The sequence below is a fragment of the Agelaius tricolor genome, unplaced genomic scaffold (genome assembly GCF_023055355.1).
Source record: "Agelaius tricolor isolate 1412-34295 unplaced genomic scaffold, bAgeTri1.0.p SCAF_6, whole genome shotgun sequence".
Classification (NCBI taxonomy): domain Eukaryota; kingdom Metazoa; phylum Chordata; class Aves; order Passeriformes; family Icteridae; genus Agelaius; species Agelaius tricolor.
Window position 1 is genome coordinate 21,703,843 of NW_027269266.1, and position 288,358 is coordinate 21,992,200.

At 39.5% G+C, this 288,358-nt stretch overlaps 1 protein-coding gene across 3 annotated transcripts; it reads right to left on the bottom strand.

The window, feature by feature from the left end:
• Positions 1-10,921: 10,921 nt before the first annotated feature.
• CALCR (calcitonin receptor) lies at positions 10,922-172,895 on the bottom strand. Of its 3 annotated transcripts, none has more exons than XM_071429008.1 (13): positions 172,773-172,895; positions 81,218-81,305; positions 70,909-71,062; positions 67,577-67,687; positions 59,762-59,874; positions 55,573-55,664; positions 50,449-50,575; positions 36,068-36,221; positions 31,106-31,166; positions 30,937-31,003; positions 28,328-28,546; positions 19,759-19,800; positions 10,922-14,099 (listed from the first exon to the last, which is right to left on the bottom strand). In XM_071429008.1, exons 1-13 carry the CDS (start codon positions 172,814-172,816, stop codon positions 13,878-13,880), a joined length of 1,494 nt encoding a protein of 497 aa, XP_071285109.1. In that variant the 5' UTR covers positions 172,817-172,895; the 3' UTR covers positions 10,922-13,877. The 3 variants fall into 3 exon arrangements, with proteins under 3 accessions (XP_071285109.1, XP_071285110.1, XP_071285111.1); XM_071429009.1 differs by lacking the exon at positions 172,773-172,895 and adding an exon at positions 171,816-171,956; XM_071429010.1 differs by lacking the exon at positions 172,773-172,895 and adding an exon at positions 171,816-171,938 and having other exon boundaries at positions 81,218-81,302.
• Positions 172,896-288,358: the final 115,463 nt, after the last annotated feature.

Sequence of the window (288,358 nt, forward strand, 5' to 3'; positions counted from 1 at the left end):
TGTTCCTCTTTGCTACATGGGTTTTCAGTGCTGAGAGCCTATGAGACTCCCTTTCTCTTTGTAGCCTGTATAGTTAGGGTATGAAATATCTTCAAAAGCTGAGCTTGAGGATTTGAGTATTAAACACCAAGCAAAATGCTTTAACAGAAGCAGAGGCTTCAATCTACTATGCATTTTTTCTCTATGGTCATAATTTGTGGTCTCACCTTCTTTCACAGGTGGAATCAGCTCTTCTCTTGCTGCCATTCCCCCTGCATCTATGGGTGTGAAGTGTGCTTTCCTCTTCCTGACCATAACTGAGGAAAGATGTTCACCAGTTCATTGTTCAGTACAGAGGGAATTAAACACAGGAAATGGATTATTTTGCATTTTCCCTGGAAGCAAAGCCAATGCCAGTGTCTTCTTTTTCCCTCTCCTTCCCCACATTGCATTTTACCATCTCTTCACTGCATTGTCCTCTACCACATCTATCAAATGGCTGAGACAGATAAAGGAATAAAAATGTTGGGGTGTGAAATTTATCTATTTATTTATTTATAGTTAGAGAAAATAGTAAAATTTCTATGATTCAAACTGGATGTGTAGAAATGGCTATCTAACATGTAGAGAGAGGAGAGGAAGCACATCAGGTACTTTTATAATTGCCTTTAAACTGTATATTAACAAATCATGTTACTTCTAGATAAGAAATCTTGCCTAAGAGGAGGGTGGACTAGTTTAGCACAAACCTGAGTTAAATATCCAATATACTTGGAGCTCTAAGACAAAAATAAAATGTTGTTTAATTCATTAAAGACTATACTCCCCTGGCTGAGGCACAGTGAAAAAAAAAGATGACAGAGAAATTAATTAGGAAGTGAGAGATCTTAGAAAATAATAAAAATGCTTTTTAAAGAAGATGTGGAATATGTTAATGAAGTGTTAACCTCTGCCGGCACTTTTGTAAGACAAATCATGTCAGATGGAAAAACACCAAGCTGCATGCTGGGTGGGAGTCTGCCAGTGAGGCTCTCCTCCTTCCACTGCAGGGGCTATGGGCTCCTTGATCCCAAGGTGCAGAATAAGTAAGAACAGCTCCCTAAAAACCAACAAAAACAAACACAAACAAACAATCAATCAATCAATCAAACACACCTCTCATAAAATAGCCACTGTCAAAAAAAGCTTCATTACATTGAAATACCATTTTGGTCAACACAAACCCCTTTGTTCATTCTGAGGATAGTTGGCTGCATAGCAGCCTAGTTGCCTCCTGGTTTCTTTGCCTGCTTCCAGCACAGCAGGTTCCTGGCATCCATTATCATTGGGAGAGAGGCACACACGTTTACAAGTAAATACACATATATTTGTAACAAAACACATCTTTTTTTTTGGCCTTGCATTACTCCTGTGCTTTGCAGACTGAATTCCTCCAAGTAGGAAGTACCCCATGCCAGGATATCAGCCCTTTTCTCACCTGTGTAATTTCAGCATGTGCTGTGAAAGCAGTGTCTGTGGACAGGCTCCTGAGCTCTTCATAGAGCAGACTCTCCTCCTGACTTTGCCTTGCTGTACACAGATAACAGCACTTCTAGCCATTGCCTAGGATCTTTTGGCAATGAAAACCCTTAAATAAGTAATAATCTTAATAAAGATGATGATTGTCTCAATCACAGCTTAGACAGAACCTGAAAGATGGCTATGAGCAGTGAAGGACTCTGTGAGCCTCATGTTTGGGAGCAGTACAGAAAATTTCATAATTTTCTGTTCCTACTGGCCATCAGTAGAAAGACCAAAATCAAAGCAGTTAAGTTGAGAGTAAACCCAAATAACTGCTAAAAAATTTGGATGCACAGAAGTGTTTTCTGGATTCTTTAGAGACATTTCTAACTCAAACCAAAGAAAAACAGAACAACACAAGCTTTGTCAACATTGTTTTCATTTTCTCAAAACAGCAATAATACTAGTGGGATTTGAAAGATTTCTAGCCTGGATTTTTTTTTTTTTTTTTTTTTTCCATAGGAAACAAGCTCCATTTGGAGCCCATGTGTTCTCATAGGGAGATGAATTCAAATGTGCTAACTCCTATATGTTCAGTTACAGTTGGATTGTCAGAAAAATTATAACCTTCCAAATCCCTCTGTATATGGCTCAGTGGGGTTTTCTCAGCTCTAGGGAGGTTACTTATGACTTCTGCTTTGGCTCTGATGCTCTTTTTATGAAACCCTTCCAAGCCTAAGAAAGGAAGTAACTTCATAACATAGAGCATGCTGCCCCACAGCACACATTTTAGAGCAAGAAAAGCTAGAAAAGTTTTTGTAATAGAGTTTTCTTCTTGTTTTGTGGTGTTGTAATTAAAGGGGCAAATACCATCTCTAGAGAAACTTGTAGCTTGCAGGGATTTAATATATATCCCCAGCTTTTTTTTCCTTTCTTTCCTTTTCTTTTTTTCTTTTGGCCTGGTCACTCTAATCTTTGTTGTTTGGGGCTTGGAGTGAAACTTTTTGCCTTTCACATTTTGCCCTAGAGCTGAGTAAGACCAGAACTATCACCAGCAAAGCAATAACAACAATCAAAACCCAATCCTTCCCTTAGGGCAGTGAGAACCTGAAACCAGAACCGAGCCAACATGAGGACACATTTTCTCCATTTCCAACACCTTCTTTCAATGTCAGAAGAAAAATCAATCTAATAGGGCATGCTCTCAGCAAGAAATCTGAGGAGTGAGGTGACCCCCTACCCATGCACAAGGCCTCCAGAAATCCTGGCACTTTCAAACCACATTTTGACAGAGTCAGTTGTAGCAGAGAATTAGAACAAGAATGAAAGTTTTCTGAAAGATAAAGATGAAGAACTGAAAAATTCTTCTGTAAGAAAAATGTCCAAAGTGTGATTCTGGTATGAATTTTGCATTTTGAATTCTGTGCAAAAATGCAACTAGAATATGTATATTCTACCACCATAGTCCATCATAGCTCCACTTTAATCCCAGTTTTTCTTACTATGAACTGCAGCATTATATTTTGCTTATTGTAGTTTCCATCTTGGAAATTTAGGTTTAATATTTCAGCTGCTTCTAATTTGACCACACCAAAACTTGGCTTTAATCAGGTATGTTTCCTGAGGAATCCAATGAGCTATGTTTTTTGAAGTCTAACAAAAATAGCAAAACTCTGTTGATTTCAGATATATTTTCCAAGGTGCTACATCCAGCAAAACTTGGTTTTGAGAAAATAGAAAACTGCAGGAAAATTGCTCTTAGTCCATGTCTATTCTGGATCTCTCACAACACAAAAATGGTGGAGATGGACTCCAAACCTAAAGACAGCTGATGGATATTAACCAAAACTTTTACTGCTGGAGTTCTTGCCAGCGAAGGACAAAACCACACTTTCCATCAGAGGTAGAATGTCCCATTCATTTCATGCTAAATCAGCTGGAGAATGGCAAAAGGATGGAGGCTTTCCAGAATGAAACAGTGGGAATTTTTCAAGGCTTTAATGAAAAGGAATAGTTTAGGCTTTTAGGGGAAATAAGTTGGCTATTTGGGGGCAGTGGGCAATGGCTGCAATCACAATAGAGGTGGGGATCTATTATAAATGCATCTTGTTATGGCAGACTATTTGGGGGCTTAAATTTAGACTTGCTGAACTATTCACTGCCTTATTCTCACATCATTAGGATCAGAGTCTTGGTATGGAGATTATTACTCTGACAGAACATTGATAACCTTTTCAAGCTGTGCCACATGGCATTGTGAAACTGTGTGATGCTTAGCAGAACAACCAAGAGTCCATACATTTGACCTACCAGAGGCAGAGGGAAAATTTTCTAAGATTGAGATCATCCTTAAATGAATTTTAGAAATCCATGGTACTAAAACACCTTGGAATAGCTAGACTTTCCCTGTTGCTGAAACATGTTAAAAACTTCATGTCCATTCTAAATGTCAGTGTCATACAGTCTGAATACAAACCATTCCTTACCTATGTCCTTGAAATTCATATCAGCAAAGAAGTTAGTTAGGGATTTTTTTGTCATTACAAAATCCATTCACACTCAAGAGCCACACAGAGAAGAATCTCAGAAAAATATCTGAAAACAGCAGAGAAATGTACAAAGTTCTGTGTGAATCAGAGTGGTTTTCGATTTGCAAATGGAAAAATAATTTTTGGCTGTTGCTTTTAAATTGCATTGACACACATCATTATTCTGCATTTCAGCTCAGAACTGCAAGCAACATTATGGGAAAGTACCTGTGGGGAGATGAAATCTGTTTTGATGGGCAATGAGTGCTTTGGTACCAGGAGAAGGAAGCGCCCCTCCAGAAGTAAAGTAAATGTCTGAAGATTTGGAGGAGAGTTCCCACACTGAAAATGGAATATTGTTCAGGAACAATTACTTTTTATCATGATATTATCAAAGACAACAGTTTGGTACTTGTCTATCAGACCTCACTTTTTTTGTCTAATGTCCTTAAAACGCCTCCCAAGATAGACACTCTGGTCTCCCTTGGGCCACTGTCCCCCAGATGAGAAAGACTTCCTATTTCTAAGGCAGATAATGTGTAACTGCTAATGAAAGTCCTTTAATCTTATAATTTGTCCAGGGAATATGAAAATAAAAAGGTTTCCCCCTATTTCCTTGCAGATGTTGTTTAGGTACAGAAGGTTCCATTAAACAGGTACATAATTGATTCCAAGAAAGCATCTATCTATAAAATACATTTGCCAGGCCAGTGAATCTGATGGGTAGCAACGGTCCAGACTCTCCTGAGCAGCTTTTTAATGCACTGAGCAAAATAACAAATGCATCTCTATTAGGGAAGTGCCACTGAAAGTTTTTGTGCCTTGGCTGAATGAAAATATTCTTAGGACATATTTGAACACCACAGTGTCCCATGCAGGTAGAATTGCCTAATTTTATTTGGCTATACTGCTAATTGGTGATGCTTCTTCCAAAGTGAAACATTGCTTCAGAAGGAGCTGTCTCTTGGGATTGACAAAAACCTCAGAATAATTAAATTCTACTGAAGAGCAGATATTATTGGTATTAGTGAACCAGTCTATGTTTGTCTTTCTGAGGCCTGCTGGCATTCACACACAGGTCAGGAATGTCTTGCCTATGTCCATTTTGCCCATGTAAAAACAAAGGTGGGTTCATCAGGTCATTGGGACACAAAGGAGATTTTAAAATTCTCAGTAAATTTGTCACTGGTGGTAGGCACAGGAGAAACTGCCTTATTAAAAACAAAGAGGCAATTTTACAGCAGAAATGGAGAAAATGAACATCAAAAGGTTGATAGCAAAGCTTGCAGATAATACTGTTACATAATGTACAATACTGTGTTATATGCATTTGCTACAGTCTTTTAATTTTTCCTTTTTTAACTTTTATGTGGATATTGACCTTATTCATGGAGGAGGGTTCAGTTCTCTCAACTACATGGACATTTAAAAATTATGTGCAGTATATCCAGGCTACATATGTACAACATGTCAGCTATGCTTCAGCCCAGTAGCCGCCTTTCAGCAAATGCTGGAGCACTGCATCAGGTATAGGAGCTGAATCACCTCCCTGCCCAGCAACAGCTGAAATCACTTAAACCCCAGTCAGATCACTGGAACTACAGGTATAGAGTCTATGCAGGTATTCTGCATTGTATGTGAATGTATAAATATATGTATGGTGTGTGGTCTCTACATCAGGACATGCTAGAGGACTCTCTTAAGTCTGGCCTCTTTCAGAAGATATTGTTGAACATATTTCCTTCTAACTCTTTAAAATGTTTTAAATATTTCAAAAAATTCACTAACCAGAGGGAAGAAACTAGAAATTAGTGCTCATGCCTGAGCACTACTGCAAAGGAGGAGATTTTGATACAAAATTCCTGTCAGAAAACAGAAAGCTAGGTCAGTCAGGAATATGCTGTTTGCAGGGATGGAGGGACAGCTTTTCCCCACTGACCTTTATGGGAACATTGGTTAGGACTTAGAGACAGTTTAGATGCATCTATAATAAAATGGTCTGACAGGTTGGGAATTTTCACCAATGAAAACATGCTTGGAGAAAAAGTCTCAATTTAGAGTACAGGCCCCTAAATCTGTCAGTGGAAGTTTCAGTGGATTCAGTGAGTCTGGCACTTGGTTTGCAATCATTTTCTTAGGGCCACACAGCAAGTCTGTGGCAGGGACATGACCCAAACATAAGTCTGCTGAGTCCATGCAGTCCAGTGCCTTAACCACAGGTTTTTGATTGATTTTGTAGGTATTTCTTTAACGCTATTATTCTACTGGCTCATAGCTGTCAGAGATTTTCAGAAAGCTTTTGAGGGGGGAGTGAGGGTTATCAAACTGTTTAAGAACTAGTGGTTTGGTATTCATTTGTATCACAATATCTTAACAATAGGACATTCCAATGATTTTAAAATGAGTCTGACTTTAATTGCAAAAAGAAGCCTCTCACAAAGCCAAAATTTCCCAAAGGTTCAGTTCTACACCAAAGAAATTGCATCTAAACCACTTCTGTGTAACATGTAAAAAATAAAGGGCAATTGACTGGCATTGACCTTGACATGGATCCCACCAGGCACTGCCTTACCCAAGGGCTGGAGCAGACCAAGATTTCCAGAGTCTCTGAAAACCCTTTCCAGAGCTACATCCTCCTGTACTTACTGGTGAAAGGAAATGTCAGGGCAAGGCTTAACTTCTGCACTGTTCCCTCCAGCCTTGCTCTCTGATCAACCTCCACAGCTCTTTGGGGGAATGGAGTGAAAAGATGAGAGCAGCCCCACATATTTGCAGCCCCACATATTTGCAGCCCCTGTGGCTGTTACAGATATTACCAAGCACCTCTTCCCCTGAACCATCAGTAGCCTTTAATACTGGGAAAACAGGATCTGTGAGGGATGAAATCCTTATTACAGCAGATTTGATTGCAGTAAGGTTGAGATTTTACTCATGTTTTTGCTGTAATTCACCACATGCAGAAAACCTTCTTACAAAGATACTAAAGTGCAGCTTATGAACAGCACACTAGGCTGTACACTATGTAGCAAATACTAAAGCAGATAGTGAATATCTTGGCTTGTATATATAGAGAAGGATATTAAAAAAATATACAATTATAATTGTCTTTTCATTAATATCAATCATGAACAATGAATTTTTGGCTTATGAATGTGCCTCAGATTTGTCAACATGGGAAGTCTTGCTGCATTTTCAAACATTTTCAATTTTGTGAACCATACATTTCAAGCATCACCTAATAAAAATTAACTGCATAAAACTTTCCTACCATGAACATATGGTAATATTCTATGAAGACACAGATTATTAAAAAAAATAAAAAGGGAAAACTTCTTATGTGCCCATGGAATTGTTCAAATTCTCTCCAGACTTTACTGTATGTGTTTTGATTACTGAAGGAATATTGCTAATTTGTGATGACTATATATGCTGAGCATCAAATATATTTATTTTATTTCTTTGTCCTGATTGCATTCACTGCTTTTGCCAAAGTGCATTGTTGGTAACACACCATTCTGCGCTGAAGAGTGTTAGTACTTGTGTAATGTAAAACAAATGTCTGAAAAACAGGGCTCTTTGCTCATGACATCCTGATATATAAAAAAAGTTGATACCAAGTTACTTCTACATGGGCTATAGCTGAAAATGAGAAACATGATCTATTTTTTGGTTTTTTTTTTTTTGCATTTACCAAAACTTGACAAGTTGTGACAAACTATACATCATGTATGTGGCAGTACCTGTGTAGGTGATGGCACATCTGGAGCAACCTCTTGTCCTTCCACATCCTTTCTAATTCTGGCTTCCCAAGGAATGGCTCACAGGGAAGAAATTTTACAACAGATGATTAAAATGAAAAATCTCTGAAGTCTCTTTTTTCAAAATTGAAGGCTACTTTGCGTTGGATATGCTCTCACGATAATTCTTATGAAGACTCTACAGCGCTGCCAGTTCAAAGCTGCAGCCTTCCCAGAGGGAAAGCTCCCTTCTGCTGCTGGAGAGTCAATCATGAGCGTGGTGGCTGGGCCCTTGGGAGTTAAATGTTTGCTATATGCCAAAAGGTAATAGAAGAAAAATGTCTGTAGGGTAATATAATAAGAAGAAACTTTTCTTAAGCTATCTCCTCTTCATGTGTCATGGGCCTGAACTTGTTAAGCTTGCCTACACAGTCAGCAGCAGGCAGAATATGGGCTCTGACCATTTGTAGAGTGAGACTCATTAAAGGCAGCTATTTTATATAAATTCCTTCCATGTGTAAGCCTATACTGGCAATGCTGTCTCTGCACCTAAGAGACCTAAGACATTGGCCCTCTTTGCTCAAAACTAAAGAAATAACTAGGAAATAAGAGAGGAGAGTAGGATGCAAGGGGTTTTCACTTCTCAGGTTTTTCTATGTGGTCAGCATGGACTGGGAGGGCCTTTTGCATTCTTTTAATTTTGATTTTCTGTAAGTTGTTACATGCCAAGCCTTTCATATAAGCAACTATACTTATAAATTTAACAAGTAAATATATATGTTAGTGGCCAAGTAATCAGTGAAGTTTGTCAAATACATGTAACATGTATAAACATGGTGCTAATAGAGAACAAACATTTTACTGGACAAACCAAGGTAAATATAAAAAATAGTATCTTGTAACCTTAAGGTGCCTATATGTAGCATAATACAGATGAACCAGAATTTTTGATGTCAAATATGCAGGTGACATTGTATTACACCAAGCATTTTCAGTATTAGCTTGATATTTAGATAACCTCTAAAATCAGAGAGGGAGAAGTCTTGCCTCTAGCCACATTGCTGAAGACAGTGAGAATTACTGCTGTGTTACCAAGGGTAAAGTGAAATTAGAAGGTTTTCCATACCAAGGAGTTGCCTGGTCAAAGATGAGTCCTCTTCACAACAGTGGATCTTATGCTAAGGAGATAACCCAGCATTACCATGCAGCTGGAAAAGAGATTGCTCCTGCTCATCTCCCAGTCCGCTCCTTTCATCAGCTCAGCGCTGGTTTATGAAGCTGAGAAATGCAGTGCAGCCAGTGTCTCTGGTCCTGCTCATTCCCATCATGAGCACATCTGGGATGGGAGGGGATAATGGATGACCCTGGTTGTCTGTGTTCCATATGGAGTCCCCAGAAAGCATAATGGCACTTACTGGAGGCTACAAGGCTTCTCTGACCTGCAGCCTCTCCCACTCATGACTTAGATTTGGTTCATTTTGGGATGATGGGTCACTTTCTACCTGAACACATATCTTATGTGTTGACTGTACATATATTGTACAGTCAGTTGACATATTGTACATACAGTTGACTGTACATATATTCATATGTATGCATGCTATCTAGGCTTTCCAGATGGTTGTGGTTTTTTTGGTGCCTTTTGTATAAGTTTCAACTTCACAAGATCTATTTAGATTTTTTCTATTTTTTTAAAGAAGTGTTTAAATAACAGGATTGTATTCTGTCAAAAGTAAAAAAGATGTTATTCTGTTTCTGAAGATACTTGGTTTGTGTGCCCAGACTTTTACCTTAACTTAGTTTTAAATCTGCACCTACCATTTCCATAATTTCAGTGGGTAGTTTTTAAAAAACAGTGTGGGTCAAGCACCTGAATTCTATAACCTGGTTTGGATCAAAATACATATTTTTCAATCTGATTTTGGTGAGTACATCTTGGCAAGTCAGCATAAGTTGCAAACTCTAAAAGAAAAAGGTTTCTCCTGAAAATGCGTAGAAAGCACAGGATGGGAAATAAACACATCTTATGATAGTGATACAGAGGGGGAGAGAAATGCAAAGCACATGAGGGAAGGAGCTGTATCTCTTTGACCATATTATGCAAACCAACATCACAGCACTTGGGTGTGGGAGAGTTGCATGTAGTCACACATGGGCACACATTGTGCATTACACAAAGTAACCTTTGTGGTCACTTCTCAAAGCTGCTTTTGCTTGCAGTGAGAGAAAAAGGACCAGAGTCTTAAAATCAGTGCTGATGTCCTTTAAAAATTGGTTGAAGATAATTGTTGCTCTTAAAGATAGGCTTGTGAGGTCCTGAAATTGGATTATGAAGAAAATCTTAAATTGCATATAGGGAGAGTTAAACCTTTCCTGCTCCAGCAGAGCACAGTGCCCATCTTTGCTGCTATGAAATAATGGAAAATAAATTTTGACAGGAATTCAGAAGATCATCAAAATGGTTTTTATGCCAAGACTGGGCCTAAATCATCCCCAGTGCTGACTGTGCTGATCTGGGTTTCCTGAGACTCAAAGTACCACAACCTGGTTTGTCATTTCACCCCAATTCTCCCTTTTCCTGCAGCAGTAGGACATGCTCAGCAATTGGAACCTTCTCAGCACTTGATTGCACAGGTAAAAACAGCTTTTCTTTAATAGGATGAGGGCAACATACTGATCTGTATTTGTGATGCTGAGATTTACTTTATTTTCTCAGTTATGCTCTGAATGCTCAGTAAAGGGGTTCCTAAATACAGATCTGGGATCCATCTGGAAATACATAAAAAGTTGTGTAGAGAGCAGAGAGGGCATTTCACACTGCAGATTCTCATTAGCTTGGGATCAATTACCGTTTCAGCGCAAATGACTTTTAGGTTACAAATCCTCAATTTTTGAGCAGTATTTAACTTCACAAAGACACACCAAATTTTGAAAATTCCCAGCAGTGGAAATGTAGGTACCTTCACATTTTCAGTGTTTCAGATATCCATCTTTGTAAGTCTGCTCATATCTTGTTTATTGAGGCTGGCAAAGAATGGGAGAAGAGAACAGAAAGTCACCACTTTTGTGGGATTGTTCTTATCCTAAAGCAGAGTTATTTTGCTATGTGAGCACTCTGTAGCGTTTTAATTAAGGTAGCATTATTGCTAACAATTTTAATACACAGAAAATTGCCTGTTGTACTTTTGTTGCTCTTTTATTTCAGATAAAATATATTTATTAAGTAAATAAAATAAAAATCAAGTCTTACTTTCAACATCCCATGCCACAACAAATATTTTAATTTGTGCTGTGTTTCTGTATCTCATAAAGCATTACAACCAGCATCCATCTAAATCTATCTTCCTGATAGATTTGGTTGCTCAGAGCAACCACACAAAACCTTCTGCAAGAGCAAATGCTCACTAAACTGGGTTTTCATGTGTTGGGTGTGGTGTTTGAGAGGAAGCAGGTACTGCAGAGGTGATAAATGTGAGGTTGCTTTCCTCTTAAAATACACCTTGAATCCGCCGATTCAAGTGTCAGTTCCTTCCATACTTTTTGATACACTGATACATTAATTATATGTTTCTGCTGTTCTTGTGAAATCTATTTGAGTCAAATCAGCCTATTGTCATAATTGGAATTATTGAGGTTGTATCAGCATTCTCAATATTACTGTCACTAGTGTATGGTGCTATTTATAAAGCAGAGAATAAAATGTACCTTATGTGTGCAATTATGGCATTTCAAACCATGTTGAGATGAAGAAAAATAGCATTTCCCATTGGAAAATATTTTGATTAGAAATTACTCAGTAAGTACCTTTAAAACTCAGCCTTTCCTACAAAACCCAAGTGTGATGACAGCCCTAAAGTCAGTGTGTATGTTTTACCAATTTTTTTGTGAAATCATCATCCCTTGACTGAAACCAAAACTTCCATAAAGACTGACACGAGCACACCGAAGCTGCAAACAATATCCTAAACCTCAGATTCTGAATGTGACTTTTCAGAGCACTCTACTAAACAGAGCAAGAAAATATCATTATAGAAGAAAGAAAACAATCAGTATAATGATAAAGCATTTCCATTTTGTACATCTACATGAACATAGCTGACTGTGGAACAACTTGCACTTACATGTTGTAAACTTTACATTATTAAAACTGACATGTTCATTATTAAACTCTCTATATTATGCACATTTCTTTTACAATCAGCTCATTTGTGTCTTTAGAAAGCAGGAATGCCTTCTTGCAGCCCTCCTGGGAAGTGCAGTGCACCCCAAAGCTATTCAGACTAATACAGATTCATAGCAGAGCCACTTTATTGTCTTTAACAACTGGCTCCTCTATTTCGTATTGTTCACTGGTGAAAGTAGAAACAGCAATATGAGAAATACTGTTGTTTGAAAAAATAACTGTCTTTGTATTCCTTGAAGTCTGAAAAATAGGTATGTGGCTTGAACAAACACACACGATGGTGTTTTCTTGTGAGCGTTCCACTGGACTGACCATGTGATGATCTGCGCCGCCAGCAGACAGCTCCTTCTTGTTCCCCAGCTCCTCCTTTGTTCTACAGTGGCAGAGCCAGCAGCTCCTCCTCATTCTGGGGACAATGTGCCATGGTGCACAGCTGGGGGGTGTGCTGGTGGTGAAAACAGAGCAGCCTCCCTCCCTGCAAGGCATTGCCTCATGTATGGACAGGCTGAATCTGGTCCCTTTTCACAGTGCTGGCTTTACAGCTCTGCCTCATGAACTCACTTCTGGAGGGGACTTTTCCAGTGAGGTGGTGACTCATGTGGCTAGACATGTACATTTTTTCTCCATTTAAAATCTACAAATTGAGGGTAAAGCTTTGAGTCTGGTTGTGTCAGGGAAGGAAAATCAGCCTGGCTGGATACAACATTTAAAAATGGTTTCAAATCACTGTGGAGGAAATGGCCTCATGTTTTTGAAGTCTACACTGAACTCTATTGCGTAACTCATTCCTGAACACTGAAGAGAGCTGTTCATTGCTCATCCAAGTTAACAGGGATTTGTGTGCTAATTTCAATAGAAGTAGAAATAGATCATAAAGTTTTTTGGCAAGACTATGTCATGATTAGGAACTCAGGAGAGCAACCAGATCTAAAAGTGGATGCTTCCCGTGCTAAGGTATTGATTCCTGATTTCTTTCATGGGAACATTTTCAGCCATGATCACAAATTTATTACAGAGACAAGTATTCATCTAGCACTCAACTCAGAATGCCTATTAAATAAAACATAGTTCCCAAACTAATTTCACAGTTTATTCAGAGTGAGAGAATTGTGTCTTAATGATATGTTTCTGGCTAGAGTAATAGGGTGACAATTTTTCCTATAAATAAATATTCTTGAACTACCAGTATTGTTAAACAAAATCTATTCTGAGATGCCTTCAGGACTTGTGTCATTAAGCCTGAAGAATTGATTTGTATCTCTGAGGGTGTTTGAGATCTTGGTATGCAATGACTATTTCACCTTAATTTACTTTATGCCCCTGCTAAAGGGATGATAATATTTTGGGGTATCCTTTGGGGATGTTATTATTTTGTGGCATTCTTTGGAAAGCATCAAGATTTCAATACTTTGGAATGTCTTTCTGTTGTTCATATGGTTGGTTTTTCCTGCAATGTGCAAAATCTTTTAAGCAGCCATCAAGCTCATTTAAAGGGAAAAATGAATGACTCCAAGTCAGTTACACTTAGTGAAAGTTGATGGTTTAAAATCTAGTGTTAATGAAAATTACCAAAAGCAAAAAGTGCTGAAAGTTTCCAATTGCCACATACTGGTTCTTTCTTTCCTATTTGCTATTGGCTACCTGGGGCTGTTACAAATGTCAGATGGTCACTTCATACAGGTATCAGGAGATGTGGAGATTACAGAGCCTGGTGGGCAGGTCCATGTTCACTCCCTTCTGCAATGCACAGGAAGAAATGCTATTCCAGGTGTGCATCACACTCCCTCAACATCATTGCTGTCAGAGGTTGATGTGGTTTGAATAGGATGTGTCCTTCTGCCTGGGCCTGCACTCTGACACAGCATCTTGGATTTCCACACTCCCACCCTTCTCCCCAGTTTTCTCACAAGCAGAACATGAAACAATGTGTTTGCAGTGGCTGGTGCTGAGCTAGGCAGACGTGTCTCCAGATTTTAATGCAACAAGTTCAGAGTCCTCTGCATATCTCCCATTTAAGTGTTCATTGTTGGCATCGTGGTGGTACAGGTACACAGGGACCTCAGTGATGGACGTGGCCGTGTAGGAGGTAGATCGCGTGGAACAGTGCTCCCGGCGCCTCTGGCCCCACTGCGTTTTGTACTGTGCCCACTGCCTCTTCAGAGCTCCTTGGACCTGCCAGGGAAACACGCTGTTAGAGTGAGGCAACAAATACAGTAATATTGTACTGTACAATAATATTTTATATATATATATATATATATATATATATATACAATGTGTACATATATAATATGTATATACGATATATACAATATATATTTATATACAATATTACACAATAAGATATAATATTGTACAATAATATAATATTGTTGTAATACAAACACCTGTGACAGGAAGGAAAAGGAAAAGGAAAAGGAAAAGGAAAAGGAAAAGGAAAAGGAAAAGGGAAAGGGAAAGGGAAAGGGAAAGGAAAGGAAAGGAAAGGATAGGAAAGGAAAAAGGAAAGGTTGATGCTGCAGGTGGATTATTGCTCCTGAAAAGACTAATGCATTTTGATACCTGAAGAAGCTCAGCCTTGAGTAATGAGAATTTCCATGAATGGCAAAGTGTAAGTACACTTCATGAGCTTGCCAGGAATAATTTTGTAGAAAGAGTTGGAGGACCAGGACAGCTAAACAGAGATTTTATTCTGGTAATTTAAGAACAGGTTTTGTGCTCACAAATTATAGGCTGGTCTTAGCCCTCTGCATAGCATGGAAGATTTCAACCGTTGAACAATCATCTGCTAAGAATAAGATATTTTATTCAACATTTACATTAAGAGTGGTGTTATACATGGTATTAGGAAATGATTTAAACTATTGAGTCTTGCCAGGGAATAAGAAGGTCTTCTCCAGCTGCATGTCCATGCATGGCAGCTCTTGATAATTTTGTGACATGAGCAGAAAGTGGGCAAATCCTGGCTCTTTTTGTTTAGATCAGTGATTCTGAACAACACAAAGTGAGAATAGCAGCAGTTTGGCACAATAATCTGATGTAAATGACCCTCTCCTCAAGAGGAAGGCAGGTGCAAGTAAGGCACTGTGACAACAGGAGTCTAAAAGTTTCTGTGGTCCTACTGAGGTGGGCACTGTTTGTCATTTGGAGAGTGTATTGCTATTCACCTTCTCTGAACACATAAAGGAAAAAACCAAATGGCTCTGTGGAGGTTAATTAGATATTGAGCGCAGGAAAGGGATATGGTCACAATGTAACTTTAATTACTTGGGCTCTGAGCAAGGTTTACTATGCCAATGTTGAAAATTAAAGTGAAATAGCTGCATGTGGGGATGTTTTATCACACTATCACCTGAGTTTATTAGTGAGAAAGAATTACTGGGTCAAAGAGTAATGCAGTGGCAGCACTTGATACAGAAATATTACATTAGTTAAATTTTGTAAAGATTTTAGTCACTTTAAAATTGCCTTTTGATGTTACAGTATGAATATTTTAGCTTTGTTACCCCAAAAGCTATGGGGAGGGACTGGAAGAAGAAATCTTCAGAAGTACTAGGACAGTGACTTTCCCCATGTCTCACTGGGGCATCTAGGGCATGCACAAGGAGGATAATGCAGAAACCTTGTGTGTGCACAGTGGCTCTGCCTGCCTGCAGCCACCTCTCCCCCACTGCACCATGGTCACCAGCCACTGTGCACTTCTGGCCTTCACCTCTGCCCCAGGCTGACCATGTCTGCGTTTCACAGCACTTCATCCATTTGGATTAATATCAGCATCTTCAGTGAAGGCAGCAACAGCCTACTCTTGGAGATTTTCTGTTCCTTTCCTAGCCCTCTCCTTCCCCTGCCCCCTGCACAGACCCCAAGACTTTGATTGCTCTTGCATGGGGAGAGGAGCTGCTGTGCAGGTGAGAAGCTCCTGATAAGCTCCCTAGATGCTCTCAGCTGAACTGGAGTCTGCCATAGGTCTGGAGATGATAGTGTGGTTGACTGGAGAGGGAAGAACAATGTCCCTGAGTCTTACAGGGCCTGTCAAGAGGAGTTTATAATTTTCTTCTTCAGAGGGAGTGATGATCAGACACTGTATGTCTGAGGGGTAGACAACAGCCACATCCCTTCCAGTTCAGCCCATGATCAGAAGTGCAATTATAAAAGTCTAAAAGGCTCCACAGAGCAGTAAGAGCACAAGGTCAAAGCATTTCTTTTTTTTGTTCTCTGCTGAGCTGCTTGTTTGTACAAAAGGATCTGGCCACAAATGGATAATGGATTGTACAAGTTGCTGCATTCAAGTAGAACTTGCTAATCTAGTTTTCTGCCACGATTCCAAGAATCTCAGATGATCATAACTCAGTGCCAACTAAAACCATTCAGGCATGGATTTTAAATATGTAAGCAGCATTACTGAAAATCACATGCACAACCATGATGTATTAATGACTGAGGAGGCACCTGGGGACCACGAGGCACACAGTGATGCCTGCCATGCTTTCCACTGTGATGGCAGGTAAAAGAAAGCAACCACTGAAGCAGTGAAGAGCCCAAGTTTATTTACTCAGGTCTCCAAGACTTTAAAGGTTTTTCAGTTCTCTATTAGCCATTCACACCTCATTGGCACGTAAGATACGTGGCTGTTTTTTGCCCAAATAGACTTTCCATTCTGTTGTCCAGCCTTGCAGTCTAGAAGCAATCCCAAGCTTGAAAATGTGGTCTGGTGAGCAGACTGTTGCAGAGACTTTGTATTATCTGTACAAAACTGTTGCTGTTGGACAGAGAAACTGCAGTTCTACTGGACACCAAGATTTTATATCAAAATGTACAAGAAGATTTTTCATTTTGAGAGTAAAAAAACAAACATTGTTTATGTGTTCTTCCAGATGAATGCAGACATTAGTACAGCTTTTTTGTTATTATTTTTAGATTTCTTTCTATAGATGGGCTCATGGTACTAAAGTGAGGTTAGGGAGGCAGTAGTGATGAATGCGCTATAAAACACACTAAAGTGGTTCTGAGTTTAGCATTGTTTGTCCTGGCTAAGCTTCATGTATTTCAGTCTTGAAGTTAAATGTTCCAGTAGGAAAAAAGTAAATCCCAGATTAGCCCAGCTTCTGCAGTACTAAAATTAATCTCCCTGCCCCACACTAAATTTTCTCATGAGAAATAATTTTAGCCTCTATGGCAGCAGATGTATGCAGCAGCTTGGAAAGAATCTTATATCATGACTGAAGACCAGACTGTGTCTTTGGTCTGTGTACTTCTGTATACCAGGATTGAGGGAAATTAGGTCAGTTTTCTTGGTCAAACTCAGATTAGTGCTCCCTTTGGAAGGCCCTAATATCAGCTTGGCATTAGTCTGTTGCTGTTTATCTATAGGTTTTGTGCCTTATATATCTATAGATTGTGTAACTGCAGAAATAAATGGGAAGAAAGGATCACAAACCTTTCATCCTCTCCTGGCCCAGCCCAGCCCAGCCCAGCCCAGCTAGTCTAGTGCATGAACTTTGCTGGGTGTTCATGGGTAACGTGCTGCTGCAAGTAGCACCAAACTGTCTTGAGTCTGTATTAGAGAGGTGTCATCTTTGACACTGCTCACCTTAATGGGAAATTCTAAAAAAAGCTTCCCTAAATAAAATTTCCTGGAAGAAAATAATGAGAAGTTTTTCCAGCACTCCTGCCATTGACAATCTGCAAATCTGAAGCAGATGCAATGATTTTGAAAATGGCTGTAATGGTGAAAAGTACCTAAGCACCAATAAAATCACTCTCAGCAAGTCTGAGAAACCTGTGTCCTCACAGTCATTTGTTTTTACTGCCTGACTTTGATCCATGTTTCTAATCAGTGCTCTACCAAGGATCAATCATGCATATTGGTAAGCAGATGCTTCAGATGTACTCCTTAGTGTATACTTTGAGAATTGTATTACTGGGATTGTAAAAGTGGGCATGCTCTTCTGACTTTGTAGCTTTGCCAAAAGTACTTTGGAATTAGAGCTAGTTGATGAAATTAAGAAACTAATGTACTTTAGGATACTTTATGTTTTCAGTGCATTTTATTGTGACCTTTCCTCATTTTTAACATTGCTACAACCTTTAATCTAGACAAATCTGGGTGTTCTCGTTAGAGATGGGGAATCAACCTCTTGCAGTAAAGCTATAAAACATAAAGGGAATTTGTTTTGCAAAATCTAATCTGAAAAAAAATGCAGGGGATACTGGGAGGAGTGGAGAAGGCAATGTTCAGGAACAGGATTTTGGGGTAACACATTGTTTGGAGGAGACACTGGAGTACTGCTTGTACACAGTGATGCAGTCTCTCTTATAGGCAGAGGATGCTTCAAAAACTGCCTGACTGGTCTCTACTTTCTTCTAGGTCCTCCATACTAGGAAGTATCAGAAGTTTGCCTTTGTTTCCAGGGCATGGATATTCAGCTGTGTCAGAGTGATGACAGTAAAGCAGAAGGAGAAAGGTGATTGTAGCCTGCAGATACTGGGGACAGAAATGTGTTAGGAAAAGAGTTGTGCATGTCTTCAACTTTGTTTAGTTGGATGCATGAAACTGTGAACCTCTGTAGTGTGATCTTTACAGCTCTCACTTTGTGTGAGGTTCTGCTGTGATTAGCTGCTCACATTTTGCCATTCTCTGTCTTGCCTCCTGAGGAGCCATGCTACAGAACTGCAGCTGAGGCCTCTCATCCTTTTTATTCTTCAGTTTCTCTGTACATTTACACAGGGAGCCAACCAAAGGCAAATGTACAGAGATGTTGACAAATGGTGGCAGAATTTAATACTCTCTGCTACCCTGAATGTTATCAAATCAGCCAGTAACACCTTATCAATAAGATAGCCTGCTTCCAGTCTCTATCAAAACATCAGTGTGGTCAAGTCATTACATGAAATTTGCTGGTTTCTAATAATATACAGGGATAAACAGGAGCACAAATGTCTCCCTTTACTTACTGAGTGTTAGTGTCACAAGGTTTGTTCTGTATCTAATTCATCTGCTCTGGATTGAAAGTGAACTTTTTAATGGACTTCCTAGCTTTGCTAAGGTATATGGTATTTTATTTCGCTACAGTTGAATGCTCTTGATGTGTTGAAAAAGTTTTTTTCTGCCAACCATCTTTGGAAAATTTCTTACTGCAGAAATTTAAATGGTTCTTGACATATTTTAACCTGCTATTTTTTTTGTAAAAAAATAGTAGTAAAGTGGATCTAAAACCCACTGTATGTGTATTTTCATATATATGATCCAGCTGTAAGAGATTGGGAGAGATCTTTGCCTCAAGGGTTTTTATTTCTCAATTGTTACACAAGAAACAATGACTGTAAAAAGGCCAGTGCTAATCCTCAAAGGACCTCAAGCAGTTGCACTCCTCCACCTCTGACCGTGCTACCAGGGATGGATTTGCCATGGCTCTGGCCTGAGCTCCCCACTGCATTCTTCAGACAGATCTCTGAATGCCTTCTCTGCTTCTTATTGAGTATTTTAGTTCTTCCTGCTGTTCTGGGGCAGGAAGGGGTGTAAAGCATTTTTCTCCTTTGCATAGACCTCCATCTCAAACTTGCAGATAGTAGGGCAAGAGTGTCATGCCTGTACCTCACTAGGTGCCATCTGCTTTGTAATGGTAACAGAGCTGATTAATCTGCTCAGGGATATTCCAGTCACACTCTGCACAGAGCTGTCAGAAATGCACACCACTGGTGTGTGTAGAGAGTAAAAGTAACTAGGTGTGGCTTCAAAGTTTGCAGTGTGACGTGCTTCACATCTGCATTAATGAACAGCAGGATGACTATTTTACAGGTTCTGCTCATTTTCTGCATTTCATGTACTTACCTCACCATTGAAGAAGCAGAATATGGTAGCCACAAGTAAGCCCTAAGAGAAGGAAAAGGAAAGAGTTTAGGGATCAGAATATATAAACTTGATCATGTTTTGGAAATTTGGACCTGATGGATACAAGATAAAAACACTAATCCACTTCCTCTTCATCACAGACCACAGACATTCCCCATCTTTCACAGGTGTGCTATTAAATGGATTTGTTGTCTTTTCATAATGTTTTACTGTCCCTCCCCTAGTATTACTATATTTTATAGATTGTCTGTTATGGCTATGAAGTTATTTATATATAAGAGATGTAGAGAAGGAAAATAAAAGGTAGGTATGTATTTTGCTTACAGAGGAGAACCACACTGCCACTGATTTTGCTGAAGAGATGGTACAGGAATTTTGTCCTATGTGTTGTCACTCACTCATCAGAGTGTAGCTCTCCAGTCAAAAGTGTCAGACACAGAGAATCCAGCTGTCCCAGGAAGGCTTTAAATTGAACTGTATGTCAGGATAAGTGAACTGGTATGTTGGTATGGATGGAGAGGATATGAGAAGAGGTGTAAGTGGCCAGAAAAAGGAAAAAAACCTACCACAGCACATGAGTTAGAGGGTAGGGAGACAGAAAAAAAGAGACACTGCACATCATAGCTTGGTTGTAAATGGCTTTAAATTAATTTCATCATCACCAGAGTTGTTCAGATAGCATTTCACTACTGCTATAAGATTAAACAGGGCCAAGGCAGGAATATGAGATGGCAAAGTGTGAAATTAATAAGAGATAAAATTCTTGCACAGAGAGCCTGCCATTCAGGATTATGTAGTTACACTGGTCCATGTCCTAGCTGCACTCACTCTTATTAAAAGCATTACATAGGATCACTGGGAGCCAAATGCTTTAATTTTAAATTACTTAAAGCAGTTATTATCAACTAGATGTATGACAGTTTGTGAAATTGAGGGAAAAACTGCAATGCAGCTTATGTTCCCAAGGGCTGCTTTGAAGAGCTTTACAGCTGTATCTTTTCTATAAAACCTTCATTTAAATGATTACCAGTTGAATTGTAGATAATGCTTTGCAAAATGCCTTGGACTCTCAGATGCATATTTTGCACCACAAACAGAGTAAGGAATCACTTTTTAACAAAATGCTTATATAGAGATACACAGGCTGGTTTGGACAAGTGCTGACCACTTCAATACTGACAATTATTTTTCTTGAATAGATTTATTCTGATGCAGAATTTTTAATTTTACATAAATTCAAATATCAACATGAAACAGCACTTTGGATGAGGATGAAGGGTAAACATAGTGAGAAATAAAAGGGTTTTTTTTTTATATTTTGGCAAAGCAGTGAGTATTTTCAAAAAACTCAAATCCCACCATGCAGTAAGAAATACACAATAGTTTGTCCACAAGTTTTGGGATGAGAAGCTCCAGAAATTCAAACAAAACTTTACAGTTCTAAAGCAGGACTTTGCCAGACCAAACACTCCAAAATCAAAATTTTTGCAAGGGTAGAAAGTGTGCTGGTTGATCACAGCCTGTACTGATGTTGTTTGAGCTGTGCACAGCTGGGCACAACCTCTGCTCTTGAACTGCACTGGGCACCCTTGCAGCAGGGGTCTGCTATTCTACTAAATGTGGTTTCACTAGCAGCAGTCAGCCACAATGGCAAACCAGGTGGATCTGGATCTCCTCTGGGAGCAGGGATGCTCAGGGATGGTCTGCACGAGGTGTGGGAAATCAGAAGACAACATGGGGAGAGAAAGAAGCAGGGGGAGAGAAAGAAGCCTGGAAATTTTTTCAAGTTTGCTTTTCAGCAAGAGTTTAGGGGGAATGTGGGAACCTCACTTCGTCTTAAGACAGAAACTGAATCTGAACTACTGAAATGAAGCCATTTTCCATTTCAATTCCTGCATGGAATTGGAATTCTTTTGTTACATCCTGCAATTGCTCCACTTTTCTGCTATTCAAGAGTGCAGTTCCCTTAACTAATGTTTTGTCTTGTCAACTTCAGACAGAAAAGATAAAGGTGGAGTGATGCCTCACATCCCTTTCAGGTTTTCTTCTAGTTTGTAGTGAGCTGAAAGCACACCTGTCCTCTTGTTATTTTGAGACCATGCATGTTGTACATGTTCTTGCTGAAGAAATTATTTTCTGTAGTCTTTTCCATCTTTCCCATTGCTCTTCTTCCATGTGCTATGGTCCTCTGGACTCTGCCATCTATCTTTCTATTATTTCTATTTCTCTTTCTGTTTCTATTATTTCTATTTCTATTTCTCTTTCTGTTTCTATTTCTAGTTCTAGTTTTATTTCTAGTTTTTGTTCTATTTCTTCTTTTTATACATGAAGTTTTGCCCATAGTTCAGAGGGCTATTGTTATCTTCAGCTGTAAAGCCACAGAGATATCAGTGGTAGACACCAGCTTTGTCTCTCTGGAGCCAGGAGGGCTTGGGATGATCTACAGTGGATCTATTAAAACATGTTACAGACTACATAATTATACAGTGGATCTATTAAAACATGTGACAGACTACATGTAGGTTAATTATTTAATTTAAGGCCCATGGGTTATTTCTCATATCTCTTTGACACATATCTTCCAAATTCTAACTGCTACTGGTTTTTGCTCAGGCTACAACTCTTGCTGAGGATGAAATGTCTAAGTCAATTTTATCTCTCTGCCACTGTGTGGAGTTGTTAAACTAACCTGTGATATATTGTGTGCTCCCAGCTAGATAATGTTGACTGTGGTGTTGAAAATTGAAATGAAGAATATATTTATTTTAGGATGAGGGCTTTCAATGATTTCCTCTGAAATTCTTTATTTCTGAAACTATGTGAAGAACAAATGAATGTGGCTTTCAATTGAATCATGCCATAGGGATTGTCCAGAGACAGCAGCTCTCAGACCTTCACATACCTTTTTATTAATACCGTTTTGAGTTTTTCCCAGTGTTTAAGTGACTATACTGGTCTAAGTGAATCCGTTGCTTGACTGGTATTTAATTTTATCTCATTCTCCTAGAAGACATAAGTGTCTTGAAAAGAAGTTTGAGTAATTTACTCACGTTAGAAATGAACAAATAAAAAATACCTTTGCAGATACTACAAATTTACATAGGTTTCTCATACTTCTTTCTACTTTTTTATTCGAGCTTATGTCTCCATTAAACCAAGAAAGCATATACAGATGCACTTATTCCTGCTGTTTCTGACCATGTCCAGAGCCCTAACCTAATCAACCATACACTGTGTAGCTGATAAGATTTTAGTGGGGTCATATATTCATTACTGATATTAGAAGATAATGTACAGGTGGTCATAGTATGAAAATCAGTTTTTGATTCTCTACGTGGACTTTGCTCCATGTCCATTTACTTCTCACTTCTGGAGCTGAATGGACAGCAAAAAAAAAAGAAAAAAAAGAAAAAAAAAGAAAAGCATGGCTGAGGTTGTTCGTAGAAGTGCATCCCATTCCCACCTCTCTCATTTTGGCAGAGATAAAAAGCTTTGAGAAAAACAGCAGTGCTTTTCTCACCACCTTCATTCACAGCACACCCATACAGCATCTCTGAGGTAAATGACTGCGCTATGAATTGTTAATTTATGTTACATGAAAAAAAATAAGCAAAGCAAAGAACGTGTCTGTGCAGTTTCTGCTGGCACTGAGGTGGGGAGGTTGTCATGAGAGGGCTGAAGACAGCAGCAAAATGTTGGAGACATCCCATCAACCAAAGCTCGTGCTTTGCTTCTCCTGCTCCCTATGGAGATTTCATTACTGACATTTTTTGCATGAAAGTTTCATATAAAATTGCCACTTTATTATATTCAGCTTACAAAATATATTTTCCCTAACCTTAACTGGTTTAGAATATTAAAAAGGTTTTAAACTACTAATAATTCAAGGAGAAAAAAAAGAACAGAAGATAAAGAAAAAATGTTTATGTTGTCAAAAGCAGTCCTGTAACTTTAAGTTTGAACAGAAGGAGAAAATATTTCTGCCTGGTTTGGCATTAGAGAGGATGTTTATTTCCTTTTAAACTGAGAAACAGATGGAATGAATACTTTCTAAAATACATTGAAATTTCTCACTATTTTTAACAGACTACTTTTAAATGGGTTAATTTTATTCTGTATAAGGTTGCACAGAGAGCTGAATTTAAATCTTGGAGGCAGTGTGGATATATATGCAGTCCAAACCCAGGCCCTAAAGATTCAAAATATCCTTGTACTAGACCAGACACCTCTGAGCTGCATCCTCCTGCCTGACAGGGTGGGTGCTGCAGTCATGAGGGGGCTGCTTGGAAGCTGCTGAGTGGCACACAAAGGATCTCACTTGTGGAGAAAAAGACAGTGATTATTTTCTGTTCAGCAGAAAAAAACCCTTCTCATTTGCCAATAAAACCCAAGGCTGTTATGGTGAATAGCATTTTAATTTCTCATTAGAGGTAGACTTACACTTTTAGAGCCTCAGTCACCGAGGGATAGAGAAGAGCAGCTTTAGCTGCTTGTGTACTGCTGTTGATTCAGGGGTTGTTCCTCCATCCCTCCCTCACAGACCTCCACAGTGTCAGTGCCATTTTATGTCACCTGACAGCCTCTAGAAACCTGGCTTGCAGGTGCTAGAGATAGAATGGGGCAGCCGGTGTAGGGAGCTTGAAAGCTGAGGCTTATTCATCCCTGGGCTGGTTTGAGAGCTCTGGGGGAACTGTGTCTATATATGGCATTAACTGATGCATCATGCAGTTGATTTTCTACTCTTCCTTTTTTCTTGTGAGGCCTCTGCTGTGGACCAATGTTAGAAGTCAGAAGCTGGGGTAGTGGTCCTTGGTAGCAGAACCTCTGACAGAAGCACAGCACCCCAATCTCTTTACAGCCTGGAATGTCTCAAAAGGTTTCCAGTAGTTCCAAGGGTGAAGGAAGCATCAGCTCCAGCCCCAGCAACAGCAGAGGTGCAGGACACCCTGGCAGGTCATCAGGCACAAGCCACATCTCTCTTGCTCTGTCTTGGAATGGAGACCTGAATGCAGTTTCATGCTGGACCGAGGGCTTTGGCTGTGCCACTCCTTCACAGGAGTCATTCCCTTTGCCCAGGTGTACCTTTTTGTCTTCACTGGGCAGCATGATGGAGTTTTCAGGCATTTGAGAGATGTTTTTTCATGCCAGAGGTGTGCAAGGAGCTGGTATATCTGGTACCCTAATGCTTTACAGCCCGAGAGAGTTTGCATCTTTCATGTGATTTCAGCATCATCGACCAAGTTTTGAAAATCAGGTCCTTTAAGGTAGATCTGCAACTCACTGGCTCTTGTGGAGTGCAAATGTTTGCTTTGTGGTGCCTAATTTAGGAGCTCTGTGAAATAAGATAGCTGTGTGTGTTCATCAATGCATTCACAGCATCCCAATCCATGCATGTCATTCCAGTTAAGATGTGTTGGTTTTGTGTAGGGTAGAGTCAGTTTTCTTCACAGTAGCTGGTCTGGGGCTCTGCTGTGGGTGTGTGCTGGATAGATAGAGTGTTGATAATGCAGGGAAGCTTTAGCTATGGCTCAGCAGGGCCTCCAAAAGTCAAGGCCTTTGCTGCTTTTCATCTCACACCACCTTGGGTGGGCTAGGAGGGCACAGGGAGCTGGGAGGGGATGCAGTCAGGACGGCTGAACCCAGCTGATCCAAGGAAAATCCCAGATCATATGGCATCATGATCAGCATGTAAAGTGGGAGGAGAAGAAAAAGGGGGATATTAGGAATGCTGGCATTTTTTTGTCCCAGGTGATTTTAGATGTGGTGGAGCCCTACTTCCCTGAGGATGCCTGAACAACTGCCTGGCCATGAGAAGGTGAGAATGAATTCTGTATTTTGCTTTGCTTGCATGTGTGGCTTTTGTTTTATCTACTAAATGGTCATTATCTCACCTGATGAGTTTTCCCTGTTTTCTCTTTTACCCTTCCAGTTCTCTCCTCCATGCCAATGCAGGGAGTCAGTGAGTGGCTCCGTGGGGCTGAGCTGCCAGCTGGGGTTAAACCACAACGTAAGGGTTAAAATATCTTTCTCTTGCCTGGTGTACTTTTCATTTCAGTATTCTGGAGACTAAAGAGCTGATATTGGTGATGGTGAGAAGATATATGACCCTCTGCATTTAAAGGATTAATTGGATGTTGGCTAGGTGGTCAGGAAAAATGTATGCATTCCCGTTTGCAGCACAAAAGCCAGCCTTCCATTCTTTTTATAATTTAGGGATCTGTTCTTCAGATCTGTTAAGAAGAACTGGTCTATTGTGTGAAAGACACATGCAGTAGACATTTAGTGTTTGTGAATTGTTCATACAACCATATTTGAAAACCCACATCTGCTTAAATGGTGAGCATCGATGACACCATCACAAAAAGGGTGGGACAGATCAAAACCAGACTTCTGCTATTATTCAGAAGTGACTTCAGCAGAGGAAACTTAGCTTGTTGACAAAAAAAAAAATAGAAAAATAAAATAAAATAAAATAAAATAAAATAAAATAAAACACTGGCATGTTGTTTTTCAGCTGGGAAAACTGTTCTCTGAAAGAAATAGTATTACATGGGGGTTTTTTTGTGAACAAGTTTTTTCTTATCTTCAATCCTCTGAGTTTTACAATAGACTGCAGTTCTTGCTTGCACCATTTCTGTGTACATGAATTATATAACTAACACATCAATCCTTCATGTTCACTTAAAGAAGTAATGTACTGCGAAAACTTGCCTCTTTCTCTGTTCTAGAAAAGGCATAAAATTTTCTCATTTAAGCAGTTCAAAAATGAAGAATGTAATAACATTTTGCACCAAAAAAGATGGGTAATTTTTCCCAGGATGACTGACATGCCATGAGCTGCAAAACCCCAGAGACTCTTGCTGGTGTCTGCACAGGCTGGCTGTGCTGTGGGTCATGGGAGCACAACAGCTGGAGGGGAGACACAGCCATTACACAACTCACACAATCTCTGCTAGTTACAGAATCAGCCCTAGAAGAAAATGAGCACCAGAGGAGTGATTATACGGCTGGGGATCGATCTTAAATATGCATACAAGAAATGTTAGGGAAAGGATTAAGAATGTTTATTTTAGGTTACCGGTTAAAAATCCACTCTAAGTGGAAAAGGGAAGATTGTAGTTGGCTGCAGCCAGCAAGACGACTGCACAGCCCTTCCAAAATGCCAAATTCTAGCAGGGAGCACACCAAGATTATACTGCAGAGGTGTCAAGGGTTCTTCTGTGTGAGCAGAAAGAACCCATCAGGGATGAAACTTTCCTGCCTTGGATCCCTCCCTCACCCAACCCCCTTCATCAATGCAGCCTCCATTTTAACCTCAGTTTGGTGATTTTCTGTTGCATAATGATCACAATTAGAATTTTTAATTAAGACAATTATAATTGCTTTTGCAATTCTCCAACAACTGCGTGGAATTTAAAAGATATTTTAAGAGTAAAGTGATTATTGTAACACTCTGTCTTATCCTAACTTGCTAGAACTGCAATCAAATAACTTGTCACCAAAAAACTAATTTGGAGATATTCCTCTATAGCTCTTGTAAGTGAAAAAGTAACAATACAGGCAACAATAGAAGTAACAAAGCTGTCATTCCTTTTAAGCAGAACTGTAATATAAGATGTCATACACTTCAAAAGTAGACCTATAACTTCAGTTATTCTACCCATGCAGCAGCAGGAGCACCCACAGTTTTGAAGGGATAAGGATGATAAGCAGGATATATAATCTGACAGGGTTCATAGATTTTGGTTGCCTTATTTATAATTTCATTTAAGGAAAAAGCACTACTATTTTTTAAGCTATTTCCTTATTAAAGCATTAAATACTTTAATACTCCACTTACTTGTTCCATATGAATAGAAGCAAGAAGTTAGTCACCATATTCACTCATGTTGACCACTACTCACAAATGCATTGAAAAACTGCCTTTCCTAGTCAGTATAGGTCTGGATATATTCCAGTCAGTCAACCAGATAACTCAGCATTTAAATGCATTTTGGTTTGGATTGTTTTGCTAAAAAAACCCAACCAAAACTAGACTTACTGAACGATGTATTTTCAGAGCATTTTTGAAATCAAAATGTCAATCTGATAATTTAAACTGCCTAATAATGGAATTATAACTCTTAAATGAAGTTTAGTTATCTCTGGTTTTTCTTTCGTGTGTTGGCATTCCCTCTGAACAACAGTTTGCTAGGACTGCTTATTTTAATATTAAGGTCACAGCACTAATTTTAGTCAATTTGAGCCCTTCAACAGAAGTTATGCTGGAACATAAAAGCTGTCTGTGAACTCATTTTCTCTCCACAGTTTAGAAATAGTGTGAACTGATAATTTTTACTTATTACATTGTTTCCTCTATCTTGTCTCTGTTTACACAGTGGTGCTGCTTGTGTAAATGCAGATAATACAATACTGTGAAATGGTTGGAAAAGAACTAAAAACCCAGTTATTTCAGCTTCAGAGTAAAACTCGAAGATACTGGCGACAGTATCTTCGAGTAAATTAGCTTAACATCAAACAATTCAGCTACACTGAAGCTGCTACATACCTGGTAATGCATCAGTATGTGCATGATGTAATCATATATTTCTCCAGCAAGTCGGTTTTCTGGTCTCCAGGGAATAATAACAAACTGAATTCCCAGTAAGGGCACCAGGATTAAAGTAGCTCTGACAGCTTTCATATACATGTTGGACTCAGCACGGTGGGTATCTCTCAGCTTTGTCACCAAAACTCGGACAATGTTCAGCAAAAAGAAAAAATTGACCTGCAAAAACAAAGCTATTGGAGGTGAAAGCACTCAAATTAAACAGACATTCAAAATAAAAATACCAAACACATAAATGGCAATACACTGCAGCTTTCTAGCTTTATTGCATCTTATAATGGGCAGTTCCCTGGCAGTCAGGTCTTGGAAAATATCTTGAATATTTTCAGAAAAGATCTGTTAAGCAGCTCCACATGTTTTGAAGCCTGCATGGATACTTCAGGCAGGCAGGGGTCAGTTCTAGGATGCACTGGATGTTTTGACACTGATGTGGGCAAATTCAGGGTTTCCAGGGAACACTAAATATTATTTTTATATTGGAAGTTTAAATGGGGTGGACAAATTTTCCCCTAGAAATAACCACATCTCTGTTGTGAGTCTGACAGTTGCCAAGCTATCTTGCCAGTTGGGATAAACTCCAGCATGTCCCTGGACACATGGGACCTATGGGAGCACACAATTTCCCTAAGGAATATGCTCCATGAACTAATGCTTCAGGCTTGTCTGTGAGCAGGGGTGTAAGGCTGTTTTTGTGGAAAACCTCGGGCATTTCTTGCCTCCGCCAGACTGCAGGGACCCCGTGGTACTCTACCCACAGGGAACAGGCAACTATTGCTGTCTCAGGGCAGAAAATTTTGTCCCTGATCCTTATGACCAGTGATACCAAGTAGTTCAGCATCTTCTCTCCTCAGTTATTTATGGAAATCTGATTTCATCATAGAGTAACCTGCCCTTGATCCTGGCTTCACAGAGAGCTCCTTGTGGGATGTGCTGAGAGCCTGTAGGAAGAGGGAGGGCAGAGCCAGGCTGGTAATGAGTTCAGTGATTACCCTGTGGACATCCCTGGATCACAGAACCCTTGGTCTCCAGTGTACCCACATCACTTTTTTCCCTTCTGCTACAGTAAAATCAGGCACTGGCTCTTTGGAACTTTAATAGACTTTCTTTTTCCTGCTAATTTTTTGAAATAAGGATGTAAGTGTATAACTTCCATAGATATTTCAAGAGTTCAAATCACATATATATATTTATACCAGAAATTTCAGTTGAATTTTTTCAGAACAGTGAATCAGCAAGCTCTGGTAAAACATTTCATCACTTCTAAACTACACCTAGAGACCTTTCAACTGTTTTACATTTGTGCTCTACTAGAAAAGAGGAATAATAAATTACTTCTGAGGTCCCAGTCAACATTAAATCTAAACCTTATTCTCCATCCTATTCTGACTTCACTCACTCTGCTTAACCTTCACTTTTAGATTTTCGGAAAGTAACTGTAAAAAGTCAAAGAAAGACTTTACAAAGTTAAAACCCCTCAGCTCTTCTGAATCAGTCTGCCACTATGGGATTTTTTGTAGCAAATCAAGCAGGACATACTGTAGACATTGACGTCTTCATAAGAAAAATAAGACTGGAAATGACATAAGCACAATATAGAAATAATAATATCTTATTTTGAAAATAGCTAAAGATTGCTCTTTTTCCATAATAGTTGCTTATATTTTCTTTGTGGCAAGATATAAAGGCTGGGATCACAATGACAAAAAATAAATGTCAAATGGATTATCTCAGATGGTAATTGGCATTACAGTAGCAGATACCGTCAAGATTGAAGCAATAAACCCACAATAAATGTGATTCTATGGGACCAACAGACTGCCTATAAGGCAGGGAAGGATGGGCTATTTCATATAGCTGATGTTAAAGACTGCTTCTCCAGAAAGGGTAGAAAGACTTTTTTTTCCCAGCTATTATATGGAAAGTTGTTTATTCAAAGTTTTCCAAGTACTCACTGTACTATTGTTTGATCTCTGAGGCAATTATTGCAGGTACATCCGTGCAGGTGTTTGCAAGTAAGAGCAGATAAAAAGATGAAAGTGCATCTTGGGTGACACAATGACATGAGCTTGGGGCTTGGGTTGGGCAAAACCTGTTCTGCACCTGTCAGGAAGGTCAGGGTTACCATGCCTGACTGCAGGACTGGCATACCAGATGCTGTATGTATGCACATTGCCAAGCTGCAATGGAATGGAATCTTGGAATCTTGTCCTCCTACTCAAACAGCACAGTTTGAGTTCTTTCCCTGGATTCTTTTAGCTCCCTACCTTTGGAACATACCAGCTCAGTGGCCAGAAGAACCCATGCTGAGCAACCAGCTCACCCCAGCCAAGGCACAGTTAAATGATTGATGTCACATAAATGCAGTGTATTCCTCTTAAGTCCCACAGGAAAAAAGTGTTGTGAGCCTGTCCTTTATAAAACTGAGTAGAGAAAACCTCTAGTTACTTCTGGGTTTTGACCAAAATACTTATAGTACAGAAGGTTCTATTTTGTTTGGGTTAGTATCATTTTAAAATATTTATACTGTTGATAGCAAACAATATTCTTACCAATAAAGCTGCCATTACAGGTCCATGAACAATATAAAGCAAGTGTGTGTCAACACTCATCCAGCAGCTGGAGGAGAAATACAGCATTAAGATTTGTTATTAACTTGAATAAAATTTGCTGCATAGTTAAATAATGCTAAATTCCTTCAAAAACACATGCTCTACTCACTTGTCATTGAAGTATCTGGCTCTTGCAACTGCATGAATGGATGCTGGCACTAAAGGGAACCCTGAAATGATTAAGGTTATAGATCAGTCTTGGTATTTGTTTAGCTTGAATAGTGTCAAACACTAATAAGTCTGTTGTTCACAAAACACATGGATGTGAAATCACATCCTTCAGGAAAGAACTTGCTCCATCATACCCAGATCCTGTCAACACCTCAATGATGAGATACAAAAGGGATTAACATTCAAGGCAGGCCAAAAAGAAGAAGCAAAAACCACAGACCATGCTCTCCTGGGGTGTCTCAAAGCTGCTGCCAGGCACCCCTGTACTACTGTGGCTTTTGCAGGGAAGGGTGTGAGCAGGGAGTGTGGGAAGGATGTAGGGATCATTCTGTTCTCAGAGGAGACTTCTCTCAGGAAACCAGGGACACTTGTTAAAGTCATGTAAGTAACTGTTGAGCAAGAGAGAGGCACATTGACTTACATGCCAGATTATGGAGCAATAAACAGAGTGAAGAGTTTCTCTTTTGGAGTCAATGGCATGAGAAAGTGTTTGGAGCCAGGAGGTTTTTGGGGGATGGGAATTTATATATGTTCTGTAGATTCTCAGCATCTGTACAGCCAAACCCACTCCATGCAGCTCTATCTCAACAGGGAGAAGAGCTGTGAATACCATAAATCCACATATCCAGACTTATTTGTGACACCTCAGAGGAGTCTTTGACAGGGAGCTGATGGGAGAAGATTTGCACTGGGCTCGGCAACATGCTATGCTTAACAAAATAGAAAGCTCAGGTTCTTATTTCCAGCTTGACACTGAGAGTGACAGTCTGGTCCAATCCTTTTCATTTCCCTTCAGCTTGTTTAAATGTCATATCCCTTTCCAATAGTCTAGAAACCTGGAACTGGGGAGCCTGCACCACGGTGCTGAGCCCAGTCTGTGCAGCCTTGCACATACAGACAGCTGGACACGATCTGCTGCCTTGTCTGTCCTGTGCAGAGAGCTTGGCACACACCTTTGGTGCTACTGCTGCCTGTTCTCTATGAACCACTGACCTTTCTACTGAGCTTTGGATATTCTACAATTACAAATTAAAATGTGTGAAAATATCCTATTGACACTATGATTAATCATGGAGGGATTAAAAGACCATAGCTCCTGTTTTTTTCACATGTTAGTGGTTTCATAAAAATATTTAGAAGAGATGGAGGATCCTTAACCATATTGTGGGGAGTGAAAACAAGGTCCAAAGGTACATAAATAAGACACTCTTATGTTTCCAGGCATCTTTAAGCAATAGCTTAAAGATTACTGCCATAAAAAAAAAGAGTTCTTATTGCAATTTACCTTGGGAAGACAAGGCAGCTGTGGGAGAACAAACTGGATTGCCTTCTTTATATGTTTTTAGAAAGTGATTCCTAGGCCTCTGGCTGCAGAATTACCTTTTTGGGTGATGATGCACAGCAAAACAACAAAAAGCTCAGAATAAAAAGAAAGGAGCTTATGACCTCAGGGTGAGCTCATGGGATTGACAGCTTGAGAAAATAGTTTTGATTGGGAAATGGAGCAAGCCTGGGCCAGTTTTGTTAGAAGATTGAAATGCAATTTTTAAGGGGCCTTTCTAATAGCAAAACTTCTTCAGCTGAAAACTGTGGCCTGGAGTATTGCAAGTAGAACATGCCATATGATGTAAAATAGCGTTTTTTCTTCTGCTAAATGCATTAGCCTGGGATATTTGGCTCAACAAACTCAAAAGCAAATCTCAAGAATGCTGTGGAAAGCCTTCATTAGCTAATTACAGGCTAAGAAGCTCATGACCCTCTGAAGGTCAGATTTCCAGCTGCAGGCTGGATGGGCTATTCTAGGGCTAAGTGTTGCTCTTGTAAAGGGCCAAAAAGCAGAGTAGCAGAGAAGTGGAGCATCAAAGACTGTGGGGTCATGGTTACATGTATGAGTCCCACCTGCAGTAGGTGAGAAGTGAATAATGAAGAGAAGGTCCCCAGCCATCCCAGGGACAGGTAGGACACATCCCTTTAGGTCATGCCAGGTCCTTTACAGCACAAACTGGCAATTAGGTCAGTATTCCCAGCACCATTTGGAAGGCATTAAAGGTTTCATCACTGTCCAAATAAATGATTCCCTTTCCACTTTGATGTGGGTGAAGCTGCCTGAAGCAGCCAGAGTGAACTGTACTGTTGCACACAGCTGATACTGTTTCCTTGTCCTGCCTATTGGTGATTTCCTGACCCAGAGAAACAATAACAAATGAGAAATGACATCTGCAACAGTGGTTCCCAGAGAAGGGGTCAGCTGATGGCATCAGCCTTGAAATACATCTGCCCATGCCAGATTCCATTCAATCACCTCAAACCTTTTGTAGATGTTTTTTATATTTGCTCAGATTTTTTATTTTTCTTATCAAGCTATTTTAAAAATGTCATTAGTGGTTTTCCAAATAAAGTAGGCCAGATCTTCTTGAATAGAGATTAGCAAGAGCAATGAATAATGAGTAACTTTGTTTTGGACATTTGCCTTGATCTCTTGAATTGCAATTCAGAGCACAGCCTGCTCTGGTTCCTCTGTATTGCCCTTTGGAGAAATGTGTCTCTGTCCATTGATTAACATAGATGGATGTTTAAAGGTAGACTGTGTTGCTACTCCTTCTGGAATCAGTGGAATTACAATGATTCATGCAAACTTGAGGGGTTACCAGACTGTTGTAATAAGACCATTTTGCTATTAATAATATTTCTATTTAAGTTAGGAGGTGCTAATCATGACTTCTTTTTTTTTTTTTTTTTTTGGAAGCATTCATCTAGTCTCATAAAAACGGCTGCAGACACCATTGTCAAGAGTTATGTACATTTTTTATAACTGTTTCCTTCTCAAGATATCAGCACCCTGTTACCACTGCCACTACCCTTTTTATTTTTGGGCAGCTCTGCAGACACTGATGTGTGTCTTATCAGGTAACTTCACTGAATTCCCCACTGTGCTGCTGGTGCCATTCTCAGCGCTACTACAGCTGGCTCATTACCTTTCATTGCAGGCTGGATGTCACAGGTACATTAAATTGCACTGCCTAAATTGAAAGGCACCAGAAAAAAATTATGTCTATGGCCATATTGCTCTTCCACAATTGGATGTGGAGTGACACTATTTTGGGAAGCCTTGTTCTGTGAGATATGAAAAAGCTTTGTCTGGAAGCAAATGTTTAAAATGACTCGTCACATTGGGTTGCTGTTTCACATCCCTATGAGACTTTTTATATTGAAATATTCTGAGCTATGAGATTTTTGTGATAGCACAGCTGCTTGCTCCAAGAGGACTCAGCTACTTGGATTGGCATGGTTCAGAAACTCTAAGTTGATTTAGGGCTCCTCAGGATGGTTGTCTTCATTTAAGAGATGATAATGTTTCACATACTTATAATTCCAAAACCATTACAAGTGCCTCTCTTAGAAAAGATGCCATTCTCACAAGAAAAAAGAATGCATGCTGGTGTTCTCATTAAAAAAAACCCAACAAACAAACAAAAACCATCAAAGACAAATTATTATTTTCCTGGAGTCTGCTATCTGACACTACAAAGTATATGAACTAGAAAATCATGTTAATTTTCCTGTTATCTAATGTAGGTATCCAGCGAGCACTGAGCCTTATATTGAAAGGGGACAGTAAATGATCAGATTTTAAAATGAAAATCCAGACAGGGGATAACTTTGCTGTTACTGCCCATTTAGGATCAAATATTGGATACCTAACTTGTATCTGAAGATAGTGTAAAATTTCTTCAGAACATATAGAACTGGGTAATTTTCCTCTGATCTAGTTACCTAGTTATCTAATTATCCACTTATCTAATCTAAAAATTTCTCATTTTTATTGATTTAAGCAATAGGGCTATTTTTCTATTTTCCTCCTGTAAATGAAATAATCTTGAAAAAGTACAACTTCACCAAAGAGGATGGCAAATATAGAATAAATTGTGTGTGTGTGCAGTGGGACAATGGGTAAAGGTCCATTATTTGCTGCTTTGCTGCACCAGTGGTTTCAAGATAGGGGAGCTGCCTTACCAGAAATTGGAATGAAGCCAGGGATTCATGGTTGCCAAACTGGAAAAAAGCTCTTGATATTGATTTTCTGTCAAGACTGATGCAGAATTGATTTAAAATAGTGATTTAAATGTAATAGATTAATTGTAATATACTGATTACATTTATATGGTCTTTTATTGGACCACATAGTCCAAAGGAAAAATATCTGCTGCTACCCATTAAAAAGGCAAGGGGTCCCTTAGGGAAACAGAAAACAGAAGAGAATGCATATTTGGAGATGAAGAACCAGACCTAGTCATGGTTCCTTGGGCAATATGCATATGACCACATGCTGTTGGACAAAAGCAGTCCTGACAGCAAAGCCATTACCTACTTAGTAGGTAAAATCAAATTTCTTCCTTTAAAACAGCATATGACAAAATGTATCTGATACTGGATTCACTTCCTGAGAAATTCTGCTTCCTCTTTGTATGCTGTGTTTGCTTCACTTTGTGAGACACAGATACTGATCTTTCCTCTTGATTCCAGGAAAAATATACTTTATAGGTACTGTCACACATTCATGTTTTTGTATATATGTGACAAAAATAAACATCTATTTTTTTCAGAAAAGATATATTCTTGAATAGAAATATACTTCTTCCAATAGCTTTCCGTAACAGAGCATAAGCACACTTCTTTCTGCAAATCCCAACATGCAGCAAATAAAAAATACTTTTCTTGTGCTGTTTTTTGTAAGTTTTTAAGTCCATGTAACTATATGCACTCAAATTAAAGGTCCAAGAACTCAGTCTTAAGCTACGACCTAACGATATTAACTAGATCATAAGTGATACATAAGTGCTAGAAGAATTCAAAAATCTGAGGGTACTGACCATCCTGCTACAGAAGGTAGCATACATACCCCAGCCCAAGAGGTAATACCAGTGCAAACGCTGTTCTTCAGCAAACACTGCCACCACGATCAGCGTGTGGAGATAAATGCCTTCACAGAGCATCCAGAAGTAGTTGCAGCCCAGCATGTACTGATGAAAGAATTGCAGCACTTTGCAGCTTACCTGTTAGATAAATGAGAGAAAGTCACACACTTGATCAGCATTTTGCATTTAAGTAGGCAAAGACAAATGTTACTGCTAGGCTATAAGAAAGCAGAGGGTAACAAAAATTCCCAGCTCTTTCTGGTTTTTGTGGGATTTTTTTCAGTACCTATCAGTAAGAAGGATTTCAAATTTTAATAAATGAGATGAACTAATGGAATTAAATTAAATTAAATGAATTAAATTAAATTAAATTAGCCTGGAGAAAAGGAGGCTTGGGGTGACCTTATAACTCTCTATAACTCCCTGAAAGGTGGTTGGGGTCAGGTGGGGTTGGCCTCTTTCTCCAGGCAGCAACTGACAGAATGAGAGGCCACAGTCTCAAGCTGTGTCAAGGGAAATATAGGTTGTATATTAGGAAAAAGTTTTTTACAGAAAGAGTGATAAAGTACTGGAAGTGTCTGCTCGGGGAGGTACTGGAGTCACAACCCCTGGATGTGTATAAAAGAAGACTGTATGTGGCACTCAGTGCCATGGTTTAGTTGAGGTGTTAGGGCGTGGGTTGGACTCAATGATCTTCAAACCTAGTGATTCTGTGATTCTGTAAATTAAATTAAAATAAATTAAAGTCCTCACAAAATAAAAGAGAATTATGATAACAGCACTTCAAAAATGCCAAAAATTAAATATTTCCTTAAAAACTCAGTAATCTGACCACTTGCTCTACAGGTCAAAGGAGGGCTGTGAAAAGGACTAACATTGAGCTCCAATTTCGATGACTTGCTTTTGATCAAGCTTTTCTAAATTTTTTCAGGGCTGTCTTCTAAGCCAAAGTCATTTACGCTTTAAGCAGCCCCCAGCTCTGAATGAATTGTTTTGGAAAGTGCAAGCTTTTGTGGCAGCAGAGGTTCTTTTTGTAGGGTAGCAGGGATACTCTCATTGCCACTTTGTGAGGCAACAGCTTTGCTCTATTTTGATGAAATAACAAATTGACATGTGGAGCTAAATGGAGCTGGTGAAGTGGTTCCCATGCATGGTTCAGATAAGTCTGCAGAGACCTTGAGGAGGGATTGTGGCTACACATTTCTGGGAATCAGTGGGCAGATGGTGGAGGGAACCATGTTGTGTCCGCTACAGAAGTGCCAGCTGGTGAGGGACAATGCTGCTCCTCTTCTGAATGGGTCTCATGTCCATTTGCTTTCTTAGGGACAGCAGTGAGGTCCTCCACCTGGACTTCCTGGTCACCACAACCCAGGAGGGCCAGGAGGAGTGGCAGGCATTGCTGTGCTGACAGAAGCTCCCCACTTCTTCTGGGGAGCACCACATGCTGTCTGGAAATCGGAGGTCATAGCAGTGATAGCAAAGTAACAGTCACCATCTGTGGCCACAGGAGAATAACTATTTCCCTTAACTTCTGCAGATGTTTTCCAAGCTGACTACCTGGGCTGCACAAGATGTCTTTAGGATTCACTTGTCTCTTTCAAGAGACACTTTTGCAGTTCAGCAGATAGGGGACTGCATGTTTTCCATTTGTCTGGACTGCCCCTCTGGATCAGAAAATCTTCTCAGTCTCCAGTCCACCGCCTTCTGTTCCCAATTCCTAATTGCCCAAATATGTGCATTTCATTCTGTTTCAATATTTGCAGTGCAGGTTGGTGTTTATGAAAATATAGGTTTATTGATAGGTTAGGATATAGGGTTCTGACAAGATTAGTGTGAACTGTTTTTTATTTTCTAGCAATTCATGTTTTCTTCTCACCATGCAGGACAGAACAGACCATTACATCTTTTTTCCACACAGTGGCTGAACAGTTCTTAAAAGTGTGTCCAAAAAGGGTTGTATACTGCGCCCAACCCAACTGAGCCAACCACCACTACCACCACCACCAAAACAAATGGTAAGTCAAGATGTATTTGCTCCTTATTTTCTGTGGGCAAAAGTGTTCATTAAGGCTCTTATATCATCCCTGGACTGTTTTTCAGAGATCTGGGTCAATATGTTTATTGCCTTGTTTCCTAGCCCACACTTAATGCAGCCTCCTAGCTGGTGGCTTTCCTTTATCCCTTCTCCCCTTATTGACCACCCATCCCTACAAGGGCTGCCTTGCCTGACGGGCACTTCCCTCAGTCTGCACACAGATTCAGGTGCCCTCGCTGGCACCTGGGCCTCTAAGATGCAAGCAAACTTCCTGAGCCATCAGAGCAGTTTTCTGTGTCTGAGGTTTGGGCTGGGCCAGCACTGTGTCCTCTTATGGAGGTCTCCAAGGAGGACCTGGAGGTCAGAGGGGCCACCTGAGAGCTCAAGGCATCATTTTCCTCATGGCTCTAGTGGGAGTGACTCAGGGTGCCTGCGTAATTTACATGGGCTGGTCCTGCTTTTCCCAGGGCCAAATTATCCCAGCATTCCATCCAGACACCTGGGCTCTAGGAACAACTAGAGGAGATGGTGAGTTCTGCAATAAAATCCGTGGTACTTCTCAAGTGTGTCATTTTGACTTAATTCTTTCCCTGTTTCATACTGCCCAACTGAAAGGAAGGTGGCTATGGAGGATCCTTGCTCCTCTTTGCCCCTTCTCTGTATGCACTGCTCACCAGCCCTCTGAGCAGAGACTGACTGAACACACCTTCCACTAGAACCAAGCCAGTCTTTGCTGGAACTTGTATCTGTAGCTCAAACAAGTGCAAGCATAGAAAAACATTTGCTGACAGCTATAGAGCTAAGTTCCATTTGCTTCATTTCCCAACATTTCTTTCTTTTGTGTACCCTCCAGCTGAACTATGACTTGTGGCTTCAAAACTGAAATATTTTACTTATCCTTTAGAACAATGGACATGCAGACAACGAATGACTTGAGGAACTTAATAACTTCTGATGTAAAAAGTTAGAGAAGTAAGAAAACCCTTGGCAAAGAATAAAGGATTATTATGACTAATACTTTCACACACATCACATTAATTTGAGAATTTATCTGAACAAGTTATTATAAGGAGTTTAAACACAACAGTGCATTGAGATAAGATGTTATATTCATATTATTCAAAGGGAAACAAGAATCGGTCTGCTTTGGATGAGGGAACTAATGCAGTTTTAGCTATGGCTAAGTGATGCAATGGAAATACTTTCCTACAATAAAGAAACTGTTTTTCTTTGGTCAGAGCAAGTAAAAGAGATTTTTCAGTAGAAGAGAACTTTTTACTGATAAGAATTGGATTGGTAAAAACAAAACACAACAAATGCAACCAACACCTTGGAGTATATTAATCTTAATTGAGAAAATATCAAAAATAGTAAGTTTTATATAGCATTTATTTTTACAGAAACAAGTAAAATAAAACTGCAAGATGATATCTTGCATTGCACAGGTGGAAGATTTGCTTCTGTAACTGATTGTTTTCTTTACTATAATTTATAAACCTTTACTATAATCAATAAAAACTGATATCTATAATTTATAAAGACTAGTATTTTTACTATAAGGGTGGTGAGACACTCACACAGGGTGCCCAGAGGGGTTGTAGACTCTCTGTTTGTGCAAGTGTTCAAGACCACGCTGACTGGGGCTCTAAGAAACCTGGTCTAAGGGAAGGTGTCTCTGCCGACGGCTGGGCTATTGGAATTGTATGATCTTTAAGGTCCCTTCCAACCAAACCATTCCAAGATCTAGGATTTTATGACTGTTAACTTTGAGATAAAAATATGTGCAAGAAGTTTGTTTTCTGCTGAAGACAAAAGTTATGTTGGAAGTTCTTTGAGACAGAGGCTCTGTCCTTGCTATGTCTTGTACAATATGCAGCACCGTGAAATCCAGGAAAGGATTATTTCAGCACCTTCACACTCTCAAGGGGAGTTAAAAGTCATGAGCTTTTCAGTCTGCAACCTGGTGTGCAGGTGACTGAAGCTAGTGGGTTTTAGTTCATGAGCAGCACAGGCTGGGAGGAAATAGCAGGTCCTTTATAGTGCAGCCCCATAGCTGTTGCTCAGGTTGGTCTCCTGAACAAAGGAATAACAAATATCCCACTTTTTGACTGCCTGGAAACAGACAGCACTGTCCTGCACTGTTCTGTTGATGGCTATAGCAAGGGTAAGTGTGGGAAAATTATCAGGAAAAAATTACCAGCCCTCAAAGTCAGCCTCAAAAAAGCAGAACTTTTTGTGCTTCTGGAAGATCGGTCAAGAATGAACCTCTTTTGGCAGAATGCAGCATGGAAAGAAACCCAGTCTGTGAGCAAGGAGGCTGCCTCTGACCATGTGTTTTCACTGCATTGATGGGCACAGAAACTGAGAAAAGTTCTCTACAGATCTGCAGGACAGCATCCAAGAAAAAAAGAGTCCATTACTGCTGATTTTCCTTCCTCATAAAAGCAACCTCCAATGACTGCAATTATCATGGCCTAATTACTCAGGGGCAAAAGGGGTCAATAGGAATACAGTCAGTCATATTCCTCTCCCTTGCAAATCTTGCAGAGAGTTATGGAAATCTTGTAAACACCACAGCTGCAATATGCAACAAAAGCACTTCAAAAGGATTCTGGAATATTTCCCAGAGGAGAAATAAAACAATTTACTCTCCTTTTACAAGAAAGAGATAGAAACGGTGTCTATGATGTTTTGCAGGGCATACTGGCATGTTATTAACACTTTTAATGTTCCAGTCCTGCCAAAGGAGTCCCAAAGGTCCATCTGCCTATGAAGGACCCTGTAATTGCACAATAATGTAATTGGCATAGTGCTCTCCTCAGCTAATCCAGCAGCCTCTCATCACATGTGCTTGTCATTTCTCTGTTAAGGCTCTCCTTGGTTATTAGTTAATAGCTTATGGACAGAAAACTGCACCATTAACTGTACCACTTACCCTCATTGGGGCGAGTCTGGTAAAAACTCTTGAACTGCATAAACCCCAAAACTCCACTTTCATGGATAATAACAAAATTTAATATGAAATAAACCTGCTAATTGTTTGAGGAAGGTTGTCCTAGTAATTCAGTCAGAGCAAAAGGCTTGACTCTGTTTTGGCACAGTAAAGTCACACAGATTCCCATGTGTGCCCATTCCTGCAGTGCTCTCCTGGGTAAAGGAGCTCAGGGTGGCAGGCTGGGAGATCTCTGTTTTACATCAGTACTTATCAACTCCAGAGAGCCTGCCCTATGGAAAGCAAGTATGGGAAAGCCCCTCAGCTTGCATAATGAAATGTTTCTTCTCCAAAGCTCACTATCCATTGAAATGCCTCCCACCGACATTTCAAATAAATTGCTGAGAGGAGGTTATCAATTTGCTGCCAGGGTTATCAATTTTAAACCAAGCCAGCTATATGAGCCATCACTACAACTGTACACTTCTTTGTTTAAAGGGAAATAATATTTGACCTTACTATCCTCGTTCCTCTTCACCTCTGGGAAACCTCCCCAGTGCATGGCAGCAAAGGACCCTCCTCAGAGAGATTACAGCTTGCCATGGAGGCCAGATATGATTTATTCAAATTCAGTTTGAAGGCAATACAATATATTCTCAAACATTCTAAACGTAGTATTTTAAAGGAGTAGCTTCAAGCTTGATTACTGCTCTGCCTTAAAAAATGGTGGTTTTTTCCCTCACTATTAGAACACTATTCTATGAAAACATTCTTAAATTCCAAGTATCCATATCTTACACAAATAAGCAATAAAAGTTTTTTCCAAAGCAAGACTGTGCTAAGTATTGTAGCTGTAAATCACTGGCTATCAGAACATCACACCATTATACAATGTATCTGCAATGAGTCATCCATTAAACTGTGTTCCAGTCAGAAACCTGGCGTACTGGGGTTTGGAAGAAGATTAACGTTTTAATATACTTTTAAACAATTTACAGAATGAAATGTACACAGTTCTCAGAGAGCTCCCTGGTTTTTTGTTACAAGACAGCAAAATATGAAATTAAACAACAGGGGATATTCTTAACAGCGTATGTGTCCATGTCCATGCTATAGCAAAGCAGCCAGCCCAGATTTACACATTCTGGAGAGGAATTAATGAGGCTACATCTGCACATACCTGAGTCCTGGCTGCTGTAGCAATAGTTTGGATCTCTGCAGGGCCAGAGGGGTTCTCAGAGCACACCAGGCCCTGTCTCAGTGTGCAGTGGCCACTGGCTCCTCACCTGCAGGATGGCAAGTGTGACACAGTGTGTGAGGCAAAGCAAAACAGCCTCACCATTCCCAGGGGGTTTTATCAGCTTGTTTTCTGAGTGGTGTTGCCAGAGTGAGGCAATTTTTCAGGGAGCCATTGTAGAGATGAGCCTGGCTGATGGAGGGGACCAGATAGGCCAGCAAAGAGGGAGAGAAAACAAAGGCAGGGCTGCGTAAAAAAATAGCACAAGACAGTGCAACCTGCTGTTCATTTGGAGAGGATCTGCTGCCACCTTCTCCCAGTGGAGGGAGGCAATCCCTGACAAAAAGGGTTAAGAGCTCCTGCTATTCCAGGCACCTGTCCTCTACCATGACACCTGAGCAAGAGCTGCCAGGCACAGGAGGACAGGACAAGGCAGAGGTTACTCAAATCTGCATCCAGGCATGGCTGAGCTCTGCGCATTGAGTCCTGAGCCAGGGTAGTTTAAGTTTGCATGGAGTATATCTAACAGTCAAGTACACCTACCTTATGTTTGAGGTGTGAGATCTAGACCTACAAAAGCATTTCCTGGGGACTAGGTACACTTTGATGAAATGGATATATCCACTCATGATTCAGTTAAATGCTCCAGGAGTTTTCTAATGATACAACTGGGATTTATGATACTAAATATAGACAACAAATTTGTCTCTCCTGTAATCAAAAGATAATGATAGAGATGATGGAATTGCAGTAAAAATTACCTCATTCTAAAGGATATATCTAAAATAAGCTAGATAGTACCCTGAATGTAATTTTGTCTACCTTTAGCTTGGGGTGACTAGGTCAGCTGCACATATCTGCAAAACAGGTGTCCAAATGTAAGATGTGTCTGACCCTAAATATTTATGAGTGTTTTAATTCTCTAGATGTACTCAGATGCTGCTCCAGGGTCTTTCCTGGGGTGACCTGCTGCTGGGTAGAGCTGCCAACCCTGCAAAGGATGTTGGGCCAAGGGGATGCCAGAAAAGTCAGTCAATTTGGTATATGAAAGCACAAGCCACTCAGCAGTGAGATGGTGAGCAAAGGAGTTCAATTATCCAAACAACTGACCTATTATTGGCCAATAGCTCATTCTGCCAACTAAATTTAAAGGTCATGTGCATGACTAACCCAAGCCTCTTGATGTTTAACTCTTACTGAAAATCATTACTGTCATGACTGAAAGTCATTACTGTTTCTTCTTCCATACCCTTATTCCACATGTTTGACTGTCTCTGTAAAGGCACTTTGATGTTCTTTCTTTTTTTTTTTTTCTCTTCTGATTCAGGCTACTTCTCTTTGGTCTTAGATACTTTCAAGAAGCACAGGGTTGCAGGGGCATGGCTGAAAATGGGCAATTCTGCTGGTCTGCACAGCAGTCATTGAAGGGCATGTCTGACTTCATGGTATAGATGAGCAGGATGATGGTGTCCCTGGAGAGGAATGAGCACTGTGCATTTAATTCACCTGACCTGTTCTAGCCACCTGCTTTAGAGTGAGGTAAATTGTCTCAGATTGAGACACAGCTCTACAGGAAGCACTGCCATTTAATCAGACAAATCCCAGTGAGGAAAGTAGCTGTGGCAGCATGGTATCAGGGAGAGTATTGTGTTTTGGAAACATTATGGTACTGTCCCTCTGAGGGGAATTCTTTTTTGAAGAATCCAAAGTTTTGAGGGATTTTGAAAAATATTTTTAGGCAATTCATACTCAAATTTCTCACATTTCAGTCTGACCCTTTTAAAAGCATACTGCAAGGAAAACTTGGAGAGACACCTTGAATGTTTCTAGATATGATTGCTTTATATTCACAGAGAAATATCAACACCTGAGCTGCTTAAATGTTCTATGAATGTGGAAGGCCTTGTGTAAAACAGAAGTTCATTAGGATATGCCATGTCCATGCAGTATAGCACAGAATCCATCAAAAGGCAACTGTTAGCATCTGCACTTGTTGATCTGACATTTAAGGAGTGGCTACTTGACATTTTCTATGCCTAGGGACTAATGGCATATTATTATCTATTTAACTTTCAGTCTCAGATGCATTGGAGACAGTGCAATTGACAGAAACCCTTGGTTGCCCAGGTACTATCTCAAATTTTCACATCATCTTCACTTTGTCATGTCTCCTATCTTTTAGGAAGACCAAAAGAAAAAATGAAAAAAGCTTCAGAAAGACATCTAAGCCAAACACAATTCCATACTGTGGAAGATGAATAGCCTTTTGGAGACTGCTACAGCTCAGATCTGAGGGTAAAGTAAGCACACCTTCCTTGAGCAGCAGTTCTGGAGACACATCGTGAATTTCAGCAAATCTGGAATGGATTCACTCATTTTGCATAAAGCAAAAGTGTGTGCTTTCCACAGTGGCTAAACAAAAAAAAACGACAGCAAGAACTGGGATGCTGAGATTCTGCTGATTTTGGGAGCAGCTATGCTAGGAGTGCTCACTTCTCACTGCCACAATGGCAGAGCTTCAGGGTCCAGAGATGCTGCAGATGTGTAATGACCAGGCAGAATGATAGGTTAAATCTGACTTTTCACAGATATTTGCATCTCAACTTTGGACTTGTACTGGGTATTTGAGTGCAGGTCTACCTCACCTGAGCAGAAAAGATGCGGAAGAAAACCTGGGAATGAGCTCTGGGATTTAATGCCTTCAGCTTCTGGGCATTTTGCATTACAAGGTTCTTTCTGGAAACACATTTCTGGAGGAAATGGTACTCAGGTTCCTAAATAAGAGGCCATACACAGGATCTGATAGAGTCTGAGTTATTTTGACATGAAAATCTTTGGATTGGGCTACATGAAAGCTATCATTTCTCCTTTTCTTTGTTGATGAGGGCACAGATAGATAGAGTAGGAATTTCCTTTCCCTGTGATTTCTGTGGTCACCCCTCTGCAGACACATGAACATTGGAACTGTGCTTGCTTGCATCTCGTGGACTCAGCCACCACATCTGTGAACCTCAGCAATGTGATGTGGTGCTTTGTTCAATTCAGAAATTCTTCTTAGTGGGGATAACTTCTCTCTAACTTGCAACATTAGTGCCAAATCTTCCTGTTCTTACTCTCATTCTATTGATTTCACAAATGCCCAGGCTCTGTGTCACCTCTTGGTGGCTAAAATGGATGCTGAGGATAAGTAATCTAATGGAAGCAGGATGGAAGAATAGATGTACTAAGATAAAAGACTTTAGAGAGGCTTTGACAGTGACAGAAAAGCTGTGGAAATAGTCACATGAAAAAAAGAATCAAATTATTTAACAAGAATGGCACCTCCTGAAGCCCTACCCCAAATACAATACATGAAACTACTCAGAAGATTGAAGTGCCCCTTTCCCTTGTGGATCTCCACCTTTGCTGTTTCCAGGGAGGTCTGCTCCATGAGGGGGACTGCTGGAACAACTAAGGAAAATAAGTCACATGGAGCAGCACTGGTATAATTTATGAGCATCACATTTGATAAAAAAATGTTTTAAATCCCCCATTCTCTGCCAGGCTAGTTCAGCAGGAAATAAAAGCAAGAAGAGATGAGAAGATAACATTTGTCTGGTAAAAAATACCCAAATTGACATTTTTCCCAAAATTCTGCAAATCTTCTTTGCTTTCTTATCTTACATTGCCTCTCTATTCCTTTGGGAGCAGGTGAATACCAATTTTGGAACCCTATAAATCACAGTAACTATTCTTTTATACTTGTCATCTGTCCACACAGCTCAGTGTTTTGTTTCTTCAGTTTTGCTGTAATTGTGGTAGGAAGGAAAACCTAGCACAATTGGGAAGTTGTGGTTTTCACTTTAATTTGTTAATGGAGAGATTATTTATAGTGTTCTAGAGTCCACAAGAAAGCTAGAAATTTTAGTATTGCTACTACTATGGCCTTGCTTTAAAATTTTAATGTTAGTGGGCACTAGCCTTTGTGCTCTCTTGGTCTAACTAATAATGCTGAAAGCAGTAAGATGCTTAGAAGATCTTAGTGCTTAGAAGGCCTGCTTGCTCCAGGGGATGGGTTTTGGGCAGTATAGATAACCAAGTGCCCCTTGTCATCCCAGCTCATGCCCACAGTGTCAGCAAGCTTAGTGAAATGCTTGCAAAGGGAAGGGGACTATGTGCTCCTGCCAGAGACACTGAGTGCATGTTGCACCATCAGCTAGGGTGGTAAACTAGCTCAAGACCTTTAAAATGTATCTACATCTACACATGGAGGGAAAAACAGCCCCCATCCTCTCACCCCTCATGTTCAAGGGCTGAGTTAGTTACAGATGCTGCCAGAAGGAAATGAAATCATGCTGTGTGTAATTAAACAGAATTGAATGCTTTGGGTTCTTGCATACCAGGTCTGCTACTGAACCCACATGAGAGGGTGTACAGATTGTTTATACATTAAGGCCTAAAGAAGCTGTGTGGCAATGAGATGGGACTTGACAGTGGGATTGGAGTGTGCCTGAATGGATGCTGTGTCCTTACTCTCTGCCATGGCATGGCAAAACATGAGACTCCACACAGGGCTGCTAGGAACTACTAGTGGAGCACTGGCCCTTGCCATGGCCTCTATACAGCTGCAATTGAAATACAAACTTTCCCAGCATACAATGGCAGAAGCAAGGGTGAAACCACCACATAAAAGGGGAAGAGGTTACAGAAGAACCTGCAGAAAGAAGAGAACAGGTATTTCTACTAGAGTGTGAAATAGAAAAAAATACAGTAAGATCTCTGAAATCCTTTGTGGAAGAAGTTCTAATTACTGAGACAAAGTACTAATTTGTGACCAAACTTAGCCCCACCTAAAAGCATATTAATATGATGCCCATATTTATATGGAGCTGATGAATTGCTCAGTTTCTCATTGGCAGAGCTGCCCCTTCAGGCATTAGCTGTCGATTCCTTTTACTTCCATCAGTATGAGTATTAAAATGACTACTCTTGTGGAATACAGAAAATGAAAATTACAGATCTAATGTGTAAGACTGTATTGAGAGATTTGGCAGCAACACTTTTATTTCTATTTAAAAGGTTTTATTGGAGAATATAATGTGCTGTCCACAGATCACCCTTCTGCTGTGGGTCAGTCTCATTTAGGAAGTTGATAGATGATATCTCTTCCTATGAATGCGGTTCCACTAATAGCATAATTAATGCAGTTCCTAGCTCAGATAAAACAGTCAAAATTTTCAGTATATGTAAATAAGTGTTCATACACGTGTCCTATTTATTTTTGTTTAAATGTCTTTGAACCTTGTCCATTGCTTCTTCATTTCTTTCATGGCCACCTGGACTCAGATCCTTTTTTTTCATGGTTTCAGATCCAGATTAATCCAACAGAAAGAGAAACAGAGAGAGAAAAAATTATATAACCAGAAAACATGAAGTAAATAATCAAGTTAAGATTATCATAAAAGTGGCTTGACTTACCATTTTACATGAGCAGAATAATCATCAAAGGATTTAACTCTTAGCAGCAATGTGAGGAGGATGTGGTACAGACTGTCCTCAAGTAAATGATGCTTTGGATTGTCTCATGTCATTTCTCCCTGGGTCACAGGGAGAATGGGCCTGTCTTGGAGTTAGGAAAGAATTTCATCTCTTGCTCCTCCTGACTTTTCTCCTTGTTATTTAAGAGATTGTCCTTTCTTCTTTCAAAATTATATGGATTTGTTGATATCCTCATAAATTATGAATCACTGAAAGTATTTTCCCATGGCATTTCACGTTTAAAAACTATTGTGAAACTTTAGGTAGGAAAAAAAAGCAGGAACTATTGGGGTGGAAACACATTTATTATTTTGCAGAATAAATACCAGCAACTTCATCTCAGTATATGGCTGTTATCTGAGTGATATCCACGACTGCTTGAAATTCAATCTACACATTTCAGTATTTCTGTATATACAAAGGGTGAGAGCCATACATTCAGGAACCTGTGAAGCTCCAAAGATGTGCATGTAGAAAGTGGATAAGTGCAGCAAACTAGAGGAAGTCAGAAGCAGTAATCTTCAAATGGACTTATTAAAGCAAAGGGTGCAGTAGGAGTAGAAAAAACCCAAGCTCTAGAACTTTCATTTGCTCTGATAATAAGCATCAGCATAAAAATATTATGGGAATTTTTGGTAAATTTTTTTAGCATTTTAAACATAAATTCTCTAAGTTTTTATATACTCTGTATAGAGATTTTCTGTAATTTCATCATATGTTAAAAACATGCTCCTGTCTGTTAGTTTTCTTTTCCCAATCACAAACCTAAAATTTTATTATGTTACTAAGGTAACAGAATACATTTTCTAGTAAGGCTGGGAGACTTTGAACGTATTAGCAGGTCACCTCACCTCCTTTTTCTTCTTTTTTTTGTTTTTTGGGAGGAAAATCTAGAATTTGAGGCAAGATCAAGCAGTGACTGTACCCTCATCCTGTGCTTGATGGTGGGACAAAAATGAGAGACCCCAGATCTTCTGGTCCCAAGTTTTGTACCTTGTCTGTAGACAGCCTTTCACTCCCGGGTCAAAGACATGCAAATTTGGTTTGGAAGAAGAAACTGCAAAGCAATGGCTTTGTTCATCAAAACATCTACTCAGTCAATAACTGCAGCCAGTTCTGTTAACAGGACTGTTTGGGTCACTGTTTGGGTCATTTCCATGACTATATTGAGCATTTAGGCTCCTCTTCATATTCTGAGCAGGGACCTGAGAGCTGAGTGAGGTACACGAGCTTCTGCACCGCTTTGGGGCTCTGTGGCCTCCAAAGACAACCACTGGTGTCACTTTTATGCTGTTTGTGCCATAGTGATGGAGGCTGGGGACATCATCATGTGATGCTCAGTGGGCTGGAACCTGTTCTGTGGCTACGTGGCTCTATGGGAGCTTCTGAGAACTTTTTCATTGACTTCACTGGTGTTGAGATTTCACTTCCAGTAAAGATCAGGCCAAAAAACACTAGACAGTGCCTTTGTTAGTCAAATAGTTTTGTTAAACAATTGTTTTTTAATGAAATCTTAAAACACGAGACTCCTTCCCATGCCCTCAACAGTTTAAACAGTTCCAGAGAATTTATCTGTGCTGTCAGAAAGTATCATTCTTAACCCTGAGGTAATGATTTTACTTCAATTTAGGTGCCTGATATCATCTGCCAGCTTTTTATCTTCAAAAATCAAGTGTATTTTCATTGCACCTCTTGCACAGGCTATCTACGCATGTTGCTATGCAATGAGGAGAAACAAAATGTGTGATTTTTAAATTATTCTTCTGCTCTTCTATTTTTTAATCTCCAGATGGTTTCTGATGATGGTGATGTTCTGAAACTGGTGATGTTTTCTTTAGGCTATATATTTTCTGTTTAGTTAACTTACTTAATCAGCACACATTTGAGAGACACACATGTGATAAGATAATATCAGGTGCTAATACTTAATTCCTTTCATGAAATTAGAGGCAGATAAATGGTTGAATTATAATTGACTGATCTTATTAGACTACAAGCTGATTAGTGTTAAAATGAAACTTACCACATTTTCATTATTTTCACATTGGCTGGGGCTGCTGTAAGGACTGAGCTCAATGTAATGGCTGGGTTAGGGAGCAAGATCAGAGCTGGATGACTGAGATCTGCTATATATTTATCAGCTGAGGGGCTGGCACAATTTGTATCACTACCTAAGAGCAGTGAGGGTAGGTAACTAATGCTTTGATTTACTGCCTCCCAAGTTAAAAAATGCAGCAAATAGACCTTTCTGTGTGTTGTATTGGAATAAGCCATCTCTCTTTCCATCCTGTCCCTCCCCAGTGTGTGCTTTGGGAAGAAGGACAGGCAGTCACCAAAGGCATCTATCACCTCAGGGGCTTTGATGGGAATCATCAGGTAGTTATTGCTGGGAGCATTGGAGGTCTGGCACATACTTGTATGGATGGGCTGGCTGGAGCAAGTCTGGGGCTTATACAAGGTTCAGAGATTTTTATTGCTTGGTGAAGGATCTGAGAAATTTTGAGTGAAATTCTCAGAATCTGCACCCTCTGTGTGTGTTTTCCCAGATGGCTATCATTAACTGAGGAATGGGAATTCTAGGTTTTGGCAGGGCCATAGTGATTTTACTTGGTGTTAGGATGGAGAGGAGTCATGCAGTACTTACAGGGTCCCTTTTTACAAGGCCTGGGTTAGGGACGACAGCAATGAGGTGGGCAATTGTAAACATGGAGTTCAGCACATAGGAAAAGAACAAATTCTTATGCAGTGTTATCCTTTGACAGCTGAGGCTCCTGAAAAATATGTAACACATGTCATAAATTAGTATTTTTCCTCTGATGTCACTTTAACAAGCTCTTTCTGGCAACAGTCTCTCAAGAATGTCCTTTGGCAAGGCATAATTGGAAAATACATGCCTTGCATTGCGGCCATGACCTCTGAAAAATTTTTGGGTTTGTTTTTACACCTGTTTAGCACCACATGCTTTTTAGACCATATTCTAAAGACCAATCCAGCTACATTCTTAGCTCTTGATGCCTTTCCTTAATTCATGGTAATTGAGATATTAAGTGGTAAAGCAGAACCCTGAGAATTTTTGGATGCGCATGATGCAAGGAATGAATATCAGGAATACTGCTTTATAAGTAACTGTTCCCTGGAGACTCAATTTCTCAAATACTCAGATAAAAATTATTTTCTACTTCAGGAATTAGTAGTGAGACAGGATGGGAATTTGGGCAGGAATCTCCTTAAATTACAGGGGGATTTGGGTTGGTATTCTGCATATTTCTAACTCCAGCTGAGATCCCAAACCAGAGGAGGTTGTTTTCCTGCTCAGAAGGAGAAGAAATCTCTTTAAATCACTGGTTTTGGGGCAGGTAGGATTGATGCTATTGTGGGTAGCACAGTTCACAAGAGAAGTTTTCAGAATTCTCATGAAACCAAATCATGACTGCAGATTCAGACCTGAACAATCTCCCATTTCTAATTCATATGCAAATCCTCATGTCACCTCCTCCTCCATCCCTGAGGCAGAGGAAAGGCCCCTGCAGCTCTCCATGCCCCAGAGTATAGAGCCAGGCTGACAGAGGGTGATGGCAGAAAGGCAGTCATGGAGCTGTTAGATAATGCTGTGCTGTCCAGTGATCAATGAGAGCAAGGTGGCAAAACTGCTGGGTAAATAACAGCTAAGAAATACTGCTGCCCTGCTGGGGTAAGCTCAGCACTAGGAGTCTTTTGCAGTCTGGAATGGAGCACAGGCTGTGGCTTTCTTTTCCTCTGCATGTGAAGACCAATGCAGAGTGCACTCTCTTCAAAAAGAGAGAGCTAATCTAGCCAGTTGAACTCTTTTCTACTTATTTTCCTTGCTTGCTTGATTTTTTCCCCTTCTTTAGCCCCTTGGTCACCTGCCATTTGTTCTTTGTTTTCTTTACACCTACTTTCCAAGTCATTGCATGCAGTTCTACCTTTAGCTTGAGCTCATCTTTCTGGTTATGGTTATCAGCATCCAGCAATGCTTATCACTTCTTTAGACCTCCTTATTTATCAAGTCATCATCTTTGGTTCAGGATGTCTATGAGACGCAGATTCTGGTGGTTAGGAATGAGAGTATGTCTATACACTTGGCCCTGATTTTATAGCCCTCCTTTAGCATCAGCTATTGGCAAACACTGAGCACCAGATACAGGGCTGGATTCATGAACTTTCAGTTTGATTCACTGTAGGACACAATATTGGAAAAAACAGACCATTCTTTGGAGCTATTTTTGCTACACTATGTTCTTGTGCTTACTCCACCTGTATCTGTCCCCATCACAAATCTCACAAATCTAGTCTTGATATTCCTTTTCTGCTTCTAAGCTCGGGTTATATTTATTCAGTCCTGAGTCTTCCTTTCTCCCCCTACTCCATCACAATACTTTGACTATGCCACTTAACCCCACTTTTTTGGGGACACTATAACATGCTTATCACTGTCTTTCTTTCACAGCCCTGGGAACAGGAATGGTGTGACATCAGTTCTGTTCCCAAGAAATAAAAAAATTCCTTATTACTGGGAACAATCTCATCAGCTCCCGGCCACAGAAATGCAGACCCTTGTCTCTTGAGGTGCCTTTCTATGTGGTTTCTGGTACAGGGAGTCTTTTGTGATAATCTCAGCCAGGTAGCTGTGTCTTAACTCCCATTCCTGTCCTTCCTCACTGCTCTACTTGACTTTTGGCAGTTTTATTCATTTATTCAATTGGACTGTCCTTCAGTACTTGTTGTCTTTGTGTGCTGCCCAGACTTCTTTCCCTGCCTGCCTTCCTCTCTTAGTTTTATTTTCTCCTCCTTTTTCCCCAGCATTCCCCTTTTTCCTTGATTACAGCTCTCATGTTAAAGATCCACCTGCAGCATTAGTGTTTATTTCCATACCCTCACTTTCTAATTTGACCTTCAGTGTTTGTCATCACAATGGCATCAACACTTGCCTGACTTGGTCCACACCAAGAGGAGAAAGTGGAACCAAACCCTTGATTCATCCTTTCTGCTGGTTTTGATAATCCTTTGCAATCTTCTCCTTCTCTGACCTGTTTTAGCTCTCTTCCTGGCCCTTTTTCTGTTATTAATCATTCCTTTGTGATGTTTTTGGAGGCTCCTTTGCATTCTCCCCACCATCTTTCTGTATTGTCCCTACTGTGCTTCACTTTTGGGCACATGGTGTGACTCTTGGGGATGGTGCTATGCAGGGCCAGGAGTTAGAATGGATGATCCTTGAGGGTCCCTTCCAACCCAACTTATTCTGTGATTCTGTGTGATTCTGATAAATCAGTATGCAAGAAGGCATAACTAAGCCGGTTATCTGTGTCTAAAACTCGTGAGCTTTTTGTGTCTCCCAGCCTCTATCCATTGTCTCTTTAGAGTGTCAGTCTCCTATGTTTTCTTGTCTCCCCTGTGACAAAATCACATTGATTCTGTCTTCTACATTTCCTTTTTCAGACAGATTCTCTTACCTACTCACAGTCACCCTTACTTTAGTCATGCTATCTCTACTTCCCTATTACAATTAGAATGTTTTCCTCATAGAACTGCTTTGTGAATCTGTCATTTTTCTCATGTATAAATATTGAAAATATTGATTTTCATGCCTAGAAACTTATTTTCCTCTCCTCCCCAAATGTTTAGGTATCAAATTATTTTCATTTGTACCATGTACCATTTGTACCATTTGTATCAAATTATTTGTATCATGTCCTCCCTTGCCCCTGAGGAAAACTCCTCAAAAATTTCACAAAATGTTCTTCCATCCATTACCCTTCAACTCCTTTTAAAAGCCTTGGCAGCAATTAGACTGCAGGTGCATTCATAACACACCATCTCTTATTCTGGCAAATATAAATTTGTTTTACTCCCCATCTGTCTTTATACAAATGTCTTTGTTTTAAGAATTCAATTGGAAGTGATTTGGAGGTAGGAGTACCTCTTTATTTTGTGTTTTATTAAATAAGATACTGGGGTCTCACTCTGCAATTATAGTAATCGTACAATAAGGTGACAATATGTGAAGCTGTTAGACACTCTATTTATACTTTCTCCTATTATGAGTTAGCATTGCTTAGTGATGCTCATCACTGCTGATTCACTATTCCCTTCTGAAAGTACTTCAACATCTGTGATACCAGATTATTATGAATCTTGATACCCAAAAGTGAACTGAAAATAAATATCTGCCAGAGAAAACTTATATGTGGGAAACTGCAATCTGTGCAAACTGCCTCTAAAGTCAAAGGCTATTATGCAGTCCTGAAATCATCTCTTGCTATGTGATGGACTGTCTGTCTGATTGACAGCTTCCCTTCAGTTGAAGGTCAAATAATCTATTGCTGTCATAGCCAGATGATAGAAAACAGCTGAAGGTTACATGAGCTCTGCTCGCACATACCTTCATTCTCACTTTCCTATGGCTGTAGTTTGGTTTTCTCTTTGACTTCCCATTATGAAGAACTTTGGTTTAATTCCTTTCTCTCTTCTCCCTGTAACCTTTGTGTCATGGCTTAGTCATGGAGGGGAAGGAGAAGCGGAGGAGGGAAGAGAGGAGGAGGTGTTTTAGTGTCTGGAAGGCTGCTACAAAGACCAGTCTTTCAGTGCAGCCTGGGACCAGTCAAGATTATGCGTTGCTCATGACTCAGAGCTCAGAGTGAGTCAGACAGGCTGACCCTGCCTTGCTTGCTGCAAGGAGTCACCTTGCTGGTCCATTTAGCATACCTAATTCGACCAGATCCTGTCTTTACTGTCTCAAAGAACTCAAACCAGGATATGGGATTCCAAATAAGATAAAACTGTGCTCTTTCCAGTTTTCTCAAAGCATTACTGTGGCTATGGTTTTGTGCTATTTATCAGCTTTGATGGGAAGGGAATTCATCAGTTCATTTAGCAGAGTTTCTAGCTATCTCTGTAGCTGATTAAGATGCTTTCTCATAGACACTCATCAAATTGCGTCTTTGGAAATTACCAGAATTCACAGCCTGTATTTGGATCCACCTATTGGTGTTTGCAATCTTACAGAATCTTATAATCTATGAAAAGTCCAACCATTTAATTTTCCTGTGTTTCCTAGTCTTATTCTTGGTGGTGGTGATGTTGTGGACTTGATCTTTTACTACTCTTCCTGTTTGGCAGTTGAGGCAGAGGCATCTAATTGACAGTGCACAGGTTCACAAAAGAACAAGGTTGAAATGCTCTAGTTAAGCTCCCATACAGTAGCTGTAGTGCTTTAGGTGAATATCAGTCTCCTTTAAAATTCTGAAACAGCAGCATCCTCTTTTTCTTTCAATGAGGATAACAGTCTGCACTCTAATGCCAGATTCACTCTTAGGGCTGTATCCTGTAAGCATCTACTCAGCTCAATAGCTCAGTCCCTCAGCCTCAGATGCAGGCATTCCTGCTCTTCAGGAGCTTGGAGCTCCCACTCACTGCCCCATGCCCCAGTCTCAGCACTTGGCAAGCTCTGGACATGTTCCTGAGGAGCATAAGGCAATAGGTAAATGAGAGGCCTTACTGTATCCCCAGTTGCACCATTTCCCCATGGGCTGCACTTTTCACACCAGTCCTGAAAAACACAACAACATGGTCTACACTCAACTGGGAGAGGTCCCATTGGTGAGAGGAGCCTGAGCTCAGACTTCTTTATCAGGATTGTATAAAAAGACACTCAGAAGAGCTGCTTCTCACTGCCATGACAACTTCCAAGATTTCCTTTGGTTGAGATGCCTCAGGGAAAGAAGAGAGAGTGTCTGTAAGAAGCACTTACTTGAAATAGAAGAAAATTGCCAAGGAAATCAACAGGGATGTTATAGACAAAGCGTGACCAACGATTGCCATATAGTAAAGTATGAACGCCATCTGCAATTTAACAAAAAGAAAAGGCAAGCATGAACAATTTGCAGGCACTTCATTTGTTTTCTCATTAAGGAAGAATCTACAAAATCAACCTCCCATTTTGTATTTATTTTTCTTTCAAACATTCTTTTTCTATATATATTTAATATCAGCAATCTATTAAATAGCATGACTCATGCTCTAAAGATAAATTTTTCTTACATATGCAGATCTATTCCTGATATATTGAAGTAACTGGTGAGATCCCTGCTCACACTGTGTCACTAACTTTCCCAAGCTCTAGGATAGTGCAGCAGACGTAATACATTTAGATTTTTAATGTGCCTGTGACAAGTTTTCACACATATGCAAAAAAAAAAAAAAATTCAATAAAAGACATTGCTGCTGGACTGGTAGAAAACTTTTATGGGGTCAAAACAGCTTAAACAACAACAATCAAAACCTTAATGGTCACTTTAGGAGATGAGTCAGTATTTAACTACCCTCAGGACTCATATTAGGGCTGAGTTTTTGTTTAATGTATTCGTCAATGAGCTGGTTCAAAAAAAACTTCTAAATTTCCAGGTGATAATTCCAGATAATAGTGATGTACCCACAAAGGGCCTCATTTAACTGAGGGGACAAGAACATGTCTTATGAGCTTTAATACAGCTTTAATACAGCTAATAGACCTAGGGCAAGTGGTCTAAATCCTGTCTACGCAATGCTTAACTTAGGACTGGAAACCAAAATCAGGAAGGAGATCTTGGAGTCATCCAGGCCAATTCTCTGAATCATTACATTACTGTGTAATGATAGCCAAAAAGCCAGCAAAATAATGATTACAACACAAAAAGATACTGAGGGTAGAACAAGAACATATGTTTGAAACTTACAGCACTAACCTTAAACTCGTGTGTGCTTCTAGTCCTCATACCCCACGAACACAGAAGAGCAAGGAAAGGTGTAAAAAGGCAACTAAAATATCTGGGGTTGAGTTTCTGTGGGTACAAAGGCTGGGATTCTCCTTTTTGGAGAGGAAAAGTCATAGGGAGCTTATGACCAAGGCCTTCAGAGTCATGAAAGCAGCAGCTGAGGTGACCATTATCCTCAATGCACACCACACAACAACAGCATATTCTGAGACAAATTCTGGTTCACATTAGTGTGAAATCTTGGTATGGGCAACTCAGTGCTCTGACAGTGCTGTGACTCCAGTACCCATGGACAGATAACTGGGCTTTCACTAAGGGACTTCTAAGAGAGGCTGATCCATATTTTTTATGCCAATTGTAAAATAAAATTGCAGGACAGCACCTGGGCATCCAAATGTTGAGGTATTTAAATGTCACACTTTGGTCTCAGCCAAGCTCTTAAGCATCAGCCATCTGTCAGAGGAGTGAGTGAAGAAGGCAAAACGCCATGACAGGCTTCACCACTGCTCCTTTCTGAAAGCAAGGACATGGCAGCAGCCCATCTGGGAAAAAAGACTGTAAGTCTTAGTTCCTCTGCTGGGTTTATTCTCTTTTCAGCTCTATTTCATTAATTTTTCTTTTGCTATGCATGAGCAATTTTCCTCTTCTCAGTGATTAGATGAATTGCTTTTTGTAGCCTGAAGTTTTGACACTCACATCTTTTTGGTGTTTCCAAGTAATTTTAAACTTTCCCTTGAGAACAAATATGAAAACAATTTAGAAAGCAAAACCATTCCTCTTAGTAAAGGTGCATACCTTATGTAATTTGGTCTCGAGACATTTTGCAACTTTCAAATAAGTTTCTGCATTCATTTATCTAGGTGGTGGTGGCCTGATTCAAATTTAAACCAGAGTCACATTTACACTGATTTGACCACACAGAAGAGACATGATCTGAGTGTAAAGAGAATTCACCAAGTTGTGGAAAACTGTTCATATTTACTAAAAATACTAGGTCTCCTAGTTCTCCTTCACAAAGACTAACCACTGCATTGTTAGTGAGCACAAATGCTTGATAACCTGTTCTGAGAGCACCAGCAATCCCAGAGAGGACAGGCATGAGTGTGGAGAAGATGAGACAACTTTCTCCAATGCAGAGTAGTGGGGGAAGCTTACCTGGGTACATGTGACATTTGTTCCACTTCATACTACATGATTGCTGTGTTTTTTAATGACATTAAATGGATATATTCTTAAAGCCTGAACTTAATTTACAGGTGACCTGTTCAAAAATATATTTTTTCTACCTATATTTTATACAACCTATGGCCTGAAAAAAGTAGGAAAGATCTCCAGATAGTTACATGTAAGTTTATGTACACCCTGGAGGATACTTGGTTATTCAATCTATTGAAATTTCTGTTTTCAGGTGCTAAAGTAACTGTATATCTGGGACTCAGCAACTGCTTTTTTATTGCATCCTGCAAATTTACAGTGCCAAATGCTTAAAAAAGCCTTAAAATATAACAACGACGGCAGATCAAAATGGACTGAAATGTCAGCTAACAAAGAATACATATATCATTACATTTTTAAGAACTGGCTATAATTTTTTTTCAATGATCTGTCTCAAAAGTATAACATGTTGATATTTTCAGTTAACTTCAAACAGATAATGAACACTTTTAATAATTTTTCCATTCCTTGACACATAAGGCTTATATAACATGCTGATCCATTACAATTTTTGTTTGTTCAGATTTTTTAACCTGGATTTAGAAAACTTAAATGTTCTTCCTTGTTCCTCTAGATTTCTTCACTTGAAGGAAGAGAATTCTCTAAGAGTAATACCTTTGACTCTGTACAGTGAGTATATTATGTGTAGGTAAGTGGAAATAGTCTACAAATGAAGCACATTTCTGTTTACTGAAGACTTGGTTTAAAGGTCATAATCTAACTTGGCATTTCTGTAAGAATAGATTCTTTCTTCATTTTCCACAACTTTTCATTTCGGAAAAATCATGATGTGCATACAATTTTCCTTTTTATTCTATCTGTTCTCTGCATGAATGATGTTCAAAATTCTTCTTCTGGAAGGCATTGATAATAGGTAACAGAACCACATTTTTTGCCTCCTTACATGTGCCAACATCTGGAAAAATTATATATTTATGGTGCTTCAATGTAATGCCTCTGTAAGCTCATATTGTTACTGTTATTCTGGCCTTGTCACATAGATGAGCCTCATTTTACCATGATGGTTTGTCATGCTGCAAAAACTCTTAGAATTCACCTCCTGCCTAGCCCAACAGACTTTTCCAAGGCCTTTTGGGCTGAGTTACCTGCATACTTCTTTTTGGCTGTATAAGAAGAGGTCCTCCAACACAAACCCCAAATCAAATCACTTCTTGAATATTTTCCTTCCACTGTTCCAAATAGTCACAAATTATTCTGTCACAAATCTGTAATCAGATTTTCCTGGACCTCCACTTGCATTTGAGAAATAAATTTATTTTTATGAACTTCCCTAACTTAATTTTTTAAAAGTTTTTCTCAGATTTCTCTCTCCTTATTTCTTTTGGTGCTTTTATATTTAGTTCTTCTCTTTCAGTTTAGCACCTTGATTTTGGAAATATTGATTCATTAATAATTAAACACTTTATTCATTATTGTAAATACTCTCAATTACTTCAGTAAAAGTCAAAGTTAAATGTGTTCATGCTTGTAAGATTTTCTGGATTAATGGTACCTTCATAAATATTTTTTTCAAAGAGTGTGAGTACAGGGTAATATTCTTTGCTTAAGAAAAATAATTTTGACTTACATTAATATTACTAGCCCTGCATAGAAGACATCAACATCTTGGGATATTGTTGTTACAGAAAGCAAAATTGAGACTCTAAAAGATTATTTTATAACTGTTGGTCAAGCAGGGAAAATCACAGGAATTAAAAATGCATCTGAAAAAATACTGTAGAACTTGTCATATGAATTACCACTAAATTATCCACCCCATAGCAAACCAATATTGAGGTTTGAGAACTCATTAAAGAATTTGGATAAGCTGAAATCACAACAACAATGTTATTTAAGTCTTATGCAATAAATAAAGCTAAGATAGGGCTATTCTAGTCTCTCTCACATGTATATTGCTAGCCCAGCCCAAAATATTGCCAAACAACCACTGCCTCTTTAAGTTCAGCATACCTTCAATTTTTCAGAGGTGAAAGAGTTGCACAGGGTGTAGTTGGACCAAGTTCGGTTGCTCTCAGGATGGCGGAACCAATTTCCAGTTTCATCACAATATTTTGAGGCCCTCTCTGATGATAAATTGCAATAATAGTTATTTTAATACATGTGTAGTATGAATTAAAAAACCCATCTAAAATGATTTCTTTGTTTGGGAATAAAATGTCTGCATAATAAAATCCAAATTATTTTCAACATGTGTAATTAATATCATTAATACACATCATTAATACATCTTGCTGTTTTGTTGGGTTTTTTTTGAGACTCATCTGGTGGTAAACTTGTTTACCTGTCTCCTTTTTGACTGCACCCACTAGGGTATATATGTCAGCCTTCATTCAGACACAATATTTAGCTGATAATAATCCATTTAAAGAGGCTGTTGACAGCAGTTTATGGAAGAGAAAATAACCACAGGTGCTGATGCCTGAAGGAAGTGCTCAGGGTTCCAAGTATCAGGGTTAAATGAGTTAAAAATATTGCGTAGATAAGGGCAGGGGGTAATGTGTAAACCAGAGCCTGGGTGCTGGAGATGCCAACAGATTCAGCCCTGAGCTCTCTTTGTGCAGAGGAGTGGAAATGTCTCTCCCAGACTCCCCACTGGTGGAATTCTGACATGCAGAGCAGGAGCATTGCTTGTTCTCCTCAGGGTCTGCACAGCATGCAGGCACAGAGACAAGCAGCCTCACAAACGTTTTGGCACTGATCCCACATGTCCAGTTCAATTTAAGATGGCTGCAGAGCTCTCTGTTTCAATAATCTGACGTGTCTTTGGCCTCTACACAGGTGTCTCTGGTGCTGGCTCCTTCGCCACAGGTGGCTCTGGCGTCCTTCCTGACAGGAGTGCCATATGGACGGTGCTCCAGGCTCGTGCTCCTCTGCACATCCTTTTGCTGTGGTGGGGAACAATGGGGCTTCAACAGGGCACAGCTCTGTGGGGTGCCCGGAGCTGCAGGCGTGGGCTGTGTCTGTGTCCCCCTGTCAGGCTCACACTCCTGCTGGGGACACCCTGGATGCTGAGGTGCAGACGGTCCCTCCTAATCACCCGTCAAGTTTTGGGCCAGTACCTTTGACCTTTCCTTGAGCATTAGCCACAGGGGAGTCACTGGAATGTTTGCCCAAGTAACAAAGACAGGATAAGATCATAAACTTATAAAATAATAAACAATTTTTGATGTTTTCTTAGATAGTGACACAGAGACTTATGAAAATCATGTTTTAAATTCTGACCTTTAAAATAGTGTGAAAAGTCTATCTTGAATTTCCTTTGCTTTTTCTAGCTCTATAATTTGGTTGGTTTTATGCTTAGATTATCAGCATTTCCAGTCAATTCACTTTTACAGAGCCCATAGGCATTTGAACATACACATTTTCATTTTTTGTGGTTATTGTTCCCACTTACTTTTCTTTGTCTGATGATTAATGGTTCTATTAATTTGTAAGATTCATACTCCTAAAGCCTAAAGAAAGGAACTGATCATATGGGTAAGGTAAAGATAGTATAGACTGAGTTATTTTACTCTGACTACAAATACATGTTATATAGTGCCCTTGCAGAAAAAAAAAATTAAAAATCCTTCAGAACACAGGATATTTAAAAATTATTGTGGATTTCAAATAATTGTTTTGGGGGACTTGTTAAATATCAATACGTGCATCAACAATACCAAGAGGAACAGTACATGTTATTTTACATGAAGCTTGGAGATAATGTCAGACTGCCCATGCAGCAATAGCAATGTTCCTTTTACTCATTGCCAGATGCTATCAAAAGCTGGAAAAAGTTTTCAGTCACAGATGAAAGATTAATGGTTACGCTACCACGGTACACGGTGTGCAAGCGTTGCACTGATTATCCCTGCGAAGCGCACGGCTTTTGTTCATCTGCTACAGAGAACGTATGGCAATGTCATCCATCATCTCTGTACTTCAGTGCCTGGGCAGGCACTCTGCCAGAGTATAATGTGGCCTCTGTAGGTTAGAGACAAACCTTTCACCTCATACTTTTCCTTAAAGCCAGACAAACACTGATCCTACTAAAAACTGATCCTCCTCTGAAAGTGACAATGTCCCATGGATTTCTTGCTGTGATGTGGGAATATACTACTGGGGAATAAGGGCTTTTTACTGTCCCTCCTAGTGACTCACACAGGTCAAACATCTCTTCTAAATCTATTCTTTTGTACAGAAACAGAGCTGCAATCCAACCACTGTTCTACTGCAAGTTTTTCTAGAGTGACCCAGTAGCAGGTGGGGGATGAACCTGGGCATGCGTTGGTTCTTTGTGCTAAACAGAAGATATGGTAAAATCTGAAAAAATACACATCTGCAAGGATGGGCAAGACAACACTAGTGAGGCAAAATGGAACTTTGGGCTTTGACATTATTGGAATACTGTGTAAACATGAATTTTTTAGGCTCTGTCAGTACCCTATCAGGTTGGATGGGACACTGCTTGGACATTTTATTATTCAAAGTGGAAGAACAGTGACATCACATTGTACTAATCCCACCTGATTGTAGAACCTCAAAGCTACATAATTCATTGGCAGCTGTGCAGAATCTTTGCTGTTAATTGAGAGAGATAGACACTTCAAGAACTGTCTGGACAAAATGGATGTGAGCAATCTCATCCAGAATGGAAGTTTTGTGGGAGCAGTGAAGTGTCTTGAAAGATTAACCAGTAGCAATTATTTCCATGGTTATTGTTTGTGCCACTAATAGTGCTTTTATGAATCATAAGCTCATTAAAAACCCTCGGTCATCTACATATAACAAATATCTTAATATCTCTGGAACAACATGATAGCTCTATCAATCAGGCTTTTCACAATTAGACCAGAGCTATAGCTAGCACATGTTAAAGGAACTAACATCAGTTTTTTGTTTATTGGTGAGTTGTAAGATGGAAGAAGAAACAAGTTCTCCCCTGTTGCAGTCATGGTCAGCACATACCAGACACTGAATTCTTTGCCATTGTTTGGATAGACCTGTGCAGTGCTTCATTTTGCAGGTGAAGGAATAGTTGATGTTGCACATCTGATTTACTCACATCTTCAGTAAAATATTCTGGAAAAAACCTTTTCAAAAATGAAAAAAAGTCTCATATAATTCAATGGAGACCCTAGAAAACTTCAATTCCAGTGTCCTAATAAATGAAGGATTATCACTGTCTTCAGAATGTCTTAGCAGAACTAGAATCTCTATAAGAGTGATATTGGGCAGTATGGGGACAGGAATTGATTTTTAAAATGCAGCTGTCAAACTTGCCAAGGAACAGGACATAAATACACAGAAGGGTAAGAAGAAAAGAAGAAGCTGGACAAAGAGTTCAGGTTTGTCTTTTTTATGATTGTCTGAATCATATCCTTCAAGGCAAGAAAATAGGACCAGCAGAAATCCAGAACTATCTATTTTAGTTAAATACAGCCAAAATTTAGATTTTGTAGTAGCAAGAGAAGTCCTCTCCCAGTGTCACAGCAGGAAGGCAAGGCATGTTCTTCAATTGTAGGAGGCAACAACACATTAATCATCATGTGATTAATAATCATCTAATTGCCTATGGATGCATATGGATTTGCTTCCAAATTGCACTTCTAGAAACTCTTCTCCTGAAGCTACATGAAGAATTATGAGTAATAGCTTTTAAAAGGGAACTAAGGACAGAAACCCAACAAATCAGAGAACTGAGGGGAGTTTTGCTAAATGCACCTTTGGTTCACAAAGTGGGGTGGATGCTGCTCTTAAACACTGCTTTCTGCCAAAACATAAAGAGAGTGAAGCAGAGATGAAAAGGGGTGTCAGCCACAAAACACTTCCACATTTGGCTCCCTTGCTATATGACTGCACCAAAGTAATCCTGACTAAATGCACTGTACAGGGACAGTGAGGTGGGCAATGTAAGGCTCCCTGCCACAAACCCAACAGCCCACAGGTAGCACAGGGCAAGGCTCAGCTCCTCCTGCTGCCCCCAGCAAACCTGCCTTGCTAGAAGGACATTATATCCACAGTGTACTTTCTTTTCTTCCATTACTAAGAATATTAACAGCTTGAATTACATACTGCATTCCTCAAAAACTAAACTCCTACCAATTTCAATGTGACCTGGAACCATTTCAGAGGGATTATACTAAAGATTAACCTGTCTAAAATATGAATATAAAATACAAATTGAGAGAATTGCATGTTGCCTGAATAGGAGCATATAAAATAGCCCTGCTCAGAGCTTCACAGCCAGAAGTGGATGAGACAATGAATTTCCTGCTGTCGCTGGCATTAAAGCAGTAGGTCTTGTTAGGTTTTCCAGACAAATTGATTTGTTTTTATGCATTATCACATTGTGCATGATGTGCACTGCAAGAAAGAGATTGCTTCTTTCAGAACACATTCCTGTCTAGTAAGAACTGATCTAAGTTCAGTGAAATAGGTGGGACTACACTTGGTAGCTAACTGTGAAGTTGTCAGACAGAAAATGAACAGAGCACTGACTATGTTCTCCTTCACTTTGTTTCTGTGTTGTTTTCTTCAGAATACAATTTCACCTTTTTTACTTTCTAATATATTCCATCAATTTCTTCTTGGCATCAGCGCTGAATGTTGTTGAGGATCAGATACATAGGGCTGGTATTTGGCACCCATGGATATGGATGAGAGGAGGATTCAATACTAGGCTGACAATAATGTTTCACTTTTCCAATTATGAATGATGTAAGTATCAAAGCAAAAAAATGCAGAGGAAAGACATTATTTTATTTCAGGTCTCATGGCCTCTTAGAGAAGTGACATAGCCATCAATTGACTGATACACAGTGGTTTTGCAGATCATGGTGCAGCCCAAAATAACACAGCATGAAATACTTGTTTCAGAAATCCATAGGGTTACTTGCATGCCTAAAATATATACTGAGGTATTTGGATGTCAGAGACTCGATGGGGAGGAAATCTGACAGTCACTACATCATGGAAAATTGCTATTTTTTAGGATGAAGTTTCTGTCTCTCAGCAGAAAAGCTGGCTGTATTTTGTTTTACATGAATAAGGTACCAAAGGAAATAATGACTTGTGATACAAAACCTGATAGACTTCTCAGGACATTCAGTCTGTGCTTTTGGCCACCTGTTAGTGGCAGCCACTTTCATTAGCAGCTGACAGACTTGTAGACACCCCCCCTTATTTCTTGTCTCCCTCCTACTCTATTAAGTCTCTGTGTGACAACCAACCACCTGTAAAGCAAGGCTCACTACCCACTGGTTTGATGCCACATCTGTAACACATGCTGGGTTACTCAACAGCTATTCTAGGAAGGCAGCTCTGGCTCAACCAGGAGATGCTGAGCTGCTGCCAACCTGGGAAACAGGGTTCACTGACCAGGATGCAGGCAAAGAGGCTGACAGGAGAAGAGAAATGTGCCAGAGGAAAATACCGGGTCCAGAAGACCACAGGTATTGTCCCTAAAGAGGATAGCAGAGAAAACAGTAGAAAATTAATTACTGGAGGAGGCTTTTCTTCCAATGGCGCTGTACACAGAACAGGAATACTAAAAAAATCCCCAAATTTCAACTATTAAATCTTGCCAGAAAGAGTAGCTGCAGTATGGACACACTGTGGGCCAGACTTCATGGCCAGCATTTGTACACTAGGAGTAATTTGCAATCAGTGTACAAGCCACAGGCCTTGGTGTTAATGAGCATTAGTAAGTGGAGTGAGATGCTTCTCTATGGATGTCTTCAAGTGTTTCTTTGAAAAGTGCTGTTATAGCAGAGCAATTAGTTCAGAATAAGTCACTGGAGACCAACAAGAGGAAAAGCTGAGAATAGTTGGTTGGGGAGCAAGTAGGAGAGTGGCTCTGAAATCACTCTCATCTATGAAGGATGAGGATCTTTAGTCATTTCTGTGATCACAAGGCTGCCTAACACCCACCATTGCAGGTACAAGCTGAGCATTGCATGGAGTGTACATAAACTAAGACTGTTAGTGCCACATATTTTTTTCTTCCTTGAAAACCATGGAAGCAGGGAAAGGAAAAGACTTGTAGTAAATCTTCCTAGTCATAAAGAGGGCTGTTGCAGTGTGGGAGGGATATCATGAGTAAAATGGAGTCTGAAACAGAAGGTACAGACCACATCTTAGAGGCACTTCTAATACGCATGCAGGAAAAATCTTGTGCAACCTCAGGATCCAGAGTCTCAGGCTCTCTCCTGAATGTGGGTGTTTCTGTGTGGGAACTGAACTAAGTTTAGCCAATTCTTCTCAAATGTTCTTTTGGAATCTTTTGTGCAAATAGTCTAATGGTTGAAGTACTGGTCCACAGAGAGGGAGACCTGAATGAAAGGCAGTCCTGCAGTTGAGGGTCTCAGCTTCTCAGTCTGTTGTCCCCAGGTGCTCCAATGAAGAGCCATGAGCATGACCCTGCTCCAAGAGTCCTTGAAAATTATGATACTGTACAGAAAAGAGATTGAGTCTTGTGAAGAAAGGGCACAAAAGACAAGACCTTATGATTTGTTGCCCATTGTCTGTCTCAGGGGTGTAACTTGCTGTAAAGATGTGTTGGGTTGGTCTCAGGGGGTTTCCACAGGAAGTGGATAGTGACCTTGCCACAGAAGCTCACTTCCAAGCACAAGATTCCTGAGCAAACAGGAATCAAACAGATTTCCTTCAATCCATCCTGTCCAATGCCTACTTCCACTAGAAAGGGGAACGTTCCTTCACTAAAGATTGAATGGAGGTCAGACGGGGTCAGAAGTTGGAAATTTGCTACTTGCTGTGTGAATTCTGTTATTATGGACAGCTTGATTTATGAAGAACAGAAATAACAATCAGTCTGGCTGCTATTATAAATGGGATTCAGCAAAATGTGTACGGGGTTTGATTCAACCTGGAAACTTCTCAGCTTCTAAATAAGCAATAAGCTCAAGAAAATCAATTTTAGCTATTGGTGCTGGATAATTAACTCACAGGTATAGTTTGTTTCCTTCATTTCCAGTTTGGCACATGCATTTTGGGTTAAGCTGGTTGAAAATTTTCAGATTTATACTCTCTCCCTCCCAAATGTTTAATTTCATAGATTTTAACTGCAATTGGTGCATTGTGACTATGTCAAATTTAGCATAGTGTGCCATTGAGCACCACCTAGAAGCAACATGTCCTGAGCAAGGAACACACAATTGTGTCTCTCTTCAAACAGTAGTCTTTGCAGAGTTAAACTTGTGTCTAATATTTCCTCATATCTATTTAGAAATACTTGCATTGATTTCTTATTTTTTCTTTCAAATATTCTTCAATTACTTCTCTCAGTGTACTTCTAGTATTTGTATGAATAATTCAGCTAAGAACTGAAACTCAGAGACTGAAAGAACATTATTTCTGCTAATCTTCTTTCATAAAACTATATTTTCCAATAAAAACTGAACAAAGAACATACTGATACATATTTCAAGCACATAAGCATCTTCTCTTCATTATAAAAACTTAGAATGAGGTGCTAAGAATATCAGAATATCTTGATGTTATAATTCAGAAGCTGACATTTTCATAAACTAGGTTCCATAAATCTATGGGTTATATTTACATAAATATAAATACATATAAAATATTTTAAAAATTCAAATATGTTAATTATGGAAGCCAAAAGCTTGATGTGTTTTAATTTCAACCAAACTTTATGAGATTTCACAGAGCTGCAAAAATTTCACTGGATTGAGCACATCCACTCAATGGCACAAATGTTCTGAAGACATACTTTGGAAGATAAAATGGTAAAAAGAAATACTGTACCAGTTGGATCGAAGTCTGGAAAATAATCTGGACAATTCTGAGCAGTGAGCCTTCCAGCAGGTGTGTCATCCCAGCACAACCAGCCATCCCATGTTCGGTTGCAGAACAAACCTGGGCATTTAAGAAGATTGCAAGAGTTAGTTCCACAAAAAGAGTTTACTCCCTCCTGAACCACTCTGTTCTAGCCTCTTGAGGATTATTGCTGCCTGCAGACTATCAAGCTTTCTTTTTGTAATATATCCTTTTATTATTGTAACACTCAGAGTGACATTCAGGTACTAGAAGGTGCTTGTTTTGACTGACCTGATGTTAGTGGTGTTCATTTTACCAGAAAGTTACATTTTAAAGCATGTTGGACTGAACTTTGAGTGTAGGGTCCAATCCTACAAAGTTCTCTTCTTGAATCTCTTTCTGTCAGCTCTAAGCATGTACACTAGTGGTGCTCAAGGACCTGTGAGACTTCCACTTCTCATTTCACCTTTTGCTGCTCAGTAGGTCTGACAATCAGGCATTTGAAATGTAAAGATAGGAAGCATTTGTGGGGACATCCCAACTAAAAGCAACATTAGCAGAGACAGGTCCCTGCCAGGCTGTTGCCTCGTTCAGCACCAGAGGTCAGTGATGTCACTACAAACGCAGTGAAGCAGGTGCAAGATGGATCTGTAGCAGGCAGATTCTGCCTGCTGATGTTTGGGTAGGCATGTTGTGATCCTGTCCTCATCATGCCCTTCTGGGAAGGTGGTGCTGTTGAGGCTGTGGGATGTTCCCAGCCCCCAAACAGCAAAACTCGGCTCATTGCTGATCCCTGTTACAGGGATTGTACATGCCATGGTCCTCAGAAATTGTGCTCCAAGGCTGCTTGCTGTAACGTGTAACATGACTCATTGTGGATTTATACAAGAAACACATTGAACTCCCCCTACACTTGCTGGTTATTTTGCATTCAAAACCAGTTTGTGTTGGGGAAAAAGTATTTGTCACCAAGATCATCAGGTTAAAGTGAAATAGAATGAGAAGATGCATTTTAGCTTTTTTTCACTCTGGGCCTGAGAAAGTATTAAAATGAAGGTTGTTTTTGAAAGAATTGTAATAGAAAGCACCTAATAACCACTGCAAGTTATTAACATATAACAGTTAGTTCCTTCTAGAGCTTTTGAAACTATCCACAGATAAACTTTCTAACTGGAGCAAAAAAGCTGTAGAAAGACATCTGAATTGTTCCAACTTGCACCAATAACTGTTTGTAAGTCAAGTAGTTGTTGATTAAAAATAAAAAGCATAAAATTTAAAACCAAATTTTTCCCAGATTAGATCTTGTTCAGAAAAGAAATTTTTATGCACACTTTTTCTTCATTAGCTAAGATTTTATGCACATATATTTTTCAGTTATCAAGTTAAATGTGCAAATGTTACTTGTTCACTTAATTATCCAATCACCATATCAGCAGTTTGTTATCTTTCCTTCAGGCATTGTCATATTCTTCTATATCTTTGAAACATATCTGAAAAACTTTTAGGAACATTTTTGTTATACCAAAGAAGAAGAAGGAGTAGAAAGTGATTGCAATTTGAGCTTGTTTTTGAAAAGTAGTGCCAAATGGAGTTGGAGGGAAAATCTAGTTTTAAAACTTTAAATCCTTTGCCTGGCCTGATAAAGAAAAATAATCACATAGGTCAACCCATGCATCATGGACTTGTCTTCCAAGGTAATTATCAGGAGATATATATATAAATATATATATATACATTTTATATATATATGTATATGTTCACATTTATCTTTATCTGTCTATCTATGTATGTATACATATACACCCACATATATATATATATATATACGGACACACTGCTGTTCTGGGGGTGTGGTCATGTCCTTCCATGTGCCTGAGCTCCTCATTTTACAATGTCTTCAGTTCAGAACACAACTTCAGTGGTGCTGGCACCATTCTGTAGTCACCCAGTACCCTCATTCTGAGTTAAAAATGAATTGAGTGCACGTTACCATGAACCAACAGCCCCCAATGGCGTCACTTAAATTTAGCTGCCAGATGAAGGAATGCAGGCTGTCCTCCTGCAACAACACTGCCCTTGAGAATACTACTAGGAAATCCTGTCTTGATACATATAAATTCCCAGCTCATGCTGGAAAATCAACCCTTTGCAACTTATCACACAAGGAAAGTGCAAAGAAAGGTGAATCCAGTGGTTACTGTCAATGGATGCAAAAATCAGGTGTTTATAGAGGTGGAGACTAAAAGAGTAATCTAACAAGAAACAGTAAGTTACTTCCCCTGCAAGTCCAGCAACTAAAAGGCTTATTTTAAACTGAAATATCATTCCCTCTATCCAATAATCCTGTTTAACTGCTTGTGGGTATTATTTGCCTGAATCAAAACCTATGTTAAGCAGCGGAAATCTCTATATTCATTCCCAAACAGTTCTGCATCAAGACCTGATTATCTGTCTTAACATCTAACTCTTTTTTGAGTCTTACAGATCACAGCAAAATTTTTAAGATAAGAGCTGTAGAAATATATTTATTCTTGTATTACAAAAAATCTCACATTATCTGTTTTTGTTAATTGTTTAAAGTATATTTTCCCTTTAAACTATGACCTCAGTATCTGTTTTTTGCTTGCAGAAGTCTCACACTTCCTGTGCTATATTTTTCTCTAGCTCCTCATATCTTCATTCAGATCTACTGTGAAAAAAATGACCAGAACTCTCAGTCCCAAACAGAAATGCTGTTTTAAGTACAATTGCAGTACCACTATTATTTGTCATTTCCCTTTTTATTAATCTTTGTGTATGCCTTCTATTCAATAAAGATGTTTTACAAACCTCTTTTATAAGTCTCAGTGTTTTATAAACCTCTTTTTCCTATTGTTGCTGCTGAATATAGAATATGTGGAGCTTGTGCTGGTACAGAACACGACACCCAGCAGTCAATACAGAAATGACAAAAAATTGAAACACTGAGTGGAGCAAACAGAACAACATTTATATTTAGGGTTCACAATCAGGTGTGACCTTGCTGAGAGGGTCAGGGAAATGTTATTCCTGAAGCAAGAACAAGAAAAATTCAAGCAGCAAAGCACTGAGCCTGAAATGTAGGTGACAGAGGGAGGAAGAGCTGTTCATTCCCTGGGCTCCTTCCAGGCTTTTTCCTTTCTTTGCCCTTAGGAGGATGCTAAGTGTGAGTTTGATTACTGCTTGTGGAAAAGAAACTGCACCCTGAGGAAGACTATGGGTTAGTATAGAGAAGAAAATATTTCTTCATAGTTCTATAATCACACATGGCAAAATACAGATTCTTAAAAAACCTTTTTTACCTTTTTTCTTGTATGGAGGAGCTCTGTTCATCCTCTCATAACATTTGAACTGCGAATCTATTATCTTCTGCCGTATGACTGAATTTTCAGTTACTACAGGCTCTAATGTAGTATCAGTATAATTTACAGCAGAAGAAAGACTTGGAACAATTCTCTGTATGGAAAGGAAAAGCTGTTAGTACAACTGGATAAACAAAGAGGATTAAATTTATAAAAAGTGAGGGCAAGAAATTTCTATTACTCATTCTTGAAAGGCCTTTTATTTTCACATATGTTTATCATTATGATGGGCCTTGTACTACTTGCAAAGTAAATGCTGAATTTTATTAGTTTACCTCATGAAAACACAATCTTTTAACCAAGCCATTTTTCTTGGTGAAGAGATGGTCATTAAATACTTGATAAAGTCATCAAAATATTTTCATTTATTTTAGTGTCTGCAAGAGAATTTTCTGTTAAACCCATGTATTTCTGTTCACTTGTGCTGATTTAACTCTAGACAGTGCAGACAAAATACCTCAGTGCCACAACCTTTGCTTTGAGCTTCTGCAACAGTTAAGGTTAAAGAACGTAGAGTTTAAACATCAATACCTGACCTTAGCTCTTAGTTAAGTACCTAAGCAGACCTCCTAAATTTGATAGTCTAAATAGCAAGGTCCTCTTTGATATAGTGGCATCTTCTGAATGATACCATTCTGAACTGCCTGCCTGTTAAAGGAAAGGATCACTGCCTTTGGAAGGCAAAGATCTCAGCTAGAGAGGTCAGTTATGCTCTTTTGCCCTTTTACCTTCCATCCATCCATCCATCCATCTATCCATCCATCCATCCATCCACCCATCCATCCATCATCCATCCATCCATCCATCCATCCATCCATCCATCCATCCATCCATCCCCCCTGCCCTCAATCACTCCACCCTTCCTTCCCTCCCCGCCTTGTACAGCCGAGGTCTGTGAGCAGAAATGAAAGTGTGGAGCTTTAGTTTGTTCTGTTCTGCCTCAATCCTGTATCATGACTCTTCTTTGCTTGAGGGTGATAGTAAAAAATGAGTTCCTCTGCTTCCCCACTCAAAAGCAACATTGCTGTAGCATTTTCCTAGCATGACCTTCTGTTTTCCCCTATATTATGTGGTACTAAAGCCATCACAACACATTTAGATTCATTTGCAGGCTGCTTCAAAATCTAGGACTCTCATAAACATACAAACTTGACCTTTTTTAGCAGCAAATGCTAATACAGAGATCTTTAGGCATGCATTTGTAGTTGTTTGAACTTAAAACATGACAGGTTTGAAAATTCAAATATCTGCTTACATCTTACATTTTGCTGCCCCTTCTTTATGTCACATCACAGGCAATTGTATTCCATCAATACATTACTTTTTCCCCCCATTTGCATGCTAAATCACCTTTGTAAATACATGGCAAAACCAGTATGTTTGACTTTGTTGAAAAAAAAAGCCATTACTTTTTTTATGATACTTCTGTACCAAACCTTGTAAACTTAATCTTTTTATACTCTTATATCAAATCAATTATGCTTTTCTAATCTCATCTCATCTCATCTCTTTTGACACAGATGTTTTCAACTGTATACACCTGCTAGCTGGAGGACATGGAGGCAGCCAATCTTGTTGTACTTAAGTAGGTGCTTGAAATAAAGTAGGAGGAATATGAATGAAAATATTTTCTGGCAGAGATAATTTTATATAAATTTTAGATGTATGTATACATCACCGTCTCCCCCTCCCCCCAAGATATATTTGGACAATGAAGCCATTTGGAACATTTCATTTGGCCATCCAAGTGAAAAATTTAGTATCAAGAAAGTCAGAACACGAAATACAGAAGCCAAGCCAAACATCACATACCCATTAGCTTTAAAAAGACTAAGGGGAGCAGCTGGAGTCTCCAAGTATAGTTTAAAAACCAGCCAAGCAAAATCCTAAATCCAGCACAGGAAAGTGGAGATGAGGTTCTTCAGACAACCTCATCTTTGTCTTAGCCCTTCATGTCCATGTCCATGGCACAGGCTCTGGTGCTTCTCTGAAGTGATTAGTAGATACTGCATGGTAATTTTTTCCATTCTTATTTTGAATAATACCTCAGTTCCAAACTGTTTGTACTCAAGACAGAAATACCAGTTTCATCACAGGATGCTAGGAGGACTTCTGTGGCAATGCCTTTCTTCTTGATAATTTCTCTGCAATTCTTGGCCAGTTTGGGAACTCATCCATATGTGGGATGATGGTTTTGAGGGGTGAAACACAATTTGGACACTAAAGTCACAGTACTCTTATATTTTCATTACTTGCAGTGTGTAATTCCTGAAGAAGTTGGCTCTTATTGGGTACAGTTTAATGAGAATATTCTGATCCTTGGAGGTAGAGAGTACCTGTGATGGTGGATAGATTAAATGTCTTGCATTGTGCACAAAATTATGTAGGAGTGTTCAGCTATGTAACCAGGAGGCCCATTCTATTGCCCGTGCACAAGGCAATCGTGGAGCAGCTGAAGCTGCCAGTGAAATTTCTACTGCCCACATTTAGACCAGAAATTCACTCAGACAGATAAAAATATGGATGAGTTGGGTCACTAAAACTCATCAGTGGAAATCACTTAATGGCCTCCAGTAAAATGAAAGCAAGTTTGGATAAAAGTTGGAATAATAACACTAGATTTATAATTGTCTCTGTCCTAGGGTTACTTTATGATGCTTTTATCCCCAATTGTCTGCTCTGTTTATGCTGGATATTATATTCTGTGCTTTCAAGACTGGCTCTGACAGCAAAGGTGGGGAGAAGCACAGTTTCTGTTATCAGCCTCACTCACTCCACATTCGGCTGGACTGTGTTGTCTGAGTAGGGACAGGGCAGAACACCACACTCATTTTGCTTTTTAGCTAGTTAGCTAGTTTAGCTAGCTGAGGGAGTCTGAGCTTTCCCAGGCTGTTTTTCTCTCCCTTTTCTTGGAACCATTTGAACCTGCTCCAGACCAGGACCCACGAAACACTGAGAAGCTTGCTGGGGCCCATTCTACAGCCTTTCCCAGTGCTGGAGGGACTGATAACCATGCGGCCACCCACCAGAGAGACTTTCTGAATTTGTCATCTCTTCAGAGCAGTGAATGAGTTTTATCATCCAGTATTGTTCATTTTTTGTGCTGGGGGTGTTGTGTCTGTTAAATCAACAGGTTCTTTCCACTTCTCTCTGAGGAATCCTTCCCAAACCAGCTGTGGGGAGGGGCGATGTGGGTTTGCTTTCTGGTGGGGCCCCCTTTGGAGGTTTTCTCCCAAATTTACCCTAAACCAAGACAGTCTCTTAAATTATTTTTATTCTTTTTTTTTTTTCCCTTTTTTCTTTTTCTTTCTACTAAACACAATGACTCAAGAGTTCTCCAAAAATCTTTCTGGGCACTTTTTATGTAATTGGATAGTTTGTGTGGGAAATCAAATTAAGGGGTTATACATAGGTATGTTATCTGTGATATGTCCTTTAAATCTACTCTTTCCTTTGATTGCTATTCCTCATTTTTGTTTGCCTAGATCTGAAAAGCTGGCCTTGGAAGCTTGAACACAATTTTCTTCTCCATATGAATCAGATTACCACTTCAGCAGATAAATGAAATATAAATGTTGTGGCTTTCTGGAGGTGGAGAAGTCATATCCCTGTTTCAAATACTGTGTTTTTTACCATCCAAAAGAGAATCCTATGTCCACCACCCAGAATTTAAAGCCTGACCTCCCAAAGTCAGTCCAGTGGGCTGATGATCCAGCCTTTATATACCTGCAGTCAGACAAGAATTTTGATGCAGTTTGTGATGCCAGGTGTTATTACTTGTTTTAGTCTCCCTCACCCCTTACTGTAGTGGTCAGAAAAAGGCAAATGGGGCAGGAAGACATCTCTGGGTCATTATTATCTTTTCAGAAATAGCAGGAGCTTGGCTATGACTACATGGGAGAGAAAGTTTAGTCTGTATTGTGTTAATGGGAAAGGTTGAGAATGTCCCACGAATATCTGTGTATCAGTGTTTGTATAAGCTCTCATGGAATTAATGGTTTTGACTCACCTCTTCTACTATGTTTTCATTGTTATGTCAATGTATTTTAGAAATCAAGACTTAAAAGACACATTTGGACCACAAAAATCCAAGGTTAATTAATCTTTGCCTGGCAACTACCTATAAATATTTAACCTATAAAATATGGAACAAATTTTAAATGTTCATAGTTCATTAATGCACATTAAAAAGCCTTCCCATCCATTCATCAGACACTTCAGATGGAAATATAGATGATGTTTATACAATAAAGGAATGCCTCATTCATTTATAAACATTCTTTATTAAGGAGAAATAAATAATTCACAATAATCAATGTGATCATTGCTTAAAAATGCACTGAATTCTTCAGAAGAAAACAGTTTAAGTGATGGCCCATGCAGCAGTTTAGCAGCCGTACATATGATGTCACTCCTAAAAGTCCAAGTAAATGACGTCATACATACGACCACCAAGCCACCACGTGACAAATGACTGACATAAGAGAGTGAATTATCATTACAAAGAGAAATAACAGGCTGCTGGGAATGCTGGAGTTCACTTTATACCTGGAATGAATAAAGGATTCTCATAAAGCAATTTGGCTTCATTATTAAACTATACAGGAATGAACAAACAATGCCCTGGTTTCTGTAAGAGTAACTGCTGTTAACTTGTGCCAGGCTGTGCCTGTTTCTGCAAGGGAGAATCCAGATGAAGTAAGCATAAAAGTATTTCACTTTTTCTTCCCCACAAAGTATTGGACACGATGAACAAGCATCCCCAAATATTTTTGTTCTGCCATCAAGGAGCTTGTAGGACACTAACACTAACTGTATATGACATTCAGGAAAAGAAGGCATTTGTAGCTGTCTTTTTTTCCCCCCTCTTCCACTAAATATAGTAATGTAGCAAGAATTATTGGTGAGCTCAGGCTAGTAGAAATTCTGGATTCTCTAACTGTTTTTTATTGATTTCAACAGCTCAATCATTCATTTGGTATAATTCTTTTAAAACTACTGTGTGCAGTCATCTCTTTGTGGATCACTAAACTCCTGTTCTTCAATACATCACATTTTAGAGGAAGAGCTCAGCATGATTTAGATGAGTTGCAGAGCCCCTCTCATATTTTGATTATGTTTGAACTACTTTTCACAACTGCTAGTGTTGGGACAGATAAGAAAACAACTGTGATACCTTAGGAAGGTCATTAGCATATGATATTCAGTAAACATAATCATTTCTATCCATCAGAAGTGTGCTAGGAAGCAGCAGGCAATTTCTTTGGGGAAACACTACAACATGACATGTTTTACTTAATCACTGAATGTTAGAATTTTCCCATACTCTATCACTGTTGGAGCAGGATGGTAATTATCTCAGTGAGATCCCATATGACTAACATGGTAGAATTTGGCAGCTGTTTAAACAAGCATGAGATTATCAGGTGCTGTAGATGAAGACAAGGCTGTTGTAGTGAAAAGCAAGTCACAGATCTTACAGTTCTTTTCCATTTCTACAAGATTTGCTTACAAAGAAGCTTTACTTTCATTTTAGCCTGATAAAAACTGTGGGCTAATCCAGAATACTTCATGGATATTTTCTTGCAGCCTTGATTATCCTCTTGTGAGAGGCCTCTTTACTGCAATCAGCTGCATAGCAACAGCCTTGTTTTTAAAAAAAGAAAAGATAGTCAAAATGTCCTGATCATCCCTGAACCTGGGTGAATAGAACAGAATACAGCATTCCTATTTCTTGGGAAATTATGAGCAGCTTGACTCCCAGATTCTCACACTAATTCTTACTGCCTTACAATATCAGCAGTTTGCTTTCCAGAGCTTCCCTTGTGTGAGAACCTGTTGCGAAATCCCGAGTGCACATACTTACAGCATGAAGCAACCCATAAATATTTACACAGGGAGGTGTGTATGCAGAACAGCAGCTTCCAAAGGCATGGTCTAAGGTGATGAGACCTAGGGAGATCTCACCATCCAAGGCTGGGGAAGACTCTGGGCTGTCAGAGAAGAGGGCTCAGAAGAAGAGAGACAAAGGAGGCTGTGACAGATCTTCAGCAGCTCTTCCAGCCCATGGGAGATCTGCTCTGGACCAGATGCTGGAAGAGATGCTGTCTAAGCAGAAAAAGGCTTGTTCTCACAGTACCTGCACAGAAATGGGGTTCAGAAATGCACAGAGAGCCACTGAGCTGAGCATGAGCAGGAGGCCAGTGGAGTTTGTGGCCACACCACTCCACCAGTGCGTGTTGCACTCTCAGCTGTGAGGATCAAACAGAGGCAGCATGGGCAGCTCCCCCATCATGGTGACAAGTGCTTGACTAATGGTTCTGGAGACTTGAAAATACCCTACCACTGTTCCAAAATACACCAGTTTATGCAGTTACCAAAAATTACATTTAGGTTTTCATATAATTAATTTTCAATGTTTTGTGAACAGGAATTATTCACGAGTCTTTCAGGTGTTGGAAAGAAGTATCAGACTCTGCATACCTTTGTGACTGAGGCTTGGTAACAATTTAACAGACTTGGACTCAGTGAATGTTCACAGTTTGTTTTTTGCTCAAAATGAATTTATTTTAGAATAGAATATTTTCAATTAGGTCTAGTGGGCCTAATTGAAAATAGTGTGGCCTTCAGCTGCAGCATCCATTTAGTCCTTACTATGCATGTTGTGGTTGGCTCAGGACACAAAATTGGAGTATGTGGGAAAAACTACTTCATCAATCCTCATTTCCGGGGCCATTTGTAGGCACAGTTCTTACTCGAGAAAATAAAGCAGAAAATAGAAATCTCTTCCATCAATGTCCTGAAAAATTGATTGGTCACACAGGAAAGAGACCCAAACCTTCTTCTTCTTCCTCATTCTCAGAAGTTTGATGCTGCTGGGCACACTGTGCTGATGCTCCATTTTTCTTGTGAAGAGAAACGTGCACTGAGGACATGAACTAATTGCTCCAGCATTCCAGGGCTTACGTACTTGAAGAAACAAATCTCAGTCACATTCTTTGGCTCTCAATAATTGCAAAAAACTAGAGACCATCAGTCTAAAGTGAACTATGACATAATGAACAATTAAATTTTCTCATTTTTGTAGTAGAAGACTATATGGTGATGCATTATCCTGCATTCAAAAGCAAGGGAATCCATCAAAGAGGAAGACAATAAGGAATTGCTTGTATTTCTAGATTAGGTTTTGGAACAACTCATGCTTCAGGTTTTTTTGGCAAAGACGGGTTATTATGGATCATGGAATTGCTATCAATTCTGTGCAAAAAATTACACGCATAAAAGAGATGGTTTCCATCAGAAGGTACCAAAAGCCCTAAGTGACAAGTCTAAAGAAGGCGGTGGAAAGGAAGTGTCTGTGCAACTAAGTAAGTAATTTTTTGTCTCTTACAAAATATTGAAGGAGAGATACGAGAAGAATCTGGGGAGTCTTCCACAAAGCACTAAGTGTATAGAGGGCAGGGTGTGCTCCAGCTCTGAGATTGTGTTAGGGAATCACAGCTACACTAACAAAAGAGATTTCAGGTAGAAGTCTCTCCTACTCAACAGGGGTGACCACCACAGGGGAAACACCAGCACCTACAGTGGGACAAACAACACAGAGGAGAAAACAAGGATCTCAAAAGTTGTGCTGCTTTTCAACAGCTCACAGTGGTCAACTGGGAGTGCAGGTCACAAATGATAAGATAACAGAAAACCATGAAAATCATCAAAGAAGGGAGATCTAGAGGGTGTCTTGTGGGGTCGGTAGAGCCGAGGATGGGAGATCACTCCTGTCTATGTCACAAATCATCTTAATTACTGTATTTACTGTATTATTAATTACAGATAGTGGCTGATATGTCTCACAGTTCTTGGAACAAAGGAGTGGTTTGAAGAACCAACAGAGTGGGAACCAACAGAGCCTCTTTGAAAGAGAGACACCCTTTACTCGTTACAAACCATAAATACAATGCAAAAAATGAATGGCTTCTACCATCTGCAGATGGGAAAGTTTTTGGAAAAATGACTGAGGTAAAATATTTTTCATATTTGATCTCACAGCAGTTTCTGAATAAGTTTCATGATGGAAAGAAAAGCTTGTTCATGGTCTGCTTCTGTGACTGTGGCTTCTTCCCTACCAAAAGGGAAATTAACCTAAGAGATGTCAAAGTAGAGCATGGTATGCCCACTGCAGTGGGGAAGGAAGGCACACAGAGAATGGAAGCTTGAAAATCTAAGTTAAATTATCCATTGAGGTCAGAATATTAAGTGCTCTTTGGTGCAAAGATATTTAAAATAAATGCAGATGCAGATCTCACTGAAGAGTTTTTAAAAGAATTCCTCCTCCTGGAATGCTGCAGGAATGAGCACAGACCTAACATTGCACACATGCTGTCATTGGTGAGAGATTTAAAAGATCTGGGGACAACAGGGCAAGGATCAGTCCTCCAGGGCTGACCTACAAACCCATGCTGTAGGTCAAAGCACCTCAAGTGCTCAGAAGTGCTGTTGACAGTTTTAGTTATCAGAATATTTACAGTCCTGTCACTTGACTGGGAGAAAAATAATCTGGATCTATTTCTTCATTTGGCACTGGCTTTTTATAGGAAGAATTGTTCTTTGTCAAGACCCCTATCAAGCTACGCAGATCAGATGGGATTCAAACCAGAAGAAAGCTGGTCTCTCTCAGGCACTTTGTTACAGACATTTCTGACCATGGGCGATTTCATAGCCAGTGCATTGTCACATGCATCCTTGTAGGACAGGTAGAACAGCCAACCCAAACGGTCACAAACACCAGAATACTCTAGTGTACCTCAGAGTAGAAGACTGCTCTCACACATGGAGATGATTCCTCAAATCATTAACTAATTATGGACAAATTCTTTTGGGACCAAGTTAGCAGAAATGTATTAATTCTCTTCAATTATTTCTCCATCTCTTCAGCTCTTCTTTGATGGAGGGTCCTAATCCTGAACCATGAATTCAATATTTTACTGAAGTAATATGTTCTTTGCCGTTCTCCTGGATTCTCCATGATCTCATTTAATTGTTTTCTTTTAACCTCTTTCTATCTATCATTCTCTTACTGTTCTCTACTTTCCTTTCCTTTTTTATCTATATAAATTTAAGTGGCAAACAGCATTGTGGGCAAGCTCTGCTAGGCTGGGAGGAGACGTACAACCCAATAAGTAAACCAGGTAGGGCAGTTGCTTATGCTCTCTGACATATTTTCTACAGCATATGAATTTCTTTTGCTTCTACAACACAGGATTTGATGAGGAGTTGCACAGAGGTATTTCACATTCAGATGTTAATGAAGATGAGAGGCAGAGAGGCAGGAGGAGCTAATCAAGAAAACACAAGGAGAAGGAGAAGGAGAAGGAGAAGAAGGAGAAGAAGGAGAAGAAGGAGAAGAAGGAGAAGAAGGAGAAGAAGGAGGTCTTCTTCAGGAGCACAGAGCTAGAGTTAGGTGGGGACTAAGGTGGCAGGCATCATGCAAATTACTCGTACCACACCAGGGTAGTGAGGTGCTTGTTCCCAGTAGCATCATTCAGACATATCCTGATAATTCTGTAACTTAGACTCTGGGCAGTATTCTCAATTCTGACTGCCTGTAATGTCTGTGATTTTCTGATGATCAATAGTAATTTGAGGTTTCACAAGTACAGTTCAGCAAAAGGATTCAAGGTATTCAAGGTGAGAAGTATTTAGTCAGGCAGAAATGAATTTCCTATATTTTTAGAACCACAATTACTCAAAAATGTTGCATACATTAAAATAAATGTAATGCTGATACAAAACAGTTGAAAACAGCATTTGAACTGATAAACAGATTTATAAGATTATTTTTCATTTTGGCTGCCTTCCTAATATCAGATCAACTACAAACAGTGCAAATGCATTGCTACTTAAGTCAGTTTGTCTCACAGAACAACATTAAAGGCAGTTTTCAAACACACATGTTCCCATGACATGCTGTAGCCTGTAAAACACAGAAATGAAAAGTCATATGCATAACCCTCTTCAGACTTGCAGTTCTGTCTCACCAAGAAACAATGTATTCAAGTTCAAACTTTTATTAGATAATCTTATTAATCTTCTTTTGAAATTTATTAGTAAGGAAACTCTTCCTTCTCTTTCTTCTTCCCTTCCTCCACTCTTCCTGTGGAGTATAACAAGTATAACTTGGTACTCTTTTTTCTCAACATCACCACAACTTTAAATACAGCAGTTGTCATGAGGAGTTCACTTTTCTTGTACTTACAGTTAGAAGGATGATGAGTAAGAAGCAACTCTGGGTTGTTTTTTTCATTGTGGAGTCTTCTTGGAGAGACACCTTGTAGATGACCCTTCTGGGAATTAAAGAACAAAAATAAAAGCATTATTGGACTTTTCCTTTTACGATAAATTCCTTGTCTTTGTGTATGAGCACATTTTTAAACTTAATCTAGACTCTGTGTGTGTGGTTGTTTGAGCAACCCCCAGCCTTACATGTGCTCAAGTTTGGTCTACTTGGAAGTTGGTACACATTAAATTTAGTCTCCTTTGTGGAACTCTGGTGGTGAGTACAGATGGTGTGGGGTACATCTCCATGTTACTGGGTCACCAGCAGCAGATCTGGGTTAAACTCTGTGTCTTTGCCAGCTGAGGCTACCTTAGTTGTCCCTTTTCATCTGCTTCTAACCTAATACAGAGCTGCAGACTAATGAACAATCTGGATATTTTAAATCTGACTTGCAAAACCCAGAAAGATCCACTTTGCAAATAAGTGTAACAGCAGCTCAAAAGACATGTTTGTGGGGCTAGGGAAAGACAGACTTTGAGTAATCTCTAGCCAGGTGAACAAGCCTGTGAGCAGGAAAAGAGAAACTGGGAACAGCACGGTGGGATTGCATGCTCCATGATGCAGCTGGGTGGCTGGGCTTTGGACAGACACACAGCAGTGAAAGCCTCAGGCCATCAGGCATGACTGCTTCAGCACAAACTACTGGGGAGGCACAGCATGGACACAACTCCACAGGTTTGAAGGGAACTGGGCCAGCAGCTTTTTGGTTTTCTGGGTTTTCCCTACATCAACACTTCTCCGGCCTATCTGGAAAAAATGTCCAGGGGCCACCAAGTATAATCTTATTGCTTCACAGTTGTGGGAGTTCAAGCAAGCAAAGCTCTTTGCATTAACACATCATTTTAAGTTTTACAAAAATGTAAGTTCTGTATTAAATGAGAAATGCAGCTTTTGTCAAAGCACATTGTGCCTTCTGATGTCTCACAGACCACTCGAAGTGTATGTGCAGAGCAACATAGGACATGGGGCAGTGATCACCTTCAGTCACAGAAACACTGTGAGCACTCACACACCTTCATTTTTCTGAGAGCTTTAAAACTAGGAGTTAGGTGTTTTTCTACATGGACAAACAGTCCTGTGAGAACCCTACTCATTTGAAACCAATGAATTTAAAGAGAAAAAGGCACAGATACTTGGATGCTGAGTCTAGTTGACATGCAGTGAATAATACAATGACTTGTGTAACATTTGTCTCAGCAACAGCATTGTAACAGCTTTTCTCATCTTTAAATAGTCTGGAAGGGCACTCATTTTCAGAGGGGAAATGAAATATTGTCCTCATCTAAAGCAGAAATACGTAATGTCAAAATCTAACAAAGGTGTGGCACTTCCACTTCAATGTAGCACATGTGATCCAGTCATATGTAGCGCATGTTGCAGTCCTGTGTCACTTAGATTACATAAAACATAAAGTGATGGCAAACAGGGCTCAGAGGATTTCTCTCCAATAGGAAGTAGTCTTATTACTGTCTGAATCTTCCCAGAACCATTCTGCTGAGTCAGAAGTAGTGCAAGATGCAAATGATCCAGAAATAATATGCAGTTACACTGTGGGCCACAAACTTGGATTTGATTATTCATGGTAGACAACTCAATTGAAGCAAAAACTGGACATCTAGATCGAGAAAAATGCCTGGAACTGTCTGCATATTTTCCAGGCTCTTCCCTGCAGTTTGTATTGGTTCAAACTGACAATAAAGATTAATGAATGTCTCTTGGACAGCTGTACAGTGAGTACGAGCACAAGTATGGTGTTCATCCAGTTACACACTGTACTGCAAAGTGTTCTGCAGCATGGTGTAAAGCCAGTCAAGTGGGTGCTTCTGTTCTTGTTAGCATCATCACTTCTGCTACATCTGTAGGGATTTTTTATCAAAAGGGAGCACTTTTTCTTACAAACTGTCAACAGCTTTAAAATACACAACAGCTCCTACCAATGGCACAGAGATTAACACAATACTGTGACCTAGCAAGCATGAGCAAGATCAAAATCAGCTGAATTTACCTGCTATATGTCTGTGTTTCCTGCACTTTGTGCCAAGAGTGCCTGCAGCACCAGGCTGGGTTACAGCTGTAGATCCAGGTAAATCTTTTCCCTTGTGTTAATTAAAATGACTGTACTATATGATACTACATATGAGTAAATGAGTAAGAACTATTTCCCATGCTGAATCTTAGCTAGTCTATTTATTTCCAGTCATTTTTATTTTAGCCAGCTGTAACCACAGGAATAGCTGACATGCCAGATAAAGTCCAGCACCTTTTTTGTCTTTTTCACAGAAATCTTTTCATCTGGCAAAAATTTCAAGAATAGTTGAACAACAATATTTTAACTATAAAAACTATAAAGCTCCTGACTAAGAAAAATATTTGTCTACTTTAAGACTGGCCCATAACACTACAGCACACAGGCTGGCATCAGTACTGGATCAAGGATGATGATTTCATTGAAATGAAAAGATACATGCAAATACAAAGTGCTGGTCAATGGGCAGGGCAGAAACAACAGGGAGGCAGAAGGATTCACAAGGGAAACCCCAGGAGATGGGGTTTCCTCTGTCAGCCTCCAGACAGAGGAACAAATCAACACCTCCATGGCTCTGACCCCATCTCCAGTGATCCAGGTTCAGGTGTGACATGCCAGACAAGCTGGGATGTGCAAAGCAGAATGCTCAAGTGCCTGATGGTTTTGGTCTTTTGTGCTAGAAGGATCACTTTTTCACATGGACTCTACAGCCAATGGGCAGCGTGCTTGCAGCTGGAGGAAAGCTGGACAGCTCTGGAGCTTTGCTGTGAGGAACAGAGGGTGGAACCAGAAATGAGTCTGCTCCCCAGTGTGTGCTCACACCATAACTCAAGCACACATGGCAGTACCCACAGGAGGCTCTCCATGCCTTCTCCTGGCTGCTCAGGACCACCTGACTTGTGCTAACTCCACAGCCACACTATAGCGCCACACTATAAAGAGGTCAGGAAATTAGTTTTCAGCTGCACAATTTTAAAATCTATTTAAATGGGGTTTTAAATTTATTTTCTTTTTTACAATTACAGATGGAGAAACAATAATATTTCAAGCTGTTTTAAGAACAGGTATTGCAGATGTTTTAAGGTATGCATGAGTTTTTCCTGAGATGATGCTTATGACCATAAACAACAGGAATTATAGATGATGTACTGATAGTTCTTAGGATCACCAGAGCTTATTTATTATGGCAATGTAATACAGTATAAAATTACACCAAAATTTGTTTCCTTTGCCGAAGTTCCCAAGCAGGTTTTAGGTGCTATGCTGATTCCTGTTCCTATAATATTCAGCCTTTTTCCCTAAGTACAATGATGTACTTATTCAATGTTAAATTAGTATAACATGCTGCATGCATTTCAATTTTAGAATATCCTTACTTAGGGGTTAATCATAAGCACATTGCTAAAGCCCAGTACTTTTCTATGATTGTATTAATTCTTCAGCCCCTGTTGCTTATAATAGTTACATATGACATTCCTGACTGTTATTTAAACTAGAATATTGTTCTTTCTTTCTTTGCAAAAGTAGCATTTATGTAGCTCATTGTGTGCTAAGGTATTCCTCCTGCTTCAGCTGTAATAGTAATACCACAGACAGCTGGAGATTACACCTGAAACTTATCTGAGGATGAACACAGCATCCTACTCAGTGATGACATCTCTTTTGTCTCTGTCCAGATGTCTACAGCTATAGTGCTGTGCTGAACAGGCCTTCAATTACAGTTACCACTGGCTTATCCAGAAAATGGGACAGCTCTCTCTGCACAGCCATTTGCACAAGGCCCAAAAGGGATGTCAGATTTAGTCAGAAAGAAGGGTTCAAGAGGAAGATTTAAAAGAAGGCAGTAGAGCAACAATTCTCTGCCATGTTCTGAAGAAAAGTAAGGAAGAAGAAAGAAAGAGAGAGAGAGAGAGAGAGAGAGAGAGAGAGAAAGGAAGGAAGGAAGGAAGGAAGGAAGGAAGGAAGAAAGAAAAAAAGAAAGAAAGAAAGAAAGAAAGAAAGAAAGAAAGAAAGAAAGAAAGAAAGAAAGAAAGAAAGAAAGAAAGAAAGAAAGAAAAAGAAAGAAAGAAAGAAAGAAAGAAAGAGACTGACTGGAAAAAATTTAATTATTCTGCTTTGATAAATCTGCAGTGCCATCTTTCACAATACTGTTGACATACCTTTAGATAAAGAAATTATTTTAAAAATGGTTTTCAAAATAGGAATTTGAGGAGTTGTGGCTAAGTACAGAAGTGTAATGCAAAAATCTCTTTCTCAGTGTGTTCATTATACTCAGAATTTTTGAAACTTCACTTGCAACCTCCCTACTAGGCTGCAAATTTCTTTGGGAGCTTCTTTTCCACCCCATGCAGCTTTCTTAGGGTGACTAGCTGGGTACACACCTCAAACCACAAGGTCTCTCTGTTTTCTCATTTAGATAAGGCTTGCAGACCCTCCTGGGGAGCGCCTTGCCACTCAGCACAGAAGGCACCAAAATGCTCTGCTTGCATTAACCCTGGACTGGGAAACACTGGGCAGACACCACTGAGGAAGCCACAGGCAAGCCAGCAGATCCTGCTGCTGTGTTTAAGGATTTTGGATCCAGGGAGGAGGTTGCAGGTCAGTGTGTGTAGCCAAACATGCAGACAGTTTTGAGGAAAGTATTAAAATTATCCCCTCATTCCCAGTGGGATATTTTACCCCTGGGTTCCTAATTTAGGCTACTGCTTTGAGCCAGGAGTGAGCCCTACATCACCCTTCTATAATCCCAGGTTTTGTGCAGACCAGAATTGTAGTTATAACCCCATCAGGAGAGGAAATGCCAGGAGTTTAATCCCCATGCCTGAGATGGGAGTAGAGCCAGTCCCTCCTATTTCCCCAGAACATTCTTTAGCCATTAGCCTGCAATAGTCTTGAAATGGCTTAAGGGCCACCAGGATCTCTTGGTATTTCCAATAGAAATGGTGATTGCTACTCAGCTATTTCTCATATGCCAAAAACTTTTGACCATCAGTCCCAGGCAGAGAGATGGGTCTCCTTACAGCCTCTAGTCAAGTGTCCAGGGAGATGAGGCAAGGCAGGAGATGTATCTACTGTCTTCTACTCCTGCACTCCCTGTGACTTATCTTTGTACAGTACCTCAATGTTTTGTTTAACCTTCCTTTTCATACAGGAATCCCCTGAGAAATAAAAATTCCACATTCTCAGTTTCTGGTGTCAGGCACATAAAGACATTGCAACATTAAAACTGCAGGTATCTAGGACACTTGCAGCTTATCTCATTCATTTTGGGAGTCTCGGAGACCCAAATGCTAAGTTGTGTGATGACTACTCAGTTGTTATTGTAACAGATCACAGTTTCCATTAGCTTGCCTGGTGGAGATTGTGAACTCCATCTTGAGTGTGTGGTATGTTAACAAACTGAAACTATCAGCCACAGCAAATAGGCAATTTCAGGTTTACACAGAGGAAATGACCAAATAGTTCTGATTTATTGATTCATTTGGATTACCTGGGAGCTGCAACACTTGGTACTTCATTTTTCCATTTAAAAACATTCAACAAAAAAAAGGGGTTATTTTACCTTAGGTTTCCCTTTAACCAAATCCTTTCCAACAAACAAGAAGAAAATAGGAAGAAACTAGCTACAAAATTGTCTGTGTCTATTTTTAAGGTAATCACAAAGTTTTCTAAGCCCCCACATTACATATCTGAGCAGCCAATGTGATCATACACACCAGTGGGGATACTGAAGATGGAAAGGAAGAAGTTTATTGTATTGTTGTATTACCCAGTCTAAGAAATTCTTAGACTGGGTAATACAACACAGGCAAATATACTTTGACAAAAAAGCAACAACAACAACAACAAGCCAATATATACACTTTGAATAAGAATTATTTATCTACGACTTTAAAAATATACGAGCCAAACTATCCAGAAGGCTTTCAGGAAAGGCTGAACATTTTATGAAACAAAAGATGGTAAAGCATCAAAGGAGTTAGAGGAGCTGATTTCTTCCACCTGCCAGGGCAAAACTTAGGAGGGGACAGCTGAGGTATTCAGCTGAGCACTGATACAAATTCTGTTTGTATTACATGTAGATAGGGGTGGGTGTTGTGCTTCTGCATCCTCTAATGACTGTAAATTGAGGGTTATGCCTACTGTTTGTTAGTAGCCAAAAAAAAAACCCAGTAGCCAAAACCCTCTTACTTCTTCAGAGCTTAGGATGCCATTGCCAATGACCCTCTTGGCTGTTGGACAAGGGGTTTTATGAGGTTGCAAGTAAAAGCAAAGAAAATTTCAGGAAGAGACTAGCAAAGTATATCAGCAGATTTGTTGGCAGAAAAAACTTGGAATATTTACACAAACCAGACTGTGTAATTCGTTTTGAAAAACTTAGTTTTAGTCTTTTGCAAATGTCTTCTGTGAAGTATTTTAGCCCAAAATGTTAACAGCATTACGTGAAGAGTTGCATACCAAGCAATCCTGGAGTTCAGCATCTACAGGACCCTCCATGCCTTGCTGCATTTCTCTGAATTTTACAGTGTCATACTGTTTTACCCAGAAATAGTGCCTGAGGGAGAAGGTTTTATGCGTTTGCACCACAGGCTCTGGTCATACAACCAGTGGTTAAAGGAAGAGGCTTAGAGATGGAGGAGATGGTGAATAATAACAGCACATCTGCATAGATCAGTTTAAGCTTTTGTGGAATTGAAATTAAAAGAAAAATGACTTTTATGCTTTTGCAGTGAAAGAAGAAACAACACATGCAATTATGTTTTTGCTTCAGACATTATGCAAGACAGAGAGTGGATCACACCACAGTGACTCTGGAAAATGAGTTCATCGCCTTCTATCACTATTCAGAGGATACACTCTTGAAATAAACTCACTTTTACAAAACAATGATTGCTCACATAAGAATTATGTCAGGCTCTCAGCACACATCAAAGTATCATAGAGTGGTTTGGGCTGGAAGGGACCTTTAAATATCATCTAGGTCAAAACCCCTCTGCCACACGCTCCACTAGTCCAAGTTGCTCAGGGCCCCATCCAGCCTGGTCTTGAACACTTTGGGGGATAGGGCATCCAAAACTTCTGGGCAGCTTGTTCCAGGCTTTCATCTCCCTCACAGTAAAAAATTCTTCCTAATATACAGTCAAAATCCACCTTCCTTCAGTTTAAAAGCATTGATCTTTTCCTGTGACTGCAGACTCTGGTGAAAACTTTTCCCTATCTTTCTTGTAAGACCCTGTTAGCGACTGAAAGTAGCTCCCTAGAGCCTTCTCTTCTCCAGGCTCAAGACCTCCAGTTCTTTCAGGTTTTTTCATAGGAGACAGCTCCAGCTTTATGATCATTTTCATAGCCTTCTCTGGACTCATTCCAACAGGTTCACATCCTTATAATGCTGGGGCCCCCAGAGCTGGGTGCAGCACTCCAGGTGGTCTCATCAGAACAAGCAGAGGAGCAGAATCACCTCCTTCAATAGACTCACCTCACTGCTTTGGACGCAGCCCAGAATACAATTGTCATGTCACAATGTGCATACCTGATGATGAAGGCTTTAATTTTTTTTAGTTCTTACAATCAAATTTGAAATACTGAAGTTAAATGCAAACCTTACAATTCTGAAGCAACACTCAGCATTTTACCAGCTCTGCTTTCAGTAATAGGTAACAAGATAAAAGCAGCAACATTTTAAAAAACTTGCTAAGTGCCGGGAAACGTTACCATGTTGAAGTCAAATATTTCCAATCTGTGGAACAAAGGAGGAGAAAAAAAAAATTGAAATTCTGTGTAACAAAGCAGAGGAATAAAATCTATAGCAGAGCATTCCTGTTATTCGGAGTGCTGGATGAGTGGGACTGAATGAAGCAGCTTTGGCCATTGGTCCACATTCAACAGATGAAAGCAAGCACACTGCAGGAATGCCTGGTTCATAACTGAACATTCCTCAAAGAAGAATACTTCCTTGCCATTTTGCTGCATCATTATGAATCTCTGACTTAGCATGTCACGCAGTAGTACAGTATAATTTTAGCCTTTTAGGCCCAGCTGTGAAATGTCTTTTGAAAAGTGCTTGAAATTCCTGGAAGATTTTGCAGCAGTGCACGTACAATAAGAAAATATGCAATTATCTACTCTTGAAGACAGTGCAGCTTGGACAGAGCCAAAAACTTGGGATGAATACTACCCTGCTGTAAAATAAAGTTTTCAAAAGAATTACATACATTTATGTCAGACTAAAATCTTTTACACAGCCTGCAAAATTAAAGCAGAAATTTAGAATTATTCTCTCTATATATAATATTTTAATAGGGAATGCAGATTTCACAGCCCTTATCACCTTTGTGGGTAAGATTAATATTAGTATAATTTAAAAGGAGAATTGTATGGGTACAGTTAAATATACATTGCTAAAGAAGGTAAAACACGCTACACAGTGTCAGTAAAAACTTTTGAGTTAAGAAAAAAGCCATATGCAGGGTTGCATTATAACTTTAGCTGGAGCATCATCCCAACAGTACTGTACCAATAGCCTAGACCTTACATACCAAACATGCCTGTCAATGTATTTAAAACTACTCTAACAAATACTTGACTTCAGTAGAGCAAGAATACAATAACAAGGCAGACCAGGATGGACTTTGGAAGCACACATAAAGAGTTAGGGAAAAGTAAGAAAAACTGCAAGGTAAGAGGTGAATGTAAGGTAATTTTTCCAATTGCCAAATTCTTTCTGTATCACCCTGGAAGAATCTTCAAATAATTGGATAAATGTAGCCTCATACATTACATTCTTCCCTCTTGGATCAATACTTGTTTTGGTCAATACTTTCTTGATTTGACATATTAAGTTTTTTGTTAAAAATTTTTCTTTTTGTTGCAGCACATACTGCAAAAAAATAGTCATTTAATATTTTTTTTCAGCCAGTTCCCTCTCAGTTTTCCATTCAGTTCTTCTTCAGGCAAACTCCCACTGGTCTTTTTTTTTTATCCTAAGCATACATTCCTATAAATTATTAGAAGCAAGTGAATATTTTATGGGGTGGGCAAAAAATCAAGAAAAATATTATAAGTTCTTATTATGTCAATGTTTTTATATAAGTCATATAAAGTGTGAAAAGTACTACAAGTAGGTTGTTTTAAATCAAATACACATGACATACAAAGCATTTTGTTTTCACTTGACAGAACAGCCCATGCTACAGCTGGATGTAGGTTTCAATTCTACCTCAAAAAATATTCTGTGTGAAAAAAAAAATTCCTGTGTGCAAATAATGCATTTTTCTTGAGTCTGATTCTGATTTTATAGCACTTTTGCTAATAATGAGTAAAAATCTTGATTTTTATTTGAGGTCAGGGTGCATAATTGTTGATCTCTAAGGGTTGTATCTAAGGTATTCTGGGGGTATTTTAAATTCCATAATAGAAGGAGACAAGTTTTGGGACATTCAAACCGTCTTGTGACAGTCACTGGAAAAGGCTTTGCGTGTCTGTGGTCTCAATTAACTTTTAAAGATACACCAGTTGGTTTAACTAATAAATTTTTTCCCTCTGCTGATACATCTTGCTTTACCTATGCTCTTAAATTGTTATATCTACTGCAACACTGATACTTCTGTACTACACCTATGCTACAGTGAGTAGAAAATTGACCCTAAGCTGTCACTGCATTTTACTATATATTTACATCTAATCTAAAGATAAATAAGGATACAATCATGTAGTGATTGATGGGGACATAAGAAAAAATTGGTAAATCAGTAAAAATAAGATTATCTGCATCAGTTATTGCAGATTATTTGAATATCATGGATGTAGTGCTTGGATATTGTGTTGTCCCTGTCAGGAATTATGGCACCATTACTATAAAAGGTTAAATTGAATGTAAACACCTAAATTTCCAGTTTCAATTAGGGCAAAATCTACACATTTCTCCCTAAGGCATTATACATTCATTTCAGAAGTTCAACAGGGCAATTTACATACAGTAAAGTACTGTGAACTGGCATTTTCCCAAGAGGTAGTTATTAGCAACTAAAAATTCAGTGGAAGGCTTCCAGACTAACATGCATGAAGAGATGCACTTTCAATGATAACTATGCAGGTGAAGTTCACTGTGCTTATGTTAAAATAAAGGGTAAAATGAGTCTTTGCCAAGACCTGCAGAGAACGGGTTACTGTTTTCTTCGTGGTTCCTCTTTTTATCTGTAAATTAGGGTGGATTAGCAAGGAATACAGATGAGGGAATGGGAATCACCTGAACAGTGAGACAGGTCATTACTGGTGCAACTCACTCATACACTCCAAGAAAATTTTATAAAAAGCCTTTTGTTCTTTGTCCTAAACATTGCTCTGGGCTTGCAGTCTGGAGTCCAAGGTTTGTCCAAGTGTCCCAGAGGGACAGCTGAATCCAGATGAGACACTGTTTGCAGGAAAACAAGGCCAGGAGATGGCTAAAATAGATGGTGGCTAAAATGTGTGCATGCACCTTGTGAGCTGAAAGGTCCATCATTACTCACTACGAATATTAATGATGACATTTCAGGCACACCAGCTGCCAGCCATGCAAACAGAAGCTCTGGTGACCTCTTCCTCTGCTTATAAATATTAATAATCAGAAGAATTTTCGTAACCATTTGTGGGGTTCAGAGTCTCAGCAATACCCTCCACAGATCCTAAATACATGTGGTTAAGAATGACCAGCCACGTATCACAGAGGTTTCACTGGAACCCAAGTAATCAGGTCCATGGAAAAAAGCTTAATTTTCTGGCAGATCAGTAGTGGACACAATATTAAAAAAAAACCAAACCAAACCAAACAAAAAACCCAAGAAAAACGGTGAAGCATGAGAAAGCCAGCACAAAGGAGAAACAATGTCTTTCACCACAACCTTCCTAGCCAGGAAGAGCAGAGCAGAGGCTTTGGATCTGTAAGTCTGCATCTTTCTGCCAAGATGAGCTATCATGAATACATTCTTGAGAAGTTAGTGAATTAAGCTTAGTGTATTAAGCTGCATTTATTGAAGATCTCTTCCTACCCTGCATTCTGTGGACAACAATGAGAGTTTAGGCTGACTCTCACAGATTTCAGTTTCTCATTTTGCTTTTGCTGTCCATTGTTTGGGGAGTAAGATCAGAGCCAGATCCTCAAAGTGTCAAGGTTCTCAGTGCCTTCAGCAGAGCTGCCCTTCTGTGAGCTCTGGCTTTTTCTTCTTTCATTATATGTGTTGAGTGGAGCTCTGAGGCAGCACTGGGAAAGAAACCTACTCACCTTGAAAAGGAAAATGGCCTAACATGGGAATGATTTCTTGTCACTTATGTTGGCTCCTCAGAGCCCATTAAATGGTTTACTGATTTTTTTTTTTTAATTGGCCTCTTGGCAATGTCACTGTCTCATTTGATATTACTGTTATTATTTTAAAGTTCATTCATTTGATTTTGTTGTCTTTTCATGTGTTATTTTGTATATGACATTCTAGTCCAACAAATAGTGTGTAGCCTAATTTTGTGGGCACCAGTGGGGAGCAGGGCTTTTCAAAAGCATCTTGTTAGCCAAGGCCAGTAAGTCAGGCTGGGGGTAAAGCATCATGTGGTCTGGCTCCCACCTTCTCCATTGTTAGCACTGGAAGCCTTTGGGGCCATTGCAATTCTCAATCAAGTCAGTCAAAGTCCAATTACAATCACTTATAATGTATTTCTTAAGGATGCCAAAACCAACTCCAAATGCTTCCTGATGCCAAGGTTTGCTTTTGGTAAAGTCTTGATATACACTGGCTGAAGAATGTCTTTAGCAGGGTTTTATTTTGCTGGGGCAGATGAAATTTATTTCTGGCTCCAGTACCCAAAGGATTCAGAACCAACCCCAGAATGACAGCTGAAGTCACTAAGTACAAGCCTCCAAGTTTTGAGTCAGCTGAAAACATAGAGTCAGTTTTCCTTTCTGAGCACATTCCAGACCCATGCAGGTGCCAGGGGACTGTTCTTAGTTTAGCGTATAGAGCTGGAACTTGGATGCTTATGTAACAGCTAGGCTTAGGGTTTCCCCAAATCTTCCTACCAAATCCAGCTGCAGAGACAAAGGATAATCTGGATCACAAATGATAAAGTTAAACAAGAAAATAAATGCCTCCAGTGTAGCAGCCTATTTGTAAGACTTTTCAAAATAAACCCCTGGAAGCAGTCTGTAATTCTCAGCAAGATTTTTCTTGTTACACCATAGGTTGCCAACTTTAGTATTTATTTCACTGGCAATAAATTCAAAGACCTGAAACTTTAGATTCTCTGTGATGTTAAAAACTTCAAATATCCATCCATGATCTAAAGCTTCATGTGGAAAAATAATAGAGAGTCTCTTCCATAAATTACATTGCCAGACAAGTTCCTTCATATAGAAAGTACTTCATGTAGCAGATAGAGGACAAAAGGGAAGCATATTTGGATGAGTACTGAGATTCAGAAAAGATTTCTGATGGCTCTGGAAAGAAGTCAGAGCAGTCTTTTCAACAGCAGCTACAGCTGATCTTGCTTCTCATCCTGACTGTCTCATTAAATCCAAATGTATGTGTGTCTATGGGTGTGTGTAAGCTTCTGCAGAGAGGTATAAATTCCCTACATCTCAAGACGTAGGGAATTCAACACAGCCTGGCTCTTATGAGGTCTGTAGAAATCACGTCTTGAGGCCTTTTGCCCCTCTAGTTTGCCCCTTTATTTGGCCTTCTGGTGATGGAAAGATCTCAGGCTTTTATTAGCTTATTAGTAACTTGGGGCTTTTGCCTAAAGCTTGCCAAGTATTCACCCTGGTGAAGCACTTGACCTTTCTATGAAGTAGGTTTTTCAAACACCACCGGTTTAAAAAGCACCTAAAGAATATTTTTTTCTTTAGCAATCAAAATATTTTTAGTTATGTCTGCATTTTGGATCTTCTGCACTGTACTTAGTGCTTCACCAAGGAAGTGAGAGGCCCAGCTCTGGTTTCTTAGAATAAAATCTGGTTTTACATATCACATACCTCACACAAGGTTGCACATACACAAGCAAAAATGCAATGCAAAACCCATGTATTTTATTTGTGGACTGCAAAAAGCATCTGTATATTTTTTCTTTATTAAGAGAAAAATATCCTTAATGTTTAAGTAGTGGGGGTTCTTATTAATTAATTTTTTATTAGTATGTGCATGAAAATACCACTTTTGTAGCATCATTCCATGATCCCCTTTGAGCAAGTGTTTCACATATCTACAAGGAAAAGAGAAACCAATTCTTTGATTGAGGAAGACATCACTGTGAAATTAATAGTACAGTTTAATAGTACAGTTGACAGCAAAGGCACAAATAGCAGAACGTGCTTTACTGTGCCTGTATGTCCTAACTTCTTCTTCCAGACCTTATACTCATAGTTCCCTTCCTTACATTTAGCATTTTCCTACTATCCTTTACTTCCTTTTACCCTTGCATTTTTTTCCAGAAGATAAAATGTCCATGCTCTTTGAATATAGTCATAATGCTATAATGATTTCACAGAGTTTCACAGCATAGAACGGAAAATCTGGTGCAATATAAATTTAGTTTGCCTTCAGTGAATATTGTGCTAACTGCTTCCCAAACTGTTTCAGTAAAACACTCATATGGAATTTATCTCAAAGCTTTACACCCTGTCTAGCTGGCTGTATTATGTCTCAAAATCCCCAGCCCTTTGTTATAGAATTAGGATAGGCTTCTGGAGTTCTGGTTATATATTTCTGCTCCAGGGATCACACCATGACAAACTCATTCAACTTTAACTTCCCTCTTAATGAATAGAGTTGGTAATCCAGGTTCAAATCATGAATCCCACAATCCCTTTGAAAAGACTTCAAAAGAAACAGCAAAAATACAAACAGCAAAAAAAAGTAAGCAAACAAAAATCCTCAAACCAAAACCAAAACAAACAAACCACTCTAAAATGAACAAGCAAATTAACAACTCCACAAAAGCTACTTTGGGAAGTGAGTTCTGAAAGGACCACTGTAAGAGGGATTAAATGCATTCACATTGTACAGTTGAAATAGCTGCTAAGCAGAAAATGAATCAGCCTGTGCGTCCATCTGGGTCAGTCTTGCTTAGGCAGAGCTTCAGAAATGCTCCCCCCAGCAAGCTGCATCTGGGCACCCACTGCATCCCATCACCAACATGCAATTACACATTGCCCCACAGACAGAGGAGCTGCTGGGCAGGGGATTGGGTACATGCTGCTGGATACCTTTATGTTAAATCTTTTAATTTACTGCAACTGGTATAAAATACCAAACTTTCACTTTTTGTGGTTCCTGGGGAGTATCAAATGCATGAAACTCCACTTTTACTCCAGTGTCATCAAAATATGGGGAGCGGTCAATGACAATAACCAAATGTATAGATTTTTCTGGTTTGAAGTGTTTTAATCGTGACAATCTTCATTGATCTCCTGTAATCATACTAGTAGTAATGGGAGAGGATGTGAAAAATCATACTGTTCTTATGATGCAACCACAGCTGGTCCTTGAATTTCTACATCAACTCTTGCCCAGCCATTCATCTCTATTGAATAATTCTACTAGATTGGCTTGCTTACTTGATATTCAAATTCAAATAATGGGACAAAATCAAATAATGAACTAATTTCCTGACTCACATAATACGGTTTTATGCCATTTCTTGCTTGTGTGATCTGATCTATGTTCAGTAAAACCAGCTTTTGGTACAATGCATCAATGGCACTTAAGCTAATGGGCAGATCTTGAATCCTGCTCTTGGTATCACTTTTCTCAGTGGCATCCAGATTTTGACTCAAAAGTTTTGATATCCGTAACTAGATCATTAACTTGGTCTTTGATCATTAGCAGCACAAATCTGGCTTTACTTTCATGAATTCTGCCAGGAAAAGTAGAACATTTGTGGAAAAAATAATCTGTGTGTGAACTGAACATTACCTTTGACATGAAAGGCAGCATAAAAGACAAAACACTTATTTCATTCTGGCCAACAAACTGCAGAAGTCAGAAGAGGACTGCAAACATAAAGTAGAATCCTTGCCAAGAGCTGCTTTTACTTAATCAGAAAGGGTTGGGCTAAAGCCAACACACTGACTTCCACAGGGAAATTCAGATGCATAAGTCATACAAGATGATGAGAGGAAGACAGATGCTTGGAGCTCTTGAAACTAGGTCCCAGCTACTACCAGGACTTCTCCAAACAGATACTGAACCCACTCCTTAGTCTGATGACAGATCTGATGATTCAGCCAAAAGGATGTAGCACAGACTTGGATCCTGGCACTGCCAGTATTCCTGTGTTCAAGAGGGATACACAGCATTTACCTGGTTTATTATTATAATTAATTTTCATATTTCAAGAGATGCAGGCATAGCACACAGGGGTGCTGTATCCTACGTTAGCTTTGTGAAGTGGCCCCTAGTCTACATTATGAGTGCTATTCCTTTTGATCTATGCATCCACAGACCTTCTGGAGAAGGTCTCCAGCAGATCAGCAGCAGAAGGCCATCTACACCCTGAACAGTGTGGCAGAAGGTTTCTGTGGCTTCTGGTGACATCTGGTGTGTCTTACCTGATGTCAATGGATGTGTGTGTTGTGGACTGCTGTCTCCTATTGCTGGATGAGACATTTCCCTTCTTAAATTCTTTGCCCACAAAGGGATCAACAGTGGCTTGACAGTGGTCAGTTGTCAGCGTACCAGGGTGAAAGAACTTCAATACTATTTTGCAGGACATTTAACTAAAAGACACTCTGAAATATGCACATGAAGTAAATCCTCTGTGCTTTGTCTTGGTATGGAAAGGTGCTGCAATCAGGGGTTCCATCTGGACAAAAGAGCTCCTGGGGAAAGACCTAAGTACATTAAGGCAGTGCCAAAGCTCTGAACTCTAACCCTAGGCAATCATATTTCAGTCCCTCACTTGCAAGGAAAGTATTAGTCACATACCATAACAAAATTAGCTGCTTGAGTTCATTAAAAAAATTAACTGATTTTATATTGCATTTTCCATTTTTTATAATTTAGGTTCTCATTTAGGCTACAAGTGCCACATATAGCAAAACAAATATCAAGCAAATCTTGCCTAATATCTCCTACCTGAAAGACCAGGAAATATTTGTTTCTGTGTGACTAAATACTGCTGATTAAAACATGAAGCAGATCGTGGATGAAAATAAAGATTCTACTTGGAAGATCAGAACTTTTTTACATCGGTTCTGGAATAAAGCAGCAACAGTCTTTTCATTAAAACAAAGAGTTTAAAGTTATTTAAAGGGTCTGTTTCTTGTTTCTACCAGGTGCACCTTATTTTAATTTCTCTCTATAGCTATTGGTCAGAAAACTGTCAAATTGCTCTGCTCTGGTGAGATAGTTCAGGAGTTACCAGCAGATATACAAAAGAATCTAAACCCTCCTTTGCTGATTAAGGGACCTTGGAATTATTTTATAAATCTTCTGTTTGGATGTGTTGAAAGTCAGTGACTTATCTTTAGCACTGTAATTTTAACTCCCATGACGCTGCATTTGCATTTCAGCTTTTATTTTCAAAGGAAAGACAATGAAGTGATAATATTGTTTTGGAGCTGGTCTGGGTGCTGGATACTCAGAAATGTGTAGATCCTTCTTAGCAAAACTCATCAGTGCTCCATCTTTATTTAACATGGGGTCACTGTTCCAACACTTGCAGTGAGAGTTCCTTGGAAAAAATTGCTTATTTGTAAGCAATTGTTCCTTGCTTATTTTGTAGTACTCAATTTTTTGGAAGACCATGACTGTGACTTTTCAGGCAGCAAGTCTGTATCTTTCTGTTTGCACAGGACTTAACCATTGTAAAAAAAGTGATACTGTAAAAAAAGTGTACCCTGGGTACAACAGGTACAAACAGAGGTCAGTCGTTCAAGCAGATGTCTACAGCTAAATAAATATCTCATATGAGATTTTAACTCTAGAAGTAACAGTTTTGGGAAAGATTCTTTGGTAACTTCATATGAGATTTTAATTCTAGAAGTGACAGTTTTGGAAAAGTTTGTTTGGTAACTTTATTTTTGATGTCATGTTCTTCAGTGAGGGAATTTAAGCATTGGATTGCAGCATTTATAACAAGTGACTATATGAGACAGTGAAATACAGACTGTGAGACCTAAAATATCTGAAATAGGCAAAAATTTCTTGGAGAAATTGTTTTTCTATTTATTTTCATGCGAATCAATGAACTCATTTAAACTGATTTTTAAATAAAAAGTATTTTTAAGTAGCTTAAGTTTTGAGTGTAGATTCAAGGCTTAATTCCAAGACTAAGTCATTAATAATATTATATATATAATTATATATAATATATTATATATATAATATATAATTTTATATTCTGCTGATTAAACAGGAACAAATAACTGTAAATATATACATATACATATGTAAATATATAAATATTACATATAGCAACTGTTAAATTACTATCAATTTTGAAGTTGCAAGCAATATCTTTTCTGATTTAACTTTGGCCTTACTTTGGGTCCATAGTACCATTCTAACAAAGTCAAAATTTGGTATCGATTTCAATGAAAAGAAGTTTGAAGAAGACGGAGAAAAAGAAGGCTGCTGCAAAGAGAAGGGCAGTCTCCCACAGAGAGCAAAGCTTACAAAAAGACAAATCTCTTTACTTATCATGGATTTCTAGCTCAAACATCCTCCCAGGTAATTGCAGTTCTGAGCTGTGCTACACAGCACTGTCCACACAAACAACCATGCCTTGCTTGAAACAAATTTAATTATGAGGGCTTAGGAATAAATTCACTGCCCTGCTTAATTACAAGTCTTATATAATTCAACAAAACCTCCATACAGACTTGTTACTACTACACTCTGACATAAGTGTTCTTTCCTGCTCCAATCTCCTTCCATAGGCTGCACAACCTGAAGCTCCAACAAAGCCAAACACATGTTCTAATGCCAAAAGAGATTTTAAACTCCACATCTGCTAAAATAATGGGGCAAAGCTGTCTCCAGGGATGCAGGTTCTGACTCTATATGCATATTGGGTTATTTCTTGAAATTTTGTTTCAGAAGCCAAGCTCATGTATTGGCAGCTCCCCAAAGTTAGTTGTCAGATATGGAAATAAATTTTTGTTCTGAAGAGACAGAATGAAAAAGCTTGTGGCTTGTGACACTGTAATACCAAAAAGAGCAGCCATGATTTCTAATGCCAGCACAGAACGTAAGCAGTTTCTTTTTGTTTTTATGGATACAAAGTACTTTTTTTCACTTCACTATCTATGACTTGAACAGGACATTGCTCCTTACTTGAAGTTAAGTTAGAAAAATATAATGGAAAAACTTCCCTAACCAGCTTTAAGATCGGAAAAAAATACCAAAATGGGAATGAGGTAGTGTAAAAATTAATGCAATTTTCTACTGATAAAGTTTCATCAGATAATAGTATCAAACATACTCTATTAGTACTGGAAGTTAAAGCAATTTCACCTGAGCTTTCTAAATTCATATGTATGGACTATAATTTCTGCCTTCAGGCTTATTTTTCATTAAAAATATGCAAAATTTTGATATTTCATTGCAAATAGAAGCAAAGGATTATTTTCATACTTGAAGTAAACCTAAGAGCAACTGCAGTTTCAAAAAACAGTCTGGCAAAGACAGTCAGACAGAGATATACATCTTGGTTATGTACAGCAGTCTGCCTACAGATTCTGGTCACTAAACACATCTGAGGAATTAAATAATTGAAATTTTCATAATTGTAACACTATTTAGGAACTTCCAGAGGTAAAAATTTGCTTTGTGATGCATAAAAATACATCAGGCAGGTCTTGTGCAATTACAAAATTTGCACTCTTGTAGACAATACACAGGATTCAAGAACACTAACAGTTCTTTGAAGTTATGAATGCTGACAGGAGAATGCCTCCTCCACTGTGGTGACAGATATTTCACACCAAAAGATAGGCTATTCTCTCTTTCCCCACAGATCAAGCCATGCATACTTTTTTTTACAAATGCTAAAAATAGGCTACTCCAGCAGTGTGCCATAATGGTATCACAAACAGGTACACCCAAGGAGACTAAACTTTAAAAACAAAAGTGATAGTGGTATCTGCAATCTTCCTTGTCAATTCATGCTTTCTACAGTGTTTTCTCACCTTTCTGCCTGTAGTGTAATATAAGATCTGCATATCCTACCATCCTTGATACAGTTAGAGAACAAAAGGTATGAAGAGGGGACTAGACTCTAGATGTAAAATTTTCTGTATTCTGGAAAGAACTATGTGGGGAACTTCATACTTTGACAAGCACAGCAAATGTCCTTGACTAGCACTGCTGCAAATTACCACTCAAACATTTAATTCCCATTTATTTTGTCAGAATGAGGGGAAACAGTTAAGGTCTCCGGGGTCTTTGGCATCTACAGACTTAGAAATTATTGTCAAGACAAGCCTAACCCCCTCTGTAAGTGTGCACAGAACAGAAGCAAGGAAATATTTGTCAGCCTAAGAGCTGAATTGCAGCTTTCTTAACTCTGTGGAGAAGTGTTAATAGGTTTTTCATATAAAAACAAGAACAGTATCTCCTTCATTATCTGAGTCACAATGAAGAATTAAAGGAATTTTCAGTCTTGGGATGCAGCATGCAAACCATCTCTAGCCTTCATAATGCAAAAGCCTTAAAGTTTTCACAACTCTTTCTATGGGAAAAAAAGCAATAGGCTACTCAGGATAAAATATTGAGGCACAGTGCTAGCTACAGGTTTTGACTGAGGAAGGAATAATGTTGGGAAAGGTGGTAATTTTTGTACATTTACAAGGGCATTTGGTCAAAAATAAGGGACAGGATACAAATAGTCATAAATTTTGTTGACAAACCTAAAACTAAGGTCAGAGAATATTAAAATTATTATTAAATAGCAATCTTTTCATTAACTAGACAGCTGTTACAAATAGCATTTCTGTATTTTATGCAATGTAAGGAATTGCAAAATCTGTTTTCTATCCCTCCTTGAAAAAGTATTCCAGCATACTCTTTAGAAGTAGTGAATATTCTGGTCTTATTTGATTTAACAGTCTCACACTATACAAAGCCTAATTTTTGTTTGATAAGACTGGGAAAGGCACAGGGAATGACTGTGAAGACTGATTTGGGGATAATCCTAGAGGAAAGGATCCAGTTTACAGTGTGCATACAGAGGTTCTGGTACAAGTTGCAGAGCAAGACACAGGCATCAGGAAGCCCCTTGCCCTTTTAGATACAATATGAACAAAATCAGCATGTGTTTCTGTATGCCTCTGGTCCATTAAACTGTTTTCCTGGAGGATAGTAACCATTTCTTCCCCTCAAACAAGTGCTGCTGGTACAAGATGCAGACAAGCCACCAGAGAAGTGGAAACAGATCTGAGCTAGTGCAGCAAAGTATGAATTACTAATCCTGATACAAATTATTTTGTATAATTTGTGTGGACTATATAAGACTGACTTAATTTTGAATGTGCAGTCCTTCCTACTGCTGGCAAGAGAAATAATGGCCCAGATGACCTACACAATTTTATACATGGAGGAAAACAGGATACACATCATAAGGGGCCTCAAAGACAAGAGGAAAATCTAGTACTTTTGGGGACCAACTAATTACCTTCTCCTTTTTCTCATCTAGAAAATTTGCCTCCTGATCTGGTTTCTTCCTGCATCATGGGATGGAGAAATTGGGAGCCAGCACTAGGGCTGAGCATCTGCGTATGGTGTAAATTCACCACTACATGGAAGCAGCTTATCAGTGCTTCTTCCCATTACAAGGAGTCCCAGAAAAGAGCTGTATAGGCAGAGGAAAAGTGGGCTGCCCATGCCATGGAAGTGAATGCAAAGAGTGAGGCCACCCTGGGATGATCACCATGTGGATTGCTACCACTGCAACTAGGATGGGAAGCCTCTCACACACAGGGGACTCGGACCAAGACAGAGAGGATTTCCTTCTGGCAGCAGATCAAAGAGAGCTGAACTGAATTAGTAAAAATATTTATTTTTTATTCGATTCTTTCTCACTAACATTTTTTTCTAATTCATCTGTCAGAGCCTCAAAATCAATTTGTTTCTAAATGTAGTTATGCAGTTATCAATCAAATAACTGTATTCTCTCTTTGTCCAGGCTAAAGTGAGTCACCATCACAGAAATTTTGCTTCAGTGGCTTTATGAAATACACTAATGTACTTTATTCATTTTCATGTCAGTACATCTGTCCAGCCATTTTCATGTCAGTACATCTGTCCAGAAGCTGCACAGTTCAATGTCAAAGCCTTTTTAAACAAATCAATGCTGCAACCTTTAACGAAGAGCCAGTCCTTCAGTTCCACACAGAATCCTTGCCTTGAAGACACAGAACATGAACAATTTAAAATACAACAGGACAGATCCTCATCCTTTGCCATAAGTAAATGGGAGTTACTCCCATATATGGCAGCACTACCACTGCAGACATCCACCTTTTAAACTCAAGAGAAAAACAGCCAGGCTAAGGTACATAACCCATAGAGCACCTGGTCTCTTAATTAAACCTTTATTTCACTAAGAATATGCATATTCATGTTGACCCATCCCTGGAACTGTTCAAGGCTGGGTTAGATGGGGCTCTGAGCAACCTGGTTTAGTCAGTGTCCCTGATTAAAGAGGTGGTGGAACTGGGTGATCTTTAAGGCCCCTTCCAAATGAAAGGCATGCTACAATTTTATGATTAATGAAAGTATTATGAGCAGTCATAAAAAATCTGCCTTGGGGTTTAAATACAAACTCTGAAACTAAACTGTACATGGAGGCTGGTATTTCCCAAACCAGTTTCTGCATTCCCCTGGAAAAGTTAAGCATGTTGTAACCCATTCATTATACACCAGAGGATTTTCCTGGCCAAGAAAGGAAATGGCTAAACCAATTTTTTTTTCAGAATAAAAATGTAAATCATGCTGGCTCCTGTATCATAGCTATGGTCTGTATCCTATTCCAAATAATTTTCATTCCAAATGCCCAGGAATTCACCTACTCATAAAATAATGGTAATTTTATTTTACCCATCCCTTATTGCTATATTGCACAGGAGACAGGGATATAATTGGTGGTGGAATTCCTAACAGGAGGTCAGTACACTGGTTTCATAGCAAGCAAAACCTTAGCAAATGGAATAGCCTAGAAATTTTTAATAGCAATGCAATGCAAATTAGTGTCAAAAGTTGGCTCTCACAACAGGCTCCATTATCTCAGTGGCAGGAAAACCTATGTGGCAACACTTGATTTTGGCAGAGATATGAGGGTCTAATATGACTAAGATTTTTACATCCCTTGTTCTTTTTAACACTTTTTCATTTGCTTTTATTTTAATGCCACCTCTGAAAACCTAGCACTCTACATTTTGTCATGCCGGTGTTGCTGGTACATTGCTCTGACACAGGAAGAAAAGACACATTCAAACCTTTTCCTTTTAAAATAATTGAGTGTGTAACTTGGAGATTCAGCTAGAGCATTTCAGTGGACCAGCAGCAATGTCCTGTCCAAGATGAAGGAAAAAACCCACTCAGGGTTGCAAAAAATTCCTTCTCAAAAGCAAGCAAATTAGACTGTAGGTATGGTTAATCTGAGTCACTACTGCATCCCTCTGTGAGACAACTGATGTTGTCCTTGCCCAGAAGTAAGTGTGCAAGTGTAACCTAATTCTTAATGAAGATGGTTAATCAACATAATAAACCTGACCCTCAGTCTGAATTGTGACACTGTGACTCATACTAAAGAGGCTTTTACTTGCCAAGAAGACACATTGGTTTCAATGCCACCATTTAAGAGATGAAGGTCAGCTCAGCATGAACACAAGTAGCATCTAGGCAGCATTCCTTTTCTTTTGGTGCTTCAGAAATTCAGAGTAATCAGACATTAGAATGAGCACAAGTCCCTTCAATAAAAGTCCTTAGAACAGGTCTGATATCACTACTGATAGAAATTGCATGAGTAAGAAAATATCTGAGGTGCAGGTGGCAAAGCATAGGTTTGTCTCTGAGGAAAAGTAAAGTATTGTAAAAAATACTTTAAATAATAAAGTAATAATAAAATAAAGTAATAAAAAACTTTAAATAATTTCCTTAAAAAGGAAATTATTATTTTATTTTGGTAGCTGTTATGTTCTCGTTTGTGAACACTTACTAGCAATTTAAGATTTAGAACACAAAGCCACAGATTCTTTTAGAATATTATGAGAACATGCACTTTCCTCAGCATCTTCTCTTCTCTCTGCAAAGACAATCTCAAAAGATGCCTGGAGGTAAGAGATGGGCCAGGGAATATTAAATGTCCCTCTCTGAATGACACTTTTTATGTTAATATTGTTTTCAAAAATGGGAATGTTGAAACAGCTATAGCTTCCAGGTGGTATCTGGGCTATACACTCATCTTTCATGTCATACTGAGCAAGACAAACAGGTACTTGTAGGACATGATTAATTCACATTCTCTTTTAAATCTTTATTTTAGGCTGATAAAAATTAACACATTTAAATGTCTGTTTTTACATAATCTATGCATTTCTCCATTGGTTCCATGAACATCATATCATGGTTTTGATGAAACTGCAAAAGATCTACTGGGGAACAACAGCAACAAGCACTGCAAGCATTGCCCTTCCTTGATACTTCAGGGTGCTTTAGTACATTCCAAACCAATATTTGCAAATCAAAAATCATGATGACATCAAACTAGAGCTTGTCCAAGTCAAAGACTCAATCTAAAAGAATAACCCGAAAATCTGTGTCACCTGTATGGTTAGAAATAAAGTAATGTGAGGTTGTATACAATTCCCCTATTAGGGCAACAAAGACAAATTCAGCAGGTCACTCCAGTGGTGTTTACCTCCTGATCCATGCTGTCCTTAATTGCTGTCTCCTGGCTCTTGACTGTGATACTACTAGGTGAATCAGAAAGAGAAAATCCTTTTGATAGGCAACTGGGCAAGGCAAGGCATCTGACTACTTAATTTTTCTTGCTCTTAATCTGAATCATTATTGTTCTTGGGAATTTAAATGTTGTTGCTACATTGAGTTTGAGCTCCAGAGGCAGCAACCAGCCTACAGCCCATTGTTCTCCATTGAACAGCAATGCAGCCTGAGAACCTTTCAGGATGGACTGAAGAATCATCTGTCATAGAAATGTTAAGGTCACTTGAATGGAGAATGATTGGGAATATCTAGGTTTAGAAGCACTGGAATGGACAACTTCCAGGAGAGTTGTAGCAGTCACCAGGATTCCAGGCCATTTCTGTGCATCTTCTCAGGGCACCCAGCACCAAGGACACAAAGGACAGACTGAAAGAAGGGATATACTAAAATAAAGGCTGCCTACAAGCAGTCTGAAGCAGACTTGGTGCATTTAGAGATGGTGGTGAGAGACAGTGACAGAGTAGGAACGACAAGAGACCCATATAATCATACAAAAAGCAGTGTATACATAGTGCTGAGGGTTTCTAAGCTAAGAAGAAGCAAGGAGAAGGGAGGAGGGTTCAGTAGCTTCCATCCCTTATCCTCCAAGCCACATCAAGTAAGCCTGGAAAGACAACCTGGGTACAATGTGGTGTCTGTGTGCTGAATACATGACTCAGGCACATGCATCTTGTGTCTTTGAGAATATGGGCTGCAAGAGTGTCAATGAGTAAAAAATTTGTCAATGAGTAAAAAATTTTGTCAATTTGTCAATGAGTAAAAAATGAGTAAAAAAACCAAAAAAAATTTGTTTGAAAATAAAATCACATTACCCATACTTGAGGGATCATATTTGGCCTTGCTGTGCTACAGTCCTACAGTCTTGAGAATCAGACTCTCTAAATTGGTTCAATAATATTTTATAACTCATAGGAACAGTGAAAGCTGCAGCAATGAGGACTGGCTAAGACCTGTGTTTAGCACATGCTCAGTAAGGCACTTTTGCTCACTTCAGATTAGAAACTTAAAATCTCTTTCATCTATGCTTAGCAAAGATATACTGTCTTTCTATCCTTTCCTTTTTGCTTGCAAATTGCCTATTCTGAACCTGATTAAGTTATCCATATAAGAAAATTTTTGAAATGTATATGTTGCTGCATGCTCTTATTTCAAAAATTGGCACTGTCCCTCAAAACTATGAATCAGAAAAAATATGTTGATAAAAAAACCCCAAGCAACATGAGAAATAACAGAATGGGTCATTGCCAGTTATGTCTGACTCAGACTAGAAATACATTTATACTCTTATCTATACACAGTTTTCAGAAAACAAAAAATAAATGGTAGTAATTGACTACAATGCAGTTTAATGGTATTAAATCCCTCAAATGAACTACCTGTAGATTACACATGGGAAAAAAAAAATTGCATTGTATCACCAGACTATTTTCAAAGGGTTTAGCAACAATTTCTTGTTCCCATTAAAAATGAGTTTATTTTTTTAATACTTTTAAAAGACTCTACACCAAAGAAGCTGCTTTTTTAGTAAATATTTCCAAAATCCTTGTGAAGAATTTTCAGCTGAGATATTATTCACTCCTTTTACCTGGCCTATCTTCCTAGTGTGAACAATTTCCCCATCAAGTACATTTTTAGGAGTGTTGCAGGAAGGAAGCTCTAATAAACAAACATCAGCCCAAATTTCTCAGTATTTGTTTACAAGATATTAAAGTATTTTACAGATAATTCACTTAAATACAAAAAATGCATGACTTGTCAACGTACTTCTTTATTATTTAATGGTGATGGAGTCATTACATTGCAGTTATATATTGTATGTTTTGTGACAGTTCACCCTTCTTCTCGCAGATATGTCTGTTCTCAGCAACAATGCATTAGGAGCACACTGGGGTTTGCAAGATGGAAAAGGGGTACCATGGCACTGATGGCATTAGGTTTCTCAGGAAGGCCAAAATATGCAAAGGGGTGAAAGTGGCTGATAAAAGACAAGTTCAAAGACATCTCTGCCTTCCTCTGGGATAAATACGGGAACAATTTGCAACTCTTCATTTACAAGGAAATTTTGGGGCCATTTGTCTGAGGTCTCTCCAGTCATTCCTAGGGTGGAAATGGCAGCTGAAGAATTCCAGCACGGGCCCCATGGCACTAGCTTTCTCATGGGACACAGAAGCTGCTACAGTGACATGAGACTAAGGCATATAGCATAAGCCATAAAATTTAGTGCTACTTTTCTGGGCATGGTTCCCATTTCAGTCCTGGAAAAAAGAGCAAAACATTCTACATCTATTTTTCAGGTGTGGAATGTGAGGTCCAACAAAAGAGCACCTTGATATACTAAACCAGGGTCCTGGGTTGGCAGAGACCAGGACAACCAGCATCAAGTACAAGACAAATCTGCTGGCAAGACTGACTCCAGTGTTTCATTCTGATGACTGGTGTTTCATTCTCATACACTTAGTTCCTTCTTGTGACAGTCTTTATTGGAAAGGGGTTACAGTTTGGAAAGTTTGGTTAGCAATTTTTGAGGGAACAGTTTATTACAGAGAGGTCCACTATGGAAGTATGGGCTTTGGAAATGATTCAGTTTCTAGAATGGCACTTGAATACTAGAAAGATGTTGGCTGGATTTTCAAGGACTGAAAAGCAAAGGTTGACAGACTATTTAAAAGTATGTATTAAAAAAATCATCCTTTCTTATGAACCTTTGTTGCTGTTGTTCCCTTCTTGAACTGCCTTGTAATAATGGAAGCTTTGAAAAACATAACAATAATGCTGAACTTCAACAGATGCTGAAAACACCTGAAAAAATAAATTGGCATTGCCTTCTGTTGATTGCCAACTCCATCTCAGTCAGTCAATGGAGATCACTCTTGATATAATATAAAACGTAAGCAAGCTATTTCTGATTGTATTTCATGAAATTTGCAAAGGAAAACATTAAAGAAAAAAAAATCGAAGACATTAATTGCCTTTTAATACTGCTATTTTTACTTGACACTCAAGTGGCCCCTCTCTGTGTTTCACAATAAACTGTGACTGAAGAACTCATGCTTTAGTCAGCCTGCATGTGTAGGAGCCTTTTCTGAATGCTCTATTTTTGTGAAAATAGTGATTTCTAGCTCTCTTTGTTGCAGATGAAGAAGATATAAGACAGCAGAACAATATGTCATGGTGTCTGGGCAAATAGTTGTACATGAAGATATTGGCAGCCTTCAGATTTGCTTTCATCTTTTGGTTGACAGGTGTGAGTGCATGGCATTGATTGTAGCACATTCTTTCAAGTACACTTGTGAGATCTATCTGTGAATATGTGAATGGTTTGTGAACAGCTCTTTTCACTCTGTCAGATCAGATCAAGAGCAGAAGTAAAGACTGTGCTGCTAACTTGTGGTAAAAAAATCTATGTACTATATGATAAAATCTATGGACTGCTTCACACGTATCTGAATTGATTTGTAGCATGCTACTCATTCCTATAATTAAATACCTCTAAAATCTGAGTCACAGATAGGATTCTATGATGTCAGACAATACCCTTTTCTGACCCAGTGATGGGGCAACTGAGAGGCATTTTTAAAAACTCTTATTCCATTTTCAGTCTCGTGAGAAGGGTGAGACAATACAGATGTTATAATTCACACCATCGCAATCAGAAGCTGCCTATTTCCTAATTACAATACACGATAAGTGTTTCTTGGCCTATCAGCTTTTTACACCATGCTGTAAATGCTTTAAAGCCAGTCATCTAAAACTACCCCTTATGGGTCCTACTACAATGCATCTTTCATAATTCTATTTCTCCAAAGTGTCTCGTCTTATTTACAAGGCCATCCTTTGAAACTTTTTTCTAGCTCCATTTCACTCTCAACAATATCTGTCCTATTCCATGGCATTTCTAAGTCAGCATATCTTATCTCAAAGTTTGCATACAGATGCATACTGTGTGAGCCTTTCTGTCATACCTTGAGAACTCTCTAAAAATCCATTTTCCATATTTCGCCTCTCTCCTGGACAGAAAAAACTTCTTTGATGGTCTTGTTCATCATTTGTGAAGTACACAAGGCACTATCACTGACATTGCTATGACAAAAATCAATGTATATTAACTTTTATTCCATTTTCCATCTCATAAAAAGATTGAAACAATACAAATGCTATAATTCTCACCATTACAATAAAAAAACACCTATTTCCTAATTACAATACACTATAAATGTTTTCTAACCTATCAAATTTTTAGCACATAATACTAAAAAGATCTTAAAACAAATCATCTAAAACTACCCCGCTAAAGTCCTACTACAATACATCTTTCATGGTTCTATTTCTCCAGAGTATCTAATTTATTCACAAAATTATCCTTTAAAACTTTTTTCAAACTCCATTTCTCTCTCAACAATATCTATCCTATTCCATAATATTTGTAAATCAACGTTTCTTATCTCAAAGTTTACATACAAATACATACTATGTAAACTTTCTATCATACCTTAACAACTCTCTACAAATCTATTTCCCACATTATGCTAAACAGATAAGCAATGTGTTACAAACTACCATGAAATGCATGGCAAACCTCATATTCTGGGTTTATGTGTTTATAACTGATGCTTGCCCTCACTGCCAAATGAGTATGATCAGAGGTGTGCATTGCTCTAACTTCATTACAGTTGCAAGGATGCCATTTTTATGCAGGTGTTACTCATAATCCAAGTGGAAGACTTGCCTATTATCTGAAGAAACCTGTGGACAAATGTGCAAGGCTTCAAAGACCAAGATTTTGCAAGACAGACCTGGTATGAGGCCCTCCTAGCAGGGAGCAGACAAAACTGTGGACATCAGCAGTGTTAGTTCCTCTCTTACCACAGAATTAGGCTCCAATACTTGGTGTTTGCCCTCAAGACACCTAAATCATCTTAGTATTTTTCAGTGGAGTCTGGTTCTGCATTCCCAGTTTTCCCCATAGATGCAGGGGGTGCCATGCGTGACACAGAACAATATGATGTCCTACAGGGGTTCAGGTGTAAATCTCTCAAGATACTTCTTGAGAAGGAATACCCAAAACCAGGCCTACAATAAATGTCTTTCTTGCTCATTTGAATTGTTGTCATCTGGAAAATTTTTGTGCGACACCTACATAGGTTATTGACTTAATTTCAAAGAATTGTCTAATTCCTTCAATCAGTCCTTCTTCACTGAGTTTGGGATGCTGGAGGTCATGACAAGAAATGTGAGACAATCATTTGATCATAGATAAATTAAAGTCTTCTCGAATATCCAGAGAGAAGACAGCTGTACCAGAACTTCTACCCAGTTACTTTGAGCCTTGTCTTGCAGGCAGTGGTGTGTAGTATACATAGATATTAGCAGTATGCCCCCACCCGCATCCCTAGGGAGCAGTGCTTTTCTTTTATCCTGTTAGGATTTAATTAGGTGAAACACTAGACTAAAATTCTCTAGTGCATAAACTCATCAATATATTTTCATTTGTAACTGGCCCTGTCTCAGGAGAATTACAGAAACCCAATAAGATACATATAAATTTGTTTCTTGTTAGCAAATAAGGGTGTGAAGCTGAACTACCATATCAGTAGTATCAGTAAGTCAATTCTCACCTTCTTTCATCTTTCTTAGTCTTTAGTTTTCTCTTGAAGTCCAATCTCTGCCTTTCAGAAATTTAATTTATGTCAAGAAGTTGCAAAGAGTGAAAGGCAAACACAGCTAACTGACAGCTGTACTCCAGAGAACTGCAATATCCATTCTGAAACCAGTCACTACGTTTCAAGATTCAGTCAAGTACTCTCCTAGGAGTCCCTGGTTCAGTCTAGCCTTGGGTACATTTGTTTTGATGTAAACAAGAGAACATATGTTACACTACTAAACAGCAGCACTCCCCAGTTGAACAGACTAACAAAAACTCTTGTACTCATGCATTTGCACATGGGACTGAGCTGTGATGTGTAACACCATCTCTATTTCTGAGTTCTTGAAATCATAGACTAACCTGCGTCCCAGCTGGGAGCCTGGAAGGTGAAACCTCCAGTCATATAAGTTCTTCAGGAATACATTGGGCTTCTCCTTTCAACACAACAAATTCTATCATGAAGTCCTAGTCTGGCTTTTGCATTCTGATTATTTGCAAGTAGTTGTTCATAATGTCACTTTGTACTCTGATGAAGAAGGCTGTGTGACAAGGTCCAATCTTTACTTAATGCAGCAGAAACCAACAGTAGTTCCACAAAATCTGTAAAGCCTGAATAGAATTTAGGCAAGAGCATTTTTAGGCCTCAAATCAGAAAGCACTTTTCTATCTACTTAATATTATGAATGTGAACAGTTGTGGAGATTTCAAAAGTTAGTTGGAGTGGTTTTTTTAGTTGTGGGTTTCACCTTTTTCAAATTATCAACTGTTTCTGACCTGTGTTTAGTACTACTTCTTGTTTAAATCTTTGTCACCATGACATGGTCATTATTAATTACTATTGGTGAACTTAATTAAATTAAATTAAAATTTAATTTGAAAGAACCATGTTTTCAATTCTTTTTCCTTATATTTTAATCCTTTACATATCATCAGCAAAAATTTTTGTTGGTCCAAACCCCTGCAGTTCATCATTAATCTATGTCATCTGAGAACTTGAAACCATAAATTAATTTAAATTACATCTTTTATAAGAACAGATACACATCGCAGATTGCTGCAGCACTGTACTGATTACTGACTTCCTAGTTTTAATATAACTATATGTAGATTTATAATTATAATGAAAAACTGTAACAGTTTACCTGATATCTTTGCTAATTAAATATGGCATTCATAATGCAGTACTTTGATTAAATCATTTATAATAATGGATCCTCTCCAAATGGTTGGAAGCAGTAAAGAAAATTAATTTAAAAATTAGTAAATTGATCTTCATTGAAAAAAACCATTCAAATATGCAGCTAATCTCCTGCTAGTTTTTCAAAGCCAATTTTAATAATTATATCCATAAGCAAAATCTAAAAAAGGAAAGCATGAGAAATAAGAGGGCCCAAAGAAGTACAAGATTTCGCACATGGATATCCAGAGTGCTCCTAAGAATGCCAAAGCAGTATTTTTGTGTTGTTTTGGCAGGGAATAATTAGTCTATTGTTGGACTAATCACTTGAGGTGGATGACTACTAACAATCCCACGAAATGTTAAAAAAACCTAAAAACTAAAAAAGCCTAAGCATTTCCAGAAAAACTGATGGCATATTTTTGTACATAAACTGCATGATTACACGCCAGTCAATTTCATGCAGTCTTGACTGCTAATCATCTAATCAGGGAAATACTGGACTTGTGCCTGATTTGTCCACCTGTATAGCCATCCTTGAAAAATGGAGGAATTGTTTAATTCCTAGAAGTACAGCTCAGAGGGATAAAAGCAGCCAGTGAAATATTTGTATCCTATTATGTGGGAAGGTCATTTTACAGCAACTCTTCTTCAGTCAAACAGCTCTTTGCTTCACTCTTTTTCACCCTAGCCTATGACCAGGACTGTCTCCTTCACTCATCCTTGCCCCTAGGCTTTTCCAGGGTCTATGGGGCTGTTTCTCCCAAGCAGAGACCTGGATAGCTGGACCTGCCCATCAAGGTAAGGTAATCAGCAAAGGGAAGGAGGTGTTCAAATTTTTAGCTGCCTCTAAAGCTCACTTTGCTTCCCCAATCCTCTTATTGTACCCTCAGAAAGATGTCCAATAAGAATGTGAACTAATAATCCCTTGAGAACATTGAAATATTTGAAAAAAAAAAAGCAGGATGAAATAGGACCTGCCTTATCCTCAAAGATGGACCCCACCTTTCTGATTTTACCAGCCCAATATGCCCACAGAACAGAAAAATAAACAATGAACATAAATTAATTGCTTTACTTCTGGAAATAGCTTATCGTTATATTAAATTTCCAATTTGTTATCTGCCTGAATGACAAAGACATTTAGCTCATGACTGCTTTTGCTTCAGGAAGGAAAGAAACAGGAGCAGGACAGGAGAATTACTGGCTTATTAATCCTTACTACTTCAATGGCGTGGGGTCTCAGAATTAGGGCTGCAGCCTCACCATGATAACTGCAATGCAAACTGGCACAGCCAGCACCTTGTTCAAGGTGCCAAGGCATGCACAGGACTCAGGTTACACAAGTGGAAAAAAAATGAAGGAAGAAAAGAGCATGATAAGACAACCACACCTCACAGCCCACCAGACGCTTGCAACAAAACTTAACAGGAATATTCAGTTCTGGTCATTTGAGTAGTTTGGTACTATACACAGAGGACTCATTTCACAGCTGCTTGGAACAGTGTTATCTATACTGCCTTTGTATTTACTCTGCTGCCTTGGGAGGCTTGAAGGATGAAGAGACTAGATAGAATGAAATTAAATGTTTACTTACAACTTTTATCTGTCTGGGTGTGCATAGAACTCTTTCAAGCTACAAAACTGACAAATTTGTTTAGATTATTTTCCTGAACTTCCTTTAACTTGTAATCAAAAGATATACAGAAAATGGAAGTGTGGCAGATCTCATTTTGAAAAAGAAATCATAGCCTTTACAGAGGATTTAATACCAAGACACAGTATCAGAATAAATTTAGTTAGCTGACTATATTTGACAGAAACAATACCTCCCTCCAAACCCTCAAAGACAGAATGGTTTACAGAGAGAGCCCTCCCTGGAAATGCCTGTGAACAAAATTAAAGGGACTTTTTGACTTCTGGAAGACCAGCTCCTGAGAGCTATGTGTGTGTGTGTGTGTGTGTGTGTGTGTGACTCTGCCAGACAAGAGTTTTCTTCCATTCATGAATTCAGGCTAACTCATAAGAAATTAGAATTCATGTCTTGTCTCAAACCTACAGCCAGCACAAGGTCTGAGTCACCTATTTTAGAGAATAATCTCATAAAAAGTAATTGCTAACAGCATTACAAACATTTCCTTGTGCCAGACCTGCAAACATTTTCTTTGGGTTGGTTTCCAAAAAATGTCCAGGTTAATATGACTTAGCCTACTCCCTAGAAGAGTATTGGACCAGATAGGGAAATGATGTAAAAGAACTAAAATCAGATTTTCTTAGTACATTATCCTTCTTTTGACACTCTTGGGGACTTAGTGGGACTCTGTGGAGAGGGATAATAGCCGCAAAATATAGCAGCAAGCTGAGTTTTCAACACCTATTGATCTGTGCCTTCGAGTTCAGCACTAAGGCCTGTATTTTGAAAACATCCTGCATCTTAAGACCTCTTTCCCAGCACTTAAACACCCCTGAAAGAAGGAAGAGAAGTGTCTCAGCAGCAGCTTAAGATGAGGTTTCAAGGGAAAAAGGGTGAATGAGAGCCCTCGGAATAGGTACAAATAGGTGAAGTAGAAGCAATGCGTCTGTTCATGCTTAAAATGCTACATCTTTTTTCCAGAGCTAGCCCTTCTAACTTAGGCCACTGAAGTCAATGGTATTTTACATTGCTTTGTCTGAGTTTGCACTTGTAGTCTGTAGCAGAGCAGGGAAATAGGTCTTTGCCTTCACAGGTCCAATCAACCCCTCTGCTACAAGACTATCTTTCACCATACATTGATAAAACACTCATCCTTTTCCTACTCCCATCACAGCCCAATTCAGTTCTACTTCAATAGGCACATTTAAAGGACTGAATTGCTGGAACATATTGCAGCTCAGTACATTTAGACTGATGTTTTTTGAGTCTGTTATTTTTGAATGTCATAGAAACGCTTTGCTGCACCACTTAGTCTGTAATTTTAGTACTAAATACAACAGCAATAATTCTAGGAATGAGAGAGGTATTTGCTATAAACAAATCCAAAGAATAATAAGATCTACTATCCTCCAGAATCCATTTTTCTATCAGTTATGCATATATTACTGACAGTATAATCAGAAGCTATGGAGTGTGTACCATCTGCAGAGCGGGAAGCAGCAGAAGGGACACTTCTGTCAAGTTGGAGTCCTATAATTCAATTCCTTAAAGCAGAAGCATCTACTTCTCCATGTACACAGAAAGCCCAGGGTCCCTGAGCTTGAGACTGGAGGAATGGCTTCAGTGGTGGAAAGCTCAAGCCCTGCTGAGGCAGGTGACAGAATGTGTGGCACCAGTGAGTTTGCACCAGACATTGACAGGTTCTACAGGAACCACAATGCACAGGAGAAGGTGTGGCCAGAGACCAAGAATGGGATCTTCTAGCACAACTGGAGATAAAAATCTGTGACTTTTGAAAGCAAGGATGCTCAGTCTCCAACTGCAGATGTTTATTGCAAAACTATTGAAGTTAATGGGAAAACTTTATTAAAGAAGAGAAGTTGGATGGAAGAGGAAAGGAACATGCCTGTAACTTATGAACTGGAAGAGGTGAGTGTTAGAGATATTAAAATCATAGGGGGAAGAGAATTAGGGAAGAAATCCAAGTGTAAGAATTGTATGAAGTAGTGTAGCCAAACAGTAAAACCAGGACATACTAAAGGCTGACATCAAAACAACCTGACCACCATGGGCTAACTGAAGGAGAAGTCACAGCACCTGGACAACTCAAAGCCACTGCCTGTCCTTTGTTGGCCTCCTGCACTGACCAGTGAGGATGAACAACAGCTAGGTGTGGGCCCAGAGCCACCACCAAGGCTCACTGCAGCTCCTCTCAGCACCCTGTGAAGCGTCTGTCTCCTGGAAACCACTTACTACTGTCCCAACACCAGGGCCAAAGGGTATTCTCAGAAAGTTGTCATTTCCACCACCTCTGAAGGTCTCCTGAGGATCAAGGCAGACTGAGGGCTGCTTCCAGCTCTGTTTGGGTGCCTTGCAACCACAACTTTCATGTTCTTTCTCCCTCTTCTCTTCGCTCTGTAGCACATCCTCTGCTGTGAGACTCCAGCGTGGCTTCCTGGTCCATACCCTTCTGAATACCTGCAGCAGCATGGAGACAGCATGCTGAAGCAAGGAAAAGTGCAGCTCCTTTGACCCAGCTGTCCATCAGAGAGAGAGAGGAGGAAGCTGGTGTATCCTTGAATGTCTGATGAACTACACAGCATTTCTCCATTGGTTGCTTGCAGCCATTGCTGAGCAGACCCCAGGTTATCCAGGACTCAGTTCAGGCGGGGTGGGGCCCACTGCTCTTGCCAGAGCCAGCTGGTGAAAGGCAGAAAGAGTTGGGTTTCAAAAGGGCAGCTTTCTTCCCCACATCCCCTACAGCAGGAGTGGGCATTGGGCAGCTACCAGCAGCCTGCTGTGCCCCAGGGATTCTGTATCCTGTGAGCTGCTGTCCTCTGTGGCAGCTGGGAGAGAAGGAGCAGCCTCAGGCATTGGAGTGGTGAAAAACAGCAGGGTAAAAATTTCATGCTAAGTGAGAGTGGAAGGAGCAGGCTCCTAGAGGGAAATTGCTCCTTCATGTTGAATTTTTGTGTGCACTGAATGGAGAGTTGGCCAGAGTTGCCGGCTCCTCCAAGAGCCTTGGGGCAGCTATGAGGCCTGAGCACAGCAGACATGTCCCTGTAGGTTCCATGACAGTGCTCTTACCCTTGGCTGCCTGTCCAAACTGAGCAAAACCTGAATTCCTGAGCTACACAGGCTCTGCACAACATTGAGATGACCCACAGCTTGGTGGGTACACCAACCCAGACAACAGTTTGTCTTCATCCCCTGTTCTGCAGAGAGAGGACAAGTGTCCTGCCATGAAATCCCAGCTCCACTGTCATGACTATTCCTTACCAAGCAAAATGCTTGAGATTATGGGAATAGGTGAGGAAGCCTCTGGAACAAGAGTGCAACATTTCTGCCCACATTCAGCCACAGGCTAAAGACAGGCAACCCTGGCACTTTCCAACAGAGTTCTGTTTGTGCCACTCTGTGTGCTCAGCACTCTGAAACAAAGAAACCCTCTGAAACTGCTTGTTTCTCTGGATGTTCATGTGGCAAGACAGGGTGTGCAATATAACTGTGCTGTGTCATGTCACCAGCCCTTTGTGCTGTGTTCCCTGCCAAAGGCATCTGCAAACTCTCCATAGCCGGCACATCTGTTATTTCAGCCCAAAAGTACGGTGCAAGGTTTCATCTTCAAGAATGAAACTTTCTCTCTTTATCTGTCACATATTACATATGAAGGCTGTGAAAAGACAGACTGTCCTGAAGCGCTAAACCTTGGCTTTTTTGCACTATGGTCATTTTCCTATATCCTATGAAGTCAGTGTAAGCTTGCAAATTGTAATAGGCCCCAGGTTTCATGCTCACTCATTCTGAGGCCAACATTCATCCCTGTGTAACTGATTAAAAGCAGTTATGCCACAGATTGAAATACAGTTTGGGGAAGTGAACATCTTCACAGTGTGACAACAGCCATGAATACAGATAGAGCCCCTTGCTGACTAAATACTGATTAATGTAAAAGCAGATATATAAAGCCATTTACATGTTCCAACAGTCAAACCACTTTTGCAGTCAAAAAGTGAGCTCAAGTTTTCTTCTTACCTTGTTAATTCATCAACTACTGGCTACAAAGAAATCCATATGCAAACATTCTTCATTCCAAGATTAAGTCTTTTATGAATTACCATAATTTATAGGAAAAGATTGATAAGAATTGTAGATTCTGTTCACAAAGCCAGTTTCTACATACTGTGACTAAGAGTCCTTTTCAGGAAAATGTTATTCAGAAGTAGATATAAATACGTATGTAAATGTAAGTGTGCATTGAAGTCTCATCACAATCAGCAAAGCCAGAGATAATTTAAGGGAGTCAGATTTAGGTCTGCATTTTCATGTTTTCCTAAATTGAAGTCAATGGAAGACAAATTTTAACAGGACCATTGACCATGAATTGGGCCATTATTACATATTTCAGAACTGCTTACATATTTCATTATCTGCTGTGCACTTTAGGTTCTTACCACATTTACTCTACATATCTTTCCTTGCACATGCAACATGAGGACTTTTAAGCACCAATTAATAGATAGTGGTTGAGGAGATAACAAATGGCTTAATTTAGAAATAGGAAATATTTAACATCCACATAAAGCAGCATTCTGCTCAGCTGTCACTCTTCATCACTCCTCTCTGCATGAATCCTAAGTTACATATACGTGCTTAACTAGAAGACATGCACATCGTTGATATTAACTGAACCTAAGCCAGCTTTTAAACTAGTGGCAACTCAGGGTTTCTGCACAACCTCTCACAGACCCCTAGATTCCTGTCAGAGCTTTGAAATTCAAGGCAGGATTTCTCTGTGTTAGTTGTGTTAGGTAGTAACTCAGTCACCTGACAGTAGTAGTACTAACTGGTATTAAAAATGGCAACTAGTGCAGCTTCAAGAGAATCCTTTCATATTAATCCTTGATTGCTCTCTCAGATCCTTTATCACTTTCTCAGAAGAATACTGGCAAACATTTTGCTTTCACAGTTTCATGTCACCACAAACCTGTATTTGCTAGATAGAAGCACATAGTGCACAAAGCAATGATGAGTCTGTGGAGAGGCCAGCTGCAGCTCTGGAGTGCACGTGTGCACAGGCAGGGAACAGTTCTTCTCAAAATGCCTCTTTAGTCCTTATCAACAGTTTAAAATATCACATTTGTGGATAATAGCTAAATGATGCCAGATAAAATCAGTTCTTTTCAAAAATTATTATAGAAGCATTAATAAAAGGTTAGAATTTGATGCTCAAAGTTTAGCAAGTTTCTGCTGAAGTTATAACCAAGTCACTTAATCTCTAATTTGCTTTCAAATATGAACCATGGAATTAGATGAGCATTTGACCTTCATCTTCCACATTAAAAGTCTCAAACTAAATATTTGCATTTTCAATATGCAATGAAACAAAACAAAACAGAAAAAGCTCTATGCTTAGCATTTAAGTACAAATCTTGATTCAGGTTTTTCGTATCCTCTTATTAAGGAGAGGTAAGACCTGGGTTCCAGTTTATAGGGCAATGTGATTATACAGTAACATCTAGTCCTTCTCCTACCAAGAGAATAACCCACCCATTTTTAAGAATATCCTTTTTGTCAAACTACTGAAACCAATAAACTTCTATACACTACTTCACCTTAGATATTTCCTCTGGATTTGATGGTGAGCTGATTACTGAGAAAATGAATTAGGAACAGTGTTCAGTGTACGCTACATGCTATAAAATATTTTTTATTTCTGTTTTGATACTGCTTTCTCTTTGTTTCTACTACAAATGGTAAAATTGTGTACAGAGGCCTGACTGAGGGAATTGTAATTACAATTACATATTTATATGCAAAGAAATATGTATTAGAAAGGAAATTGGCAGATCTGAGGTCGCTTTAGCTTGGATATGCCTAGAAAAAAGTATTTCCTTTTTTGTTCTAACTGAAAAAGAAAGGTTCCTTTTAACTAGATTCCTCACACCAATTTCATTAATAGTTTGATACCCTAAGTGCCCATAGCACTGCAATAAATGTAAATTTAGAAATGGCTAGCACACTTCAGGAGGCTGAATGGTTGTTGACAAAGTACTTGCACAGATTTGCATGATTCAGTGTTGATGTGAGAGCACTTAAAGAGAAAGGAGAGCCATGAAGTCCATTAAAACTGCAAACTTACTTAAACTGAAGCAAATGTTGATACTAAATGACATTAGTGAGACAACACATGGAAGAGAGGACAAAGGCAAAATAGATTTTGTATCTTCTACTTGCAAATCACAAGAGTGATTCTCAAGGAAAAAAACTGTAATTTCTATCACATGGAGGACTAGGAGGAGCACAATTGATTACCCCACTAGAGAGTGTCGGAATCCAGGAAGTTTCTCTGACTGCCCTGGAGGACTCAAACCATCCTGCCAGGGGACTCAGAGACCTTGGCACAGAGCCCAAGATGCCTGTGACTTTGATTTTGACCAATGGAGCAAATTACCACATTTATATGAAGAATTACATGTCAAGAGAGCTTAAGTAGAATAATAGTTTGTCATGGGGTGAAAAATAGACTTTTTGGGGTTTTTAGAATGGGGGCTCAGGGTCCCAAGATGGAGGAATTTGGGCGTGTCTTGTCCTTCTTTTTTCTTCTTCCTAGCCTCCATGTTCTGGGTGATGCTGGCACTTTTGGATTGGTTTAAGGTAGAAACTCACTGTCTAACATAGGTCATAGATATTGGAAAGTTATTGTAAATAATGTACACGTAGTTTTTAGTATAAAAAGACAGCACTGCCCCAAGGCGGTCAACCTGACCTGCCAGACAGACCTTGGTGGGTCGGAGAAAGAATCTTATAGGTAAGAAATAATAAACAACCTTGAGAATGAGAACAGAAGAATTCTGACTCCTTCTTTGACTGCTGGGCTGGGAAAAGAGGCTTGTACGTATCTCAGAATCACCCTGACCAGCAGAGATTCTGAGAAGAGAGCTCAACTAGCTCTTTTTAGCCAAATGGTATCCTCCTCCCCTCTTCATTGGCATGCTATACTTTCAAGACTTGCACCTCCACAGGTTCCAGTTGTCCGGGAGTGCAGGTGGGAAGGGAGGAGTGTCCCAAAGGGAAGGGCTCAGCTGTGGCACCAATCCTCCCTCCAGCAGTGGGGAGGGTGCCATTGCTCACACAGCCAAGGAGAACAACAAACCTGCCCCATACATTTGCTCTTTAGTTATTCAGGATACTTAGCTCTCCAGTATATTTACTTATTAATTCCATCTTTTATATTTAGTTATTAATTTTTATATTTTAGTTATTTATTTTGTTTCCTATTGAAATGTTGCAGTTCTTGTCAATCTTCCTGCTTCTCAGGATGAACATGACCATGTTGAAATTGACAGATTAGACTAAGTCCTTGACACTGCTCCCCAGGCAACCCAAAACATGTTTCCTGTTTCCAGTAGAAAGGAATGGGAAAAATTAAAGAGAATTTTAAACTTCTCATTTTAGCACGGGAAACTGAGACCAGCATGCTGTTCAACAGCATGACATTTAGGAAAAGAGAGGAATGCTGCTGAGTGGACTGGTCAAAGACCCTGCTAAAGCAAAATATAATTAATCCTTTACCTTTATGAAATAGAACACTGATTTAGAATTTATTCTTTATTGTGAATGGAAAGCACTGTAATTTACTTCTCTTGTGATGAATACTAAGTTCATGACCAAAGGATTTAGTGGAAAATGGAAAGTGAATTTTAGCTGAAAATAAATTTGCTAAAATTGCACAACATCAATCACAAATCTAAAATTCACTAGAAATATGAATTTTGGTTCTCTGAAACTTCATGCAAAACTGTTATTTATTTTAGGCTGAAAAAAATGGGAAATGTGAGACTTTGTTCTTTTTTATAAAAAATCATGTTTTTTCAGAGTCCACCATTTGCTTAGAGATCATGACAATAAGCCACTGTCCCTCCAAAAAAACCCACAAAACCCAGGAAAATAAGTTTCCATCATTCCACTACAATGCGTTAGCTCTGTTGATGTTCCTTTTTTTATTCTCAGGTCAGCTTCCAACATTTTTTAAGTTTTAGTTTTTAAGGCCTGTGACTCACATATCCCGATTTTTTTGTGTGCCATCATTTAGGATAAAATCACATATGCCTTCAGGTAATGCAGATTTTAGTACACTGAAGAAAGGAAAGAATTTTAAAATTACTGACCTGTATTTCAGGGGATGTGGGAAAGATACTAACTATCACTGCCTAGCTGAAATGTTCCACAGACTAGACCCCAGATATAACAGGTATAACTCCTCTGGAACAGGAACTACAAAGAGCCTGGAAGATCCACTTTTGAATCTTGTGTCTGGTGCCCTTTTCAGCTGGCCTTGGGATGTAGCTCTCAATTCCTAACAGTTCCATCACTGCTGATAGTCTGCCTCAGAAGATTGAAAAGAATGGTTCATCAAGGACACACAGGCACAAATCAGTTTACATTACCTCTGTCTGGCTTGCAGCAGCAATTCTTTTTACATTTCCAGTCTCTACTTTTACTAAAAGCCCCATCCTTCAGAAATGTGGCTGCTGTTTCAGCACATGTCATGCAATGTTCTGAAATCCTGTGTTGCAACACCTTTCCTGGGAAGACAATATAAATGAAGAATCAGACTAGACTAGCATTTCACCTGCAGTCAGGCAGGGGAGCTAAAACACTGGGTATGGCACAGCAGGAGCACAGGCCAAACATGTATTGTTCATTTTCACTGCTGCTCCTGCTAGAGACACTGGTGAATGACCCACTGCAGCCATTCCTGATGCCTTCTACGGAGCATTGACTGGGAATGAGAACTGCTCTCTTTTGGCAGGCGCCCCCAGGGAGGCAGAAGTGAGAATCCTAGAGTCCTTCCATGCAAGAATTAAAATTTAGATCACGGTTTATTTATTTATAATGATTCAGTCTTTGGACTACAAGCATAGGCAGCTGACTAACATCAGTCATGTATGAAGAACTCAGAAACACATATGTAATTGAAAATGGAAATCCTGACTAAAGCACCGTCCTAAAACCAGCAAGGAACTGCCTTAACTAATTTTGAAAAATTCACCATATTACTGAGTCAGAGGCACTCCATATTTTTCCTCATTAATTTGTTGTGGAGACTAAAAGAAGCCTTCTTAGTACTGCCATGACAGTGCATTAAAATAATTTGTCAACAATGTCACTTTTACTCTGTTGCAAATTTGCATGTTATTTGCAATTGCTCAGTACACAGGAATTTGAACACTATTACCAGGAAAAAAGGAATATATTTCTCTATTACCAGGAAAAAAGGAATATATTTCTCAGATAAAACCAAAATAAACAAAGCAAAAACTTTTGGAATATATTTGCTTTTGAAATGCAAGTCTCTGAGATGGGTAATAAATTCAAGTGTTCAAGGATCTTTCCAGCTCAGTATTTTTTTTTAATTATACACAAATAATGTTCTTCTCAATTTCCATAAAGAGAGTTTATTTTTCACAAGGGATAATCAAGAAATTTGGATTGGCCAATCCAAACCTGCCATTGTCCCCACACATCCACAAATTTAAAGAATGAGAGTGACTGAAACCTTGGACATGCTTGAAACCTCTCAAGTCTATCAAGGGAATACATTTCCATTAATATTTTGATTCCAATGATGTAAAATTTTCTTAACAGGAGAAATGAAAAATGACTTAATAAAAACTTCATGAAAAATGTTTAAGACATGCCTACAAAGACATTTCATCCAAATGTTTCTTAGATCACATGAATAATAACATTTTTTAAACCAAAGCAGAACAGTGTTATTATAGGTTTCAAAAATTTTAAAAGAACTTTTTAAGGAATAAAAAAATCTTAAGGAATAAATGAGCAGCTTTACATTTTAAAGTTAGCACTGAAAAGCAGAGAAGGGATACTGGAGAATGAAAACATTGTTCCATTGCAGAAAATAAATTGTTCAAGCTACCATCATTGTTTCAGTTCTGTTTGCAGTGCTTTTAACTCAAAATAAATGAATTTAGAACAGCCCGCAATAGTAAATAATTGGAAATTCATTCAATATCTAAATGACTGTTAGAGGAGATACAGCTATGTTGGAAACAAGCCTTACCAATATTGTATTCTGATTTTTGCCACACTTGAAAAGATACAGAACCATCATTTATTTTCTCTCTTTCAGGGAGATAAATTTGTACGCTTTTTAAAAAAGTAAAAAATCTATTTTACTTAGAACAGTGAAACATAGCATTTTGTACCATCTTTGACATTTAGTAAAGGATGGAAAGATTGTGTTTCTAGAACTGCAAAGTGCCATAAAACAGAAAAAAATGGCAATGGTGATTGATAGATTTTAAAAGGAATGTTTACTTTGTGACTGTCACAATAATTCTTGGAAGCAAAAGCATAGATAGGAAACAAGATTAAACACAAATGCCATAAGAAGGACAAACATTTTTCTTCTGAGGAATATTACTAAATTTGTGTATTTCAATGAGATATTTTAGTACTCTTAGGAGTTGATTTTCTTAAATTATATAGAAGCTTTGAAATGTCATGTCATAGTTTGCTTAGCTGATTTATAGACCTAAAGTCCTATGTTAGGAGGATAGTCTGCTTTATTCAGAGCAAATGGGTATGGGAATCTAGGAGCATTCTGAAAGAATTCAACATATATTTTTTTCAAAAAAGAGAGATGTATTATCATTAACAGTGTATTTTTAACACACACTGGAGCAATTAATCAATACCTCTGTTTTGAATTTGCATTTTATTTGTGTTTTGGTTTTTCTTTTACAATGAAACTATGAAAACTAAAATATTAAGAAAGTTACTCCAACCATATTTTGTTTTTACCTTGTAGATTGATTCCTTAAATGCTACTCTGTCATTAACCATTGTGTGTACTATGGCAATATCCAGGAGACCTTGCCACAGATCAGTAACCCCTTTTGTGTTCATCAAAGTAGGAAAACATGCAAAGTTCAATAAAATATAAAAATATATCCATGCAAGGAAATGTAGCTATATGACAAGAGAAATGGGTCAATACGGAGGGAGAATGGAGTAAAAGGAAGATCTCCGGCCAATTGCCTCAACAGACTGACCACTTCTGAGGTCAGTAAGAATCATAGAACAAGAGGGTTTTTAGGGGAACAGTGAAGTGGTTATTCACCAGGGGCTATTCCCAATGATGTGACATGGTCCAGGAAAGAGAATTAAGGGTTTTCTGAAAGAACAAGTGGTTGGTGCATTAGTGAGCTATGCCAGGGTTATTTAGAAGTAGAAAGAGAGGCTGACTAACTGATAATGCCTGAGATATGTGACTGTCAAGTGACTCTTAGCACAGTGCAGGCTAGAAGAGCCCCATGAGTGAAGGGAAAGAGACTAAGGAGGCTGAGCTTCCAGAGGGATGCAGGGGCATGGCTGATGCCCCTGAAGATGATGGATGACCCAGTCATAAAAAAAGGAAATGAAATTATATTGGAGACAATAAACAACTCAGCCTAACTTCAATATACAAAATGATACTGAACTGTGATAGAAGACAAACAATTTATGACTACCTAGTAAATAATACACCGATAAGAAACAATCTTTGTGAGTATGTCAAGAAGAAATTGTATCGAGCCAGACTAATTTCACGCCAGGTTATCTAACTGTTGAGACTGCTGTTGGTGTGACTTGAACATGATTTTTTTAACACAGTGCCCAAAAATTTCTCACAAAAAAAAGGTGGGAAACATGGTCTAGATGACAGCACTATAAGATGGATGCAGACCCCGTTGAAAAATAAGATTTAAGGACTTGGTAAAAAATATTTCCTGTCAGCAAAATGAGGCATATCAATGTTGTGGGGCTCTCTCCAGAGCCTGAGATTATCTCAATTTTAAAATCCAAAATTTCTCCTCACCCATATGTGAGGTTTTCTATGGAGTATAATGTCCCCTTCTAAACACATTTGAAATCAGCTTTTTAATAAAATTGGGGACAAATTGATGTCCAGAGGAGAGTAACATAAAATCTGTGTGAGAAAACTCTCTCAAGAGATGTGGGAAAAGATGTCTAAATATAGGAAAGATTCAGCAGCACTTTGAAATATGGGAAAGAGGTTAAATTTCTGTTGTCCACAAAGGACAGGAAAAGAGACAATGTGCATAGCATTCCAGAGGGAAGATCTGGTTCACATCAGAAAAAGCAATCCACCTGCACATTTAAAAAGCACTCAGATAGGTACCCTGGTGTCTTTATAGAAAATCTTTTATTATTCTGAAGCAATAGGAAGAGAGAGGTATTTGCTCATGACAGAAGAGATAATGAGAGTATCTGGGGGGTAAGTCCATAGTTACTGGAGTAAGGCAGTTTCAAACAGATCTCCTCATCCCTGTCTAATTCCCAATAGCATCTATCAGCTCACTGTCTGTTAATTTGCCCAATCCTTTTTGGAAAACCTGCCAATACTCTGCTTTTCACACACTCCTGTGGCAACAGTGAACTTCCACTGGTTCACCAGTTGCTTTTATCTGTTTTAAACTACAGCTCCCTATTTCCAGTCTTGTGGGACTTGGTGAATAAGACTTTTGCATGCATTTATCTCATTAACTACCTTCATGATTTTGTAACTCTGGAGCACATCCCTATGGCTTTCTCCTCTCCAAACTGCAGACTTGTTACCACTTCCACTTCTTCATAAAAGGTGGCTACTTCAGCCATTTAGGTCTTACATTAACTTGTGGGGTAATGGTTCTTAATGATAGGCAGGAAGGGAGCACATCTCAACTTTTCAGGTTTCACATTTACTGTGTGATTTTACACTTCAAGCAAAACCTGACAAGAAAAAATGGTGCCACAGCCCCACTTATAACACCAGTGAATGTAAATCTATCTGCTGGCTAGTCTAATATCTACTGGTTTTATTTTAAAAATGCTGTTCTTTTAATCTGTCATCTATTTAACCATGCTCTTGCCTTGTAGCATGTCAGAGGAGGACCTCATATAATCCATTTCAATGGTCACCTTTGTGGCTGACAGCTGAAAGCCATTTGCTTTTGTTTGCAATACCAATTGAGCCATCTTCCTAAAGAGCAAATGGCCATTTGTGTCTCTTCACTAAGACATGGTAGGAGAGGCCACTGCAGTATTATAACCAGATGCAGAATTACACCTGGCCAATGGGAGTGAAGCTAATGGGCACCACAACAGCCCTCCCCCATCTACATTTCTGATTCAGACAAGGAAATGGCTAACTCTTTTCCTGCATTCCCTGACATTTAACATGGTTCTGTTTGTAACTTTCATTTTCACTGTAGTAGTTTTACATGTAGCTTTACATTCAGCTTTCTACACCACATATTTTTGGTTCTTTGGTAAGCACTTCAGATATTACATGAAAGGTGCCTTTAGGTGGTGACTTCTCAGTACGCAAGGGGATGAGATGCCAGTTATCTTAAAATTTAGGAGGCTTTATGCTTAACGAAAGGCAAATCCCAAAACTGATATGACCTAAAAGCACTAGAATAACAAGCAAATTCATTAGAAAATATCTTACAAAATTACTGAAGTATTCGCTCCATTATACAAAGGGTCTGACAGTGAAAGGAGATATGGTACAGTAATGTATTGGGATAATGTTGACAACTCCATGGAGAAACAAAACTAGAAGTTTAAAGTATCATCTCTAAAAGTCTTCTAAGAGAAAGGTAAATAGTAAAAGGAAGTGGATGTATCCATAACTATGGTTATGGAGGGTCCCATAAAAGCATGGGTCTATTGGGAGAGGCAGCTCAGACAACTGAGCTGACAGGGTTCTGGTTCTCCTGATTGACATCACAGCCAGCTCCATCTCCCATGCTGGAAGGAGGAGATGGCACTGTTGTGCAAGTCCCTTTCAGGAGCAGGCAGTTACACTACCAGTGGTGGTGTACATTTTCTTTCTGTTCCCTATTGTGATGACAGCTGTAGCAGAGCATCTTTGTGGTGGCTGAATGCACAGCGATGACATCATCTTTTGTTTATCTTCATTGTCCTTTGATAAATGATGGATAAATACAACAGATTGTGAGAATTTCCCTTAGCAGCAGTAGCAGCTTATAAACAACATTATGTCTACCAGAATATCAAGTTTTTACCCCTCAAAATCACTAAGCAGAATGATTAATTAACTCTGTTATACTTAGGATAAACTAGTACATAGACACATGGCAGTTTTACTCCTAATCTACAGGACTGCTTTTTGAAAGTATTTGCATTTCTTAAAAATTGCCAATGACACAAGTATGGCATGATCCTCAGTGATTTTGTGCCAGTTCCTAAGGGTTGAAAGCATTTGAATCCTGTTCTCATGGTGAAATACCTACAACCGTGAAGGTGAGTGATAAAGCAAAGGACTGACATGGACTGATGAGGATTAAAGCATGCCTTACACAGTTCTAAAATAAACAGGAAATAATTTTCTGTCTCCACAGGTGGCAGACACTTACCAAGTTCTTCAGTTGTGTAGATGTTTTAGATGCCCAGAGGCTATGCACAATATCTAAGATAGAATAAACCAGCTGAATAATAGAATGTTTGCCACTGGCTAGCTGATACAGGGAGATTTTTTGCAATGTTAAAAAATTCTCAGTGATCAGGCATTAAAGAATGTCTAGCACAAAAAGATTGTAGGAAGGGTCAATTAAAGACTTTTTTAAAAGAAAGAAAAATATTGTGCTTCTAGGCATAATGTACTGAATTGTCATTTCTTAAAAAGCTGAGAGGCAGGCAGGTAGAAAGAAGCCCAATGGTGCTGCACAGTAGCTTAAATATCTTGAACAGTATTAAAACGCTTAAAAATCAGTAATTTCAGAAATATTAAATTGCCAGTTGTGACCACAAAAATAAGCTGTAACATTATTAAGCTGTAATTATTAGCAACTATTTAATCTAACAAAATTTAGGAAGGATGAAATATAGAAAGACAACCTGTTGTACTGCTGTCCTAATCTTCTGTGAGCTTTATTTTTACTGGCAATGTTTTATGGAATTTTGTAATAATAAAATGTTTGGCTTTGGAAGCACAGAAAACACAAACCAATTTTTGTTTCATCTATGATTTAGCACTCCACATCTTTCATCAATCTTCACATAATTGCATTTTAGCCACTATGCACATTTTTTGAGATATGTGTATCTTTAACCGATAGATCTGATGTGAAGACACATACTTGTAAAAAAAACCCCATATAATAAACAAACACAACATATTTACAAAGAATAATGGAATCATTAAGGCTGGAAAAGACATCTAAGAAGACTGAGTCCAACCATTAACCCATCACTGCTGTGTTCACTATTAAAGTATATCACCAAGTGCCACGTCCCCATGCCAAATGAACACTTCCAGGGATGGACATTCCACTCTGGACAGCATAATCCAGTGATTAGTAAGTGAACAGTTATCAGATTTTGTGGTTTCAATAGTCCTATTTGGCTGAGGCTTTTATTCTGTGGCAGTTGGTATTAAATGTTTTCTTTATCTAATTTTCCTTTACCCAGTAAGGGTTGTTGTATAAAAACCCTTGTCTTCTTCTGTTTCATCAATAAAAATGGCAATTTAGAAATATATCTGTTATTTGCTGAGACCTGTAAATGCTTTTTCATGCTCAGGTTCATAAAGATCCACTACCACAAAAGACTGAAGCAGTGGGAAAAATAAGCTATGAGAAAAGTCCTTATCAAAATCTAATTCAGGTGAGCTGGAAAACTTCCTCTGATTTTAAAACTGATTTTGTTAACAAGCACCCTTTCCTTGTCTGTACTGCTACTCATATTGGGGAAAAAGAGCTAGACAATAAGGGAAATGTCAGAAAAGGATTTAGATAACCAAATAAGGATCCAGTTGGAATTTAAATACTTTTTGGGGGAGGGCACATTAAAAAAGTGCCTTTCCAAGAAGTACCTAAACTTCATATTTATATGTGCTTTACAAATTCCCACATACCTAAAACTATCTCAGGGCTAAGCCTCAAAAATTTTCCGTTACTCTGTCAGAATCCACTGCAACTATATTTATACTTTCAATTAAAATAATATCAGTACAAGCAACAAGTTTGCAATCATCCTTCCTCTTATCTGTTTGAATGTGTTCTGGCATGATTTTGACCCACACCAGCTAATGTTGTCTTTGAGACTGTTTTGCTGCAGATGACATTGCAGTTCGGGCCCAAAGCAATTTTCAGGAGGTAGTGCAGGAATAAACATGTAATTCTATGGCAAAGAGAAACAGGAAAAAAACCATTCCATCCCCCCTTTTCATAGGGAAATATTAACACCTATTTTCTTACCCTGTAGACTGTTTTGGACTGACATACTTAGTGTTCTTCCTACAGGAATATGCCACTGTGTGCAGTGCTTAGTAGTGAGGTCTCCTACTTGGCTATTCTAGAATCTGTGTTGTTTCTACATTTCTACCTTCTATGCAATCCTAATTTATAGGGACTGCCCAAAAGAGTAAAACAGAAAATATGCACAGACTAAAAACTATGACTTGTTTTTCTTGCCCCCCAAGTTGTAGGCATGGAGGTTCTTTGATTCCTGTGTTCTTCTCTGCATGGGAATCCAGCCTCAGCATCAGACCTGGAGTGCACTTTTACTGTTACCACCAACCCCATATGGGTGATATGACACATGCATTGCAATACCACAGCCACAAACCTTTACAAGGAGAGGCCAGCAAAAAGCCTAGACCCTTTGCAATGAAGTAATGATACAGAAATTTTGAGGAACTCTATAATTTTAAAGGGCATTAGCCACAATCAATTCTTGAATGACAGGAGAAAAAAAGAGTGAGCTGGAATCTATCCCCAAAGAAGGCATCCCAACTCTATATGCCCACTGGGGAGCAATTCCTGCCTGCATTCTCACATTCAGTGTGCTGACTCAACCTAGCCCTAAGAAGGCTGACTGCTCATCCTGCAACATTAAGTGCAAGTTTTCACAATCAAGCCTTTCCACGCTGTCTCTAGTAAACAAACAGGAACTTTATAGCCTGGTTGAGAGGACAGTTGGAAGGGCAGAAACCTGCTTGGCCAGTCAGGCTTGAGGTTGGCAGTCAATGGCTCACACACTACTGGAAGGATGCAACAAGTGCCCTGGTGCATGTCTCTGTTCCAGGACCTGTCCTGTCCAACACCTTGCCAGTGACCCAGAGGAGGTGATTCAGTAATGTTCTGTCAAACTGCAGATGACACCAAATTGGGAAGAACAGCCTTAAGGGCAGGTCTGTCATGCAGAGGGACACAGACAGGCTGGAGGAACAGGCTGACACAGGAACATTGTGAAATTTTATGGAAATCTGTGCAAAGTTCTGTACCTGGGAGTCTTGACAGACAGCAAGATGAGCCAGCATGAGCCAGCAGCATGCTCTGGCAGCCAAGATGGACAACAGTATCCTGGGCTATTCTAAGCACAGACAGATGATTCAGGGATGTGATTGTCACTCTCTACTTGGTACTTGTTAGATCACATTTGGAGCATTGCATACAGTTTCAGGTTCTCCAGAAAAAAATGAAGTGTTAATAAAATGAAGTAGTTCAGCAGAAAGCCACCAAGACTGTAGAAGGACAAGAGACAATGAACATAAATTGAAACAAAAAATTTCTGATAGGATGTAAGAAAAAACATTTTCACTCTAAGGACAGTCAGTCATTGGAGCAGGTTTTCTAGTGAGGTCTTAAAGTGTCCATCCTTGCCAATTTTCAAGACTCAGCTGAAGAAACCCACAAGAGATCTTGATCTCCTAGCTGATATGAATTCAAGTTTATATATGTTGGACTGGAGACCTTACGTCTCCAACCTCCATTCAGCTGTGATTCTGTGGTTCTATGACTGCTGGTTCCTTTAAAGCTAAAGTTTTACAACATAATTTTTTGAGTTTTACTGAAGAAAATCGGAATTCTTCTGGTTTCTTTTGGGTCATGCACTTTGAATTAGAATTACCTTATTGTTCCAGGACTCATCTGAACTATTCATTGTCACAAAGATGACTAGAAGTGCTAATTAAGTTGATGAGTGGTGAATTGTCAATTTGGATCTCTCAGCCACCGCAGTTATGCTGAAATAAATTATATGCATTATTAAAGGGTGAATATCATAACACCCATGTTATAACTAAGGAAGTCTCAGAAGAAAGGACTTAATTTTCTCATTTTCCTGAAGAAAATTAGTTGTATTCCCATACCACAAAACATGAATTTGAAACCACTCACACAATTTACCAAACTTAAATACGTCAAGGGTGGTTTGAAAGATTGAAGAGTGTTTTCTTAGTAATTCTTTCATATTTTTTAAGGTAACAGAACCTGCTAATATTATCATATGTATTTATGTATAACATTCGTGTCACCTAACAATCAGTATGTGGGAAAAAGAAAAACCAAGGCTTTTCTCAATGCAGATCTGACAGATATGACATCTAGGAAATAAACGTAATTTTCAAGTTTTTTGTTACTGAATTCAAAAGGAAAACACCCACTGCTGACCACATGAACAGAATTGTGTGCAAGATTGTTACTTTCTTTAGTGTGATGTTACTTCTACATCTACTTCTAAATTTATCTATGAGGAAAGAATTAAGACCAGCACTACAAGATAGCTTCTCAACAATTTTGCACTAAACAGCTCATTCAACCAGTATTACGAACCACACAAGAATCAAATAAAGATATCACATACAACAGTGTCATCAGGAGAGTCTGCAGTGGACTTGTCTGTGGTGAAAGAACTGTCTGCATGGCTTGTTCAGCTGCAGATTGCAGGGTACATGATGTGGATCCAGTTTGCAGAGCACTCTGTGAGTTGTGTGTTGTGGGCACAAACAAGACCTTACAGGTAAAATATTAAGAAAAAAAGATAAAAACATTGCACTGTCTGAACACAGCAAGCAAGCAGTTAATTAATGGGCCTAAATGAGGGACCCAGGCTATTCTACACTAATTTTTTACAACAACAAGCAGATATTGCACATAGGGACCCCTTAGACAGAGGGCAGTAAGCACCTGTCTCTGACTTATGTTCTTTTCTTTCAAAGAGAGACACAGGGAAGAAAAGATAATGTCAGCTAAGGTAACAGCAGATGAGACCAAATAATGGCAAATGGTTGAATACAGAAGCTGCAGGATGTACTTTACTATCAAGTAGGTACTTGTTAGAAGCTATTTATGAATCAAGTGTTGCATGAGAGGGCCCACAGGGAAAAAAGAGCTAGAGCACTAGAGATGCAGCTGGAAATCAGGATGGAATTCAGGTGAGACCCAAGGACAGGATGGATGAAGGGAAGAAGAAGGTTCAGCAAAGAATACCTGATGAGAATGGCTGAACACCATCATGAGGAAGAAGAGACAGGCATGGAGGAAGGAATGAAAAAAAATAACTTCAGAATGAGCTTGTTGCTCCAGAAGACAAAGATACGAAGAAAACACAGAAGGGATAAGGAGAGGGAGAACTAGTGTGTCAGGAAGAGCAGATGGGGATACTGAGAGACTAGAAAAATATATGGGAATAGGATAATATTGAAGACTGTGTAGGAGAATTGAAACAATATTAAAAAAATGATAAAAAGAACAGAGATCCACCGTAGCAGCGTGAAAAGACAATTTTCAAAGGGACTCACTGGCCCTATCTGTATAAGCATTTTGGTTTAGAGCAAAGGAGTTCTGAAACAGATTACTTCAATGTTTCTACTTAGTGCATGTCAGTTTTATTGGTGGACTTGCTTGGCTTCTGCCTTTGGGAGAAAACTATTCCAGAAGTTGTTCTCTTCAGTGTAAATGAAAAGCATGCTTGCCCTGAAGAAGAACCAAAGGGCCAGTCCAAAGTGAGCTATGTTGTCACAAAGTTCTACCCCACATGCATGAATATCAAAAAGTTCTTAAACCCTGAAGTGTTTCTGTCACAATCTAAAGTCTTTTGGGACATATAAAATGAACCAAATGCTGTGTTTCTGCTGCCATATTTATCATCAACAGTCAGCCCTTAACTCTTTGAATCTCTAGCACTCCTTCCTCCTTCATCTTCTCTAATCCAAGCTTGGAACCCTTATTTAACTTCCCTGCATCTGCTGTTGTCCATCCACCCTTTCTGACCTTTTACTATTTACTTTTATCTCTTTTGCAATGGTGAGGTGCAAAACTCCAGAAGGTGCAAATTATACTGTGCCATGAAAGGGCTGAAGGTTTCCTCAGGAGCAGCCTAGCACTGGCAGTCTCAGAGGGCTGCATCGTGACTGATGAGTGAAGAGGACTGATGAGCCAAACAATCTTAAATTTGAAAGGATGAAAATCATTCCTGATAAGCAAGGGCAACAACCACCCTTTGAGGGCAGCACAGCAGGAGTATCCATGTTCTGGAGAATTGGTCTCCTGGTGAGAGCTATCACTGATTATGTTGCCCATTTGGCTGTCTGTGCTCTGGGACACAGGACAACACACTCCAAGCACACTCTTCAGCCGCTCTGGGATCCTGTCCCTGCATCCCACAAGTGCTTTGAAGAACACTCCAAAAGCAGAAACAGCAGTGACTCTCTGGCTTGCTTCTAGTGCTTTTGCAAAGCAAATCTGTGTCAGTGTTCCAGAGTCCAGTTCAGACGAGTATACTGTTCCTGTGCAGGTCATTATAGTGGAATGGGAGTAATGTTGTGACTGTGTTCACAGGGGTTCTTGAATGAGGGACGAGACGAGGATGTTGATTCCATGATTAGAAGGCTTGATTTATTATTTTATGATATACATTATAGCTATACTAAAAAGAAAAAGAAGGACAGGGTTTTCTCAGAAGGTAACTAAGCTAAGAATAGAAAAGAAAAGAATGATAACAAAGGCAGCTCTCTTGGACTCTGTCTGAGATAGCTCGTTCTTTGATTGGCCATTAATTATACACATCTAAGATGGGCCAATCACAGGTGGACTTGTTACATTTTACAGCAGCAGACAACTACTGTTTACATTCTGTCTCTGAGGCTTCTTAGCTTAGGAAAAATCTTAAAGAAAGGATTTTTAGTGAAAAGATGTCTGCAACATAATGTGATGTTTCTGACACTTGGATCATGACTGAGAGGAGATGATGTATGTTACAAAGCCTGTTGTACTTTAATAAATGTCTGGGGTTATGAGTTGTTGGTGAACTCCTCAATGTGACAGCTAACTACATCAGAAGCTCCCCTCCCAGTCCCAGCCTGTACAAGTGTCGAGCTGTGTGCCAGTGACTGTCCAGCTGTGCATGCAGCCTGCCATAGCGCAGCTCTGCTTGAGTCCCAGACAGAGACTTGTGCCATTCAGCACCCAGAGGTATGGGAATGGGGGAAAGCCTGTGCACAGGGAGGAATACCAGATAGTTGATTGCCTGGGAGCCAGGGAGAGCCAGCCCAGGCTGATGCAGAGTCTCTATTGAACATGACCTCTGTTGCTCCTCAGTGGGGACAGGCAGTCAGGGATAGGAATGGAGTAACAGAAAACATCTGTTGGGACATTTTTACTGTGCTCAGGCCTCATCTGCTACCCCAGGTGCTCTTGCAATAGCAGGAAGTTCTGGTCCACTCTCCATTCAGTGGGGGAAAAAAACCCCAAAACAAAAAGCCTTAAAAAAACCAAACCAAATCAAACCAAACTAACAAGCACACCCCACCTCCCACCCCGCCACAACAAAAACTCCCCAATCAACCAAAATAAAAAAAAAAAAAATCCAAGCAAAAAATCAACATGAGAGAGCAATTTCCCTGTAAGAGACTGTGGTGGTTTGACAGGAAATGTGTTTTTTGGGATGCTGTGTTTTTGGCCAATGGATATTCAGACTTTAATATTGGCATTTAACCTGGCCATTGAGACATGGACACGCCTCTGAGAACATGGGGTTAAAAGCAGAGCTCTCCCGTGGGAGGGCTCTCTTGGGCTTCCGGCGGGAAAGAGGTCGGGTCTCTCCCCCGGCCCAGCTGCTGGCTGGGTAGGGGGAGGGGAAAGCCATGTGGCCGAGAGAGGTAGGCCTGAGCCCCGGGGTGGAAGGGTGGAAGAGAGAACGAGAGAGACACCGGGAGGCATCGGGCAGCCCCCCCTGAGAGACACAGAGAGAGAGAGAGAAAGAGCTGCTGCCTGAGACTGTGACCTTGAAGCTTGATAAACATGGGCCTGTGCCGGCAGCACGGCTGGGACGGAGAAGAGAGGGGGGGTTCAGCCGGCCGCTTGTAGGAGCTTTTAACCCCTTTTTGGAAAATGAGAACTTCACAGAACATTGACCTTTCCTAGAAGATAGAGTGGAAGGTGAGGAAGAAAGTGAAGTTTTCATTTTCCCTATGTGTGTGTTTTATTTTATCTGTAGTTGTAGAGTAGTTAATAAAGTTCTGGTTCTTTTTCCCTAAGTAGGAGCCTGCTTTGCTTATTCCTGGTCACATCTCACAGCAGAAACCAGGGAGAAGGTATTTTCATGGGGGCACTGGCATTGTGCCAGTGTCAAACCATGACAGAGACTTCTCCCAATCTCACTGCTTAATGCCACCTCTTCACCTTGCTGTTCTCTCATGGTGATCATGCATGGGAACAGAGGCATCAGTTTAGGTCGAGGAACCAGAATAACCCTAGGCTGGAGTAAAATATCCACATGTGCATAGTGAACAAACATAAGCACCAGCTGCTTTGATCTTCCGCTTTGCTCCTGTTGTACCAAATTATGTACTAAGAAAGACACAGATAGCAGTACAAGAACTGGCAGGTCTGTTGCTGCAGTGGATGCAGGAAATGAAGTATAGGTATGTTGTGTGTCAGAAGCAAAGATAAAACTGGGGGCTTTTTAGAGAAGTTAATAATTCCTATAGCTGCAAAACATAACTGGTATGAAAAACAGCTGTAATTGCTCTTCTTCTTAAGGTATTTAAAAGCTATTTTACTTATCTGTTTGTTTAGACAGAAAGAAAACACAGATCTGCACCTGTATCCTCTGCAAACATAAACCAGAATGAATGTCAACACAGCTATATAGATATTCATCAGTTGTCTATTTTCAGCAATCCTGTCAGGGTCAGATATAAATTATAGAGAACTTTTCTACAAATATGTTGGAAAGTGATCAAATTAATGTTTGTACCAGTATCAAGAAGAAATAAAGGGGGTGTGGATGGAGGAAAGTGGGAGCTGCCAATGAACGCTGAAATACCAGCTGTAATTATAAAAAGATAAAAACAATTTTCACATGCATTACAGAGCTTAGTCACAGAACTAGGGCATCTTTATTTTATGAGCTTCCCTATTATCAAGCTGTGCAGCCCAGCCATGAAATTAACAGTCAAATAAGGAACTTAATCCTGACACAAATAACATTCCCACAGACAGTACTGCGAGATTTGTCAGAAAAGTGTGTTCAGAACTTGACCTCTAAAATGAATACAGTGTTGGTGGGTTCCTAATTATAACATCTCATTTAGCTACCAGAGTAAGGCAACTGAAGCAGTAAGAAGTACAAAGAAGTCAGTTGTTGACAGATGGCTTGGTCTTTGCAGCCATTACTCACAGAAAATAATATTTGCTCACACAAGGTGGCCCCCAGCATTCACTGGAGTGTAACACAACTTATCAGAGGAATTCAAGTTTCATGAAAAATCTTTCTAAAAACAAGTTGTGGCAGAGAATCAATATTTTTTTTTCCAAGAACAGTTTTTGTGGGTAAAATCACTACTTTGCATTAAAGTAATCATGGACAAATTACTTGTTTCAGCAGCTTCAAGAGCCTGTAATTAATTCAGGAAAACCTTCAGTGCCCTTTTAAACTAATCAGTTAGCTTGCAATCTGAAGTCAAGAACAACAAAAGTTCACCAAAAACATGGGTGTTTGAATGATTGTCAACTGAGCTTTTATGCTTTGTAAGCAATTTTCTAACATATATGAAAGTTGTTATTTGGCTTGGTGCTGGAACTGTTCAAACCTAATTCAAAGTCTTCTGATGTCAGCAGGAATCTTTTCTGTGACTTTCAGATTACAGCCAGTACTTCTGCAGGAAAAATGGGACCACTCAACCCCAAAAAGCAATGAGACCTCACCAGTTGAAGGATGAAGACCATAGTTCTGGACTGAGATCAAATTATGCTAAGAAAGCTACCAAAGCTGTCAGAAAGAGACTTCAGATGACTGGTATTTCCCAGGTGTGGGCAAAGAAAAATATCAGAGGCTTCTGATATTTCCCACAAAACCTATTTCCTAATGGACATACAGAAATGCACAGAACCTTTATTGCATGGGCACTTTTTGAGGTTTCTGGTTTTTACTGATATCAAAGAAACTAAAGCCAACTAGTCAAATCAACTTAATTAAGAAAGCATACACTCACAGGAAGGCTTTATTATCTTATTTGTCCTAGAAAATTAATTATTTTTAATCAATAGAATTGTAACCATAGTGCTGTCATGAGCAGCAAAAGAAAACAGAGCAACCCATGACTGCAGCAGTTTTTGTAATTGCAAATTTGAAGCACATTTCTTTCTCATTATGTTTGAATATCCAAACTACTGCACAGCAAATTTGGAGTTTAGGCATGATGTCACAGTCTTGCTTCTCTTTTACAGACAACTATCCAATTCAGCATCAGTACAAAAGGAAGAACAAATACTACTCTCTTTAGTGAGATATGAACATCAAAATATAATTAAAGCATTACCTCCTGAATTTATTCTAAAGGAATGCAATAGATTACACACAGGATTCATTCCCAGTGCATTAGAATGGCTGCATACTTCAAACAGGAATAGACAGGATAAGCAAAAAGAACTATTTCAAACCTTCTTCATCTCCTTTGCCCATTAGATATTTTATTTTCTTGTTTACAGTTATACTGCAATCAGAGATTTCAGAACTAGTATAACTGGAACTCAGCAGCACTGCATTTTGTCCTGATGCCTATATAATTGCCAGAGGAAGGTATTTTATTTACACAGCTGTGATGTGTTTTGTAAACAGGTTGATCATGACTTCTGAAAGCTCATGGAGAATTATTGCAAAGGAAAAAAAGAAAAGCTGACACAAGCTCCCACGTGTTTGACTTCTTGCCCTGTTTACAGATAGAACCACAAAATAGTGCTTCTGTCTGTTTTTTCTGGAAAGGAGACAAAGCTATTTAAGGACAAGCAGCCCAACAGGTTCATATCTGAGCACAGCTGCCCCAGCCACTGCTTTAAAGTCCCAAAGTACTATGGCCAGTCCCAAAACAGTAAGACTGGTTCACCCTCTGGAATTAATAAAGCTCCTGTTAAATACCATGTAATAAATTAAAAAAAAAAAAAGAGAGAGAAGTTAATTCACAAAGCAAAGGCACTCCATCACTTTTATAATGACAATGGTATGACAGATACTGCTGTCATTACTTCTGCTGTCAATACAGCTTCTGAGTGGAAAAGAAGGATTTTCACCTCAAGTTGCATTTGCTTTCCTCAGAAATGCTTTCCCTTCATCATGCACTATCAGTAAACCTACACTAGATTTACAACAGCTTATGCACAAACAATGCTCTGATCTAACAGAATCCCCAGTTATATTTCTTTAGCATATTGCATCTGTGAAAAGTTTTAACTCAATCTGTTAGCTGAAGGTCTTTTGGACTGCTGAGTCACACATGATTAATTCTAACAATATTTTAATTTCCTTCATGATTAGGTAACTAATGATTTGAAATGAGATTGGGCATTCTAAACTGAATCAGAATTAGCTTTTTTTTTTGATGAATGAGCTATAATTGATTTATGAAGTGGGACTCTCTAGGGCCAGACTTTGTAGTGCTTATTGATGAGGCTAAATTCCCATTGAAACCAATGAGCAATTTTCCTCAATAAGCATTGAAGGATCTGCCCTTATGATGTACAAGTTATAACTAGCTCTAGCTTTTGAGCCACTCTTAGGACTGCAATTACAAACACTCCAGAGCCATAATCCCCAAAACAAATTTTGCTAAGAATTACACCAGAATTTCTGAGTAATGTGTACATGAACTTATCCCAAGGGGATTATGTCTTTCCATGACTACAGTGTTTTGCTAGCGTAGGAAACACAGAAACCTGAGTTGGAAGTACTTGGGCAGTGTACTCCTAAAGTGTTCTCCACCAAAAGAACTCTGGATACACTATGCAGATGCAATTCATTTTTTCCCATAATAATAATTCTGCTTTATCTTTTTCTTGTAATTACTCAATGAGCTCTCACAAACAAAATGAAGAAGCTGACTGTATTTGGAGGTCTAGGAAGGAATTAAAAGTCACACAAATGTGGTGTTTTCGTACTTTCTTAATGAATACTTCCCATTATTAAATAAAACTACTTGTTTTTTCTAGACCAAATGAACAAATGCTATTTTTTCCCAACAAATAATTTTAAAAAATCTTTTGTTTCATGTTACAATGAAATATTTTGTGTTTTTTTCTTTTTCTATTTTTTTAAATCAAAATGTTGGCCTTTCAACATCATCTTCTTTATAGACTTGTGTCAAGAAGCAAGTCTCTCAAAAATGAACACATTTTAGAACCATTTTGCTGAGATAATTCTACATTTCTTTTAAAAGCAATTTGGCAAACTTTTTAATGAAAGAACTCCGAAACAAAAGTGCCTGCATTTCTAACATTACAACTCAAGAACAATTTTAAAAGGCAATTTATTAGATATTAGTACATATTAATTTTTGAAGCAGCTGTTGTATTAAATCTTCACATGAGTTATAGCACCTGTCATCTCCTGATGTCATCAAGTTGCTATGTTAGAATTTGAATGGACTTTTCTCTGCTGGCATCAGTGAGAGCTGAATCTGCCATGAAGCCTCTGTCCTGTCAGGCCTGAGGTTCAATAGACTAAGAATGACCACTCATGTCACAACTTCAATTAGAGTTTCAAAGCCTTAAGAGATTTCAGCTTTTCTAGGATTTTGCCAGGAGACAGAAAGGATTTTCACCATATTCCTTAATATTTCTTAAAGGTATGTCAAGGAGTTTTAGGAAATGATGGAATTTCTACTAGTTTCCTGTAAAAAAAAAAACTATTTCAATAGTGACCTTGAAAACGGAATTAGGAAAGAGAGGTATCTCTCAATTGAGAGGGAATGAATGAAGAAAGCACCTGAAACTGGAAGAGAATAATTTTCTGAACTGTCAGTGTCAATATTTAGTGTAAAATATGAATCTTCTAGAAGCTTCTATGAAGAATCAACATTTTTTCTGTTGCTCATTATGTAACTAGATACTTTTCATTGTTTTCAGAAAAACAGTTATTGTTGTTCATTTCTATAGAAACACTCATATATCACACAGTAGTAGATAGCTGTGCAAGCACTGCTAAAGTAGCAATTTCCTATGACAATAAGAAATGTTCTGAGACAATGCTACAGTCTCAAACCCAGTAGTATATTTCAAGATACATTCTTATGTTCTCTGATAAAAACAATCTTAATTCACATCAAAAATATAATCCAGAAAATCTTCTGAAATATACCAAGATACTGCAAAGATGAGTCCACAAATGTCTCAGTTTTGTGTTGTTACTTTTTTGTCATTTTTTGGAGGCATAGCTCTCTGAAGATCTGTAAGAATCCTTTATTGTATACCTCTGGATGATTGACTACCTCCTGCTACCAAGTGATGCACACACAGAAAAATCTTCTGTCTCTTAACTTGTGGAAGAAAGGGATTAAGTTTTGTGCTCTTTTCCCTTACAGACCGGAGACTATGCCCCAGTAAAACAGACAAAGTACCAAAGGCTGGCTACAGCAACCACTTCAAGCCAGATTTTACCAGTTTCCCCTGTTAAATTAGTAGCACCATATTCTGTCTGAAACCAGTGGCACTTGCACAAAGAGACTTGCACTGCTCTGGGATCTAGGAAAACCACACTAAGTTCTCTCAGGGGTGCCAATACCAACCAGAGCTGCCCTGCCAACAACCAGGGAGTACAGGCAGAGTGAACTGCAGCACTGAGGACATGAGTTTGCCTTTCCTAAGTGGGCTGGGATCTCCCAACACTTATTCAGAATGAATTAAATTATTCATCTACTGATGAACTACCCATTTCACTGCAGCTGCAGATTCACTCAGGTGAACTTTATTTACCATCCAGTTTCTGACGGAGACAGGGCTGTGCTGGCTGGGTTCTCCACACTAATGTGCAGTTGTGCAGTCCACTGTAACCAGTAAATGCCACTTGCCAAGAGCTGTTTGTCTTGTGACAGTAACAGTACTGTCCTAGTCATGACACAGGACCTCAGGAAACTGATGAAAAATCCCTTTCAAGGGGAGCCATTATAGTATGGCTCATACTCTCTGTAAACCAGACCACAAATTCAGCAGATGGTGACATACCTTCCCATTAAAAAAAATCCCTTGTCCCAAGTATCTATGGCAAACTGATAAATACCAAATAAGTCCCCTCTACCGGGAATGGCTGTTTTCCTGGCCAACACATCAAGCATTGGACCAGGGATGCTGAAGGCCACGAAAATGAACACAAGTTTAAAAATTATTTTTGAGCGGTAAACTGTAAAAATTAATACATAGCACAGAGTGGGCTCTGAAAACATTGTTGTCAGAAAAGCATTTCAGAAACTCTGAAGAGGATCCTACTTACATGCCATATAGATTGAGGAAGCTTATTCCACACCTACAGTTTCTCCCTAAAAAAAAACATTATTATGCTTTCTGTCACAAGTTGAAAGCAAGCCTCCATTATCTAGGTGTCTCCTTTGCTTGAGTTTTGTGTGATTTAGATATTATTCTGAGTACTGACATTTCAAATCTACAGCTTGAGTTGTGCTTTAATATTCCAAACATTCAAGGAAAAGTATGGACTCTCTAATCCAAATGTTAATTAGGCTTTCTGAAAAGCATTGAGATGAATTCTGATCAGCACTTCTGCATTAGCTTCAGAGTTGAGTTTTATAACCATATGTAAAGATGAAAGAACTGATCAAATGCAGAAACTGCTGATTTAGAGGGTTAGTATTACAATGGGTAATTTATTTATGAACAAGTTTACTTTTTCAGTCTTGCACTGGTCTGCAAAATCAGATCTCAGTAAAAGCATAAATAAAGCACATTCTCCCAGTGGCCTGTTTGTTGAGTGAAGCTGGCTGAGGAGTAGCATTTCTGATTTGTGAAAAAGTTTTGGTGGGAAGCAGAGAGGGTTATTTGGTTTACTCCGAATCAAACAACAAATCCCTTTTTTAATTTCCCACGCACTGGAAACCGAGAGAATATTTCATTCTGACAATCCCAGCACATGAAACTTCCTCCAGGAAATAACCTCACTGCATGCAGCAGCTGCTCAGTGAAATCAACATTCCTGGTACTGTCACGCTTGCTAATCACCCACCTTGCTTTCCCTGGCAGCTGCCAGGGCGCCCCAGCCCCGCTCACAGCCCTGCAGCTACACCCAGCCATTCCTCTCCACAACTGGCCACAAATCCCTCATTTCCACAGCTTTCAGGCTCCAGCCTATGGAGACAGAACCTGCCAAGACTCTCAGCTCTAAGCAGAGAGTTGGGAAGCCCTGGAGCATGTGGGTTTCTTAGGGCCTTGGCTATTGGGAGTGCTGGCCCACCCTGGGCCACCAGTACACCCGACTGAATGTTTATTTAACATAAATATTTGCAAAAACCCATTTTGATTTGGGGCAAAATTAATTATTAGTTCCCAGGTCTCTGGTATGCACAAGTCATTCCTCTTCAGAATACAAAACATGAGAAACCATAAGTGGCAGACCGACCTCTCTGTCTTCCAATGCCCTTATTTTCCCTGAAGGCAGGTATCTATATGGATACAGAGAAGAGAAATGGAACCTCATTATTGTTGCCTCCTAGTGAAACAGACTCCCATTAAAGGCAATGTTTTTTGTAAGATTCCAGAGTATGAATTATTCCAGCACGGAAAAATCTGCCTTTCCTAAGCTTATGAGAAAGATACTATCAGTGTAGTCCTTGATTTAGAATCATAAACTGCTGTATTTCATGGTATTCTTAGACTGACTTCAAATTAATATTAGCAAGATGCATTTAAAATGATGAATTTACACATACATGTTGTAAAACAATACTACAGTTGTTCTTTTCTAAAGTCCAGCTTATAGAAATGGAAAACTGTTAATGAAACTTTGGAATGAGCACAATACAAAATGTAGCACATTCAAGAAAGACACTGAGGTTACATTTATACTACTGATTCAAACATGCCCAAAACAGTTCCCTGGCACTAAGGCATGCAATAACCCCCACATATACTATTCAACTGTCTTGCCTTTGAAAACAGAGTATCTGTCACATCCCAGCTGCCTATTGTGCACATCCCGGGCCCATGTCAGCTCCCAAATTCATCCAGCAATTCTTGGGTGAGCTCTAAATCAGCTGAGAAGAAGAGTGTGCCAGAGGCTTCTCCAACAGTTTTTAAGTATGGTGGTATTGCTGTAATTGGGAATGTAGCCTGAGATACACAGACACTTAGGAAGCCTTAAAACTCTGAGTTATTTATTGGAGAGAACTACATAAATACCACTCAAGTATGCCATATTTTTTATGGTGTCAGAGAGCCACTGGAGTGTGACATGTATAATCTGGGTCGGTCACTAATGAGGGAAAGCCAAATGAGAGGCTTAAGTGCAGCATGTTAACTAGGAGCCTTAATTCCAATCTTTCAGGATTTTTCTGCCATGTAAAGGCAGTTACCCACAAAAAGACTGGATGTATGCTAGAATGACAAGTCTTGAATCTGTATGCAAATTTTCGGCCAAAGGAAAATAATTATTTCACTGAAGTGTTTTGGTTTTCCATTGGAAACTGTCATGATTCCAATAGGATTTTTTTTGTGGCACCACATGGGGGAAAAGAATTATCATGTTATTTCTGCTGCTATGCTGAGATGACATACTTTAGTCTAATTCCTCAGACAATTTTCTGTACATGCCTGACCTGCTATACAGTCTCATGTGAACTGAGTCTGCAATCCCCCCATTCACATTTTTCTCTATCAGCTAATTAATACCATTCAATAAATGATTAAAAAATATTATAGATTCAAATAAAAATGTCTTGCATCTGCCTAAAATTTCTTATTTGCGATACTTTTGAACTTTTTATGCCCTATAAAACTTCTGGTTATATTCTAAATTAACAAAATTTTTCACTACAGGAATCGATTGCTGAACATCTTTATAACCCTATTTTTCTTACTCCTCAGATGAAACAAAAAAATGGAAATTAACACATCTCAAAATTATTGATTCTATTGTGACACTATACATTGTTTAAAATTATTATTGCTGTTATACCTATGACAGTTCAGAAAAGTCAAATAAGGTTCATATTTTCAGCCCAAATGATTTTTCTCTTTGATTAATATTAACACCAACATTAAATTTTTAGCTAGTACAGAAATAGTACTGCAAAATCTACCCACATAAAGATGCACATATCATTTGGAGGACAGACCAGAAGACATCAGAATTGACACAGATGATAAAATTTTACTCACAGAACTTCCAACAGTCTATTAAGTACATGGTCACAAGCCTTCTTTCACCACACGGAAAAACTGACAGGCTTGAGGTAATGAAATTATTTGTGTAAAGTGATAAAGCAAGTCAAATCTTAATCATGTCACTCTAAATCCCAATCAGATATGCGTGCATCCAGTATTTGCACTCTATGTAAGCACACGAAGTTCATAAGGAAGACAAACCACTGCACACATTTAGCTACTCATTAATGTCTACTTTTATTGGATTCTGACACATGACATTCAACAAAGTAACTTTTTTGCTCTGGAGTTTCAAAATGACATGAGCAAAAACTTATACAGAAGCCTTTTTGTCTGTGCTGCTCACAACTCATACATTTAAAAAAATGGAATGAAAAATCCTTCAGGGTGGTAAATTTAACATGTTGTGCTCTTTATTATGAAGACATGTTCATTTCATTGACACCCTATGCCCAATGCAAATCTTTCACAATGACTGCAGACTCTTTCAGCATTCTTGTCAGAGCACCATATATACTTGCATAATAAGCACCAAGATAATTATAAGGGACACAAGCTTTACATGAGTAGTAGTTGTCATCAGAGAAATACAAGCTATAGGGCCTCTTGATATTCCAGTAATATTACATGCAGTACAAAATGTTAAACATTTTGCTACCTATTCCCTGGAGAATCTTCTTAAAGTCAGGCTGCATTAGATATTCTGAATTTATTAATTTTGCCTTCCTGTGTATTATATTATCCTTATACAGTTCCCTTTCATCCAATAATGGGATTTTAGGAAACTATTCCCACATTCTGTTAATGCCATTTCAAAAAATTAGTTTGCAATCAAACACTCAGTCAAACCTGACTGCAAATGCTACTACTGAGAAGTCTCTATCACAGTCACAATAAATTTAACCAGCAGAATTTGCAGAGGAAAAAGTTGTTCTTATTATCAAAGTGAAAATGAAGAATTCTCTCAAGCCAGCAGGAAGTATAGATATAATCCTAAATCTGATGATTATTTCTTCAGATACAGAACTGCTTAAACTGCACCATTGCTCCTTGGTGTAATAAATATTGAGAAAAAATTGTGAATTTTGAGAATTTTTGCTATGTAGCCATTACATTAACAACATTATATCTCAACATTAAACATGCTTACATAGTCTGGATTTGAAAATCTGAGCTACTTATCCCCTAAGTATTTTACTGCATAATATTAATTCAATAAATTGCCAATAAATTGTCAATAAATTGTATTTAAGACTAAGTTTTGATGCACCATCAAAAGGAAGTTTTGGGTAATATGAAATGTTTTCATTCTAATTGTACTGATTATAAGCTAGGATATAGTCAGACTCCCACTCTCCACCTTGCATTAATAACAGTATCCTATTTTTCAAGGCTGAGGATATCCTGTGTAACAAGTGCAGAAAAATTCTGTAGTAACAGATTTTAGAAAAGAATACACTCAAAAGTCTATGTGTGAAAATGGTCACCACAACAAAAGTGTCCTCCAAGTTTGTTGTTTTGGTTTGTATTTTTTTGTAAAAATCAGAGTCATGCCCTTGTAAGTGTGAGGGCACAGCTTACAAAAAAGCACCACTGAAACATTCTAAGCATATTTTTGTTATTTTATTATAATTTGTCCTAAGAAGTTCATGTCAATTTAATCTGTAATTAGACTGCAGTAACCAACAAATATTGTGGAGTTGTAATGCCTTATATCACAAGAACAGAGTGCAGTATAGATGCAATACAATGCTTTACAATGGAGCTAACAAGTAAAAGAATAGAAGAAAAGCAGACTAGAAGGGAGAGACTGAAGTCCATAAAATAAATGCTACACATGGAGATTAGGAGTCCACAGAATGAAGAGGAACTATTCATGTAGGTATCTATATGAATATAACATATAGGCAGGCATGACAGGCTAGAAAGGGATGTGTGTTGCACCGACTGACCCTCAAATTAGGGACCAAATGGTCATATGTAAGGCAACCTGTTTACACACATCGCTTCATTTCTGAATAACACTGTCTTTTCGAAATGGAAAGAAAGCCAGTTGTGTTTGAGTTGCACCAGAGTCTCTAGTTGGGATGATCTGGTGCAAGACCTGCACTGGTTTGCACTCTTGGTCAGCAAAGGAGCACTAGGGTTCAAGAGTCACCGGCCAATTGAGAAACACCTTTATGACAAGACACAGAGCAGTTCCCTTGGATAGATAAGAAAATTTAGTCCCTTTTACATAAGCAAGAACTTCCACACTTAGAAACTAACAAACTTAGAAGTTTTCAGAGAGACTGACTTCAAGAGGATAGTTATATTTTCTACAAGTTTTATTAAAGGAGTACTTTTTGTACCACTGTGTATCGTTCGAACACTACTGCAAAGTGATGCAGTAATGCCCAGGTTGTTTTTAATGGAGATTTTGATGTGAATAGCTTGTTAATAATTAAGACTCAATTGCAGACTCAAAAAAGATGCCAGAAGTACAGCAGAATTTCCCTTCTGATCAGGAATCAGTCTGACTTTTATTGCTGCAGTGACTGATTCATCAAGAACAGCATGCATTAATATGGTGGCATACAAGCAGGACTCTTGATGCCACTCAAAACTGAAGCAGGTCAGGGGAACTTCCCTGCTCCCAGTGCAGCCACAACAGCTACTTGTATGTTGAACAACTGCTTGTATGTTGAACAAGGCCTTCCTTCTGCACACAAATTAAACAGGCACTTTTGATTTCAGGTTTTTATGCCACAATAATTATATCCTTTTCCTTGAACAAATTTTAACTAAAAGAGAATCTGCACACACCTTCCCTTTCCCTGTGTGATCTGAAATAAAAACTATCTTCCCCTGCAGGACTTCACAGAACTCATTTTCCTTCATTTCTGAGATCTGAGATCCACATTAAACCTCTATTTTCAATATCAAAACCCAGTTCTGTTCCTCCTCAGAATCCCATTTTACCCCAGATCAGTTGCTTACATGAAAAGGACTGATACCAGGAAATGAATATATTTTTAGCTGACTTTAATGTGACTTAGCAGCTGGAAACAAGGACAACTTGTTCCCTGAGAATGCCACACAGTACTCCATGGGCACTAGTTTGGAAAGTATTGGTAGAACTTTAAATAACCTTGTCCAGCTAGACATGTTTTCCAGGAACCTTTGCCACATTCAGAGCTCCAGTTGGCCTTCACATGCCATGTAATTTTGATTGTAACAGCTCCCTCACACTCAGAACAGAGTTGTCAGCAAGAAAAATCTCCCACATCAAAAGGGGGAGACAACCCCAGCCAGCAGAAACAGTGGGAGGTTCTGCAGGCTCTCCATTGTAGTGATGCAAGGAGATGCAGAAAACAAGAAAATGATAGGAGTCATGCATTTAATAATTCTCTAAAGAGAATAAAAAGAATCTGCTTACAATTGTCCACAACCAAAATTATATATAATGTTTTCATTGTGCAGTTATATTAATTATAAGAGAGCGAGGAACTAAAGCAAGTTTTCCAGAGAAGTTGTGGATGTGCCATCCCTGGAAGTGTTCAAGGCCAGGTTGGATGGAGCTCTGAGCAACCTGGTCTAGTGGAAATTGTCCCTGCCCATGGCAAGGGGTTTGGAACTAGACAACCTTTAAGGTCCCTCCCAACCCAAATCTTTCTGTGATTCTCTGATTCCATAACTTTAAGTCTTCAGACTGTAAGATCCTTTTCACTTTTCACTTTTCCAAGAAATGGTGTTGTGGAGTTTATAGCAGCAATTCTTAACCTATGCTACATAAAGTATGATTTTATCCTTTGGTAAAATACCTGTGGATCATCATGATACTCAATCTTCTCCTGCAAAAAACAGCTGGAAATTTGCATGTTCATGCATTTTTCCCAGTTGGTTTCTTCTACATGTGTGAGACTCTCGTATAGGGTTAAGTGGTTTTTTAAGAGTTTGAGGAACTGCAAGCCATAGGCTTCAATTAACTTAACAAACACAGAAACAGTTATAAGCCTGCAAAATAAGTTTTGCAATGCCCCATAGCATTATACAACATGTGAACTACTAACAAGCTATCTACACCATTGAAGTGAGGCCTTTGCAGATGACTCCTGATGCCAAGCTGAGAAGTACAAAAACCTACAGCATAATAAAACAATCAGGTAGGAAGGATCTTTTCTGTTTCTTTGGTGTTTCTATTGGGGTTTTTTCATTTCTATGATTTGGAAAATTTCTCACATTAGTCATAGTCTGAAAGGGGTAAGATTTTCAGTTCCACACCCTAAAAATGTTGACATTGACTATCCCCATTTTTCTGACATTCAGTAAATTCACCAGTGTAAGTTTAAAGCTACTTGCCAGGTGCTAGAAATGAGCACAACGGAAAAGTTGTTTTGGTTGATTACTGTTTTGAAATTATCCATTTTCCTCCTAATACAGGTCAGTGCTAGCCAACACTCCCCTTTCCACACCAGGGAGAAAAGCATCCATCAAACCCAGCAGTAACTTCAGTGGGATTTGTCTTTCCATCAGATGAGCAGAGTCTGTTTCCTCATTAGCTGGGGTACCTGCAGCACCGTGGGAATGCAAAGCACTCTGTACAGCTCAGCTGCACCACTGACTCACAGGGGCAGGGAGTGCTGTGCTTTGCAGACCTTTGAGCAGTACATCAGATTAAAACAAAATGCCCTTCCCCTTTATACTTGTTTATTTTTATACTATAAATATAATTAAGTTCATTGGTGAGCTTTTGAGTTCACCTTCACTTTGCTATGAGAGATTTAGCTCCCATGCAATCAAAGTAAAACCAGAGATAATGGAAAGATCAGCATTGTGCCATATCTGCCAGGTAGCCATGCATGGGTTAATTCTGGTGACATTAAGACCCAGAGAACCTTCAGCAAACCACCTAAAGGGGATGTAAAGCCTAGTACACAAAGCTAAAAGCATAACCCAATTTTAGCAGAATATGCAGTCATATTTCAAGCTTGTATTATTGTACAGGAGAGCTAAAGAGCATATTAACTTCCCTATAGTGAGCTTAATTTCATTTTCAACTGCTTTTCCTCACTTCAAATTTGCAATTCAATGCAATCAATTTCACTTTGGTTAAACAGTTTAATGTGCTCTAATAAAAACAGGCAATTGATATTCTAATTCTGTTGTATTGAAACTAGCACTGTATTATGAACACACATGACAAAATATAGCAAGTACTATGACAGCTACTTAAGGACATTTTTTCTTCAGTGTTTGTATGAGATAAAACAGCAGCCTTTATTGCACTTTTAATTTCAAAGGGCTAGAAGGTACTTTACAAATTACATCTTTAAATACCAAATAATCCTAAATTTTGTTTCTGAGATACACCAGGGTAGTCTTCCAACACTTCACAGCAGTACCATATCATAATTTAAGGACAAGTAAATACTTTTTGTGCACTAAATGTGTCTGGGATCTGCTGACAGGATCTTGGTCAGCAGGGAAAGACTGCCATTCCAGTTTTATTGATGCTGCATAGAGAAAGACTATACAGAGGTGCAATAGAATTTAAATATCTGGATTTGATAATTTTTCAGAAAATCTTTCCTGAGGAAATCTCAAAAACTTCCGCTTTCTATTGACTGGAACAGATGAAGCCAGGAGAAGAATGAAGTGTTTTCTATGTTTTTGTTGTGTGTTTTGTTGTGGTGCTGGAAATCGTTTCATACAGCATAGTTATCTGTCCAAATAATCTCACAAAGAAATAAAAAAACAGAAACACTAAGTAATGTCCTTAGTTACCATTAACTAATGAGAAGAATCTTGTTTTTGACTGTTCTCTGTGTTTAGTCATCAAACACACCTGCAGTATTGGTTCAGTTTTGATTCTGGACAAAGACTATCATCTAAGAAAACACCCATTACACTCTTGTATTCCTTGCTGACTTTCCAACATGATTTCAATAATCTTGAAGCTTATAAACCTTGAAATCTGATGAAATCACCATCTGATACATCAGATGTCAAATCAGGCCAGTCCTTTACCTTCTGGGGCTTGACCTTTCTTGACAAATTTTCATTAATGCAGAGGCAATCCTGCTGAAAAGGGCTGAAGAAGAATGGAACACTAAAATGCCCAAAGGAAACCTGAGTGTACCCATCGTTTAATGCACTTGGATAAATCCCTTAATTTGTGTGTTTGAAACCAGATCTTCTGAGAATCTAAATCTTGATTTCCACTCTAATTTTCCAAACAAATTTTCTGACGCATTCCTTTGTTGCCCTCTGAAATTATGAAAGCTCATGAAAACATCAAATAGGAATACATTCAGAGTTGGTTTACTTGTCTGATTTTTTTCCAGGAAGATCATTATATTCAAGGCAAAGGTTTTTGAATTATATTTGCAAATGTGAGCAGGATCACTTTCACAAGGATTAGTGGATTTGCATTGATGAAATATTGCAATACACAAGACATGTAATTATTAGTCTCACAGTTGATACTTCTCTCCCTTACAAGTGCTACCTGCTAGCATTGATTTACTATTTTTTTCTTCTGAATTAAGGCCAGATTAATTATCTTACAGAAAGCCAAGCTTATTTATGAATCAATTACCTCCTATGTGTGTTTTATGCTCTTATTTTTCTGCATTTCTCAATAAATGAGAAGCTATTAAATTTGGACAAACATTTTTACAGATCAGTTGGTAGGCAGGCAACAATGACAGTATTGAATTATTTCCATAGAAATGAGCTCATTACCTCTGTCTGTTTGTGGCAAAATAGTTTTAAATGTGTTTTGCATATGTGTTGCCAATCTGGTGGGCAGAGATAGTTGCAGGAAATGTAATTAATAGATAAACATGAAACCAAGTAGGGGCACAAAACAGTTGCGCTCTGAACTGCTCAGTTATTTTGTTAACTTATCCCTTGTCTAAATCTCGATCAATAAATCGAGAGTAACATCAATAATTTTTTTCTCAGAATTGCCCACTATGGGTATTTCACAGGAATATTAAGAACTTTTCTGAACTATGTTGGTTTTAGTGGTGATTTCAGCTGAAGCACAATAAGATCCTGAGGGCTTGTACAAATATCAAGTCAGATATGTGAGCAGAAATCACATAAATCATGCCTTAAAAAGGAGCATGACATACCCAGGTTGGTATAGTAAGCAATAATTATTAAACACCCAGACCGTGTCATAATATGAAAAAAAATATGCACTTGCTCAAGCAAATATTCGCCTCTTCAAATCACACATTGCTTTGCAACTTCACCATCAATAACTCTCTTCCCTGAGTCAAGACCACATCATTTTCAGTAAAAAGACAAAGCAACTGAAAGGTACTTCAAGTTAGTAGGTTCAAAAGATAAACCAGGATCAAATATTAATTATAAAGCAGAAGCTGCTACACATATGAAGTTTGCTTTCTTTTTACAAGTTTTATATTTTAAAGGACATAAAGGAGGACACAAATTTGGGGGGTATTTACAAACAAACAAAATAGAAAAAACCCCAGTAATCTACTGGATAGCCAAACATCAATACAGCAATCCAGCCACAAATCTATCTGGGGTATCACCAAATGCAGATGTAATCTAAAGAAATATTACCATCAAGCAAATAGTATAAGAGAAAAGGCCATAAAAGGGCCTTCACAGTTGCTTTTTTGGTCAGCTTAAACAGTGCAACTATTTATTGTGATCCATTACAAGACTCAAGCTCCAGAACTGAGATGTCTAGAGAGACTTTTGCCAACTTGAAGACCCATACCTATTTATACATTCTCTTTTTACTTTACCAACGTACAGTTTTTAAAAAATTCCTTTTAAAATTAATTTCAAACTTCCCATGTACTTGCTCCAGTCCATCTTCTAATCTCTTTCATACTTTCTCTTTTAATATCAGGATTTCTTTTGAATCCATGTTTTCTTCTACTATCTAATAACTATAAGTCTGCCATAACTTCTTTATTCATACTGAACAATGCTGTGTCAAAAGCCTACTTGACTCATCCTATTATCTCTTTTCCTGCCCTCTCAGTCTCTCAGCTTTACTCACATTTCTGTTTTCAAAGTTGATCTAAAAAAAACTTTCCTTTCCTGATTATAGCCCCTAATTTCATTCAGTGCCTGTTATAATTTCTTAATTAACTAACTATATAATTAAACTTTGCTGCATTTTCTGAAACATCTGCCACAAAAGAAGTGCTACAAATAAACTTGTAGTATTACTGAATACTTTGCTGTTAACTACAGTCTCTCATAAAACTATCTCTGTTTCTATCCACATGGAGTACATCTGTCTCTTGGCTTAGCTGGTAAATCTTCTGGGATGGGAACAGTGTTTTGGTTTGGTGTTTGAAGAGCCCTGAAGAGTAGGTTTCAACTACTTGGAGACAGATGATAGTTTAAGGAAACTTTAATAATTCATAGGGATAAATGTTTCCTGTAGAATCTGACATAATTAATTCTGCATTGAGGCATTCAATAATTCTTCCTTTCTTCAAACTGGACCTCAGTTTGCTTAAATATGGGGGGAGTCTGTCCTACAGACCACTTATTAGCAAGCAATAAAGAGTACCTTCATTGGAAAGAAAAGAAACTTCCCTACATGACCCTCCTCAGGTACCTGCTCAGCAATGTTGGGCTCTGCACCCCTCAGCCAGACCTAGCACCAAGTTGCAACATTTGAGGACGGGAAACATCCCTGGGGGCTGTGTGAGCACAGCTCTCCATGCCTGCACAGTAAGCTGGGACAGATGCACTGAACAGGCTGCTGATTTGTTAAGCACTTGCCACAGAGCTCGAGTTATGATTACAGACAGTCCTTGCTACCAGACACCTACTGCTTTAACATCAGCAATGAAGATGAGTCACTAAAGCAACTTGGGAGCATCATTGAGCAGGGGCAGAGACAAATATCTCTGTCTGCTGCAATGGTCTATGCTGTGACATCTAAGAGAGCACTGCCCTGAGGTGTTCTCTGCTTTATTATTGCTCTCCCTCATGTCTATCTCAAATATTGGAACTCCATTCCACCTGTAAGTTCAAAGGAAGAAGGAATTTTGTCCCTTCATTTTCCTCCAGCTTATTTCAGAAGACTATCTGTCTATCCAGGCCTGAAACATTATTTACTGGGGTCCCTCCTCTGATGCTACTAATTCAGCTCCTCTGAGCTTTTTCCAGACAGCAGTGGCAGATTTATAAATTGGCTTGATTCATACACTGCCACTCACACTCTGAAGGGTGGCTATGATCCTATCCTGTGAATTTCAGCCTGGTACAACCTGGGAAAGTTATGGTTGGCAGCAGATAAACAGATATGGTCTGTCTGCAGACTCGGAAATATGACTTTGCACTTCACATTTGGTTAGAAAATTCCCCTTGTAGTCCTCAGACATATTCATTTAACCTGGTAGTACTTTTTGACAATTGCACTAAAAAAGGTTTTCCCATACTTTTGTTTTAAATGGAATTTTCTAGCTCTGGAAATATTGTTTCTATTTATATATTTACTAGCAATAATCCACATCCTTTTTTTACTTTTGTCTTTTGGGGAGTTTTCCCTGGGATAGATTGTCCCAGGCAAAGTAGTCAGGGATGGAAGAAGTTATAGAGGTGGACTCTTTGATTGGTGTGTACGTGAAGAGCACAACACTGAGTGCACATGTATAAAGAATATAAAAACAGCTGTATTCCCCTTAAAATGACATCTTTAACACAATTTTGGATTATATATATGTATTCAGAACAAATAACAGAAGAAATGTAATGGGCCAGTATCTTAAACTTACTTTTTTTAAACTTCACTTCTCAGTGACCTCTCAATCTGATGCAAATTGACAATATAATCAATTTATTACAGTACCAGGATTTGTAGATACAACTAAACCAGTTTAGATTGGCAGAGGACACTATGGCATCTTTATCCCCACATCAATCCACAAACCTCAGAGTAGTAAATTGCAGAAAAATGTTTAACCCCCCTGCCCTGTGTTCCATTTGATACAGATCTGTTAATCCTATTCTGTGCAAAGATGACTATGGAACTAATGAGACTTGTTCTCAAGCTACCAAGTGTATTTATTTCAGATCCTGTATTACTAGACAGTGACTAAGAACTTTTTTACTTTTTTTGTTGGTTGTTTCCAGCCACAATGAACTTCTGCTGCTTTTCTCCTCCAAGTAAGATGAACCTTCAAGCATTCCAGGAGGTGAAGCTTGAGTTGAAGAACAGCTCATTGCAAACACTTTCTCAAGACATACCCAGATATCCCTGGCTACTCAACATCCTGATCCACTACATGTTTCTGAACAATTTAAGGAGATTTTGTTTTCCACCTGCAATCAGCCTGTGAATTACCTGTGTGCTTTCAGAAGGGGCACTGCTTTGACTGAATGGATAGCTGGCACCTGATACTGATGCCTTGTGCCAAACACTAACAGCCCAGAGCATGCTCTTGTTCAAACTACATCTGATGACATCATTCTCATGTAGAACTGTGTGCAAACACTGAGGGGTTTGTGACCACACAGACTTCCCCAGCTATCATGAGCATTATTTCTTAGGAAGAAAAAAATGAATATATTTCAAAAATGAGCAAGATGTAACAGAGGCAAATTAAATGCAGATGATAAGATGTCACAATTTCAGGCATCAATTGCTCAAATGTAAATATGATATCCTAATCACCACGTTCTGGAAACAAGTCTTTAATTTAAACCAGAGCCCTCAAGTCAGAAAACACAGAGTGATTTCAGTAGGTGCTGTGAACATGTAGCTCATTGCAAACTCCCTCAGAAACTTGCTTTGAACCAATGAGGGAAAACACTTTCTCCCTCTCTTTCTTCCATTTAGATTTTTAAATAGAGATTTTTTTGAAGCTTGGAAATGCCAAATTTGAGAGCCTTGAATAAAAGTCCTCACAACAACATAACTTCTGCATGTGCCAATTCTGTGATAATCCATTCAAATTCTGCAGAAAAAAAATGCATTTAAATAAAGAAAACCTCAGACTACTTCAACCCACGCCAACTGATGCCAGCACTGTGTTAAAAGGATGCCACCTACCGGGCACCTCATCAACCTCCAGCAAGTGATTGGAGAGGTAAATGAAGTAGATCTGACAAAACTGAAAAAGACTGCTTTTTAGGGTAGCTCCCTAAAACTGGACTAAGAAAATTTAAAATGAAAACCTCTCAGTGCTCCTTAAGCTTGGGCTTTCCTACAAACTCAGAGCTGTCTTTCTTTTCTGTCTGCTTTCTCATGCCCCTTTTTTTTCTCTTGTAGTAGTAGCAGCAGCAGTAGCCATATTTCATGAGCATTCATTCTTTTATTTTCCTATTAACTGTTTCCCCCTGGTGCTTCTATTCCTGATGAGAAGGCTGCATCTTAAAATTTGTTTACCATTCTTTCTATTCACCTCCATTAGGCTAACAGATACTGTCTAGGCTTTCCATTGAAAATGGAACAATTAAACAATTAAAAAATGCAATATATGCACACACATGCAGAGCTGCACACAAGCAAACATTATGAAATTAATATCATGCTTTAGGAGAAAATCAGGCTTTGCTTTAGGCTCTGCTTTAGGTGTGGCCAAAAAGAAAAGTTAAAAAAGAAAAGTATTTCCTGGGTTTGTGAGATTATTTCAGCCCTGTTATTTAATTGTTCAGCCACTACATTCTGCCTCAACTATCGGGTTGCCTTGTTATTTAAAACATTGTTTTCTAGTAGGAAACTGCCAAGTATATTGTTGTCTTACATCCCTTCCAATTGCAGAGTGCAAGATACCAGAAAAACCCTCAGAATTTGAATGAGTTTATAGCCTCCGTTATTAAACATAAACCTTCAGAAAAATGTGTAGATGTTGCCCATATCTTGTTAAAGAGTACTAAAAAAAAACAGAGGAACACATTCTCATTCACCACTCAGATAAATTTATTCTATTCTAGCAGAGTTAAAAGACTTTGAAACAAGCATGTATTACTTCTATACCTACCTTCTCCAGATTCCTTTCCACTAACAGATTAATGCAAATTAATATGAATTATATAAGTAGATTTTAAGTCTTTGTGGTAGATCCTATTCTCATTTTCACTATCTCCACTGTCTGCTACACTGGCAGTACAGAGGACTTCATATGAATCTACTCTTTTCAAGGAAGAGTTTAGGCTTTGATATAACAAGTGTGATATACAAGGGGTCACAGAGTTGGTTTACTTAGTTTTAAAAGAAATATCAATATGCCTTCTAAGAGCATCCTTCTTTTTGTAACTGGAAGAAGTATTTGGTGCAGTAATCGATGTGGTAACAGTACAGATGTGCTTTTATCCATCAACACACAGTTCCTTCTTCTCACCCCAGACCAGGGTGTGCCTACTTACCTCTTTCTAACCTCACACTCCTTGGGAGCTCTATGATGTTTTGCTATTTCATTCCTTTGTCATAGCACAGCATATAAAGCATACTTTAAGAGTGTATCTCCTGGCTACAGAAACCCCTAGTTCTACCTAAATAAACAATGTAGATAGATTTCCCTTTTTCTCCTCTTGGAAAAAGTCACATCACACAAGTTAGCTTGTATACTCAAGAAGTTCTTTGTTTGTCCTGTCTGTTTGGCAATGCTTCTTACTTGCTCTTTTTGCTCTAAAATTCCACTTAGGATGAGGATGCTGCGGAAAATAGTTTGTGAAATGCTGCTTTAATAAAATTATAAGAAAAAAAATCTAAATTACTGATTTTTAAAAACACCACATATAACTTCTCAAACTTTCCACCCTCATACTTTGTCCATACCCAAGGATTATCCTGAAATATCGAAGACAATTAAGAAGGAGGAAACTGCTTAGGAATAATTGCATACAAATTAAGCAAAATGGAGAAAGAGGAAAGGCAGTTTTTGACCAATCTCTCTCTCAAATTGATATCTGAATATCTGGGTATCTGAAGGGGTGTCCAAAAGTCTCTCTCTCTTTTTTTACTTTAAACTGGAAGTTCTTCATACATAATCCTATTGCTTTGGGATTCAGCAGATTTTGAGGAAGTCAGTGTACCAAACAGGATTTCAACAGCATGACATTCCTCTCTTTATAAACAGGCATTGACACGGGTATGAAAGCCTATGAAAATTCTAGAGTTGCCTTAAAAGTAAAAAAGTATCTTAAGATATTTTACAGGATCCCCTATTTTAACTGCTTTGAATAACAGATCACATCTCGTGTTAGTCCTGTCACAGAAAAACTGCCCCTGACACATTTCAGTCTCTCTGACAGGATGGAAGTTCTTTCAGCTGTGGGACCTGCCTCATGCCCTAGCACCACTTCATTTCTCTTGCAGTGTGTGAAATCTGCTCTTAAGAAATACCTTAAAAGGAATCAAAGTATGAAGAACAGAGATGTACTTCTTTTATCAGGCTAATGGTAATGACCCACAGAGAAAATTTAAGTTCCTCATGCACTAGCATTATGCCTGAACACTAACAGACTGGCTGTCAGACTGTCACCTTCTTGAAGATTGATGAGCTTTATTCAGCAGCATTAAGATCACTTTAACATTAGCTCTCAAGAGTATTCTATTTAGCTTTCTGGGGTTTTTTTTAAGTCTAAGTACTTAAATTACTGCATTGTTTTCCCTTTCCACCTTTGCTTTTACTAATGGATTAAATTTTTACCAAAGACTCTGAGTTCAGTGATGTTAAAAGATCTAAAGGAAAACATGGTACTTGCCTGTAACACTTAACATATTTGTAAATCACTAGTATCTGTATGTCATATAAGGTCTCTTCCCTTGGAATTAAATTAATAAAACCAAATTCATGTAATAAAGTCATAATTAAAGCCTCCCCAGATTATAAAGGTAACTCCAAAGTTAGAAACCACTTGCATAACCCTTATTTAGCCTTTTTTGGTAATAGTTACTACAGTTTTAAATGCTGGTTCTCACACTTCTTTTGCCCTTGGAATCCTTCTTCCCTGAGTTTTTAAGGATGAGCAGTGCCCACTTAAAGAAAAGTGATTCAATACTTTATCACTCGTAAGCAGTAGATCTCATTTATTGTACATACATAAAACCTTTCATGGTAAACAAATTAATGAATTTATCTACATGGCTTTTTCCTTTGTGCTCATTGCTGCAGTATAAATGTTTCACTGACAAATAATTAACCTCCAAACTACTGCTGTTTGGTGAGATAACACTACTATGACTCTACAATGTTGCATTGATGGGTTGGCATTTTTTCCTTACTCAAAGACCTCTTAAACTTACTACCTGCTTTCAGTAGCTCAGCATATCATACACATGGAGGATGAGGAAGCAATATCTAATACATGAAAGGAAAAGCATTTAAGAGATAGCTGACAGTGAATTGGGCTTTTGTAATGTTGCATAAGTGTACATGACTATTGCAATGTCCACAGCTCTTGCAGCACATCCTGTAGAGTTATTTTCCCATGGAATGTTGCCTTTTATTTGAAGGTAAACTGTGTCTACTTTCTAAATTTCCTAGTCCAATTTTTAATTGCACATAAAAGCCTGTTCCTTCTTCAAGTTCTTACAGAGATGACATAATTTCTGCTATTTAGCAGGTGAGTTGTTTACCCTACTGTGAGTTTAATTTCCTTTGGAGACATCAGTGCTTTCAGCTCTTTTCCTTTTTTCCATTTTTGGATATGCCTGGATGCCTCCTTCAAGACCACAGTAATTCCCTGAGTCATAAAATAAAATTGGCTGTAAAGGAGCTCTGGAGATAATCTAAGCCCCCTGCTCAAAGCAGGGCTAACTTCAAAGCTAGATCTGCTTATTCAGAGTCATATCCAGGCTAGTTTGAATCTCCACAAGGAGGGGAATTCCACAGCTTCTCTGGACAATCCATTCCAGTAGAGCACTCTCTACTGTTACCACTCATCTGCTTGCTAATGATTTGGATCTGACTGTGATTTCTAAATGTCCCCAGTATCATGTGATTAACACTATCAGATTTTAGTGGCATTCACTCTGGTAAGAGTGTGAGACATTCTGCTATTCCAAGACCTTTTTTCTTCCATATATCATGTGCAAACAATTTGCCAGCAGATTTTCTGAAACACTGCCTTCTGGATGAAGTGTTGGAAAGCACTAATTAGCTGCTCTCCTTGTCCTATCAGACTTTCCAGTATCAAACTGTGCATCTAACATAATGAGTTTGGTTGTTATAGAGGGCCTGGAAGTGATGACATTTAGCATGAGTGGGTTGTTTTGTTCCTGCATGATTACATGATTGTTCTTGAGTTGATTTGTTCTTGATTCATTGCCTTAAAGATCTTTAATATCTATGCATATGTGGAATACCCTATCATTTTTCATCTCTAATGCCATCATCAAGTGCACCCTTTCCCATGGCTTCTTCACTTTTCTAATTAACATCTTTATTGCCAAGGGGCTTGCAGTGGAAATAGCTATCACAGAGCAGTGCACTTCTGGTACTGCCTTCTAGGTGGATTCTGCAGCAAGCAGTTGACATCCTCTGTTTTCAAACACTCATAAACCATTACACAGGCCAAATATTCTTTTCCAGATTTTGCTGCTTGTAATGTATTTATCAGATTTAATGCATAGCTAACCTTTTGATGCAAAATTTTGACACTTCTGCAGGAGTGTCTATTATAGAGATATCTGGATGTTTACTTGTATCTTTGGACTTTTATCTGCATAGGATAAATGTTCTTGTATATTACTAGCCATGTTGTTTGCCACGTATTCAATTTTTCCTAAAGTTAGTCCCAAAACTTGTCCCCAGTACTGATGCTCATTTTTATGGCTACTTTTTCTAAATTTATTTGAAAAGATGTATATCTCACCACTATAAATTTCCTTTTTTTAACATCAACATTTCTCCTGGCTGCTTTCCCCAGCAACATTCTTCAGCTGCACACTTTTCACCTTTGATCTCCTCAGATTGCTTTGCAGGATTTAGCATACATATTCTTAAACACCTGCTTTTCATTTTTCATTTTATGATACTGCCATGCTCACTGGCATCTTGCTGGGTTTGTGGCTCTGGACCATGCTTCTAATGTGAAATTTGGTTGGTGCTTCTCTGTGGGACTGTGCACACAAATGACAGCTGACCCACATTTTATCATCTACATGTTATCACCAAATATCCCCTCATCTGTATCTTTTATTTTCTAGCTATTTTAGTGGTATTCTAGGATGTTCAAGTCTCCTCCACTAACATTCATACTTTTATTTCATTTCATTTTTATCTCCCCTCAGCAAAAACAGTCTATTTTTAATCAGTTTCAGCTGGTTGATTCACTCACACCAAAGGATTCAGTAGGTCTTCAGCTTTCCTAAAATTTCTTTACTCAACAGAGAATTTCTCTCTCTGAAACCATGTACTTCAAATTGCTCCAACTGTCTATCCACATTTCCTCTGTCAGCTTCAAAACTTTTGCCTTATAGATGTCAATAAATCTTCTCATCTCTCTCTACAAAATCATATGAGAAGCAGGATCTTCCTCATTCTTTGCCTGAAGTCCAGCAAAAAATAAGATTCCATCAACCAAACCTGTGCATTAAATGAAGCTTTCTTCTTCCAAAAGGTCTACACTTCTAGCGTTTTTCTGTGTGAGTAACATAAAATTTTCTCCAGTTTCTGTCTGTCAGCTTGGTTTAAATTACTACCATAAAGACTGGTACATAGTTTACAGTCTGCAAGTCCTGCTCACACACTGAATGTGCTGAACTAAAAGAGTTGCTAAAATTAATTAGCTTCCCAGAGAGCTTCTGTACCGTACCCACTGAAGCCTGACACAATAAACCCATTACACCAGTGTTTTAACTACACATGGTGAAAATGGCTCATGTGAGACTAGAGCCTTTAAACTATGCTGCAGAAGTTCTTCACCAAAAATCTTCACAGATGTGTGCTGACAGCACAATATGGGTGAGACTGGCAGGGCATGTATCACTGGTGCATTGTCAAGGATAATTCCTCTTTCTACTCTGAGCTTCTCCATCATGAACTTTTTTCTGTTGCACTCATGTCTCCTCACAGACACTAGCTGTTTCTTCTCACCTCTTTCCACTCTCCATTCTTTCAGTACCATTTACAATTCCTAGTCAGACCTAGTTCCTTCCAAGCTTTCTGCCACTGCAGTTTGAAATCCTTTCCCAGGCATTCACTTTGTCCCCTTCTTAACGTCCTCATTTTCCAGGCTTCATGACTCCAATATATTTAGTGGGGAAGGGGGGAGGTAATTCTATCTCTTCCAATACATCTTCCTCCTAATGTTCTGATGTCCTAATGTCCTGATGTCCTGCAAGTTCCTACCCCCAACTAGTCTCTAAATGCCTGTTTCTGGAAATGTCAGTTTCTCCCTCAGCACCTAATGTGTTGTATAATCTTGTCCTTCTCAAATGACTCCTGCCCCAAACTCTACACTCTACTGGTCCTCAGTAACTAACTCCTAATTCTGGTATCCTTCTTCCATGTGTGAAACTGTTTCCATTTTCCATACTGTTTATACCTCTTCCTGCTCTGTTTTTTGTACTTTAGGCATGTTCTCTCAGCTCTCTCTTAGGCAGCACAAACTGGCTTATACTACCTCAAAACTGTGACTGCAGAGAGAAGCTCTAGAAGATCTGGGCTGTACATGTGTGGGTGTGTTCTTACACAAATGTGGAAGGTTCAGTCTTGACTCAGAAGCCATCTACTGCCAAGTCCATTTTCCAGTGCATGGTAGCACAAGAACTTCTCAGGCAAAAAGGGCGACCAGAACTTGTGAATGTAATCAAAGGAATATATCATGCACTGGAGGAGATCTTCAGAGATCGTGAAAATTATCTGACTAAAACTTTCCAAATAAATCCAACAGACTGAAGATAGATTTTTTTCTTTTTAGTAATAAATATACCCTGTGAATAAGGCTGTTTTCTCTCCCAATATCTCCTCCAGTCTGTTGCACTCTTATCCATTCAAACCATGTCTGCTGTTGAGTTCAAGACACTTATTATATTAAAAAAATTAATATTTTAATGTAAAATTTTTTATGCATAACTGAAATTTTGTTCACTTGAAAAAGTATTTTTATAATGATAGTAAGCCCAAGATTATATTTTAAAAATCCTGTAATTAATTAATATGTTTAATTTTCACTTCTGAAAAAATGAATATTTTCAACAGTAAAATTAGTCCTAGAAATTTCTTAAATTCTACACTGAAGTAATTGGCATAACTAACTTTCTTCTAATATTAAACCTGTGTGATTTCTCCATGTGGAATTACATATCAGTTGAAAAAAAATACAATTCATTTCTTCAAGAAACCTCTCATCAAACATATTCTTTGATGTGGTATGTGATATGTCTGTAGCATTTGATGATTCACATTACAGCAAGTAGTATACTGACCATGTGTTGCAAGTTATGTAAATAAGTAGATAAATTATAGGCTTTGATGCTAATGAAGCATCAAGGCAACAAAGTGTCCCAATATTTTGCAATGAGATGGAGATACTTTCAGTTAATATTTGAAGTTCCTCAGGACCATTTCTACATACAGTGCATACATACCTCCTTCTGGTTTAACCACACTCATTTCTCATGTACTATAGGCCATTTAAGCTCTACTTCTTTTCCTCTTATTAAAGTGGGGGCTGCTAGTTTAAATGCAAAGATTTGTGTAATTTCTGTCACTGAGCAGACAACTCAAACAACTACAAAAATGACAAAGTGCTGGAGTGGGCTTGGCTTATTATTCTGCATGTACATCTGAATAGCAGATGAAAAAGAATTGATAAATTTATTTGGTGGCTACCTACTGGTTTCTCCAGTGATGAGCTCTGATTACGTCAGGCATTTCAAGGGATAAACACTTTTCTTCCAAAAACATTTCAGGTCTGATTGCCAATAAAGTCAGCAGGCATTTAAATACTTATAAATCCACACATGCTTGTTTTCTTTTCAGTGCTGAAATTACTCCAGTCTTTAGGAAGTATACACTATCAAATACCCTGAGACAATAAAACCAAAAAATGCAAGAAAAAACATCTGACAAGAATATACTGGATCTGCTTTATCTGTGAGAACATATGGTAACAATGATTATTATTTATTACATGATCCTGCTTCAACCCAAAACGTACTTGGCAACATTTGAACACAGAAGAAAACATTGTATTCTAACACAAAACAGCTCAAAGGCTTAAAAGAGTCAGACCCTTCAGCAGTCTGTAGTTGTGGAAATGGCCTTGAGAACATTAAAGGAAATCTCCACTCACACCATTTGTTCCCTATCACTGAGTTTTAATCAAGACCAGAGCTTAGAGGACTTGCTAAATTCCAAGAACTACAACTCTGCACAGTAAGGAGCCTGTGATCAGCTGTCTATGGCTTACTCTTTCAATTTCTCAATGTTCTTAAACACCCTGAAGCAAAGCCAAAGATTTACCAGAGATTCTCTAAGCTAGTTTGACTAAACTGCCCTTTGAAATGTAAATGGAATTTCCCCTGCTACAATATAGGTAAATGGAAGACAGTGCTATCTATTAGTAAATCAGGCATTTTGTAGCATAACTTCCCAGTTCATCTCTACCACCAAATGCTCAGGTGCATATAGCATTCAAAACTTCTCTGAGTTTTCCCTTTCCTCCAAAACATTTCACTCTTTGCATTTTGTGTTATTTGATGCAATTTCTACTTCCCATACCCTTCAACCCAGTGTTTCTCCCTCTACAGCAACAGCACAACTGAGGATAACAGCAGTAAACCTACCTTCCCTTTCTGTATTGTTTTGAAGACAAAAGAAAATGAAGAACCTATTAGGAGCTGGATTGGCTGGTGAGAACAAAAGGAGTTCTTATCCAGAGGGATCCAACTTCTAGTCACATGAGGACACTCATCAGTCATAGACAACTTTTTATAACAAATTCAAAAAACTTCAGAAAGTTTCTCTAAAAAATCCAAATAGTGAAGGTGTGAGCATCCTTTCTCTCCCGTCCTTCAATATTTAAGGCTGGATGAGATTGCACACAGCATATTTAAGAGTATGAAAGGCTCACCCTGTTTAGTGAGCTAGTATAGCTATTATGTGCATATAGTGTATATAGCATATACATGGCAATGTAAAGATCATCTAATATCTTCTGTGTTCATTTTACTACAATGGATAGTTCTAGCCCATACCCTAAAAAGAGCTGAAACTTTGTGGGACAGCATTCATACCTCTTCCATGAGGACTCATCCATTAAGAGATGCTTGCCATCTGCTTTTTAGCTGGCATATGGAAAATTACACCATCATGTTTCAACAATGAAAAGGAAGTGAAAAGCAAGAGAGGGGACTAGTGATGAAGCACCTCCAGAGTACAGGTAACTAAGACTACAGAACACAAGCTACAGACTAAGGTTACAGGTCACACTAAGGTTATATGAACAGAGACATATATCAAATAAAGTTGGAAAAAAATCACATGGTGATAGGTCTGCTCAAAAGAACATACCTTGTGCAAAAGTGAGACATAAAGAGATTTTGTACTGAACGAAGAGTAAAACATCACCAGTTTGGCACTGAACCACAGTGGGGGTAAATTTAAACAGAAAAATCATTTTGAGGACTCATGTTGCTTCTTCACAGACCACAAGCCACATCCAGCTTGGCCTTGAACACTTCCAAGTATGCAGCATCTGCAACTCCTCTGGGCAACCCATTCTAGTGTCTCACCACTCTTATCTAAAGTTTTTTCCTGTGATACAATCTAAATCTGCCCTCTTTCAGTTTAAAGCCATTCCCCTGTGTCCTATCACTACATGCCCTTGTAGAATATCACTCTCCAGCCCTCTTGTCGACCCATTTTAAGTACTGGAGGGCTGCTACAAGGTCTCCCTGGAGCTTTCTCTTCTCCAGGCTGAACAGCCCCAACTCTCAGTCTGTCCTCACAGCAGAGGTGTTCCAGCCCTCTGATCAACTTCACATTCCTCTTCCAGAACCACTCCAAGAGATTCATATCCCTCTTGTGTTGCTGGTCCCAGAGCTGGGTGCAGCCCTGCAGGTGGAGTCTCACAAGAGCAGAACAGAGTGGGAGGATCACCTCCCTTGACCTCACTCTGCTTTCTGTGCAGCCCAGGACACATCTGACTTTCTTGAGCTTCTCTCCAACCTGGTATTCAATGATTCACTTAAATCACGATAGCTAGATTTGCTACAGATAACTACTCTGGCACACAAAACTTGTAGGGAACATCAAGATACAAATAAAGTACAGCTGAAGAGCTACCTGTGATTTTTCTAAGCAGTTAACACTCATTGCTGATATCAGCTGGGGGGAAATCAAGACTAAAAAAAGTCATCCATCTGCATACATCATAGCTTAGATGCTACAGTCAGTCACCTGAGCTTTCTGATGTTAGATAATGCCTCAGTGCTGCCTGAGAGAAACAGAAGTGGCTAATTCACTCTATGAATTTATTCAGTCTGTGGTTACCTTTCTCTGTTTTCCATCAAGCTCTAAACAGTGCCATGAATTACAGCAGGTTTTGTTATGTGAGCACTGAAAAGCAAGTAAATATTTCATTATTAAAAAACCACAAGCAGAAAATATAGTTGACCTTTGAAAGGACACTGCTAAATGTGGAGTCTCATTCCAGTCACTAATAAAAGGTAAAATAGAACTTTAGTTAGCTTTTCTTTTACAAGTATATCTCAGCACAGTCTTAATCATGAAGTTTTGACATATTTGTAATGGAAATACTGTGTTTTCAGAGGCATGCAATATATTTAAAAGAGGTATTTTTAATTGTCAGCTTAATTCTGAGAAGACAACTCTGAAGACATGGCACAATTCATCTTGACTCAAACAACCTCCAAATATGTCTGTAAACTCATTTGGCATTGCCTGCAGGATGTTCAATTTCTAGAAGAAATAACCAGAATAAAAATATTTTTTTATAATTGCTGAGGGGCAGTTAAGCACTTTGTTAAGCACCTAGAAAGAGAAAGGCATTTCAAACACCTCCTTTTGAATAATAACAATTTTATAACTCCTTCTTTATCCTAAGGTAATGAGGATATCACAAAATAAACATGTCAAAGCCCCCAACATGCTTACACCATATCTTAATACTCCTTGAAAGTACATAACATTAGAGCTATCTTGAATAAAATGCAGCAAAACCCATAGATTTAAAAATACTGCTTATTTATTCAAATTCATGGATTGTATTATTCATCTAACTCTTGGTAATAGTTAACATTATTCATCAAAAACTACAGGCAAAGTGATTTGGTTCTTGTATACATTGCTGGATATAACCAAGCAAGAAATTATTTGCTAAACAATGTCACATGAAACTGCAACATTGAAATGCAACATATTAAACTGAAATGGATGCCTATTTCCAAAAACACACCTAAGAGTGTGGTGAGAACAGTCATTCTGCCAAATCAGTGTCAGGTCTTCTATATTATAAATGACAAAAAAGCCAGAGTCTAGGTGTCACACCGTGTCACCTTTCCTGAACCCCACATGATAACTTTGGAAAAAGGAATGTGGCCATCATGTTGAGGGGCAGTAGGTAAGGTGCTCTTACACGAACTGCATTTTTCAGTTGGTTTTGTGTACAATATTGACAGGTAAGAAAATGAGTACTGCACCATCCATCCATCCATCCCCTGGAGTCTTCCTCCCTGCATGTTTCCTCAGTCTCTGGTACACAGGTTAATCTGATCCTTGTAGAAAGCCACTTTTCAGCATGTAACTTGCTAAAATCAGTTATAGTTCTCCTGTCTACTGTATGATCCTCTTTCCAAAGGCACTTTGGGAACCATGGAAAAACATACTGCAGCATACCTCTGATGTGCCTGATGTGTAGTCTTGCTCCCAGTGTTATCCCCTATCAACTATGAACAATGATTACACTTTCTTCTTATGGCTGAACACCCAAATTTCTTGTACCTCTTTGCTTAAGTGGTAAATCTTTGCATAGATCCATACAAAGCAGCACAAAGTGTCAAAAGGAGCTCACTGCCAGAGGGCAACTACCACCCCCAGGTCCTTTCCATACTCCTTAATTGAGACTCACCTCAAAATCATGGAGCCAACTGAACACCTCGCAGGCTCTCTGGTAAGGCAAGACCATATCCTTGGTTTCAGATGATGCCCTGAAGAAAGATTCCTGCAGTATCTGTGGATACCACCTTGATTAAAAAGGTGTCCATCTGAAATGGCTGTAACTACACTTAGCAGGAAACTTGGATTTTCCAGTTGTAACTTCCTGGTGAAGCCCAACATTGTTAGCAGTGCTCATTCTTAACTGAGACATGGACAATTCCCTCTGCTATTGTTATCTTATATTAGGTAGTTCTTCATGGGAGCAATTCAGTGTATCTCCTCATTTAAGTTACTTCAAAATTCACTGCATTGAAGTGGCTAAAAGCAATGTCAAATGGAAAGTGGATATGAGAGCAAAAACCAATATAAAACAATGTGTAATTATATGCTGTTCTATTGAAGGCCAATGTTACTAAATATAGAGATTAATACTGAAGAAAATAAGATCAGTGGGAAATAACATACAACCTTAAGGTATTGGTCATTCATTTCTGGGTACCTTTATCAAAGAATCAATTAACATTTAATCTTCTTAAAAGGTGCACAGTCTCCTGTTGTTACGTACAGAGTATTCATGTTTCAGACCCAGATCATCATCTGGCCTTTGGCAAGATGTCTTAGACCCTCTTGACTATTTACACTGCAAATTTTTCAAGAGAGCAAATTTAACTCTGTGTGTGTAGTTCTCAGTAGGGAGCTGACTGGATGCCACTCTAACACAAACAATGGTTGGAAGTGCTCAGCACGTAACAGGATTGCTCCTGAAAGGCCCAGGTAAGATCTGTGCCCGCATTAATATGAGTTTCAATACTGACAAATGAAAACAGTTAGGAACCAAACATTTATTACCAGAAACAAAACAAAACCGAGTTTACCAGCTTATTAATACATAGAACCAACTATCACTTTCAAAATTGAATTTCATTGTACTTGCTAGCATAACTTTCACTCAAGTATAGCTCAATTATTTAGTTGCTTATTTTCCCAAAAGTTCTATTTGCATGCATTAGAGAAAAAAAAAAGCATAGAAAAGTCTTTTTTCCAATCTAATGATTTTTCAGGAACTTTGAGTCATGATATGCTCTCTCTTCCTCCATTTTCACTTATTCAAAACTAGTAGGAATTACTGACAGCTATGTTGGTCACACCACTATTATTATGTAACAGGACTTGCATGTAGCTCCATATAGGTCTACAGATACAGACTTAAAATTAACTGGCTGGGTTTTACACATTATCCAATTTTATCTCGACCCAGAGGAGAGCTAGAATTAAAAAAAAAAAATCAAACCCTCTGTAGAACATTGTTTTAGTCATTAATGGAAATCCTCAACTTTTTCAGATGCTTTTCAAAATCACTCAGCTGTAGACATGCAAAGAAAAAGTTTGCTAAACTATATTCTGTCAGTTTATGAAGCTAATCCTTGTAAACATATTATTCATTACTATTTCATTAAGATTTATAGAAAAGATGCTCCAGGTCATCTCTCAATAAAGCTTATGAACTGCAGAGAACTAAACTGTAACATGGCTCAGTTGCTTGCTGACATTTTTATAGTAGTATAAATATTTAGCAGTTTACTTCTAAACTTCTTTGCCACAAACAAAATCATCAGAAAATGGTCCCCCCTGTGTTGCTTGAATACCTTGGTTAAAATAAGGTCCACATGCAAACTGCAATCCAACTTTTTTATGAAAAAGTGGTTGAGTCTGATGAAACATGAAAACTGGAGTGTAAGACAAATCTGAACTGCCTATTACTCTTGCAAGCACAATATAGTTTATTCCATATAGCTTTTTTAAACAACTATTAAGACCTGTGTGGCTCTTATCCATGATTCTAAAGCAGTACTATGTAGAGTTGTTTGAAGTGCCATCACTAGCCAGATTTAAACATTGCCACTTGAATTTCTAAGTAAATTTGGCTGGCACTCACTATAAATGATAATGAAGATCTATGGTGAAACCGACCCTTTGGAGGGGTTAATTGGGATTTTGCCATTTATCTTAACAGGACCAGCATCTACCCAAGATTTATGAAGTTTGCATACTCTAATACATGCCAGTAGATACAGAAACACAGTATTTTAGTTCATTCAGAACTATTTCATGTCAGCTAGCATATGACAACTATAGTAAGCATCAGAGTGCTAGCTTAAGCAAAAGTTGCCTACCAGCAAAGGTTATCATATGTCTGAAGAAATTACAATGAAGTATTAGCTCTCCTGTATTTAATTTACCAACTTGACAATTATGCCTAGGATTCTGAGAGGTGAATTTAATTCCCTCTTCAGCTCAACACCACCTGCAGTTTGAGCTGTTGGCAGCAAAGAAATGTCATCCTGGTCAGCCCTGATACACTCAGCCCTAAAGCAACATAGGGACCCTTTCACTGACCAAACACAAGGGTTCCCCCCACAATATCATCCTTCAATCACTGAAGGGGAAAAGGACTAGAAGCAAGACCTTAATTTAATTCAGTGCCTATAAAAAAGCAAAGGCATTATATTGTGATGTCTTGTTTAATTCATTCTAAACTCCCTCTAATCAGACTACTTAACACTAAAGTGCTCAATTCTTCCTAAGAATATCACACACTGTATTACCCTTAAGAAGTTCAAGGGTTGCCAGTGCATGTAAAAGCTTGGCTGGAAGACGTCTGTTAGATATTGACAATATTGACTTCAAGAGGTCTTAGGATGCACATCTTTCTATTTACTCTTTTTATGAATGATTTTTTTCATTCATCATTTCAGCTACAACTGCCATTCTGTAACTAAAATAAACCTTCAGGAAAGAAGTTTTTCTTTCCTTTGCAAATTGTCAACTACATTAACCTTGTCAAAAAAACCTACAAGAATGAAATCAATATAGCAATTTAAGGACAAAATTGGCAGGCACTATATTGTACTTGGACACATTCAGTAAATAGCCTCATACATCAATCTACTGTCATCAATGGCAATATTCTGAAACCTACTAATGTTGTTTATTACATTTGCGGTGTGAAACGCCAAAGTAAGTAGAGATATCGGTCCAGCAGATGAAAAATGAACAATGACACGGAGATAATATCTGACGTGCCTGAGAAGCACGAACTAGTGACTCAGGTGTCATTTAAACGCGCTGTACTCCCAGCAAGGAGAGCGGCTGCTCTATACCCGATACGGTACCGGCAGTGACCTGCTCGCCAGTGCAGAAGCCGCAGCGGAAACTCCGGGATCCACCGTGCCCCGTCCCCGCGCTCCGATCTCCAGCCCCGGGCAGCGGCGGCCGCCCGTCCCTCGCCCCTTCCCACGGGGTGCACCGCACACACCGTCGCAGCGGGTCGGAGCTCCTACAACCCTCTCCTCTTCCCCCTCTATATTTGGGTGCACTGCCAGCCAGAGGCTGTCCTCCCCCCGCTCCCCGCCTGCCCTGCGGGTTCGCTGGACCCCGGCGCCTCTCCCGCCCCGCCTGCCCCGCGGCCGCTCTCCCGGGGGCGGCGGGTGCTGAAGGGCAGGCGGCGAAGTTGCCGGGACTTACGGTGGCAGCGCTACCGACGCTGGCGCGGCACCTCTCCCGGCCTCCCGTCACCTCGGGCCACCTCCGCGCGGCTCCGTGCCCGCACCGGGGCAGCCCGGCCGCCCCTTCACTCCTCGGAGGGGCGCATGGCGCTGCCCGCTCCCCGACACCCGCCCGGTGGGTCCCCGCGTTCCGGAGGGGGCGGACAGGCACTAGCCAGGGTCGAGTCCCTCCGGCGGGGCTGCGCCTCGGGAAGCATCTGCCTCCTCTCTCCCGCGACGCGCCCACTCCCCGCTCCACCCCGGGCGCGGCGGGGCTTCGCGCCGACGTCGGTGCGGGGCGGCCGGAGCCCGCCCGGCGGCGGCGGCAGCGCCTCCCCCGCCCCCGCCTCCCTCCCCGCGGCTCCCGGCGCTGCTGCTGCCGGCGGGGCGGCCGTGCCGGAGCCGTCGCTGCGGGGGCGGCGGGAGCGGGGCCGCGCGGCGCTCCCGACACAGCGCCTGAGGAACGGGGGGTCCTGCTGCCCCCGGCCCAGGGGCAGGGACGCGTCCCCCATGCCCCTCGTCCCGCGGGGGAGGCGGGGGCGGCAGCCCGGCCGGCTGCTCTCTGTACCGCAGGTCCCATCCGTGCGGGGCCGGGCCGGGCTCTGTCCGCAGCGAGGGTGGATCGCCCCGCCGGAGTTCGGACCCTGAGATGTCAGAGGCCCGGCCGGCGACCTCGCCTCCTCCTCCTCCTCCTCTTGGAGGATCCGAGCCAGCGTTGAGCTTCTATCGCGGGCATCTTTTGGCAAGGAAAGCCGGGGGAATGTAGGGCGTGGAGCGTGGGACCCTGCGATCCGGCACCTGGGCGGGTGGGGCGCTGCCCCCGCAGCGGATCGAGGGTTTCTGGGACCCCTGGCCGCCCCGGGGATGCTGTCCCGCGTCCTCCCGTCTGCCCCGTCTCCTCTGATGCTCTTCCAGTTTGCATGAACCATCTACCTACCGTCCACCAAGCTGGGGAGGATGAACAAGAGGTGGCCGCAGCATTCATCCGACGGCAGAGTCATCTAAATTGCCGTTTCTGCTCCAGAAGTCATGTAAACGTTTAAAAGTAACTAACTCTAAGAAGAGGCCGAGAAGGACCTGTTTCTAAGCACCTCTAGGTACCTCTGGTCTCCTCAGAAAAGCTGACCCCAGCTACCCGAGCATCCAGGGGCAGTTGAGCCAACACCCCCCACCTCGCAGAAGAGCGTCGAGTGGTGGTGCATGAAGTAGTGCAGGGGAGGACTTTTCTGCTGTGACTGTTGCAAGCTGCCCAATATTTAAATATCCAGAGAGCCACAGTGAGGGGGGAGCCGGAGCGAACGCACGGTGATTCACCTCAGCACTCCTGACAATCATGTCAGTGCGGATGGCAGATACTCGTGGGGTGTCTTCCCAGCAGGTGGAGTCAGGAGGCAAACAAACTTGCCCAGGAGGTACCACCACCCGGCTGAGGACCGCTTTTTTCTTTCGTTTTTCTGTGTGAAGGATGTTGCTGCCATCAAATAAAGTGAACTCTGGGTTTAAAGTTGCTTGGCTTACTTCTGAATGGAAAGTTTCCTCCTACTGAAGCGGTTCTCAGGTGTTTTTCTTCAACCTGCCACTTTCTCTTACAAATTACAGCCAATTTTTTTTTGAGCTTGCCTTTCTTACAGAAACCTGCATGCAAAAGCAGCTGGCTGCCTTTTTGCAGCTCAAGCCGTTCTGAGAAGGGGGGGAGGGACAGGAACAAGGGAGCTTAGTGCTCAGAAGGAGGTACTGGGCTTAGCATGCACCAAGGTCCGAGAAAAAGGAACTTTTTGCCACTTTTCCCAGCAGCTGATAAAAAAGTTCATCCCGATAATACCATCGAAGAAAATTTGTCCTCCTTGATATTGTGGGTGGAGGGCGGGGGGGTGGGGTGGGGGGGCAACCATAATAAGAGTTGAGACACTCAAAGAATACTGATGTAAATTGTCATCCCTTTAGTATTTAAATTTTCACTGTTGGTTTTAACCTTTACTCTTGTGGAGACAGCAAAGAGAAACAGTGGAAGCTGCTTTTATGAGCTCTCATAGTGCCACAATGTCTTCACTTTTCACAGCATTCTCTGGTAGGAGCAGTGGCATCAGGGGAGGTTCTCATTAGCTGCACTAGCTCTGGCACCATGGAGCAGCACCCCTATGGACTCACTGCCGTCGTGTCCCTCTCATGCTACAGCTGCCCCGAGGTGGGCTTGGGTGAGTCACAGTTCTAAATGCTTCAGATGTTTGTGGAAGGGGAACTGCTGAGGAGCAAAACCTTATGCTGAAGCCTAGGGAAAGCGGGAGGCTCCCCCTTCCTGACACTGCAGCAGTAAATTGAAAGAGGTAAAAGAGAGAGCTAGTTTCTCCCAAGGTCCACCTGTTTAGGATTTTTTGTATGTTATCCAGCTAATACTGTTCATTCTATGATTGGAACACATCACATTTTCACTGATGGGTTTTATATTTATTTCAAAACGGATTGCATGTTGCTCTGTTTTCTTAGTGAATAGTATTCATCTGCTTAAGTATAAATCTGTCATCCCATAATCTAGTAATAGCTTTCCTAAGGTTTGGCTGTATTTTTTTATAAACTCCCATTTTGTTAACCATTACCTTGACACAGAAGCAGCACTTTCTCATTTGTTCTGCTGTAAGCAATTCCCCCGTGCCCCATGGGACTGCAAGCATGAGTACTTACTTCTTAGAATGTGTGTGAAATACTGATCCGATCCATAAGTAACTACTGGAAATTATTAACTGTACCTCAATGGTTTTATTTCCACTTGTGCTCAGGAGTCATTACACTGAATTGTGCAGAGAAGAGGCTGAGCTTATGTTTTATGTTGTGATATTATAGTTTTGCTTTGTACGTGAAAAATGAAGGAAGTCCAAACCTTTCAAAATTTCTGTGATTTTATGCTGTTATGAGGGAAAGCATTTTTCCACACAGTATGTAAAGTTTTGCAGTTGGGTAGCTTGTCTCATTTTTACCATCTTTTATTCTGTTTTTTTTTTTCCCTTAATGGTACTAGAAATAAGGATGCCACTTGTGAAAGGCATTGCTCTAATTTTCTTGGTCAGGTGAAGAATTTGAAAGAAAATTTTCCAGCTGGACCTATGAATTGTGGAGAGATATTTCCAAAATCTTTTGCAGATGTCTGCATTGAAAACTGTTTGGAGACAAGCTATTTCCTGTCATAATTTATATATCTTTTTTGCTTGGCATGGTGTACCTCATAGGAATTACCCAGAGCACAGTATTGTCAAAAAAGAGGTTATTTAGATTCAGTTTGTTTGAAGCATGGGAAGTGTAAGCATTGAGCTCTCCACAGAAGACTGTGGAGGCATGCTGTATCTTTTGATATAAGGATTGCAAATAATGCATTTGAGTGAGGGCTACATTCACAGCTTGGATAAAATACTGGAATTAGTAAAACATGGTATCTAAACAAAAAGGATAATACATTGACCCTAATCCAGTTCAGTGTCAAGAGAATGGGAATTCACCATTAGCTTTAGCATAAGTTACATCAGTCCCTATAAGGCTTCCATAGGAATATTTATTAATTAACATACAACTTGGTAATTTTCACTGCTGGAAGAGACCTGAATGAAAACTCTGAGAACAGTATCAGCACTATCAGCAGCAATGCAGGCGTCCATAGCCTACCTGCTGGAAAACACATCAGCTCTGTGAGGGGGAAATTCATGGAGTGACTATAGCTGCTGTTCAGACCAAGCATCCCTAATGAGACAGTTTTTCTTTTAATTTTCAGAAAAAGAGATAACTCCAGAATTAGGGGTTTGCAGAGTGACAGGTAACCACATTTAAGAAGCTACTGTCAGTTGCATTCCAAACATGAAAGGCAACATCAGGAGAAGTATAGAAATGCTCAAGTGGCCGGAATACATACGAACAGTTTAGACTAGGATTATAAGAGGAATAGAACAGTGGTATATTTCTAATCCCAGAAGCTATCAAATCATTCAAGAACTGTCTTTTTAAGACAGCTCTTTCCAAAATTAATGATTGCATTTAATTTTTTCTTAGCTTTGTTTTGTAGATTTTTTGAAAAATCAGGACTTGTGTGTTTATCCAACATCAGGTATCTCATTAGAATGACATATAAATTGTTTTAATGTCACAATAGATTTATTTAAATCAGTTGCTTAATGCACAGTTATCTCAGTAACTTTCTTAATGTACAAAAAAGGCATGGGTACTAACATTTTCCTCTTTGCTTAAATTTCTATTTTTAATTTATGTTACATTATTTAATCTCCCCAAGTATTGATTCTTTTGTTCACATTTCAGGACATTCTAAGAGGATCTCCAAAACATTTTGAAGTGAAGAAAAACTCCTGACATATGTCTCTAAGAGATAAATTGTTGGATTTTAGTTGTTTTTTTGATTTTTTTAAAGAACAGTACATTCAGTCAGTAATTCAGACACACAAAAAGCAAAGAAATAGAAAATGAAAAATACAAAAAATTTTTGTATTTTTTTTTGTATCCAAGTTTTCAAAAAATAAACAACAATGAATAAAGACATTCCAGTTGTTAGTTTTTATGCCACATTCAATTTTCTCTAGAAGAGGCTATTTTAATTTAGCAATACATGTTATCATTAGTACAGCACTCAGTAATTATCCATATTGGTAACAGAAACACAGTGGGCTTTGCTTGTACTGTGTAGAGGAGGAAAAAGGAAAGCAAACAAGATAATGAAAATATGGGGAATGTTTCCAAAGAGTGGGCATCTGATTCCCTCAGAATGAGCAAGTATTTTCCATCTTCACTTGGAATCCAACACCCCAGGCTTCAGTAAGCCAGTGTATAGGTGTACCTGATTCTAGAGAGAACCTCAGCCAAGCATCAAAAAGAAAAGCTCTTCAGGAGAATTAAATACACTGGCAGCTACAAGAAATGTCCTCTCTGGTGCTTGTACAGTATATAAATCATAAAATAGTCTGGATTACACAAAATTTCCCTGGAAACTATTTCAAGAGCCTTATGAGATGTCTACAAACCACCAGTAGGCATATTTAATAAATCATACATACTTATGAAGTCCCAACAATGCAAATTTTACCTTAATTCAAAAACATAGTTTAAACCAAGAAATTTCACATTATTTGAAGTTACAGGTACGGTAAGAATCTATTAAAACTCAAGACTCAGCTATGTATTTTCATACAGATTAAATTTTCTATCTTTGCAAGAGTGGCCTGGGGTCTATGTATCATTAAGGCTTTGCTTACCCCCTCAGTATATCTTTTAAATGAAACTAAAGCAGTGCTAAAAGGTAATACTGGTTTTGTGAAAAAAAAGGTGAATTTTGTTTCAAATGTTGACTCTGCTAGACAGAAATTCATACTTTTGATTAGCATGGTATATTAAAAACTCCTTTTGCCTGAAAAATATAACTGTAATAGACACATAACTGATTAAAATCCAGCTCTTGACAGTAAATGTAGGCTTAATCATTCTCATTATCATCATTTGTTTGTCACTCAGTTTGACATGTGTAAAATTAGGTTTTGGCCCTCCAAACAAGTTGGTGTGTAGAAATCTCCATGCATTGGGTGTGAAAGTTCTCCCACAACACCATGACAAGTGACTGACAGAGAGTTCCTTGAGTGCAGAGATGTTTGCAGGGTGGAGGTGGTAACTGTAGTTTTTAGAGGGAGGCACTGCTGGCTCCCACCAACAGAATGCCTGCCAGAGCCTTGGGATCACAGATCCATGCATGTACTTGAGCAGTGAGGGGCCTTACACATGCTTGGCCATAATGGCATGTAGTACAGGGAAACTGGGAAATGTTTCAACTGCCTTTATGGATGGTTATCAGTATCACAAAGATACATTAGAGAAGAAATCTAATTTATTTTTCTCAGGTTTTTAAGTAAAGATGAAATTGGCAGAATTTATTTGAAATTTGTAACCACCTTTATGGGATATTTAGAGACAGAGCAGCTGAAGAGGCAAAACTTCAGATAGTTTTGTCCAGATACATCTGATTTCCCCCATGGTCTTTTCTTTTTTACTCTGCAGCCTGTAAGGAATCTGCAGAGTAGGGACTTATTTTCAGCATTTCATTCAGCATTGTAATTATAACTCATGTGAGTCTAGAGGGTTTGATTAGCATGAGAACATCAGTACTACTTCTATAGTTAAACTTACTGTAAGGAATGGGAAGCATAATTATAAGTAGATTTCTAAATATACAACACATATTAAAGAAAGTAGGATGAGAATGTTTGCATCTCAAAGGACTTAAATTTAAGTTCTGATGACAAAACAAGTAAGTGATTGCATGCAGTTGGGGCCAAACACTAACCTGGAATAGGGAGCTAGCAGGGAAATACTACAGAGACAAAATTTATGCTTACCATGTTGATTCACAAAACAAATTCACCTTCTCACTTCCAGTGTTATTCTCCTCTCACTTCTCTTCACACATGCACAAAACTGACATATTTATTCCAGAATGGTTAGTAATTGAATAACTTTGAAGCTGTTTTTCCTGTAACAGCTGCCCATTTAAATCTCACCAACCCAACTTCTAATAGAAACTAAATGTAGTTATTGGGGATGAGATGCTCAGAGAGAGCTGCAAATCACAGAACACAAGTCTTTAGGGAAATGTCTGAGCGTAAAAAATGTTGCTTACCTTTGTCTGAACCTAATGATTCACTTTGCACAGCAGAGGCACAGATGGCCGTGCATCTGAGGTCTCCCTTAGCTCATCTCCTTTCCTCCTGACACAGAAGTGAAATCACATGAAGAGCTCCTAGATCAGTCCTGTATTTCTGAAAGAGCACTGTAAGACTGGTGCTTCTTCAGTCATTTGAAACAGATACAGGGACAAGGATGAGAGGTGTCTGGTTCTAGATGGTCCAGACATTTAAATGTAATGAGGTATCCCATAGGACTCTCATTTTTTCTACCTTTTTTTTTCTCTATTTCTATTCTTGATATTTTTATGGTTTTGCGGCACAACCCTCACCTTAGCTCCTCTTTATCATCATGAAGCCTTTGGAGACAGTCATGTCTAAAATACTCCTCTGTGTTTTGTTTTTAAACATTCTGCTATTTCAAAGAGAAAAATAAATCCCAGGAAGAGAGGAGATGCAGTAGTTGGTGCCTTCATAAGTCCAAAGCAGTCATTTCAGTTATTGCTGAATATCAAAACACAAGAATATTAGAAGTTTTCAGTCAGAAGACTGTCAATGTGTTTCAGTCTTGGCCCACATCTTTTCTGTTTGTGTTTTGGACCTTGTCTGTAGAACAGATTTGGAAAAAGATTTAGAGGTTTCTTTCAGATGACAGTGAAAAATCTGAAATTTGCACATAAATAGCAAATGTCTCAGACAATAAATTGCAATCTTGTAACTTCCTGTATGAAGTGGTTTTAGCATTTTTTAATGCTGAAACCTTTCTTAAACTGTTTCTTTTTGCTGCCAGGTCCTAAAAATAAACATATGGCAGATATGCCATATTTCCATACTATTATGTTCTGAGTCGTACTTCACCTCACAAGGGTTTAACAAGGTTCTTCTTTTCAAATTCTACATAGCCTGATTTTTGTCATTTACAGTTTTACAGAATGTGAAAATAATTCAAATTCAGGCAGCAAATATATCCAGGACTGTCACTTCTCTCCACACTACTCAGGCATACACATGTACGCAATTGCATCTTTATTCTTCAGTAGTATTGATCCATTTGTTGTCCAGTGTGATGTTCCCCCCTGAACTGTGAACACAAATTAAATGTTAGCTTGATACTCAAAGAAGGCTGCAAATCACAGATGAAAATTTGAGAGAGATGTGCTTAAAATTTCTGGTCCCTGTTTGAGCACATGGTGTGAATTCAATAATTAAAATTTCCATACACCTTTTCTAAAGAGGGTGAATTCTAAGGACGTTATTAGAGGTGTGGTGGGACCAGTTTGACTGCAGGTTAATCTTGTGCAAATCCTGATCTTTTGTGAGGCTGGCATAATTTTTCTCAATGTAACATCATTGAACTCAGTTTGCAAGGTGAGTTTTCCTAGTGATGGATGAATTTTGTTGGGGCATGGAACGTGGCTCACCACATGTCTACAAGCATGGGTCTTTAGAAGATGAATTGGAAACTGAGGGTCAGTAACTTTTAAAACATAAATAAAGTGCTTAACAATAATATTATTTCCATATTTATTAAACCATAATCAAAACTTTATGGGTTTCATTCTTTCTAACAGTGATTCTATTTACTGCAAGTGCATGAGATGGTGTGTGGTATGAGTTGTGGATGACACAATTCTTGTTAAAGATCTAGGACATTTAAAGGGGTTTCCAACCCCTTCCAAGGAAAGTCAGACAAGATATAATTCCCTTCTTCCCAGAGTAACTTCAGTCACACATCACAACGTCCTATATATAATTTAATAACAACAGGGACATAATGTCCAGTGGGCTGAACTTGTTTCTGCAAGTTCATTTTACTTTCCAGTATAAAATGTTTGAGATATTCTTTCAGCTGTTCAAGATTTAATAAACCCCTTTCCTGTAAGATGAAGGAATCTGCTCTTTTTGCTATGTGTTTTCATTGATGGTTTTTTGCTATATGTTTTGATTTTTTTTTCAGGATGAAGTTGAGAATGCAAAAATATTTGAAAGATGGAGCTACAGATTTTATTTATTTTTCTGTTTCTTTTTTGCAGCTATTATTAAACTGCTAGAGATCTTTGTGCCCAGAGAAAAGCCATTATATCAAGACGAATTTTCTTACTGTAGAATGTATTTAGTTCAGAAAATAAAGCATTCCAAATAATGAAGGTTTGTTTAGTGGAACCATGTCTGCAGTCTCTTGGAAAGGACTCTTTCCTCTGAGTTCACAACATTCAGGTTGGGAGACTATCTTTTGTTTCAGCAGCTATTACAAGAAGGATATAAAGCATGAGTGTCATGAGGCAAAATGAAAAATATCTAACTGGAATAGCTCAGTGAAAGTTGACAGTGGTGCTTTCACTGACATCACTGCTAGATAACCTCTGAAAACACGTGGCACTTACCTGGTTGCCTAAAACTGGGTCTGAGTACTGTACTGAATATTTGCTCAAGAACTCAACTCCTGGTGCTCTTTTATATCTGTAGAGAAGAGTGAAGAGAGGCAAGCAGAAATGCTGAGCAGAGTTTTACTATGCTTTTGTGTATATTATGCTGTTTCTAGGAAACCAATGACAAATAAAATTGGTTGGATTTTTTTTTTTTTTTTTGAGACTGAGTATATCTTACCAACTTGTTTCTGAGTCTTCTAACTGCAAACACGCTGGACTATCTAGTTATCTAGGTAACTGAAAGAATAGTTGTAACAAAAAATTACCTTGAATTTGCTAATTTCATAATTTGTGGGGAATATGAGTACTAGATAGGGAACCAGACAAAATATTACTTTGAGAAGGAAGACTGGGGAGGAAAGAAATCTCCTCCTACTTGTCACCATTTTGTTGCTTCATAACTTTGAGATGAAATCAAAACACTTTTTCTGGTAATTTCTAGGAGACAGATCATGTGGCATGCTGCCTTGGCCCCATCATGCAGGAAAGTTCCTCTGATGTACCTGTTGTGCTAATACTCACATAGGTTTAGTGTTTATTAGTTTAATACTTACTTCTAGGTTTAGGTACACTGATTTCCTCAAGACACATTTAGACCATGCAAAAGGCAAGACAATTCTCTCCATTATAAAAGCAAAGTAAGCTACCTGGCAAAAAGATTTAGAAATTGTCCCAGACATTTGTATTTTCCTGAAAGATAGTTATGGTTTTTTCACACTGAGTAGAGTGAATATGATGGCTCCTCCTTTATCTTCTCATCTGCTTTGATGTCCTAATCTGGACATGATAGAAGGGAACTTGCATGAGTCCTGCCCCAGAACTCTAAAAGTCCTTTTCTGATTCTACTTCTGGTATTTCTGTGGTAGATTTTGGTGTGCTTTTAAAATAAGAGTTTATTTTCTTCCAATTTGGCACTCATAGATTGAAAACCCATCACCTTTCTTTTTTTCTTTTTCTTTTCCCCAAATATGTCTCTAGAATCTTTTTGTCATTGTATTCAAATCATTTTTTATTTAATTGTCTTCATGCACTTTTTTCTCCCCGACTCTCCTTTGGAGCTATTTGAGATAGATAGAAACAGTGTGCTAGCAATGAACAAGAGGAGCTCTCGGGAAAGTTAAGAATTAAGTATGAGAAGATTATTTTTTTCACAGCTTAAGTTTTTTGGTTTTTTTTTCCTACATGAAGGTGATTTGTGATTCCTGACCCACAACTACTCAGTGTGCTGCTATGGGCAGTTAGTATGGAAACCACTAGGGAGAGCCCAGCCAAATCAAGGGGAGCCCAGGAAATGCTTCAGCCAGCCTGTATTTGCCTCTAGATGTCTCCCAACTCTTCTTACTTTTGAAAGTCCAAAGGAATGCATTTGGCACCGCTGTCAGCTGCCTTCAGCGTGTGGTCTCTCTCTTTCTGGCCATCCCATCATTCCCTGACCCTCAAAACTAGCTGTTTAACATTTGTGTTTTGTGGTTCACAAATACAATTCTTTCTTGTTGATATTTAGCATTACTGTACCCTGTCAACTGACCACAGTACAGCTCAAGCAGAAAGATTTGTTGCTATTTTCAGGAAAAATACTGGGTAATGCAGACAGTTTGTGTCATAATAAAATCTGGTGACTTTAAATGAGCATTTAATTGGCGTACTCCATGAAAAATTTCTAAGCAAAGTGTGTGCAAAACTGAGTGACATTAAAATGTCTTTGTAGTACTTGTCAGCAAAAAATGGAATTCCCACAAAAAATTTGATAATGTTCTTGCTCCACTGCTTGTAGCATCTCAGAATGTCAGCTGGAAAAGCATCTCTGCCATGCTTCTTTGGGGCTGATGGCCGGCTGACTGTCCCAGCTTTTGCAAATGGAATTCAGGAGTTATTTGATAGCAGTTCCTCATCCTGCTTCATGTTGTTGTTTTATTTAGGTGTGACTCCCAAGTGTTTTTATCTAATTTGCATCAGCAAGGAGACAGATTCACTCCCTGAATCAGTCCAGTATAACACTTTCCTGTTAGCATGATCCAGGAGCAGACTGAAGCAGAACAGGGTGGCATATCATACCACCCATTTCAATGTGAATTTAGACCTATTTTCACCCTCTGTGGGAGAAGAACATGGCTGCAGTCAGAATGCCAGCAGGAACTCAGCAGGAGCTGCTGCTCTCAGGCACAAGATAGAGGCAATCAGGTGCTTCCTGCAGGTGCTGTGGAGCTGCTTGGTTTGGATTGCTTCCTCTCACACCAGCAGGATGCTTTTGGTCCTGTCCTGAGAAAAGGAAGTGGGTGCTGGCTCACAGCCAGCAGCCTGGCAGCAGCAAATATCTCTCATGCCCCTTGTCCCTGGGAATGAAGGCTTTCTGCTCACTCTCACATTTTAAACACCAAATGTAAAAGATTAAAATGGCCAGCCTAATTTAAACAAAGGAGACTCTGAGGAATCAAAAAAAAAAAAAAGTAGACTAAATTTAAAGGGCAGTCAGCTAGAGGAGCAACCTTCACAGGTTTTTGTGAAAAATTGGAGGAAAACAGGAACGTGGAACATGCAGTATCTCAAACACACAGTCAGTAATGCTGTTGTACCACTGTACCCCAAATGATGTCTCATATCTAGAGCCCTGGGCTTGAGACAGATTTGGTTAACTAATTATTGTGTGGGGAGTGGGAAAATGCTATTTATAAATATCTATCCTGAGAAAATAATCAGAAATTTGGGAATGTTAGGGTTTTTCATAGGCTACAACATGCTATGAAGAAAATTCATTCCCAAATCACTAGAAAATCTGCATAATTAATATGATAAATCTTTAAATAATATAATATTATTTTTAAATATATATATTGAATGTTTTAAAGAATGAAATTTTAAATTTGTTTCAGAGCTAATTTTGTGGCTAGGAATTTCCTAGATTTAAAATTTTTTTCATTAAAATAGTAAGAGGCATGTGGCCATGGCCATTTTTTGTCTAGTGCAAATAAATCAAAAGATTTCCTGGTTTCAAATTTTGGCTGTTAGTTAACCATGTTTTAAAGTGGAGATTTTCTTGGTGAATAGGTTTGGGCGGGCACTTTTAACTTCTGAATGACCCCTAAAATTTAGAATACTTGTTTTAACTTAGGGAAAATTTCATTAGGAAAGAAGTGGATTCAAACCTTTCTGCAACAATGAAAAGAGGCTGCCAAGTCACTGCAACTATATGGTTACTGTAGTAAGGAATTCTCACTTTTCCATGTTCATTTTGCTTACAGATTTCAGACCCAGATGGGGAGGAAGGAGGACTGTGGCTCTGGCTTTAAATAAGATGCTTCTTTTTGAAGAACTGTATTCAACTATCAAGCAGCAGCTGGATAAAAAAGAGACCAACTAAAAGCTGTGAGAGTGATCAGCTGCCAAACAAGTGTGGTCTAAGAAGATGTAAGATAATCTGTTCAGTCTGAAGAACACCAAGAGAAGATCTAAAGCATCATTAAAAAGGAAAGCGATGCTGATCACTTATTTGCTGCGGGTAAGAAGTCAGATATCATGGAATTACTATGAGTATTAACAAGGTATTAACTATGAGTAACCAAGATTTAGGGATTCATATCAGAAAGGTAAGGAGGGTGAAGGAGAGGAATAGATTATCTGTAAGGTGTCATATCTTTCTCACTGGAAGATCTGAAGAGGACCCCATGGAGTCCAAAATAGTTTGTATAGTCTGGTCTCCTATGACTGGGTAAGTCCTTGCTGTGCCCCAGTCACCTCAGACCAAATAACCACCTCCTTCCCATCCTTAATCATATCCTTCCCATTCCCTACCCTGTTTTCCAGGCACAGTAAAACAAGGTGTAGGCCAAAAACCCTAGAAATAAAAATTTCTTGCAGCAGATCCCTGGTTCAGCTAATATGGAAGGGTGCAGTGGAGAACGTCCATCAGAGATTGCAGCTATTTGCCACTAGCCATCATGGATAAGGTAGAGAGATAAACTGTTTGGCTGCTCTACAGATTCTTTTCAGTCCTATTTTTTTGGTGATCTGCTGCAGAAAAGAATCAGAGATAAGTTTGAGCTGACAGCCAAACTGGTTGATCTTCATAAAGCTGCTTTGTACAGAAGAAGAGTGCAAAACACATCCTTGCACAATATTGGTACCCCTTAATGTAGCTATGTGGAGCTGAAAAGGTAATGTTTATAGAATCAGACAGTTAGTAGCATAGGGATCATTTTGACCCACCAGTCCAAGATGCCAAATGTTATGTGAAGCTTTCACAGCCCTGGGAATGATGTGATAGGGACCGAAAGAAGGTGACACTGCAAACTTTCTCAAGTGCTTGCCTGAGTGAGGAGACACTTGATAAAACAACATTTCAGATTCTCCTGTTAAAACTTTCCCTCTTGAGTGAGAAATTAATTCATTTTGACAGCTCCAATGGAGATGGGAAGATAGGCCTAGAGCTGCTAAACTCTTTTTCTCTTGCTCAGTTTCTTTCCCTTGATAAACCTGTGCCTGCCCACCAGCTCTAGCGGGATGAATATATGAAGCATTTAGATACTTCAGCAATGGCATGAGTCCCCTAGTGCCCTTGGAAATGTTTCTAAGGGCTTCTCCTTCATTGTCCTCCATACTTCAGGAGCTGACTCCAAACAGCAAATTCTTGTAAACTGAATTTTCAATTCTTCTAAATTGAAAAATATGTGCCGAAGCTGTAAAATTCTATCTTCAGAGCTGGTGTGAGTGTCTGCTCTTGGACACTTTTCCATAACTATGCCATAGGTAAAAAATAAGGCACTGAAGAAACACTCAGAATAATATTCTCATTTCCCAGCTATCCTTTTAAAATCAGCTCTGAGTATTATGCATTGCATGTTAGACATAAGAAAAAAAATCATCTGCCAGCACAATTTAGAAAAGCTGATGACTTTAAAGACTTCCAACACAAAGCTGCCACTGATAAAAACTTGCTGTGACTCAGCTTTGCTTTGCGTAAGAGCAGGTCATTTTGCTACTTACTGTTGATTACTGCATTTAAGCCCCTCTCAGATCTTCCAAAGGTCTGCGAACTGTTAGGAGCTGTGCATCTTAAACTGTGGATCTATTAACAGAAAAAGTGATTTTCAAGGACTGGTTGATAAAATTTAAAATAAAATTAAAGATGCTCAGGTCCATGGATATAATAAATGGGCCATGTTTTTCTTATTCTACTGTAAAGCAAAACAGCATTCAAGTTCAGGGTAAAACTAGGTGAAAATATTTTCTTCAGTTAAGGCTCTAAAAGGTTCACCTACTTCTGTATACAAAGCAGGAGAGTTTATCTGCTTTTGTGTTCAGTATTAGACCAAAGAGTAAAGCAAGAATGTTACGAGATTAAAGTCATAAAAAGGCTCCAGAAAAAAACTATTTGTTCCAAATCAGCTTGTGCACATATATCTAAATATAAATATTATATAAAGACTATTGCATACTATATATATTTAATAAATGAGTGTATGCGAATAATTCCATCCTAGACAGAATAATGGAGCTGGTGCAAACTGGGCAGATGGGGACCAGGTCTGGGTGCCTCGGTGGACAGAGAGTTGAATACCAGTCAGCAGTGTGACCTTGCAAGCAATGAACATAACCAGCAGCTCAAGGAATAGGCACATTCCTGGAAGGCACTTCCAAGGCCACACTGGGAGTGCTGTGTCCAGGTCTGTCTCTTGCAAGGTGGGACTTATTACAGAAGGAATGACAATTTTGAGACTCCAGCAGAAAAACTTTACAGTGGCTGCAGATGGAGCTCTGAGGGAGCTGGTTTTGCTCAGCCTGGAGAAGACTACAGAGGGACATGATATTTTTCTCCAACTGCCTAAAAGTGTATTACAGAGAAGATGAAACTCCACTTTCCTCCAATTGGCATATTTGTTAGTCAGGATCCTGCAAAAACTGATCTAAAGTGGAAATTACACTTCCTGTGAACAATTCTATGATTCTGTTGTATTCATCTGGTCTGTTTTTAAAGTTTTCTTATTATGGAGAATCTACTATCTGCCCAGAAAATCTATTGCAGTGCTTCCTACAGGAGTGAAGAAAAAATACTCAAAGCAACTGTACATTGTGAGTGCACTAAATCAGCTTCTTGAAATATTTGCAACCTTTAAATTGTGGTGCTGTGACAATGCCTATCAGGCAGAAGGTGAAACTGATTACACTGTATTCTTCTAGCTGACTTGAAGGAAATTGAAATAGTTAGACATTTAAATAATGGAATTACATTATCTAAAGCAGGAGTTAGCAGCCTATTCCTTGCTAGAAACAGGATATGCATTTCAAATGCCTTTGTCAGTCCCAGTGTTGAAGCTTTAAAAAATTAGTGATTAAAATAGATATGGCTGAATAACATATGAAATTATTTCATTCCTTCAAGTAGTTCTTAATTTCTATTTGCATAAGACAGGTAAAAATATACTTGAAATACATTATTCCCAATTTATAATATTCTAGGAAGTTAATTGCCAAAAATCCATTGTATTGCCCAAAGATTGTTATATCTGGACATTTAGGATGAATCCCCAAAACTCATGTTTCTGAAAAAAAAAAGCTGTCGAATCTTAATCTTAAGTACTACAGTTTTTTTCCTCTTTTTTTTTGATTTTTCACTGCATTAGATGGTATCCCAGCACCTAATTTTTTTGTTCTCTCAGGAGTACTAACAAATCTTTCGTAAACTTCCAGCTAATTTTGACTTCATTGCCCATCCTCTTGCTCACTTTATTTTCCTGTTTGTTTTAAAAGTAATGCAGATCAACCTCTTTCTGTATATGAATGACTTTTATTTATATAATTATATTTGGAACATGTAGTTTGTTCTTTTGCCCTCAGTAACAGGCACATACCATCAGCTCAGTGGTCTCCAGAGTCTCATGTAAGTTGAAATGCCTTTCTAAACAAAACAGAAATGTTGTTGAACAGAAAACAATGCTGTACAGAAAGTGAGTATATGAAGTGTGTATCTTCAGCAAACACTAAAGTCTATGTTCATCAGATGTATGTATGTTGTCTCTTTGTACTTCCAAGTCTCATTTCATTTCTACTGTTACTGACTGTGGCTGAAAGATTTTTCTCTGTAGTCACTGAATGGACATTGTTTTTTTTCATGTTCTCCAGTTGAGAGCTTAAATTCAGTAGTGTTGTTCTACCAAATAAAATACTTATATTAAGAATGGCAGAATCAAGCTGTAGTTCCCAACAGAAATCAGATAGCTGATGGTTTTTTTTTTTTTCCTAATAAATCCATCTCTGGCACTCCCAGGATTTAGAGTATTATCCTAGTCTAGTGCTTGATCCACTCAAGTATCCTCTGTGCCATGCAAGAATTTGAGGTTAAGCTTACCCTTCACAGGTTCTCTCTTCATACAGGGTACTCATGAAGTGCTAGCACAGCACTAAGAAGATGAGGAATTGATACCTCTAAAACTGAATTTTACCTTTACCTGTTGCTAAAATATTTTTTCTAAGCCTGCTACATATCTAGATTTTACATTTCTCGGAATTGTTTTCATGAGCAAGAACACATTCAACCTAACTTTCAAAAATGTACAAAGACTAAATGCAAATAAATATTACAGTCCTTGAAGTGGCAACAAAGCAGATGTATTCTACAAACAATGAAAAATTCCCTTCCCAGGGTAGTATTTCTATACCTTAGAGGAAAAAACTAAAAAATGGGTTTTGGTTTATAGACAGCTCCTCTTAAATTAAGTCCTCTCCTGTTAGTTTATACCCAGGACATGGTGTGACAGGAAAACTAGTCTGTGTTGACCTTGGAGACTTTCTGGCCATTGGATTGTAACTTATTATGTTCCACAAAAGGTAGATAAGGTTTTTAATGAGAACATGACTGTGGTGCATGTCTTCCCTCATGTCTCCTAAATTCTCTTCTGGGTATTTCTATGAGTGTGAGTCTGTAAGAGCTGCAGAGGCTCATATGTGGCTTTGCTGAGGGCTGATCTCCCTTTGTGGCAGAATGGTGCTCTGGAGCTGCTGTAGGAAATGTGTGCGTTTGCATGGAGAGGCAGAGAACAGTATACAGGAGAGATGTGAAAGTAATGTTTCTGCAGGTTTTATATTTCAGTCCTCAACACAACTAAGCTGAGGATAAAACTTTGAATTACACTGACTATTTTGTGTGTTACTGAAGTTAATTCAACATGGATCTCATTTCTCATAAGAATTGCTCGAGTCAGGTTTGGATACATCTAAGGCATTTTTCAAAAAAATTGATTTGACAGTGATTGTCCAAGTCAAAGCCACAGATAGGACACCTCTTCATGGGATTTTAAGTGCTTGTTTCTAACAAGCATCCTAGAAGATTAGTGTTCTCTAACAGCTTGTGAAAGCAATGTGGTGTGCTGCCCCTGTGTGGACACCAGCTGCACACCAAAGCTGCTCTTTCACTCACCTCTTTATCTGGACAGAGGAGAGACAATACAGCAAAAGGCTCATGGGTTGAGATAAGGGCAGGGAGAGATCACCCAGCAGTTGTCACAGGCAAAACAGATTTGACTTGGGGAAATAAATTTAATTTATTACAAATCAAATCAAAGTAGTTTATTAAGAAGTAGAACCAAAAATTTAAAATGCCTTTCTCCACCCCTCTCCTCTCCCCAGGCTTTACTTTATTCCTGATTCTCTACCTCCTCCTCTCAGCAGTGCAGGGAGATGAGAAATGGAAGCTGGAGTCCATCCGCAATATTGTTTCTGATGCTGCTTCCTCCTCTCAATGTTCCCCTGCTCCAACAGGGGTCCTTCCCAGGGGCTCCAGTTCTTCAGAAACAGACTCCAGTCCCTTCCACAGGGTCACAAGTCCTGCCAACACATCTCCTCCAGCATGGAGTCCTGGCTCCACAGCTTCAGAGGTCCAGCCAGGAGCCTGCCCCAGCATGGGCTTCCCAGGGGATCACAACCTTCTTTTGGCATTCCCTTTGTCCACAGTGGGGTCCTCCACTGTCTGCAGGTGGATCTGTGCTCCACCACGGACCTCCATGGGCTGGGCTTGGAGGGGAACACTGCTTCACCATGATCTTCACCACTGACTGCAGGAGAATCTTTGCCCTGGTGCCCAGAGTACTTCCTCCTCCTTCTGCTTCTTCTTCTTCTCTATACATTTATAAACATTGAAGCTATGGCCTGACCTATTTCAGACTTAATTTCCAATGAAAAAAGTTGCTCAAAGAGCCTTCTGACAAGATCTTGATTGATGTTAAACAGGGCTCCCTCTGACTGAGTGGGGTGTATGCAGTCAGCATTCTTTGCACAGGGCTTGCTGGTCCGTGGAACCCCTTTCACAACAGGCTCATTTAGGTTTATTTTCTTTTTTTCAGAGCTGATTTAAGATCTTGAGCTCTTTCTAACTTTGATGCATACATTCTCTCTCATCTCATCTTTCTACACTGATTCAACTTTTAGAATCTTCAGCTTGAACAGCAGACTGAAAGGCTTAACTAAAAGATTTTTATTTCAGCTTTGCAGTAATTCCATAAGGAAGAAGAAGTGCTTGAGGTGTAGCAAGATGCTGAAGGCAGCTGAAGAATTGCACAACATGGCCCGGAGTCACACTTTTACAGACACTGGCATCTCACTAAAATGCTTAGGTCTATCTATAGAGATGTAACTGCTCTGGCTGCAAATGTCCCCTTTCCCAATCAAAAAGAATTCTTTTTAGTGCATTATAGGAATTTGTACCTGATGTAAAGCAGTTAAATACTTATGTGGTGGTGTGCTATTGTCACCAGTAGCACAGGGCACATAGTCTGACCCATTGATGCTTGTGATACTAAAGGAGATATTCAGAGCACATACCTTTGTGATCAGAGATCTTTTCATGGCCCTAGCCCTATCTAGGTACTTTCAGCCACCTTCAGTTTATTTATCATAATTTCCTTTCACATGTCACCCTTCCTTTTCCCACAAGTACTTCTGAGCCTTTCTCCATGCTACTGTTCTCTAATGAGCCCTCTGCCATTAGAGTTTCCATTCTGTCCTTCAAAATACTGTTATCAAACCCCTTTTATCACTTTTTTTTTTTTTTTCAATGTTCAGGACATGCTACTATCTCAAGTAAATAGAAAAAAATAGCATAATCAAGGAAATACTAAGAAAAACATCCTCTATACAAATCTCTAGATGTCACCATATTTTCTTTTTCTTTGGAAATTTTAACTCCAGCTGATGTTCTGTCTTCATTATCTCCATTACAGGGTACTCAGAGAGGCCAGGGCCTATCTTTGCTGTGCCAGTAAGACATCTTGTATATCTGAACCTTGAGCTTAGAAAGTGTTTGGCTCTCAGTCAACTTTGGGATTTATAGTGTCTTAGATATTCGGTCAGTATTTAAGTGCTTTGCAAGATCAGCAATGTATAAACAACAACTAATGCTCTCTGGCCCTCAGCCTTTGTCCTTGGCCTAGCAATCAAAAATTACTTTGTAAGGTAAATATTTTATAAGGGATGAAGATGTGAAAACTGCTGAGCCAGTAGGAGGACAGCAAAGGATGCTTCCAGAATTTCGATGTTTTCTGTGCTGATGATGGTGAGCTGCAGTTACAGTCAGAGGAACTGAATTGTAACAGGAAAGTGTGAAGATGCCCAAGCATATTTTGTATAATTTTTCTGCTTAGGTTCCTAAGAAAAGATTCTATTTCTAAATTCATTAGCCCATTTCTCCACCTTTTGTAGTATTTAAAGTAATTAGTTAATTTCAGCCAAAGTTGACAATGGATAGGATTTTCCTAAATGTTCAACTCTAAAAACTATTATGAGGACCAGTGACTGGATAGACAGGCAAGATCCAAATGCACTATAACACTAAAGAAAATTATTTAGTTCTGTCAAATAAAAATCCTTAAGAGGAGCAACAGACCATTTAGTAGCTCTACTTTGCACTAGTCCTAACTGTGTTGCCACTTACTCATCCCAGTAGGTGTGGAGCATTTGATGCACCCTGTGAGGCAGGACACAGAAAAGCTTCAGTGATGTTGTGTGTGGGTGGAGAGGCACAGGAGGTGCAGGACATGGAATCAGTAGGAGCTGAGATCTGTTGCTACCACTGCCTGTTGACAACGGGTGGTATATTTTTGATATTTCAACCCTGGAACATTGAAGAAAAAATGCTTTGAAGGAGAAATTCTATAAAGGAGAAATACAGTAAGCATAATGTTGCCTTAAATTTCATTGTTGTTACTACTGTTTTTACTGGGATTTCTGCAAGCATCCTTATCTGTAGTTTTTCTAATACCTTTGACACAAATACCTTTGAGAATTACATCTGAGAGTAAATCAGTCAGTGGTAGTGAATTCTGCCTGTCAGGATCTTAATGTAGAATCACATACTATTCAGCTAGATGAGTTAAGCAAGTCTGTAAATGTTTAGGATATTAGGTATTCAAAGTTTGTGATAAACGTATCCCAAGTAACAACTGGGATTTTCTCTGGGCAGTCGGAAATGTATGGCATGGGATACACTTTAAAAGGATTGGAAAGTCTTCCCATCCAACCGAATTTATTAAACACACAGAGCAGATCAGAAAGGGATTTGATAACTTGCAGAACACCTTTTGCAATATAAGTTTATCTAATCTGTCACAAGTTATATAACCCTCAGTTTCCTGCAGCAGAAATGATACACGAAGTAATTCTGTTTTGCAATTGTTTTCAGAATTCATTAAAGTTAAAAAAAAAAAAGAGGAAGTAACACTGTTAGTAGTTGAGAGTTCTGCTTTCATACAACCCAATGAAACTCTGCCCTCTAATTACATTTTTACCACTTGTTTGTGCATTTTGCCCCAAAATAAAATGTTGGATGAAGATGGGAATCTCACTTCATTTATATGTTGGACTAAAGCTGACTTCACAGATTTCAGGTGAGTGATTTCATATACTCTTGTTCAATGGGTTTATTCTCTTGGTATATGGTAAGTATTGTTATGATGTACTTTAATGAAAAGTATCATAATGGAATTATGTGTAAGGACCTTTTTCTGTGAGATGCAAACTATATCTACTCCATGTCCCCAATTGCTAGGTATCCTTCTCTCTCAATCTGCCTTAATTTGATTAACATCATCCCTTCAACTCAGAATAATTTGTGCTTTGATCAAAAAGTGTTTCTTGTATCATATAATATGTGATTTTCTTTAAACATGGAAAAGCATTCTCCTTTTTCCAATGGTATTATTTAGTTTAATATAAAATTCAGTTTTCAAAGGCTGCCTTACTCCCACTTGTATCTCTAATCATAAACACTGAGAATCTGCCTTATCATGCACATCAATCCACACATGTTGCCACTTATCCAGTGTAATAATTTGAATGTGGTTTTCCAAGTAAGCAAACTAGTCTGCAGCTTCTAGTATGGATTTCCACTCACAGCACAGGCCAGGAAGCAGCGCACCACTTTTAGAATGAACACTGGAATAACGAGTTTTTGCTTTTAGAACAACTCTGTAGGGTATTTGCTTTCAATTAACTTTGACATGATTGACAACATTACCTTGGCAGTTTTAAAATCTCATTAAAATACTAGTTAAATACAGATGCCACTCCTCAAATAAAGACTTTCTCACTTTATTTTGAATGAAACAACCAAAATATTTATGCTTATGTCCAATTATCTTCTGTTCATTTCATTTTGTTAGAAAACCCAGTGCTGTGATGGCATCATGCTGCTCATGTTATTGTGTGATCAGTTTGATGAAGGAAAAAGCAGGTGAGCCAACAAAAAGGCATGTATTTGAAATGTCTTTTTTCTTAAGCTACATTAATTTTAAATAAACATTTTCAGCTTCCATTTGTAACAGGCTGTTATGGTGTGCCAATTCTCTCCTTTCTTTCTTGTGCAAGCATCCTGCTGCCAACTGACCCTACTAACTGTGTGCAGGTTTGATGGCACTGATCTAAGGACCATGTGCAGGTTCTGTTTCTGCAGATCTGGTCACATTTTATCAATAGATTTTATCATTGAAAGGGATGGGACTGTGTTGCAAGACACCACAGTATTTACTTGCATTCTTCCATTATTCAGTATTCAACTATTTACTTTTGGCTTTGAGGGTCAGATCATTAAAGAGCTGTAAATCAGTCTCATCAAATACAATGGAAAAAAAGATTGATTTCTCAACCTTCTGTTTAAATTTTAAAAAAAATTTTCAGGGCTACTGTCCTCTGCTTATTCCCTTCACAAACTTTTGTCAATGAAGGGATATATCTTGCTCCCTAATCATAAAGGAAAAAATCTCAAATTAGAGAAAATAAAAAGATTATGAACCAGAAACTGGTTCAAATAGGGATTTGATTCTTTTTACTTAGCAGCTTTTTTTGCTACCACATCTTCAGATAACAATTACTGTGTTGGATATTCCTAACTGTGGTGAGGCACTGGAAGAGGTTGCCCAGAAAAATTGTGGATGCCCCATCTCTAGAAATGTTCAACTCCAGTGTCCTGGTTCAGAGCAAATTTGGGAGAGAATCCCAAAGGGGCTCCGGTAGGAAAGCAGATTATATCGACCCCTCCCCCCAAATGGTCTGGGAGAAACTACCTCCTTGGAGAAAGGTGGAAAAAACCTGTTTATTAAACAATAAAACCTAAACAATATTAAACAATAAAACCCCTTGCTGCTCCAAAAGAGATGACAAACTGAGACGGTTCCCTCCCCGGGTTGCAGCTGAGCTCACTCAGTCTCTGGTCAGTCCCTCCGGTGCTGGAAATGTCGCGGGCCAGGCCTGGCCCGGTGGCCACAGGTGCAGCTGCCGGTGCTCTTCTGGGTGTTCCGTCCAAAGCAGGTTTCAAGAGGTCCAAAGAAAAAGAAAAAAAAAAAAAACACAGTCCAGGGAAGTTCTTTGCCTCAGCTAGCTAAAACTAACTAAAAGCAAAAGAGAGCTCTGTCCCGCTGTCTGTCCATCTGCAGACAACACAGTCCAGGAGCAGGAATGTGGAGGAGGAGTGCAGTGTCTGAAAAAAAAAAACCTGCTGCTTCTTCTCTCCCCCCCTTCACTCCCTAGAACATGTCTTAAAGATGCAAAACTTATGATTCAGCATAAACAGAATGAGACAATTGGGGATAAAAGCATCATATAGTCAACCCAGGACATCCAGGTTGGATAGGGCTACTTGGTATAGTTGTAGGTGTCCCTGTTTATGTCAGGGGGGTTAGAACTAGGTGATCTTTAAGGTCCCTTTAAACCCAAAACATTCTACAATTCTATGATTCTCTGATATGTTATCTAAAATAAAATATTATGCAGTTTTTTCTGAAAGTGGACAGTGTGGTATTCCGCTGCTGAGGTACAGTTGTATCTGGACTGCATTTTTTTTCCTGCTTGTTCTTTTTGCAGTTTTCTAAACTACTCATTGAATGATGTGCAAATACCTGAACATTTATTGCATAGGAGAAAGTATTTTATTTCAAGGGTCAGTGGACTTTATTATTTTATTGATTCACAAGTTTATGTATGCGTTAACTAAGAAAAAATATTTTATTACCAGTTTGTTCCTTACTTGTTGTTTTATTTATTTTCAATGGATTTTGTATCTCAGAGGTATTTGCTTTGTATTAAGATAAAAGATACAGTGGAGCAATTTTCACATTATATCAATTTTCTCTGGTCTATCTTTGGAAAAATCAATAAAATGAGGTGAAAATAAAGGCTGTGACTCACTGGCTGATATACACAGAAAAATGGCACTTTGCAATGCATTTTTTAAAAATAATTATGTAAAGATTCTGTACGGTTTGGTTCAGATTTGCTCTCCCAACAGATCTAAAATCCGTGGTGACCACTCACATTGTCACAGAGAAATGACATGCAAACCAGCCAGAGCAGGATGCCACAGTGTCTCTTTTCCAGCTTTAGATTGCATTTCTATGGAAGTCATCTGCAGATGCTGCAAGCTGACACTGATATCCAAGAACTGAAAGCCTCTTTATGCTCTGGAAGCTCAGGACTTCCTCTGTCAGGTTTCCGTCCTGCTGCTGAGGGGAAGTTGCACCTGGGGGACTGCAGGGTGGATTGATGTTGTCTGACTGCACCATCAATCCACCTACAGGGCTTTTGGAGCAATGTGTGCTCATTTTAAAAGTCACAGACATACTTGGGGTGGTTTTAATATGGATGAATTTGCTGCCTGTCTTTCAGTGGGGTGACGAGTAATTTAATTCTCTTTTCCTCCAGTTATTAAAATGAAATGCATATTTTATGGCAAGGCTGTGGGATCCTTTCAAAATTGGTATTTTTCATCACAGCTTATCTTGATCCTAATAGGAGCATGTTGCTCCTAATAAAACATTGACATTTTATTTGCCAGAGTGTTTTCAGTCTCCAAAAAGAGACATTCATTGGCTCTTAGCCACTTTTCAGTGCAGCATTACTTGCCCGTAGATTGCCATTATGTACAGCATTGTTTTTATTATCTACCAGGATTATTGCTGCTCAGACATGAGATGAGCTGTGTTAAGGGCTGTCTGCTACAGACTAATGTAAGGCTTCTGACTTCAAATATTCTGCAGTAATTAGACATTTTAACCAAAGTTTTTGTTCTACCTTTCAAAGAACATTATGCTCCAAATATAATGAAGCATGGATATTTTAACTTCCACATTGATGTCTTCAAAAATATTCTCCTTTCTGTTTCTTGATCTTGTTTTGGGCTTCAGAATTACTTTCCTCTTCATTACTCCCTGTGGAGGGTGAATTATTTATTCACATCTGTCTTGTCCCACAGGCTCTTCCATTCATCAGGTATTCACAATGGGTTTGTATCTCTTCTCCTTGATCCAACAGCTAGACTTCCTGTAATTTCTCAAATTTTGCTTTAACGAAGTTGATTGCCAATCAAGAATGCAAGGAGTATAGACTGTGATTAGACACATGGAGATCAGACCCACAAATATAAGTGTGCTTAGACTATACTTGTATAATCAAGATATTCTGTGAAACATCAAGTAGATCTTAGAGCAGCAGTGGCAATTTCTGTGAGAAACATTATATGAGCTGTTAAAAATGTTCCAAAACAGGGTCTGATATCACACAGCAGCTGCTCCATGCTGCTCCATCCTGCTCCTGTAATTTTTAAAAGATTGTTACAATTTAGGAAATAGAGCAACAAAAATTAGGTATAGCAAGACACTACAACAAAGACTTTCTATATTGAATTAGATTCAGCATTAGATTAGATTCTTTGACTCTGGATTTTTTACTATCTGTAACAGAAGTTTTTTACTCAGAGGTCAGGTTAGGATGGATTTTGTTCACATTTTCCCCTGAATTTTAAATCCTGAACTCCATAGCAAAGGACAAAGTACCCACATAATTCACTTCTTGAGCACTTTATTCTCAAACTACAGACCAGTTTTAAAAGGAACAGGCATGCAGTTGCACATGTGCAATTATATATATATTTATAAATTTATTATGTGCATATATATCCTGTAAGTGCAGGCTGTATTAAAAGACATAGCATTTACTGCTACATTATTCCCCCCTTTATTCTAGCACATCTGGCATCTTCCACAGAAAAACTATGACTTTTAAAAAATATCAACTTAAAAAATGTTGATCACAGAGAATCTGTGTGTAATCACTACTATAATTTGCAAAGTTAAAAAAAACTGAGTGACATGGAAAATAAATGTAAGGCCACTGAAATTATTAGGGTAAGGCACGTTGCAGTAGCCCCTCCAAATTGCAATGGAATGGTGCTGTCATCCTCACAAGTGCCTCCCTTGGCAACAGGATCTTGTGAAGAACTCCTGTAGGAGGAAATGGGTATGGCAGAAATGTAGCCTCTAGTTCTGGCCCATGACACACAAGCTACTTCAAACTGGCAGAGGGAAATAAGCTCTAAAATGTGGGAGGCCTGAACTTCTTATTTTTAAAGCAAGAACGTACTTTTTATACCCATAGCTGCCTCAACATTATTCCAGTGGTTGGTCCCTAAGTGTCAAGGGAAGCCATGGAACACAAGAAGAAAAACAGGGAGTAAAGGTTATGCTTTACCGTGCTGACTGATTTTTTATAGCCATCTGTGTTGAAAGAAATAATCTAGATATTCATGGAGGATTGGAGCAGGAAAATAATGAAAATACTTATACATTCTGGAAACTACTGAACGGTATATTTCTGAATGGTCTTTTTATTTCCTGCCTATTTTCCTTCCTGTCTCAAGTTTCTATTCTGCAATAAGTCTTTATGCTAATTAAGAGAGGCAGGAATGCTTATATGCCTTTGAATCAAAGAGGATGTTTGTGCAATGCAGAAGAGGATGCTGTGATTTATATTGGTTTTCTGTGCTGTAGTTTTATTTTAGCATGATGGAGCCTTGGTTCTGGTTTGAGTGCTTAGTGATAGACTGGGCTGGAAGGAGCTTTCAAATAGCATTCCTCTTTTGTATAATAAGGGAGTATGTCATGTTGATGGTTTTGATAGCTCAGCAGGTGTTCCAGTCTCATACTTCTATGGCAGAGGGAAAAAAATGCAAGTTAACTGAAGGTTCCCATTGTAATTGGAGTGTGTCTGTGAGTTACAGTTAGTCCATGAGGCAATCCTATATAATTTTGCTTGTGAGAAGAAGTATTTGAATGTTCATTGTCTTTTTTTTTGTTCTAGTTTGTCGTGCTCTTGTGTTTTCCTCTCTGTCACTTCCTGATTACACTGTTGCTGAAGTAAGTCATGAAGTCTAAGCCTTCATTTCAATGAGTTATGAGGATGTATATATGGATTACAGTCAATATGGAAATTCAATAAAAAAGCAATTACAGATAAGCATGTCTGCCAGCTTCTGCTTGCAAGCTGTAAATAGCTGATCAGAGACTGATTTCATCTAGTGAGTCAGATGCTTTACTTACAGTTAATCGGTTCAGATAATATTTTTTGTAGGATGAATCTCACTCCCCAAATGGAGAGAGAGAATTGTTCCATTTTGACAAGACCTCAAACCTCTGTTTACCACTTCATTCTGAGTTTGGCTGGGGTAGAGTTACTTTCTTCATGGTGACTGGCATGGGGCTGTGTCTTGGGTTTGTGCAGGACACATGATGGTAAAACAGAGATGAGTTTTTATTGCTGAGGAGAGTTTACACAGGGCCAAGGCCTTTCCTGCTTTTCGTTCTGCCATGTTGGCAGGGGCACTGGGGGTGAATGGGAGGCTGGGAGGAGGCACAGCCAGGACAGGTGACTCCAGCTGACCAAAGGGATGTTCCAGACCATGGGACATCATGCTCAGTATGCAGTGTGGGGGGAAGAAGGAGGAACCCAGGGGACTTTTAGAGTGATGGTGTTTGTCATCACAAGTCACCATTAAACGTGATGGGGCCCTGCTCTCCTGGGCATGGCTGAACACCTGCCTGCCATGGGAAGAACTGAATTAATTTCTTGTTTCTCTTTGCTTGTGTGTGTGGCTTTTTCTTTCCCTATTAAACTGTTTTTATCTCAAGCTACATATTTTATTTTGATTCTCCCCCCAATTCCATCAGGTTGGTTGGGGAGAGGATGGTTGAGCGAGCTGCTGTGTGGTGCTTAATTTTCAGCTAGGCTTAAACTGTGACATATTTCCAGAGATACTGTAGAAAACTTTATTGCAAGGGCTTAATTCAGCTTTAGCAGTTTCTCTGATCCTACCATTTACATTGTAATCTATTTCATATCTATCTGAATTAAAGAAGATCATCATCTTTGCACAAGGTTACTAGCAAGGACAAACTCTTAAGACTTTTGGTGCCAGCTTCAGCATCTGAAAGTCTGTATGTCTTCTTCTGAGCTGAAAGCTCCTTTCCAAGTGTCACTCGTTCTTGTCACTGTAGCATCTGTTGTCAGGGAGATCAGTTTGGGATTTCCCATCCATGTATTTTGACACATGATACTATATAACCATATCTATGGGTTATGTAATAAACATAGGCATTAATAAACATCTAGGAGCATGTAAGTGTGTTTCCATTCCAAATTATTTAACAACTCACTACATATTTTTATTAGCACAATTTACCTAATATTAGTTCCATTGTCTTTTCGAGATCCTTGAATTTCAAACACTGAATTTTTATTGATCATATTGCTCACAGCTCATTGTTTGCATTATTTCCATTATGACCTTCATAACCAGTATATAGAATTTGATTGATAATATGGAAGATAAATCAGAAAAAAAAATACTTATATGTTGTGTGACTTTAAACTAAGTGAAACTCAGTAATTGGTTGACCTTCTGTTCTACTGTTCCATCCACTTGTAAGGCAAGAAGTTATATTTCTAAGCAAAGATTTGTTTATCAAGGATGAAGTTGAGATTGAGCTCACTGGAAAAGAATAAAACATTTTTGTTTCTTCTTCATCCTACATGTTTATGGCTGGCTGCCTACACCTAGAAGAAAAAAATTTTCCTTTTGAGCTTTTATTAGATTTGGCAACCAAAGGCAGTTTACAGATTTACCATAAAAATTGCTGCCATTTATCAAAGAAGCTGACAACTATCTCCTAATGATACTGATATGGGTGATAAGAATCTATGCCCACCAAATGAGAATCAGGTTCTAGGAAATTACTGGGAAAATGCAAAAGCATGACAACTTTTTTCCTCCACACAGAAAGTCATGGACCAAAGCAAGAAAAGTCCCTGCTCCATTTACATGTATGCAAAGAAAATAAATAGCTTTTTTTCCTTTTTTTTTTTTTTTTAAATCTGGTAATTTAATGGGTTGTTAGCTGTAAAACTGGCAGAAAAGTAAACAGAATACTTTGACAAGTACTGTGGTTGAAAGACTCCAGTCAATTTATTGTATCCTACATGTCAGAAAATCATCCAAATCACAACAAGCATTGGATGTTTACTTTGGGCCTTACACTGAAGCCTGCTGGCAGAAATTTATTGTAGCTGGCCCTTACAGCATTACTGACAGAAGGATTCTTTCCTCAGCTGTAACAAATAGAGCCTTTTCAGCAGCATATAGATAAATGTATAAAATCCATTTCCTGGCTTGAACAGCATACAGGATCACTTTTCAAATATTAATGCTGAAATTCTGCACACATAGGCCAGTGCACAAACTAGGTATGCTTTGTGCACTTAATAAAGAGAACTCCAAGTGAAAAATGGATGTTGCAGATATAAAGTTGTTGTTTCTGCAACAACTCATTAATGAAAATTTTCATTAACTAGCACATAAAGTTCATTCAGAAGAAATTAATCACATTTTCTTAATACAGGCTACTAACAGGTTTTTGAGGGCTTTTTAAATACAATTCTGCATCACATGCAGCTATTTGGACCTTCTTGATCTCTGGTCAGATGAGGAGAACACTGAGCAGCTCATGCAGGGTCAATGAAGTCAAAGCCATATAACTGGATTTCACATTTTGGACAAAATTGTGAGGGGTAAAATGCCTAATTTATGACTAGTTTTAATAAAAAATATTTAAGTGTCAGAGCTTTTAGGGATATATAAATTTCTTGACATCATACCATCACTAGTTTTTGCATGTGTTTATCTGTATCTTGAGGATGTCTTTCATGGATAAAAGACATTTTTGGGGAGGGGGGTAAGGGTGGAAATATTACAGACCAAACAAAAAAAAACACACAACAAAAAATAGTTAATAGGTTATTGCTCTACATTACTGTAAATAATTTTTTGTTGTTCATTATCATTATCCACCTTCAAAACCTTTTCATCCTCCAGACCAGGGTTTCACTGCAAAAAATCTTTCAGAAAGATGACTTCAGATGGCTGTGGGATGTCAGAGCTCAAATATCTCATGGTATGGAATGAAAGAGTGCTCACTTATAAGTCACTTTAGGTGGTTATTTCTTCTTTATGCAGGAGTTTGTTTCATTGGTCACTTTCATGTTCAAAATTGCCTTTATCCTTATCCTGATCTATACTTTTTGAAAACATAAACTCATTTCTTTCTGGTTTAACCTTCACAACTCCCTTTATAAGCTTTTCTTTACATGTTCCCTTGCTTTGTCACAGTAGGAGAAGTGTGATTTCTGTGGCTGTGTTTAGAACCTGATAAAGGTGCAGCAACATCTTTGCCAAGCTGCTCACAGTCACTGCACCCCAAAAGAGCTGCTCCAACAGCAGCCTTTGCCCTTAATTACTTCAAATGCCTGGAGCTAATATAATTATAAAATACACCAATACAAAGAGTTTCTCGGGGGGTCTGAGTAGCAGAAGATGTGTACAGTCATATCAGTCAGAAATCATGGCATGAGAATAACAAAGAGCTCTATGAAAACTGCCCATTAAACAAGATGATGCACTGGCTTTACTAAAAACCATAAGTCTAAAATATGTCCTCAATAAAAAGGAAGACAAGTCTAGACTTCCAAAGGAGCAGTGCACAATATGTATTTCTTCTGCTACTTTCACAATTGGAACTGGGAAAGAAGAATACTAATTTCCATAAAGTCATAGAAAAAATATGGAAAAGAAAAGCATTTTTCCATAAGGAAATAAAATTGTAACTGAGATTCACACACATAAATGGGAAAAAGTTATTAATGAGTGGGCAAGGTTCAGCCTAAAATACAGTGAAGCTAAGGACCTTTGGAAGTTTTTTGATTGCTTCTGTTTAAATTAGGAAAAGACAAGTAAAGCATGTTATATGTGTATAGATACTCAGATATTCAATTGTAGAGAATAGATTATTGACAATATCTTATTTTTTAAAGAGATTTTTTAAAACAGCCAGTTTTGTTAGTATGGATTTGAGGGTTTGCTTGCAAAGGAACCAAAACAAAAGGAAGTCACTCTTTTAAGTGTTAATCTTTCTATGTACCTTTGGGCACATTTTGAAGTGGAAAAACCATCCTTATACATTGGTTTTTTTTCCTTTTTCTAAGAAAAGAGTCTGAAAATTTTTATTAGCCCTAGTTGGAAAAAAAAAATTATTCCCCTATTTATTAATATTCACTGTTGGCTATTAAAATCCATTTATATTCATCCAATAACAATTGTATTAATCAAATATCAAAATAAGGAAGCTTGGACATCTCTCACCCTCAGCCACTGTCATGATTTCATCAAGACTCAGTAGAGATTGAAACATCTGTTCACACAGAACTTGTAGCAGGGCAGGGTCCTGAGAGGAGAGAACTCTGGTTCAAGTGCTCTATAACCAAAGAGGTGATAGTAGCATGGTCACTGCTTCAGATGCTAAGCCTGAAGCTTGGAAGGAAAGTATCTGATTCAAGGGCTTCTTAACTGGTGAGCTTCTTCTTAAATGGTTAGCTGAAATTCTAATAGAACAGTCAACTACCAATGTTTTAAGAACTTTGTATAATTACCAGGTATAATCAAAGGTTCCAGGCATGCCAGAAGCATTTTCTCAGACAAGTGAGAAAAATTTATAAGTGAGCTTGTTTTTATTTCTTGACAATGTCATCTTCTTGCATGGAGCAGGTTTTCCAAATCCAAGAGAAATTATCAATATAGCTGCCACCAGGGATTCCTGTATGAGGTAGTTATTGACTGTGTTGTCTTTTTTGTTGAATTCGTTGTAGAATTAAAGCTTGAATCTGGAAAGGATTTATGTATTTTGACATCAGTATCAGTTCTGAGGAGAAATGCTCATCCTCAGTTGATAGAGGAGGTCACTGTTGTCAGAACTGTTGCCATACAGTTTTGAGAGCTACTGCTATCAAAAGCCCCAAGTAACTTGTACTTCTCATTACAAGAAAGTCAATGAAGATCACTTTGTGTTCAGGCATTTTGTGTTCATAGAGTGCAACTTTACTAACAGGGTAACCTTTTCAAATTGTGGTGTTTATCCACCTTTTCATGTAGTGCATTTCATGGCTGGGGCTGTTTTTTGCAGAGAAACACAAAAAGCCGAAAGCAAGATTCATTGAAGGATTTAGATGAAATACGGAGTCCTGGAAAAAAGCACTGTGCAAAATACACAGGAAAAGACTGATGCCTCAGGATATGAGCAGAGCATATGTCCGTCCCCCATTGAATGGGATGATCATAAAAATTAAGCACCTTATAAGACTTACACCACTGCTGCCTCTGCTGTACAATATCCAGCCACTCTATGGATGGTGAAGGTTCAAGTTTACTTCATCATGAGAGAGTTCAGACCCAGCTTTTTTCACCCTGCAGGGCAGTGTATTGGTCAGCAGGCTGTCCTCTCTGGGTAGTCCCTCCCTTTCCACTGGGGTCACCAGTAGTGCAGAACATAAGGTGCACTGTGCCAGCATGAGAACATGAAAAAGGGGACTGGATTCTGGAAATTAAAAATTAGGAAGTGAAGCAAGAAAACCACATCAAAAATAAAATATGTCAGACAGGTTCTTGTATAAATTGTTTTAAGGAAATTATCTCCATAACTCCCCTTAAGACAAATGATATGTAGCCACTCAGCCCCATAATCTTGTAACAAATATGTTACTACAGATTCAGAGGAGCCTGATCTGATGGCTGTATGTGAGGGGTAACACCTTCTGGATCTGATCTAGATCTGATCCCACAGGAAACTTAGAGAGTGGGGCATTAACTGTGCTTAGGGGTAGGCTGCAAGATGGGATGACTGGGGACATTTTGGAGAGTAGGTCTAGGAAACTGGAGAGCCTTAGTCAGGGAGGTATCGAAGGAGTTAATTTTGTAATTGCATGGTGTCTGTCTGGGATGACCATCTATTTTTCACGTGCCTCAAATTCCCTTTCGACCTTGTTCCAGACACTGATGTGGAATAGAACTGCAAGACTTGTGTGCTTTAAGATTTCAACATCACATCATGCAAGCCAGGACTGATAAACTCCTGCCACTATCATTTAGAAGGTTGTGCTTAATATTTCTGATTGCGTTCCTGACTGTAAAGTCGGGAGACATAGCAAGGAATTCAGATGTACTCTTCAGCCACCAGAGACACACTTGAGTGAATTACTAATCTCCCTAGACACCTGGAATGCAGATAATGAATTTGTATGTACAGCCTGATCATCCACCAGAACAAATCAAATCATTCCTCACTCTGCTGTGGCAGGAGGATTTTAAAGCTCCTATTTTGAAACTGCCCTCTTGCTATTGGCATGGCTAGATCCTCCAGAGCACTAACAGCTGTGGTGCCTTTCAATAGCCTTTCCTTCAAAAAGGGAGAAAAAGGGAGAAATGACAAATTCAGTAACACTGGGCTAAGCTGATAAAACATACAGGCATACATGACAGTCCAAAACCATTTTTCAAAGCAGCAGCTGACTTACAATTCATGATATAAAGCCCAGAGGCTTGGCTGTGTGAGATTTTTGATTGTTGTGGATTTGGTCAGGTCTTCCAGCTTTGGGCCAGCACTATGCCAGGCTGGGACACCCAGCTTTCAGTAAAAGGAGCATGCAGCAACATCAACATGTACATAAGAGATACCATGCTCCTCTAGGGCTGGCAGGATCCTGCTCTCCTCTCACTTTGAGTGATAGCGGTTGTGATTGCCAGGAGCTTTCTCTGCCTCCAGCAGCAGCCTGGCTCTTTGCTGGGATTTGCTCCCAGCTGGGCCAGAGCACACCTGCAGCACACCAGGCTGTCCCCAAACATCACCCTTGAGTCCTGCAGATGTTGTACTTTGGTGTTTATAGAGAAGCAAATCCTGGGGATGGCTAAACCCAGCACTAGCAAGCACATAGTACTAGAAAGGGATGTTCTAGAAGTTCCTTTCCTGCGCATCACTGTAAGTCCAGATGAAGAAAGAGGCACTGGAAAACAGCTGGCCAAAGAGGGGAAAAGCACAAACTGAGAAAGTGGTGAAAATCTCCCCAATGTGCTAAGCTTCAGAGTCTGTTGTGTCTGGAGAAACAAATAAGCTCACATCACCCAGAAACTGCTGGGTCTGTACAAGGCCACAAGCACACATTAGTGTCAACAGAGACTTGTTTGCATCCACAAGGGCAATGGCTGCTCTGTGCAAGCAAAGCCTGCAGGATGATGCACATATATGATAGAAAAAAGCATCCTCTGAAAGGCTTTCCAAAATCTGACCTCAAAGCCACTAGTGTGGCAGTCCAGCCTGCCTCTTCTGAATATAGAACTGGAGCTGTCTCCCAGCTCTTGCTCCAGCTGGGCAACAACAACAAATGTATGATTGAATTAGATCACCTCCACCCTCTCTTCTTGAAAAAGAAGTTTTCAACGGGAGAATGAATTGTCCAAAATTCCATGTTTGCTCAGAAAATAAAATTATGAGAACTGCTCACAGTTCTTACACCTTGCCTTATTGGTCCCCTTTTTTATTATAGTATACCACTTGATCCTAACATTTATTTTTTAACTTTCCAGCAAATTTGGCATCCTACAACTTTATCACTGCATCACAAATGAAGGATCATGCAGTTGAGGTTGTGGACAGTCTATTTTGCTTTGAAGGGATAAAACTTACAGCTTTTTTTCGCTATTTTCTTATACAATCTTTGTGTTTCTTATTACTGATGTGTTCTATGGCAAGGTGAGAACATTTTGTAGGCTACAAGTCATGTGTGAGAACAAGAGAGAGAAGAAAACAGCAGTAGTGCTTTCCTTATATCTTAAAGAACTTAATTTCTACTAAAACTCTGGCAAGACCCAGGGTTGAAATTGAATGAGACACGATTAATAAATAACCTTAATAAGCATTTTTCATTTACCTTTCAAGTAGCCATTAAAGCAGTTCACACAAAAGTTCCTTTCAGTCTTCCCTTAAATTACCCAGTTTTTCTCTGCTCCACTCCCAGCCCTGAGGTTTGAAAGGGTTTTTACAAACCTATGCAAGGAGGGTCAATTTTAACACTCTCTTTGTCTTTTTGCAGGTTCTTGTATTTGCAAAGGATAAACCAACAACGGGCAAACATGCAAAGACCATCCGTCTTCCACTCTGGATAAATCACTTGGATTTATCCAAGTGATAAAAGAGTGTTTCTTTGGTTTCCTTTTTTTAAAAGATCTTATACTAGCTTTTCTTTTCAAGTGTGTTTTGAAGAGGAGGCCATCATCAGGGAGTTCAGTGTGAGTTTATTTTATGTTTGTTTATCAGATGTTTTCTGTAAGAAACTGCTAATTAATTGCTGATTGATAAAAATTAAATAGGCAGCTAGAATTCCCTGAAGCAGCAAGGAGCAGCTGAATCCAGTGCTTTGGGGAAGAAGCTTTTCCAGGGACTGCAGGTCTAATGAATACATTGACACAGCATGTCAATTGCCTCTGCTGGTGTGGAATTTTCTTCATTGCTCTAACACTGCCTAAACACTGTGAAGGACACAGGTGCCTCCCTATATATTGCTAACCCCTGATGTTTCTGTTCTCATCCACTCCAGTATTTTGCCTATGAATATTTCAGCATTTTGATGAAAAATTTGATTTTTATGTGATTTGTTTTGGTGGTATCATTTTGATTATTTGGTCCCATTTACCAAATGGGGCTAATGGCCCATTAAAAATGGGCCCAGCCAAATAAAATGGCTGATCTCATTACTGTGACAAAAGATCTTCCAGAGGTACAAAGTTCACCTATTAATAAAAGGACTTGGTTTGGGTTGTTTGGTTTTTTTAGTCCTCTTTCCCTCTTCAATAGAATAAAATTACAGGAAGACACGCTTTTAAGTGGGACTCCTGAGGGACAGAAACCTTTAAAAGAACAGCTGTTCCTGTAGTGCAGAAACCTCTGCCAAATAACATCATGAGCTCAAGCTCTTTCTTTTTGGCTTAACAGGAATTAAATCAGTGCCATGCCAAATTGTCACAGGATTATCAGCTGTCCTGAAAAGAAATTCTCTTACTAAGTGTCCGTTTTCTGTTTGCAGGAAGTATTTTGGTTTTTAGGAAAAAAATAGGAGGCATCATTACCCTAAAACCTATTCAGCTTTTTATCCTAAATCCTATTCACCTTTAAAAAATATACTGGAGGCACTTTTTTCCTCATCTATTTTAAGATTTAAATTCCAAGAGGACCTAATCGTGTGCTAAAGCAATGAAGGTACTTTGAATAAAGATGTAATTATGTATGTATTACATATATAATTATGTTCTGATAGGTTCAGGGCCAAAGTGTATGTGTTCCCTTCCAGATTTTTAAATGAAAATGGAGGAATGACAAGGCATGACAATTCTTTGGAGGTGTATAGGTGATTTTTTTTCCAATTTGCTAACTGGTCAAAAGAATAATTCCTGAAGATCTGACCTGAAAAAAAACCTATTAAACTTTAACTCTTTAAATGGAAAAGTAAACTGCCTCTTACCTTCTTTTTTTTTGACTTTCAATTTTAGATAAATCACTTGTCAAAATGTCACATCAAGAGAGTAAAAGAAAAAATTTCAATAAGTGTTAAGAAATGCACCTCAATTGCATTGTAAAGTTATTTTTCTTGTTGACAAAAGATCAAAATATAGCATGAATTTATGTATAATTTTCATAAGTGGATATGTGCATTACTTTTGAAAAAAAGTAGTGAAATAAAATTTTTACTTCCGGATCCAGCTTTATTTTAAACCTACTTAACATTTCTCGCTACTAATCCTTTTTCAGTTATATAACTTTTCCAGAATTTAAGCATTTGAAATTAAATTTTCTTTTTAAGCATCTACCACAGACTGAAGATTTTAATTTAATTTCTGATTACATACTTCACCCATTTTTTTAAGATAAAGGTCAATGTAAAATGTACTGTCCTGATTACCAAAAAAAAAAGTTGTTGTTTTTGTTTTATGTTTGGGGTTTTTTGGTTTTTTTCTTGTTTTAGAGCAAAAAATAGAAGCATGGAAAAGAATACAATGGGGATATACCTTTTCTTATCACTGCTCATGTATTTTTTACAGACTAATAATTCACTAAAGCTTGCCAGATATATTTCCCAGAGACTAAAATAAATAATAAAGCTAAGCAAGACTGTCTGTGGGGGAGCACACAGCCAGATACGCTTCATTTAGATCCAGAATTTACTATTGGCATCCTAAACTGCATTTACCTACCTATCTCAGCATCGAAGCTCAGCTGGTGCAGAGGAACTGCCCAATAAAGAGGGAGGAAAGGCCAGAGGTGGGAAGGGCTGGATTGGGGATGACTTTATAGTGTCCATATTTTGCCTTTCCTTGGGAAAAAAATAGAGTTTCCAAAGTTCATTTATTTCTGGTAGGAGACTTGTAGCTCTTGGTCTCAGAACATCTTTCTCTTTTAGGGCTGGTCCTCAAGGAGGATGACAATGCATTACTGAAGGTTTATTAGCTCAAGCAACAGTGAACCAGCATGTTTTTGGTGGGAAAGATATTCATCAATATGATGAAATTATGGGATTTTCTTCAGTTTGCTCCAATGAACAAGCAAAAGATGACATGCTCAAATTTCAGAATCTGAGACTCCTTGTACAAAAGAGCTACTGTGGTTTTGTTTGGCTGGGGTTTTTGTTTCTAATAAAATATTTTTTTTCAAAACATAGAGAAGTTGTGGAGAAAATTACCATTTTAGAAATTGCACTGTGCATGGTCATTGTGGTCTTTAACTTCAGGACTTTCTTTTGTGCTGCCCAGTGTAGAGCTGGTTTGGGAATGAATCAGGAGCTCAGTTTGTTTTAGTACACAAACACAAAGCTGAGGATCAGGCAGTTATTAAAGGGAAAGGAGTCACCATATGCAGAGAACATTGTCCCAGAAACTGGGCCCTAGTTCCAATTTAGCCACTGATGGTTTGTGTAGTCCTGGACAGATCAGGTAAATCAAAGTTTTCACAGGTGGTCTTTGGGATGTTTTTTTTTTACCCATTTTCCAGCTGTCTGACTTGGGGGCTCTGGTTTATAAAAGCATAAATAGCAACCACAGCTGGAGTCTCTGCAATTTGTCTTATCTTGAACACATATTTCTAAATACCACAAAGCTCTCTGGAAATTCAGACCCTACTTCTTCAAACAGGACATTAAAATTAATAAATATTTATCCTTACTCCTCTGTGCCTAAATTCCACCTTTTATTTTGGGAATAATATCTTCTGTCCCTGTTCTCCTGCCAGCTCACACACAGAAGGAAAGGAATCATCCTGTTGTAAGAACAGGGCTCAAATCACACCTGCAAAATGCAAAACATTTGTTTTACATGCAAAGGAGTTCCTAGCCCTCCCTGTCTTAAAAAATGACAGTTGTTAACCAGGACAGAAATTTGGAAAAGTCTGGGTCTTCAGGCTGTAGGGGTGGCTGTCCTGGCAGGTGCTGGGGGTGATTGCTCGAGACTGTTGAAATTAGAGCAAATTTAGGCTTTGGCCTGGGTTCAGAGAAGGGATTTCTTTCTAAGGCTTTTAATTCTTTAGTGACACAGGTTGATGAGTTGCTGTTGGATACACTCTTTAAATCAAATCTTTGATTGTGCATGGTCTAAATGAAACTGGCTGCAATGGTTCAGGGAGTAGAGTTTTTAAGCTGCCTCTGGAAAACCTTTGGTGTAGTGTCTTATTTCATCACCTCCTGCTATGAACCTGTGTATTGTTGCAAGGACCATGTAATGAACAGAAAACGAGTCATTCTGCTGTCCTTACCAAAGTTGTATGGCACTTCACTCTGAGGATCTAATTATTTTCATTGTGGAGAAGAGGACTAAATAAGGCCCTAGAGAAATACTTTACATGTTTTAGAAGAGAATGATTGCATGTCTATTTTGTTTAGTGACCATACTTTGTAAAGATAGGTTTGAAATACTTTATCGACCTCACTGGAGGTGAAAATCACTGGCTAATTTGCGGAAGAGGTGTTTGGCAAGAGCCACATGATGAAAAACTTTTTTTTCATAAAGCTGAAGCTAGGAAAGAGGATTCAAGTTTTACAGAAGTTGCCTCCTTTGTGTTGTGATGTTGCTCTGATTTGGTATATATGACTTGTCTTCTCTCATCCTATACTTCTACTTTGCAAAATAGCTACCGTTTCAGTCTGTAAAGTTAATATCTAATGGCTTGTCTTACCCTCTGCTAATATACAGTACTTTACAAGTAGTGCTGAGAGCAAGAAGGAAGAGACCACATTACTTCAGTCAACGCAGACAGGGAAAATAAATTTTGTTGTTGCCAAGCATCAAATGAAGAGAAGCAAAAAATAGCTGACAGCAGAATGGAGAAAAACATGTGCTCTATTTCATTACAAGCTCCAGTATCAGAAATATAAAAAAAGACACTTTTCTTCCTCTGAAGCATGATGGTTGACTCTGCGTATTAGGCGTATCTATCTCCCTAAAGATTTTGCAAAGGCTTTTTGCAAAACCGAGATAAAAATGGTACATATCTAGGATCATTTTAGATGTGCTATTAAAACTTGTATAATTTTTTTCTGGCCAGAAGACAACATCTTTGTCTTGACTCTGTAACAGACAAAGGTCGATTTTGTAAGATCAGATTTACTTGGTAACCGAGTTTTATTTTTACCTGAACTACACAATCCAGAAAGTATTCAAACACACCTTGGGTTTGCCATATGTGATAAGGGGATCAGTATGCTCTGATACAATTAGTAAGTGATGGCAAATTAGAGGCATGCAGGTGTATTTGTGTGTCATATTCACATGCCTCTTGTTTTGTACTTTAGTCTTAATCCCCAGATACTCTTGTTTACATGATTGTGTCCTTTTCTGTCAGTTTTGACATGAAGTGAAAGTTTCCTTTGCCAAAGGCCCAAGTGCAGAAAAAACCATGCACTAAAGCCTTGTCATTGCATCCAATATGGGCGGTATGATTTCAGTTTCCTTCTCCTTATTCTCCAGACCTCTGGTGGGATTCTGGTGTCCTGCTCTCTCCACTTCACAGTGGCCGTTTTTGCACAGAATTCTGGCAGCAGTGCTGGAGTGCATCCTCCACAGATTACATGTGCTGCAGTGAGAACCCATACCTGAGTATAAATAAGTGCAGATCTGCAGAACCTGCAGGATATGTGAGGCAGGAGGAGAGTGGGTGAGTGGGCAGCTGTCTTGTGTCTTCCAGATGGAAGATAGAAACAGGTGAACAGAAGCAGAAGACTTTGGCTGTAGCAGGTCATTCTCTGATAGCAACTTGTTTTTCCAAGGAATAATTGAGCCATTCGTCCTTTGGTTTGGTCTAAGTAGTTATATGGGCACATTTAAAAGGTCATACGAGTAGAGAAATGGCAGATTTGAAAACTCCTTTTCATTCCAAGATGCAGCAATTCCACTCACCTTCGCTTATGTTGCATACTGCAAATAAGCAATGTTGATGCTAACTTTTGGACCACATCTCATACTTGGATCATGTTCTGGACTGGGACCATCTGTAGTTTCTTTTAGTGAAATATGTGTTTTATGCTTCAATTTTTTTAGAAGTACAGTCTTCAACACTTGATATGGATCCTTGTGTCACAGAACTCCTTGGAGCATACTGTGTTTGGGATGTTTAATATGCCATAGATTTTATCCTGATGTTTGATGTTCTGTTTACAATCAGTTCATGACCATCAAAGCATTTAACAAAAACATATTCAGATTTTCTGATTTTACACTTCGTGAAATTGTTTTTCATAAGCTTCAGATATACTGCATCTGCTCCCTGCAGTTTTACTGTGTCGAGAGCTGCTAATAAAACGTTATTGTTGACAGTTCAGTCACAAGATAAAATTCTTACAGCTGTTAAACATTTAAAGATGTTTAATTGGTTTTTAATGACTATTTTGGTATTTAACTTTTAATAGGATATTGTGAAATTTATTATCTTGTAAAAAAAACTGAAATAACAAGTTTTAATTGCAGATGCTTTCGATACTAGAAGTTTCATCAGTGCTTCTGTGCAGCTACTGGCTTATTCTTTTAGGAGTACTGCTAAGAAAGTTTTCTAGGAAAAAAACCCAAAACCACAGCAACAACAAAATACAAAATATTAGCAGTAAAATATCTGATAAAAATCCCAAACCCGCAGTAGTACCAGAAGCAACAAAAAAGGCTGTATCTAAAACTTAGATTGGCAAGGCAATGTTATGTGCCCTTAACCGTACTCAGGCAATCAAACTTGGCTGAAGGATTTTGTCTTGTTAATATATCTAACCACTAAAGAAAAAAGGCCAAAAATCTTGCTTTGAGTTCTGTAGCTGCCTGCATGATGTCAGCACTTTAAAACTGCTCAGGGCCAGCATCACCATCCTGTTGCTGGGCTGTCCCTCATCCACCAGCACATGTGGCACATGTGAGACCAGCCCAGCCCTGCTCTGAGCCTGTTGGCACCTCTGAGGGCAGCTGGGGCTCTGCTGCTGGGGCAGCCAGCTGGAGCCAGCTTCTTCCTCCTGGCTTTTGTCCCAATCCATATATGCCACCTTTTCAGGTAATAATGCCACCTTTTCTATGTCCCTTTCTGCTGCAGCCTGCACATCTATTTCAGGTAAGCCATCTGAAGAGCTGTTATTGGTTATCTAGCTTCTGCCCAGGTGGTTGTAAGCTGAGAGATGTGGTGGCATCCTGCATCCATTGTTTTCCATCCTGGTGGAATTCAGAATCATTATTTTTCTAGCAAAAGGTTTTTCTTTGTATCCTGGTTCTGGCCAGGACAGGGTTAATTTTAACCCTGTCCTGGCTAGAACCAGGGCACTGACATGAATCACTGCACTCACATTTCAGATTTAATCTAAATAAGCACCATAAGTGGAATATTAGGTAAGTACATCTTTCAAAAGAGACAGATGCTCTGAAAATTAGATAAAGGGACATGGTTAAAGGAGTTCAGTAACTGAAAGAAAATGTGTCAGATGTCACAGAGTGAAGTAACAAAATGGAAAGGAGCAAACTAGGTGTGACTCAATGGGTGACTTTCATCAGAGTGGGAATTTTTTCATAGGTATTTTCTTGTTGCCTATGCCTGACAACATGACATAGGGAAATGTCTTTGTGCAGTCTAGAAGTCTGAAAAACCTCACTTAGAAATGGAAATCAGAACTTTTTTTTTCAAGTATGTAAACAAAACATTTGAAGTTTTGAAATTTGTTTATTTTCTATCCAAAAAATATTTAAAGCTATTGTTCTTGGATTCCCAAGTAGTTTTGGTTGAGGATAAATCAATTATTTTAATTTTATTATTTTCAAAACAAACACAGTATCTATGCACCTAAGCACATGAAAATTCTAAAGATATCCACACCTCAACTATAGAATGCTTTATAATACTACTAAATTAGTAAATTTTGAAAATTACTGGAAGAGAAGATTAATCCAGTTGACTTTTATGTCAGCTGTGGTCTTGACAATAGAAGAAGCCCCAAGGACTGAAGAACAAGTATGGTAGTGAAGGGTACAGGGTAAAAAAATTAGCCTTCCTTTATGCTATGTCTATAAAAGACTTTCAAATATGACTCTTTGTATCACCTGGAGATCAGTCTCTCAATGACAATTCCTTACTTCCATTTGTATTCCATACTTCCATTTCAAATACACAATCAGTTACATTTTATATTAGTACTATCAGGTAACAGAGATTCCATAATGCATTGTAAAATAAATTCCAAAATAAGTTCACTTATTTCTAAGCAATGTCCCTACATTTTTTCTTAAAGATGATTTGCAATTATTCACAGGGATATGTATTTATGCTGCATTAGCTCATGGCTAGGAGAAGAGATGCAGGCCCAAAATGTAAAACTGAAATATATTGCTGTGGGTGGTTTTTAAAAGACATTGATTTTTATTCCCCATCTGTCACATTGGTTCGCAGCCAATATCCATCAGTGAGCTGTGTGATTAATGGGGTATTGAAGAAGCAATGAACAACTGCACAGTTGTTTAACTTGTTGCTTTATTTTTCCTTTTGCATTAGTATTATCATCCTACAGCATCTGTTGTTAATGCCAAGCATAATAAATATGCTGGATATAGCACACATTGCTATCAATAGTAATAATAACTAACACAATACACCACAGACTTCTGAAAAAATGAGGCAAAGCCTGTCTGCCTATAACTTTACAAATTCTTGACTCTCTTGAGGCTGTCCCAGAGCCACATGTGGCTCCTTGGGAGCCAAGGAAAGCCAGAAGCATGTCTTGTAAAAACACCTCTTGTAAAAACACCTCCAGGTCTGGCCCCTGCCCTCTGTCTCCAGCTCCAGACAGCTGCAACCCAGGTTACCCGACAGGTTATCCAAAATCCGAGCATCTTTATCTGGTGAAGATCTTCCAGCACTCCTCAGCAGAAATGTGCTGCTTATTCATAATATTCCAGATTTCTAAATTAATTTTAAAAATACAAAACCATAGTACTTGAAACATCTAACTGCTATAAAAGCAAATAATGATGCAATACTTATTTGAAGCCTCGTTGATAACAGATGGTATCCCTATCAAGTATGATAGGGATGCCATGCATCATAAATTACAAAATTATCCCCAATTGTCCTGCCCTGTTCTTGTCCATAATGCCTTCCGTTCCCACATTGTATGGAACAACAATCCAACAACAGCAACAATCAAATCAAGTATTTCTGTCTTCAGCTGCCTCACCTGCTTTACACTGCAGATGAATTACATAGATACCTCAGTGCTACTCAGTAACTTCAAAAATGTCAGCAAGCCTTTGGAGTTGCCATAATTTTGGGGGATTTGGAAAATAATGCTTGAAAATTTTTAAGAACTATATCCAGACTTTGTGAGATTCATAACAGCAAACAATCTGAGATGACAGAAAGGTGGGGTTTTTTTGAAAGATGGCCTGTGAACTATTAGAACCTGCATCACTTTCTTGACCTAGAGCTAGAGTTAATCAATTCAGGCCCTTTTATTACACTAAGTGTCTGGACTTCAAAATACCCTAAAAAAGTTGCAAATCTGATTTACATGGTATAATGTAGTTTTTATAAGTAAATCAAACATAAGACTTTTGTATCGGCAGGTAATGGGAATTTTCACAGTCCTTCATGATATTTGGGAACCATCTTAACAATATGAAGGTGGCAAACACTGGTTTTTTTGTCTCCTCTCTCAGAAAGCAACTGAAAGGTTTGTTGTTTTGCATGTGTGCATGTATCTGTGCTTTCCTTCAGTTCACTAACAAAAATAGATTCTGAAAATTTGATACCTAGAAAAGAATATGTCTTCATATGCTACATATGCTTCATATGTAGCAAAGCCACTAGAGAATGATCTATTTAAGAGGGTGACATCATTGCTAATTACAATCTTCTCTTTAAAGTTTTGAGAACCACAAGTCTGCTACACAGAAATTTCTTTAGAATAAAATTCCTGCATTCTAGAATTTTCAAACTCCATAAAATCATGGAGGACACAGGGAGAAAGTTAATCAGGCACTATTGATTTCCTGGCTTTCTCAGAACGGGGGACATCAAAGGCAACCAAAAGGAGACCTATTCAAAACACACTTGCAAAAACCTGGGGTGTGAATGGTCTGGCTGCAAGGTGTTGGGAAGCTAAAAGTTTGCATGTGGTCATAGGAGGCTGGACAAGTCCGGGACAATCAGCTCATTAAGAGCTCCTGAATATGCAGAAGCCACTCTGGTCTCCCAAGCCATCAGACCCATGGCTGGGCCTGGCACATCCAGCGTGGTCCTGGGTTCCCCTGTGTCTATGCTCACCTTCAGTCACTTGCTCAGGGACCCAGGTAGAGAGAGGATATTGAGCTGTACAGGTCTGTACAGACCTTCAGAATCATCTGCTGTGGCCTTTCATTCTTATCTTCCTTCAAGTAATTCTAGATTGTGGGGAAAAACAATGATATTGCAAATCTTCCAATATGCTAAAATATTATATGATGGCTTTTTCTTCATAGAAAAATCTTATGTTTCATATAAATGTCTATATATTGCATATGTGGCCTAGGTTATCTTTTATAAGCAAATAGCATCTATATTGGTGAATGATAAAAGCTTCTAAAACTGTTGTATGAACATAGAAGCATTTCTTTTGTTAGGTTTAAGAAGTTTCCATCAATTTTACCTGGATTGACATTGAAATGCAAAAGACTGTATGCTCATAACATTAGGTATGAAGTTAAAATCAGATTTAATGTAGTAATAAGGTAAGAAGAAATTGATCAAGATAACTCTGTAGAAATTAAAACTTCCAAATCAAGCCTTTTCATCTCAACTAACTTAACTGTACAATGCATTTAAAATTTTATAAAACTGCACATATTCTCAGAATTATTTAGTGTTAGTATGCTTTAAATCAGACTTATTATCACGGTGAATTTTTTGTGAAACTCTGGAGGTATTAAAACTGCCTAAACATGAAACCTACCATTTATGTCCATCTTGGAAGTTTTTTTGAGTTCTTTTTTTCCAGGAAATATTTTCCAGCTCTTTTTCCAGGGGGCAAGAGTTTTTCCAGGTTGCGATGCAGGGCAGGGCTCTAAATTGCTTCTTGCATCCTCCCCATTAACCAGTGGCTATAGAAGAAATTAGTCTCCTAAATCTTGGCACATGGATTCAGTTTTTTATGTGAATACGCCTTTGTGCCATTTTCATGAGTTACTCCACACCATACTTAGATATTTCACTGGCTAAATTGCCCTAGGTTCTACTAGTGTAAGTCTGTAAATTATTACAATCAGGACTCCTGCTGAAAGGTCCATGAATCCTTCAGAGCAGGACTTTCCAACTGTGCTTGTTCAACACCCATCACAATCAGGCCTGATTCTTGCCTGGAATTTTTGGGCACTGTAACAATACAGAAAGTAATGCTAATAGCCTTTGGCTGTTGTCTGCAGATGTTGAACCCAGGAGGCAAGGCTCTGCATGCAGGAAGTACTAAAATACCCCATTTTCCTAGGGCAGCAGTGACAGATTGTTGAACTTATGTGTTCCCAGACCAGAAAGGCACAGAAAAATGCTGAAAAAAGAGGGGAATAGAAATCAGAAACCAATGTGGCTAAAAGACTTCAGCCAGTTTCTGCTTTCCACTAAACTGCAAAAAGTACCATCACCGGTGGTGAGATCCAGGGAACTTTTCTAGTATGATGCAGAGTGAAAAGACACATTTCTACTATGCTTTTTGGAAAAGTCTTTAGTGTGGAGTAAGAATGCTCTCTGTTAAGGGTGTTGCAACAGCTGCTTGCGATCCTTTTCATTCAAATGTAGCCAGCAGGTAAGAGAATAATCATTTATCAGCCTTTTGCTTTCCTTGCCAGGTATAAAAAAATGGTTGATGATGTGTACAAGGACACTTCTGGCTGGATTAGCCAGAACAAACTGCCTCTGTTTCAAACCAGGCAGCTTTCATTTCTGGATCAACAGATGAGCTTCACCAGCAAGGCTTAGAATGTCAGCTATACAACAGAGCTGAAAAACACAAAAAGGTCAGAAAAACTTTGCACATTTTTTAAGAGGGGCTGAACCATTCTTGTCTAAATAACAGGACAGAAAATGGCTCCATTTTTCTCCAGGTTGTCACATATCAGTACCTTTTCAAGCACTTAGGATACCTCTCTACTCTTGCAGGATAGAAACATTTCTCCCCTTTTCACAGCTCTTAGCAGACCTGTGCTCCACAGTATCTGCAGGCTGAGAGTAGCTTTACAAGCATCCACAGGAAGGCAGAAAACTCTGCTTTGGGGCATCATACACTGTTCTGAGAGTGCTGTTCTGAGAGTGAACCCAAAATTCTGAATCACAGCTGTGGCAATGGTAGGTGAATTGTAAATCAGCTTCCAGCATCTGGGTTTTACTGTTGTGTTTAAGACAACCATTTGTCTCCAGCTTGAAACAGTTGTGGAAACAACATAACTCACTTTCCAGTGGCTTGTACAAACTTATTTTTCATTTGCCACATTAATTTTCATCATTTCCAACTGTCCATATATCTCCAACCAAAACCAAATTAGAGCTTCTCTATTAAACTCAAACAAAATGACAAAGTTGTCGTAATTTTAGAAGGACACTGGCAGGTGCCTCTGCATTGACTTGTTTTGTTGTGAGAATTATGACTTTTTAAGGACAGTTTCAATGTCTCCTTCTTTCCTGCACTGTGTGTTCCACACAGTATGACAAGAGAAGAACATCATGTCTAGGGAGCACAAAATCATGTGAACCCTTTCTCTGGGAGCCTCCAGCCTGACACATAGACAGGGGTACCAGCACTGGTTACTTCATGGAAGTTGAAAGACAATGTCTTGGCACTAGGTAGAAGATTCCTAATATCAGAGCTCACTACAGGGTGTTACAGCAACGATCTGAATGATACCTTGATGTTTTATCCCCTCCCAGTTGCCAGAAATCTGATCAATGCTGGATACCCTTTTTCTAATGAAACCTCAGTCTAACTCTATATTCTTTCTTTCAAAGGAAACTGTTTAATTTCAAACTTTATTCCATAGCAGGAAGTCTTGGAGAATAAATGAGATTTTGAATTAATCTTAACTTTGAATTAAGCTATTTCCAAGTATGATTGAACCAAACTATAATGGATTAGTGTTAGATACTCAGGATTCTCCTACTTTTTGATCAAATGACATTGAAAGCGCCAATGAAAAATTAAACAATACTTTGATCAACAAAGACGGAAATATAAAATTTCAAAATGTTTTATCCTCTTCAGTTTTTCTTTTTTGTATAAATTTTTGTCAAAAAATTTTTTTCAAATGTGTTCAAGCAACTTATGAAGCAAAATGGAATCTTCTTTTTGGTTCCTTTTTTCCTAGAAGTTGTGATTCCAAAATACTTGGTCTTTCATGGCTTCATGGCTGATTGACATGTTCCAGCTGCTGAAACAAAAAAAAAATCACAACTTCTTCATTTTGTGTGATGCATTTTAATAATATTGTCTGAGCATATTGTCTGAGGTTGTACACAGTCTGGAGATACCAATAATATTGTTAGGTGTTAATAAAGGTTGAGAGTCCAGCCATACATTTTCTTGGTGTTTGTATTCATGAGTCTGAGCTCATTTACAAAATAGTCCAAGAGTAAATCAGTAGCAGATAATATAACTGCAGATCCTGAGTTGCTCTGTCATGCTCCTACTGATGCATGTCTCTCTTCCTGCAAAGACAGAAGCGTGCTCCCCAGCTGGGGACTTTTATGGACCAGTAAAAAAAAACATTTGATTTTTAAAATGTACATAAGTGTCATACAAAAATATCCTGGCAACTAAACACCATTGGAATAAGAGCATTTTCTTTCTTACAAACAAATAATTGTAGAGCCTGCATCATCAGCTAGTGAAAAGAATGACATATATCTTCAAACTCTATCCTTTTTTTTTTAAAGTATAAATTCTGCCATTTTTCTTTCTTTTTAAAGGGTGCTTATGTGTTATAGACAAAAAGAGCTGGAAGATTTTCTGCTTTGAAGACATATCCATTTTGTTTGCATGAATCCAAAAACATTTGGATCTTCTTAAGGCTACATCAAAGAGTTTATCATGTTCAGCATCATAAAAGTAGTGATAGAGATGCACTTTTAAGAGCAAAGCCTGTAGCTTCATTTTTGCCTTTATATTTGAATGGGACTTTCAAAAGGAAGAAAAATTACAAGAAAAGGCAATTTTTCACAAAAGGAAAATACTCGTCTTTAAAATGACTTTTCAATTCAACTGAAAATTAAATACGTCTTTCTAAAATAAAGGATTCCAATTAGGAATAAAAAAATCCATTCAGCATTCTATGATTAATTTAAGCTTTGAAGAACAGTAAGCAATATTTTTTTCCTTGAAACATGAAAGAATAGTTCATCTTTAAAGAAAACCATGCTTTAATTGTCTCTTAATCCAATCCACAGTCCAGATGTGAGTGCAATGCTATGATACCCTGCAGTATCTATCAAAGCAACATTATCCTATGTCCTGTGCAAACTCACTGCCTTGTAAAGACCTTTTATCTTTGATTCTTTTGCTTGAGAGGGCTACAGCCACTAATCTCCAAAGCCTCTCCTTTCCCAAGAGAGACATCACACAAAGTTGAGTCAAACATCTCAGAGTTTCTGGTTTTTTCTCTCAATTTCCTTTCTCATCCATCACTGCCTTTCGAAGTCCTGTCAGTATTATTTCCATTAGTGATGGGTTAGTTTGTTGGTTCAGGCAATCGCTTTTCAGTTTTATTATCTATTGATGTTTATAAGGAAGCATTGAACAACTGATCTCAGTTGACACATGAATACTGAATGGACAGGGCTTCTTTTTGGCCCCTGTCTCTAATTCCTAATGTTGTTTGAGATCTCATGATCTTTACAGCAATGTGATTGTGAACAAATTCTGCCAACTTCCTCAAAATCTGAAAGAAAGGCAGTCCTGGAAAGCTTGTCTAGGTGCTAAAAGCACTTTTACAATCCTGCCAGTATTCATAAACTGCTTGCAAACAGAAATGATAGAATTAAAAATTTGGAATTATTTGTTGGGCTACAATTAAATTATAGGACTTATTTTGCAGAATATTTCAGTGGCCAAAATCACTAATGTAAGGGTTCTTTTGATGCTTAGTAAGCACAATAGCTCACATTCTACTATTAGCTTAGGAACCCCTAATCCATTGGCTGGACATACCTCCATTCTTATTGTCCATAAACTACTACTGCTACTCACTGGTGGAGACCTAAAAGTTGAGTAGAATGACTTTTGGTGTGATATTGGTAAGAGAGTTATTCTATTCTTATGTTTATGTCATGATATCTGTTTATACCATCTCTTTATTTGTGTGTGGAAATGAAATAATGCTATTGTTACCCTCAGATCCATTCTAATGTCTTTTCATATAAGATTAATAAGGATTAATTTAATAACATTTAGCTAAAGAAATTAATTTAATTACACTGCAAACTACAAAATCTAATGCATAGCTAAGTGTCAACTCTCCAGAGAACTGACACCACTGTGATTAATGCTATAATTTTTCTTGTTTTCCACGTCATTGGGCACAGAACTTGTCACTCATTATCTCAGACATATAGCATGATGATAAGTGGAGACAATGCATGATTGTCAGCTTGTTTCACACTTTCTGCCCTCAATTGAATCCATTTGTCTCCTCTGAAAAATCTAGATTCAATGATCTAGGTCTGAAAATGAATGGCATATCATGATATTCTTCTTGTCTGCATAACTTTTACTAATGGAAAAGTAAAATGGCATTGATGCTTTCATTTTTCTGATTGTCTTCACTTGCATCCTTGTTTCAAGGCTGCTACCTGGTCATTGTGGTCGGCCAGGCTACAGAAAAAAACTATATATAGTCACCCTGGCAGCCTACAAGCACTTCTAATTTCTCTATCCCACTTTTGCAGATTAAGGATATGCTGAGTTTCCCTGGACACTCTGAAGAAGGATTCCAATAGAGACAGCTCAGCTTATATATGACGCTGTTTTTTGAGGAAGCAGCCTTGCCTTTTGGAGACTTTTCTGATGCACCACCCCTAACTCTAGACAATACTGCTGGAGCTGTAATTTCTTGAGCACCAGACCTCCAAAGCAGAGGAGGTGAAATGCATAAAGGTTGCAGATTAGTCCATAATTACAAATTCTTGACAGGTTTAGATGTAGGGGTCATGTTTACAAGTGTTTCTCTGTCTAGCCATGGCAATGATATACAGTCCCAGCACTGCATCTGTGTGAGCACCAAGGGGTCCCCCAGCAGCGCCCAGGCATTCAGCTCAAGGGGAAAAAAAATGTCCACATGCTCCAGGACTCCCAAGCAGTGATTACTTGGGATGGAGGTGGAGTCTCCAGGTCACCTCACTGTTCTCTGTGCTCTGTTTGGACATGTCACAGTTCCTTTTTGCATACTGTCTGAGATTCCTGAAGGTAAAACCACAACCTATTTTTCTACCTCATAGAGACAAGGCATTTTAACAGATCAATTTTTAGTGAAACACTATTGTTAAGGGAATTTGGTACTTCAGCTGAAGCAGTTCTTGGACCTTTTCCACTGTTCTTTAATAAATGCGAGTACTTAAGCTGGTGATCAGTCATAACCTCGGCTGGTTCTGCACAAAGATCTTCATCTATGAAGTCAACTAAAGTGATAGTTTTATACAAGAAACTCCTTTTAAGTATGCACTGAATTCTCAGCAGGAATTACAGCTTATTATGGAAGGTTAATATCTCTTTGAATAGGGAGCTGGATTTGTGTGAAATTACTTCTTGCAGAGTTTCAGATTGTCAAATACCTGCTACACAGGGATGGGCTTCCTTCAAATGCAACATGATAGTTTATTTAGAAAAAAAAATCACTTGCAAAAACATTTATTAATATAAACCAGAAAAACTTAAAGATGTGCTGTATATGTTCCAAGCTAGTAAACTCAATAGTTGTCCATTAGGCTTAAGTGTACCCAAGATAATACAGAAGACTGCAGTTACATCTCCATCTGTCTCGTGTGCCTTAGGATTCCACAAAATCTAACTTGGAACATATTTTTGGCACATAGTACTGAGAGGAGAACAAAACTACCAGTACTTGCTCAATGTTTGTACCTCCACCCTCTGTCCTAGCATTGTTGTCACGGCTGCAGCAAGACACAGTGCAAGCGCATCCTGTAGGGACACCAGTCTGGCAAGAATTACACACGCTTCATAAACAGTTTCAGACAGCAGTAAAAATTATGTAGCACTGTATTTGGCATGAAAGAGTGTCATGGTTTAACTGCATCTGGCAACTAAGCACCAGACATCTGCTTGTTCAACCTTCCCCAGGCTGTAGGGGGGCAAGAAATTTGGAAAAGGGAGAAAATTCTTGGATTAAGAGGAGTTAATAACAATAACAAAAATAACAATAACAATAATGAATATATAAACAAAACCAACAATAACAGTAATTAAAAGGAAGACAGCAGAGATAAATAAAGATTAAGAAAGGCAAGTGATGAAAATTAAAATAATTGCTCACCACCAACTGATGGATGCCCCACCAGTGCCTAAACAGTGAACTACTGAACAACTTTCCCCCAGCTTTATATACTGATCATGATGCCATATGGTCTGGAATATTCCTGTGGTCAGTTTGGGTCAGCTGTCCTGATTGTGTCCCCTCCCAGTTCCTTGTGTACCCCCAGCCTCCTGTCTGGTGGGGTGGTGTGAGAAGTAGAAAAGGTCTTGGCTCTGTTAAGCACTGGACAGCAATCACAAAAGCATCCCTGAATTACCAACATTGTGTTCAGCAGAAATCCAAAACACAGCCCCAAAACAGCTACTGTAAAGAAAATTACTTCTACCATAGCCAAAACCAGTGCAAACAGATGCCCAAGAGCTTAATCAGTTCAGGTACCTGCAAGAGATTTCCTGAGGTCTTGTATTTTTGAAATCCAAAAACTTCTTATGTGGATTGTAAGCAGTTTTTATTTAGTCATTGAACCTAATTTCATTTTACAGCAAAAATTACTGGCATGAGGAAAAGGCTATTGACCACATTTTACTACCCTCATTCAGGCTGAGTACTGGTTTATCCCACTGTTTTCCTCATTTGTCTTTACTGACCTACCCAAGAAATAAGTGAATGAGCCCACAGCACTGTTGTACAAGCAGACAGGGTGAGGCTCAAAGTCAGGAATAAGCTTACAGCCAGAGTTTTTAGGTATAACTTGCTATTTCTTCATAAGGCCAGATTTTTTTTTTAAATGAGCAGCATTGCAACACCTTGGTACTTTTAAATATGGTCTCACCTCCTACTTCCCCAGCACAAATAGATTATTAATAAATTGATTGTAAAACATAAACCCTGTTCTTTTTCATGCGTGTTTGCCTGTTCTGTTTGTTACACATAAAACCATGGCTCCTGCTTAGCTATATTCATGCAGTGAAGATCAATAATGACATCAAATGCCAAAAGACATGTACCCATCCAGAATGAAAAAATACTTGAATTTTTTTTGGCAAGCACTTTGAGAAGCATTTATCTTTTATCTCTGTACTTCCCCTCTAAAAATGTGGATTAATTCTGTGCAAAGATAATGACAAAATAAGTTGAAGAATGCCATTACAACAATATCTTACATCTAGTGACCCTTGCTCCTTAACTCAGCTCACAGTGCTGTGTGTTTGCAGAGTACAATCAAAAAGAGGAGTTTTCAGACACTATCCTTCTTACTTTTCCCATCTGTTTTAGAAACATGCAAACAATCTTCCCTTGGAGCCTCTAATATCTTAAAGCACCATTTCAAGCCAGTGATAATTGCTGTGTGGTCCCTCACTGCACTCAAAGCACACACACAGAATGATAATCAGTGTACTTCTGCCTGCATGTCATATTACAGCCAGGTTCCTACCAGGAAAATCCTCCCTGTTTGTCGAGAAAATAGATCTAAGTTATGCTTTCTGTGAAAAAGTGGGAGTGAAAGCAGTGGGGGAACAATGCAGAAGACAGAATGAGTTTTTAAGTGTTTTTTTGCAGTGGCACAGCTGAGTGTGTTAAGCCTCAGACATATCCTGACATGACCAAACCATCCCAGGCTGAAACATGTCTTTTCTCAGAGCAGAGCAATCAGTGCATTGGAGTCTGGCTTTAATATTCATTTTAAACTTTTTAAGACCCATGATGGGAAGGTTATAAAGACCAGCCATGGAAACTTGCTTTAAATTGAATATATTTTAGTCACAGATTTATGACTAAAAATTTGCAGTCACTTCACTGGTAATGTATCTTATTTGTTCCTCATTTAAGAAATCCTTATAAATTCTAACTGTCCACTTTTTTCTATATACAACATCTGAAAGATCAATATCTGGAAAGTTTCACGAGTCTGGATAAATGCATGAAACCCAGAGTATTTCCATTGGATTTAGCACTTATCCAGAAACAGGTACCCAAGCAATTAAATCAACCCTTTAGTGTGCCACAGTTTTATCCTTTTTTAAAAAATTTATTTTAAGGGCTGCTTTTTTTCTTTCATTATTGCAAATGGGTTACCAAGGGTGGCCAAGCATCTTGTGTTAGTCCTCTGAAGGCAGCTCTGCTAGTTCATGTCCCTTTCTAAGGCCCTCAGCATCGCAATCCACTTGCTGTTCCCAGCCAAAGCAATTCTGCAATACGCTGTCTAGCCACAGACCATCTGTGAGGAGCAGAATGGACTCTTCCTCATTCATAGAGGTGAGTCTGAGGAACAAACTGCAGTGGTCTGGCTTGTTTTGGTGGTTGATTATGCAGAAGTCATTGCATCATGACAAAGCAATCCTTTCTTTCAGATATAAGACCACTCAGAAGTGATTGTTATCCAACACTGAGAACTGGAAAGAAAGCAGTGGGTTTCAGATAAACAAGCCTCCTCAAATACCCTAAACATCCCGACTCAGTGATGAGGGATGTTAAAAGAGCTCTCATTTAGAGATAATGTCTGAAAACTGCCAGAAACCTTGAAGGATTTTTCAAGCTAATATACAGATATAAATCTTGGAGACTGTTTTTATGTCCTGTAAATAAATGCAAGAAATCCTTTCTTTCAGAGAGAAAAAATATAGCTAGCTTTTTACTTTTTAGTAGATTTTTTGTTTCTCTTCTATTTTTTCTCACAGTAGGGTGATTAATGCCTGCTGGTGATCCTGTGGCAATATTTCTGTGCCAATAGCAAGATGATAAAGGTTAAGTCAGACATGGACAGACAAATAGACCCAGCTACCTTCTCTGCTGTCCCTATGTGTCACAGAGCAGTGTGAGGCACCTCACCTGCCAGCACACCTTCCCACCAGCATTAGGGTTATACAGCATGACTACCCCATGTCAAACTCTGTCACTTTTCTAGTCAAAGATACTTTGCTTAATCATTTCACACATTTTAAAGCAGCTCTTAAACCATTATATTGACCTCTTTCATACAGACACTAGAAGACCAAAATAGAGTGAAACAGCAGAAGGATGGAGAAGACAAGCTCCAGGACTGGATCCTCCTCATAACCAGGGATGGGAGGAGTGCTGAACAGCTGAGACTCACTGCAGTTTCAGCTGGTGCTTAAACAGCTGAAAACGTGGTGAAGAGCTATTGAAAAATGGGAGATGCTCAACCAGCTGCAATCCTTGTGCAGGAGAGGACTGAGAGAATAATTTATCCTGTGGATCCACAGCTGCCTTCAGAAGACTTAACCTCTAGGAGCAGACTTCCCCAGATGCCATTCCCTGTTAGGAAATTGTCTGGAGGCAGAGCAGTCTCCACAGCTTGGGCATTGATCCACATCTCCATGGGGAAGTGGATAAGATTTTCAGGAGGATGGCAGAAGCAGCAAAGAGGACACTGTAGGACTGGCTGGGGTATCAAACAGCATGGTAGGTTCTTTGACTGATGAAAAGCTTTCTCTCAAAACTGATTTTGATGTGAAATTAAGTTTTCAGCAAAACAGTATTTTTGTAAGTACTGCCTGTGTTCTGCAGGCAGCTTTGATTTCTTTATTGCTTGAAAGAACTACTTAGAAGTTTCCATTTTTGTAGCTAAAAATATGCCTAGAATCTTACTTTCTGGGTGTTTTAAGTGAAAAATGTATTTTCCACTAGGAAAAAAAACAACAAAAATATGTCTAACTTTTTTCTGCTGTCAACTTATCTTCTATTTTACAACACAAAAAGTCTATCTGTGTGATTTTCAAGGTATCTATAAGCATAAATAAAATAAATGCAGAATAGGATAAACAGAGTTTACCTTACTTAATAATAAGGCAGTACTTCTGCAAGAAAAAAAATCTTCCTTAGATCCTATTAAATACAATGAAATTGCCACCACTCTGTTACCTCTAAAGGTTTAGATCATTTTCTCAGCAATATACTTCACATTTTCCCTTAACTTTTAGACAACTGGATGACCTTCTGACTTTACTGCTCAGGAGTTACTTAGATGCTGGATGGAATGACTGCAGTTTTCTCTTCTAAATGTTTCCATATATAGAGAACAAATCCATCATATTCTGCTCCGCTTTCTCTCACTGTCTAGCTATAAATTATTCTTAAATTGTTGATTTTTTTATTTTTTTTTTACTATCAGGAGACCCAGGAGTTTTGAAGTCCTTTATCCACAAAACAGGAGTGTATTCCCATGGACAAGGTGGACAGATGCTGCTGGCCAGGCCCTTGCTGTGAGTTATCAAGGCTTAGAGCACTCAGGCCGTGCCACAGAGGTTTTGATTTTCAGCAACAGAAAAATGAGGAGATCAGCCTGTCATTTACAAGTATTTCTGTACTGAATAAATATTTCACCCTTTTTCACACTTTTTCCATATTTACTCCATTTTTTCATAACTTTTCCTGCCTCCCACTTCATCACTTTCCCATTCTGATGCTTTCTTTGATAGTTCTGCTTTTCCAGTCATGCCTACAAATGCCTCCATAATCTTTTCTCTCTCCCCCTCATCACAGAGGACTCCAGGCAGCACACTGCCCCAAATTACAAAGCCAAGGGAAAAACACAGTAAGAGCTCCATTTTTTTCATGTAGGAAATCTAACAGAAATGTAATATCTAACCACAATGGGGCAGAAAGATTCCTTGACACATGTTCAAACCTGACGTAGGGAAAACAACAGATTAGATGCATCCCTTCAGTCTTAAATGCAATCCCAAGATTCCCCTCTAGCACACCTCAGCTCAGTGTTCCCCAGTTCCCTGTCCCAAAAGTTTAGAATCCTACTGTCTGTACTGTGAGCTTTGGTTTACAAATGGCACTTCTCTGATCTCAACCTGTGACCGGCTTGGGAAAAAAAAAGACATCAGAAACAAGCTTTTCTAACTGAAGAGACTTAATCTTCTCTGGCTTTCTATTTTGGGGTTGCAAAGCAGTGTGATACTCTTTGCTATGTGTTATGTTCTATATTTTGCAGTTATATCATCTGAGAAAGTAGAAATGTAACAATGAAGGCAGCAGTCATGCTGCCTCTGATACAGCAAAGAAACAAAAATCCAGCATACTAATCAAAAATTACAAAAAATGTGGCATGTGACTGTGGTCACAGGGGTTCTTGGATGAGGGAAGAGACGAGAATGTTGACTCTATGTTCAGAAGGCTTGATTTATTATTTTATGATATATATATATTACATTATAACTATACTAAAAAGAAATAGGAAAGACAGGTTTTCTCAGATGTTAACTAAGCTAAGAATAGAAAGGAAAAGAATGACAACAAAGGCAGCTCTCTCGGACTCTGTCTGAGATAGCTCGGTCCTTGATTGGCCCATTAATGTTAAACATCTAAGATGGGCCAATCACAGGTGGACCTGTTGCATTCCACAGCAGCAGATAACCACTGTTTACATTCTGTCTCTGAGGCCTCTTAGCTTCTCAGAAGGAAAAATCCTAAAGAAAGGATTTTTAGTGAAAAGATGTCTGCGACAGTGGCACAAGGGAAATGCTCTGAAAAACAGCTCTTTGGATGGAAAGAAAGGAATTTCCTGCAGGAATTTCCCAGTGTGAACACCAAATGGCATCCTGGGAATTAGGTTTCCCTCTCTGGAACAGGAAAGGCATATTATGCGCTTTGCCTAGGCTTTCCTTTCAGTGCAATTCATACCAGCATCAGCCCTAGGATAAATCCTGGCCTGGTCTCTCTAAGGAAACATTTTCTTTGTAAGTTAGTATTGCAAATTCACTCCAGCAATTGAAACTGGGCTTTTCAACCTGTGCTGGATAACTTTTACTCATAGTTATTGTCCCATCCCTTTTTTATTTTCTCCCCAGCCAGCACCAGCAAGAGTAGAAAAAAAAAAAAATTAGGAGATCTCCTCAGTGCCTTTAGGTGGCCTAAGAGCAGGAGATGGCATTGCAGACAATGGATGGGTGTCCCTCCTTTGCCAGGTCAGCAGCAGGCAGAGCTCAGTGCTGCAGATGTACAGAGGTGGAGTCAGGAATCAAACTGCCTCCCCACAGATTTGGATATTGGGAAAAAAAGCAACTGGTTCCTCAGGAGGGAAGAAGACATATCACATCCAGTTTTACATCTTTTTGAGAAACTGAGTTGTATTTTTTGTTTGAAATTTAGGCACCCATTACATTTTCCATCTTTTTGGGCTTGTTTTTTTCTAGGCATTTTCTCATCAAAGAGTGTCCTCTGTGTCTGTTGTTGTCTTCTTTTTTTTCCTCTAATGGAAAGCTGCTCTGAACTCTCAGCCAAGATGGGGATAATAAATACCTCCAAATGATCATTCTTTTCTTAGGTGCAGAAGCTCAGTGTACCAGCACACAGTGTCTGCCAATAATTTTATGCTATGTGTACTGTATTCACATTGAAAAAAAAAAAAAAGGTGGGATAATAATCCTCAGTGAAGTTTGTGGGATCAGTCCTAAAACCTGGAAAAATAAATGTATTTGCACACCTCATAGTACTGATTTGATTATTCTGTTAAATCAGAGCTTCTAACTTTGTGCTGTGCCTGTACCCTTGGACCCTGGATTACCACCAGGAATACAAAAAGAAGTGGGAAACTTTGAATCCTTAAAGTTAGCTATAAGGCTGGTTTTAAATAACTGACACTCCCTAATACTACTTGAACATTATACAAGAACAACTCTGCATTGACTTAAAAAATAATACAAGACCCAAGAATACTGGTTCAATTCTGGTTTATTCTTGCCATAACACATAGTTGGAAATACAGTGTATCACTCCATACAAATAGATGGTTTGTAGCATTTTATTAAGGTATCTGGGTTTTAGCTGGGATAGAGTCAACTTCTTCTCAGCAGCTGTTACAGTGCTGTGTTTTGGATTTGGAATGAGAATGATTTTGATGACACACTGATGTTTTGGTTTTCTGCTAACTTGTGTTTACTACGAGTCAAGGATTTTTTTTTTTTTTTTTTTTTTTTTTTTTTTTTTTTTTTTTTTTTTTTTGTCTCATGATCTGCCAGTGAGGAATTGTGTGCAAAAGAAACTGGGAGGGAGCATAGCTGGGACAGGTGACCTGGAACTGATCAAAGGGATATTCCATTCCATGGAAAGTCATGCCCAGCATATAAACTGGGGGGAGCTGCGTGGAAGGGTGGCTGATCTGGGCTCAGGAAGGGATGTCTGGCATCAGTCAGTAGGTGGTGAGAGATTGCATTTGTGCATCATTTGTTGTTTCTTTTTTTATTGTCATTGTAATTATTATTATCAATCACCGTTATTACTGTATTTTATTTTATTTTCAATTATTACATTGCTCTTATCTCAACATACAAGTTTTACTTTAAATCTCATCCCCATTCCACCAGGGTGAGGGAGAAAGGGAGTGAGTAGCTACATGATGCTTATTTTTCACCTGGGCTTAAAACCACAACATATGGTTAAATGAAATTACACCAAAAGAAATCTTCTTTTTGCAGATACTTATGATCTATGATTCTATCTAGTGAATGTGATGATCTAAAGTTGTATCATGGTTTGAATTTTAAAAAATCTGTCATAAAATCATAGTATTAAAGACTAGGGATTCTTTGCATCTCTCACAACTTTTGCACTTTCTTTCCTGTTAAAGGCATATTTCTCTCTCTCGTCTTTATTTGAGCAAAATGCAAAGTCTTCATTGCACTTTGGTCTCAGTTTTCTCCTAATGCTCTTCAAGTCTTTGCTTTGCCTTCACAGGATTGCCAAAGCAGCACCTATGTTTGCAAAAACTGGATGTTTTGGGAGTTGTGTTGTATGACTCTTTCCAGCAGTAGTGTTAGTACATTGTCCTATCTCTCCAAAATGGGACAGATGCAATTCCACATTTTGTACTCTTATTTCGCACTCCAAACTCAGTTACACCATTCTGATAAATGCACAAAATTTTCAACACACTTCCATTTTAGCTCATATATAAAAAATTACAGCATTAGAATAATCTTAATATTTTTTGTCTCTAGTAATGACAAAATGAAAACAGCTAATTTGTAGAAGATAAATTTTCCACAACATATATTTCATATATAGCCTCACTAAAAGGGATGTGATGATAAAGAATACCAACAAGAGGTTACTATGGGACATAAAAAGCAGTAAGATGAGGGAGTTGTTGTTTCTATATTTTTTTCCTTTTATTCTTTCAAAACAACAGTCTCACTACCTGCTTTCATTGTCTTGGAATGCTTTTTAAAACCTCTAAGTCATCAAAAATAATTGTCATATTCTTTCCCATGTCTGATAATTCAGTGGCAACATTATCTGCACCTGGTGTTTTGTTGTTCCTGAGCTCCTGATTGCCTCTTGAATCACTTCAAAATTTAATCCTTCCACAAATAGCTCATTTGTCTGGGAGACATCTTTTTATTCACTACCTCCCTGTAGTGGACACCTAAAAGTACATTTTTCCATGCTCTTCTGTAATTGAGTTTTTTATAATGAAAAGAATTCCTTATTTGTTCTTCATCAGACATAGATGTGGTTAATATCTTCTCTTCCATGTATCGATACCCTTATATATTGTGTTTATTTTACTAATCTTCCTAATCTAATTCATTTTTTAACCCAAGCCATGGAACTATTGCCTTTCTGCTTGCACTGCTCTGCTGACCTCATGAGTTTCCTTCTGACTTTAGAGTGTTTCTCATCTGGAGTTCAATTCTGATTCTGAAGACTCCAACATTTCTGTATGTCAATCTCAGCTATTTTCCTGCAATCTTTATCAAACCATTCTTTTCCCATTATTTTTGAATTTGTTCCTACTATCTGTTCCAATGTTTTCTTTGCCATCTTTTAGCAGGGTCTCACCTGATACCAGTTTTCTCATAAACATTCCAAAATTTTTGGAAGACTCCAAACACTTCTAACTTCTGACCAATATTCCTCTCCTTATTCTGGATTCTCCAAAGAGTTTGTATTTTCTTCTGTGTCTCATCTGTTTTGTTTAATTTTGCTCAGTTCTTGGTTGGAGGCAATAATTTTCCTGCAGTACAGAGCGCTCACCTGCAGCCAACTCCCCATCTCTTTCTGCTGTGTCTTTAACATTCTCATTTGGACCCCACAAATCTTCCTTCCCTTCTTTAGGGTATCAATCATCCAGGAAAACACTGGCAACTTAAATAAACATACCTTTAGCTCTTCAGAGAACCAATCTTGTATTTTATGACCAGTGAGCTTCATCACAAGTATTTCCTGGTGCCTTCCCTTAAACCACAGGCAGGAGTGCAGAGAGAACAGCAAACGCACTTGCTGCTGAGAGCATAGCATTCACCAGTCATCCAGGTCCCATTTCATTCTCTGCAGCTACCTCTTCATTGCAAAAAGTGCCAAACTCCAGCTTCAAGAGGTTGGTTTCCTAGTCCTGTTCATTATTTCACAGCTGAGATAAGCACAACTAAGAATTTCCTGGTTTATGTAAAGCCAAAATTCCAGATGTTCATATTCTCTTGTATTATTTCCAGAGCTCAGATTATTCAGCACAAAAAAAAAAAAAAAGGGTATATGAAGCTTTTAGTATTTTTTCCATTTATATTTTCCTGGTGAATGGACCAACAATGCGCACAACAACCAATTTGCAGGAACAATTTCCTTAGGCTAATCATTATTCTTCTGTATATCTGATCTGGATAACTTTGGGCATACCTGCAGCAATGCAAAATATAGGGAAGAGGTACTGGTAAACAAAAGTCTAAGGACTGTTTTAAACATTGGCTAGTACATGCTTTTGCACAATACTTTGTCCTATTTACTAACTGAAGAATTAATTCACTCTGTAATTTAATGTTTTAAAATTCTAAACATACAAAAGTCAGCAAAATGTAAGTAGCAAGAACTAAGACAGCTGAAGGAGGAAGGGCAAGCAAATTTAAAGAAAATAATAAAGAATAACTTCACATTTATTAATTTTTTGTAAACAAAATTTAACTTAAACTGCATCACTTTTAGCCTTATTTAAAGTCAGACTGAGTATTTCTAAATGCCTAAATCACATTGACTGAAAGAATTGTGCCCACTTATAAAGCTGAACATGGATCTTGAAGTTAATGGAAGCCTTCATATAGAGTTTATTAAAAAATATGTTTAATACAATCATGATTATTGGCCCACTTGCACACAGTGGGGCTTTGGAGAAAGCCTCCCAAAGAAGGTGAGTTCCACGTGCCACGGGGGAACTCGGGACAGTGATCTCTGTACCTAAGAGCTTGTGGTGTTTGACCATTGCAGATTGATCTTGCAGATTCCTCCACAGCTCCCACTAGTGCAAGGGAATCACAGGCACAGTGCCACATTTTGTGTCCTAACAGAAGGTTGCCATGGGAAGAGATACTGAATTGTCTTAGCAAGCCCTTCCAACCTCTCTAAACATGTGAGATACAACAGTTAACAGCCAAGAAAACAAAGGCTTACACTTGAAATCTATGCAACAAAAAAAAATCAGACCAAAAGCCAGGTTCTGGCCAAAGAACACCACAGGATGAGGCACTCACATGTCAAGGCATGAGGGCAGCAAACACATAATCTCTTGCATTACAGCATTCCACACCAAATCCTGCAAACCACAGAAACTGTCCGAGCCTCCTTTGGGAGTTGTTGCCGCAGTCTGCAGGATCTTTGCCATACCCAAACCATCTTCATCCAAGCCTTCAGCTGGCTGGGGAGCAGTGGAACCACACTGAGGTGGTTTGGGAGGAGGTGGCTGGGGGGGCCAGGTGGGCTCTGGGCCCCATCGCCCTCAGACCAACCTTTCTGTGCTGACATCTGGAGGGGAAGCTGGCTCTTCCAGCCCACAGCTTGTGTCCAGAATGAGGAAGAGTGGCATGGGGGAAAAACCCTGAAAAAACCTCCAAACACCCTTTCTTTGGCCCTGGACGGTCCTTCTTGTTTTTCTAACTAGAACCAGCTCATATTACTCAGAAGGATGACTGCTTAGAAGAAGGATAAACCCTCTAAAATCCAGTTTGTGGACTAATTGAGCCTATTTCTTTACAGAAGACTTTTCCCGGGGATTCAAGAATTAAGTATAGCTGATGGGATAGCCTGGGAATTCTGCTTCACCGGGCAACAGTTTGTGCAGTAAAATTACAGTTATCTTTTTCTAGTGTGCTTTCAGGGTGATGCTCCAACTGTAGGACTGTGGGAGACCATTGGTTGGGCTTTGAAGTGGAAATGTCCTGGGAGGAAACTCCCTTCAGTTCAGGGGGAGAAACCAAAAAAGTTTCCCCTGCTTCTCCATTCCTTTATGTAAATCTAGCCTTGTCACTCAAATAGTACTCCCTCCCCTGTTCTAGAAGACTCTATACTTTCTGTTCACCCATTGGCCTCTGTTCAGAACCACTCCCCTCTCCACTCCCCATTGGCTGTGGTTGTGTCACCTCATCGCAGCTCCTCCCTTCTCCCCTAACCCTATTGGTGTATTTGGTCCCAACCCTTCCCACTTTTCCCTACTTATATAGGTCATCCCCTCCCCTCCTTGGTGCTTTTAGTGCCTTGTGTGTGAGTGCCTTGTGTGTGAGTGCCTTGTGGTTCTGTGAGAGAGCTCAGTACCCTCTCTCTGGCTCCTTGATCCTGAGACCCTTCAGCTGTGTTTGTGGACCTTCCAGCCTGTCCAACTCTCCACTTCACCTGGACCCTACCCTCCCTGGACCTTCTACTGTTCCTGTAACAAAACCCTGTTGGATTCCTCGAGTCAAGAGCCCTCCTTCATTCTCTGGTTGAGCATGCATTCATTCCATCCGGGCCTGAGTGCAAGGTAGGCTGGGGGAGCTGGTCGCTCAGACTGGGAGGGAGTCACTATTGGGAAGGGGGTCGCCCTGACAGCACCTGCCAAGGGGTTCCTGCATAGGACTGGAAACTTTGTATTTAGGAAATGAAAAATTACAAAGTGCCTTTCTTTTTCCTTCACCTTTTGAAATAATCTAAAACTGGGAAGCAGTTTTTGAGAATTTGTGCTAATATAGCTATTTGAAGAGACTATACCAAAAAGGCTGAGTGCTGAAGACCCCCTCTCCCAGAGCAGAGAATATCCTTCAATCCTCAGCATCAGAAAAAACTCTATGTAGCTATGTGATTTTGCACTACTGTGAGGAAGTTACAGGAAAATAAACACAGAAGCATCCTTGGCTTTATTTATTTTCAGTAGAGCTTAAATTTTGCTGTGTATCATTCTTACCCAGACACAGGCCTTAAAGGGTAAACACTGTCCTTAAGGTGGCATTAACTAAAACTAAAAGAGTAAAATATTTAAAAAAAAACTTTAAAAATACTTTTCTCTAGAGATGATGATTCCTAAAAGCATCGCCTGCAAGATACAGGAAATATTCACTTTGCATTAGTTTCTACTAAGTTCCTTACTCATATAAAGTCATGGTTGGGAAAATGTTCTTTCTAAAGAAAACTAATAAAGACTATCCCAAGACCTCTTTTCCCCTTTTCTATAGACATGCAGAAAACTTTATTTCTAAAACTTTATTTCTAGTGGTGGAAAATGCAATTTCCATAATGTATTGAAAGATCAGAAGGAAGTAAGATAAATATTTTCATGGATGTCTCTAATTATGTTTCCAATTTTGTGTTTAGCTTCCCAGACCTGACAATTTGAGATCCTGAAATGGAAACACATTAAACAAAATATGGTCTTTACCATTAATTAAAGCACCACAGTATTAGAGCATATTTGTGGCCTTCTATCAGTTTCCTGAATTACGCAAAACAAAAAAACAGTATTATGATAACATTTGTTTATTTCAGGCAATGGGCAGAAAAACTGATCTATTCTTAAAGCAGCTTGGAAAAAGTTCTGAATGTGTGATTTCCATCTCAGTGTACCAACACTCTAAAAGGCCAGTGATTTGGATCAACACAGGTATCTTCATATTTATTTTGAACATAGCATTATCCACTGGTCTTTAAATGTCAGAATTGCCTCACTGAACCAGAAAACTCTTTTGCAACATCTGGGAGCTTAATTTTGGCATGTTTTGGTCTTTTGCAATGCAAGTCATTTCCTCCCAGGCCATTTCTTGAAGACACTGCAACTCCCAATTTTCTGGGTTTTGGGGCTTTTTTTCAATTGCATTTCATTTGATCCTATCTCCTTTCCAGAGTGTTTGTTAGCCTTTCTTTTGGGGGTCGCAAGATTCCGTTTCCCTTCCCGAAAGGAAATTTCATTTCCTTTCGGGAAGGGAAACGGAATCTTGCGATTTCAATGGGGACCATGAGAGGAATCCTTGGTGCATGTCCCTGCACGTGATGACATGCCATGCCTTTTGATGGCTTTGACTTTGGGAAAGATTTTTTTCTTTTTTTTTCCCAATTTTTTTAGGCATCCGGGTCATGTCTTTTCTAGCTTCCCCTGCAAGTTTTGTCTTCCTCCTTGACTTTTTCCCCATCTTTTGCAACATCTGGGAGCTTAGTTTTGGCATGTTTTGGTCCTTTGCACTGCTCTGACTGAATCCCGGTCCATTTTCCTATGGTCACTAAATTGCCCAAATTTCCCAATTTTCTTTTTTTTCTCCTGCAGTTGCAATTCCTTTGATGGGATCTCCATTCCAGCGTCTTTCTAAGTCCTTCTTATTTGGTTTGGCCTTCAGTGCGGACCAATTTTGGCAAGCTGTGCTGCATGTGCCTGCGCTTGATAGCATATGGCTAAGAAATTTTTTTTTTTTTGGATGTTTTTTTTCAGTGACCATACCATGTGCCACATATCTTCCCCTGCAAGTTTCCTTTCTTCCTTGACATTTTCCCCTGCTTTTGCAACATCTGGGAGCTTAGTTTTGGCATGTTTTGGTCCTTTGCACTGCTCTGACTGAATCCCGGTCCATTTTCCTATGGTCACTAAATTGCCCAAATTTCCCAATTTTCTTTTTTTTCTCCTGCAGTTGCAATTCCTTTGATGGGATCTCCATTCCAGCGTCTTTCTAAGTCCTTCTTATTTGGTTTGGCCTTCAGTGCGGACCAATTTTGGCAAGCTGTGCTGCATGTGCCTGCGCTTGATAGCATATGGCTAAGAAATTTTTTTTTTTTGGATGTTTTTTTTCAGTGACCATACCATGTGCCACATATCTTCCCCTGCAAGTTTCCTTTCTTCCTTGACATTTTCCCCTGCTTTTGCAACATCTGGGAGCTTAATTTTGGCATGTTTTGGTCTTTTGCAATGCAACTCATTTCCTCCCAGGCCATTTCTTGAAGACACTGCAACTCCCAATTTTCTGGGTTTTGGGGCTTTTTTTCAATTGCATTTCATTTGATCCTATCTCCTTTCCAGAGTGTTTGTTAGCCTTTCTTTTGGGGGTCGCAAGATTCCGTTTCCCTTCCCGAAAGGAAATTTCATTTCCTTTCGGGAAGGGAAACGGAATCTTGCGATTTCAATGGGGACCGTGAGAGGAATCCTTGGTGCATGTCCCTGCACGTGATGACATGCCATGCCTTTTGATGGCTTTGACTTTGGGAAAGATTTTTTTCTTTTTTTTTCCCAATTTTTTTAGGCATCCGGGTCATGTCTTTTCTAGCTTCCCCTGCAAGTTTTGTCTTCCTCCTTGACTTTTTCCCCATCTTTTGCAACATCTGGGAGCTTAGTTTTGGCATGTTTTGGTCCTTTGCACTGCTCTGACTGAATCCCGGTCCATTTTCCTATGGTCACTAAATTGCCCAAATTTCCCAATTTTCTTTTTTTTCTCCTGCAGTTGCAATTCCTTTGATGGGATCTCCATTCCAGCGTCTTTCTAAGTCCTTCTTATTTGGTTTGGCCTTCAGTGCGGACCAATTTTGGCAAGCTGTGCTGCATGTGCCTGCGCTTGATAGCATATGGCTAAGAAATTTTTTTTTTTTGGATGTTTTTTTTCAGTGACCATACCATGTGCCACATATCTTCCCCTGCAAGTTTCCTTTCTTCCTTGACATTTTCCCCTGCTTTTGCAACATCTGGGAGCTTAATTTTGGCATGTTTTGGTCTTTTGCAATGCAACTCATTTCCTCCCAGGCCATTTCTTGAAGACACTGCAACTCCCAATTTTCTGGGTTTTGGGGCTTTTTTTCAATTGCATTTCATTTGATCCTATCTCCTTTCCAGAGTGTTTGTTAGCCTTTCTTTTGGGGGTCGCAAGATTCCGTTTCCCTTCCCGAAAGGAAATTTCATTTCCTTTCGGGAAGGGAAACGGAATCTTGCGATTTCAATGGGGACCATGAGAGGAATCCTTGGTGCATGTCCCTGCACGTGATGACATGCCATGCCTTTTGATGGCTTTGACTTTGGGAAAGATTTTTTTCTTTTTTTTTCCCAATTTTTTTAGGCATCCGGGTCATGTCTTTTCTAGCTTCCCCTGCAAGTTTTGTCTTCCTCCTTGACTTTTTCCCCATCTTTTGCAACATCTGGGAGCTTAGTTTTGGCATGTTTTGGTCCTTTGCACTGCTCTGACTGAATCCCGGTCCATTTTCCTATGGTCACTAAATTGCCCAAATTTCCCAATTTTCTTTTTTTTCTCCTGCAGTTGCAATTCCTTTGATGGGATCTCCATTCCAGCGTCTTTCTAAGTCCTTCTTATTTGGTTTGGCCTTCAGTGCGGACCAATTTTGGCAAGCTGTGCTGCATGTGCCTGCGCTTGATAGCATATGGCTAAGAAATTTTTTTTTTTTTGGATGTTTTTTTTCAGTGACCATACCATGTGCCACATATCTTCCCCTGCAAGTTTCCTTTCTTCCTTGACATTTTCCCCTGCTTTTGCAACATCTGGGAGCTTAATTTTGGCATGTTTTGGTCTTTTGCAATGCAACTCATTTCCTCCCAGGCCATTTCTTGAAGACACTGCAACTCCCAATTTTCTGGGTTTTGGGGCTTTTTTTCAATTGCATTTCATTTGATCCTATCTCCTTTCCAGAGTGTTTGTTAGCCTTTCTTTTGGGGGTCGCAAGATTCCGTTTCCCTTCCCGAAAGGAAATTTCATTTCCTTTCGGGAAGGGAAACGGAATCTTGCGATTTCAATGGGGACCATGAGAGGAATCCTTGGTGCATGTCCCTGCACGTGATGACATGCCATGCCTTTTGATGGCTTTGACTTTGGGAAAGATTTTTTTCTTTTTTTTTCCCAATTTTTTTAGGCATCCGGGTCATGTCTTTTCTAGCTTCCCCTGCAAGTTTTGTCTTCCTCCTTGACTTTTTCCCCATCTTTTGCAACATCTGGGAGCTTAGTTTTGGCATGTTTTGGTCCTTTGCACTGCTCTGACTGAATCCCGGTCCATTTTCCTATGGTCACTAAATTGCCCAAATTTCCCAATTTTCTTTTTTTTCTCCTGCAGTTGCAATTCCTTTGATGGGATCTCCATTCCAGCGTCTTTCTAAGTCCTTCTTATTTGGTTTGGCCTTCAGTGCGGACCAATTTTGGCAAGCTGTGCTGCATGTGCCTGCGCTTGATAGCATATGGCTAAGAAATTTTTTTTTTTTTGGATGTTTTTTTTCAGTGACCATACCATGTGCCACATATCTTCCCCTGCAAGTTTCCTTTCTTCCTTGACATTTTCCCCTGCTTTTGCAACATCTGGGAGCTTAGTTTTGGCATGTTTTGGTCCTTTGCACTGCTCTGACTGAATCCCGGTCCATTTTCCTATGGTCACTAAATTGCCCAAATTTCCCAATTTTCTTTTTTTTCTCCTGCAGTTGCAATTCCTTTGATGGGATCTCCATTCCAGCGTCTTTCTAAGTCCTTCTTATTTGGTTTGGCCTTCAGTGCGGACCAATTTTGGCAAGCTGTGCTGCATGTGCCTGCGCTTGATAGCATATGGCTAAGAAATTTTTTTTTTTTGGATGTTTTTTTTCAGTGACCATACCATGTGCCACATATCTTCCCCTGCAAGTTTCCTTTCTTCCTTGACATTTTCCCCTGCTTTTGCAACATCTGGGAGCTTAATTTTGGCATGTTTTGGTCTTTTGCAATGCAACTCATTTCCTCCCAGGCCATTTCTTGAAGACACTGCAACTCCCAATTTTCTGGGTTTTGGGGCTTTTTTTCAATTGCATTTCATTTGATCCTATCTCCTTTCCAGAGTGTTTGTTAGCCTTTCTTTTGGGGGTCGCAAGATTCCGTTTCCCTTCCCGAAAGGAAATTTCATTTCCTTTCGGGAAGGGAAACGGAATCTTGCGATTTCAATGGGGACCGTGAGAGGAATCCTTGGTGCATGTCCCTGCACGTGATGACATGCCATGCCTTTTGATGGCTTTGACTTTGGGAAAGATTTTTTTCTTTTTTTTTCCCAATTTTTTTAGGCATCCGGGTCATGTCTTTTCTAGCTTCCCCTGCAAGTTTTGTCTTCCTCCTTGACTTTTTCCCCATCTTTTGCAACATCTGGGAGCTTAGTTTTGGCATGTTTTGGTCCTTTGCACTGCTCTGACTGAATCCCGGTCCATTTTCCTATGGTCACTAAATTGCCCAAATTTCCCAATTTTCTTTTTTTTCTCCTGCAGTTGCAATTCCTTTGATGGGATCTCCATTCCAGCGTCTTTCTAAGTCCTTCTTATTTGGTTTGGCCTTCAGTGCGGACCAATTTTGGCAAGCTGTGCTGCATGTGCCTGCGCTTGATAGCATATGGCTAAGAAATTTTTTTTTTTTGGATGTTTTTTTTCAGTGACCATACCATGTGCCACATATCTTCCCCTGCAAGTTTCCTTTCTTCCTTGACATTTTCCCCTGCTTTTGCAACATCTGGGAGCTTAATTTTGGCATGTTTTGGTCTTTTGCAATGCAACTCATTTCCTCCCAGGCCATTTCTTGAAGACACTGCAACTCCCAATTTTCTGGGTTTTGGGGCTTTTTTTCAATTGCATTTCATTTGATCCTATCTCCTTTCCAGAGTGTTTGTTAGCCTTTCTTTTGGGGGTCGCAAGATTCCGTTTCCCTTCCCGAAAGGAAATTTCATTTCCTTTCGGGAAGGGAAACGGAATCTTGCGATTTCAATGGGGACCATGAGAGGAATCCTTGGTGCATGTCCCTGCACGTGATGACATGCCATGCCTTTTGATGGCTTTGACTTTGGGAAAGATTTTTTTCTTTTTTTTTCCCAATTTTTTTAGGCATCCGGGTCATGTCTTTTCTAGCTTCCCCTGCAAGTTTTGTCTTCCTCCTTGACTTTTTCCCCATCTTTTGCAACATCTGGGAGCTTAGTTTTGGCATGTTTTGGTCCTTTGCACTGCTCTGACTGAATCCCGGTCCATTTTCCTATGGTCACTAAATTGCCCAAATTTCCCAATTTTCTTTTTTTTCTCCTGCAGTTGCAATTCCTTTGATGGGATCTCCATTCCAGCGTCTTTCTAAGTCCTTCTTATTTGGTTTGGCCTTCAGTGCGGACCAATTTTGGCAAGCTGTGCTGCATGTGCCTGCGCTTGATAGCATATGGCTAAGAAATTTTTTTTTTTTTGGATGTTTTTTTTCAGTGACCATACCATGTGCCACATATCTTCCCCTGCAAGTTTCCTTTCTTCCTTGACATTTTCCCCTGCTTTTGCAACATCTGGGAGCTTAATTTTGGCATGTTTTGGTCTTTTGCAATGCAACTCATTTCCTCCCAGGCCATTTCTTGAAGACACTGCAACTCCCAATTTTCTGGGTTTTGGGGCTTTTTTTCAATTGCATTTCATTTGATCCTATCTCCTTTCCAGAGTGTTTGTTAGCCTTTCTTTTGGGGGTCGCAAGATTCCGTTTCCCTTCCCGAAAGGAAATTTCATTTCCTTTCGGGAAGGGAAACGGAATCTTGCGATTTCAATGGGGACCATGAGAGGAATCCTTGGTGCATGTCCCTGCACGTGATGACATGCCATGCCTTTTGATGGCTTTGACTTTGGGAAAGATTTTTTTCTTTTTTTTTCCCAATTTTTTTAGGCATCCGGGTCATGTCTTTTCTAGCTTCCCCTGCAAGTTTTGTCTTCCTCCTTGACTTTTTCCCCATCTTTTGCAACATCTGGGAGCTTAGTTTTGGCATGTTTTGGTCCTTTGCACTGCTCTGACTGAATCCCGGTCCATTTTCCTATGGTCACTAAATTGCCCAAATTTCCCAATTTTCTTTTTTTTCTCCTGCAGTTGCAATTCCTTTGATGGGATCTCCATTCCAGCGTCTTTCTAAGTCCTTCTTATTTGGTTTGGCCTTCAGTGCGGACCAATTTTGGCAAGCTGTGCTGCATGTGCCTGCGCTTGATAGCATATGGCTAAGAAATTTTTTTTTTTTTGGATGTTTTTTTTCAGTGACCATACCATGTGCCACATATCTTCCCCTGCAAGTTTCCTTTCTTCCTTGACATTTTCCCCTGCTTTTGCAACATCTGGGAGCTTAATTTTGGCATGTTTTGGTCTTTTGCAATGCAACTCATTTCCTCCCAGGCCATTTCTTGAAGACACTGCAACTCCCAATTTTCTGGGTTTTGGGGCTTTTTTTCAATTGCATTTCATTTGATCCTATCTCCTTTCCAGAGTGTTTGTTAGCCTTTCTTTTGGGGGTCGCAAGATTCCGTTTCCCTTCCCGAAAGGAAATTTCATTTCCTTTCGGGAAGGGAAACGGAATCTTGCGATTTCAATGGGGACCGTGAGAGGAATCCTTGGTGCATGTCCCTGCACGTGATGACATGCCATGCCTTTTGATGGCTTTGACTTTGGGAAAGATTTTTTTCTTTTTTTTTCCCAATTTTTTTAGGCATCCGGGTCATGTCTTTTCTAGCTTCCCCTGCAAGTTTTGTCTTCCTCCTTGACTTTTTCCCCATCTTTTGCAACATCTGGGAGCTTAGTTTTGGCATGTTTTGGTCCTTTGCACTGCTCTGACTGAATCCCGGTCCATTTTCCTATGGTCACTAAATTGCCCAAATTTCCCAATTTTCTTTTTTTTCTCCTGCAGTTGCAATTCCTTTGATGGGATCTCCATTCCAGCGTCTTTCTAAGTCCTTCTTATTTGGTTTGGCCTTCAGTGCGGACCAATTTTGGCAAGCTGTGCTGCATGTGCCTGCGCTTGATAGCATATGGCTAAGAAATTTTTTTTTTTTGGATGTTTTTTTTCAGTGACCATACCATGTGCCACATATCTTCCCCTGCAAGTTTCCTTTCTTCCTTGACATTTTCCCCTGCTTTTGCAACATCTGGGAGCTTAGTTTTGGCATGTTTTGGTCCTTTGCACTGCTCTGACTGAATCCCGGTCCATTTTCCTATGGTCACTAAATTGCCCAAATTTCCCAATTTTCTTTTTTTTCTCCTGCAGTTGCAATTCCTTTGATGGGATCTCCATTCCAGCGTCTTTCTAAGTCCTTCTTATTTGGTTTGGCCTTCAGTGCGGACCAATTTTGGCAAGCTGTGCTGCATGTGCCTGCGCTTGATAGCATATGGCTAAGAAATTTTTTTTTTTTGGATGTTTTTTTTCAGTGACCATACCATGTGCCACATATCTTCCCCTGCAAGTTTCCTTTCTTCCTTGACATTTTCCCCTGCTTTTGCAACATCTGGGAGCTTAATTTTGGCATGTTTTGGTCTTTTGCAATGCAACTCATTTCCTCCCAGGCCATTTCTTGAAGACACTGCAACTCCCAATTTTCTGGGTTTTGGGGCTTTTTTTCAATTGCATTTCATTTGATCCTATCTCCTTTCCAGAGTGTTTGTTAGCCTTTCTTTTGGGGGTCGCAAGATTCCGTTTCCCTTCCCGAAAGGAAATTTCATTTCCTTTCGGGAAGGGAAACGGAATCTTGCGATTTCAATGGGGACCGTGAGAGGAATCCTTGGTGCATGTCCCTGCACGTGATGACATGCCATGCCTTTTGATGGCTTTGACTTTGGGAAAGATTTTTTTCTTTTTTTTTCCCAATTTTTTTAGGCATCCGGGTCATGTCTTTTCTAGCTTCCCCTGCAAGTTTTGTCTTCCTCCTTGACTTTTTCCCCATCTTTTGCAACATCTGGGAGCTTAGTTTTGGCATGTTTTGGTCCTTTGCACTGCTCTGACTGAATCCCGGTCCATTTTCCTATGGTCACTAAATTGCCCAAATTTCCCAATTTTCTTTTTTTTCTCCTGCAGTTGCAATTCCTTTGATGGGATCTCCATTCCAGCGTCTTTCTAAGTCCTTCTTATTTGGTTTGGCCTTCAGTGCGGACCAATTTTGGCAAGCTGTGCTGCATGTGCCTGCGCTTGATAGCATATGGCTAAGAAATTTTTTTTTTTTGGATGTTTTTTTTCAGTGACCATACCATGTGCCACATATCTTCCCCTGCAAGTTTCCTTTCTTCCTTGACATTTTCCCCTGCTTTTGCAACATCTGGGAGCTTAATTTTGGCATGTTTTGGTCTTTTGCAATGCAACTCATTTCCTCCCAGGCCATTTCTTGAAGACACTGCAACTCCCAATTTTCTGGGTTTTGGGGCTTTTTTTCAATTGCATTTCATTTGATCCTATCTCCTTTCCAGAGTGTTTGTTAGCCTTTCTTTTGGGGGTCGCAAGATTCCGTTTCCCTTCCCGAAAGGAAATTTCATTTCCTTTCGGGAAGGGAAACGGAATCTTGCGATTTCAATGGGGACCATGAGAGGAATCCTTGGTGCATGTCCCTGCACGTGATGACATGCCATGCCTTTTGATGGCTTTGACTTTGGGAAAGATTTTTTTCTTTTTTTTTCCCAATTTTTTTAGGCATCCGGGTCATGTCTTTTCTAGCTTCCCCTGCAAGTTTTGTCTTCCTCCTTGACTTTTTCCCCATCTTTTGCAACATCTGGGAGCTTAGTTTTGGCATGTTTTGGTCCTTTGCACTGCTCTGACTGAATCCCGGTCCATTTTCCTATGGTCACTAAATTGCCCAAATTTCCCAATTTTCTTTTTTTTCTCCTGCAGTTGCAATTCCTTTGATGGGATCTCCATTCCAGCGTCTTTCTAAGTCCTTCTTATTTGGTTTGGCCTTCAGTGCGGACCAATTTTGGCAAGCTGTGCTGCATGTGCCTGCGCTTGATAGCATATGGCTAAGAAATTTTTTTTTTTTTGGATGTTTTTTTTCAGTGACCATACCATGTGCCACATATCTTCCCCTGCAAGTTTCCTTTCTTCCTTGACATTTTCCCCTGCTTTTGCAACATCTGGGAGCTTAATTTTGGCATGTTTTGGTCTTTTGCAATGCAACTCATTTCCTCCCAGGCCATTTCTTGAAGACACTGCAACTCCCAATTTTCTGGGTTTTGGGGCTTTTTTTCAATTGCATTTCATTTGATCCTATCTCCTTTCCAGAGTGTTTGTTAGCCTTTCTTTTGGGGGTCGCAAGATTCCGTTTCCCTTCCCGAAAGGAAATTTCATTTCCTTTCGGGAAGGGAAACGGAATCTTGCGATTTCAATGGGGACCATGAGAGGAATCCTTGGTGCATGTCCCTGCACGTGATGACATGCCATGCCTTTTGATGGCTTTGACTTTGGGAAAGATTTTTTTCTTTTTTTTTCCCAATTTTTTTAGGCATCCGGGTCATGTCTTTTCTAGCTTCCCCTGCAAGTTTTGTCTTCCTCCTTGACTTTTTCCCCATCTTTTGCAACATCTGGGAGCTTAGTTTTGGCATGTTTTGGTCCTTTGCACTGCTCTGACTGAATCCCGGTCCATTTTCCTATGGTCACTAAATTGCCCAAATTTCCCAATTTTCTTTTTTTTCTCCTGCAGTTGCAATTCCTTTGATGGGATCTCCATTCCAGCGTCTTTCTAAGTCCTTCTTATTTGGTTTGGCCTTCAGTGCGGACCAATTTTGGCAAGCTGTGCTGCATGTGCCTGCGCTTGATAGCATATGGCTAAGAAATTTTTTTTTTTTTGGATGTTTTTTTTCAGTGACCATACCATGTGCCACATATCTTCCCCTGCAAGTTTCCTTTCTTCCTTGACATTTTCCCCTGCTTTTGCAACATCTGGGAGCTTAATTTTGGCATGTTTTGGTCCTTTGCACTGCTCTGACTGAATCCCGGTCCATTTTCCTATGGTCACTAAATTGCCCAAATTTCCCAATTTTCTTTTTTTTCTCCTGCAGTTGCAATTCCTTTGATGGGATCTCCATTCCAGCGTCTTTCTAAGTCCTTCTTATTTGGTTTGGCCTTCAGTGCGGACCAATTTTGGCAAGCTGTGCTGCATGTGCCTGCGCTTGATAGCATATGGCTAAGAAATTTTTTTTTTTTGGATGTTTTTTTTCAGTGACCATACCATGTGCCACATATCTTCCCCTGCAAGTTTCCTTTCTTCCTTGACATTTTCCCCTGCTTTTGCAACATCTGGGAGCTTAATTTTGGCATGTTTTGGTCTTTTGCAATGCAACTCATTTCCTCCCAGGCCATTTCTTGAAGACACTGCAACTCCCAATTTTCTGGGTTTTGGGGCTTTTTTTCAATTGCATTTCATTTGATCCTATCTCCTTTCCAGAGTGTTTGTTAGCCTTTCTTTTGGGGGTCGCAAGATTCCGTTTCCCTTCCCGAAAGGAAATTTCATTTCCTTTCGGGAAGGGAAACGGAATCTTGCGATTTCAATGGGGACCATGAGAGGAATCCTTGGTGCATGTCCCTGCACGTGATGACATGCCATGCCTTTTGATGGCTTTGACTTTGGGAAAGATTTTTTTCTTTTTTTTTCCCAATTTTTTTAGGCATCCGGGTCATGTCTTTTCTAGCTTCCCCTGCAAGTTTTGTCTTCCTCCTTGACTTTTTCCCCATCTTTTGCAACATCTGGGAGCTTAGTTTTGGCATGTTTTGGTCCTTTGCACTGCTCTGACTGAATCCCGGTCCATTTTCCTATGGTCACTAAATTGCCCAAATTTCCCAATTTTCTTTTTTTTCTCCTGCAGTTGCAATTCCTTTGATGGGATCTCCATTCCAGCGTCTTTCTAAGTCCTTCTTATTTGGTTTGGCCTTCAGTGCGGACCAATTTTGGCAAGCTGTGCTGCATGTGCCTGCGCTTGATAGCATATGGCTAAGAAATTTTTTTTTTTTTGGATGTTTTTTTTCAGTGACCATACCATGTGCCACATATCTTCCCCTGCAAGTTTCCTTTCTTCCTTGACATTTTCCCCTGCTTTTGCAACATCTGGGAGCTTAATTTTGGCATGTTTTGGTCTTTTGCAATGCAACTCATTTCCTCCCAGGCCATTTCTTGAAGACACTGCAACTCCCAATTTTCTGGGTTTTGGGGCTTTTTTTCAATTGCATTTCATTTGATCCTATCTCCTTTCCAGAGTGTTTGTTAGCCTTTCTTTTGGGGGTCGCAAGATTCCGTTTCCCTTCCCGAAAGGAAATTTCATTTCCTTTCGGGAAGGGAAACGGAATCTTGCGATTTCAATGGGGACCGTGAGAGGAATCCTTGGTGCATGTCCCTGCACGTGATGACATGCCATGCCTTTTGATGGCTTTGACTTTGGGAAAGATTTTTTTCTTTTTTTTTCCCAATTTTTTTAGGCATCCGGGTCATGTCTTTTCTAGCTTCCCCTGCAAGTTTTGTCTTCCTCCTTGACTTTTTCCCCATCTTTTGCAACATCTGGGAGCTTAGTTTTGGCATGTTTTGGTCCTTTGCACTGCTCTGACTGAATCCCGGTCCATTTTCCTATGGTCACTAAATTGCCCAAATTTCCCAATTTTCTTTTTTTTCTCCTGCAGTTGCAATTCCTTTGATGGGATCTCCATTCCAGCGTCTTTCTAAGTCCTTCTTATTTGGTTTGGCCTTCAGTGCGGACCAATTTTGGCAAGCTGTGCTGCATGTGCCTGCGCTTGATAGCATATGGCTAAGAAATTTTTTTTTTTTGGATGTTTTTTTTCAGTGACCATACCATGTGCCACATATCTTCCCCTGCAAGTTTCCTTTCTTCCTTGACATTTTCCCCTGCTTTTGCAACATCTGGGAGCTTAGTTTTGGCATGTTTTGGTCCTTTGCACTGCTCTGACTGAATCCCGGTCCATTTTCCTATGGTCACTAAATTGCCCAAATTTCCCAATTTTCTTTTTTTTCTCCTGCAGTTGCAATTCCTTTGATGGGATCTCCATTCCAGCGTCTTTCTAAGTCCTTCTTATTTGGTTTGGCCTTCAGTGCGGACCAATTTTGGCAAGCTGTGCTGCATGTGCCTGCGCTTGATAGCATATGGCTAAGAAATTTTTTTTTTTTGGATGTTTTTTTTCAGTGACCATACCATGTGCCACATATCTTCCCCTGCAAGTTTCCTTTCTTCCTTGACATTTTCCCCTGCTTTTGCAACATCTGGGAGCTTAATTTTGGCATGTTTTGGTCTTTTGCAATGCAACTCATTTCCTCCCAGGCCATTTCTTGAAGACACTGCAACTCCCAATTTTCTGGGTTTTGGGGCTTTTTTTCAATTGCATTTCATTTGATCCTATCTCCTTTCCAGAGTGTTTGTTAGCCTTTCTTTTGGGGGTCGCAAGATTCCGTTTCCCTTCCCGAAAGGAAATTTCATTTCCTTTCGGGAAGGGAAACGGAATCTTGCGATTTCAATGGGGACCGTGAGAGGAATCCTTGGTGCATGTCCCTGCACGTGATGACATGCCATGCCTTTTGATGGCTTTGACTTTGGGAAAGATTTTTTTCTTTTTTTTTCCCAATTTTTTTAGGCATCCGGGTCATGTCTTTTCTAGCTTCCCCTGCAAGTTTTGTCTTCCTCCTTGACTTTTTCCCCATCTTTTGCAACATCTGGGAGCTTAGTTTTGGCATGTTTTGGTCCTTTGCACTGCTCTGACTGAATCCCGGTCCATTTTCCTATGGTCACTAAATTGCCCAAATTTCCCAATTTTCTTTTTTTTCTCCTGCAGTTGCAATTCCTTTGATGGGATCTCCATTCCAGCGTCTTTCTAAGTCCTTCTTATTTGGTTTGGCCTTCAGTGCGGACCAATTTTGGCAAGCTGTGCTGCATGTGCCTGCGCTTGATAGCATATGGCTAAGAAATTTTTTTTTTTTGGATGTTTTTTTTCAGTGACCATACCATGTGCCACATATCTTCCCCTGCAAGTTTCCTTTCTTCCTTGACATTTTCCCCTGCTTTTGCAACATCTGGGAGCTTAATTTTGGCATGTTTTGGTCTTTTGCAATGCAACTCATTTCCTCCCAGGCCATTTCTTGAAGACACTGCAACTCCCAATTTTCTGGGTTTTGGGGCTTTTTTTCAATTGCATTTCATTTGATCCTATCTCCTTTCCAGAGTGTTTGTTAGCCTTTCTTTTGGGGGTCGCAAGATTCCGTTTCCCTTCCCGAAAGGAAATTTCATTTCCTTTCGGGAAGGGAAACGGAATCTTGCGATTTCAATGGGGACCATGAGAGGAATCCTTGGTGCATGTCCCTGCACGTGATGACATGCCATGCCTTTTGATGGCTTTGACTTTGGGAAAGATTTTTTTCTTTTTTTTTCCCAATTTTTTTAGGCATCCGGGTCATGTCTTTTCTAGCTTCCCCTGCAAGTTTTGTCTTCCTCCTTGACTTTTTCCCCATCTTTTGCAACATCTGGGAGCTTAGTTTTGGCATGTTTTGGTCCTTTGCACTGCTCTGACTGAATCCCGGTCCATTTTCCTATGGTCACTAAATTGCCCAAATTTCCCAATTTTCTTTTTTTTCTCCTGCAGTTGCAATTCCTTTGATGGGATCTCCATTCCAGCGTCTTTCTAAGTCCTTCTTATTTGGTTTGGCCTTCAGTGCGGACCAATTTTGGCAAGCTGTGCTGCATGTGCCTGCGCTTGATAGCATATGGCTAAGAAATTTTTTTTTTTTTGGATGTTTTTTTTCAGTGACCATACCATGTGCCACATATCTTCCCCTGCAAGTTTCCTTTCTTCCTTGACATTTTCCCCTGCTTTTGCAACATCTGGGAGCTTAATTTTGGCATGTTTTGGTCTTTTGCAATGCAACTCATTTCCTCCCAGGCCATTTCTTGAAGACACTGCAACTCCCAATTTTCTGGGTTTTGGGGCTTTTTTTCAATTGCATTTCATTTGATCCTATCTCCTTTCCAGAGTGTTTGTTAGCCTTTCTTTTGGGGGTCGCAAGATTCCGTTTCCCTTCCCGAAAGGAAATTTCATTTCCTTTCGGGAAGGGAAACGGAATCTTGCGATTTCAATGGGGACCATGAGAGGAATCCTTGGTGCATGTCCCTGCACGTGATGACATGCCATGCCTTTTGATGGCTTTGACTTTGGGAAAGATTTTTTTCTTTTTTTTTCCCAATTTTTTTAGGCATCCGGGTCATGTCTTTTCTAGCTTCCCCTGCAAGTTTTGTCTTCCTCCTTGACTTTTTCCCCATCTTTTGCAACATCTGGGAGCTTAGTTTTGGCATGTTTTGGTCCTTTGCACTGCTCTGACTGAATCCCGGTCCATTTTCCTATGGTCACTAAATTGCCCAAATTTCCCAATTTTCTTTTTTTTCTCCTGCAGTTGCAATTCCTTTGATGGGATCTCCATTCCAGCGTCTTTCTAAGTCCTTCTTATTTGGTTTGGCCTTCAGTGCGGACCAATTTTGGCAAGCTGTGCTGCATGTGCCTGCGCTTGATAGCATATGGCTAAGAAATTTTTTTTTTTTTGGATGTTTTTTTTCAGTGACCATACCATGTGCCACATATCTTCCCCTGCAAGTTTCCTTTCTTCCTTGACATTTTCCCCTGCTTTTGCAACATCTGGGAGCTTAGTTTTGGCATGTTTTGGTCCTTTGCACTGCTCTGACTGAATCCCGGTCCATTTTCCTATGGTCACTAAATTGCCCAAATTTCCCAATTTTCTTTTTTTTCTCCTGCAGTTGCAATTCCTTTGATGGGATCTCCATTCCAGCGTCTTTCTAAGTCCTTCTTATTTGGTTTGGCCTTCAGTGCGGACCAATTTTGGCAAGCTGTGCTGCATGTGCCTGCGCTTGATAGCATATGGCTAAGAAATTTTTTTTTTTTGGATGTTTTTTTTCAGTGACCATACCATGTGCCACATATCTTCCCCTGCAAGTTTCCTTTCTTCCTTGACATTTTCCCCTGCTTTTGCAACATCTGGGAGCTTAATTTTGGCATGTTTTGGTCTTTTGCAATGCAACTCATTTCCTCCCAGGCCATTTCTTGAAGACACTGCAACTCCCAATTTTCTGGGTTTTGGGGCTTTTTTTCAATTGCATTTCATTTGATCCTATCTCCTTTCCAGAGTGTTTGTTAGCCTTTCTTTTGGGGGTCGCAAGATTCCGTTTCCCTTCCCGAAAGGAAATTTCATTTCCTTTCGGGAAGGGAAACGGAATCTTGCGATTTCAATGGGGACCGTGAGAGGAATCCTTGGTGCATGTCCCTGCACGTGATGACATGCCATGCCTTTTGATGGCTTTGACTTTGGGAAAGATTTTTTTCTTTTTTTTTCCCAATTTTTTTAGGCATCCGGGTCATGTCTTTTCTAGCTTCCCCTGCAAGTTTTGTCTTCCTCCTTGACTTTTTCCCCATCTTTTGCAACATCTGGGAGCTTAGTTTTGGCATGTTTTGGTCCTTTGCACTGCTCTGACTGAATCCCGGTCCATTTTCCTATGGTCACTAAATTGCCCAAATTTCCCAATTTTCTTTTTTTTCTCCTGCAGTTGCAATTCCTTTGATGGGATCTCCATTCCAGCGTCTTTCTAAGTCCTTCTTATTTGGTTTGGCCTTCAGTGCGGACCAATTTTGGCAAGCTGTGCTGCATGTGCCTGCGCTTGATAGCATATGGCTAAGAAATTTTTTTTTTTTGGATGTTTTTTTTCAGTGACCATACCATGTGCCACATATCTTCCCCTGCAAGTTTCCTTTCTTCCTTGACATTTTCCCCTGCTTTTGCAACATCTGGGAGCTTAATTTTGGCATGTTTTGGTCTTTTGCAATGCAACTCATTTCCTCCCAGGCCATTTCTTGAAGACACTGCAACTCCCAATTTTCTGGGTTTTGGGGCTTTTTTTCAATTGCATTTCATTTGATCCTATCTCCTTTCCAGAGTGTTTGTTAGCCTTTCTTTTGGGGGTCGCAAGATTCCGTTTCCCTTCCCGAAAGGAAATTTCATTTCCTTTCGGGAAGGGAAACGGAATCTTGCGATTTCAATGGGGACCATGAGAGGAATCCTTGGTGCATGTCCCTGCACGTGATGACATGCCATGCCTTTTGATGGCTTTGACTTTGGGAAAGATTTTTTTCTTTTTTTTTCCCAATTTTTTTAGGCATCCGGGTCATGTCTTTTCTAGCTTCCCCTGCAAGTTTTGTCTTCCTCCTTGACTTTTTCCCCATCTTTTGCAACATCTGGGAGCTTAGTTTTGGCATGTTTTGGTCCTTTGCACTGCTCTGACTGAATCCCGGTCCATTTTCCTATGGTCACTAAATTGCCCAAATTTCCCAATTTTCTTTTTTTTCTCCTGCAGTTGCAATTCCTTTGATGGGATCTCCATTCCAGCGTCTTTCTAAGTCCTTCTTATTTGGTTTGGCCTTCAGTGCGGACCAATTTTGGCAAGCTGTGCTGCATGTGCCTGCGCTTGATAGCATATGGCTAAGAAATTTTTTTTTTTTTGGATGTTTTTTTTCAGTGACCATACCATGTGCCACATATCTTCCCCTGCAAGTTTCCTTTCTTCCTTGACATTTTCCCCTGCTTTTGCAACATCTGGGAGCTTAATTTTGGCATGTTTTGGTCTTTTGCAATGCAACTCATTTCCTCCCAGGCCATTTCTTGAAGACACTGCAACTCCCAATTTTCTGGGTTTTGGGGCTTTTTTTCAATTGCATTTCATTTGATCCTATCTCCTTTCCAGAGTGTTTGTTAGCCTTTCTTTTGGGGGTCGCAAGATTCCGTTTCCCTTCCCGAAAGGAAATTTCATTTCCTTTCGGGAAGGGAAACGGAATCTTGCGATTTCAATGGGGACCATGAGAGGAATCCTTGGTGCATGTCCCTGCACGTGATGACATGCCATGCCTTTTGATGGCTTTGACTTTGGGAAAGATTTTTTTCTTTTTTTTTCCCAATTTTTTTAGGCATCCGGGTCATGTCTTTTCTAGCTTCCCCTGCAAGTTTTGTCTTCCTCCTTGACTTTTTCCCCATCTTTTGCAACATCTGGGAGCTTAGTTTTGGCATGTTTTGGTCCTTTGCACTGCTCTGACTGAATCCCGGTCCATTTTCCTATGGTCACTAAATTGCCCAAATTTCCCAATTTTCTTTTTTTTCTCCTGCAGTTGCAATTCCTTTGATGGGATCTCCATTCCAGCGTCTTTCTAAGTCCTTCTTATTTGGTTTGGCCTTCAGTGCGGACCAATTTTGGCAAGCTGTGCTGCATGTGCCTGCGCTTGATAGCATATGGCTAAGAAATTTTTTTTTTTTTGGATGTTTTTTTTCAGTGACCATACCATGTGCCACATATCTTCCCCTGCAAGTTTCCTTTCTTCCTTGACATTTTCCCCTGCTTTTGCAACATCTGGGAGCTTAATTTTGGCATGTTTTGGTCTTTTGCAATGCAACTCATTTCCTCCCAGGCCATTTCTTGAAGACACTGCAACTCCCAATTTTCTGGGTTTTGGGGCTTTTTTTCAATTGCATTTCATTTGATCCTATCTCCTTTCCAGAGTGTTTGTTAGCCTTTCTTTTGGGGGTCGCAAGATTCCGTTTCCCTTCCCGAAAGGAAATTTCATTTCCTTTCGGGAAGGGAAACGGAATCTTGCGATTTCAATGGGGACCGTGAGAGGAATCCTTGGTGCATGTCCCTGCACGTGATGACATGCCATGCCTTTTGATGGCTTTGACTTTGGGAAAGATTTTTTTCTTTTTTTTTCCCAATTTTTTTAGGCATCCGGGTCATGTCTTTTCTAGCTTCCCCTGCAAGTTTTGTCTTCCTCCTTGACTTTTTCCCCATCTTTTGCAACATCTGGGAGCTTAGTTTTGGCATGTTTTGGTCCTTTGCACTGCTCTGACTGAATCCCGGTCCATTTTCCTATGGTCACTAAATTGCCCAAATTTCCCAATTTTCTTTTTTTTCTCCTGCAGTTGCAATTCCTTTGATGGGATCTCCATTCCAGCGTCTTTCTAAGTCCTTCTTATTTGGTTTGGCCTTCAGTGCGGACCAATTTTGGCAAGCTGTGCTGCATGTGCCTGCGCTTGATAGCATATGGCTAAGAAATTTTTTTTTTTTGGATGTTTTTTTTCAGTGACCATACCATGTGCCACATATCTTCCCCTGCAAGTTTCCTTTCTTCCTTGACATTTTCCCCTGCTTTTGCAACATCTGGGAGCTTAATTTTGGCATGTTTTGGTCTTTTGCAATGCAACTCATTTCCTCCCAGGCCATTTCTTGAAGACACTGCAACTCCCAATTTTCTGGGTTTTGGGGCTTTTTTTCAATTGCATTTCATTTGATCCTATCTCCTTTCCAGAGTGTTTGTTAGCCTTTCTTTTGGGGGTCGCAAGATTCCGTTTCCCTTCCCGAAAGGAAATTTCATTTCCTTTCGGGAAGGGAAACGGAATCTTGCGATTTCAATGGGGACCATGAGAGGAATCCTTGGTGCATGTCCCTGCACGTGATGACATGCCATGCCTTTTGATGGCTTTGACTTTGGGAAAGATTTTTTTCTTTTTTTTTCCCAATTTTTTTAGGCATCCGGGTCATGTCTTTTCTAGCTTCCCCTGCAAGTTTTGTCTTCCTCCTTGACTTTTTCCCCATCTTTTGCAACATCTGGGAGCTTAGTTTTGGCATGTTTTGGTCCTTTGCACTGCTCTGACTGAATCCCGGTCCATTTTCCTATGGTCACTAAATTGCCCAAATTTCCCAATTTTCTTTTTTTTCTCCTGCAGTTGCAATTCCTTTGATGGGATCTCCATTCCAGCGTCTTTCTAAGTCCTTCTTATTTGGTTTGGCCTTCAGTGCGGACCAATTTTGGCAAGCTGTGCTGCATGTGCCTGCGCTTGATAGCATATGGCTAAGAAATTTTTTTTTTTTTGGATGTTTTTTTTCAGTGACCATACCATGTGCCACATATCTTCCCCTGCAAGTTTCCTTTCTTCCTTGACATTTTCCCCTGCTTTTGCAACATCTGGGAGCTTAATTTTGGCATGTTTTGGTCTTTTGCAATGCAACTCATTTCCTCCCAGGCCATTTCTTGAAGACACTGCAACTCCCAATTTTCTGGGTTTTGGGGCTTTTTTTCAATTGCATTTCATTTGATCCTATCTCCTTTCCAGAGTGTTTGTTAGCCTTTCTTTTGGGGGTCGCAAGATTCCGTTTCCCTTCCCGAAAGGAAATTTCATTTCCTTTCGGGAAGGGAAACGGAATCTTGCGATTTCAATGGGGACCGTGAGAGGAATCCTTGGTGCATGTCCCTGCACGTGATGACATGCCATGCCTTTTGATGGCTTTGACTTTGGGAAAGATTTTTTTCTTTTTTTTTCCCAATTTTTTTAGGCATCCGGGTCATGTCTTTTCTAGCTTCCCCTGCAAGTTTTGTCTTCCTCCTTGACTTTTTCCCCATCTTTTGCAACATCTGGGAGCTTAGTTTTGGCATGTTTTGGTCCTTTGCACTGCTCTGACTGAATCCCGGTCCATTTTCCTATGGTCACTAAATTGCCCAAATTTCCCAATTTTCTTTTTTTTCTCCTGCAGTTGCAATTCCTTTGATGGGATCTCCATTCCAGCGTCTTTCTAAGTCCTTCTTATTTGGTTTGGCCTTCAGTGCGGACCAATTTTGGCAAGCTGTGCTGCATGTGCCTGCGCTTGATAGCATATGGCTAAGAAATTTTTTTTTTTTTGGATGTTTTTTTTCAGTGACCATACCATGTGCCACATATCTTCCCCTGCAAGTTTCCTTTCTTCCTTGACATTTTCCCCTGCTTTTGCAACATCTGGGAGCTTAATTTTGGCATGTTTTGGTCTTTTGCAATGCAACTCATTTCCTCCCAGGCCATTTCTTGAAGACACTGCAACTCCCAATTTTCTGGGTTTTGGGGCTTTTTTTCAATTGCATTTCATTTGATCCTATCTCCTTTCCAGAGTGTTTGTTAGCCTTTCTTTTGGGGGTCGCAAGATTCCGTTTCCCTTCCCGAAAGGAAATTTCATTTCCTTTCGGGAAGGGAAACGGAATCTTGCGATTTCAATGGGGACCGTGAGAGGAATCCTTGGTGCATGTCCCTGCACGTGATGACATGCCATGCCTTTTGATGGCTTTGACTTTGGGAAAGATTTTTTTCTTTTTTTTTCCCAATTTTTTTAGGCATCCGGGTCATGTCTTTTCTAGCTTCCCCTGCAAGTTTTGTCTTCCTCCTTGACTTTTTCCCCATCTTTTGCAACATCTGGGAGCTTAGTTTTGGCATGTTTTGGTCCTTTGCACTGCTCTGACTGAATCCCGGTCCATTTTCCTATGGTCACTAAATTGCCCAAATTTCCCAATTTTCTTTTTTTTCTCCTGCAGTTGCAATTCCTTTGATGGGATCTCCATTCCAGCGTCTTTCTAAGTCCTTCTTATTTGGTTTGGCCTTCAGTGCGGACCAATTTTGGCAAGCTGTGCTGCATGTGCCTGCGCTTGATAGCATATGGCTAAGAAATTTTTTTTTTTTTGGATGTTTTTTTTCAGTGACCATACCATGTGCCACATATCTTCCCCTGCAAGTTTCCTTTCTTCCTTGACATTTTCCCCTGCTTTTGCAACATCTGGGAGCTTAATTTTGGCATGTTTTGGTCTTTTGCAATGCAACTCATTTCCTCCCAGGCCATTTCTTGAAGACACTGCAACTCCCAATTTTCTGGGTTTTGGGGCTTTTTTTCAATTGCATTTCATTTGATCCTATCTCCTTTCCAGAGTGTTTGTTAGCCTTTCTTTTGGGGGTCGCAAGATTCCGTTTCCCTTCCCGAAAGGAAATTTCATTTCCTTTCGGGAAGGGAAACGGAATCTTGCGATTTCAATGGGGACCATGAGAGGAATCCTTGGTGCATGTCCCTGCACGTGATGACATGCCATGCCTTTTGATGGCTTTGACTTTGGGAAAGATTTTTTTCTTTTTTTTTCCCAATTTTTTTAGGCATCCGGGTCATGTCTTTTCTAGCTTCCCCTGCAAGTTTTGTCTTCCTCCTTGACTTTTTCCCCATCTTTTGCAACATCTGGGAGCTTAGTTTTGGCATGTTTTGGTCCTTTGCACTGCTCTGACTGAATCCCGGTCCATTTTCCTATGGTCACTAAATTGCCCAAATTTCCCAATTTTCTTTTTTTTCTCCTGCAGTTGCAATTCCTTTGATGGGATCTCCATTCCAGCGTCTTTCTAAGTCCTTCTTATTTGGTTTGGCCTTCAGTGCGGACCAATTTTGGCAAGCTGTGCTGCATGTGCCTGCGCTTGATAGCATATGGCTAAGAAATTTTTTTTTTTTTGGATGTTTTTTTTCAGTGACCATACCATGTGCCACATATCTTCCCCTGCAAGTTTCCTTTCTTCCTTGACATTTTCCCCTGCTTTTGCAACATCTGGGAGCTTAATTTTGGCATGTTTTGGTCTTTTGCAATGCAACTCATTTCCTCCCAGGCCATTTCTTGAAGACACTGCAACTCCCAATTTTCTGGGTTTTGGGGCTTTTTTTCAATTGCATTTCATTTGATCCTATCTCCTTTCCAGAGTGTTTGTTAGCCTTTCTTTTGGGGGTCGCAAGATTCCGTTTCCCTTCCCGAAAGGAAATTTCATTTCCTTTCGGGAAGGGAAACGGAATCTTGCGATTTCAATGGGGACCGTGAGAGGAATCCTTGGTGCATGTCCCTGCACGTGATGACATGCCATGCCTTTTGATGGCTTTGACTTTGGGAAAGATTTTTTTCTTTTTTTTTCCCAATTTTTTTAGGCATCCGGGTCATGTCTTTTCTAGCTTCCCCTGCAAGTTTTGTCTTCCTCCTTGACTTTTTCCCCATCTTTTGCAACATCTGGGAGCTTAGTTTTGGCATGTTTTGGTCCTTTGCACTGCTCTGACTGAATCCCGGTCCATTTTCCTATGGTCACTAAATTGCCCAAATTTCCCAATTTTCTTTTTTTTCTCCTGCAGTTGCAATTCCTTTGATGGGATCTCCATTCCAGCGTCTTTCTAAGTCCTTCTTATTTGGTTTGGCCTTCAGTGCGGACCAATTTTGGCAAGCTGTGCTGCATGTGCCTGCGCTTGATAGCATATGGCTAAGAAATTTTTTTTTTTTGGATGTTTTTTTTCAGTGACCATACCATGTGCCACATATCTTCCCCTGCAAGTTTCCTTTCTTCCTTGACATTTTCCCCTGCTTTTGCAACATCTGGGAGCTTAATTTTGGCATGTTTTGGTCTTTTGCAATGCAACTCATTTCCTCCCAGGCCATTTCTTGAAGACACTGCAACTCCCAATTTTCTGGGTTTTGGGGCTTTTTTTCAATTGCATTTCATTTGATCCTATCTCCTTTCCAGAGTGTTTGTTAGCCTTTCTTTTGGGGGTCGCAAGATTCCGTTTCCCTTCCCGAAAGGAAATTTCATTTCCTTTCGGGAAGGGAAACGGAATCTTGCGATTTCAATGGGGACCATGAGAGGAATCCTTGGTGCATGTCCCTGCACGTGATGACATGCCATGCCTTTTGATGGCTTTGACTTTGGGAAAGATTTTTTTCTTTTTTTTTCCCAATTTTTTTAGGCATCCGGGTCATGTCTTTTCTAGCTTCCCCTGCAAGTTTTGTCTTCCTCCTTGACTTTTTCCCCATCTTTTGCAACATCTGGGAGCTTAGTTTTGGCATGTTTTGGTCCTTTGCACTGCTCTGACTGAATCCCGGTCCATTTTCCTATGGTCACTAAATTGCCCAAATTTCCCAATTTTCTTTTTTTTCTCCTGCAGTTGCAATTCCTTTGATGGGATCTCCATTCCAGCGTCTTTCTAAGTCCTTCTTATTTGGTTTGGCCTTCAGTGCGGACCAATTTTGGCAAGCTGTGCTGCATGTGCCTGCGCTTGATAGCATATGGCTAAGAAATTTTTTTTTTTTTGGATGTTTTTTTTCAGTGACCATACCATGTGCCACATATCTTCCCCTGCAAGTTTCCTTTCTTCCTTGACATTTTCCCCTGCTTTTGCAACATCTGGGAGCTTAATTTTGGCATGTTTTGGTCTTTTGCAATGCAACTCATTTCCTCCCAGGCCATTTCTTGAAGACACTGCAACTCCCAATTTTCTGGGTTTTGGGGCTTTTTTTCAATTGCATTTCATTTGATCCTATCTCCTTTCCAGAGTGTTTGTTAGCCTTTCTTTTGGGGGTCGCAAGATTCCGTTTCCCTTCCCGAAAGGAAATTTCATTTCCTTTCGGGAAGGGAAACGGAATCTTGCGATTTCAATGGGGACCGTGAGAGGAATCCTTGGTGCATGTCCCTGCACGTGATGACATGCCATGCCTTTTGATGGCTTTGACTTTGGGAAAGATTTTTTTCTTTTTTTTTCCCAATTTTTTTAGGCATCCGGGTCATGTCTTTTCTAGCTTCCCCTGCAAGTTTTGTCTTCCTCCTTGACTTTTTCCCCATCTTTTGCAACATCTGGGAGCTTAGTTTTGGCATGTTTTGGTCCTTTGCACTGCTCTGACTGAATCCCGGTCCATTTTCCTATGGTCACTAAATTGCCCAAATTTCCCAATTTTCTTTTTTTTCTCCTGCAGTTGCAATTCCTTTGATGGGATCTCCATTCCAGCGTCTTTCTAAGTCCTTCTTATTTGGTTTGGCCTTCAGTGCGGACCAATTTTGGCAAGCTGTGCTGCATGTGCCTGCGCTTGATAGCATATGGCTAAGAAATTTTTTTTTTTTTGGATGTTTTTTTTCAGTGACCATACCATGTGCCACATATCTTCCCCTGCAAGTTTCCTTTCTTCCTTGACATTTTCCCCTGCTTTTGCAACATCTGGGAGCTTAATTTTGGCATGTTTTGGTCTTTTGCAATGCAACTCATTTCCTCCCAGGCCATTTCTTGAAGACACTGCAACTCCCAATTTTCTGGGTTTTGGGGCTTTTTTTCAATTGCATTTCATTTGATCCTATCTCCTTTCCAGAGTGTTTGTTAGCCTTTCTTTTGGGGGTCGCAAGATTCCGTTTCCCTTCCCGAAAGGAAATTTCATTTCCTTTCGGGAAGGGAAACGGAATCTTGCGATTTCAATGGGGACCATGAGAGGAATCCTTGGTGCATGTCCCTGCACGTGATGACATGCCATGCCTTTTGATGGCTTTGACTTTGGGAAAGATTTTTTTCTTTTTTTTTCCCAATTTTTTTAGGCATCCGGGTCATGTCTTTTCTAGCTTCCCCTGCAAGTTTTGTCTTCCTCCTTGACTTTTTCCCCATCTTTTGCAACATCTGGGAGCTTAGTTTTGGCATGTTTTGGTCCTTTGCACTGCTCTGACTGAATCCCGGTCCATTTTCCTATGGTCACTAAATTGCCCAAATTTCCCAATTTTCTTTTTTTTCTCCTGCAGTTGCAATTCCTTTGATGGGATCTCCATTCCAGCGTCTTTCTAAGTCCTTCTTATTTGGTTTGGCCTTCAGTGCGGACCAATTTTGGCAAGCTGTGCTGCATGTGCCTGCGCTTGATAGCATATGGCTAAGAAATTCTTTTTTTTTTTGGATGTTTTTTTTTCAGTGACCATACCATGTGCCACATATCTTCCCCTGCAAGTTTCCTTTCTTCCTTGACATTTTCCCCTGCTTTTGCAACATCTGGGAGCTTAATTTTGGCATGTTTTGGTCTTTTGCAATGCAACTCATTTCCTCCCAGGCCATTTCTTGAAGACACTGCAACTCCCAATTTTCTGGGTTTTGGGGCTTTTTTTCAATTGCATTTCATTTGATCCTATCTCCTTTCCAGAGTGTTTGTTAGCCTTTCTTTTGGGGGTCGCAAGATTCCGTTTCCCTTCCCGAAAGGAAATTTCATTTCCTTTCGGGAAGGGAAACGGAATCTTGCGATTTCAATGGGGACCATGAGAGGAATCCTTGGTGCATGTCCCTGCACGTGATGACATGCCATGCCTTTTGATGGCTTTGACTTTGGGAAAGATTTTTTTCTTTTTTTTTCCCAATTTTTTTAGGCATCCGGGTCATGTCTTTTCTAGCTTCCCCTGCAAGTTTTGTCTTCCTCCTTGACTTTTTCCCCATCTTTTGCAACATCTGGGAGCTTAGTTTTGGCATGTTTTGGTCCTTTGCACTGCTCTGACTGAATCCCGGTCCATTTTCCTATGGTCACTAAATTGCCCAAATTTCCCAATTTTCTTTTTTTTCTCCTGCAGTTGCAATTCCTTTGATGGGATCTCCATTCCAGCGTCTTTCTAAGTCCTTCTTATTTGGTTTGGCCTTCAGTGCGGACCAATTTTGGCAAGCTGTGCTGCATGTGCCTGCGCTTGATAGCATATGGCTAAGAAATTTTTTTTTTTTTGGATGTTTTTTTTCAGTGACCATACCATGTGCCACATATCTTCCCCTGCAAGTTTCCTTTCTTCCTTGACATTTTCCCCTGCTTTTGCAACATCTGGGAGCTTAATTTTGGCATGTTTTGGTCTTTTGCAATGCAACTCATTTCCTCCCAGGCCATTTCTTGAAGACACTGCAACTCCCAATTTTCTGGGTTTTGGGGCTTTTTTTCAATTGCATTTCATTTGATCCTATCTCCTTTCCAGAGTGTTTGTTAGCCTTTCTTTTGGGGGTCGCAAGATTCCATTTCATTTCCTTTCGGGAAGGGAAACGGAATCTTGCGATTTCAATGGGGACCATGAGAGGAATCCTTGGTGCATGTCCCTGCACGTGATGACATGCCATGCCTTTTGATGGCTTTGACTTTGGGAAAGATTTTTTTCTTTTTTTTTCCCAATTTTTTTAGGCATCCGGGTCATGTCTTTTCTAGCTTCCCCTGCAAGTTTTGTCTTCCTCCTTGACTTTTTCCCCATCTTTTGCAACATCTGGGAGCTTAGTTTTGGCATGTTTTGGTCCTTTGCACTGCTCTGACTGAATCCCGGTCCATTTTCCTATGGTCACTAAATTGCCCAAATTTCCCAATTTTCTTTTTTTTCTCCTGCAGTTGCAATTCCTTTGATGGGATCTCCATTCCAGCGTCTTTCTAAGTCCTTCTTATTTGGTTTGGCCTTCAGTGCGGACCAATTTTGGCAAGCTGTGCTGCATGTGCCTGCGCTTGATAGCATATGGGTAAGAAATTTTTTTTTTTTTTGGATGTTTTTTTTCAGTGACCATACCATGTGCCACATATCTTCCCCTGCAAGTTTCCTTTCTTCCTTGACATTTTCCCCTGCTTTTGCAACATCTGGGAGCTTAATTTTGGCATGTTTTGGTCTTTTGCAATGCAACTCATTTCCTCCCAGGCCATTTCTTGAAGACACTGCAACTCCCAATTTTCTGGGTTTTGGGGCTTTTTTTCAATTGCATTTCATTTGATCCTATCTCCTTTCCAGAGTGTTTGTTAGCCTTTCTTTTGGGGGTCGCATGATTCCGTTTCCCTTCCCGAAAGGAAATTTCATTTCCTTTCGGGAAGGGAAACGGAATCTTGCGATTTCAATGGGGACCATGAGAGGAATCCTTGGTGCATGTCCCTGCACGTGATGACATGCCATGCCTTTTGATGGCTTTGACTTTGGGAAAGATTTTTTTCTTTTTTTTTCCCAATTTTTTTAGGCATCCGGGTCATGTCTTTTCTAGCTTCCCCTGCAAGTTTTGTCTTCCTCCTTGACTTTTTCCCCATCTTTTGCAACATCTGGGAGCTTAGTTTTGGCATGTTTTGGTCCTTTGCACTGCTCTGACTGAATCCCGGTCCATTTTCCTATGGTCACTAAATTGCCCAAATTTCCCAATTTTCTTTTTTTTCTCCTGCAGTTGCAATTCCTTTGATGGGATCTCCATTCCAGCGTCTTTCTAAGTCCTTCTTATTTGGTTTGGCCTTCAGTGCGGACCAATTTTGGCAAGCTGTGCTGCATGTGCCTGCGCTTGATAGCATATGGCTAAGAAATTTTTTTTTTTTGGATGTTTTTTTTCAGTGACCATACCATGTGCCACATATCTTCCCCTGCAAGTTTCCTTTCTTCCTTGACATTTTCCCCTGCTTTTGCAACATCTGGGAGCTTAATTTTGGCATGTTTTGGTCTTTTGCAATGCAAGTCATTTCCTCCCAGGCCATTTCTTGAAGACACTGCAACTCCCAATTTTCTGGGTTTTGGGGCTTTTTTTCAATTGCATTTCATTTGATCCTATCTCCTTTCCAGAGTGTTTGTTAGCCTTTCTTTTGGGGGTCGCAAGATTCCGTTTCCCTTCCCGAAAGGAAATGAAATTTCCTTTCGGGAAGGGAAACGGAATCTTGCGATTTCAATGGGGACCATGAGAGGAATCCTTGGTGCATGTCCCTGCACGTGATGACATGCCATGCCTTTTGATGGCTTTGACTTTGGGAAAGATTTTTTTCTTTTTTTTTCCCAATTTTTTTAGGCATCCGGGTCATGTCTTTTCTAGCTTCCCCTGCAAGTTTTGTCTTCCTCCTTGACTTTTTCCCCATCTTTTGCAACATCTGGGAGCTTAGTTTTGGCATGTTTTGGTCCTTTGCACTGCTCTGACTGAATCCCGGTCCATTTTCTTATGGTCACTAAATTGCCCAAATTTTCCAATTTTCTTTTTTTTCTCCTGCAGTTGCAATTCCTTTGATGGGATCTCCATTCCAGCGTCTTTCTAAGTCCTTCTTATTTGGTTTGGCCTTCAGTGCGGACCAATTTTGGCAAGCTGTGCTGCATGTGCCTGCGCTTGATAGCATATGGCTAAGAAATTTTTTTTTTTTTGGATGTTTTTTTTCAGTGACCATACCATGTGCCACATATCTTCCCCTGCAAGTTTCCTTTCTTCCTTGACATTTTCCCCTGCTTTTGCAACATCTGGGAGCTTAATTTTGGCATGTTTTGGTCTTTTGCAATGCAACTCATTTCCTCCCAGGCCATTTCTTGAAGACACTGCAACTCCCAATTTTCTGGGTTTTGGGGCTTTTTTTCAATTGCATTTCATTTGATCCTATCTCCTTTCCAGAGTGTTTGTTAGCCTTTCTTTTGGGGGTCGCAAGATTCCATTTCATTTCCTTTCGGGAAGGGAAACGGAATCTTGCGATTTCAATGGGGACCATGAGAGGAATCCTTGGTGCATGTCCCTGCACGTGATGACATGCCATGCCTTTTGATGGCTTTGACTTTGGGAAAGATTTTTTTCTTTTTTTTTCCCAATTTTTTTAGGCATCCGGGTCATGTCTTTTCTAGCTTCCCCTGCAAGTTTTGTCTTCCTCCTTGACTTTTTCCCCATCTTTTGCAACATCTGGGAGCTTAGTTTTGGCATGTTTTGGTCCTTTGCACTGCTCTGACTGAATCCCGGTCCATTTTCCTATGGTCACTAAATTGCCCAAATTTCCCAATTTTCTTTTTTTTCTCCTGCAGTTGCAATTCCTTTGATGGGATCTCCATTCCAGCGTCTTTCTAAGTCCTTCTTATTTGGTTTGGCCTTCAGTGCGGACCAATTTTGGCAAGCTGTGCTGCATGTGCCTGCGCTTGATAGCATATGGGTAAGAAATTCTTTTTTTTTTTTGATGTTTTTTTTCAGTGACCATACCATGTGCCACATATCTTCCCCTGCAAGTTTCCTTTCTTCCTTGACATTTTCCCCTGCTTTTGCAACATCTGGGAGCTTAATTTTGGCATGTTTTGGTCTTTTGCAATGCAACTCATTTCCTCCCAGGCCATTTCTTGAAGACACTGCAACTCCCAATTTTCTGGGTTTTGGGGCTTTTTTTCAATTGCATTTCATTTGATCCTATCTCCTTTCCAGAGTGTTTGTTAGCCTTTCTGTTGGGGGTCGCAAGATTCCGTTTCCCTTCCCGAAAGGAAATTTCATTTCCTTTCGGGAAGGGAAACGGAATCTTGCGATTTCAATGGGGACCATGAGAGGAATCCTTGGTACATGTCCCTGCACGTGATGACATGCCATGCCTTTTGATGGCTTTGACTTTGGGAAAGATTTTTTTCTTTTTTTTTCCCAATTTTTTTAGGCATCCGGGTCATGTCTTTTCTAGCTTCCCCTGCAAGTTTTGTCTTCCTCCTTGACTTTTTCCCCATCTTTTGCAACATCTGGGAGCTTAGTTTTGGCATGTTTTGGTCCTTTGCACTGCTCTGACTGAATCCCGGTCCATTTTCCTATGGTCACTAAATTGCCCAAATTTCCCAATTTTCTTTTTTTTCTCCTGCAGTTGCAATTCCTTTGATGGGATCTCCATTCCAGCGTCTTTCTAAGTCCTTCTTATTTGGTTTGGCCTTCAGTGCGGACCAATTTTGGCAAGCTGTGCTGCATGTGCCTGCACTTGATAGCATATGGCTAAGAAATTCTTTTTTTTTTTTGATGTTTTTTTTCAGTGACCATACCATGTGCCACATATCTTCCCCTGCAAGTTTCCTTTCTTCCTTGACATTTTCCCCTGCTTTTGCAACATCTGGGAGCTTAATTTTGGCATGTTTTGGTCTTTTGCAATGCAACTCATTTCCTCCCAGGCCATTTCTTGAAGACACTGCAACTCCCAATTTTCTGGGTTTTGGGGCTTTTTTTCAATTGCATTTCATTTGATCCTATCTCCTTTCCAGAGTGTTTGTTAGCCTTTCTTTTGGGGGTCGCAAGATTCCGTTTCCCTTCCCGAAAGGAAATTTCATTTCCTTTCGGGAAGGGAAACGGAATCTTGCGATTTCAATGGGGACCATGAGAGGAATCCTTGGTGCATGTCCCTGCACGTGATGACATGCCATGCCTTTTGATGGCTTTGACTTTGGGAAAGATTTTTTTCTTTTTTTTTCCCAATTTTTTTAGGCATCCGGGTCATGTCTTTTCTAGCTTCCCCTGCAAGTTTTGTCTTCCTCCTTGACTTTTTCCCCATCTTTTGCAACATCTGGGAGCTTAGTTTTGGCATGTTTTGGTCCTTTGCACTGCTCTGACTGAATCCCGGTCCATTTTCCTATGGTCACTAAATTGCCCAAATTTCCCAATTTTCTTTTTTTTCTCCTGCAGTTGCAATTCCTTTGATGGGATCTCCATTCCAGCGTCTTTCTAAGTCCTTCTTATTTGGTTTGGCCTTCAGTGCGGACCAATTTTGGCAAGCTGTGCTGCATGTGCCTGCACTTGATAGCATATGGGTAAGAAATTTTTTTTTTTTGATGTTTTTTTTCAGTGACCATACCATGTGCCACATATCTTCCCCTGCAAGTTTCCTTTCTTCCTTGACATTTTCCCCTGCTTTTGCAACATCTGGGAGCTTAATTTTGGCATGTTTTGGTCTTTTGCAATGCAACTCATTTCCTCCCAGGCCATTTCTTGAAGACACTGCAACTCCCAATTTTCTGGGTTTTGGGGCTTTTTTTCAATTGCATTTCATTTGATCCTATCTCCTTTCCAGAGTGTTTGTTAGCCTTTCTTTTGGGGGTCGCAAGATTCCGTTTCCCTTCCCGAAAGGAAATTTCATTTCCTTTCGGGAAGGGAAACGGAATCTTGCGATTTCAATGGGGACCATGAGAGGAATCCTTGGTGCATGTCCCTGCACGTGATGACATGCCATGCCTTTTGATGGCTTTGACTTTGGGAAAGATTTTTTTCTTTTTTTTTCCCAATTTTTTTAGGCATCCGGGTCATGTCTTTTCTAGCTTCCCCTGCAAGTTTTGTCTTCCTCCTTGACTTTTTCCCCATCTTTTGCAACATCTGGGAGCTTAGTTTTGGCATGTTTTGGTCCTTTGCACTGCTCTGACTGAATCCCGGTCCATTTTCTTATGGTCACTAAATTGCCCAAATTTCCCAATTTTCTTTTTTTTCTCCTGCAGTTGCAATTCCTTTGATGGGATCTCCATTCCAGCGTCTTTCTAAGTCCTTCTTATTTGGTTTGGCCTTCAGTGCGGACCAATTTTGGCAAGCTGTGCTGCATGTGCCTGCGCTTGATAGCATATGGCTAAGAAATTTTTTTTTTTTTTGATGTTTTTTTTCAGTGACCATACCATGTGCCACATATCTTCCCCTGCAAGTTTCCTTTCTTCCTTGACATTTTCCCCTGCTTTTGCAACATCTGGGAGCTTAATTTTGGCATGTTTTGGTCTTTTGCAATGCAAGTCATTTCCTCCCAGGCCATTTCTTGAAGACACTGCAACTCCCAATTTTCTGGGTTTTGGGGCTTTTTTTCAATTGCATTTCATTTGATCCTATCTCCTTTCCAGAGTGTTTGTTAGCCTTTCTTTTGGGGGTCGCAAGATTCCGTTTCCCTTCCCGAAAGGAAATTTCATTTCCTTTCGGGAAGGGAAACGGAATCTTGCGATTTCAATGGGGACCATGAGAGGAATCCTTGGTGCATGTCCCTGCACGTGATGACATGCCATGCCTTTTGATGGCTTTGACTTTGGGAAAGATTTTTTTCTTTTTTTTTCCCAATTTTTTTAGGCATCCGGGTCATGTCTTTTCTAGCTTCCCCTGCAAGTTTTGTCTTCCTCCTTGACTTTTTCCCCATCTTTTGCAACATCTGGGAGCTTAGTTTTGGCATGTTTTGGTCCTTTGCACTGCTCTGACTGAATCCCGGTCCATTTTCCTATGGTCACTAAATTGCCCAAATTTCCCAATTTTCTTTTTTTTTCTCCTGCAGTTGCAATTCCTTTGATGGGATCTCCATTCCAGCGTCTTTCTAAGTCCTTCTTATTTGGTTTGGCCTTCAGTGCGGACCAATTTTGGCAAGCTGTGCTGCATGTGCCTGCACTTGATAGCATATGGGTAAGAAATTCTTTTTTTTTTTTGATGTTTTTTTTCAGTGACCATACCATGTGCCACATATCTTCCCCTGCAAGTTTCCTTTCTTCCTTGACATTTTCCCCTGCTTTTGCAACATCTGGGAGCTTAATTTTGGCATGTTTTGGTCTTTTGCAATGCAACTCATTTCCTCCCAGGCCATTTCTTGAAGACACTGCAACTCCCAATTTTCTGGGTTTTGGGGCTTTTCTTCAATTGCATTTCATTTGATCCTATCTCCTTTCCAGAGTGTTTGTTAGCCTTTCTTTTGGGGGTCGCAAGATTCCGTTTCCCTTCCCGAAAGGAAATTTCATTTCCTTTCGGGAAGGGAAACGGAATCTTGCGATTTCAATGGGGACCATGAGAGGAATCCTTGGTGCATGTCCCTGCACGTGATGACATGCCATGCCTTTTGATGGCTTTGACTTTGGGAAAGATTTTTTTCTTTTTTTTTCCCAATTTTTTTAGGCATCCGGGTCATGTCTTTTCTAGCTTCCCCTGCAAGTTTTGTCTTCCTCCTTGACTTTTTCCCCATCTTTTGCAACATCTGGGAGCTTAGTTTTGGCATGTTTTGGTCCTTTGCACTGCTCTGACTGAATCCCGGTCCATTTTCCTATGGTCACTAAATTGCCCAAATTTCCCAATTTTCTTTTTTTTCTCCTGCAGTTGCAATTCCTTTGATGGGATCTCCATTCCAGCGTCTTTCTAAGTCCTTCTTATTTGGTTTGGCCTTCAGTGCGGACCAATTTTGGCAAGCTGTGCTGCATGTGCCTGCACTTGATAGCATATGGGTAAGAAATTCTTTTTTTTTTTTGATGTTTTTTTTCAGTGACCATACCATGTGCCACATATCTTCCCCTGCAAGTTTCCTTTCTTCCTTGACATTTTCCCCTGCTTTTGCAACATCTGGGAGCTTAATTTTGGCATGTTTTGGTCTTTTGCAATGCAACTCATTTCCTCCCAGGCCATTTCTTGAAGACACTGCAACTCCCAATTTTCTGGGTTTTGGGGCTTTTTTTCAATTGCATTTCATTTGATCCTATCTCCTTTCCAGAGTGTTTGTTAGCCTTTCTTTTGGGGGTCGCAAGATTCCGTTTCCCTTCCCGAAAGGAAATTTCATTTCCTTTCGGGAAGGGAAACGGAATCTTGCGATTTCAATGGGGACCATGAGAGGAATCCTTGGTGCATGTCCCTGCACGTGATGACATGCCATGCCTTTTGATGGCTTTGACTTTGGGAAAGATTTTTTTCTTTTTTTTTCCCAATTTTTTTAGGCATCCGGGTCATGTCTTTTCTAGCTTCCCCTGCAAGTTTTGTCTTCCTCCTTGACTTTTTCCCCATCTTTTGCAACATCTGGGAGCTTAGTTTTGGCATGTTTTGGTCCTTTGCACTGCTCTGACTGAATCCCGGTCCATTTTCCTATGGTCACTAAATTGCCCAAATTTCCCAATTTTCTTTTTTTTCTCCTGCAGTTGCAATTCCTTTGATGGGATCTCCATTCCAGCGTCTTTCTAAGTCCTTCTTATTTGGTTTGGCCTTCAGTGCGGACCAATTTTGGCAAGCTGTGCTGCATGTGCCTGCACTTGATAGCATATGGGTAAGAAATTCTTTTTTTTTTTTGATGTTTTTTTTCAGTGACCATACCATGTGCCACATATCTTCCCCTGCAAGTTTCCTTTCTTCCTTGACATTTTCCCCTGCTTTTGCAACATCTGGGAGCTTAATTTTGGCATGTTTTGGTCTTTTGCAATGCAACTCATTTCCTCCCAGGCCATTTCTTGAAGACACTGCAACTCCCAATTTTCTGGGTTTTGGGGCTTTTTTTCAATTGCATTTCATTTGATCCTATCTCCTTTCCAGAGTGTTTGTTAGCCTTTCTGTTGGGGGTCGCAAGATTCCGTTTCCCTTCCCGAAAGGAAATTTCATTTCCTTTCGGGAAGGGAAACGGAATCTTGTGATTTCAATGGGGACCATGAGAGGAATCCTTGGTGCATGTCCCTGCACGTGATGACATGCCATGCCTTTTGATGGCTTTGACTTTGGGAAAGATTTTTTTCTTTTTTTTTCCCAATTTTTTTAGGCATCCGGGTCATGTCTTTTCTAGCTTCCCCTGCAAGTTTTGTCTTCCTCCTTGACTTTTTCCCCATCTTTTGCAACATCTGGGAGCTTAGTTTTGGCATGTTTTGGTCCTTTGCACTGCTCTGACTGAATCCCGGTCCATTTTCCTATGGTCACTAAATTGCCCAAATTTCCCAATTTTCTTTTTTTTCTCCTGCAGTTGCAATTCCTTTGATGGGATCTCCATTCCAGCGTCTTTCTAAGTCCTTCTTATTTGGTTTGGCCTTCAGTGCGGACCAATTTTGGCAAGCTGTGCTGCATGTGCCTGCACTTGATAGCATATGGGTAAGAAATTCTTTTTTTTTTTTGATGTTTTTTTTCAGTGACCATACCATGTGCCACATATCTTCCCCTGCAAGTTTCCTTTCTTCCTTGACATTTTCCCCTGCTTTTGCAACATCTGGGAGCTTAGTTTTGGCATGTTTTGGTCCTTTGCACTGCTCTGACTGAATCCCGGTCCATTTTCCTATGGTCACTAAATTGCCCAAATTTCCCAATTTTCTTTTTTTTCTCCTGCAGTTGCAATTCCTTTGATGGGATCTCCATTCCAGCGTCTTTCTAAGTCCTTCTTATTTGGTTTGGCCTTCAGTGCGGACCAATTTTGGCAAGCTGTGCTGCATGTGCCTGCGCTTGATAGCATATGGCTAAGAAATTTTTTTTTTTTGGATGTTTTTTTTCAGTGACCATACCATGTGCCACATATCTTCCCCTGCAAGTTTCCTTTCTTCCTTGACATTTTCCCCTGCTTTTGCAACATCTGGGAGCTTAATTTTGGCATGTTTTGGTCTTTTGCAATGCAACTCATTTCCTCCCAGGCCATTTCTTGAAGACACTGCAACTCCCAATTTTCTGGGTTTTGGGGCTTTTTTTCAATTGCATTTCATTTGATCCTATCTCCTTTCCAGAGTGTTTGTTAGCCTTTCTTTTGGGGGTCGCAAGATTCCGTTTCCCTTCCCGAAAGGAAATTTCATTTCCTTTCGGGAAGGGAAACGGAATCTTGCGATTTCAATGGGGACCGTGAGAGGAATCCTTGGTGCATGTCCCTGCACGTGATGACATGCCATGCCTTTTGATGGCTTTGACTTTGGGAAAGATTTTTTTCTTTTTTTTTCCCAATTTTTTTAGGCATCCGGGTCATGTCTTTTCTAGCTTCCCCTGCAAGTTTTGTCTTCCTCCTTGACTTTTTCCCCATCTTTTGCAACATCTGGGAGCTTAGTTTTGGCATGTTTTGGTCCTTTGCACTGCTCTGACTGAATCCCGGTCCATTTTCCTATGGTCACTAAATTGCCCAAATTTCCCAATTTTCTTTTTTTTCTCCTGCAGTTGCAATTCCTTTGATGGGATCTCCATTCCAGCGTCTTTCTAAGTCCTTCTTATTTGGTTTGGCCTTCAGTGCGGACCAATTTTGGCAAGCTGTGCTGCATGTGCCTGCGCTTGATAGCATATGGCTAAGAAATTTTTTTTTTTTGGATGTTTTTTTTCAGTGACCATACCATGTGCCACATATCTTCCCCTGCAAGTTTCCTTTCTTCCTTGACATTTTCCCCTGCTTTTGCAACATCTGGGAGCTTAATTTTGGCATGTTTTGGTCTTTTGCAATGCAACTCATTTCCTCCCAGGCCATTTCTTGAAGACACTGCAACTCCCAATTTTCTGGGTTTTGGGGCTTTTTTTCAATTGCATTTCATTTGATCCTATCTCCTTTCCAGAGTGTTTGTTAGCCTTTCTTTTGGGGGTCGCAAGATTCCGTTTCCCTTCCCGAAAGGAAATTTCATTTCCTTTCGGGAAGGGAAACGGAATCTTGCGATTTCAATGGGGACCATGAGAGGAATCCTTGGTGCATGTCCCTGCACGTGATGACATGCCATGCCTTTTGATGGCTTTGACTTTGGGAAAGATTTTTTTCTTTTTTTTTCCCAATTTTTTTAGGCATCCGGGTCATGTCTTTTCTAGCTTCCCCTGCAAGTTTTGTCTTCCTCCTTGACTTTTTCCCCATCTTTTGCAACATCTGGGAGCTTAGTTTTGGCATGTTTTGGTCCTTTGCACTGCTCTGACTGAATCCCGGTCCATTTTCCTATGGTCACTAAATTGCCCAAATTTCCCAATTTTCTTTTTTTTCTCCTGCAGTTGCAATTCCTTTGATGGGATCTCCATTCCAGCGTCTTTCTAAGTCCTTCTTATTTGGTTTGGCCTTCAGTGCGGACCAATTTTGGCAAGCTGTGCTGCATGTGCCTGCGCTTGATAGCATATGGCTAAGAAATTTTTTTTTTTTTGGATGTTTTTTTTCAGTGACCATACCATGTGCCACATATCTTCCCCTGCAAGTTTCCTTTCTTCCTTGACATTTTCCCCTGCTTTTGCAACATCTGGGAGCTTAATTTTGGCATGTTTTGGTCTTTTGCAATGCAACTCATTTCCTCCCAGGCCATTTCTTGAAGACACTGCAACTCCCAATTTTCTGGGTTTTGGGGCTTTTTTTCAATTGCATTTCATTTGATCCTATCTCCTTTCCAGAGTGTTTGTTAGCCTTTCTTTTGGGGGTCGCAAGATTCCGTTTCCCTTCCCGAAAGGAAATTTCATTTCCTTTCGGGAAGGGAAACGGAATCTTGCGATTTCAATGGGGACCATGAGAGGAATCCTTGGTGCATGTCCCTGCACGTGATGACATGCCATGCCTTTTGATGGCTTTGACTTTGGGAAAGATTTTTTTCTTTTTTTTTCCCAATTTTTTTAGGCATCCGGGTCATGTCTTTTCTAGCTTCCCCTGCAAGTTTTGTCTTCCTCCTTGACTTTTTCCCCATCTTTTGCAACATCTGGGAGCTTAGTTTTGGCATGTTTTGGTCCTTTGCACTGCTCTGACTGAATCCCGGTCCATTTTCCTATGGTCACTAAATTGCCCAAATTTCCCAATTTTCTTTTTTTTCTCCTGCAGTTGCAATTCCTTTGATGGGATCTCCATTCCAGCGTCTTTCTAAGTCCTTCTTATTTGGTTTGGCCTTCAGTGCGGACCAATTTTGGCAAGCTGTGCTGCATGTGCCTGCGCTTGATAGCATATGGCTAAGAAATTTTTTTTTTTTTGGATGTTTTTTTTCAGTGACCATACCATGTGCCACATATCTTCCCCTGCAAGTTTCCTTTCTTCCTTGACATTTTCCCCTGCTTTTGCAACATCTGGGAGCTTAATTTTGGCATGTTTTGGTCTTTTGCAATGCAACTCATTTCCTCCCAGGCCATTTCTTGAAGACACTGCAACTCCCAATTTTCTGGGTTTTGGGGCTTTTTTTCAATTGCATTTCATTTGATCCTATCTCCTTTCCAGAGTGTTTGTTAGCCTTTCTTTTGGGGGTCGCAAGATTCCGTTTCCCTTCCCGAAAGGAAATTTCATTTCCTTTCGGGAAGGGAAACGGAATCTTGCGATTTCAATGGGGACCGTGAGAGGAATCCTTGGTGCATGTCCCTGCACGTGATGACATGCCATGCCTTTTGATGGCTTTGACTTTGGGAAAGATTTTTTTCTTTTTTTTTCCCAATTTTTTTAGGCATCCGGGTCATGTCTTTTCTAGCTTCCCCTGCAAGTTTTGTCTTCCTCCTTGACTTTTTCCCCATCTTTTGCAACATCTGGGAGCTTAGTTTTGGCATGTTTTGGTCCTTTGCACTGCTCTGACTGAATCCCGGTCCATTTTCCTATGGTCACTAAATTGCCCAAATTTCCCAATTTTCTTTTTTTTCTCCTGCAGTTGCAATTCCTTTGATGGGATCTCCATTCCAGCGTCTTTCTAAGTCCTTCTTATTTGGTTTGGCCTTCAGTGCGGACCAATTTTGGCAAGCTGTGCTGCATGTGCCTGCGCTTGATAGCATATGGCTAAGAAATTTTTTTTTTTTGGATGTTTTTTTTCAGTGACCATACCATGTGCCACATATCTTCCCCTGCAAGTTTCCTTTCTTCCTTGACATTTTCCCCTGCTTTTGCAACATCTGGGAGCTTAATTTTGGCATGTTTTGGTCTTTTGCAATGCAACTCATTTCCTCCCAGGCCATTTCTTGAAGACACTGCAACTCCCAATTTTCTGGGTTTTGGGGCTTTTTTTCAATTGCATTTCATTTGATCCTATCTCCTTTCCAGAGTGTTTGTTAGCCTTTCTTTTGGGGGTCGCAAGATTCCGTTTCCCTTCCCGAAAGGAAATTTCATTTCCTTTCGGGAAGGGAAACGGAATCTTGCGATTTCAATGGGGACCATGAGAGGAATCCTTGGTGCATGTCCCTGCACGTGATGACATGCCATGCCTTTTGATGGCTTTGACTTTGGGAAAGATTTTTTTCTTTTTTTTTCCCAATTTTTTTAGGCATCCGGGTCATGTCTTTTCTAGCTTCCCCTGCAAGTTTTGTCTTCCTCCTTGACTTTTTCCCCATCTTTTGCAACATCTGGGAGCTTAGTTTTGGCATGTTTTGGTCCTTTGCACTGCTCTGACTGAATCCCGGTCCATTTTCCTATGGTCACTAAATTGCCCAAATTTCCCAATTTTCTTTTTTTTCTCCTGCAGTTGCAATTCCTTTGATGGGATCTCCATTCCAGCGTCTTTCTAAGTCCTTCTTATTTGGTTTGGCCTTCAGTGCGGACCAATTTTGGCAAGCTGTGCTGCATGTGCCTGCGCTTGATAGCATATGGCTAAGAAATTTTTTTTTTTTTGGATGTTTTTTTTCAGTGACCATACCATGTGCCACATATCTTCCCCTGCAAGTTTCCTTTCTTCCTTGACATTTTCCCCTGCTTTTGCAACATCTGGGAGCTTAATTTTGGCATGTTTTGGTCTTTTGCAATGCAACTCATTTCCTCCCAGGCCATTTCTTGAAGACACTGCAACTCCCAATTTTCTGGGTTTTGGGGCTTTTTTTCAATTGCATTTCATTTGATCCTATCTCCTTTCCAGAGTGTTTGTTAGCCTTTCTTTTGGGGGTCGCAAGATTCCGTTTCCCTTCCCGAAAGGAAATTTCATTTCCTTTCGGGAAGGGAAACGGAATCTTGCGATTTCAATGGGGACCGTGAGAGGAATCCTTGGTGCATGTCCCTGCACGTGATGACATGCCATGCCTTTTGATGGCTTTGACTTTGGGAAAGATTTTTTTCTTTTTTTTTCCCAATTTTTTTAGGCATCCGGGTCATGTCTTTTCTAGCTTCCCCTGCAAGTTTTGTCTTCCTCCTTGACTTTTTCCCCATCTTTTGCAACATCTGGGAGCTTAGTTTTGGCATGTTTTGGTCCTTTGCACTGCTCTGACTGAATCCCGGTCCATTTTCCTATGGTCACTAAATTGCCCAAATTTCCCAATTTTCTTTTTTTTCTCCTGCAGTTGCAATTCCTTTGATGGGATCTCCATTCCAGCGTCTTTCTAAGTCCTTCTTATTTGGTTTGGCCTTCAGTGCGGACCAATTTTGGCAAGCTGTGCTGCATGTGCCTGCGCTTGATAGCATATGGCTAAGAAATTTTTTTTTTTTTGGATGTTTTTTTTCAGTGACCATACCATGTGCCACATATCTTCCCCTGCAAGTTTCCTTTCTTCCTTGACATTTTCCCCTGCTTTTGCAACATCTGGGAGCTTAATTTTGGCATGTTTTGGTCTTTTGCAATGCAACTCATTTCCTCCCAGGCCATTTCTTGAAGACACTGCAACTCCCAATTTTCTGGGTTTTGGGGCTTTTTTTCAATTGCATTTCATTTGATCCTATCTCCTTTCCAGAGTGTTTGTTAGCCTTTCTTTTGGGGGTCGCAAGATTCCGTTTCCCTTCCCGAAAGGAAATTTCATTTCCTTTCGGGAAGGGAAACGGAATCTTGCGATTTCAATGGGGACCATGAGAGGAATCCTTGGTGCATGTCCCTGCACGTGATGACATGCCATGCCTTTTGATGGCTTTGACTTTGGGAAAGATTTTTTTCTTTTTTTTTCCCAATTTTTTTAGGCATCCGGGTCATGTCTTTTCTAGCTTCCCCTGCAAGTTTTGTCTTCCTCCTTGACTTTTTCCCCATCTTTTGCAACATCTGGGAGCTTAGTTTTGGCATGTTTTGGTCCTTTGCACTGCTCTGACTGAATCCCGGTCCATTTTCCTATGGTCACTAAATTGCCCAAATTTCCCAATTTTCTTTTTTTTCTCCTGCAGTTGCAATTCCTTTGATGGGATCTCCATTCCAGCGTCTTTCTAAGTCCTTCTTATTTGGTTTGGCCTTCAGTGCGGACCAATTTTGGCAAGCTGTGCTGCATGTGCCTGCGCTTGATAGCATATGGCTAAGAAATTTTTTTTTTTTTGGATGTTTTTTTTTCAGTGACCATACCATGTGCCACATATCTTCCCCTGCAAGTTTCCTTTCTTCCTTGACATTTTCCCCTGCTTTTGCAACATCTGGGAGCTTAATTTTGGCATGTTTTGGTCTTTTGCAATGCAACTCATTTCCTCCCAGGCCATTTCTTGAAGACACTGCAACTCCCAATTTTCTGGGTTTTGGGGCTTTTTTTCAATTGCATTTCATTTGATCCTATCTCCTTTCCAGAGTGTTTGTTAGCCTTTCTTTTGGGGGTCGCAAGATTCCGTTTCCCTTCCCGAAAGGAAATTTCATTTCCTTTCGGGAAGGGAAACGGAATCTTGCGATTTCAATGGGGACCATGAGAGGAATCCTTGGTGCATGTCCCTGCACGTGATGACATGCCATGCCTTTTGATGGCTTTGACTTTGGGAAAGATTTTTTTCTTTTTTTTTCCCAATTTTTTTAGGCATCCGGGTCATGTCTTTTCTAGCTTCCCCTGCAAGTTTTGTCTTCCTCCTTGACTTTTTCCCCATCTTTTGCAACATCTGGGAGCTTAGTTTTGGCATGTTTTGGTCCTTTGCACTGCTCTGACTGAATCCCGGTCCATTTTCCTATGGTCACTAAATTGCCCAAATTTCCCAATTTTCTTTTTTTTCTCCTGCAGTTGCAATTCCTTTGATGGGATCTCCATTCCAGCGTCTTTCTAAGTCCTTCTTATTTGGTTTGGCCTTCAGTGCGGACCAATTTTGGCAAGCTGTGCTGCATGTGCCTGCGCTTGATAGCATATGGCTAAGAAATTTTTTTTTTTTTGGATGTTTTTTTTCAGTGACCATACCATGTGCCACATATCTTCCCCTGCAAGTTTCCTTTCTTCCTTGACATTTTCCCCTGCTTTTGCAACATCTGGGAGCTTAATTTTGGCATGTTTTGGTCTTTTGCAATGCAACTCATTTCCTCCCAGGCCATTTCTTGAAGACACTGCAACTCCCAATTTTCTGGGTTTTGGGGCTTTTTTTCAATTGCATTTCATTTGATCCTATCTCCTTTCCAGAGTGTTTGTTAGCCTTTCTTTTGGGGGTCGCAAGATTCCATTTCATTTCCTTTCGGGAAGGGAAACGGAATCTTGCGATTTCAATGGGGACCATGAGAGGAATCCTTGGTGCATGTCCCTGCACGTGATGACATGCCATGCCTTTTGATGGCTTTGACTTTGGGAAAGATTTTTTTCTTTTTTTTTCCCAATTTTTTTAGGCATCCGGGTCATGTCTTTTCTAGCTTCCCCTGCAAGTTTTGTCTTCCTCCTTGACTTTTTCCCCATCTTTTGCAACATCTGGGAGCTTAGTTTTGGCATGTTTTGGTCCTTTGCACTGCTCTGACTGAATCCCGGTCCATTTTCCTATGGTCACTAAATTGCCCAAATTTCCCAATTTTCTTTTTTTTCTCCTGCAGTTGCAATTCCTTTGATGGGATCTCCATTCCAGCGTCTTTCTAAGTCCTTCTTATTTGGTTTGGCCTTCAGTGCGGACCAATTTTGGCAAGCTGTGCTGCATGTGCCTGCGCTTGATAGCATATGGGTAAGAAATTTTTTTTTTTTTTGGATGTTTTTTTTCAGTGACCATACCATGTGCCACATATCTTCCCCTGCAAGTTTCCTTTCTTCCTTGACATTTTCCCCTGCTTTTGCAACATCTGGGAGCTTAATTTTGGCATGTTTTGGTCTTTTGCAATGCAACTCATTTCCTCCCAGGCCATTTCTTGAAGACACTGCAACTCCCAATTTTCTGGGTTTTGGGGCTTTTTTTCAATTGCATTTCATTTGATCCTATCTCCTTTCCAGAGTGTTTGTTAGCCTTTCTTTTGGGGGTCGCATGATTCCGTTTCCCTTCCCGAAAGGAAATTTCATTTCCTTTCGGGAAGGGAAACGGAATCTTGCGATTTCAATGGGGACCATGAGAGGAATCCTTGGTGCATGTCCCTGCACGTGATGACATGCCATGCCTTTTGATGGCTTTGACTTTGGGAAAGATTTTTTTCTTTTTTTTTCCCAATTTTTTTAGGCATCCAGGTCATGTCTTTTCTAGCTTCCCCTGCAAGTTTTGTCTTCCTCCTTGACTTTTTCCCCATCTTTTGCAACATCTGGGAGCTTAGTTTTGGCATGTTTTGGTCCTTTGCACTGCTCTGACTGAATCCCGGTCCATTTTCCTATGGTCACTAAATTGCCCAAATTTCCCAATTTTCTTTTTTTTCTCCTGCAGTTGCAATTCCTTTGATGGGATCTCCATTCCAGCGTCTTTCTAAGTCCTTCTTATTTGGTTTGGCCTTCAGTGCGGACCAATTTTGGCAAGCTGTGCTGCATGTGCCTGCGCTTGATAGCATATGGCTAAGAAATTTTTTTTTTTTTGGATGTTTTTTTTCAGTGACCATACCATGTGCCACATATCTTCCCCTGCAAGTTTCCTTTCTTCCTTGACATTTTCCCCTGCTTTTGCAACATCTGGGAGCTTAATTTTGGCATGTTTTGGTCTTTTGCAATGCAAGTCATTTCCTCCCAGGCCATTTCTTGAAGACACTGCAACTCCCAATTTTCTGGGTTTTGGGGCTTTTTTTCAATTGCATTTCATTTGATCCTATCTCCTTTCCAGAGTGTTTGTTAGCCTTTCTTTTGGGGGTCGCAAGATTCCGTTTCCCTTCCCGAAAGGAAATGAAATTTCCTTTCGGGAAGGGAAACGGAATCTTGCGATTTCAATGGGGACCATGAGAGGAATCCTTGGTGCATGTCCCTGCACGTGATGACATGCCATGCCTTTTGATGGCTTTGACTTTGGGAAAGATTTTTTTCTTTTTTTTTCCCAATTTTTTTAGGCATCCGGGTCATGTCTTTTCTAGCTTCCCCTGCAAGTTTTGTCTTCCTCCTTGACTTTTTCCCCATCTTTTGCAACATCTGGGAGCTTAGTTTTGGCATGTTTTGGTCCTTTGCACTGCTCTGACTGAATCCCGGTCCATTTTCCTATGGTCACTAAATTGCCCAAATTTCCCAATTTTCTTTTTTTTCTCCTGCAGTTGCAATTCCTTTGATGGGATCTCCATTCCAGCGTCTTTCTAAGTCCTTCTTATTTGGTTTGGCCTTCAGTGCGGACCAATTTTGGCAAGCTGTGCTGCATGTGCCTGCGCTTGATAGCATATGGGTAAGAAATTTTTTTTTTTTTTGGATGTTTTTTTTCAGTGACCATACCATGTGCCACATATCTTCCCCTGCAAGTTTCCTTTCTTCCTTGACATTTTCCCCTGCTTTTGCAACATCTGGGAGCTTAATTTTGGCATGTTTTGGTCTTTTGCAATGCAACTCATTTCCTCCCAGGCCATTTCTTGAAGACACTGCAACTCCCAATTTTCTGGGTTTTGGGGCTTTTTTTCAATTGCATTTCATTTGATCCTATCTCCTTTCCAGAGTGTTTGTTAGCCTTTCTTTTGGGGGTCGCATGATTCCGTTTCCCTTCCCGAAAGGAAATTTCATTTCCTTTCGGGAAGGGAAACGGAATCTTGCGATTTCAATGGGGACCATGAGAGGAATCCTTGGTGCATGTCCCTGCACGTGATGACATGCCATGCCTTTTGATGGCTTTGACTTTGGGAAAGATTTTTTTCTTTTTTTTTCCCAATTTTTTTAGGCATCCAGGTCATGTCTTTTCTAGCTTCCCCTGCAAGTTTTGTCTTCCTCCTTGACTTTTTCCCCATCTTTTGCAACATCTGGGAGCTTAGTTTTGGCATGTTTTGGTCCTTTGCACTGCTCTGACTGAATCCCGGTCCATTTTCCTATGGTCACTAAATTGCCCAAATTTCCCAATTTTCTTTTTTTTCTCCTGCAGTTGCAATTCCTTTGATGGGATCTCCATTCCAGCGTCTTTCTAAGTCCTTCTTATTTGGTTTGGCCTTCAGTGCGGACCAATTTTGGCAAGCTGTGCTGCATGTGCCTGCGCTTGATAGCATATGGCTAAGAAATTTTTTTTTTTTTGGATGTTTTTTTTCAGTGACCATACCATGTGCCACATATCTTCCCCTGCAAGTTTCCTTTCTTCCTTGACATTTTCCCCTGCTTTTGCAACATCTGGGAGCTTAATTTTGGCATGTTTTGGTCTTTTGCAATGCAAGTCATTTCCTCCCAGGCCATTTCTTGAAGACACTGCAACTCCCAATTTTCTGGGTTTTGGGGCTTTTTTTCAATTGCATTTCATTTGATCCTATCTCCTTTCCAGAGTGTTTGTTAGCCTTTCTTTTGGGGGTCGCAAGATTCCGTTTCCCTTCCCGAAAGGAAATGAAATTTCCTTTCGGGAAGGGAAACGGAATCTTGCGATTTCAATGGGGACCATGAGAGGAATCCTTGGTGCATGTCCCTGCACGTGATGACATGCCATGCCTTTTGATGGCTTTGACTTTGGGAAAGATTTTTTTCTTTTTTTTTCCCAATTTTTTTAGGCATCCGGGTCATGTCTTTTCTAGCTTCCCCTGCAAGTTTTGTCTTCCTCCTTGACTTTTTCCCCATCTTTTGCAACATCTGGGAGCTTAGTTTTGGCATGTTTTGGTCCTTTGCACTGCTCTGACTGAATCCCGGTCCATTTTCTTATGGTCACTAAATTGCCCAAATTTTCCAATTTTCTTTTTTTTCTCCTGCAGTTGCAATTCCTTTGATGGGATCTCCATTCCAGCGTCTTTCTAAGTCCTTCTTATTTGGTTTGGCCTTCAGTGCGGACCAATTTTGGCAAGCTGTGCTGCATGTGCCTGCGCTTGATAGCATATGGCTAAGAAATTTTTTTTTTTTTGGATGTTTTTTTTCAGTGACCATACCATGTGCCACATATCTTCCCCTGCAAGTTTCCTTTCTTCCTTGACATTTTCCCCTGCTTTTGCAACATCTGGGAGCTTAATTTTGGCATGTTTTGGTCTTTTGCAATGCAACTCATTTCCTCCCAGGCCATTTCTTGAAGACACTGCAACTCCCAATTTTCTGGGTTTTGGGGCTTTTTTTCAATTGCATTTCATTTGATCCTATCTCCTTTCCAGAGTGTTTGTTAGCCTTTCTTTTGGGGGTCGCAAGATTCCATTTCATTTCCTTTCGGGAAGGGAAACGGAATCTTGCGATTTCAATGGGGACCATGAGAGGAATCCTTGGTGCATGTCCCTGCACGTGATGACATGCCATGCCTTTTGATGGCTTTGACTTTGGGAAAGATTTTTTTCTTTTTTTTTCCCAATTTTTTTAGGCATCCGGGTCATGTCTTTTCTAGCTTCCCCTGCAAGTTTTGTCTTCCTCCTTGACTTTTTCCCCATCTTTTGCAACATCTGGGAGCTTAGTTTTGGCATGTTTTGGTCCTTTGCACTGCTCTGACTGAATCCCGGTCCATTTTCCTATGGTCACTAAATTGCCCAAATTTCCCAATTTTCTTTTTTTTCTCCTGCAGTTGCAATTCCTTTGATGGGATCTCCATTCCAGCGTCTTTCTAAGTCCTTCTTATTTGGTTTGGCCTTCAGTGCGGACCAATTTTGGCAAGCTGTGCTGCATGTGCCTGCGCTTGATAGCATATGGGTAAGAAATTCTTTTTTTTTTTTGATGTTTTTTTTCAGTGACCATACCATGTGCCACATATCTTCCCCTGCAAGTTTCCTTTCTTCCTTGACATTTTCCCCTGCTTTTGCAACATCTGGGAGCTTAATTTTGGCATGTTTTGGTCTTTTGCAATGCAACTCATTTCCTCCCAGGCCATTTCTTGAAGACACTGCAACTCCCAATTTTCTGGGTTTTGGGGCTTTTTTTCAATTGCATTTCATTTGATCCTATCTCCTTTCCAGAGTGTTTGTTAGCCTTTCTGTTGGGGGTCGCAAGATTCCGTTTCCCTTCCCGAAAGGAAATTTCATTTCCTTTCGGGAAGGGAAACGGAATCTTGCGATTTCAATGGGGACCATGAGAGGAATCCTTGGTACATGTCCCTGCACGTGATGACATGCCATGCCTTTTGATGGCTTTGACTTTGGGAAAGATTTTTTTCTTTTTTTTTCCCAATTTTTTTAGGCATCCGGGTCATGTCTTTTCTAGCTTCCCCTGCAAGTTTTGTCTTCCTCCTTGACTTTTTCCCCATCTTTTGCAACATCTGGGAGCTTAGTTTTGGCATGTTTTGGTCCTTTGCACTGCTCTGACTGAATCCCGGTCCATTTTCCTATGGTCACTAAATTGCCCAAATTTCCCAATTTTCTTTTTTTTCTCCTGCAGTTGCAATTCCTTTGATGGGATCTCCATTCCAGCGTCTTTCTAAGTCCTTCTTATTTGGTTTGGCCTTCAGTGCGGACCAATTTTGGCAAGCTGTGCTGCATGTGCCTGCACTTGATAGCATATGGGTAAGAAATTCTTTTTTTTTTTTGATGTTTTTTTTCAGTGACCATACCATGTGCCACATATCTTCCCCTGCAAGTTTCCTTTCTTCCTTGACATTTTCCCCTGCTTTTGCAACATCTGGGAGCTTAATTTTGGCATGTTTTGGTCTTTTGCAATGCAACTCATTTCCTCCCAGGCCATTTCTTGAAGACACTGCAACTCCCAATTTTCTGGGTTTTGGGGCTTTTTTTCAATTGCATTTCATTTGATCCTATCTCCTTTCCAGAGTGTTTGTTAGCCTTTCTGTTGGGGGTCGCAAGATTCCGTTTCCCTTCCCGAAAGGAAATTTCATTTCCTTTCGGGAAGGGAAACGGAATCTTGCGATTTCAATGGGGACCATGAGAGGAATCCTTGGTGCATGTCCCTGCACGTGATGACATGCCATGCCTTTTGATGGCTTTGACTTTGGGAAAGATTTTTTTCTTTTTTTTTCCCAATTTTTTTAGGCATCCGGGTCATGTCTTTTCTAGCTTCCCCTGCAAGTTTTGTCTTCCTCCTTGACTTTTTCCCCATCTTTTGCAACATCTGGGAGCTTAGTTTTGGCATGTTTTGGTCCTTTGCACTGCTCTGACTGAATCCCGGTCCATTTTCCTATGGTCACTAAATTGCCCAAATTTCCCAATTTTCTTTTTTTTCTCCTGCAGTTGCAATTCCTTTGATGGGATCTCCATTCCAGCGTCTTTCTAAGTCCTTCTTATTTGGTTTGGCCTTCAGTGCGGACCAATTTTGGCAAGCTGTGCTGCATGTGCCTGCACTTGATAGCATATGGCTAAGAAATTCTTTTTTTTTTTTGATGTTTTTTTTCAGTGACCATACCATGTGCCACATATCTTCCCCTGCAAGTTTCCTTTCTTCCTTGACATTTTCCCCTGCTTTTGCAACATCTGGGAGCTTAATTTTGGCATGTTTTGGTCTTTTGCAATGCAACTCATTTCCTCCCAGGCCATTTCTTGAAGACACTGCAACTCCCAATTTTCTGGGTTTTGGGGCTTTTTTTCAATTGCATTTCATTTGATCCTATCTCCTTTCCAGAGTGTTTGTTAGCCTTTCTTTTGGGGGTCGCAAGATTCCGTTTCCCTTCCCGAAAGGAAATTTCATTTCCTTTCGGGAAGGGAAACGGAATCTTGCGATTTCAATGGGGACCATGAGAGGAATCCTTGGTGCATGTCCCTGCACGTGATGACATGCCATGCCTTTTGATGGCTTTGACTTTGGGAAAGATTTTTTTCTTTTTTTTTCCCAATTTTTTTAGGCATCCGGGTCATGTCTTTTCTAGCTTCCCCTGCAAGTTTTGTCTTCCTCCTTGACTTTTTCCCCATCTTTTGCAACATCTGGGAGCTTAGTTTTGGCATGTTTTGGTCCTTTGCACTGCTCTGACTGAATCCCGGTCCATTTTCCTATGGTCACTAAATTGCCCAAATTTCCCAATTTTCTTTTTTTTCTCCTGCAGTTGCAATTCCTTTGATGGGATCTCCATTCCAGCGTCTTTCTAAGTCCTTCTTATTTGGTTTGGCCTTCAGTGCGGACCAATTTTGGCAAGCTGTGCTGCATGTGCCTGCACTTGATAGCATATGGGTAAGAAATTCTTTTTTTTTTTTGATGTTTTTTTTCAGTGACCATACCATGTGCCACATATCTTCCCCTGCAAGTTTCCTTTCTTCCTTGACATTTTCCCCTGCTTTTGCAACATCTGGGAGCTTAATTTTGGCATGTTTTGGTCTTTTGCAATGCAACTCATTTCCTCCCAGGCCATTTCTTGAAGACACTGCAACTCCCAATTTTCTGGGTTTTGGGGCTTTTTTTCAATTGCATTTCATTTGATCCTATCTCCTTTCCAGAGTGTTTGTTAGCCTTTCTTTTGGGGGTCGCAAGATTCCGTTTCCCTTCCCGAAAGGAAATTTCATTTCCTTTCGGGAAGGGAAACGGAATCTTGCGATTTCAATGGGGACCATGAGAGGAATCCTTGGTGCATGTCCCTGCACGTGATGACATGCCATGCCTTTTGATGGCTTTGACTTTGGGAAAGATTTTTTTCTTTTTTTTTCCCAATTTTTTTAGGCATCCGGGTCATGTCTTTTCTAGCTTCCCCTGCAAGTTTTGTCTTCCTCCTTGACTTTTTCCCCATCTTTTGCAACATCTGGGAGCTTAGTTTTGGCATGTTTTGGTCCTTTGCACTGCTCTGACTGAATCCCGGTCCATTTTCTTATGGTCACTAAATTGCCCAAATTTCCCAATTTTCTTTTTTTTCTCCTGCAGTTGCAATTCCTTTGATGGGATCTCCATTCCAGCGTCTTTCTAAGTCCTTCTTATTTGGTTTGGCCTTCAGTGCGGACCAATTTTGGCAAGCTGTGCTGCATGTGCCTGCACTTGATAGCATATGGGTAAGAAATTCTTTTTTTTTTTTGATGTTTTTTTTCAGTGACCATACCATGTGCCACATATCTTCCCCTGCAAGTTTCCTTTCTTCCTTGACATTTTCCCCTGCTTTTGCAACATCTGGGAGCTTAATTTTGGCATGTTTTGGTCTTTTGCAATGCAACTCATTTCCTCCCAGGCCATTTCTTGAAGACACTGCAACTCCCAATTTTCTGGGTTTTGGGGCTTTTTTTCAATTGCATTTCATTTGATCCTATCTCCTTTCCAGAGTGTTTGTTAGCCTTTCTGTTGGGGGTCGCAAGATTCCGTTTCCCTTCCCGAAAGGAAATTTCATTTCCTTTCGGGAAGGGAAACGGAATCTTGCGATTTCAATGGGGACCATGAGAGGAATCCTTGGTGCATGTCCCTGCACGTGATGACATGCCATGCCTTTTGATGGCTTTGACTTTGGGAAAGATTTTTTTCTTTTTTTTTCCCAATTTTTTTAGGCATCCGGGTCATGTCTTTTCTAGCTTCCCCTGCAAGTTTTGTCTTCCTCCTTGACTTTTTCCCCATCTTTTGCAACATCTGGGAGCTTAGTTTTGGCATGTTTTGGTCCTTTGCACTGCTCTGACTGAATCCCGGTCCATTTTCCTATGGTCACTAAATTGCCCAAATTTCCCAATTTTCTTTTTTTTCTCCTGCAGTTGCAATTCCTTTGATGGGATCTCCATTCCAGCGTCTTTCTAAGTCCTTCTTATTTGGTTTGGCCTTCAGTGCGGACCAATTTTGGCAAGCTGTGCTGCATGTGCCTGCACTTGATAGCATATGGCTAAGAAATTCTTTTTTTTTTTTGATGTTTTTTTTCAGTGACCATACCATGTGCCACATATCTTCCCCTGCAAGTTTCCTTTCTTCCTTGACATTTTCCCCTGCTTTTGCAACATCTGGGAGCTTAATTTTGGCATGTTTTGGTCTTTTGCAATGCAACTCATTTCCTCCCAGGCCATTTCTTGAAGACACTGCAACTCCCAATTTTCTGGGTTTTGGGGCTTTTTTTCAATTGCATTTCATTTGATCCTATCTCCTTTCCAGAGTGTTTGTTAGCCTTTCTTTTGGGGGTCGCAAGATTCCGTTTCCCTTCCCGAAAGGAAATTTCATTTCCTTTCGGGAAGGGAAACGGAATCTTGCGATTTCAATGGGGACCATGAGAGGAATCCTTGGTGCATGTCCCTGCACGTGATGACATGCCATGCCTTTTGATGGCTTTGACTTTGGGAAAGATTTTTTTCTTTTTTTTTCCCAATTTTTTTAGGCATCCGGGTCATGTCTTTTCTAGCTTCCCCTGCAAGTTTTGTCTTCCTCCTTGACTTTTTCCCCATCTTTTGCAACATCTGGGAGCTTAGTTTTGGCATGTTTTGGTCCTTTGCACTGCTCTGACTGAATCCCGGTCCATTTTCCTATGGTCACTAAATTGCCCAAATTTCCCAATTTTCTTTTTTTTCTCCTGCAGTTGCAATTCCTTTGATGGGATCTCCATTCCAGCGTCTTTCTAAGTCCTTCTTATTTGGTTTGGCCTTCAGTGCGGACCAATTTTGGCAAGCTGTGCTGCATGTGCCTGCACTTGATAGCATATGGGTAAGAAATTCTTTTTTTTTTTTGATGTTTTTTTTCAGTGACCATACCATGTGCCACATATCTTCCCCTGCAAGTTTCCTTTCTTCCTTGACATTTTCCCCTGCTTTTGCAACATCTGGGAGCTTAATTTTGGCATGTTTTGGTCTTTTGCAATGCAACTCATTTCCTCCCAGGCCATTTCTTGAAGACACTGCAACTCCCAATTTTCTGGGTTTTGGGGCTTTTTTTCAATTGCATTTCATTTGATCCTATCTCCTTTCCAGAGTGTTTGTTAGCCTTTCTTTTGGGGGTCGCAAGATTCCGTTTCCCTTCCCGAAAGGAAATTTCATTTCCTTTCGGGAAGGGAAACGGAATCTTGCGATTTCAATGGGGACCATGAGAGGAATCCTTGGTGCATGTCCCTGCACGTGATGACATGCCATGCCTTTTGATGGCTTTGACTTTGGGAAAGATTTTTTTCTTTTTTTTTCCCAATTTTTTTAGGCATCCGGGTCATGTCTTTTCTAGCTTCCCCTGCAAGTTTTGTCTTCCTCCTTGACTTTTTCCCCATCTTTTGCAACATCTGGGAGCTTAGTTTTGGCATGTTTTGGTCCTTTGCACTGCTCTGACTGAATCCCGGTCCATTTTCCTATGGTCACTAAATTGCCCAAATTTCCCAATTTTCTTTTTTTTCTCCTGCAGTTGCAATTCCTTTGATGGGATCTCCATTCCAGCGTCTTTCTAAGTCCTTCTTATTTGGTTTGGCCTTCAGTGCGGACCAATTTTGGCAAGCTGTGCTGCATGTGCCTGCACTTGATAGCATATGGGTAAGAAATTCTTTTTTTTTTTTGATGTTTTTTTTCAGTGACCATACCATGTGCCACATATCTTCCCCTGCAAGTTTCCTTTCTTCCTTGACATTTTCCCCTGCTTTTGCAACATCTGGGAGCTTAATTTTGGCATGTTTTGGTCTTTTGCAATGCAACTCATTTCCTCCCAGGCCATTTCTTGAAGACACTGCAACTCCCAATTTTCTGGGTTTTGGGGCTTTTTTTCAATTGCATTTCATTTGATCCTATCTCCTTTCCAGAGTGTTTGTTAGCCTTTCTGTTGGGGGTCGCAAGATTCCGTTTCCCTTCCCGAAAGGAAATTTCATTTCCTTTCGGGAAGGGAAACGGAATCTTGTGATTTCAATGGGGACCATGAGA

Bases quoted from the DNA above. Each gene is read 5' to 3' on its own strand.
- CALCR (XM_071429008.1), bottom strand. From the start codon at position 172,816: ATGCTGCGGCCACCTCTTGTTCATCCTCCCCAGCTTGGTGGACG. The intron at 50,576-55,572 runs GTAAGTGCTTCT...CATATTTTTCAG, and splicing joins GCAATTTTCTTCTATTTCAA to GAGCCTCAGCTGTCAAAGGA. The intron at 19,801-28,327 runs GTATGTAGCAGC...TCCTTCTCTTAG, and splicing joins ACATACTGATGCATTACCAG to GGCTTACTTGTGGCTACCAT.